Source organism: Mytilus trossulus, chromosome 10 (genome assembly GCF_036588685.1).
Source record: "Mytilus trossulus isolate FHL-02 chromosome 10, PNRI_Mtr1.1.1.hap1, whole genome shotgun sequence".
In the NCBI taxonomy this organism is placed as follows: Eukaryota; Metazoa; Mollusca; class Bivalvia; order Mytilida; family Mytilidae; genus Mytilus; species Mytilus trossulus.
In genome coordinates this window covers 3130927-3419284 of record NC_086382.1, presented here as the reverse complement: position 1 = coordinate 3419284, position 288358 = coordinate 3130927, and the positions used below count along the sequence as shown (strand labels likewise).

General features: G+C 32.8%; 11 protein-coding genes across 14 annotated transcripts; 9 read left to right on the top strand and 2 right to left on the bottom strand.

The window, feature by feature from the left end:
* Window positions 1–77079: 77079 nt before the first annotated feature.
* LOC134686738 (uncharacterized) lies at window positions 77080–87575 on the top strand. Of its 2 annotated transcripts, none has more exons than XM_063546449.1 (6): window positions 77080–77151; window positions 80971–81170; window positions 82626–82761; window positions 83317–83452; window positions 84332–84471; window positions 87105–87575. In XM_063546449.1, exons 2-6 carry the CDS (start codon window positions 80984–80986, stop codon window positions 87235–87237), a joined length of 732 nt encoding a protein of 243 aa, XP_063402519.1. In that variant the 5' UTR covers window positions 77080–77151; window positions 80971–80983; the 3' UTR covers window positions 87238–87575. The 2 variants fall into 2 exon arrangements, with proteins under 2 accessions (XP_063402519.1, XP_063402518.1); XM_063546448.1 differs by lacking the exon at window positions 77080–77151 and adding an exon at window positions 79171–79290.
* An 8778-nt stretch (window positions 87576–96353) lies between these two features.
* LOC134686737 (uncharacterized) lies at window positions 96354–97620 on the top strand. Its single transcript, XM_063546447.1, has one exon. It carries the CDS (start codon window positions 96619–96621, stop codon window positions 97039–97041), a length of 423 nt encoding a protein of 140 aa, XP_063402517.1. The 5' UTR covers window positions 96354–96618; the 3' UTR covers window positions 97042–97620.
* A 16460-nt stretch (window positions 97621–114080) lies between these two features.
* On the top strand, window positions 114081–119137 carry LOC134686736 (arginine kinase-like). Its single transcript, XM_063546444.1, has 6 exons — window positions 114081–114360; window positions 115785–116044; window positions 116351–116499; window positions 116971–117136; window positions 118187–118367; window positions 118884–119137. Exons 1-6 carry the CDS (start codon window positions 114213–114215, stop codon window positions 119036–119038), a joined length of 1059 nt encoding a protein of 352 aa, XP_063402514.1. The 5' UTR covers window positions 114081–114212; the 3' UTR covers window positions 119039–119137.
* Window positions 119138–124101: 4964 nt separating this feature from the next.
* On the top strand, window positions 124102–155348 carry LOC134686735 (beta-1,4-N-acetylgalactosaminyltransferase bre-4-like). 2 transcript variants are annotated; one of them, XM_063546443.1, is made up of 8 exons: window positions 124102–124353; window positions 130049–130698; window positions 142015–142247; window positions 145748–145935; window positions 146368–146490; window positions 147046–147150; window positions 148875–149013; window positions 152984–155348. In XM_063546443.1, the coding sequence occupies exons 2-8, from the start codon at window positions 130260–130262 to the stop codon at window positions 152999–153001; spliced, it is 1245 nt and encodes a 414-aa protein (XP_063402513.1). In that variant the 5' UTR covers window positions 124102–124353; window positions 130049–130259; the 3' UTR covers window positions 153002–155348. The 2 variants fall into 2 exon arrangements, with proteins under 2 accessions (XP_063402513.1, XP_063402512.1); XM_063546442.1 differs by lacking the exon at window positions 124102–124353 and adding an exon at window positions 125048–125266.
* Window positions 155349–163967: 8619 nt separating this feature from the next.
* Window positions 163968–195103, top strand: LOC134686571 (beta-1,4-N-acetylgalactosaminyltransferase bre-4-like). The gene is made up of 7 exons (XM_063546242.1): window positions 163968–164199; window positions 183356–183588; window positions 187056–187243; window positions 188130–188252; window positions 188921–189025; window positions 190841–190979; window positions 192855–195103. The coding sequence occupies exons 1-7, from the start codon at window positions 163968–163970 to the stop codon at window positions 192870–192872; spliced, it is 1038 nt and encodes a 345-aa protein (XP_063402312.1). The 3' UTR covers window positions 192873–195103.
* LOC134686732 (uncharacterized) lies at window positions 169898–180469 on the bottom strand. The gene is made up of 8 exons (XM_063546439.1): window positions 180447–180469; window positions 177999–178183; window positions 177217–177292; window positions 176056–176401; window positions 175319–175513; window positions 174379–174549; window positions 173753–173837; window positions 169898–172449 (listed from the first exon to the last, which is right to left on the bottom strand). The coding sequence occupies exons 2-8, from the start codon at window positions 178179–178181 to the stop codon at window positions 171400–171402; spliced, it is 2106 nt and encodes a 701-aa protein (XP_063402509.1). The 5' UTR covers window positions 178182–178183; window positions 180447–180469; the 3' UTR covers window positions 169898–171399.
* A 5221-nt stretch (window positions 195104–200324) lies between the features above and the next one.
* Window positions 200325–215342, top strand: LOC134686569 (beta-1,4-N-acetylgalactosaminyltransferase bre-4-like). The gene is made up of 7 exons (XM_063546239.1): window positions 200325–200556; window positions 206096–206406; window positions 210089–210276; window positions 211512–211634; window positions 212990–213094; window positions 214017–214155; window positions 215313–215342. The coding sequence occupies exons 1-7, from the start codon at window positions 200325–200327 to the stop codon at window positions 215340–215342; spliced, it is 1128 nt and encodes a 375-aa protein (XP_063402309.1).
* Window positions 215343–222740: 7398 nt separating this feature from the next.
* On the top strand, window positions 222741–230820 carry LOC134686567 (beta-1,4-N-acetylgalactosaminyltransferase bre-4-like). The gene is made up of 7 exons (XM_063546238.1): window positions 222741–222984; window positions 223994–224226; window positions 226191–226378; window positions 227722–227844; window positions 229165–229269; window positions 230310–230448; window positions 230803–230820. The coding sequence occupies exons 1-7, from the start codon at window positions 222741–222743 to the stop codon at window positions 230818–230820; spliced, it is 1050 nt and encodes a 349-aa protein (XP_063402308.1).
* On the bottom strand, window positions 230782–235500 carry LOC134685993 (uncharacterized). The gene is made up of 2 exons (XM_063545699.1): window positions 231591–235500; window positions 230782–231031 (listed from the first exon to the last, which is right to left on the bottom strand). Exons 1-2 carry the CDS (start codon window positions 235319–235321, stop codon window positions 231010–231012), a joined length of 3753 nt encoding a protein of 1250 aa, XP_063401769.1. The 5' UTR covers window positions 235322–235500; the 3' UTR covers window positions 230782–231009.
* A 7917-nt stretch (window positions 235501–243417) lies between these two features.
* On the top strand, window positions 243418–250218 carry LOC134686731 (para-nitrobenzyl esterase-like). Its single transcript, XM_063546438.1, has 4 exons — window positions 243418–244183; window positions 245153–245471; window positions 248697–248768; window positions 249499–250218. The coding sequence occupies exons 1-4, from the start codon at window positions 243545–243547 to the stop codon at window positions 250095–250097; spliced, it is 1629 nt and encodes a 542-aa protein (XP_063402508.1). The 5' UTR covers window positions 243418–243544; the 3' UTR covers window positions 250098–250218.
* A 13862-nt stretch (window positions 250219–264080) lies between these two features.
* Window positions 264081–280612, top strand: LOC134686733 (beta-1,4-N-acetylgalactosaminyltransferase bre-4-like). Of its 2 annotated transcripts, none has more exons than XM_063546440.1 (8): window positions 264081–264213; window positions 264697–265365; window positions 271656–271888; window positions 276494–276681; window positions 278174–278296; window positions 278666–278770; window positions 279531–279669; window positions 280209–280612. In XM_063546440.1, exons 2-8 carry the CDS (start codon window positions 264990–264992, stop codon window positions 280224–280226), a joined length of 1182 nt encoding a protein of 393 aa, XP_063402510.1. In that variant the 5' UTR covers window positions 264081–264213; window positions 264697–264989; the 3' UTR covers window positions 280227–280612. The 2 variants fall into 2 exon arrangements, with proteins under 2 accessions (XP_063402510.1, XP_063402511.1); XM_063546441.1 differs by having other exon boundaries at window positions 264623–265365.
* Window positions 280613–288358: the final 7746 nt, after the last annotated feature.

The window sequence follows — 288358 nt, the reverse complement described above, 5'->3', positions numbered from 1 at the left end:
ATCTCAGTGGTCGAGAAAAACTCGAGTTTCCTCAAATCTTGCGGGATCGATAGAGTAGACATCAACGCAGTGTTTTATACATAGTACTTTGATCTCTTTGTTGTTGAATTCGGTAATGTTTTCCGTCCATAGTTTTATGAAAATACTTGACTTGAATATGGTATGAAAAGCAACCTGGATCATCACAACTTCTTGGTCTTGGGCGGCACTTAGTCATATTGGCAAGTAAAACATAAATGATGCGAAGAATAAACGTGAATTCTTTTTTCTGTTGAAACAGAACTGTAATCCAAGTTTCACTCAAACGAACAACGATCAAGCATCGTTTCTCGAATTTAAGTCGAAATATTTTATCCGTTTAACAAACTTTTCTATAGAGACACCTAGACCGATTTGTACTTTTGTGAAGATGAGGTTTGTTAAACGGGTGACTAGATGAAGTCGGTTATATAGTGCATAGTTAACAACCCATGTTCTTTAACTCACATAGTTGCGAGTCGTTGCATTCTTATGTTGAGCATCGACTGCTTATTTGCAATAGGCGAGTGACTTATTTCAAAAAGACGCTTAGTTAACAACCCTAATTAACCCATCTTACGCACGGCTGTATTATATATACACATAGAAAAAAGTATTGCAACACCTTGATTTTTTAAAACTTGAAAAATCAGCCTCTTTTTTTGGATGAAATATAATAACATATGTGTATGATATTATTGAAACATAGTTTATGATAACATTGGCAACCACAATTTTAATAACAAAATGTAGTGTTTTTTGTACAAAAAATGCATTTTTCAACTTGTACTGTAGTCGAACTTTACAATGTCAGGTATTTCAAAATTAATCTTCAGATGACTGTTCGCATCATGGTTGGTCGTTATACGCCAAAGAATTAGTACTTTGTGCGCAGCCTCCAATCAAACGGATTACCGCATCTCACCGTATTCTGATTCCTGCCATAAATCGGCTAATATGCCAGCTATGCTGGCACTTATGGTAGAAGCATCATTTTGGGACAAAGAACGATAACTCTTGCTAGACGACCCATCTGAAAAGTTTCGTCACTCTCGTTAAATCTCGTACGATTATTTTTTTTTAATGGCTGCCAAAATTCTCGTTTTAACGCGATCTTGAAAAAACGGGACAGATCGGAATAATTTCGATGTTAACTACGACATAAATTTTTATTTGTTTGCAAAAACAAGAATTCAGAAATTTTGGCTACTTGTGTAGCTTATTTAAATTTTATTGTACCACGGAAATTACCGAAGTTATGACAACAACATCTGACGCCATGTTTCGTCTGCTTCAACATTCCATTATCAGTGAGCTCAAAACAAATGTCCTAAATAATCACAGGTACTTCATTCAAAAGTCACAAAATCATAGTTAACGAAAACAAATTTAGCGTAAAAGTTCCGCCCAGACATGGAAACACAGAAAAAAACTCTGCAAGCAATACATTTCGCATTCCTTTTTAGGGACCTACCATTTGATTTTTATGGGGGGGCTAGGATGAAATTTGAAAAAAATAGGTAGGACAGGAGTTTTGAATAAAAAAAAAAGGCAGGATGAGCATCTTGGTAAAAAAAAAAGGCAGGATGACAATTTGGGTAAAAAAAGTCAGGATAAACTAGTAAAAAAAAAGGCAGGACCGAATAGAGTAAAAAATAAAAAGGCAGGACAGAGATTACAACTAAAAAAAAAGCAGGACAAAATTTTTCATCCTAGCCCCCCCCATAAAAATCAAATGGTAGCTCCCTTACAATACAATACAATACAATATTTTTATTGTCAATCAAAGACGCCCTAAAAGAGCAGTATAATTACAAGCAATTTGTTACAATGATTATTATTAATTCTTAATGATATGCAAATGACAAAATATAGAATAAAGAAAATTGGCCATGCCGGGCATGCGGGGTAAACTCCGGTGCACTGGTTGACCATGACTACTTATGTTCATCTGCCACATATCATTATTCCCCAAACCAAGGAACAGTGATAATTTTACAGTTAAATGTGATCACGGTTATTCATGTAGTCAATGGCGAATCTAGCATTTTTCATAAAAAGGGGGGGGGGGGCTGACGGGGCGCTCCAGTCATGCTTCAGTTATTCCCTATATAATCATCATTTTTTTTTCTCAAGAAAAGGGTCTCCCTCTGGATCCTATGGTAGCACACAGACTCATTCAAAACTTAACAAAAGTTAAAACATTCAAATAATTCACAATCTTCTAATTCTGTACTTCATAAATGGCAAACTCTCAAGACATCTTTTCAAATTTCCATTCATTGATTATGTCACACCTTATACAGTCCCAGGAAATGGAAACTGTTTTGTTTTCTCTCTAAGTTAAATCATAAAAGTAGACTTGAGTCTGAATAGTACATTTAGAACTGACTCAGTGTTCTCCCCAGGGCTTTTTAGCATCAGGGTAATGTGATGCTATATTTTTGAATTTGATGCTATCTAAAGTGATTTTCTTATAGATTACATGTATGTTATGGATGTGATGCTATAATTTTTAGAAGCAAGATGGTATTTCTAATTTCCCTGTTAACCATGATGCTAAATGCAATTTCTGGGGAGAACACTGTGACTACTGTATATATTGTATGCTTCAATATTGTCCAAAATTGGATTTTATGTGAAGATGGAGTTATTATGATAACCCATGTCAGAGAATAAACCATGATAGGTACAGGGCATGTTACTTGGAAGAATGTGGGCTACATCCTTTAAAATTCAAGCTGTAGCAGTCGCCTGCATATTTTATGCATCAGTTTATCCCTGTTCAAAACATTTTCACTCTACCAAGTACTTTATCACTATATCACTATCAGGTTCATATTTCAACCTATTTAGCAATACACACTTATGATATAACATCAAAATACCAAAATTGTACTCAGTAACCAAATTGCACCTATTCAACAAAAAAAACCTGCAAAAATCTTACAAGTTTTGTTTCACCATGTGAAATTATCGTATTATCACCTTTTACTCTGGTAGATTCCCCATTTCCATTCTCAATTTTAGATTAATTGATGAGTGATAGATTTCTATTAGAAGAAATTTAAAGGTCTGAGTGACTATAAAATATACAGAGAACAATACCTGTTGTATTTGTTCAATGGGACAATAGAACTGCAAAAAGTTTAAATGGACAGGTAACTATCAGGTGAATCTATGGAAAGGTTCAATTGGGTTCCAATAAAATGAGCAAATTATATGTGTTACCATGAACATCCTTTTCTTCCAAAAATAATAGTTACAGCATGAAATAAAACAAAATCTCTGTTTATATCCCAGTTTAAAGGATTTGAAATTAACCATACATTTGGGTACTGGCCTCATTACAGGATCATGGATTGTTTGGATGTAATTTCAAACTCATTTTTCAATGACTCTACATGGACTCAAAATTAAATTGGTGTAACTCTATTGTAAACAAGGAAAGTCTACAAAATAAGCACAGAATAAACTTTTGTCTGGTACATAAAAAAGTTGGGTAAACAAATCAGACAATTTTGATAAAATTAGGGTATTCTCATGTTAGCAACTTCACAACAGACTTACAAATTCATTTTCATGACCAAAACCCCAAAAAAAGTACAAACCTGAAGGCAATAAAATGCTTTGCCATGCACAGCCTGTTACGACCGCAGATGTATATTGAGCATATAAATAACACAATTTTTTTTGTCAGTTGAAATCAAACATATTTTAATTTTGGATCCTTTAAACTTCAATATGGACTAATTTGAAAACAGGTAGCAGGTAGACCCACATATTTCTATTCAGCAGAAGTTTCTAACTACAAATCTCTTTAATTTTAAATGATAGCAAGTCCTACAAAAATATTGATAATGTTTACATTTTTTTTTTCTAGTTTCTCTCATGTGAAAGCAGTACCTTTTTGGTCACTATTTATGTGTTGCGTCTAAATAAGAATTGTAACACTTTATAGTGACTGAATAGGTTAAACAAATACTTCTCAAGAAATCAAAAAAAAAAGACAACTTGAAACAGCACAGCCATGCCAGCTTATGTATGTATAAAACTCAGATCAGAATAGCATGGACAATATGTTAGTTTTATGTCCTTGTGAATTTATTGTGAGGAAAGTTATCAATAATTCTGCAGATAATGCAATTTATTCAAGTGTTTTGTACATTGCTGTTAAAATTTTCACACAATCAGTGAAACATTCAAACAAGCTAAACTGAATTTTTATTACTGAAAGTTTCAAACATTGACAAATGTTTTATTTACCAAATAACTCATGTGTTTCTGTGAGAGAAAAAAAATCATGTGCAATTTTTGGAATTAAAGGGAAAGAAGATCCTTTTCTCGCTGTGGTGCATGTCAATTGTGAATATATACTTGCGGTTACCAAATATATTTTCGTTATCATGATACTCACATCAACATTATCAAGAAGTACATGTACATCATAGGAAAAATGCACAGACTACAGATAAAATGTTTAAAACACCCTATTTTGAGTGCATCTCCTGCCAAATCTGTACTACATTTGTGTAGATGAGTATAATTGATATAAATAAGGTAAATTTGGAAGAAAAACCCAAAATTTTAAAAATTTAAAATACCCCCAATAATGTACTATAACCCCAAAATCAATTCTTATCATCCTTTTGAGTTTTGTGTATGAACCTTCTGGTAAAATTTCATGGAAAGCCATTTACTTAACTCAAGTTATTGTCTGAAACCAAATGTGTTTTTTTTAACATGCTTGTATTTCCCATTTCCATCTCAATTTTTTTTTGCTGTCATATAAGAACTTGAAAAGTAAGCTACATTATGTACATGTAACAAAATATATGCAAGAAATGACATAAAACCGACTCTGAATTAAATAGTACATGATATTGATGTAGAACTCACAAACTGAAGATGATCAGAAATACAAATGTTTTTTTTATTCGAGTCAGATTTTTTTTACCGAAGCCCTTCAGCGCTATCATTTAATATTATTTAGTCAAAATTTAACACTAGTATTAAGGTTTATCATAACAAATTGGCAAATACAGTCTTATTATCACCTAAAAAGTACTGTGTACAGACTGACATGTGCGGTTTGGGAAGTTTTTATGTTTTTAGATATAAAAGTTTTTATTTAGCATATCTGAAAGATAAAATCATTTTTGGCAAAGATCTGGATTCAAAATATTTTATTGTCCTATGCTTATTTATTCATCAATTTGGGAATCAGAATATTTTTTTCAAGAAAAATAGCATTTTACATCTGAACTTATAATTTTATTTTAGACATAAACAAAACGTTTTTGTAGCCTTGGACATTCGTTTTGAACAGACAGAACATGCATGAAATATTTGCCACTGAACGTTTAACAACCAACAACCAATCAATATCTAGGACATTATAAAGCTGGCATTTAAGGTAGCGCCTTCCTCATATTACGTTGTTAAGGTAGCAGCAACCATTTCTGATGAAGGACATTGTTTATTTCATGATGTGTTTGAACTGGTGTGTCTGTTTGTGCACTTTCCGCCCAATAGTGTCCCATATATGCTCGATATGGTCCAAAGCCGGGCTACGATCGGGCCAAGGAAGATGAACCAAATTCAATTTCAACAATGGATTTTCCTCCACGATGCTAATTTCCAATTTTGGCGAGCTCTGCACTACATTGGATACGGATAACTGTGTGTCTGTTCGTATGCAAAGAGGGACGAAAGACACCAAAGGGACAGTCAAACGTCCCTGAAATGGTCTTATCGCACAATAACCAGAAGGGATGATTCAATCTCGAAAAATTATTGTTAAAAGGCTCCTGTATGCCCAGTCCTCTCTTTTAAGGATTGTATTGTATGCAATGGGTTTCTTTCTGACTAAGCTTTATCATGCCTAGCAGGTGGCATAGGGGGGTCTTTTTGATCTCGGATAGTCTTTAATATCGTGTATTGCCTCATTTTTTTTTTTATCTAAACGACTTATAGTGGAAAAGTGATAACCGACAATACGTGCAATTGTCACAGCGACATTCCTGCCTCTCTCATGCTGATAATCTGCCATCTTGCTGCGGTTAAGAGTTGTGGAGGACCAATTTCAAGGTGTCAATCACACAACTTTATAAACTTGGTTATTTAAAGTGTTGAAAACAATGAGGATGAAACACATGTTTTGCTGTGTACGGGTACAGTAGCTGCATGTGCAGATAAGAACTTATCGAGTCGATAATTATTGATCAAACTCCGGTGATATTTAAATAGTGTTTAACTAGTTCAATTTTAACAAATTATATCAGAAAAAAAAAAAGAGTGTTTTTTTAATTTCAATTCAAATTTGGTTATATACCATCTGGCATTCGCACTAAAGTTCTTTCATCTTCGTTGTTTTCTTTTCGACATAACCTTTACAGCCAGTAATCAGCATTTTTTTTATCAGTATTTACATAACACATTTTACAAACTCTTTAATCATGTTATTCGGATGGGGATATTATGACTTTTTATGACAAGAAATTGAAAATTAGTCTTTGCTGACTAGCATATGTTGTTGTTTTTTGGGTTTTGCGTTCTTGTCAGACAGTTGAGTTTTTCATTAAATTTTTTAAGTTCCTTTCGACAAAATTGAACATAGCACCATTTGAAGACTTACGCAAACGGTTCGCCTGTTTCCCTTCACAGAACATTCACTGATATATTGTAGACGAAATGCGCGTCTGGCGTAAATATAAAATTAAAATACTGGTATCTATATATGATGAGTTAAAACTTAAAATGCAACCACTGAGTCGATGCCACTGCTGGTAGAGATTTATTTCCCCGAGGGTATCACCAGCCCAGTAGTTAGCACTTGTGTTGACTTGGCTTATCATTGATATAATCTTATAAATTAACACCGCTTTGAAAATTTTGAAAAAAAATAAGGTTTTTCTACACCAGGAATAGACTGCCTTACCTGTATTTGGCAAAACTGCTAGGAATGTTATGTTTTCAATGCTCTTCAAATTCGTCCTTTATTTTGGCCTTTCAACCATTATTTTGATTCGAGCGTCACTAATGAGTCTTTTGTAGATGAAACGCGCGTCTGCTATTTATGGTGAGTTTTTTGTGTTATGCCGCTGCTGGCTGACCCCCTAATTTTTGACATCTTTTTCAACTTTTGAGCTCTAGTTTCAGATTTTTGAACAGAGCGCCCTTCAATGCCTGAGGCAAAAGAAACGCCTGTTTCTCCACTACAAGACCTATATAGTCATTCCCCGTGACATCCCTCATTATTTTTCTCTAAAACTCCTGGAAAAGACCGACCCTACCTCCATTTTTTGGACCAATTTTTTTGAAATTTGAGCTCTAGTTTCAGATTTTTGAACATAGCGCCCTTCGATACCTAGCGCAAAAGAAGCGCCTGTTTCTCCTCTACAAGACCTATATAGATATTCCCCGTGACAGCCCTCATTATTTTTCTCTAGAAGCCCTGGAATAGGCCGACCCCCTCATTTTTGACATTTTTTTCAAATTTTGAGCCCTAGTTTCAGATTTTTGAACATAGCGCCCTTCTATACCTAGCGCAAAAGAAGCGCCTGTTTCTCCTCTACAAGACCTATATAGTCATTCCCCGTGAAACTCCTCATTATTTTTCTCTGGAAGCCCTGGAATAGGCCGACCCCCTCATTTTTGACATTTTTTTCAAATTTTGAGCTCTAGTTGCAGATTTTTGAACATAGCGCCCTTCAATACCTAGCGCAAAAGAAGCGCCTGTTTCTGCTCTACAAGACCTATATAGTCATTCCCCGTGACACCCCTCATTATTTTTCTCTAGAAGCCCTGGAATAGGCCGACCCCCTCATTTTTGACATTTTTTTCAAATTTTTAGCTCTAGTTTCAGATTTTTGAACATAGCGCCCTTCAATACCTAGCGCAAATGAAGCGCCTGTTTCTGCTCTACAAGACCTATATAGTCATATCCCGTGAAACCCCCATTATTTTTCTCTAGAACTCCTGGAATAGGCCAACCCTACCCCCATTTTTTGGACAATTTTTTCGAATTTTGAGCTCTAGTTTCAGATTTTTTAACATAGCGCCCTTTGATACCTAGCGCAAAAGAAGCGCCTGTTTCTCCTCTTCAAAACCTATATAGTCATACCCCGTGACACCCCTCATTATTTTTCTCTAGAAGTCCTAGAATAGGCCGACCCCCCTAATTTTTTGACATTTTTTTCAAATTTTGAGCCCTAGTTTCAGATTTTTGAACATAGCGCCCTTCGATACCTAGCGCAAAAGAAGCGCCTGTTTCTCCTCTACAAGACCTATATAGTCATTCCCCGTGACACCCCTCATTATTTTTCTCTAGAAGCCCTGGAATAGGCCGACCCCCCTAATTTTTTGACATTTTTTTCAAATTTTGAGCCCTAGTTTCAGATTTTTGAACATAGCGCCCTTCTATACCTAGCGCAACAGAAGCGCCTGTTTCTCCTCTACAAGACCTATATAGTCATTACCCGTGAAACTCCTCACTATTTTTCTCTAGAAGCCCTGGAATAGGCCGACCCCCTCATTTTTTACATTTTTTTCAAATTTTGAGCTCTAGTTTCAGATTTTTGAACATAGCGCACTTCAATACCTTGCGCAAAAGAAGCGCCTGTTTCTCCTCTACAAGACCTATATAGTCATATCCCGTGACACCCCCCATTATTTTTCTCTAGAACTCCTGGAATAGGCCAACCCTACCCCCATTTTTTGGACATTTTTTTCGAATTTTGAGCTCTAGTTTCAGATTTTTGAACATAGCGCCCTTCGATACCTAGCGCAAAAGAAGCGTCTGTTTCTCCTCTTCAAAACCTATATAGTCATACCCCGTGACACCCCTCATTATTTTTCTCTAGAAGTCCTAGAATAGGCCGACCCCCCTAATTTTTTGACATTTTTTTCAAATTTTGAGCCCTAGTTTCAGATTTTTGAACATAGCGCCCTTCGATACCTAGCGCAAAAGAAGCGCCTGTTTCTCCTCTACAAGACCTATATAGTCATTCCCCGTGACACCCCTCATTATTTTTCTCTAGAAGCCCTGGAATAGGCCGACCCCCCTAATTTTTTGACATTTTTTTCAAATTTTGAGTCCTAGTTTCAGATTTTTGAACATAGCGCCCTTCTATACCTAGCGCAACAGAAGCGCCTGTTTCTCCTCTACAAGACCTATATAGTCATTCCCCGTGAAGCTCCTCATTATTTTTCTCTAGGAGCCCTGGAATAGGCCGACCCCCTCATTTTTGACATTTTTTTCAAATTTTTAGCTCTAGTTTCAGATTTTTGAACATAGCGCCCTTCAATACCTAGCGCAAAAGAAGCGCCTGTTTCTGCTCTACAAGACCTATATAGTCATATCCCGTGACACCCCCATTATTTTTCTCTAGAACTCCTGGAATAGGCCAACCCTACCCCCATTTTTTGGACAATTTTTTCGAATTTTGAGCTCTAGTTTCAGATTTTTGAACATAGCGCCCTTTGATACCTAGCGCAAAAGAAGCGCCTGTTTCTCCTCTTCAAAACCTATATAGTCATACCCCGTGACACCCCTCATTATTTTTCTCTAGAAGTCCTAGAATAGGCCGACCCCCCTAATTTTTTGACATTTTTTTCAAATTTTGAGCCCTAGTTTCAGATTTTTGAACATAGCGCCCTTCGATACCTAGCGCAAAAGAAGCACCTGTTTCTCCTCTACAAGACCTATATAGTCATTCCCCGTGACACCCCTCATTATTTTTCTCTAGAAGCCCTGGAATAGGCCGACCCCCCTAATTTTTTGACATTTTTTTCAAATTTTGAGCCCTAGTTTCAGATTTTTGAACATAGCGCCCTTCAATACCTAGCGCAAAAGAAGCGCCTGTTTCTGCTCTACAAGACCTATATAGTCATATTCCGTGACACCCCCCATTATTTTTCTCTAGAACTCCTGGAATAGGCCAACCCTACCCCAATTTTTTGGACAATTTTTTCGAATTTTGAGCTCTAGTTTCAGATTTTTGAACATAGCGCCCTTCGATACCTAGCGCAAAAGAAGCGCCTGTTTCTGCTCTACATGACCTATATAGTCATATCCCGTGACACCCCCCATTATTTTTCTCTAGAACTCCTGGAATAGGCCAACCCTAACCCCATTTTTTGGACAATTTTTTCGAATTTTGAGCTCTAGTTTCAGATTTTTGAACATAGCGCCCTTCGATACCTAACGCAAAAGAAGCGCCTGTTTCTCCTCTTCAAAACCTATATAGTCATACCCCGTGACACCCCTCATTATTTTTCTCTAGAAGTCCTAGAATAGGCCGACCCCCCTAATTTTTTGACATTTTTTTCAAATTTTGAGCCCTAGTTTCAGATTTTTGAACATAGCGCCCTTCGATACCTAGCGCAAAAGAAGCGCCTGTTTCTCCTCTACAAGACCTATATAGTCATTCCCCGTGACACCCCTCATTATTTTTCTCTAGAAGCCCTGGAATAGGCCGACCCCCTCATTTTTGAAATTTTTTTCAAATTTTGAGCTCTAGTTTCAGATTTTTGAACATAGCGCCCTTCAATACCTAGCGCAAAAGAAGCGCCTGTTTCTGCTCTACAAGACCTATATAGTCATATCCCGTGAAACCCCCATTATTTTTCTCTAGAACTCCTGGAATAGGCCAACCCTACCCCCATTTTTTGGACAATTTTTTCGAATTTTGAGCTCTAGTTTCAGATTTTTTAACATAGCGCCCTTTGATACCTAGCGCAAAAGAAGCGCCTGTTTCTCCTCTTCAAAACCTATATAGTCATACCCCGTGACACCCCTCATTATTTTTCTCTAGAAGTCCTAGAATAGGCCGACCCCCCTAATTTTTTGACATTTTTTTCAAATTTTGAGCCCCAGTTTCAGATTTTTGAACATAGCGCCCTTCGATACCTAGCGCAAAAGAAGCGCCTGTTTCTCCTCTACAAGACCTATATAGTCATTCCCCGTGACACCCCTCATTATTTTTCTCTAGAAGCCCTGGAATAGGCCGACCCCCCTAATTTTTTGACATTTTTTTCAAATTTTGAGCCCTAGTTTCAGATTTTTGAACATAGCGCCCTTCTATACCTAGCGCAACAGAAGCGCCTGTTTCTCCTCTACAAGACCTATATAGTCATTACCCGTGAAACTCCTCACTATTTTTCTCTAGAAGCCCTGGAATAGGCCGACCCCCTCATTTTTTACATTTTTTTCAAATTTTGAGCTCTAGTTTCAGATTTTTGAACATAGCGCACTTCAATACCTTGCGCAAAAGAAGCGCCTGTTTCTCCTCTACAAGACCTATATAGTCATATCCCGTGACACCCCCCATTATTTTTCTCTAGAACTCCTGGAATAGGCCAACCCTACCCCCATTTTTTGGACAATTTTTTCGAATTTTGAGCTCTAGTTTCAGATTTTTGAACATAGCGCCCTTCGATACCTAGCGCAAAAGAAGCGTCTGTTTCTCCTCTTCAAAACCTATATAGTCATACCCCGTGACACCCCTCATTATTTTTCTCTAGAAGTCCTAGAATAGGCCGACCCCCCTAATTTTTTGACATTTTTTTCAAATTTTGAGCCCTAGTTTCAGATTTTTGAACATAGCGCCCTTCGATACCTAGCGCAAAAGAAGCGCCTGTTTCTCCTCTACAAGACCTATATAGTCATTCCCCGTGACACCCCTCATTATTTTTCTCTAGAAGCCCTGGAATAGGCCGACCCCCCTAATTTTTTGACATTTTTTTCAAATTTTGAGTCCTAGTTTCAGATTTTTGAACATAGCGCCCTTCTATACCTAGCGCAACAGAAGCGCCTGTTTCTCCTCTACAAGACCTATATAGTCATTCCCCGTGAAACTCCTCATTATTTTTCTCTAGAAGCCCTGGAATAGGCCGACCCCCTCATTTTTGACATTTTTTTCAAATTTTGAGCTCTAGTTTCATATTTTTGAACATAGCGCCCTTCAATACCTAGCGCAAAAAAAGCGCCTGTTTCTCCTCTACAAGACCTATATAGTCATATCCCGTGACACCCCCATTATTTTTCTCTAGAACTCCTGGAATAGGCCAACCCTACCCCCATTTTTTGGACAATTTTTTCGAATTTTGAGCTCTAGTTTCAGATTTTTGAACATAGCGCCCTTTGATACCTAGCGCAAAAGAAGCGCCTGTTTCTCCTCTTCAAAACCTATATAGTCATACCCCGTGACACCCCTCATTATTTTTCTCTAGAAGTCCTAGAATAGGCCGACCCCCCTAATTTTTTGACATTTTTTTCAAATTTTGAGCCCTAGTTTCAGATTTTTGAACATAGCGCCCTTCGATACCTAGCGCAAAAGAAGCACCTGTTTCTCCTCTACAAGACCTATATAGTCATTCCCCGTGACACCCCTCATTATTTTTCTCTAGAAGCCCTGGAATAGGCCGACCCCCCTAATTTTTTGACATTTTTTTCAAATTTTGAGCCCTAGTTTCAGATTTTTGAACATAGCGCCCTTCTATACCTAGCGCAACAGAAGCGCCTGTTTCTCCTCTACAAGACCTATATAGTCATTCCCCGTGAAACTCCTCATTATTTTTCTCTAGAAGCCCTGGAATAGGCCGACCCCCTCATTTTTGACATTTTTTTCAAATTTTGAGCTCTAGTTTCAGATTTTTGAACATAGCGCCCTTCAATACCTAGCGCAAAAGAAGCGCCTGTTTCTCCTCTACAAGACCTATATAGTCATATCCCGTGACACCCCCCATTACTTTTCTCTAGAACTCCTGGAATAGGCCAACCCTACCCCCATTTTTTGGACAATTTTTTCGAATTTTGAGCTCTAGTTTCAGATTTTTGAACATAGCGCCCCTCGATACCTAGCGCAAAAGAAGCGCCTGTTTCTCCTCTTCAAAACCTATATAGTCATACCCCGTGACACCCCTCATTATTTTTCTCTAGAAGTCCTAGAATAGGCCGACCCCCCTAATTTTTTGACATTTTTTTCAAATTTTGAGCCCTAGTTTCAGATTTTTGAACATAGCGCCCTTCGATACCTAGCGCAAAAGAAGCGCCTGTTTCTCCTCTACAAGACCTATATAGTCATTCCCCGTGACACCCCTCATTATTTTTCTCTAGAAGCCCTGGAATAGGCCGACCCCCCTAATTTTTTGACATTTTTTTCAAATTTTGAGCCCTAGTTTCAGATTTTTGAACATAGCGCCCTTCGATACCTAGCGCAAAAGAAGCGCCTGTTTCTCCTCTACAAGACCTATATAGTCATTCCCCGTGACACCCCTCATTATTTTTCTCTAGAAGCCCTGGAATAGGCCGACCCCCCTAATTTTTTGACATTTTTTTCAAATTTTGAGCCCTAGTTTCAGATTTTTGAACATAAAAGGTGGTTTAATTTACAGGGTAGGACTACTTTTACATACGTTCTAAATTGAAGTGGGTGCATTGGTGGCCCTACACCTACAAATAATCCGTTGATAGATGCAGAGTTATTGTGGTACTGAATATTAGCCTAAAAAGTAATGCGACTTGTTAAATCAGTGGATTGGATAAAAACCATTTCAAAATTGAGTTAAAATTGCTATATTTTAACTGATTTTCTGCCTTTTTGAATACTTTTTTATTTAACGGCCGTTGTTGTCTTATTCTGTTTTTTGGTTTCTCGATATATCGCCTTATTGTTCGCTGGCTTATTGTTCGCTAGCTATTGTTCGCTAGCTTCTGCCTGGTCTTTACTGAGGAATGATTTTAACTCTCGGTCTTGAACGATGTTAAGATCTCCTGTTATAACATGGGAAATAGGTCCATAAATATATGCGGAATTACTGCAATTACATGAAGTAGGTGTATTTTCACTGATATTAACATCTTTACACAATTGACTATAATTAAACACAAATTTCCGGGTAGATTTCTTGTAAATATAACAAATAAGAGGTAGCTCAGTATTGTCAAAATAACCAGGAATTTGTTCTTTAACAGAATGGTCGTTAAATATACCGGCAATATTTACAAAATCAAAGCCTTTATTGACCCATGTAAATAATCAAATATTGCGATTGTGGCAAGGCAGTAAAATACTCAAGGTGGATAAAAATTTCGTTTATTTGATATAGTAAAGGCAACAGTAGTATATCGCTGTTCAAAAAACTCACATCCATGGACAAAAAACAAAATCGGGGTTACAAACTTAAACCGAGGGAAACGCATGAAATATAAGAGGAGAACAACGACACTACACCGAAACGCAACACACACAGAAACGGACCAAGCATCAGACAAAACACCACGAGAATAACAAATATAACATAAGTATTATTGAATAAAAAAATAAGTGGAATTATATGAAGACTGACATTGCAAGCCAATCATTCCGTATCACTAATAATGAGCGCATACTATATGGCTTCTTGTAATAAGGGTGAATTGAAGGATTGATTGGTCTATTTCTACTTTCAAAAGTTGGGCACGAAATTCCTACAACACGACGTTACACTTTTTAAAAAATGCGGCGTATATAATCATTTCAAAATATAGTTATCTACTACCATGACTACTGGATCGTCCGCGAAAACGGCAAATATAATCCCGGGTTTTTATTAATTCTATGAAACGGTTTTCGTCGCTGTTTGGGATTCGTCTTTCAATTACCTCCATTTCATGCACAAATTTATATTGACGAAAAGTTCCGGCTTCGCTAGTACAGGAATTACTTTCATCACGACAGTTATAACATGAATAGCAGGACAAATCGCGAAGTAAAACATTCCGTTATCTGGTATTAAGTCTTTTAATATTGGTGATTGCACCTTACTGAAGTGACGACTTTAAATGATCTATTTCGGAGAACTTCTGTAACATAAATTTCAATTCGCGTTTTACATTTAGAGAACTGTCTTGGTGTCTCCAATTTGTCTTTGCAAAAGTTGGACGAAGTTCATGTAATGGGATTTTTCTCCCATTTTCCAATTCTTTTTAATAAATCGTTAAAAGCTATAACGATTAATTAAAAATTAAAAATTGCAAAATTTAACCTGTGTCGAACTTATGTCCCCGGGCGGAGTCTATAGCAACATGCACTATTCTTTTTTTTTCGACAGCAATCATCAACGGTTACCTCTTTTTCCAAATTTCCGATGATAACATGATTTGTTTTAATAATCATGAACATTAATTGTACTTTAGCACATGTAACGTCGGAAATTAACGATTTTAGACGTTTTCAGACGTGTGGACAAATTGGCTATTGTTTGAAAAACGACTGTGAAGAGAAGATTTTATTGAATCAGCAATATTTGAACTCGCATGAGGCAAATATTTGTACTTTTGTTAGATATTATAATTGTCTTACTCTTTTTATTCATTTTCTGCTATATCTACTTATGAAATTCACTTTCAGTCGTTGGGTTAACGAAAAACGGCTTTAACACCACAAAGAACCGACACATGTCGTTGTTCCTGCCAAAAATAAAGTAGATCAGAGAATAAGAAATGGGATCACTATACATAAGAGTTAAAACAGTTTTTCATAAATGTAACGTTGAACATCCGTTTTTTCACATAGCTCTCTTATTTTAATCCTCAAATATACTAGAAATTACTTAGTATATGATCAAGAGCAGTAAAAACATAATTTAAAACATATTGTTTTGTGGAAATTTCGAAGGGTCTGTGTTCAATACCAGGGGTTGTAGGAATATCGTGCCCAACGTTTGAAAGTAGAAATAGAGCAATCAATACTTCAATTCACCCTTATTACAGGAAGCCACGTAGTTTGCGCTTATTTAAAGGTAACCTTAGCTTGCCTTGGTAGGACTGCATGTCAGTCCTCATACAATTTCCCACTTTAATATATGCATCATTGAGCAGGAGCAGGATACATCAAACTTCAACGGCTTTGACGCCCTCTCGCCACTATTCATATACCTAACTTTATGGGGATCTATAAAATATATACCAAAGATTTTGCGACGATGCAAATATCAAACTTTACAATATAAATAAATATATTTAACCAATGAATTGATATAGCAAAAGCTATGCAATTAACAAATATGTACTCATTAAGCTTCATGTAAATTATTTAACAATGAAATACATTAAATATGAAAGAGGTAGAGCCAATATGCCGAGGATTTTTTTCACAGAAGGGCCAATTTCAAAAAGTGCCAACAGAGTAAAATTTCCTATAAAAACCAAAAATAAAAATGCTTTTTGATCAATATCTCGATTTACATATAGTATGATATGTATGATCAATAGTTAATTTAACCCTAAAAAAGGATGAAAGTCCAATATCCGGATTTTCGGGTGTTTTTATGTGGAAAAAACAGGGAATCCCCCAAGAAGGACATTTCAAACCAAAGAAAAGTTATGCTTTTTATGACTGTTGTTATTCATACTACTTTAAACTTCAAAAATGACATTGGTTTAGTGTATCCTTATTACATAAAAAACAACTTTTTAAAGAAAAAATTGTCACATCGATAAATTGTACCAATATAGCTTCTAAATAAGAGAAATAAAGATAAGAATCGCCGTAGCTCCACCAGTAGAGCACATAAATACTGATAAATGACGATTTTGAAGAAAGGGTTCGAACCTCTCTCAGAACTTTTGCATTTTTTTGTGTTGTTATATTAAATTTTAAAGTTTCTATCATATTTTTTCGGTTGTTTGCTTGATTCATAGAGTCATTTTGGTTAATTTTGACTATTCAGTTAGTGTACTTGTAAATAATTTTATGTGTATCAAAGAAAAACAATGTATCGCTTATTGTGTGCAATCCTATGACTGTCCATACGCTTGAATTACTTTCTATTCAACGACATGTGTTTACGTTATTACATATATTCAAGGGACAACTGCCGTCAAACTGATGTAGGTGCCTGTACATAACCAATAACACGAGAATTAATTCTATAGAAATTAAGCCTACATGTTGCGGGTGTAATATACACACAACTTAAAATAAGGCCATTGTATACAATTTTCATAACAACAAAACACATTTCGTCAAAACCTTTTTTGAACAATGTAACAAATGCAGTCAACAACAATTTTGTCGCCAAATCACAAACTGTAAAGATACTAGTACTGAATTTTTTACCACCGTCTATACACGGGTACACAACTCATCAGAAAAATAAAACAACATAACAGAACAAATCAATTACACTACAAATCGTGATTGTAGGTAAAACATCAAGAAGCTGTTGCATCTGTATCACAACGAAGGGCCGATTTGTTAAAATTACAGAAAAGGCAATACAACATGAAGTAGTAACACAGGGAAATCTATGACCAACTGATGTAAGATGTTCTCCGGTTAAAATATATACATGTACATGTATTTTCTTGTCTAATCTTATAGGCGATAAAACCTTAAAAGACCAGGACAAATACTGTGTAACAGATATACATATTCAGAATGAGAAAATCACGATTTGAATTAGTTCGATATTATTTGGCTCCTTGAAAGTTACATGGTATGGCACTTTGCATAAAGGATGTTAATAATAAAATAAAATCAATATTAAAAAATCAATAGTCATGGCCTTGTTTTTGTAGGAATACCTGTTCAAGGTATGAAAATAAATGATGTGACGTATTTTTATGTACTATAAATAGCATCTATCGGGCTATTTAAAACATGATTTACCTATCTTATCGAATGAAACAAATTGCCGACAAATTGTCCCTACCTCTTTAGAGTTTTATCAAGGGAGCTAATAATAAATTAATTACACTGTCTGCCACACAGCATTTCGGGGACTCTCCCTCTGGTATCTTTCGTCCTTCTTTTACAGCTGACTATGAGGGGGCTTTTCTAATTATTGGGGGTATTATGATGACCTATAGTTGTTAATTTCTGTGTCATTTAGTCTCTTGGCAATCACAAAACACATTCTCTTATATAATAATATATAGAGCGATGGCGTTATTACGACGTGTTGTGTCGAAATTAGGACATAGCGATGTCGTTGCCATGTTATGTCGAAATTATGACATAGTGGTGTCGTTACTACGACATGTTTTGTCGAAATTACGACATAGCGATGTCGTTACAACGACATGTTATGTCGAAATACGACATAATTAAAAAAAAATTAATGGCCCTTATCGGCTTCCGTACAATTCAATTTTTTTTTTGCATTTTCTCAGTTTATTCGTGTCCTGATACGGTGCTGGTGATTTGGGTTAAAAGTTTGTCATATTTGAACATGTTGAAACAAACGTTACAACATCAATAAAATTTGGCTGATACTTGTATCCAATCGGATCTGTGACTCCTATTTTTACTTTTGTGCATCCATTTGGCTGTTTTATAAGCGTTTTCAAATAATCGTCACTTATAGTACATAAATGGGCAATATCTTCCGTCCAATATTAGATGAAAACTATCTAATTAGAATAGTTTTACTTAAAGCCCCAGTCCCACTAGACCACGATCGCACCACGCTCACCGCGATCTAAAATGAATTCAGATCGTGGTGAGGTCGCGGTATGAGCGGCATGAAAATGTAAACTGTCGTTGCTTTCACGATGCTACTACGTCCTCACTACGCTTCTACAATGATCCCTGTACGATTACTAGTATACCACGTTCTCACCGCGCTTTGTCTGCGAACTCACTACGCTTATCAAGATCTTTCTACGCTCTTCAGGTTCTCACTTCGACCATACCACGAGTTAAACGATTGTTACACGATTTTACCACGCTACTACTACGATTATAGCACGTTCTTACCAAGACTATACTACGTTCATACCGCGATCTTTCTACGTTTTCAGCAATAACGTCAACATCGTGTTCCATATTAATACAGTTCCTTCTATTTCTGATTAATACGAAGATTTCTCTGAAACAAAACAGCCATGCTATCAAAATCTACAAGAACACGTGGGTGTGGTGGTAGGAATTGATGATAGGCAAATGTAGCTCTGATAGTAAAGAATCCTGATCCAGCAGAGATATATCGGACCGACCAATCGGTGAATCCAACCTAAATTACAACCTATTGCTGGTCCATCAAGCTCAAATGACGATATTTTAGTGAACGATAGCAAAGATGACACAGATGTGTCAATAGATATAGGAAGATGTGGTATGAGTGCCAATGTGACAACTCTCTATCCAAGTCACAATATATAAAACTAAACCATTATAGGTCATGGTACGGTCTTCAACACGGAGCCTAGGCTCACACCAAACAGCAAGCTATAAAGGGCCCAACAAAATAACCAGACTAGTGTAAAACCATTTAAACGGGAAAACCAACGGTCTAATCTATATAAAAACGAGAAGCATGGTTGAGCCGTTAGAGAAAATGGACATGAAGTACTAACTACATACAGAGAAACAAAACCTGGTGAGATTTGATATAATTTATGTGAAAATGACAATGAGAATGATGGTCGTAGTACGAACATAGTAAGGTCGTAAGAAGAGCGTGATAAGGACGGCAAGGGCGTGCTAGACTCGTACTGTTGTCTTGAACAGCGTGGTGTAAACGTGGTATGGTCGTAGTGGAAGCGTAGCTTGGTCGCGATGAGAACGTGATGGTCGTAGTGAGGTCGTAATAACGTCGCTGTGAGATCGAAGCGCAGTCTATCCGAATAGAATCACACTTTCGCTACGATGGTACAGCGACCTTTGTGATCTTACCACGACCTTACTGTGCTCTCACTACGCTTCTAATACGGCATGATTTCACCACGACCGCGCCACGATTGTTTTGAACATGTTCAAAGTTGGCCATGATCATCAAGATCTTGAAGATCTCACCACGACCGTGATACGACCTTACTGCGGTTTACACGATCGTACTACGACCATCAACATTTGCATTTTTTTCACAGATCGTAGTGCGATCGTGGCCTAGTGGGACTGGGGTATAAGATATTTTAAAAATGCTCTTGAATTGATGATTCTCTACATACTATGACATGTTAACTTAAACAGTTTTAAAAGATGCTTAAAGTAAAGCGACATTTATAAGAAGGGTTCTTGTAGGTTTTGTTTCAGTTAAATATGCGTTCCACACAACCCTCGCAACTCCATCCAACCAACTCTCCTCCTTTTCTTCATCAGTACAGTGGTGTAAAAACGCACAATTTATCACATAAATATTAACTTTAAGATACAAATTATTGAACTACGCATACTCGTAGCCACTGTTTCATAACTAGTATGTATAAATCAGACTTTATAAAAGCATTTGGAAGAAAACAAGAAGTATTTTAAGTTGAAATCATCCCTTCGTAAATTTTACGGACGCCATCACGAGTTGGTTCACCGTTATGGAATAACCGTTTCACAAATGATATCGGATATGTTCCTTACGTCGTAACTACAATTCCCTTCCCTTTCATGAATTTGACCTACCGAATTAGACTATATACCGGATTTGTAATCACATAAGCAACACGACGGGTGCCGCATGTGGAGCAGGATCTGCTTACCCTTCTTGAGCACCTGAGATCACCCATAGTTTTTGGTGGGGTTTGTGTTGTTTATTCTTTAGTTATCTATGTTGTGTCATGTGTACTATTGTTTTTTCTGTTTGTCTTTTTCATTTTTAGCCATGGCGTTGTCAGTTTGTTTTAGATTTACGAGTTTGACTGTCCCTTTGCTATCTTTCGTCCCTACAGTTCAACTTAATGATCACGAAGGTTTGGAGATTGCATGGAAGTTATTACAGAATAAGAAGAAATTTAAAGTATGTTTTTGGCGAAAGACTTTAAACCTTCTTTATTTTGCATTAAATTCTAAACAGTTTTCTTCTTGTCGGAAATGGTTAAATTCGCAACAAAATCTCAATAACTTTGTTGGAACGAACAGAGCAAATGTGACCTATAGTTGTTTATTTCTGTGTCATCTTGGTCTCTTGCGGAGAGTTGACACATTGGCAATCATAAGCACATCTTCTTTTTTTTTTAATCTAAATCAAATTTTCATGGAGTTTGAACTATTTTTTTAGCTTCATCCCTGGTGAGCCATGTTAATTTGTCAATAATTTGTGAATAAAGAGCTAGTACCCCGCATTGCAAATCGTTCCCAAAAACAGAAGCCAACGCGAAGCCATTTGGCAATATTTATGTGGAAAGGTTCAAAATTAAACTATCTTCATATTTCCCGGCATCTTCTTTTCTGATTTATTTAATTTATTTATTAATTTGACTCTCCCCCTCCCCATCCGGCAACAGTTACTCTTTTTTGGGGGGTGGGGGAGGTGTGTGGTAAAAATGGGCAATCGTTTTTTCGCATTTGACTTCCAAGGCGTGTTTGAGTTGATTGTTTTGTCCAAAAACACATAAATGCAAAAAAATGCTTGATTTATCTGGCCTTTGTTAGTCTTGTATTACTTTTATTTTAGTTTCTTGTGTATAATTTGGAGTTTAGTATGGTGTCATTATCACTGAACTAAAGTATGTATATTTGTTAAGGGGCCAGCTGAAGGACGCCTCCAGGTGCGATTTTTTTCTCTCGCTACATTGAAGACCTGTTGGTGACCTTCTGATGCTGTCTTTTCTATGGTCGGGTTGTTGTCTCTTTGACACATTCCCCATTTCCATTTTCAATTTTATTAGATTCGATTTTTTTAGATATATATTCAAAGGCTACGTGTTAATGTTATAATACTAAGAATTCACTGTATCAAAAAATGAAATAAATGCGTGAAGTGAAATATTTCAGTAACGAGTCATTACTACAGAGAAGGTGTGTTTGGCACACAAAACTTAAAAGCTTAGTGATATTACCAATATTAAAATAAAAGTGTATTTCTAAGTCTTGAATGTTAACTCATTTTTCACTCATTTTCAATTAAAATTAAGGAATATTTTATTTTTTATTCATGAAATATCTTTAAGTATAGAAAAGTAGGACTCATCATGCACTCCACCCTTAATTCTTTATCAAAAATATTTGACAACAGACTTTCTTTTGGATTTAGAAAAATGCAAATCTTATTTCTGTTAGTGTTATCTATGTTGTCTCGTCTTCATTCTCTGACAAATTCTATAGTATGGCTTCCATAGAATAGTGAAATGATTGTTAGGTCGAACTTTCGAAAATAACTGGCAAGTGATGCTTAATAGCTATTAGATACATTTTTCTTTTAAAGTTTAACTTTTAAATCTTTCGGGAAACTCCCTTCCACTCTTGAAATCAGTCTTTTATGGTAAATTGTCATCTGCAGTAATAAAATCGTTCTTGAACATCTGCAACAAATAATTTTTGTATTATCAATTTTAGAAGCTTAAAAATTGTGACCTCCTTCTTCCTATCCCACCCCACCCACAAAACCCAAACCTCCAAAAAACACGTAAAACGACAAAACATGTTGAATCTCATAAAATCTCATAAAAGCATTTCAGTGCCTGGCCCAAGTTCGGGGTCTCTGGCTTTGTAAGTCTTGTATGTTAGTTTTCTTTAATTTTAGATCATTATAATATTGATAACCGATAAGGCAGCAACCATTTGATTTTCTGGGGGGGGGCTATGTTTTTTTTTTCTGCGCAAACTTTTTTTCCCCCTTCGGCGAAGAACAATCTATTTTTCTAGCGACAAACCGAAAACATTTTTTTTCTTTCAAATTTAGCTTTACATATAGTGGCAGCTGACGGTGAAACACAAACAATTTTTTTTTCTCAGGGTCCAAAACAAATTACTTTTTTCACCAAAACCTTAAAACAAACTTTTTTTTCCAAAACCCCCCCCCCCCCCAGAAAATCAAATGGTTGCTGCCTAACAGCTTTTAAATCATTTTAAATGAGAAAAAAGAAAACATTAAATTATAAAAATATGGGTTATTTTTTTTTTCATAATAACAGTAAACAGATTCACAATAATGTCAATTTTAAGGAAACAGATAACAGCTTATTACAGTTAAGCATAAATTATCTCGAATATTGGCCACTTTTGACTATAATTTAAAGTCACAAAAACAGGACATAAGAGCACAGAACCAGGACCGTTTTTCTAATCACCAGCACGGCGTCAGGACAATTTCGTTTAGTAAACTTGCGCTGAACGGGTCGTTGTCGACCTGGGTACTCCATCAACGTACCCTGGGTACTTTTACTTTCAATGATGGTACCCTGGGCACCGTGTTTTGTCATACACGTACCCTCGTTTGAAATAAAATGCGTCATGGTACCGCGGAGTATTAAACGTACCCTACTCTCGTCTTAAAACCACGTGATTGCTATCGGAACATCTCTGGATGTTGCTGATGTTGTTGATGATGCAAAATGGCGCGGAAAATTAAACAAGAAAATCTTAAGAAGTATTTGGATTCTATTGAAACTTTCAACTTGGCCAATATTATCCGGAAAGGAAAAGAAGTTAAAATGGAAGGTTCGGAGAAATTGATCATGTTCGTTCTCATCTGATTCTGTTTCTGAATCATTGTAACCCCGAATCAAATCCATCGTCCATTTGTTGTTTACAAGTGTAGAATATAATTAAAAATCAACCCACGGGCTAACCACCAACATCCGACTATTCGGAACTCCTAAGAAATCTCGCGATAAATTTCAAGACTCAAATCGGTACGAAGCTGGGTACGATTATCGACGGAAACGTACTCTATTGGTACCATTCATCCAAAACACGGTACCCAGGGTACCATCATTGAAAGTAAAAGTACCCAGGGTACGTTGATGGAGTACCCAGGTCGACAACGACCCGTTCAGCCAAACGTGCACGACTTTTGCAATAAAATATTGTTGTAATATGCTTTGCATGGTACTTATGACGCATCAGAGGAAAATAAAGCAACAGAACGGTTGTTTTATTGTCGTTCTGATACAATGTAAACACCCCCACCAGCACCCGACAGGACTGAATCACCAGCACCGAACGTTCTCTTGCAGGACAACCTTCCCCACCGTGATAATTAAGATTTCCATCCAGTGTCTGTTAGGCTCCACAGCAGCCAAAAACGGTCCGTAAATCTCAAAAATAGACTTTGAACCATCATGTTCTTGTTTGAAATCAAAATAATGATAAAGAATAACACACATTCATGCATTTTGTGGTGCTCAGCAGATTTCCATCACTCATTGGTTTGCATGTTTGTTTAGTTTTCGAAAAGGAAAACGAATGTGTTTCAGAATGAAAGATGAATTGAATAAATTATACGCGGATGTGATTCTGTATTGTGTATTATCCATGATGAGTACAAGTATAAAAAAAAGTATTTCAACAATTCTAAATGTTTATTTGTTCCAGACAATATGATTATTTGAACCGTACGCGTACGATCTGGACTATATAAGTATACCTGGACGTATGCTCGTACCGTATGCGTATACTTGTATAGTTTAGTACGAGGTAGACCATACATGTGCATTTGTCAAATTTATCAAGAGTCAGAAAAGGAAATAAAAACTTTAAACAATAAAAAAAATAACGCTACATTTTTAAGTATGAAATTGAGTTCAAATTTTCAAATTGCAATTGAAGTTAAGGAAGTACAAGTCATATACATTTGTATTTTGGTAAATACGGGTTTTTATAAACATTTAGGAACGTTGTACTTCAAAAACCGTTAAGGTGTAATACCACCAAATCATGGTACGTCACATCCGGTTGCAAACGAAAGTAGGTCTTAAAAAATATTCCCTTGAATTTGACCGTTGTAGGTAATTAATCCTACATTTTATTGCAGTAAAACTATTTCTGTGTCATAAACATATGTCTTGGGTATTTCAAAACACCATTATTTTTTATTTTTGATTTCTATAGAAAATTTTGTAATCTTGAGGTTACATGGTTACTAAACCTTGTACACAGATAGAATAAGGGGAGAAATTTTTGGTTAACTTCCAATGATGGTTATTTTCTTATATGCAATGAAATGTTATGTGAAACTTTTTCTATAGAACTGGACAGGATAAAACTTTACTCATGCCAAGTATTTCTTTATTTGAAACAAAGATAAATTCTGCACAATTTTTTGAAAAGTGCAAATTTAACAAAGACTAATAGGGGAAAATCAATGGTGGTATTACACCTAATATGGGAAGCTGTACATGCACCTATTGCCTTGTGAGTAATCTCATGTGTTAAAATTTCTTGCTATTTAAGTGAAATAATACAAAAAATTAAATATTCTGAGTGGATTGAGTCTCCAAAACACATTTTATGAGAAAATTATCTTGAAATAGGACTGTACCATGAATATTCAGTTGACAGAACAAGCCATACTAAGTGCATATATTTATTTTTTTGGAGGGGGTGGGCTTTTTCTTCTTATTTCTTACATTTTGCTATGATATAACATCTTCTTAGGTAACACTTAAATAGATATATAGTTATATGTAGATGAAATTATTTTTAATGTTGTAACGACAAGTTATTCACTAAAGAGAAGCCTTTTATGTCCCCCTTTGGAATGCGGCGTAAATTTAATTTTTACGTCAGAACTTATTGAAACCTCCTTGGAGACAGCAAACTTTTATATGAATTGTTCATTCTGCTAAAATGCTTCAATTACTCATTTCTTATAACATTTCTACCATAAATGAGTGAAAGTTACCCCAATATTTTTATTTATTGGCCTGAAAAGATGAAATTTTGAGGAAAAGAGAGGAATAAATTGACCCAAAGAGACCTTATAAAGAAGACAAAGAGGTTTATAAGTGGCATTTTATCTTCCTAAAATCTTCTTGTGTATCATTTTCAACTGTTTGTAGGCGATAAGATAGATATTTGATCATTTATTGGTCCACACTCTATTCTATCTTGATACCGCTTGGTTTGGATTTGTCGAAGAAATTTTGCTCGAATCGCTGTAGATGTCGTCTTTCAATATACTAGATTTTTCTCAAACTATTGAACTGATTATGACAAAACTTGACAGAAATGCTTGAAATAACCAGTATTACAAAGGGAAAAAATCACATTCAGTTTATTGAACAAAAAGGTCTTCTTTAGCCAGTAAAGTACATGTATATTAGACCTTTTCAATATCTCTCGACACCTACAGTTGAGAACGACTACGACAGGTAAAATGCAAAGGGTCGTCTCAAAAATAAAAAAGATGATATCATTATTGATTTTATTGCTTTTAATTGACAATGATAAAACTTTCCTACAGAGGTCAAATGACAAATGACTTGGTTTTTTTTAATTTATTATAAAGAAAAGGAAAAGTCACATTTCATCTTTTCGACGAAGTCACGTTTAGCTTCTAGCTGACCTGGTTGAATTTGGAAAACGAAAGAACAAATCATGTTTTATTGTAGTTGATATTTGATTAAACAATGATTATTTCGGTTGACAGGGCGGCACATGTCTTAGTTTTGGCCTTGGATGCCTCCATAACGTACTTAATATATACTTTGTATCATTTCAATTCACCCAATTTGGTGTTCCACTTGCATTCTGCATTCACCAATCACTGCTTAAATGTTGTAACATTGAAACAAGAGGTCAATTATATTTTTTTCTAAATATATCAAGGAAAAACTCGAACAAGATATCTTAAAGCGGAGAAGAAAAAAAACGTGATATTTTCCTTCGACAAAAAAAAAAATCAATATGTAATTATCCCTCCAGAAATTGAATATGTACATCAACTAAGGTGAAGATCGGTTGAAAACACCAAGTTGGTCGTGTTCACAAGTGTGATACGGGCGGACGGTCCAGTATCCTTTTTCATTTTTGAAAAAAATCATAAAAGCTTTTACACTAACAAATTAAAACGTTATTGGCATGCGGCAAATATTTAGCGAAAGACTCACATAATCACAAAAGTGAAGAGAAAATGGGTTAGGATTCAGAATGATTGAAATATTTGTGTAATCAATTCAACATGAAATGTCGTGCAAATACATATGAAATAGAAATATTATATGACAGAGACATATGTATGGTGGACGGATGCGGACGTTTCCCCTTTTCGTGTTTTCGGGTAAATCCAGAAATCGAAAAAGCAAAATCTAGAAATTGAAAAATCGGGAAATCGAGAAATAAAGAATTTGGAAATCGAGAAAAAGAGAAAGCAAAAATGCAAAATCGAAAATTCATTTCGCGTTTTCGTGTTTTCTATTTCGTGTTTTGGCGCTTTTGCTTGCTTGATTTCTCGATTTCCCGATCTAATCTATTTCCCAATTTCTCGATTTCCAAATTTGATCTATTTCCCTATTTCTCGATTTCCCGATTTCCCGATTTCTCAATTTCTCGATTTTGCTTTATCGATTTCTCGAATTCCCAATTTCGCGTTTGCAAAATGAAAGGAGAAGTCACGAAAACGCGAACAGGTGAAATAAATGGCCGCATCCGGCCACTATACATATATTTATTTATTTATTTGGTTGGTATATATTCTTAAACTTTAAAGTCGAAACAGTATAAAACCGCCAATCCAATATGTTACGAAAGGATAATCATGATGTTTTTTGTCTTTGAGACGACCCATCCATTTTACCTGTAAACTGTAGGTGTCATTAGTCGGTGTCGAGAGATGTTGAAAAGGTCTATTAGTAAGAAGTATTTGTCACCTTCAATTGGTTGTTATATATATCATGAAAATCTATGTTTTTTTCATAACAAATATTTAGGGACTATTTCATGTAAGATTTTAATCAAAATTAGTACCAATAGAAGCAGAACTCTCATAGTTTTATTTGTTTATTTGGAAATATATCTATTTTGAAGCGTTAATTATCAATTTGTGATGATATAACACGAAGTTTATATTTTATCCAAAAATTTGATTTGCACCAGGAGAAAAACAAAACTAACCGAAGAAAAGTATGACCATAAACAAATATATAATTATTCAGACAATTCTGCGCTTTTCAACAAATCGTTTTTGAAAATCTAACTGTAAATACCGTGGATAGAGAGTTGTCTCATTGGCACTCATACCACATCTTCATATCTCGATCAAATCAGGGTTTATTGTGACATTTTGGTAGAAACCCATTCAATGCATCGATATCCGATATTGGTCTATAAAAATACAATTTAAAGCATAGAATATTTTATTAAGAATTTAGAATTTATTATGCTGGCTTTATTTTTTCGTTCTTAAAATCATAACACATTATTTTTCGTTGTTTTTTATAACGAACACCGAAATTAATAACGTTAAACGTTGGTTAAAAGTTTTGCGACAGGAGACCTTTGTGAATTCATAAACTTACTTTTTTTTGTTTAATGATATAATCAAGATTTTTGCCTGAATGAATGCCGTTCAAATGTTCTAGATTAAGAGGCACCTTTTGCTTTGTACATTATAATAACATTAACGGTACCAATTTTCTTGCACCAGATGCGCATTTCGACAATACATGTCTCTTCAGTGATGCTCGTGGTCAAAATATTTGAAATCCAAAGCTAATATAAAAGATGAAGAGCTATAATCCAAAAGGTCCAAAAAGTATAGCCAAATCCGTGAAAGGAATGAGAGCTTTGCATGAGGGAGATACATTCCTTAATTTATAATAATTTCTATCATTTTGTAACACAAAATTTTAATAACACAAAAAATCCGTATTGTCATGCCAGTAGCGAAGTACTGGCTACTGGGCTGGTGATACCCTCGGGGACTAATAGTCCACCAGCAGAGGCATCGACCCAGTGGAAGTAATAACATTAACGGTACCAATTTTCTTGCACCAGATGCGCATTTCGACAATACATGTCTCTTCAGTGATGCTCGTGGCCAAAATATTTGAAATCCAAAGCTAATATAAAAGATGAAGAGCTATAATCCAAAAGGTCCAAAAAGTATAGCCAAATCCGTGAAAAGGAATGAGAGCTTTGCATGAGGGAGATACATTCCTTAATTTATAATAATTTCTATCATTTTGTAACAGAAAATTTTAATAACAAAAAAATACGTATTTTCATGCCAGTACCGAAGTACTGGCTACTGGGCTGGTGATACCCTCGGGGACTAATAGTCCACCAGCAGAGGCATCGACCCAGTGGAAGTAATAACATAAACGGTACCAATTTTCTTGCACCAGATGCGCATGTCTAAAAGTGATTGTATGCAGAGACAAAGAGAAAACAAAATTGTAGAATGCAGTAATAATATCTAACGAATTTACAAACTTTTTAGAAATGATGTCCAACTTGGCCATCATCTTCATAATACAAAGATCAAAATTAATCAATTATAATAGAACAAAATCATATACAACAGGTACTGTCCTTTTTCGTGTATCAAACTGATAAAAAAAAATACTCCTTTCAAAATATCCATTTGACGCTGGCTTTTTTAATAAACAAGCAATACATGTAAAGCTATCTTTATAAAGGGAATGTTAATATTATTAATTTTGAAAGTCTTCAATTATATCTCGAAACCTTGTGTTGGTTTTCACTTTTAGATCATCCTCTGTCATGTCTGTGTTTAAAAGCAAATTAGTTCATCTGGCAAGGAAAAGGAAAGAAACTAAAAATTATAATTTGTCTATATTAATTTTGTTTATCAAACAAAAGACCATTAAATTATTCATAATCCCTGAAATCATATTAGGGAATTTGTAGAATAATTATTACAATGTTCAGTGATTATGTAAAATCACTTTTATATATTATATATAATTACTAATGATTTTAGTGATTCTACATATTCCCTGAAAAATCAGGGATTCTGCATAATCCCTGATTATACAAATTCACTGTAACATATATAAGTATATATAAATATTACTCAGTTTGCTTTAGATTTACTGATAACAAAATCTATATTAATACCAGTTAAACAAGATTCAGTTATCTAACTACAATGTTGAATTGGTAACTTTTGGGATACATTTATTTAAAGGATCGATAAGTTTAGATAGCACTCAACAGTTGGGAAAAAAAGAAATGAACCACAAATTGTGTTATCATCTTCTATTGATGGATTTCTAATACGTTACCCTAACTGTTTGTGTTGAACATTTGCATATAGTAATCAGTGTCTTAAATAGATTTCATTTTCAAAAGTTAAAAGGTGAAATATAAGTCCTCTTATGTGTATTTATAGCAACATTCTGAATTTATTTCCCATACAACCTTTCAAAAAGGGGGATGAAAATGTCACATATCCCCAAAATTTTTCGATCAAAATAGAATTTCAATGCCATTGAGTGATACCTTTTTAAAAACTGTTGAAATTAATCTACCTAATTCTCAAATAAAAAGTGGGTGTCGTTTGTCTCCTTTTTTCGTAAAATTTAATCACAAAGTTCGTGCGACAAAAAGTTGTAATTTAAACAAACATTCGAACACATCAACCGAATGGATAACAACTTTCATTCAACATTTCATTTCATTTCAGCAGTCAACATTGTAATTTAATCTAAATCACTATACAAACAAACAAATATGTAACAAAGCACATAAGAAAATATTAGGGACAAAATTACAAACATTTACCATAGCACAATACCACAATGCCGGGATGAATAAGAAAAAAGTCCAAACACAAAAATACTGATCTCCGAGGAAAATTCAAAAAGGAAAATCAAAAATCAAAAGGCAAAATCAAAAGTCAAAACACATCAAACGAATGGATCACAACTGTCATATTCCTGACTTGGTACAGGCATTTTCTAATGTAGAAAATGGTGGATTGAACCTGGTTTTATAGCTAGCTAAACCTCTCACTTGTATGACAGTCGCATCAAATTCCATTACATTGTCAACGATGCATGAACAAAACAAACATACTCAAAGAGTAAAAATGTCAAAAATAGGGGTACATCAGTCAATATTGTGTTATCATCTTAATATCATTATAAAAACAACAAATGTAACGAAGAAGCGCAAAAAAGCATGCAACAAATTTAACATACTCATTTTGATGTTTCCGAGCTACGTCAAATGCATATATCCAAAAACAGACTAAACAGTAAAAGTAATATTCACAAAGACAAATACAAGAATACTATATGTTGTTAAAATGACAAAAAGCGTCAGTAACTAACATATATACGTCAGGATTATCGTGTATCATTGTGAAATTGATACGGAATATTTATCAACAAGGTCTTAGTAACTTCCAAAGAATTTTTTTTTGAAAAAGGACGAGCCTTTCTATGACATACCCCTGGTTCGTCAACTTTCTGTTCGAAGATTGCTGGCATTTTAAAAAGTCTGAGTATTCAATAAAACAGTGTAACCAAAATATTCATGAAGTAATTAAGGGTATCATGAAATGGTGGCAGCTTTGTTTTGGAGTTGGTTTGTTGTTGTGATGTAAAGAGAAAACCCAAGTTTTTATATTTTTTAAAAGCATTTATTTTTACCTGAATGTATATTTTCCTTGGTTTAAGATTACTTACTATTAGTGATTTTATTAAAAACACAGAATATGATTCGACGATTGTCAAAAGAAGTAACAAACATAAATTAGTCATTAGACCAGGGGGTTACTAATCAGATCTTCTCGTAGAGACTAACATGCGACAAACGTTTATTCCTAATAAATATATTTACTCTCTCTAGAACCTGGTTTAATCCACCATTTTCTGCATTTGAAATGCCTGTACCAATTCAGGAATATGACAGTTCTTGTCTATTCGTATTTGATGCGTTTTGTTATTTGATTTTGCCATGTGATTATGGACTTTCCGTATTGATTTACCTCTGAGTTCAGTATTTTTGTGATTTTACTTTTTTCTCTCTAATGAGCGATTTCTAAACATAGGGGACTTAAGTTAAATAAAATAATTTTATTGTTGTAAAATCCTTATAGTGGATTGTTAAAATTCAAACATTACTCAATATTTACAAACATACATGATTTGAATTTAAGCAACAACATTCATATTATATAATTATCTCATATATTAAGGCAGCAACCATTTGATTTTCGGGGGGGGGGGGGGGGTGTGTGGCTATGGGTTTTTTTGGAAAAATATTTAAAGTTCGAATTATATTGCAATGTTTGGAAAATGAAAGTCAATGTAGATAAGATTAAAATCATGATTTTTTGCAGTGGTAGACAACCTGCTAAGCTTAAATTTAATTTTGGTAATTCTGATTTAGAAAGAGAAAGAGTGACGAGAGCCATGTATGAAGTTATCAAAAACGGGTAAGTAAGTAAGTAAGTAAGTAAGTAAGTAATTTTTTTATTTTTTTTGGAGAAAGCATGGCTTATCCATAAGCTGTCAATTAGATTTTAGATTTATTTGATAAATTGGTTAAACCTGTGTTACTTTACAACTGTGACATTTTGGGATTTAATGAAATATTAGAAAGAGTTCATTTAAAATTTTGTAAACTTCTACTCCATCTTAAATCTTCTACCACGAATTGTGTTATATATGGAGAATTAGGACGTTATCCTATTAGTTTAGATATCAAGGTTCTCATGATTTCATACTGGGCGAAATTGATTTTTAGCAAACCCAGTAAATTATCAGCAATTGCATACAAATTAATGTTTAGTTTATATCATGGAAATATTGTAAACTTTATTGGATGAAATGTATAGAATCTATTTTTAATGAAACTGGTTTATCTTATGTATGGTTAACTCAAAGTTGTATAAATGAAATTTGGTAAAAGACTATTGTAAGAACATCTCTCCAAGATCAATTTAAACAAACATGGTACTCAGAAATTCAAACGAACTCGAAAACATTAAATTATCGCCTTTTTCGGATTCGAAAAGTATTTAGACATTTTGGAACCCCGAGATATGTATACTTTATGTCAATTTAGACTCATTTACCACAGATTACCCATAGAAAGTGGAAGATGGAAAAAAAATCAGAGAGATAAAAGAATATGCGAACTACGTGACTTAAAAGATCTTGGAGATGAATTCCACTATGCAATGAAGTGTAAATTTATGGCTATAGAAAGAAAAACGTATATCTCTAAAAAGTATATTGATTATCCAAATATAATTGAATTTAAGGAAGTAATGAATACGGCAAAACAATCATATTTAAAAATGTACATTTATAAATGGGCGTCAAGTTGGTTACCTATTCCCTATTCCCTATTCGTTACCTATTCCCTATTCCCTATTCGTTACCTATTCGTTACCTATTCCCTATTCCCTATTCGTTGCCTATTCGTTACCTATTCCCTATTCCCTATTCGTTGCCTATTCGTTACCTATTCCCTATTCGTTACCTATTCGTTACCTATTCGATACCTATTCTCTGAAACCGATATTATCAAGATGCTTGATTTCTTGATTGACAACATATTTGTTACGTTCGGAGGACGTGTTTTCAAACAGACTGTCGGCATCCCAATGGGAACTAACGGTGCTCCTCTACTTGCTGACTTGTTTCTTTATTATTATGAGGCTGACTTCATGCAGGAACTTCTTAGGAAGAAAGATAAGAAGTTAGCAATATCCTTAAACTCTACTTTCCGCTATAGAGATGACGTTCTTTCACTAAACAATTCAAAATTTGGTGACTATGTGGATCACATCTATCCCATCGAATTGGAGATAAAGGATACGACAGATACAGTTAAGTCGGCTTCATAGCTTGACTTACATCTTGAAATTGACAATAAGGGTCGGTTGAAGACAAAACTTTACGACAAAAGAGATGATTTCAGCTTTCCAATTGTGAACTTTCCATTTCTAAGTAGCAACATTCCAGCAGCACCTGCATACGGGGTATATATTTCCCAATTGATACGATATTCATGTGCTTGCATTTCCTATCATGATTTTCTTGATAGAGGTTTAATGCTCACAAGGAAGCTATTAAACCAAGAGTTCCAAATGGTGAGGTTGAAATCATCCCTTCGTAAATTTTACAGACGCCATCACGAGTTAGTTCACCGTTATGGAATAACCGTACACAAATGATATCGGATATGTTCCTTACGTCGTTACTACAATTCCCTTCCCTTTCATGAATTTGACCTACCGAATTAGACTATTTACCGGATTTGTAATCACATAAGCAACACGACGGGTGCCGCATGTGGAGCAGGATCTGCTTACCCTTCCGGAGCACCTGAGATCACCCCTAATTTTTGGTGGGGTTCGTGTTGTTTATTCTTTAGTTTTCTATGTTGTGTCATGTGTACTATTGTTTTTCTGTTTGTCTTTTTCATTTTTAGCCATGGCGTTGTCAGTTTGTTTTAGACTTACGAGTTTGTCCCTTTGGTATCTTTCGTCCCTCTTCTATTCCCTATTCCCTATTCGTTACCTATTCGTTACTTATTTGAATTTTAATATCCTTCCCCCTTTTTAGCTCACCTGGCCCGAAGGGCCAAGTGAGCTTTTCTCATCACTTGGCGTCCGTCGTCCGTCGTCGTCCGTCGTCGTTAACTTTTACAAAAATCTTCTCCTCTGAAACTACTGGGCCAAATCAAACCAAACTTGGCCACAATCATCATTGGGGTATCTAGTTTAAAAAATGTGTGGCGTGACCCGGTCAACCAACCAAGATGGCTGCCACGGCTAAAAATAGAACATAGGGGTAAAATGCAGTTTTTGGCTTATAACTCAAAAACCAAAGCATATAGAGCAAATCTGACATGGGGTAAAAATGTTTATCAGGTCAAGATCTATCTGCCCTGAAATTTTCAGATGAATCGGTCAATCGGTTGTTGGGTTGCTGCCCCTGAATTGGTAATTTTGAGGAAATTTTGCTGTTTTTGGTTATTATCTTGAATATTATTATAGATAGAGATAAACTGTAAACAGCAATAATGTTCAGCAAAGTAAGATCTACAAATAAGTCAACATGACCAAAATGGTCAGTTGACCCGTTTAGGAGTTATTGCCCTTTATAGTCAATTTTTAACCATTTTTCGTAAATTAAAGTAATCTTTTACAAAAATATTCTCCTCTGAAACTACTTGGCCAAATTAATCCAAACTTGGCCACAATCATCTTTGGGGTATCTAGTTTAAAAAATGTGTGGCGTGACCTGGTCAACCAACCAAGATGGCCGCCACCGCTAAAATTAGAACATAGGGGTAAAATGCAGTTTTTGGCTTATAACTCAAAAACCAAAGCATTTTGAGGAAATCTGACATGGGATAAAAATGTTTATCAGGTCAAGAACTATCTGCCCTGAAATTTGCAGATGAATCGGTCAATCGGTTGTTGGGTTGCTGCCCCTGAATTGGTAATTTTGAGGAAATTTTGCTGTTTTTGGTTATTATCTTGAATATTATTATAGATAGAGATAAATTGTAAACAGCAATAATGTTCAGCAAAGTAAGATCTACAAATAAGTCAACATGACCTAAATGGTCAATTGACCCCTTAAGGAGTTATTGCCCTTTGTAGTCAATTTTTAACAATTTTCATTAATTTGGTAAATTTATGTATATTTTTACCAAATATAGTTCTCTGTTACTAATGGGCAAAGTTCATGATAGATATAATTGTAAGAAGCAAAATCGTTCAGTAAAGTAAGAACTTCAAACACATCACCATCACCAAAATACAATTTTGTCATGAATCCATTTGTGTCCTTTGTTTAATATGCACATAGACCAAGGTGAGCGACACAGGCTCTTTAGAGCCTCTAGTTAATTATGGCATGGAATAGTTTAATATGGCTGCCGTTACCATGGAAACGGCACAATTGTGATTTTTTTTTTAGGTTTTTGGTGAACTGTTTGGATATGCTTCAACTCAGAATCATCATATTTTAAAACAATGTAGATGCCCACTATATACAGGTGTTGGATGATTTTGACGATCATTGGAACTACTAATTTGCCATGGAAACTACACCAAAATTTTCAAAATTCTCAAAATGCTCAAAACTTCATGAAACTTCACAGTAATGATAAGCAACATTGGTAGATGTGGCATTTGGAGTTGGAATTTCCAAAATAGGTCTTGTTACCATGGAAACAATGCAAAAAGGTCAAAAATTTCAAAAAATATGAATTTTGAGTAAACTGGATGAAACTTTACAGGAATGGTAATTGGCATAAGAGTTGGATTTTGAAGTTATAATTTTCAAAATGGCCGCCGTAACCATGGAAACAGCAAAAATATGAAAAAAGTTCAAACTTAATGAAACTTTGCAAAAATGTTACTAAACATCTGTAGATGATCTCTTTGACTCATGAATTGTCAAAATGGCTGCCGCTCACCTGGTAATAGGGGAAGGATGCCATTCATTGTTGCTAGCAACTACAAATCTTGTTGTTAATACTCTTACATATGGTAATAGTTCTAAATTTGTTGAGGTAAAATGATCTTTTTATGACCTATTTATATGTGTTTGTGCTCAACCGATTCTTTTACTTCATGTTCGATACGCATTTGTTCCTTTCTTGTTTTTATACGTTCTACCTTTTAACTGCTTTATGTCCGTATGTTTGAAGATGGATCTTGGTTCAACGGGAGGAAATCACCGTGTGAGCGCTTGCATAAAAAAGAAGATGTGGTATGATTGCCAATGAGACAACACTCCACATTAGCCAAAATGACACAGAAATTATCAACTATAGTTCACTGTACGGCCTTCAACAATGAGTAAGCCCAAACCGTGTAGTTACCTACAAAAGGCCCAGACATGACAACCTCATACAATTCAAACAACAAAACTGACGGCCGTATTTCATATACAAAAAAATAAACGGAAATTTGTAACACAAAAACAAACGATAACTACTTAATTTCAGGCTCTTGTCTAGGGACAGGCACATACTAACATAATGTGGTGGAGTTAAACATGTAAGCAGGGTGTACATCGTTTCGGAGCATGCTATTACCTTGTTTAATTCGTTCAATCACTCGCTTATAATTCGCTTATAATACGAGTGTCTTACGTTGCACCTTTTAAAACATCATTTTCAATTGTTTTGTTGTCTCTGGTGGAAGATTTAGGCTTTTAGAGGTGATATAACTCTATAAGTGCATTTGAATCCGTTCCAGCGCTCGGATAATACCCTGTTAAATATTCGTTACTTATTCGCTTTTAAAAAGTTTGTTGTACGTTGCACCTTTTAGAAAAGAATTTTCAATTAAGTTCATATCTCTGGTGGTAATAATGTGTTCTTATAGATGAAGTTCCCCTAATAGCGCGTATGTACCCGTTCCAGCGCTCAGTTGATACCCTGCTACTTATTCGTTCCTTATTTGCTTTTAATGCACGAGGTATACGTTGCACTTTGAAATAACCCGTTTTTTAATTATGTTCATGTCTCTGGTGGTAACAATGTGTTCTTAGAGATGAAATGACCCTATTAAAGCGCATGAACCCGTTCCAGCGGTCGGTCAATACCCTGTTACCTATTCGTTACCTATTCGTTACCTATTCACTTATAATACGTTTGTTGTACGTTACACCTTTTAGAAAAGGATTTTCAATTGTGTCTGTGTCTCTGGTGGTAACAATGTGTTCTTAGAGATGAAATGACCCTATTAGCGCGCATGTACCCGTTCAGGCGTTCGGTTAATACCCTGTTACCTACTCGTTACCTATTCGTTACCTACAGTATTCACTTATAATACGTTTATTGTACGTTTTACCTTTTAGAAAAGGATTTTCAATTGTGTCCGTGTCTCTAGTGGTAACAATGTGTTCTTAGAGATGAAATGACTCTATGAGCGCGCATGTACCTGTTCAAGCGCTCGGTTAATACCCTGTAACCTATTCGTTACCTATTCGTTACTTATTCGCTTTTAATACATTTATTGTACGTTGCACCTTTTAAAAAAGGATTATCAATTGTGCCCATGTCTCTGGTGGTAACAATGTGTTCTGAGAGATGAAATGACCCTATTAAAGCGCATGTACCCGTTCCAGCGCTCGGTAAATAACCTGTTACCTATCGTTATTTATTCGCTTTTAATGCGCGGGGAATAGGTAACGGATAGGTAACAGGGCGCTGGAACGGGTGCATGCGTGCTAATAGGGTAATTTCATCTCTTAGAACACATTGTTACCACAAGATACATGGAGACACTTAAAAATCCTTTCTAAAAGGTGCAACGTACAACAAACGTATTATAAGTGAATAGGTAACGAATAGGCAACGAATATGTAACGAATAGGTAACAGGGTATTAACCGAGCGCTGGAACGGGTACATGCGCTCTAATAGGGTCATTTCATCTCTAAGAACACATTGTTACCACCTAAGAAATGGACACAATTAAAAAACGATTTATTTCAAGGTGCAACGTATACCTCATGCATTGAAAGCAAATAAGGAACGAATAAGTAACAGGTATTATCCGAGCGCTGGAACGAGTACATATGCGCTTATAGGGTCATTTCATCTATAAGAACACATTGTTACCACCAGAGATATGAACTTAATTGAAAATTCGTTTCTAAAAGATGCAACGTACAACAAACGTATTAAAAGCGAATAAGTAACGAATAGGTAACGAATAGATAACAGGGTATTAACCGAGCGCTTGAACGGGTACATGCGCGCTAATAGGGTCAGCTCATCTCTAAGAACACATTGTTACCACCAGAGACATGGAGACAGTTAAAAATCCTTTTCTAAAAGGTGCAACGTACAACAAACGTATTATATGTGAATAGTTAACAAATAGGTAACGAATAGGTAACAGGTTATTAACCGAGCGCTGGAACGGGTACATGCGTTCTAATAGGGTCATTTCATCTCTAAGAACACATTGGTACCACAAGAGACATGAACACAATTAAAAAACGATTTATTTCAAGGTGCAACGTATACCTCGTGCATTAAAAGCAAATAAGGTACGAAAAAGTAACAGGGTATTATCCGAGCGCTGGAACGAGTACATATGCGCTAATAGGGGTATTTCATCTATAAGAACACATTATTACCACCAGAGATATGAATTTAATTGAAAATTCTTTTCTAAAAGGTGCAACGTACAACAAACTTTTTAAAAGCGAATAAGTAACGAATATTTAACAGGGTATTATCCGAGCGCTGGAACGGATACAAATGCACTTATAGAGTTATATCACCTCTAAGAGCCCAAATTTTCCACCAGAGACAACCAAAACAATTGAAAATGATGTTTTAAAAGGTGCAACGTAAGATACTCGTACTATAAGCGAATTATAAGCGAGTGATGGAACGAATTAAACAAGGTAATAGCATGCTCCGAAACGATGTACACCCTGTTTACATGTTTAACTCCACCACATTTTGTTATTATTTTCCTGTCCCTAGACAAGAGCCTGAAATTAAGTAGTTATCGTTTGTTTTTGTGTTACATATTTCCGTTTATTTTTTTGTATATGAAATACAGCCGTCAGTTTTGTTGTTTGAATTGTATGAGGTTGTCATGTCTGGGCCTTTTATAGGTGACTACACGGTTTGGGCTATGCTCATTGTTGAAGGTCGTACAATGAACTATAGTTGATACTTCCTGTGTCATTTTGGTCTAATGTGGAGTGTTGTCTCATTGGCAATCATACCACATCTTCTTTTTTATGCAAGCGCTAACACGGTGATTTCTTCCCGTCGAACCAAGATCCATCTTCAAACATACGGACATAAAGCAGTTAAAAGGTAGAACGTATAAAAAACAAGTAAGGAACAAATGCGTATCGATAATGAAGTAAAAGGATCGGTTGAGCACAAACACATATGAATAGGTCATAAAAAGATCATTTTACCTCAATAAATTTAGAACTATTACCATATGTAAGAGTATTAACAACTAGATTTGTAATTGCTAGCAATAACGGATGACACCCTTCCCCTATTACCAGGTGAGCGGCAGCCATTTTAACAATCCCAAAGTCAAAGAGAGCATCTACAGATGTCTAATAACATTTTTGCAAAGTTTCATTTTTTGTTTGAACAATTTGAAATTTTTGATATTTTTGCTGATTCCATGGTAACGGCGGCCATTTTGAAAATTATATGTTCGAAATCCAACTCTGCTATGCCAGTTACCATTCCTGTAAAGTTTCATCCAGTTTACTCAAAATTCTTATTTTTGAAATTTTTGACCTTTTTGCATTGTTTCCATGGTAACAGGACCTATTTTGGAAATTCCAACTCCAAATGCCACATCTACCAGTGTTGCTCATCATTACTGTGAAGTTTCATGAAGTTTTGAGCATTTTGAGAATTTTGAGAATTTTGAAAATTTTTGTGTAGTTTCCATGGCAACATAGTAGTTCCAATGTTCGCCAAAATCATCCAACACCTGTATATAGTGGGCACCTACATTGTTTTAAAATATGATGATTCTGAGTCGAAGCATATCCAAACAGTTCACCAAAAACCAAAAACTGATTTTTTTCACAATTGTGCCGTTTCCATGGTAACGGCAGCCATATTAAACTATTCCATGTCATAATTAAAAAGGGGGAAGGATATTAAAAATCAAATAAGTAACGAATATGTAACGAATAGGGAATAGTGAATAGGTAACGAATAGTTAACGAATAGGGAATAGGGATAGGTAACGAATAGGCAACGAATAGGGAATAGGGAATAGGTAACGAATAGGTAACGAATAGGGAATAGGGAATAGGTAACGAATAGGCAACGAATAGGGAATAGGGAATAGGTAACGAATAGGTAACGAATAGGGAATAGGGAATAGGTAACGAATAGGGAATAGGGAATAGGTAACCAACTTGACGCCCATCACATTTATAAGGCACATTAATTCATGTGTGTGTTTTCCTGGCTAAATTTAACTTATATTTGTAAATAGTGTACATATTATGTTGTCTGTAATTTATAATTGTGCTATTTATTACATGTTACTTCTGTATACCATTGTATGGACGAAGGTTTGTCAGAATAAAGATATATAAAGAATCCCACATTATCAACCCGAGACTAATTATACATTTTTAATGACATCTTTACACAAATCCGATTTTAATATCAAAATAATTAAGCAATCTATCGGATTTAGTCAGAGACGTCATTATAAAAAGTTTGTGAAAAACATTACTTTTTGTAATGCCAATATAGAAGTATCTACAGGATGTAGGACTATAAAATTGAGAATGGAAATGGGGAATGTATCAAAGAGATAACAACCTGTATATATAGAAGAATACATATTAGATATGTTTTATTTATTTTCAATTCGATGCGAGTAACGATAAAGACATTATTTTCAAGGGTTTCAATTGAGTATTGAATTAATTGTCTTTTAGAAGAAATAACTTTGAAGAATCAAGAAGTTTCAATGTATCGTATCTAAGTTAAAAAGCTTTGTAAACAACATTGAGGTACAAAATAAAATGTGATATCCAATTTGTAATGATGATTTTAAAGATACAGATAAAAGTCCAAACTACAAACGTACTAAAAGGCACTAAAAGAAAAGCACAGATGTACCATTCAATAAACAAAGCAATATACGAAGTATCTTTGAGACATTTTGTAAGATCTATATAATCATTTTGTGGTTGGTATTTCTATCTTGCCCAAAAAATCATTCTTTATGTCTTTTAAGGTTTGTCTGACAACTGGATGTGCAATAGCCACTCCGATGACAACGCCGATCGCAATTCCACAAGCGAGACCACCAATGAAAACTCCTACGATGGGAACAGCTTTAACAACTTTTAAAACGTTCTCCGCAAACATTTTCACGGACGAGATGACGAAGGATTTGGATAATTTCCGAAAGGTACAAACCGCAACAGTAACCTGAGGAAATAAAAAGTATAAAGTATGATTTCATTTATTAACTTTTCTTTCTTATCTGTAATCGTTTGTAGTTCATGCAAAATGAATATAAAAAAATGATGCATCAGTTTTATATGTCTCCAACATAGAATTCCTCACAATTTGAACATATGAGAGAATAGATGTATTCTCTCGCATGTAACCATTCTTTTAATTCAAGTTCTTTTTTTACACTTTCCATATATCTAAATATTTAATGGAAAGCATTTTACTGTTAAGCAAAATATGTCTTGTAAAAGTTCAAACGTCATCTATTCTCTCATATGTTCAAATTGTGAGAAATTCTATGTTGGAGAGACAAAAAATGAACTGCGGACTAGAATGACTTTACATAGACAGCAAACCAACCATGAAGATTTAACACTCATCAGGGCAAACGACCATTTCCATCGTTGTTCTAATGGACGATTTAAAATATTTCCATTGTATATGGTCAATCGTCAAAATGATTTTCTCCGGAGGAAGAAGGAAGAATTATTCATAAACATTCTCAACCCGGGATTAAATGATAAATGATATTCTAATTTTAACATAACATTTTAAAATCTTAAAATGACATTATGACATAAGTAGTCTCCCTTGTATTTGTTAACGTCATACTATTGTTAACGTCAATCAATTGTTTTATTTATATACAAGTCACATTACCTGAAGATCTGCGGAAGCAGTGAAAGTACTAGTAAAAAAGTGATGCATTGAAACCGTTATTATCATTAAATAATTTTCTTATATATATATATATATATATATATATATATATATATATATATATATATAAAGTGCCTAGCAAATCAACCTAACGATGATAGAGTAGATTTGATTCGTAACTTCCTCCCCGGCGCCGGGGCTGGAACCTGTACTTTATTTCTAACTTCTACGACAACACCGCCTAGCATTGTGCAGAACCCTTATCCCCTCCTCTAACTCTAGCTTATAAAAATAAGCTGTCGTTTCGGGAGGTGTTACCTGCTCGTAGGAATTAAACAAGGATCTCTGATACAATACACGAAGTATTTATTTTTAGTGTACAGAAATGATCATCTACTCATCTCTTCAGTATAATTGCAGGATGCTTATCTATTAATAGAAGCATACAATCACTGTAAATATATATGTGTATATGTCTGCCTGTGTGTAGTGACAACTGCAAATTATACCTTGTCCATCGGATTTCTTATGATTAAGAAATACCAGGCCTTAGAATATGTATAAAGTGCCTAGAAAATCAACCTAACGATGTTAGAGTAGATTTGATTCGTAACTTCCTCCCCGGCGCCGGGGCTTGAACCTGTACATTATTTCTAACTTCTACGACAACACCGCCTAGCATTGTGCAGAGACCCTATCCCCTCCTCTAACTCTAGCTTATAAAAATAAGCTGTCGTTTCGGGAGGTGTTACCTGCTCGTAGGAATTAAACAAGGATCTCTGATACAATACACGAAGTATTTATTTTTAGTGTACAGAAATGATCATCTACTCATCTCTTCAGTATAATTGCAGGATGCTAATCTATTAATAGAAGCATACAATCACTGTAAATATATATGTGTATATGTCTGCCTGTGTGTAGTGACAACTGCAAATTATACCTTGTCCATCGGATTTCTTATGATTAAGAAATACCAGACCTTAGAATATGTATAAAGTGCCTAGAAAATCAACCTAACGATGTTAGAGTCTCTGCACAATGCTAGGCGGTGTTGTCGTAGAAGTTAGAAATAAAGTACAGGTTCCAGCCCCGGCGCCGGGGAGGAAGTTACGAATCAAATCTACTCTTGCAAGTCATATTTGCGTTTACTGTAAATTTCTTACCGTTTTTGAAATATTTCGTACTGCCGATTTCTAAGTAAATATAATTGTCTCTGGAACATACTCCACAGCGTGAATCGCCAAAAATTTGTACGGATGATATCTTTTTAACTATATCAAATCGCGCTTTAGTAAGTTGGCGTTTCAAATTTTTCGGTTGTCTTCTACTATAAATGATCGATTCTTCTGTTACCAAATTTTTCATTGTTTCACTTTGATGTAAAATCGGAAAATTCGATTTTATAAACTTGAAGGCATTTGATAATGACGGATCATGAGTAGTCACAAACGGGAGGATATCATCATCAGTTGTCTGTTACTTAGAAATCGGCAGTACGAAATATTTCAAAAACGGTAAGAAATTTTTTCAATAATGACTTGCAAATCAGAAAATGTAATCTATTGTATAACATGTGTCAACTGTAAAGAAAACTACATTGGTCAAACAGGAAATAGTGTGTGTGAACGGGTCAGGATCCATAAACAGCAAATACGGCTACCCGAATACAGACAAATTCCGTTGAGCGAACATTTAGACATTTGTGCGGGAGGAAAATTCAAATTTTTCCCGTTCTTTAAATGTACGGAACCAACAGAAGAATACCGTAAAGAACTAGAAAGAAAATTTATAAAAGTGTTTGACGCCAAGCTTAATGCTTAATAGTTACATGAACAATAACGTTGCGTCATACTACTAAAATTTTACGAACAATGACGTTACGTCATAATACTAATGTGTTCCCCATAACGACGTCCATAACGACGTTCATAGTCTTGAAAAGTCCCAAGATGGATGAAAGCGCTAGACAATGCTGCTTTTAAAACTCTTTTTGTGTATTTAATTTTTAATATATAATTCTGTACACCGCTTGAAAAGAAACTTTTTTTGTATATATATATATATATATATATATACATATACAACTCGTCTAAACATCAACCCAACAATGTTAGATCTGTAAATTTGCTTTCGCAAATATTTGGTTCTTCCCTCGCCGGGATTCGAACCCATGCTACTGTGATATCGTGATACCAAATCGCCTGCACTGCAGCCGTCCCGCTAGACCACACGACCACCTGGGCTCTCAAAAAAAAGAGCTTTCGGTGGCCATATGTTACCTTTCCACGTCAGTTTTAATCTAGCGGCGTACTACAGTACATGATATATAAGGCATGAAGATGTTATTGTTACAGATCAGCTAAATTATCTATAGTAAAGGATCCTACAAATTAATGTAAGATACAGTCACAAAAAATAATTATATTCATAAGTACGTCTGAGTCAGTGACAACCCTACAACAGATGTATCCATCGGATATATATATATATATATCCGATGGATACATCTGTTGTATATATATATAAACGAGTCTAAATTGAAAACAACGTTCAAACCTATGATTGCGTTGTATAAAAACCGCAATTTTTGTACGTATGCATGTTAAACAAATTTCGTTATAGAAGGGTCACAAAACAGCACAAACAACATTTTCCAAAAGACCAAAGAAGTGAAAAAGTGTATTTAAGCCAAACGCATTTGACTAACAGGTCGAAGAACTGATGTTCTTTAACCCTGCTGACTGCCATTGGCGATTGCCAAATAAAATTGATCACAAGATGTAACAAAATGGATCTCAATATAAATTTAATACTAAACAGAAATTTTTTTTGGTCACAAGTTAAAAAAAAAATTCTGTTTAGTATTAAATTTATATTAAGATCCATTTTATAAAAAGGTGAATAAAACAACAGAAACTTCAAGAAAACTACATTACATTCCTGATCCTGCAGGACAGAAGGAACCGAGCATCACATCTAACAGAATTGTTTACGACTTAAGAAATATCAAAAGATGGACATTTTTATATTTTACTCCGTTACGTGAATTTCATGAGACAACCGGTAATAATAAACAATTCAGTAGTAAATACAACATTTACAGAACATTCCGTGACAAAATAACCCTTGAGACCATACGGAATTGGATACACCGATGATGTTAAAGACGACCATTAGTGATGCAGTTGATAGACCATTAAGCGTTTAGCGCAAAGTTGAATTTTATTATTTATATTTCATGAGTGACAATAATTGAATTTAATTGCTATATGAAATTTCCGTTGCTCAGCATTTAAAAAAAAACGCGAGAGACAATTTCAAAGTGATATTATTTATTGATGGACAGTTGTTTATCAGTGAAACGATTGATCTATAATAGACATTTCAGATTTTTTTTTATTAAATTGTCATATTTTTTACTTCTTCGCGGCCCCAGTATGTTGAGATTATCGCGGTAACATATCGTTTATCTATTGTACTTGTCCACGGTCGACGTCGTAGTTTCAGAGGCGTCGCCTTGGGCGGAAATACGTACTTGTATATTAAATGTGATGGCGGCTGAACAGTTGTTGTAAGACACATTGGCTTAACTATCATCTATAAGTTGTTTTAAATAAGTAATTGTATTTAATAGAAAAAGGTGGACTGAAAGATTCTATCTGAAAAAAGTAAAATCACAAAAATACTGAACTCAGAGGAAAATCAAATCGTAAAGTCCTTAATCATGGCAAAATTCAAATGACAAAACACATCAAAAACGAATGGACAACAACTGTGATAATCATGACTTGGTACAATGTACAGGCATTTTTGAAGGTATTTCAAGAAAATTTGATGAAAACTAATGGATACAGTTTAATACCAATAATAATAATAATAATAATAATAATAATAATAATAATAATAATAATAATAATAATAATAATAATAATAATAATAATAATAGCTTATTTGGATTAAACCAATTTTCAATAAGGCTCTCTATATATAAATACAATGTTAACAATGTAAATAAAACATAATTAATCTTCTATTACACACATGTTAACAATAGACGTATATATAAAGTAATATAACAACATTAAAAAACACCTATGGTATACATTGTGGCTTAACTTATAAATTTAACACGTTTAAAAAATTAAATGACTTGTAAGAGTTTTTAAATGCAAATATACTTTTTGATTTTTTAATTTCACTGAACGGTGAATTCCACACTTTTGGACCAATAAAAGAAAAACTTGATTTGTATAATTCTGTATTAGATTTAGGGACAATAAATTATCCGAAGATGAAAGTCGAGTATTGTACGATTGTTTAATACTTGTAGGCACAATAAGATTTGATAACTATTTTGGTGCCAGTTGGTGTTGTGATTTATACATTAATAATGATTTGTGGTAAGAAATTCTATTAGTAACAGGAATAATTTCAGATTCCTTAAATAGTTCAATGGATGGTTTACGAATATCATGTGCGTTTAAAATAATTCTAGCTGCCCTTTTTTGCAATTTTAGTAAAATGTCAACTAAAAACTTGTTACAGTTTCCCCATACTGAACAACAGTAATCCAAATGTGAAAGAATATACGCATTGTAAAATAGAATTCGTGCATTGTGATTCAAGAATTTCTTGATTCTTTTTAATAAAGCTAATGAAGAATTATATGATTAATATGATCATACCAAGAAATAGATCTGTCAACAAAAAATACCCAGGACTTTTTCACAGTGACTTTCATTAATCTTTTGGCCATTAATGGATACATTTACCAGTTTAATCTGGTCACAAACAAAAAAAATGTTAATATATATTTGAAAGTCGCATTATCTATCCATCAATTTTCTTGAATGTGTATATTTTCGTAAATACCAATTTATTACTTTTCAATTCTTAATTTGGATTATTAGCATTTAATCGAAAAAGATAGTATAGTTCGTATCTGTGAATGTTGCATTTTTATGTTGTGTTTCTGTGGTGTCGTTGGTTTCCTTTCACATTTGATGTGTTTCCTTCGGTGTTAGTTTGTTACCCAGATTTGTTTTTTCTTCAATCGAATTATGAATTTCGAACAGCGGTAAACTACTGTTGCCTTTATTTGAATATTTGCAGAATATAATGTGAATCTGCGAAAACAAAGATTATATACCAAACCAAATGAACAATGATCATTTGACAAATATTAAAGAAAAGAATGCAGCAATCGACAATTATAACTGCAAATAGTTTGACATTGTTACCATTCGAGTTTGGAAGGAATTGCTACCATAGTTAGTTTCTTAAGTATACAAAAATGATGATGACAATTCTAAAGTTTATGTTTTTCCTACAGAAACTGTATGGTATTTTGACAAAACACATAAAAAAGATCTACGTGGCCTACTATCATTGCAAATCGCATAACAACTAAATATGGCTTTGCAAACCATAATGTCATTGTAATATCTCTACCTTTTTGTTAAAATTATACATGTTACAATGCGCAAAGGGAAAGGGTTGTAGTAAAACGCATACTATCAAAAGAGTAATACAAAAGAAGAAGGGTTGTTATAATTGAATTTTAACCAAAGTCAAATGAAAACTGTGTTGTCTGATGGTGAACCAAGACCAAACAACACCATTTTAAGTTGTTAGACCTCTTACGTCAAGTTAAGTTTTCAAGGGAAATGCTGTTATCATAATATTTGGAATGCAACATAAACACCACAGTGATAAAAGTCCAGAATTTTCAGATTTTAATAGATCTGAATTAATGTTAATCATAAATAAATTTCAATACGATTTTCTATCAATATTTAAATAAATGTATGATTGCTAAAGACACAACTATCCAACAAATTAACTTACATTTAATGAGGGTTATTCAATGAATTTTATTATCAATATTTTACTAATAATTTTATTTCAGGTAAATGATATTTAAAATTTCTTATTACTTGGTGTCCGTCGTTCGTCGTCGTCTTCGTCTGTTAACTTTTAAAAAAAATATTCTTCTCTGGAACTTATAGTTCAAATTTAACTAAACTTGGCAACAATCATCACTAGGGTATCTGATTAAAAATGTGTCCGATGACCCCGCCTGCCAACCAACATGGCCGATATGGATAAAAATAAAACACAGGTATAAAATGCAGTGTTGGCTTATATCTGTGAGACTGAAGCATTCAGAGCAAATCTGGTATTGAGTATACATTTTCATCAGGTAAAGATCCCCCCTAACATTTTCAGACGAATTTAACCCAACTTGGATTCTATAGCCGTTGAATATGTAGGCAAGTCCTCACGATCCTGTATCCATGGTAACATCGGAAAATCTTTATTTTTACGTAAACGGAAATCAATTGATCTATCCTGATGGGCTTTAATATACGAGTCATCGTCTTTGTCTTTCTCCTTACTATGTATTCCTATTGACTCTAAATTTCGAAGTCTCTCTAGATTGTTGTCTGCAGCAATGTGTGAAATGAAAACATGTTAGTGTTTGACGTGTTGTTCTCCTTAAAAGAGGGAAGAAAGATACCAAAGGGACAGTCAAACTCATAAATCCAAAACAAACGCCATGGCTAAAAATGAAAAAGACAAACAGAAAAACAGAAAAACAACAGCACACATGACACAACATAGAAAACTAAAGAATAAACAACACGAACCCCACCAAAAACTAGGGGTGATATCAGGTGCTCCGGAAGGGTAAGCAGATCCTGCTCCACAAGTACGCAGGTCCCAAAAGCAATTATCCGATCTTGGATTTCACGGCTGTCGGACCGTTTCCCCGTAGTATGCGGTCTTATGCAATCTCCCAGTATTGCCCTCGCCCACAATCAACCATATTTCGAATTGATTCGCTGTGTCATCGTGTATGCCATTTTTAATTTTAATGACCAAAATTGTCAGTCGACCCCTTGAGGAGTTATTGCCCTTTTTAGAAAATTTTAATCAATTTTTCGTTTTTGTTTTTAATCTTTTACAAAAATCTTCTTTGTAACTACTCAGAGAAATTTAACCATGCTTGGCCATAATCAGTTCTACAATATATTGTTTTAAAAAGAATGTGTCCGATGACCCGGCCTTCCAACCATCATTGCCGACCTGGCTAAAAATATGACATAGGGGTAAAATGCAGTTTTTGGCCTATACCTCTGAAATCTGATAAACTGTAAAAACGAATAAGGTTCAGCAAAGAATGATCTACAAATAAGTCAACATGACACTATGGACAACTGACCCCCCTAAAGGAGTTATTGTCCTTTAAAAAAAATTTAACAACTTTTTGTAAGTTAAGAAAAATCATCTGCTCTGAAAAACTGAGACAAATTTAACAAAACTTGGTCACAATCATTATTATAAAAAAGAAGATGTGGTATGATTGCCAATGAGACAACAATCCACAAAAGACCACAATGACACAAACATTAACAATTATAGGTCACCGTACGGCCTTCAACAATGAGCAAAGCCCATACCGCATATAGTCAGCTATAAAAGGCCCCAATAAGACAATGTAAAACAATTCAAACGAGAAAACTAACGGCCTTATTTATGTAAAAAAAAAAAATGAAAAACAAATATGTTACACATAAACAAACGACAACCACTGAGTTACAGGCTCCTGACTTGTGACAGGCACAAACATAAAAAATGTGGCGGGGTTAAACATGTTAGCGGGATCCCAACCCCCCCCCCCCCCCCCCCCCTCTAACCTGGGACAGTGGTATAACAGTACAACATAAGAACGAACTATAAAAATCAGTTGAAAATGGCTTAACTTATCAGATAGACAAAAATTACAAGTGGACATGGCCGGGTACTTATACATCCCGACATTAGCTTTTCTAAATAAAAAAAAAGCATCCGATTATCCCGCAAGCCAACCAACATGGCCAACATGGCTTAAAATAGGACATAGAGGTGATTTGCAGTTTTTTGGCTTATATCTCTGAAACTAAAGCATAAAGAGCAAAATTGATAATCGGTAAAAGAGTTTATCAGGTTACGGGCAAACGATACAGTTACAGGGGAGGTAATGACGTTGCTAACGTAAATTGTTATTTTCGCTACGTCAAACCTGGACTTATCGTGAAAAGATACAGTTTTCGGCTGATTTCTATTATTCAAATTGATTTTACTTGAAAACGAGTTCATGGACCCCTTTTTTTTAAATGGCATTTGGTTTCGTAAGAAGATTCATGAAACGTAAATAATGCATTTTTTTAAATTTGATTAATATACAGCAAAAATGACGGGTTTTTCCTACATTTATGAACATTCGACAAATTTGAGTTATTTGTAAAAATAAAGTGTACAAGTTTATGGATTTTTTACATATATGCATCAACACATAAATTACAAACAATTTAACAAAACACAGATCGTGTTTACCTTTTAAAACAAAACAAAAGTTGTATTTCTATCCAAAGGAAAAATGCGTCCACAAATCCGTATCTTGAGGAAATATCTGAAATTTGAACCCCAATTTACTCGAAAAGTAGCACATGAAGGTATATTTTTATTACATAATTGATTTAATGAGGTAAAAAATAGCCTGCATGCAAATTTTCTTCAAAATTTGAATACGGGATCAAAACTGTATCGCAAGCCCTTAAGATCTATCCATCTGTTCTTAAATTTGCAGACATATCAGACAAGCAGTTATTGGGTTGCTGCCCCTGAATTAGTAATTTTTAAAAAAATTGCAGTTTTTTTTCCATCTTGAATAGTATTATAGATGGAGAATAACTGTTAACAGCAAACATGCTCAGCAAAGTAAGATCTACAAATAAGTTAGCAAGACCAAATTAGTTTTTCACCTTTAAAGTCAAACTTAACATTTTTTCGTAAATTTTTTTAATCTTTTACTGCTAGTAATTAGTCTTTTCCTGAAACAACTAAGACAAATTCCAACAACTTGACCACAATAACCATTCGTTAATTGAATTTAAAACAAAATCTGTCTGATGCCCCTGCCTGCCAACCAACATTGCAGACATGGCTAAAAATAGAAATAAAATAGGGGGAAAATACAGTTGTTGACTTATATCTCTTAAACTGAAGCAAAAGTATAACGGTTGCATTAATTCATGCAAAAATTGTTAATAAAATATATCAGGTGAGTGACACATGCTCCTTTTAGCCTCTAATTTATTAACACTCTGACTCATTTTCATTTTAGGCATTAACCGTGATGCCTTGGCATACGTTTCAAGGTTTTTAAGTTTAAACTTAGGATTTTAGACTAATGCCTAACATTATTGAGGCCATTGGCTTACTGCCCATGCATTAGCTTATTCCTTCGGATTTAAACTTAATGCCTAATTTTACTAATTGCCGCTAACTTATGTTAATTCATATTGTCCTAAAATGACCTTCATCAAAAAAAAATATTAGTATTGATATAAGTACAAACATATTGAAAGTCAAGTATTGCGACACTTCCCTCAAATAAACTGTTCTATAAGAAGTCAATGTCACACTTAACACAAGGATATTTATTTTCTATTACTCATTGTGTTTAAAATCAAGATAAAAGGATTCATAGTAGAAATGACGCGTTGTCATAATAGCTTTATATCTTTAATATTTATTTACATGCTTTTTTAAGGATCAATAGTGGACAGTTGCATTTAGAAGACAAGTTTTTGTTCTACAATATGAGAATATTTTTATTATTGCAAAGTCTCTTTCACTAAATCCACAAAAAAACTAAAGTGTTGGTAATATTATGACAAGTGTTAAACTTAAATAAATGACACTTGAAATCTGAAAAAAATGGACAGGGTTCCTTTTTTCTATCCTTAAATGAATACTGTCTATATAAAAGATTAACGTTGAGGGTCAAAAGATTAAATCCATTTATACGATATTTCTAGATTTTTAAGACGCGTCTGCCCTTAACACTAAACGACTGCTTCAACTTATGAGAACCAAAAACTGCTTAAAATCAATTAACTAATAAAATACAAAATAAGATATGCAATGTGGGTCTGGATTTTCTTATCCCAGGAATAGATTATCTTAGCCGTATTTGGCACAACTTTTTTAGAATTTTTGGTCCTCAATGCTCTTCAACTTTGTACTATGGCTTTATAACTATTTTGTTACGAGCTTCACTGATGATTCTAATGTAGACGGAATGCGCATATGGAGTATTAAATTATAATCCTGGTTCTTTTGAAAGTAACTGAATACCGATGTGTGTCATTGTGAAGCTTCTGTCATTGAATTAATATAAAGCAATCCAATAAGCAACCACCCATAACAAAATCCTATTTCGTATCAAGAATATCGAGTGAAAATAAAAGCTTCGCACCTTGATGCAGGCAATGAGGAAAGACAAATTTGATGAACATCAACCCGGAATGAATTGTCCTCCCTTTGCATTTTTTGTGTAAGGAAAAACAATTATTCTAAACTAAAAAATTGATATGTTCACCCTTTATGATACTAGCCTGAGATGATAAAAAAGAATAAAATGGGCTGTTCCGTTGCTTTTGAGTTTTTTGCTGCGCATGTTCTGGTTTTGTGTCAAGAATGGTTTCCTTATATCCGCTGTTTATTTATCATTTTTACATCTAAGTTCGTTTCTTTGAATTCTTCTTTTTTTTCTTCATTTAATGTTTATCACAGAAACGCCAGATTATAAGGCATAATTTAAAAAAATAATTTACAATGTATATTTAAATATAAAATAATTTGTAAAATTCTGATACAATTGTGTTTTTTTTTATTATGTTGAAACTCAGCAAACATTACCTTCTATGCTATCAAACCTAGTCGGTTTTAGTTTGTTACCCCGATTTTGTTTTTTGTCCATGGATTTATGAGTTTTGAACAGCACTATACTACTGTTGCCTTTATCTATCAAACTTAGAACAATTCTTGGGCCTAAAAAGTAAAGTCACAAAGTTTCTCAAAAGATTTCGGACTCCAATACAGTAACTAAGTTCAGACAAAACCATAAATCTGATAAATGACTCATTTTCTTTCATTGAACATTTAAACGTTTCCTTATTTTTTGACGTAAGGTAAAGACAATGAGACCAAGTACAGCAAAATTCGAATGATATGGTTAATTTGTACTGTTTATGTTAATGATCTTTGAACGTATCCATTACAAATAAATAAGAGGAATTATCAATAAAATAGTTGATAAGGAAAAAGAAATAGCGTTTCATTACTAAATTTGTTTTTCTACATAAAACGAACTTTTTAAAGATACGAATGAATAACAAATTATAATGAATTATTACAGTAAATGTCGTATCAGATTATTTGTATCCCTACAGTAAGTGAACTTAGTCTTACATCAATAAAGGCAAGAGTAGTATACCGCCGTTCGAAATCCATAAACCGATTGAGAAAAAAAAATCCGGGTTACAAACCTAAACTGAGGGAAACACATCAAATATAAAGGGAGAACTACGACACAACAAAAACACAATATTAAAATGTAACACACACAGAAACAGAACTGACTTGGTACAGGACATTTCAGAGAAAATGGTGGGTTGAACCTGGTTTTATGGCATGCCAAAACCTCTCAATTTTATGGCAATGTTAAATTACATCATTTTTTGACAGGATTACAATACAAATATATGGGAGAACATATAGGACAGATAAACACACGAATAATAACTAACAAAGGGTACAAAATTGAATACGCCAGACGCGCGTTTTGTCCACACAAGACTAAACAGTGACGCTCAGATGAAAAACGTGCGAAAGCCAAGTACAAAGTTGAAGAGCTCTAAGGACCAAATGTTCCAAAAAGTTGTGCCTAACACGGCTAGAGTTTTCTGCCTGGGATAAGAACATCTTTATTACTTGGAATAATTCATACTTTTGTTGACAGTACATTTTTATCAAATGACTATATAATAGATATATATGATACAATCGAAGTGGTGACTAACTAAAGAATAAAACTAGCACATAAAAATTCACAGCCGATTTAGCCAAAGCGATAAACGCACAAAGTGACGTCACATTTGAATTTATAAAAAAATCCCTAAAATGGGATAGAGTTAGGATAGAATTCAAGATTACATTTGTAAGACTGTTATAACATTTATCAATAACAATGAAAATTGTAATACTAATTAATATCAAATTTTGGAAGTTATTAGATAATTAATTGTATTATCTAGCTTTATAGGTGTTTCTTCTAAATCAAACTGTAAACCAAATATATCGTATGCATTTAGTTGATCCAAACTAAAATCTAATAAATGAACTGGGTGATTAATTACCTTAACCATAACACACGAATACAACAGAAAAAAAATAAGATTTACAACTACAAACGATGAGAAATTTGACAAAATCCGATGAGAATAACAAATACAACATCAAAACTAAATACATGAATTTTGGATAGAAAAGTAGGCCGTTATTTTTCTCAATTGAAATGTTTTTCATTGACATTTCAGGGCTTTTCATAGCTGACCATGCGGAACGGGATTTGCTCTTTGTTGAAGGCCGTGCAGTGACCTATAGTTGTCAGTTTCTTTGTCATTTGGTTTTCTGGAGAGTGGTCTCAATGGCAATCATACCACATCTTCTTTTTTATATAAGTCTTAATCTTTCATTTTGATTTTCACAGCACCATCCGAAAAAGTCTGAACAATAGCTTATTTTTGCCTCTCTTATACATAGATGATTGTTGATACTCAGTATGTTTTATATAGATTATCTTCACTGATACGAATTGTACCTGAAAAATCAGAGCCAGTCTTAAAATTTATTGTTGTTTTGTTATTATGTGATAGGATTGGCATGTGAACAAGAATCTTACAGTTTCGACAATGGAGCTGGTTTAAGTTTTATTGTACTAACCCGTCTTTCTTCAATATATATATTGAGCAAAAAACAATGAAAAAAATATACTGAATCCAGATTTCCCCAATACCTTATAGTTTAAATCAAAAATAAATATTTAATATCGTCGAAAAACTTAACACATGTCCGCCCTTTGTGCGATAAAAAAAATCTGACGCAGACAAAAAACAAACCCCTCCTTTAAACGGTTAATTTAGAAGTCCAAGTTTACTTCTAATGCTTTCGTAAATGTCAGTAAAATAATGTTCTTACTGCTGTGTACGTAGAGGCCAAATTGTATTTAAAATATAATATTTTTAATGAAGTCATGCTGAAGGTGTTTTTTTTCGAGAGCCGCTCTGAAGTGGCTATTTCTCCGAGTCATGTCTTTCACGGGAAAATATCGTTTATGACGCACGGCCTTTTCACAACATTTATCATTTTGATATTCATCATTCTGCAGGAAAGTCTATAACAAATTCATGTGCTTTTTCTTACTTTCTGTACGACTGAAGAGAGAGTGGCCAACTAATTAGATTTGTTTGTATAACCCTAATATTATGTACGGTATATCATGATCTGTTTACCGTTCACTCAACATTTGTTGGAAGTGACGACAGAAATAATTTTGTCACGGGGTGGTCGCAGTCACATGACAGATTCAACTAACTACCGTATTCGGAGACTGACGTTTTTGGAGGAATAAAGGGAAACAAAAATATATTATATTGTAGCTGCGTATCGGAAATTTATTATGCTCACTAACAGTCAGTATAAGGTTTTATTACGAATAACAAAAACCAAGATGCCAAAATTCGAATATGTAAAATTTATAAAGTAATGAAGATGAATTTGTTGTGATATTTATTGCAGTAATACATTATTCGTGTTTTCAAACAAACGTGCACATGCAAAAGATTTCCACATAATTAAGGCTATGATAAAGAGATATATACTCCTGATTGTCCCATTTTTTCTAAACTACAATTTAAAAGAAAGATATGAAATTATTTTGAACACTCTGGAATATGTTTATTTGGCTACTTTGGAATTTAAATTTTGAACAATCGGTAATTGCTTTGATAGAATAGAGAATGGAAATGATGAATTTGTCTTAGAGACAACAACTCGAAAAAAGAAAACAAAAAGGCCAAGGCCACCAATTGATCGTCTTCAAGATAGCGAGAAAAATTTTGCACCTGGATCTTAGAGACAACAACTCGAAAAAAGAAACCAAAAAGGCCAATGCCACCAATTGATCGTCTTCAAGATAAGCAATGTATGTAGATTTCATTGAGTGAATTGAACATGGAGTTAAATTATCAGGTTTAACATATTATCGTATATTGTGTTTGATGTATCTGTTAATGTACTGATCATATCGATACAATATTTAGATATATTTTAACTAGACCATAGAAAATTAAAAAAGGCTCCAATAAAGAATGTGAATTGTAACTTTATATAACTTACAAATATACTTGAATAAACTAAAAGAACCAGTGATGTATTTAAATTCAAAAATAAAAGATGTATATAAGTAATAATATATATATATATAAAAAAAAGTTCACGTGTAACTTAAATCCGGGGACTTGTACTCAAATTAAGAGATTTTGTCTTTTCATTCATCAGATACATGCTGAAATAGTATTTCTTTAAGATTTTTTCATTAAATCGTATAAGAAAATCTCAAATCAAACAAAAAAAAGAGAGAAAAGATTTTTGAAAAAAAACATTTATTAAAAAATCCTTGAATATTTTCTAACATAAAAAACAAAAAAGCCGGACGGTTGAAACTAAAGACTGGACGGTTGGTATGAGTTTTTTTCTTCACAAGGCACGCGGCATTTAGAAGTAAGAGCATAGACTGGTAGGCAAAGAATAAAAAGAGTATCTGGTGTGTTGATACGCCTCCCTATACTTAATATTAGTTTCATAAATAAGACTATCATAATTGATATCTTGTTATATCAATAACTTAAAAGTATATTTTAAAAAATAATGTATATTAACTAAAACTTTTGATCTGAGACAATCAGAGCTCTACAATTTTAAAAGGGAAAAATATTATCAATTAGTCCATCGTTAACTATAATTAAAGTATTCTTGCAATAAATCCAATCATATAATTAAGACAATTGAAGCAAATTTTTTTCGTAGGAATAAATGAGAGAAATCATGAGCTATCCTGCAATGTAAAGAATGCATTACATAATACAGATTTAACCATGTGCTGTTTTAACAAAATGAATAACTCCCCCAAGAGTAAAAAAACAAGTGCCGATCTGATTCATGCTGTGTGTGATGTTTGGTATTCAAACAATTCAAGTCATCAAATAGGTATTCCAGACTGTTAATTGGCAAAAACCATAATGATTCCAATCACAACTCCAATAATTAAACCACCGACGAGACTTCGTATCAAAGAAGTACCAAACATGATGATGTATACAAGTTTCTTTTAAGCTGCAACATAAATTGTTATCGTGAATGATGTAAACAAATAACTGTTAAAGAAATGTATAATTATTTATTTTTTTAATTTTCTATTAATGTGTCTGTTGTATTTTTTATCGTAGATTTCTCGAAAATTCCATTATAAATCTGTCCTTTATTTTTTGTTTGACCTTGAATCCCATTTTCATTTTCTTGTCGGTAATATAAAAGACGTCACAGATCTTTACAAATCTTTAATTTACTTCCAATTCATATTGTTATTTTATATTACAAAACGTTAACTTAGAAAATATAAATGACGAAATGTCATCATCATTTTAAAAACTCGTTATCTTTATTATATCTTTTTAATTTATAATTGAAGCTCATTTTGTTAATCGAAAATCGTATCTACTTAAATCACACCATTAACTATATGAACAACATTAGAAGAATTGACACTTTCGATTGTAGCTTGTCCCATATCAAGGTTCAAATGTTTAGTGGCAAAATCAAGATTTTCCTTTACTGACGTAGACTCGAGAAAGACACAGACAACAAAAAAAAACAGATGTTACATACTGCAAGATTTGTTACAGATCTAATATGTGATAAAATTAGTAATTTCAATCCCAAATGTTTTAAAAATCTCAAATGTCGCAAAAATAAAACAGAAAGAAAAAAAATCATAGATAAATGGTGACCGGTTAAGGACGTATCACGTCTTCGTCCTTCATATTCTATAGAATGAAAAGTCGAAAACGTGAAAACGCGAAAAACAGAAAGTGAAAATGCGAAAACGCGAGGTCGAAAACTTTCCGATTTCACGTGTTCGACTTCGCAATTTCGCGATTACACGTGTATGCGTTTTCACGTTTTCGTGTTTTCGCGATTTCACGTTTTCGCCCTTTCACCATTTCGCGATCTCGCCTTTTCGCGCTATACATGGTAAAAATGTATTATAACATAACAATTTAAATAAAATTGGAGACAAGACTACAAAGTTAAAGTCATTCAAATGATTGTCATATAAATTTCATATCTGTGAAGTACTTTAGACATTTTCATAAATTAAACAATTTCTTTACATTCTTTCAATGTTGACAATTACTGAACAAATTTAAAAACAGATGCATTTGTACTAAATGCTTTCGAATATAAAATTTGCTGGAAGTTATATTTTGGACATTTAGAAATAAATGAAATTAATCATTATTATCGCCATGTTTACTTAAAATACATAATCTTTCATTTCATGCTCTTTTTGTGAATTTAAAATTCTCAATGATCCTCTTAGGACTATCTCAGACCTTGCCTCAAAACTGTCGTAGGTTGATCTTAGCAATGATATCCTATACCTGACGCATGTAATTTAATTTAAACAAAAAATAACCCGGATTTATGGGAAATGTGTGTCATGTAGTATGTGTTTCCCGTATATTACTAAACCCATTCAAATTGCGAATAGGCGAAATCGCGTAAACTTGAAAAGTCGAAAACGTGAAATCGCGAAGTTGAAAAGGCGGAAACGCGAAATACTTGAATCACAATGCACGAATTCTATTTTTCAATGCGTATATTCTTCCACATTTGGATACTGTTGTTCAGTATGGGAAAACTGTAACAAGTTTTAGTTGACAGTTTACTAAAATTGCAAAAAAGGGCAGCTAGAATTATTTTAAACGAACACGATATTCGTAAACCATCTATTGAACTATTTAAGGAATCTGGGATTATTCCTGTTACTAAGAGAATATTTTCCACAAATCATTATTAATGCTTAAATCAAATCACCAACTGGCACCAACATATTTATCCAATCGTATTGTGCCTACAAGTAGTAAACAATCGTACAATACTCGACTTTCATCATCGGATAATTTTATTGTCCCTAAATCAATTACAGAACTATACAAATCAAGTTTTTCTTTTAATGGTCCAAAAGTGTGGAATTCAGTGTCCAGTGAAATTAAAAAATCAAAAAGTATATCTGCATTTAAAATCTCTTACAAGTCATTTTATTTTTAAAAGTGTTAAATTTATAAGTTAAGCCACAATGTATACCATAGGTGTTTTTTAATGTTGTTATATTACTTTATATACGTCTATTGTTTATATGTGTGTATTAGACCTTTTCAACATCTCTCGACTCCGACTAATGACACCTACAGTTTACAGGTAAAATAGATGGCTCGTCTCAAAGACAAAAAAACATCATGATTATCATTACGTAACATATTGGATTGGCGGTTTTATACTGTTTTGACTATATAGCTTAAGAATATATATCAACCAAGTAAATAAATATATATAAGTACGGTGGCCGAATGCGGCCATTTATTTCGCGTTTTCGTGACTTCTCCTTTCACTTTGCAAACACGAAATTAGGAATTCGAGAAATCGAGATATATTGAGAAGTGGGCCGGGGGAATCAGGAAATAGAGAAATTGGGAAATAGATAAGATCGGGAAATAGAGAAATCGAGAAAGCAAGAAAGCAAAAACGCCAAAAACACGAAAGAGATAACACGAAAACGCGAAAGTTATTCTCGATTTCGCGTTTTTGCTTTCTCTATTTCATGATTTCCCAATTTCTTGATTTCTAGATTTCCTGATTTCTCAATTTCTTGATTTATGGATTTCCCCGAAAACACGAAAAGGGGAAACGTCCCAACTGTCCACCATACATATGTCTCTGTCATATATTCTTATTTCGTATTTATATGCACGACATTTCATGTTGAATTGATTAAAAAAATATTCAATCATTCTGAATCCTTTCCCATTTTCTCTTCACTTTTGTTATAATGTGAGCCTTTCGCCAAATATTTGCCGCATGCCAATAACGATTTAATTGTTGGCGTAAAAGCTTTTATGTCTTTTTTCAAAATTTATGAAAAAGAATAACGGACCCTCCGTCCGTATCACACTGTTGTGAACACGACCAACTTGGTGTTTTTTCTACCGATCTTCACCTTAGTTGATGTACATATTCAATTTCTGGAGGGATACTTACATATTGACTCTTTAGGTTGAAGGATAATATCACTTCGGGTTTTTTTTAGTTTTTTTTATAAACGACGGTCTTCTCTGCTTCAAGATATCTCGCTCGAGTTAAAGTTTTTTCTTGATAAATTGTGAAAAAAATATAATTGACCCCTCATTTCAATGTTACAACATTTAAGCAGTGATTGGTGAATACAGAATTCAAGTGAAACACCAAATAAGTGAATTGAAATGATACAAAGTATTGAGTACATTATGGAGGCATCTAAGGCCAAAAACTAACAGACATGTGACGCCCTTGTCAACCTATAAGACAGTTTTATCATTGTCAATGTAAGCATTAAAATCAATAATGATCTGATTTATTGAGACGACCCTTCACATTTTACCTGTCGTAGTCGTTCTCAACTGTAGATGTCGAGAGATGTTGAAAAGGTCTAGTAGTAGATAAATTATGTTTTATTCATATTGTTAACATTGTATGTAGAGAGCCTTATTGCAAATTGGTTTAATCCGAAAGAGTTACTCTCTTTAAATAAAGATATTATTATTATTATTATTATTATTATTATTATTATTATTATTATTATTATTATTAATATTATTATTATTATTATTATTATTAAAACTCGCAGTCGAAAACGCGAAATCGGAAAGAAAATATTTCACGTTTTCGCCCTATTCAATATGACGCGTGTTTCGTCTACATAAGACTCATCAATGACACTCAGATCAAAATTGTTAGAAAGTCAAACAAGTTAAAAGTTGAAGAGCTTTCAGAACCCAAATTTCCAAAACATTGTACTAAATACGTCGAGGGTAATGTATACCTTGGATAGGAAAATCCTTAATATTTCGAATAATTCATACTTTTGCAAAAAGTTAATATATGAAATGACCATATAATTGATATTCATGGCAACACCAAAGTCCTGATTCATAGGCTAGTGATACCCTCGGAAACGAAACGTCAACCAGCAATGGCATCGACCAAATAACTTTTACATTTCCACATTGTGTAACTTCCTTACTTCAAACCCTTCCAAACATTTTCATAAGTGACGACGTATGGTAAGTTTCAAATGCAAGATTTAACCAATTAAGAATAATAATCATGAGATAAGCAGGTTAGTCGTAAAAGAAATTTACTTTTATGTTTAAATCAAGCCCATTGTTCAGAAATTGACTGAAATGCAAATTATCACACGGAATGTATATTCAATTCAAGATGTGAACATTAAAATCCTGAAATTTCAAAATTTGAGAATATTTTTATTTCGATTTTTATGATAAATTTAATAACGCATGAATGACCTTCGTGAGAAATCAATAATATATAATCTTAGCTTTGAAGATGACATAGTTATTATGTCGAAAACTACAAAATCATTTTAAAACGCTCGTAGATATTTTTTTGACTGGCAACTAGCAGCAACTACTAAAATTATTTATTACTGTTCACATTTTCCTCACACATCATTTGATAGAGATCAATAATTAGAAGAAACTTTAAAAATATAGTTTATTAGGAAATGTTTTTAAGGTTAAGGGTTTCTTTTACGTTAAAGAACAATTAAGGAATTGAATTGTGTAAGACAGGATTTAAAAGTTATTTCTTGCACTTTTAATAATGAGTCATTACTAGTTAATATATACTCTAAATTGCTTAATTATCTTATTCGATGCAATATCTTTTAACTTTATGTTCCGCTATATAGATTATATTTTCTCACTAAATAATTTAAAAATTGGTAACTATGTTGAACGAATGTAAACCATCGAACTAGAGATAAATTATACAACAGACACAGTTAAGTCTGCATAATATATTGACTTACATGTCTAGAAATTGACAATGAGGGTCGGTTGAAAACAAACCTTTACGACAAAATAGATGATCTAAGCTACTCAAATGTGAACTTAAATTTATATGTAGCAATATTCCGGCAGCCACAGCTGCATACGGAGTACCTATCTCCCTAATGATACGATATCCCCGGGCTTGTATTTCCTATCATGATTTTCCTTGATAGAGGGTTGCTGCTCACAAGCAAGCTATTAAACAAAGAGTTCCAAAAGGTGAACTTGAAATCATCCCTTCGTAAATTTTACGGACGCCATCACGAGTTGGTTGACCGTTATTGAATAACTGTTTCACAGAAGATATCGGATATGTTCCTTACGTCTTTACTACAATTCCCTTCCCTTTTCATAAATGTGACATACCGAATTAAACTATTTATCGGGTTTGTAATAACATGAGCAACACGACGCGTGCCACATATGGAGCAGGATCTGCATACCCTTCCGGAGCACCTGAGATCGAACCCACAATTTGGTGGGCTTCGTATTGATTAGTCTTAAGTTTTCTATGTTGTGTTTTGTACAACTATTTATTTGTCTGTTTGTCTTTCTCATTTTTAGCTATGGCGTTGTCAGTTTATTTGTTATCTATGAGTTTGACTGTAACTCTGGTATCTTCCGCCTTTCGTTTATGTGTGTCTCACATTAATCATACAAATTAACCATATACTTGGAATCATAAAATATTCATTTTTTTGTACATGTATATGCCAATTTTTGCAGATTATGCGATTCAAAAACCACTAAAATAGGATGTACATGCATTACAAATTCGGCACGAATTATAACAAATAGCTTTTGGTATTATTTACAATTTTAATTTCGCGACGTCTTTTTAGAATAAAAATAACAAGTTTTGGCATAATATCAAATATCTTAATATTTGCGAATCAAAGAATAATATTTTTTTTACCGTTTGTCAAATTATTCAAATATTCATCAATTTTTAGAGATCCAGAACAAAATAATTCTCAAGTGGAAACTATTGTTTCCTTTGAAGCTAGTACATACATATACTGACCATTTTTAAATCATTGATACCCAATACTATATTTGAATTTCAACTACTGTTAACTTACTTATATTAAATGTATCCCCTCTGGTCTCAGTAAACAGTCAGATGATCTGTTTGTAAAACTGTTTTTCTATAAATGATAAAGCTTTCTAAATATAATTAAATATATTTTAATTGATAACTATTTATATACCTGATGTAAGGTTTCTAAATATAAGATCAAATCTAGAACGCTTGTCGAGTTTGTTAATACTTAAAAGTTGTATTTCAATTTTATTTTTCTTGAATTGATTTCATTTTCAAATTATCTTTTATTGACATGCATAAGTAAGGAATCTGTGTTTGTCGTCTGTTTATGCGGTTCCTACGTTTTTCTCGTTTCTCGCTTTTATATAGATTATACCGTTGTTTTTTTGTGTTTTTTTTAATAGGTTTACACTGGCAATTCATGGGGACATTTATAGCTTGCTTTCGGTGTGAGCAAAGGCTCCATGTTGAAGGCAGTACCTTGACCTATAATGGTTTACTCTTATAAATTGTTGTTAGGATTGAGAGTTGTCTTATTTGCACTCGCACCACATCTTCCTTTATCTGTAAAATGTAAAGGGAATTCAAAGCAAGACATTATAGAATATTTTGTATAATTAATAATATTAGTTTTGATACTATTTTCCTGTCTTAAATTTCCAACTAACCAAAACATTGAAAAAACGAAAGGAAAAAAAATCACAATCATTAATAATAAAATCATATACAATGTTCAAAACATAAGTAAGTCTTCTCGGTTGTGAAAAAAACAACTGTAAAGCTTGTAGTGTTTCTACAAATTTGTTTATACATCAGTATTTTCTTTTCGAGAATTATTCCTGGAGAAGTATTTAATGGTATTATTTTGAAATTTAGCGTTTTCAGTCTAAGATTTTCGTAGGGACGAACGTTCACAGTTGGAAGACAGTATCTATATTTGAATAATAAAGTTGAATCACAACACCTTGATGCATACATAAATTCAAAATGGAATGCATGAACGTACAATAGGATGTCGTTTCTATTGAAGCAACACTGCTAAAGTGAATAAAGTAGATGGTCTGTCGATTTCATCATAGATATGTTCAATTAGAGGTGAGAAAAAAATAGAACGGGAATCTGTTTTGTTGTCTCACCTTGGCGTAGTCGTTCGGTATTCTGATTCCGATGGCGGTGGTGGCCTTAGCAATTTGTTTACGTTTTTATGCAGAGTCAGTTTAAGTTATTTGGTATGCAGTTATATAAACATTGACAAATCGCATTACAATGGAAATTATCTGCAGCTTTTTAAGTTCTAAACTTTTGCATGTTTTTTTCATATTTATATTCACCAGGTTTAAATTTGTGATTAAATCAGTTTAAAGGGAACTACGAATATAAGGTCAATGATAGATGGTATTGGATAGTTCTTCAAAAGGATAAGCCTATATGTATATGCAGTTGATAAGTCCTATCCGAGACACTTTAAACTGTATCTTATTCCAGATCTTATATTGCTGATCATTTGTTTTCGTCTACAAAGGGTTTCGATAGAAAAGAATTGAAGGGGGATATTGCAAGACATTAATGGAGGATGAAACATTCTAAATAAGGATTTCTTCAACGTTACGATGAATACGTTATTTATAACACTTAACTTCAACACAATAGTTAACTAACCGGACTGCATAGAAGATTTTTTTGTGAAAAGACAACACCTTTTCACAACATTAACCTAACAATGTTAGATCTGTTAATTTGCTTTGGCACATTTTGTGTTCATCTCGCGCATGGATTCAAACCCATGCTAATGAGATATATATATACATATATATTATATTTAAGGCTGTGTAGCATATTTTCAACATTTATTTGCCTCAAACCTCTATAAATTTAAACCAAAAATATCAAAATCATGTACAACCACTTCTTTTACTCTTGGTCTTTCTCAAAATTCAATTTGGCCGCAATCCAAATGTAATCAAAGAGCTGTTCATTCGCTTTGTAAGTGTTTTGTTGTTTGTATTGATTTTGTGTCATTGGTGGAGACCCATATTCTCTGTTTTTCTATTGTGCTGGTTAAATTCCAAGTTCTATGAGGTGAAACATTGAGATCATATGTGGAATCAGTAGGTCAACACAACAAAATATCTATTACTTATAGTTTACATTTCATTCGTAACCATGAGTAAAACGATACTGTTTTTCGTTCCCAATAACATTAAGCCATATAAAACTGAGATCAATATGGTTTCCATATACACAAAAATAAACAAGTATAAATAGTTACGCGTTTTGATATTTGATATTTTTTTAACAAGGTTCATTAATTAATAAGAACACTAGATTCTAAATTGAAATGTGGAATGGAGGCTTCATGAGCAGAACTTGAACATACTAGATGTTTAAAAAATACATGATTGCTAATCTTGTATAATGTTTTCAATTTTTTATTGTTTAGAGTGACGTTCAATATATTATCTAACTTTTAAATTACATCCTAATTAGATGTCAAAATTCAATTTTGTTTTCTGAGACACTTTCAGATAATTAATTAAAATTTAAATCCAGTTATTTTAACAGTATCATGTCTTTAGTTTCCAGATACATGTGGTTGCTAGTTGCTCTTTTCAGATACATCGTTCTGAGAATAAGAGTAAATGTTTAAAAACAATCAATTACTTTGCAGTTGGTCTCATGATTATGTCTAGAACTACAGACTGCATAAAATGTATGAATATATTGGTTTGATTGCCATTTAGCAGCTAATGTTTAATTAAGTTATGACATACATATGTTGTAGTTAAATTTTTGTATAATTATGTTGTAAGGCACCAAACGAATAGCATTCCTTTGGAAATCAAACTAATTAGAAAAGTTGCTATAAACGTACGAATCAAGAATTATGTAAGAAATCTAAAAAGCATTTTTTGCACTTAAAATGCTGGGTTTATTTTATTTGAAACATGACCGAATAATTTTGTCATCCAAATTATTTGATACTTTTATTCGATTCAATTTAATTCAAAATTTTATCTACGTCTCACAAATTAAGCATACAAATAAAAAATACAATCATAATACATATAAATATATTTGCAGGTATATGAAAGACGATAACAGCTTCAAACAATTAACATGAATAGATTAAAAATCAAATATCATAAACGACTATTTCCTGACAATCTGTAAAGTTGTTTAAATTATATTTTCATCAATTTGATTCGCCGAATTAGACACAACTTTTTGGAATATACTTGTTTGGCTTTCTAACTATTTTGATCAGAGCATCACTGATGAGTCCTATGTAGACGAAACGTGTGTCTGATGTATCAAGTTATATGTCTGGTATCTTTGGTTGCTATTATGAAATTCAGTAATGCGAATTTGTCTAAGATAGTTGTAAACAAGACAATGGAAATAGCATGCTTCTCATTTTTAGCAGTTTATTAACAATTAAATAACTTAAAGATGGTTTATTTTTACTCCTTTTTTTGTTGATTAAGTAACTTTCCGACACAAGTTGTTCGTTAATGTTTTCCTTTTAAAACACAAGAAATTTAAGATAAAATTCTTTTATATTTTAAATGCACTTCCCCTTCTCGAAAATTTTTTTATATGTCTTAGCTTAAAACTATTATTGAAAATAAAAAGAATGGTCGGTTCCTATGATGAAATAATAACATGATACTTTCCATTCAAACAATTGTTTCTTTTTATACACTTTCTCATCTTTACATTATGCATGTTTTGAATTCCGTATACCTAAATTGAATTTAAACAATCATAAACTTACTTAGATTTGTCTTCGCCTGTCACAACAAACAGAGTGATTTGTGTATAAATACCCACCACTTAATAATCAAAAGTTTTCTAATTAAAACGCAATTGATCACTTTCTATTTATATACTCGATGTAAGGTTCTAAATATAAGATGGAATCAAAAACGCCTGATAGGTTTGCTTATATTGATGTAGTATGAATTTTAATGTTAGTTGTCTAGAAATGTGCTTTTTCAGAATACAGTTTATTCACATGTCAAATATAGTGAAGGTAAGCAGACGTTATAGAATATTTTAGTAAAAATCTATTGCTGTCAATACTATTTTTAATGCTTGAATTTCCAATTTATTCAAATATTGGAAATTTAAGAGAGAAAAAATCCAAACGCCTAAAAATAAAACAGAGAGTAAATCATATACCATGCACAATAGATAAAAAAGGCATTATTTTAAAGGTAAAGGCCTATTCGATTGTAACGATTTAAACTATTATGCTTATAGTATTTCAACAAGCTACTTTATTCAACATTGCGTTCCTTTCAAGAATTATTGATGCATAGGCACTAATGATATTTAGCGTTTGCATTATAAGATTTTTATGGGGAAGAAGAAGTATAGTTTTCAGCCAATATATTTAGTTTATATATAAAGTGGAGTATATATTAATGTCTGTTTGTTTTGTTCTCACATCTTTTTCAATATAATGGAATTGTATGCGACTGTCATACAAGTGAGAGGTTTCGCTAGCTATCAAGTCAGGTTGAATCCATCATTTCCTTATAAGCCAATGCCTTTACCAAGTCAGGAATATGATAGTTGTTATCCCTTCGTTTGGAGTGTTTGAGCTTTTGATTTTGCCATTTGATGAGGAACTTTCCTTTTTTCGAATTTTCCTAGGAGCTCAGTAGTGTTTTGCTCACAGACTAAATCAGGCATCAAGTAAAATCTAAACTAAATTTTGTACCCGGCCGTAGCCTCCAAATATTGGACATAATCCTCGAAACTTATGTAAACATTTGTTATCTGCTCGTATTAATTTCAGATATCAAAATATATTAGTTTATTTACATATGACAATACCCGATATCATGTTAAGGTGGATGGGGTATAAAATAAAATTCATATATATTTTTTCATAATTTTGTCAAATATATATATATATATATATAATTCTTTGTTCACAAATATGATGATAAAAAGTATGGGTCACCAGGCTTTTTTCATGATACAGGTAATTCAGAATTGTCAGATTTTGTATATGCTATGCATGGATAACCAAATTTTGTTTTATAAAAAGAAAATTACATCATAAAATTTTAAGATATGATGTGAGAAGATAGCTCTAACAGTATACTTACAGATGAGAAAACTTCATATGGGGTCACCGGACTCGTTTTCTTGCTTTACTAGTATTATAAAATAGGGTAAAAGTAACTTTAAAAGTAAATAATCTGATCAGAATTTGTTGTCTGTTGAGGTGGTTCATACATGTAAGTGTTTCTCGTTTCATGTTTTTAATATTGGTTAAACCGTAGTTTTCCCGTTTGCATTGTTTTACACTAGTCATTTGTTGGTGCCCTTAATAGCTTGCTGGCCGTGTGAGCCAATGCTCCGTTTTGAAGACCGTATATACATTGGCCGATAATGGTTTACTTTTATTATTATGACGTGGATGGAGAGTTGTCTAATTTGCACTCGCACCACATCTTCTTATATCTATTTATCTATTTATCTAAGTTGTCTCCACACATAACTAAATAATCTCCTTATATGTGGCAAAGTTGAAAGAAATACTAAACAAAACTATTCTTGTTCAGTTTTGTACAATGAAGCCGTAAATATAGGTATAGGAGATGTGGTACGAGTGCCAATGAGACAACTCTCAATTCAAAAAACAATTTATAAAAATAAACCTTTATAGCTCAAGGTACGGCCTTCAACACGGAGCCTTGGCTCACATCGAACAACAAGCTATAAAGGGCCCCAAAATTACAATTGTAAAACCATTGTATCACAAGCCCAGTAGTCAGCACTTTTGTGCTGACATGAATTATCATTGATATGGTTATATTTATAAATTAACTGTTGATAAAATTTTGAATTTTTAAAATACTAAGGCTTTTATGGGCTATTTTCTGTTTGACAATCCGTTTTTTCATAGCTAGACCGGCTATCGGTCCAGAAAAACATGTAAAAAATAATCTTGCTGCTCTTATAAATCATCTTTGAAGGCTAAATTAGCACACAGCTGTCTTAAAATGAATTTTATTACACAATAACTTTCCTATTTGAAAAATCCACCGGGGCTAAAATGCGAAACTAAACTCCTAACTGTATATTGCAACCTTAGCAACACGACGGGTGCCACATGTGGAGCAGTATCTGCTTACCCTTCCGGTGCACCTGAGATCACCCCTAGTTTTTGGTGGGGTTCGTGTTGTTTATTCTTTATTTTTCTATGTTGTGTCATGTGTACTATTGTTTGTCTGTTTGTCCTTTTCATTTGTAGCTATGGCGTTGACAGTTTATGTTCGATTTATGTGTTTGACTGTCCCTCTGGTATCTTTCGTCCCTCTTTTAAACAATAGTCATTTTCTATATTAAAAGACACACGAATCACATACTACTCTCGAAATTTGCACCTTTCAAGCAGGTGTATACGAAAACTATCATATAATTTCTTTGTTGGTTGTCCGAGAAATAGAAATGAAAATATATAACTGAATGCAACATTAAAAGAAAAATAACAAAAGTACCGAACTCCAAGGAAAATTCAAACGAAATATAGTTCTAGTGTTATGCTTAACATTGCCATTAAAGCGGGAGGTTTGGCTAGTCACAATTTTTTTTTTCTTAAAATTTCCTCTGCCAAGTCATGAACATAGAGCTGTTGTTATCTTACAGTTCGTTTCTGCGTGTATTGAATTTTAGTGTTTCGGTTGTGTCGTTGCTTTCCTCTTATATTTGATGTGTTTCATTCAGTTTTAGTTTGTAACCCGGATTTGTTTTTCTCAATCGATTTATGACTTTCGAACAGCGATATACTACTGGTGCCTTTATTTTCCATTATTTAGTCATGCATCCAAAAATTAATAAATGCAAAAAAAAAACGTTTCCCTGATAAATGTAAGTTAAGTTATAGTTATTGACCAAGCAAGTCGTATATAGAAGTTAATCTGCACAGCTCAGGTGACCCTTATTAACCCGAACGACGAAGGAGTTCGGGTTAGAGGGTCACCCTGAACGTGCAGATTAACCTCTACATACCGATTTGATTGGCCAATAACTGTTTTAACACATGACGTCATTAATTTACAAGAACGTTTTAGATGTGGACGATGTTCCGCAATCCACGGATCCTTTGAAAGTTCCTTGTAGGCTTGTAGGGTAAAGAAAGGGGTAAATACGACTTTGGTAAGTTTTTTATTGAAAACTTTTTTTGGGGTATAGACCTACTGTAAAATTGCGATTTGATGGTAGATTTTTTTGAATGTTTCTGTTAAATCTATTCCCATTTTTTATTTAATAAATGACGATTAAGACTTTGACAAATTGTGTACTTTCAAATTGTTGTATGAAAAAAAACATAACTGAAAGGATAATTGAGCTCTTGAATTTCTTTCCCTCAATAATATGCTTAAAAAGAGAAAGGTAAACCGAGGAAGATAACCTAAACTTTAAATGTTGAATAAACAGAAAATACGTTTTTCTTTCCAATCTTTTACTCCCCCTCCACAAAATTTTGTATTTACTGTATTACTTTTTTAAAACACGTACATCTAAATGAAGTCTGTTTGATCTCTAGCTAATCTCCCTGTTTTAAAAGAAACCGTTAACATGACCCCTTTAAATTCGTCTGGTGTTCCTGTCGATTTCTTGACATATTCGTTATGTAAAAATGTCAGCTTTAAAAGGTGGAATCTAAAAGAAAGATTATGTGTCGCTGCGACAAAAGTCGTAAATATGCAAGACATATGGAGTAATTAATAACGACGATGGCGGCGGTACCAGCGTCAGCGTCGGCGTAGAGTATGTGTATAAAAGTTTATTTATATTTCAGAAGGTAGGAGACCTGGATGCTTCATACCTTGTATTCTTATACCTTGTGCTACGAAATTTTTGTCTGTCATATATCAACAGTCTATGATCTCATTTCCATTGTTCAGTGACTGCTTGGAAATGTCTTTATTTTTGTGTACTGTGAAATTTCCTTTTATAGTGAGAAATGTGATAACTTTATTTGATATATAGGTTCCTTCCAACGGCTACCTATCCGTCATTCATGGTTCACCTGACCTCTACCTCATTTTATTGATCAATGATCAGGGATCATGATTAAAGTTACGTGATGTCCTCATCTCAGATACGATAAGCAGACGGTCACCTTCATTTATCTGACCTTGATAGATATAAGAAGATGTCGCATGTGTGCTAATGAGACATCTCTCTCATCCAAGTCGGTCACAATTTGTAAAAGTAAACCATTATAGGTCAAAGTACGGTCTCCGTCACGGAGCCTTGACACACATCGAAAGGCAAGCTATAAAGGGCCCCAAAAATAACATGTGTAAAACCCTTCAAACGATAAAAAAAACCAACGTTCTAGTCTAAATAAAAAAACGAGAAACAAGAATCACTTATGAATTACACCAACAAACGATTCCTGACAAATGCAGCGGGTGTAAACGTTTTCTATACGTACCAAACTTCGCCCTTATCTGAAACAATATAGTGTAACATCACAACATAAAATTAAAAAGACACAATATAAAATATCAATTGAAATGGCTTAACTCAATAAAAGACTTGTTAACATGCACTTCATTTTTATGGTTCATTGGTCAATGTTCCTGTAGCTTTTTACTTTACGATTACTTGGATACTATAAGCAATTTATCAATTATATTTAGTGTATGGAATGGTTAACATGTCTGTCTGCTAAAGTTCGTCTTGTCTTGACCTCATTTGCATAGTTCATTAGTCAAAAATATTTAGTTTTCCTGGTTAAGCCTGTTTCTTGGATATTATAATCAATATTTCAACTGTATTTTGTGCAAGGAATTATTGTAATGTGCACATGTATATATGTATCATGTACCATCTTCCCTTAACCTCATCTTCTTGTTCATTTGTCAATGTTAAGTTTTCACCGTTTGTATTTGTTTATACGATAGTAAATGCAAAACAAATTTCCACTGAACTTAGTGAAGGGAATGATTTTAAGGTGTACATGTCAGTTGGCCTTATTGTCATCGATCATTGATACTGTTGAACTGATGTCATACTTGCAGTTAAACCTTTATTCATAAGAAATCCATTATCAATTAAATCATTGTCACTTCAGCAGGATGTACATGTCAGCATGTGACTCTTATGCTACATATATATATGGAACGTGGAAAGGTAACATATGGCCTAGTACGCCGCTAGATTAAAACTGACGTGGAAAGGTAACATATGGCCACCGAAAGCTCTTTATTGAGAGCCCAGGTGGTCGTGTGGTCTAGCGGGACGGCTGCAGTGCAGGCGATTTGGTGTCACGATATCACAGTAGCATGGGTTCGAATCCCGGCGAGGGAAGAACCAAAAAATTGCGAAAGCAAATTTACAGATCTAACATTGTTGGGTTGATGTTTAGACGAGTTGTATATACATTATGTACACAGCCATGTATCGCCATCATTGATGGCGATCCGATGGATACATCTGTTGTAGGGTTGTCACTGACTCAGACGTATATATGGAACAGATATACATACATTAATTTAAAGAATGTTGTTTTTCAAATTCTCAACGAACTACCGGTGGGCGGAAGAGCATATGCCGACTTATTTTATGTCTCCACGGCGAAAAATGTGCTCTCTTGTCTATGTAAAACATAAAAAGTCGAAACCAGATTAAGTAAGAGTAATTGAAAGTCCTGAAAATCACCTCCTTAACAAACGATTTAGAAATTTTAATTTAAATGATATAAAATAAAGAATAAGAGAATAAGCTTTGGGATTCTTTTAAAACTTATCAGTCTAAATGGGTTCTTGGTACTTTTGACAATTTGGTCAATTTCAATAATAAAAGAGGGAGAGCCAATTTGCCGGCAATTTGTTTCATTCGATAAGATAGGTAAATCATGGTCCTAACTACACAATAATTTTGACCACTAAATTAGACTCAACTAAAATATGCATTTTGCCGTGCAGACAGACAGGAGCCAGCATTTAATAAAAATTTTATTTCAGTACAATACAATAATCTCATATATACATATGCAAACATCATATATAATAGTCATAATAGTATCTATACTAAGTAATTTAACACACAACTTTGTGAACCAAAAAATATACTTCCGGCAACAATAGTAATAAATATCTATTAACTTCCAATAACATTCCAAATGATAAATATCATATTATGAATACCCGTCATAAACAGACACTCGCCGCCCAGGAAAAACCAACTTATAAAGTTTGGAAACCTGCGCACGGAGCAATGCAAGAACCGTTTCTGGGTAATGATGCCGTACTCGGCCATTATGATCATGATTATATAAAAAAAAACAATTTTATAAACAAAAAAAGAAAGTTTTAAAGTTTTTATACGATGTCTACGGCTAGAATGACCACCTAGACAATTTTTTCACGAACATGCGAAAAACAAATTTACATAACAAAACATTAGGTCACCTGACCAATCGAATCATACATCATTGACCCATACAAAATATAATAGAAACTTTAAGACAGTATTTTTCCGCTATACTGCGAAACGCTGAAAAATATATTTTTAAATAGCCCAAATAGAGGCTAATTATAGTACATGAAAATACGTCACATCATCTATTTTCATACCTTGTACAGGTATTCCTATACAAAAACCAAAATAAGTCTTCATAACATGTTGTATAAGTTTCTTGTCGTGCCTTTCACTCGTACACGGACGACACAGTGTAAAAACAAGTTGTTTTCTTTAAAAACAAGAAAAGCAATACATGAACCTAAGACCGCTGACTGCCGGGTCACCAAAAGATTGTTGCTGAATTTATGTTTGCTTTTGAATTGAAATAATTGACTGTGAATAGAAGAGGTTGAAAGTATATATTTACAGCTTCTATTTGAATAGTTATTTTAAGGCTCGACTATTTTATTTATTACTCGGGAATGTACATAATGTTTCCCATTATAACTCTTTGGCAAATCTATATTATTTCTACTAATCGGATGATTTATGCAAATTGCACAAACCCGTCGCAATATAAATTTATGCACTCAGTTTTATTTTATAATCTAGAATTCTGGAAGCATTCATTTTATCTATCATATCTTTATATTTTGTTTTCATGGTAGATGTTGTATGCGGTAAAACCTGTTGAATTTTATTAACAATTATAGGCCTACAAAGGACATATAGATAAAAAGGTGGTAAAGAGGTGGGGTTTTTTTTCGTGCAAGGTGTTTTGTCATTTTTATTCCACATGCAGAGGTGAAAAAAGGTGCGTTATTCAAAGTGTTTCGTGTTTCTGGGAAATTATGGCTTGTGTACTTCCGCTCATTACACATATGCAAACGCTATCATATTAATGCTGAAATATAATAATACCATCTTCGCTAGCCAAGGGTTACGATCCATTCCCGCTCTCTTCACTGTGAAGAGAGCGGGAGTGGATCCTAACCCTTGGCTACCGAAGATGTAATAATACCGACTGAAGTAATAATTTATATTAAAACGTTACATAGAGATTAATACATCGTCATGTATTAATCACTTTATCATATATACTTCCGACATGTATGGCAAATTAACAAATAAAATAACTAAAACAGTCAAAAACTTTACAAAAAGGTTAACATTATGAATCCTACAAATACACTATAATTGCCCAACAATAACATCACTACCTCCGTATTTATTTATGTTACTATTTCCAAAAAAGGCATATGAAACATTGAAAATCTTACCACATAGAAGGTAACCTGTCGAAATTTTATATAAATCAGAATTAAAAGACCGTAATATGAAAATAGTCTCTTACAATATTATTGTCAGATAAGCAGGCATACAAGAAAATATGTTTCGTGCGTTAAGGAAACAGCTTCCCATGCAACGACGAAAAAACAAACAATGTCTATAGCGAAGCGGATTATATAAAAATGTGAAGAGTCAAAAATTAATCTGATGGGTCAATAAATTCAAAATAAATCATTGCCATTCATTATAAATAAATTTCTATCAAAAATAAGGCTCAAAAGACTTTTATATTATTTATATTAACAATAACAACGTACACACATGTTAGCGTATGAATACACAACGTCAGAGTGGGCGTGTCCCCATAAAAATTGTATTATATGTCTCTGGTAAAACTAATACTTTTAACCAATCAAAAGACAGTAAAGACACCAAATTTATTTATCATTTGATATTTAATTAAATGGAAACAAAATTTCTTGTGAAGAAAATGTTAAACTTCTTTGAATAACTATAGATTCGGATTTAAATTTTAACATTCATATATCTGAAATATCTATAAAGATATCAAGACAATTAAATATATAATAATTCTTAAACGTATGGGTAAATATTTAAACAGGCTAGATAGGTTAACAGCATACTACTCATTCATACTTTCGAAATTTTAACTATTGTCCAGTAATTTGGGACTACTGTAGTGAAAAAAAACTTTTAAAATGGAAAAAATTCAAGAAAGAGCTATAAGATTTATTTATGAAAATTATGATATTCCTTACGAAGAACTGTTAGAAAAATCTAAATTCTCATCTTTAAAAATAAGAAGAATAAAAGCAATTGCAATTGAAACATTGAAAATAATTCACAAAAAAAGTCCGAGCTACCTTCATTGAATCTTTGGATATTTTTAAATGTCGGTTGAAAACATTGTATTTCCAAAATTATTTTGAACTTTTCTGACTTTTTTCTTGTGTATCACAGTATAAATTTTCAATTTTTGGTATTGTACATACATATTGTATTTTTGTTTAGTATTTTTGTATTTTATATGTCATTTATGTACAACGCCATTGAATACATATTGTATATGTAGAAATAGGCGTTTAATTAAGTTTTCATGTTTCATGTTTCAAGGTAGCTCGGACTTTTTGGCTTCATGATTTGATTGATATAAAAATTAACAAATATGATTTAACGATCACAGGAAACAGCAGTACTCCCAAGAGTTCGAACTACTAAGTATGGCTTAAGATCGTTTCGCTATAATGCTGCACAAATCTGGAATGAGCTACCGAACCATTGCAGAGTGGAAACATCTGTTGACCAATTGAAAAAAAATGGTACAAACATGGGATCCAAGTACTGAACAGCTCATTCCAGTGCACTGCATGTATATAGTGTCTATGCCTGTTTTATTTTTATTTTATTTTTGTGTGTGTGACTATATGATTTGTTCAATCTTATTATTAACTTGTGCTATATTTTAAGTGTATTATTTATGCTTTTAACTTATATATGTCGTTTATGGTATCTTACTCATTATGCATTATATGTTTAAAATTGTGTTGTTTTCATGACTTTTGTATGTGTGTATTGTTTTGTGTGTGTGTATGTATTTTTTTTATTTAGTCGATTTGAAAAGCTCACTAGAGCTTGAGTTTATGTAGTTGAATATCGACTCTAAATAAACTTTGAATCTTGAATCTTGAAAAAAAAAGCTATCATATCAATGCTAAGTATATTATAAATTAAATTAAATGGTTATGACATAATATATTATATAAGTAATATTTGAAGTCCATTAATTTACTTCTTAAATACAAAGTAACAAATCATAGGATTGGGATTCATGATGTCCGTCAAAGAAATAGGTACGTGCTTAGGTTAAAAATCTAAATATAGCATATGGTTATTAGACGAACTTTACTATAGTAAATAGTATCCACTAGGTGTCGCTGTATTTTATGAATGAACAGACTCTTTCGCCTTTTTAGGAAACTGTGGTAAGATAATCGATTTAAGAAATATAACCTGATTGTTCAACAAAAGAATAGAACTCACAATTTAATAAAACATTTGTTTCAGAAAAATTGAAATCTCAAAACATCGGAAAATTTGAATATTATTCGCAGATAATAACAATAACAGATGCACTCACAAAGTTGAGTCAAACTGCAAAGAAATTTGAGTAGGAGGACTGTAAGTTATAAGCATGTTAAGTAGCAGTTGAAGACTTTCCTCACAAGCTAAACATTTCGACAATTGTGTAATTTATATTTAAATTTGTAGGTTAGTTTTACAGACAGATATAAAGATAAGATATATTTTATTAACAATTATAGGCCTACAAAGGAAATATATATATATATATATATAGAAAAAGGTGGTAAAGAGGTTGGGTTTTTTTTCGTGCAACATGTTTTGTCGTTTTAATTCCACATGCAGAGGTGAAAAAGGTTCATTATTCACATCAGTAAAAAGATCAAAGTGCAGGAAATAGCAATTTTACTTCATGTTCTTCCATACACATATCCATCCCCCTTTTTACCCCTCAGAGAATGCAAGTATAAGTAAAAAGAACATTGATTAGTGGGTCTTATTTGGGTCTAAGCGTGACATGAAATTGCCCATTTTTTGTAAGCGTGACGCGTGAAAGTCAAAGTATTGTGTTGTGAAAACAGGAAATGACAAAAATTATGAGAATTGCTTATAAATATACGTACTTAGTGTAAGCGGGATACAGGAATCCTGACAAAACAGAAAGCGGGATCCAGGATCGGAACCCCCGAATGAGACCCCCTGATTAGCATAGATTCATAGATAGAATTTACATACACTATTATGATTCATTTAGACAGTAACAACAAAAAAAAACTTGGTTTATAGTATACATGTACATGTATATAATATATTTATATGAGAAATTTATATATGTCTAAAAATGTTTTAAAATGTTCTTGAAGTATTAATTTCATATTTTCAATATTAGCGCAAATTATATACTTTATTGAAAGCACTTTTTGCCCACATGGGCCAATGGCTTTAAACATTATACATGTTACTATATACATGTATATACGTCATTTGTACATGTATGCATTACAATGCATAGATTGTTTATTAGGTGTCCATGTCTGCCTGGCATGCTTCATCTGACCTTGACCTTATTTTCATGGTTCATTGCAATTCATTCAATGTTAAGTTTTCTTGGTCAAGTTTATTTCTTAGAATAGAAACTATAAGCAATTGGTCAACTAGTAATATTTTGTCATGTAGATTGTTGCACATTTTGTAATAGATCAGAGATATACTGTAAACCAACTTATTTTCGCGGATACTTTATTTCGCGTTTTACCCTTTCTTGACATTTTCACGGCTATTTAATTTCGCGATTATCTGATTTACTTGATGAAGTTTATTAGGGAAAGATCAAAGATTGACATATTCGCGACGATTTATATTCGCATTATTTTTCTACTCGCGAAAGTCGCGAACAAAAATCGCTCGCGAAAATAAGTTGGTTTACAGTATATACATGATATATATATCAATCACTTCATGCAAGAAATAAATAACCAGCTACGGCCATAAGAGAATAAAATTTCATCAATTCGTATAAGGATGAATGTACATGTATTAATTTTTGAGAGTTGAATATTTATTTACAATCTGGAGAATTATAATCAATGATAATTGTGTGTACAGTCTTAAATATGTTAAACAAACAAGAAAAAAACAAAAACAATAAATTGATAGTTTTACAAAATGATGTCCAGCTGAAAGTAGATACATTTTAAATGTGATTTTAATGACAGGAAATTATTGAATGTCATACATCAAATATTTAAAGGCATTAAAAATGTCACTCTTTTAAGTACAAATGTAAATGCAAGCTTCTTCTTTTTTCTTTTTTTTTTTGGGGGGGGGGGGGGGGAGGGGATGGTTGGACATTTGATTTACAAAAAGGCAAACAGGAATGAGATATAAAATTACATCTTAGTTAAATGGTTGAATGTGTACAATATAGACTGTATAACTAAGCCTAAAGGTAAGGTGTGTGTCTTGCTGTTGTTTATTCTGCCTCCAGACACACATATTGTGTATAATATAATGTGAATCACAGGAGAATTTACACATTAAAGGTAGGGATTATACTTAATCTTAAACTTCATTGAATAATGTACAGCACATGTAAATTGTGTTTTGGGTTCACATTTTATTTATGTGTTCTTTTCATGTACATGCTCTTTTTTAAAGAATGATGAAAAATGAAAAATGAAGCTTAAAAGAAACAATCAAACTGGAGTATTTTATTGATTCATCCCTTCCATCATGTATTTACATGTATATAATATAAATCAGTGTGTATGTATATGTATGTATAAACACTTGTATTATAATAATGATAATAAACAATATTGTTTCAAAAGCATTTAAAATCAGCTACACAGGCTAGATATCTCTCACCCAGTGTAAACAGTTATTTATAAAAAGATCTCGGAGAGCTTGGAATTGTAGTTGCTTAAAAATTCTCGGTTCATATCCATACATTTTTTCAATCGTATGAAAAAAAAAAAAAATGATAAAAGTCCACAATTTTTTTTTTAAATAATAACTGAAAACTTAAATTGTTTTTTTTATTTTAATTTAAAATAATGTTGTCACTGATCTAATCTAGGTTATCTCCCTTTAATCATAAAACCTTTCATGTTTAATACAAAGTAAAATTATTGTTAGTATTATATAGGTAATACTAATAAAAAAAAACAGCACTGTGCATAGGTACATATAAATTCAGACAGTGTGTAGGCAGATGAAAGTGTACATGTGTAATGACTCTAATGATTCATGTAAATGTACTAAGATTATATTCCTACACACAGTTTTATATTGAAGGTCACTCTTTAACCATTGTACATGTATGTAAAGTTGATTGAGTTATTTCAAATACATTTTTGTGGTTTAAACTACTTGAAATTGCATGTTGATGTGTATCTATGAATATTTAGGACTTAAAATATAGTAAATGTGACTTAGAATTCCCCTTTTCCTCAGTAATATAATTGGTAAGGATTTTCTCTGACATGTTTTAAAAAGATTATTTAAACATTTGATTATAAATTTTAAAGGAGATGTTGAAAACAGCATACAATGAACACTACAAAGGAAAAAGATGAAAAGACATTTATTTTCGTTTTAATTTGCATTTATAATGTAGCATTCTTCATGATCATACAATAAACATGATAAAATAAAGAATGAGTCAAAGAGACCACAAACTGACCAAAGAGTAAAAACACATACTAAAGGCCACCAATGGGTCTTCAACACAGCAAGCAAATCTTGCACCTGGAGGCACCCCGACATCAGCTGGCACCTAAACAAACCTATGTACATGATGTACTAGTTCAGTGAAAATGGATGTCATGCTAAACTCCTACACATATAAATGAACTAAAATGAAAATTTAAATTATAAGCACATATATATACTAATAGTCACCTAAGTCAGGAATCTGATGTACAGTAGTTGTCGTTTGTTTATGTAATATATACGTGTTTCTCGTTTTGTTTATATAGATCAGACCGTTGGTTTTCCCGTTTGAATGGTTTTACACTAGTAATTTTGGGGCCCTTAAAGCCGCCCTTTATAGCTTGTTGTTCGGTGTGAGCCAAGGCTCCGTGTTGAAGGCCGTACTTTAACCTATAATGGTTTAATTTTTTAATTGTTATTTGGATGGAGAGTTGTCTCATTGGCAATCACACCACATCTTCCTATATCTAACTATTAAGTATTCATGTTTTTTTGTGATTTATTTTTAGAATACCAACAAAGATGTATACTGTATTAACAACTGTCCTAGCATTGCTCTTCATAGATGGAGGAATGGCTGTCAGTAACAAGGTCCTTTCAGAATGGACTGCTGCAGACTATCCTAACCCAGCCAGAGATTGGACCACATGTGGGAGATATGAAAAGTCCCTTGTTTGTGATCCAAATGGCCTCCTCAATACAAAAGAAGGTATAAGATTTTCAAGTGATATCAAAATTAAAAACAACATATCTTAATAGGATTGCCTATTAGACAACAAATCCGCAAGAGGCAAATGCCAAATGACATAGAATTTAACAACTAATTAACTATGGGTCACCTTCAACAATGAGCAAAACCTATACAGCATAGCAAGCTAGGTCCTGAAATGACAAATGTGAAATTATTCAAACAAGACAACTATTCTTGGCCTCAGATTTATGATGTCTATGTATAAAACAATAATTGAAACGACCAAATATGAATACATTTGTACTGAGGATATATTATTATTTGTTGTATACCAATTTTCCTGTTTTTCGAGAAAAAAAGAGAGAAAAAATATGGGTAATTACATTCTTCCTACCCCAGAATGAAACAATGTCAAATCATTGGTTGCATTTTCATTGCTTAGGATAATATAATTATCAACCAATCAGATCCATAGATGCTGAACAGATATAATTTACAGATATAAACAGTACCAAATATTCACATGATTTTTTTCAAAATGATCACAAAGCCATACATTTGCAATTTCTTTAATAAAAAATGTGCCAAAAATATAAATTTATCATAACACTTTGGTTTTGTACATTTCATGAGCACAAGATTAATTAGTTTATTCAAATACGAACTTATAACCTCATCAAAGTATCATACTTTACATGAATTTTAAGAAAACCAATAAAAAACTTACTTTTGTGGTGTTATCTCCCTTTCCAATGTTAATTGCCATTAGAAAATAAAAATGGCAATTTTGAGTTTTCCTGAAGTTAGACTTTATGGGACTTTTTTCTTTGTATATTTAGGGCTTAATGCTACAGTTTAGAACTAAAACATTTTCTGTTGCAATTAGTTTGAGGTTCAAACTTAGTTTGACTGGACTAAATCCCTCACTTAGCTGTGTATCATATTTTTTTAATATTATTTATTTGTACCTAAATTGGGCGTTAGTTTTCTCATTTAAATCCTTTTACATTTGTAATTGCATGACTTCTTATAGCTGAATATATATGCAGCATGGGCTTAACTCATTGTTGGAAGGCAGTATATATAAAGTGACATATTATTATAAATTTCTGTGTCAAATGGTCTGTTGTGAGAGTTGTCTCATTGGTAATCATACCACATCTTCTTATTTTTATAAACATGATAAATACACACACATAAGTATGAAGCAAATTGACCATTTTGACAAGCACTGCTTCATTGCATGTCTTATTGTTAACAAAAAAAACAATAGTCCTATATTAATATAATTACAAACATCATGGAGAATTCAATATTTCACAAGGAGCAATCATGGAACTAAGGAAAACCTGCATGAAGTTCCCCGGGATAATAGTTAGCAACACCCAGGGGCTATGGGTTTTGTAACGACGTGCTTTAACCAATCAAAATCCTAGATATATACTAAGCTGGGGATGATATTTTCTATTTTAGCTGATACCCTCGACTGGTTGTTGAAAGGAGTAGTCAATGATACTAAGTGTCCATGTTCTGCCTGGAAATGTGAATCAAAGAAATCAGGATATGTTGTTGCTGTAGCTTTAGTAAAAAAACTTAACATTCCAAAGACGTAAGTATGACACTAGGACATTGCATATTATATATATGTTGTCTTAAAATTGTAAAAAATTTTAGTCTTTAAAATTAGAGTTGTCTTCCTTTGTGCACAATTGTAGTTGATATCTTAGTCTGATTTATTTTTGGAACATTGAAATACGAAATAAAAGATGAATTTTTATCTGTTTTGTATGGTTCTTATTCAACTCAGTTTTCAGACATTTAAGATGTTCAGTACAGATTCAATCAATTCAAAATAGGTAAACAGATGTTCCTTTTTAACTTATAATTGACAGTGGATTGCTGTGTATTGTAAACATTAATGTGTGCACTTAAAAAATAATTTGTAATGAATGAATCTGGTCTCAAATTAAAAAAAAACACATTTAAAAAAATAAAATATTTTATTAATGTAAATTCCAATACAGAAATGCTTAATACCAGTTGATATTTGCAAGATACAACTACAAAAACAGTGTCAAAATAAATTATCATCTGTTCAATTGAGTCATTATATGATTAATGGGAGACAACTATAGTTTACCTGATATTTTATTTATCTTTGTAGTGGCCCTGGTCCAGTGGATAACAATGAGAAGCTTGCAGCTCTACGACAGTTTGCATTTGACCTTGAGAATAACAAATGGAGGTTTGGAGAATGTAACGAGGATGTTATCATTGCTTACTCGGCTGAAGAAGGAGCAGTACGTTTATTTCTGCTTGAAATTTTATTCTTTTCTTAGTTTCAAAGGAACATACAGTCAAACCTGCTTAAGGTGGTACACAACACTTTCACTAAAATTAATTTGGCTCGTTTAGTTTTCATAAAATTTTGTCAAATTATTTACTTTGACCCTTTAACAAAAATGAAAAAATTTCAAAAATTTTGAACCAACCGTTTTATCAGAAAAATTACACTGGTTATATAGCAGTTTGACAAACACCAGTTTTGATCATTGAGAAGCTTATTATTCCTTTTACAACACAACATAATTAAAACATTTATCTGACTTTACAGAGTTATCTCCCTGTAGTGTTAGGTACCACCTTAAGAGACCACCTGTATGAAGCAGAAAACCTGTGTTATGAGACCATCAATTTTAAATCGCTCTGTAGTACATTTCATATAGATTGAACCTGTATTAATTGAGAGACCACATTTTTGCTCTCCCTTAGGTGGTCTCTTAACAACAGATTTCACTGTACTCAGTCCTGTTCCATATGTACATTTGTAATACTTTGCCAAGACATTAATATCTGATGAAATCTGTTTGAATTTTCTCGGAGATTTGAAGACTTTATTGAATGGATAGAATATTAATTTTAGTATGTTCAATAAGACAGCAATTTAACAACACAAAGGACCATGTCTGAAATTTACAATGTGAACATTTTTATTTTTTGGTCAACAAAATGCTTAATTTTTAATTTTTTGAACTGCCATGAAATAATGCAAATATGAATAAAAAAATCCAAATAACTTAGGTAGACATATTTGTTCAGAAATGTATTAATTTTTCAGAGAAAAAAAATTGAGTTATTTCCCTTACATTGTAGACTCATCTTTAAAATTTGTGTTTCAGGTTTTCACCTTTGCTGGGGGTACTGCCAATAGAAGGTTAACCCAGGACTTGATAGATAGTATAACTGCTCACAGAAAACATTATTTTAGAGGAAACAAACATGTCTATGCTGGTCTTAGATCAATGGTCATGGATTATAGGTGGGTTACATATAACACTTGAAAAAACATTGAATTATCTTGAAATATAACTAGTTAAAGGGATAGTAGCTACAATTTTGACAAAATTATGAACAAGTTTTTAAGCTGCAAATATCAAAGATATGGACTAAAGATAAACAATAAGATCGCTAGAATGTTTTCATAAACTACAGAAGTGTTAATAATTGATAATTCATATTGTGTTGCGTGTCTATTCATCTCATTAATTATGCATCAGATTTACTTCCCGAACTTTGCCGACACAGCGAGTGAGCTAACCAAGATATAAATAGATATGAACACGTGCTTTTTGTTTTCTTACGTATTTGATTATTTCTTTATATTAAACGTACATATTTGACGCCATTTATCAAATTATGTAAATAAAAAATATTACAAAAACTGGCATATTATTCCAACCCAAGATTCTCCAACAATGGCGATATTATACACTTGTTATTACATTTGTATGACCAAACCATGTTGATAACATATACACGTGTTTGTGTGTACAATAGGGGCCTCCATGAAGGATACATGTAAAGAATAATACTAAATTGTAGGAAGTTGATTTCTAGTTTCTTCTAAGGTGTGAGATTCCTGCCCGTAAATTTATTAACATATTTTTGACAATACTGAACACGTTGCAATTTATTTTCATATGATCTGGATTTTTTAAGTAAGGTAAACAAGACAACTTTACGCGGCAAACCGTCGGCTACTTCTGTTTGACTTAGTCTGCGTCGCAGGTGTTTTGAGTGATTTTAATTACCAATCTTATCGCCATTTTTTATTTTTAATTTACAATAATTTGTCTGCACCTCCTATTTGTTTCTTTTCTCGCAGAAACTGTAAATTCACATACCATTTCCGCGATAACATTCCCCTGTTCGACAAGTTTCCCTTCGAGGCACAATATGTGATTGCGCATTGGGAACTGAAGAGTTCAAATCAACATAGGTCATATGAATAAGGGTTGGGCTTAACATCGAATTATTATCTATAGACAAGAAATAAATTTGGGTATTAAACATTAAAAAGCTTCTTAATGATAAATGGAAAGTAACCAGTAGTTGTTTTAATCATATTTATTAAACTTTTTATACAAAAATCGGCATATAGATTAAAAAAGTAATTTTAATGAAAATCGTAGCTACTATCCATTTAAAAGCACTATTTTTGTGGAAATCAGCAAATCATTTGCTTGTTTTCAATCTTTGATTATGCATAAAGGTAGATGCTAAATTTAGAACACTTGGACCTTATTGAAAATTTCAGAAATTGTTGAAAAGGTGAAATATGTTCTCCAAAGTTTTCCAATGTTTGTTGCAGTCAAGGTATAGGTTTCGTAGAGCTTTCAATTTTTTTCTTCAAAATGCTGGCTTTTTTGTGTGCAATTTATAAATGTTGGTCTCAGTATATATTGGAAGTTATTCCTGGAAGCCCTCTGCTTGTTTCAATCATTATTGGAAAAATCATTGACTGCCAAATTTCCATATTGGCTTGTGTCAGAATAATTTACCAAGCATAAAGGTGGTACCAAACACCTTGACTAAAATTAATTTGGCTTGTTTAATTTTCATAAAATTTCAACAATATATTAACTTTGACATGAATATAAAAAAAAACACACACACATTTTACTGGAAATATTTCATTGGATATTTAACAGTTTGACAATCACTAAATATTTAAAGGTAGATGCTAAATTTAAAAATAAATATTAGAAATTATTATAAATTAAGGAATGTATCTCCCTCATGCAAAGCTCTGATTCCTTTCAAGGATTTGGCTACACTTTTTGAACCTTTTAAGTTATAGCTCTTCATCTTTTATATAAGCTTTGGATTTCAAATATTTTAGCCACGAGCATCACTGAAGAGACATTTATTGTCGAAATGCGCATCTGGTGCAAGAAAATTAGTACCGTTAATTTTATCACTAAGTTTGATCATTTGATTCATATTTCATTGTATTTCTTCATCAAAAGAAGGTAATTGATATTTACAGAGTTATCTCCCTTTTGTGTTTTCTTTCACTTTACAAAACACTACAGGGAGATAACTCTTTAATTTCAGCTGAATGTTTTAATCAAGTTTTATTGTTAATGAAATATTAAGGTTCTCAATGATCAAATTAGTTGGTTGCACTGCTACGTAGTAAAGTACCAATGAAGTTTTTCTAATAAAATGTGTGATTCAAGTGTTTTTAAATTTTCATATTTTTGTCAAAGGGTCAAGGTAAATATTTTGTCAAAATTTTATCAGAGTTAAACAGGCCAAATTAATTATAGTCAAGGTGATTGGTACTAACTTGATGTAGCCTAAACTGAAGAAAGCTTCATTGTAGGTATTCAGTCTTCACAATGAACTGCAAAATCTAAAGGCCCGGAGCTCAGTTTTTTTTAAATTTTTAGTTGGATTCTGTTGGCCTGTAGATATGATTTTTACAGGCCCGAGATAAATTTTAACAGCCACTCAGCGTGAAGACTGGGTATTGTCCTTGGAGACTTCTTTATGTCAGCTTTCTCTTTATTACTCATCCTTACTTGACTTATATAATTCTTGTGTTGAATTAAGCATATAGTACTATGCTAGAAACTTTGTTAAAACTAACATTGTTTATATTTACAGGGAAGCATTGACAGAGGGAGGATTTGTATTTTCCCAGCAGGTAGATCAGAGTCCTAAGGGAGCTGGAGTACAGGTTCTAAGTACAGTGACATCTATACTTAGTCTGCTCATCTGCACATTCTTATTACAGTAAATACACAATTTGGAACAGTGATGTGAAAGGTTGATTTATGTGACACTATTTAAAAGTATCAAAAGGGGATTGTACTGTTTTTTCCAGTTCCAAATTAGATAGCTCATATATAAGAATTAAAATGTCCCCAATCTTTCAGTGGTTAGGAGAGATCATGAGTCATCAACGAAATTTTCTTCTCATTGTTTATGGTAGCCAGGTAAATCATAAATGAAATCCATATTGTACGAAAAGTTGTTGTACATCCAAGATGGCCAAAATTTAGTGATTTATTGTCTTTTAAATCAAGAAAAAAAATCTTTAAGGTGTTTAAATAACTCTTGCCAGCATGAGCTGGTTTTTTAGCTCACCTGGCCCAAAGGGCCAAGTGAGCTTTTCTCATCACTTTGCGTCCGGCGTCCGTCGTCCGTCGTCGTCGTCCGGCGTTAACTTTTACAAAAATCTTCTCCTCTGAAACTACTGGGCCAAATTAAACCAAACTTGGCCACAATCATCATTGGGGTATCTAGTTTAAAAATTGTGTCCGGTGACCCGGTCAACGAACCAAGATGGCCGCCATTGCTAAAAATAGAACATAGGGGTAAAATGCAGTTTTTGGCTTATAACTCAAAAACCAAAGCATTTAGAGCAATTCTGGCATGGGGTAAAATTGTTTATAAGGTCAAGATCTATCTGCTCTGAAAATTTCAGATGAATCGAACAACCTGTTGTTGGGTTGCTACCCCTAAATTGGTAATTTTAAGGAAATATTGCTGTTTTTGGTTATTATCTTGAATAATATTATAGATAGAGATAAACTGTAAACAGCAATAATGTTCAGCAAAATAAGATTTACAAATAAGTCAACATGACCGAAATGGTCAAATGACCCCTTTAGGAGTTATTGCCCTTTATAGTCAATTTTTAACCATTTTTCGTAAATCTTATTAATCTTTTATAAAAATCATCTCCTGAGAAACTACTGGGCCAAATTAAACCAAACTTGGCCACAATCATCATTGGGGTATCTAGTTTAAAAATTGTGTCCGGTGACCCGGTCAACCAACCAAGATGGCCGCCATGGCTAAAAATAGAACAGGGGTAAAATGCAGTTTTTGGCTTATAACTCAAAAACCAAAGCATTTAGAGCAATTCTGACATGGGGTAAAATTGTTTATAAGGTCAAGATCTATCTGCTCTGAAAATTTCAGATGAATAGAACAACCTGTTGTTGGGTTGCTACCCCTAAATTGGTAATTTTAAGGAAATTTTGCTGTTTTTGGTTATTATCTTGAATAATATTATAGATAGAGATAAACTGTAAACAGCAATAATGTTCAGCAAAATAAGATTTACAAATAAGTCAACATGACCGAAATGGTCAAATGACCCCTTTAGGAGTTATTGCCCTTTATAGTCAATTTTTAACCATTTTTCGTAAATCTTATTAACTTAAGGATGTTCGCTACTCTGTTAAAAAATAACAAACTATTTTAAAGATTATTATGAATTGATAGTATATTAATGAAGAAACTAAAAAAGTAGAAAAAAATGGAGGGTCCGTGTGCTCGTTTTCGAGATATAAGCCATTGAAAATTTGGTGGGAAAAAATTTTCTCTAGATTTTTCATACATTTAACATTGGCACCTTATTTGTTTCAAAAACTATGAAAAAATAACAAGAATTTTATAAAATTTTGAAATATAGCTTTTAAAACCTTATTAAATAAAATTATGAAAAAAAAAGTAGGGGTTAGTGGGCAATTTTTTTTAATGACAATACATGAATAAAACCAGAGGATTCCGAAAATCTGGCAAAAAATCTAAAAATGAAGGAGCAAACATCCTTAATCTTTTATAAAAATCTTCTCCTCTGAAACTACTGGGCCAAATTTAACCAAACTTGGCCACAATCATCATTGGGGTATCTTGTTTAAAAATTGTGTCCGTTGACCCGTCAAACCAACCAAGATGGCGACCATGGCTAAAAATAGAACATGGGGTAAAATGCAGTTTTTGGCTTATAACTCAAAAACAAAAGCATTAAGAGCAAAACTGGCATGGGGTTAAATTGTTTATCATGTCATGATCTATCTGCCCTGAAAATTTCAGACAAATCGATAGTCAATTTTTTAACAATTTTCATAAAATTTGTAAATTTTTACTAACACTTTCAACTGAAACTACTGGGCCAATCATTATAGATGGTGATATATGTACGCAGCAAGAATGTTCAGTAAAGTTAGATGATTAGATCTACAAGCACATCACCATCACCAAAACACAATTTTGTCACGAATCCATCTGTGTCCTTTGTTTAATATTCACATATACCAAGGTGAGCGACACAGGCTCTTTAGAGCCTCTAGTTTAAGTATGCCCAAAAAAATTGACGTGAAAGAATTGCAATAGAAAAAATAGGAAGGACACACTTGTTAACTTAATACTTTTTATAATCAGAAGTTTTAAACAAAATTGCCAAGGCATGGTAACAGAGTATTGTTTCAGCATATGAAATGTACATGAATCTTGACTTTAATTCTACTATGCAACTATTGAATCAAAGATTTATTAATCAAAATACTAAGATAAAGGTTATTTCTTACTGATAAAGAGGTTGATTTTAATAAAAAAAAAAAAAAATTATGAGTTTATTTTTTTAAGATTGCATATGCATGCAAAAATAATTTGTTTTTGTAAAATAGTGCATATATGAAATTTTTGCTGTTTGTAATATTGGTTGAAAATTAGTTTTTATCGAATTATTTTTACAACACAATTGTTTCATCATTTACCATGGTAAAAATAATATTAATACTTTTTTTCTCTGATTCAATTATAAATAATAGATAATATTATAGCAAAAGTTCAAATTGATTTTTTATGAGGTTGAAAGAAAGCATTTAAACGTAGGATTGTTAATTGATCATTTATATAAGGATCGGTAATATTAAAATAGTTCTATATTTAGTTTGTTGTTTGAACTAGAATATTGATATTTTATTTCATTATAGATTTTGTTATTCAATGTTTTGACTGATATTTTTGATTGTTATGTGCTACAGAGTTATAAAGAATTTTTTAATTGCTTTTTATACATGTAGGTCTGACATTTAAATACATGTATTGATTTTTTTACATGTCAATGGGTGTATATTTTATCTTGTTAAATTGTATTTAATTTATGTTATATAAAAGAAGATTAAGTTTAGCTCCATGTGAGAATAGGACAGGTTTTGTAGAAATAAAGGCATGTGAAATAATATAAACTTTTTACTGTTGAAATGTTTATTTTGTACCTTTCATTTCTGGGTTATAAATGACTTTACTCGCAATGAGTCAAATTTATAGGTTCAATAAATGTCGAACTCTTGTCCATAAACTTTGCTCCTATTGATAGTAAAATATTTTGAAGAAATTATCATGAAAAAAGGGTTTTTTATGTTGTGCTCTTAAATAAAAAATGATATAATTTATTGTAACAATATATTTGTAGTTTTTTTTATCCATTAATGTTGCTTAATTAAAAAGAAAAATCAAAATGATGAAGTTTGAAAATAAAACTTGGTGTGCATGAAACAAAAATCTGTTTAATTCTCACATGGATACCAATGGGTAGATACAGGGTCCGAAGAAAAAGGGGGGGAGCGGTTAAATTCAATTGTAAAAATACCAAAGAGCACAGCTGGGCTATATTGTTGGTTATTGTTTTTTTTATCAAAAGAGAAGACATATATATCAAAGATATATTTTATATAAAAAAGAAAATCACATACAGTTTCATAACAGTATGTTTGAAATGTAAATGCATTCCTGAGCATATATGATAGATTAACTCGAGCGGTAGTTTGCCAAAAATGCACAGCGCACTTTTATAAAGCAAATTAGAACCTGTTATATTTATTTTTTACAGTTGGAGTGAATTTTACTTCAAAATTGGACCATTCTGGTCCACAGATATTTAAAGGTTGATTCCAATGACCGATTCATTGTCCACCATTGTTTTCAAGGTGAGAATTACTGTTAATTATGTCTTTAAGGTCAGTTCCCTCGACATATTACTTTTTCTATAGTCATTTTAGTTAATACTCTCAGTAAGAGGATTAATACGAAGGATTAAATACAACTATAATATCAATTGTCCAAAGTTATGACATTACAGTACTTAAGCTCTTTTTTAACGATTTAGTTATGACAAATTATATACATATTTTTACTGCTGTTTTGTGTTTTATATATATTTTAGTTTATGTTTTGTGACTACATACTATGCAATGCTTGCGACATATTTTAAGGTTGATAATTGGAATGTATGACTGTTAGGAATGAAGAAAATTTATGATGTGTTTATTATTAAAAACAATTTGTCTGATTTATTAAATTTTACATAGATGTTGAATAAATTACTTGATTGCTTTTAAAGATGACCATTTTTCTTTATTATAAATATGAGGAGGTTTGACGAAGAAATAAGAAATATCTTTAATTTTCAAAAAGTGGAGAAAGATTTTGAATTCGAAGAATTCTTTTTTCATACTCTACAAATTTTGGTGATTAAAGTTAAGTTACTTTATTTGTATTCAGTAATAACACAGTAATTGTTAAAGCAGTCAGCAATAAAGGGGGGAGTCATATATCACTGTCTGTTGAAATTACATCAAAATAATTGTTATTGGATTTTCATATTGTGACAAAAATTGCAAATTTTAGTTGTTTCCTCTCATCTTAAAAGTAAATAAATTTTGCTTAACTTTAAAAAAAACATGGCTTTTTTGTTTGAATCTCCATACATAATCATGTCTTCCATATTTATTATAATACTCAATATTTACTATGTAAAATGGTGCTTTTTTGTGATTTGAAGAAAGGAAGTTAAAAAAAAAAAATATCAACTCACTTGAAATGCAGCAACAATCTAGTATATTTAGTTCTTCCAGTTGAGTTTCAATTTTTAATTTAAATAAATTGAAATAAATTGATCCTGAAAATATATTTTTGTATATTTTTCATCTCTTAGTCTTAAAATGTTTTAATTTTCCATCAAAATCAAATTCTTTCAAGTTTTTTCATTTAATTTTTTTTTTAAATCACAAAAAATCCCCGTTTTACATAACATTATGGTGCTATAGTGAATTTAGTTATGTGCATTGTTCTTAATAATATATATGTTTTGATATCCTGCTATATTTGTAATTTTATACACATATGCAATTATTTTGTGAATAATTTAAGCTTTACCCTAAGAGTATATTTGCTGAAAAAAATGTGTACTGGTTTCATAAATGCTGCATACAAACAGTGCAATACAAATTGCAAGTTTTAATTTATAAAGCAATAATGATGAAATTTCAATTTTGGCAATGATAAAAACATCCCTAACATTTTTTAACATACAGTACTGTTTATCGTGCCAAGAATATTTGTTCAAGATAAATTTTGAATATTCAAAATTTGAGTTCAGAAGAATTGAAATATGCAACAAAGTATTTTCTGTCTGATTAATAATGAAAACTGAAAGGCAAATATTATAAAATTGTGAATATGAATACCCACGAACTTGTTTGAAATACACAATTCTTGAAAATAAGTACCCGCGAAAAAAGGAAGTACAGTAATTTCAACATATGCTATATTATTTTTATATTTAACATTCATGGTTTCATTTAGCTTTGGCAGCTACAATATTGTTTCGAATATTTAAAACGAACATAATAAATTAAAAATAAATGATTATGAAACATGAAGTTTTATCCATTTAGACAAGTTTTAAATAAAATCTATGCAGTTTTTTAGATTTATAATTCAGAAAAATCTAGACATTTCTGAACTGGGTATGATAAGGAATACATTTAGCTTTATTTAAGGTTGTAAATACATTATTGATACATAATGATACAGATTTTATTTGCTTTGCTTATGTTTGTTATTTTATTAAAAAGAAAGAAAAAGAACATGTGCCTTCATTATGCAGTTTAAACATATGCCATTCAATTTTTTGTCATTTTTTGGGGGGAAGGGGGGGGGGGAGGCTGGATTGGTGTCATAGCCAATAAAATATCACTAAATTTGATGATATAAAAAAGAAGATGTGGTATGATTGCCAATGGGACAACTATCCACAAAAGACCAAAATGACACAAACATTAACAACTATAGGTCACCACACGGCCTTCAACAATAAGCAAAGCCCATACCACAAAGTCAGCTATAAAGGCCCCGATAAGACAATGTAAAACAATTATACATTATCAAATTTGGTCCCTTTTCTTTAAGTTCTATAGTGTTTATATAAATTGTTGATGGCTATTTATTTTGATGAAAAATAGGTACGGAAAGAAAAGTAAGCTTTGATATCTGTCAAGATAGCACATATACAATATAGTTGATGTTAACTTTTGTTTTGGGGATGCTGTTTTGTGAAAAAAAATATGTAGTACAGTTGCCTTTAAAATAACTTCCCACCAGCATCTAAATGATGTTGGTGAGAGTAATTTAAAGTTTACCTAAAGTACCAGGGGCGGATCCAGCCATTTAAAAAAATGGGGGTTCCCAACCCAGAGTAAAGGGGGGGGGGCCCAACTATATGCTCCCATTCAAATGCATTGATCGTCCAAAAAAAGAGGGGTTCCAACCCTCAGAACCCCCCTGGATCCGCCAATGAGTACAAAGGAATATAGGTGTGGTATCCAGTCTGGTCATACCAAAAACTTTAAAACTGTTTTCTACTGCTTCTCTGTTTAGCCATACCACTTTTAGGCATACAAGAGTAAGAGTAGTGACTGGTCAGCTAGGAAACCTGATCATATATGTCTACTCACACACTGTATGCTTGTAACATCCCACATATCTCATAAAAAATAAAAGAAATATATTGCAGGATGTCTGCTTAGCTTTTACATTTACATGTTATTGTTGTTATAAATATACATGTAATACTTGCTGCTTGACATTCATTATCAGTCTGTTTATTTGTTTTCTGTAATTCACAGAAAGGTAAAAAAAAAATGTGAAGGAGGACCATCATGGAAGAGCCTGTGGTGATCACTGCATATTCTATATCATTTCATTGGTGGGTCAAATGTATGTCTATTTTCAGCAGAAATGGATTTCTTTTTTGTCAGTGGTGACTGTTTCCAAGTCATTTTGTAATTTGGGGTTACTAGTAGTGTGTTTTATCTGTTTATGTTATTTTCTCAGAGTTTGTATTTGTAAAGTCAAGCAATAATTCTCGCTTCAAAAATGGTTTTGATCCAAGTCTGTATCAGGATTAACTGAAGATTATTTTTTTTTTAAAACCAGTCTACATTAAAAAGGCAACTATTTCTATTTTGTAGAAGTCTCAGTCTAAAAGTATGCCATGAAAGTTGCATGAACTTTTGTCTGAATAAAAAAAAATGTATCTCGTATGGCTTCCGTCTTATGACATCCCTGTAATAATTTTATGACATCCCTGTAATAATTCTTTATAATTATAAGGTTTAAATTTAAAGTAATAAAACATCAATGGCTATAGACATACTAGTATATGAAAGGATATGAAATATGTATTGACCCAATAAATAATAATGTGTACACATCTCAAACTTATCAATATTAAATAATTTGAGTATGAATTAAACAAGTAGGCGGGATGGTCCGAGACGTGTTTGTTTAATACTTGAAAGTTTGTTTTTCTGTCGACTAGACTTCACGCCCTAGCCTTCAAACAAGTGAAAGGGATTTTACGATGTCCAAGCGATTGAACTAGTGCACTTACAAAACACATATTGTCGTTTGGTTTAGAAGATAATAATTCCGTCAATTTATTCAAATTACACCAAGGTGACATAATATTTTGTATCTTGGTACAGAAGCCAGTGTTATCATTCTCCTTGACCCTCGAATTACTGCAAAATCAGATGCGGATCCAAGATTTTATAAAATGGAGGGGCTCAAACTAGGTAACGTTTGTAGTGAGACACATACAAAGTTTATGTATTATCCGAAAAGGAGGAGTCGCCCCCCCCCCCCCTTAAATACGCGTCTGAAGACAATTCTTTAAACTGCAGGATTTCTAAATATTTCCACGTCTGGCAATCTTTTTGTTTTTAATGTAGTAATTATTTTAGTTTATTATATTTTTGTCCAAGCACTTTTATGAATACATTGTAGTTGATTAATTTTGTCAATTGCTATTAAAGAAAAAAATGCTGCTATCCGCTTGTATGAATATCAAATTATAGTCGTTCCCTGACCCCTAACATGCAAGTTTCAAGTTTTAGCCCAGTTTTCTTTATTTATTGAATTCTGGAACTATTATACTATATACATTTTGTATAAAAGTATAGTAAAATAGTCCCAGTTGATTTCTAAGGACTTGGCGATGTTTCTCTTCTTACATCTGCTGTAACCTACCAGGTGAATGTCATCGATTGTATTCTACAACAAACTTTGATTTTATCAGAAAAGAGTCTGGGTGAAATCTATGGTTTACATATTTACAATTTTGGTTATGAAAATTATCTTTCTTTAATAAAGGACTTTGATTTAAGAAGATCTATATGCAAATTACGTATTTCTGCTCATAAGCTTCAAATTGAAGTTGGACGTTTTTCAAATATTCCACGAAATGAAAGAATTTGCAAAAAATGCTCCTCTGGCTGTGTTGAAGATGAAATCCATTTTTTAACTAACTGTGAAAATTCTAAATCAGATAGAGATGCTCTCTTTGACTTTGTTTGCCAAAGAATTCCAAATTTTTCTTTACTGGATAATCAGCATAAATTTATTTATTTATTAAACTGTGAAGACAATCAGGTCCTTAATGCTGTTGGTAAATTTATTAAAGTGAATATGAGTTAGTAATTGTATTGTTACTGTATGTAAAATAATGTTTGTATCTACATTGTATGTATCTATCAAATTAATATTCTTTTTCCTTATTCATGTATGCTCTGTATGCCCCTTGTGGGCCCTTAATTGGAAATAAAATATGTTCTGTTCTGTTCTGTTCTATTTACATAATACTCAAAGTCCTTGATATCATAAAGACCTCAAAACATCAATTCATCTATTATTCAATGGACGAATAAAGTATATATTCGTTAATTTATTCATAGCCAAATATATAAGTGTAACTATATTGTTTGATGACGTCACAATTAAATAGCCATAATAATAGGATCAATTTTGGAGGCACACACAATGATCAGTGCATAGTAACGTGGAGTGCATCAAGCGTTAAAAATCGCCCGAGTAAGTACCGTTAAAGCTGTAAATACCTACTGTTATCGATCGGTTTAATCTTCTACATAGATTTAAATTTTACCCAGATCTACCACGGGCCTCGTTAGCAACGAAAACACCGACATTAATACTAATTCCAGAGGAAAGTTAATCGTACACAGATAAAATCCGTTAGGCGATGCCGGCTACAGTAAGCCAACAGCCAAACGTTAGTAAAAATTCGTCGGATTTATATCCGCACTTAGTGGAGTTTAATCCAAGCCCAAAAACTTTAACGTGGGAAAGATTGGAAAACAGAAGATTGGAAAGATTGGGTCTTGGCGCTAAAAGATATTCCAGACATTTTCAGAGATTCCAACGAGAACCAACAACAATGTCGAATCCGGAATTTTCGAAAAGTCTGCTACAATCGAAAGAAGGCGGTAAAACTCAACAGTATGTCATAATAGGAGGTGAAAAGGTGCTTGTCAATTCATTAGCTCCGTTTTTTACGGAAGAAAAACCAACTTGTGGTTTCTTCTTCAGTCGTGGAACGGACAATAAGAAAAAGAAGTTTGGAATTCCTGCTAGTGATCTTGTAAAGTGGAGATCAGCACAGTAAGTGATAATGATAAATATTATAACTTTTTTCGGAACAGACATTCGGAGCATCTTTTATTCGGATTTGTTCAGGAGCATTGTGAACTATTTCGATTTTTCAGATAGCTGAAATCATTTATTTGCATTGATGAAGATTCAACCGCTGAGATACCGCGGTGGAGTGGTTTGAAACAAGGATTTAAGCTTTGACAGTTCTGTTGATCGTGTATTTTTATCCATACTTTGTGCAGTTCATAAACTTTTGCAAATAATTATATATATATATTGCTTTTGAACTCTGTCTATGTTTGCCGGAATCTGGGTGCGCTTCATATACAATTTACCGCATCAGTATTATAAAATGCGTGTTGCTCATATATAACTTTTGTTTCTTTTCTTGATTTTTTTCTGTTAATCTTTTATAAATGTTTATAATTGTTTTTATTATGTCAATCGTTTTTGTTTAAAGATTTTATTTAACTTAATTTATAGTTTATTTCATTGATTTTCTTTAATGTATCTGTTTGCACAGGTTGTCTAATGTAAATAAACAGACAGTCCCATATGCATGCAATAAATCTTTTATTATAAAATTATAAAATGATTCATCTTTTTATATGCACGATTCCTTATCCACGAGACTTATTTCAGATACGATAAATTGCCGACTACTACCATGTACATGTATACCTCAAACATATAGCATTCAATGTAAGCTATTTGTCGACTAAAAAAGCATTATTTAATCTGTATGTCCGCATACCGTTTTACCCTAAGCCTTCATAGCAACGGAAACAGAGAGGTGCTGAATCCCTTCCTTATGCGTTTTTTTCTAAATTCAATAACGCACCCCCTTCATGAGCGTACAAAAGGTTGACAAAAGTAGCCCTGTCCCCTCTGATAGCCAAGAATAGTTTTTTGTCTTGGTACTGACTGTATCTCTCCCTATTTTTAGTAAAAATGTATAAATGTTGTGTTAGATAAGAAAAGGTCTGCACTGCCACATTCTAACTCTGTGCAATAAAATGTAGACCATAAGGTACATGTTAGAATAGAATAAAATGGAATACTTTTATTCCCCAAATTAGGGCACAAGGAGGGCATATAGCGTACAAACAATATTATTACAAACAATAACATATACAATACATTGATTAAATATAAATGTTCATAAGTAGTACTAATTTATAACACATTCTCTGTATTTAGACATTTCATAAGAACACAACAGTTTAGCAATTATTGTATCGCCTTTTTGTCCAAATTGTATGTCGAATATCTGCGACAATAGATATACTGAACACCATTAGTGCTATTATAAATTTCTACAGCAGACACCATTGACAAAAGTAACCCCGCCACATTCTGTATGTATGTTACTGTCTCGTGTCAGGAGCCTGTAAATCAGTGGTTGTCGTTTGTTTACGTGTTACATATTTGTTTTTTGTTCATTTTTTGTACATTAATAAGGCCGTTAGTTTACTCGTTTGATTTATTTTTAAAATTATCATTTCGGGGCCTTTTTTTATCTGACTGTGGCATGAGCTTTGCTCATTGTTGAAGGCCGGATGGTGACCTATATTTGTTAATTTCTGTGTCATTTTGGTCTTTTGTGGAGAGTTGTCTCATTGTCAATCATACCATTTTTTTATTTTTTTTTTATAAACACCCCATATTCCTTCAATTCACTTTTTAACAAGACTAACATTATATTAGGCATACGTTGGATAATTATGTCGCAGTGTGAAATGGATTTTTTTTTAAAGTTTGTGCCTTTTAGGACGTTTTGTTAAGTACAATTGTATATTTTAAACTATTACAGTACTCATTTGTGGAGATTTCGTTAACACTGATGTGTTTGAGGGTTTCGTTTAAGTTTCAAACAATTAAGCTTAATTAATATCTAGTTTCAAGTTTCAATTTGTTTTACAATTAGTGACATTTCACTTCAATCTTACCTTCTTAAAATGATTTATAATTTACTTTTATCAATTATTAGCTTTTATATTAGTTTTCTATAACTCGATAATTGTAATATTTGTCCATTCAATTCAGGTTATATAAAATGTTTGATCATTTGTTTTTTTTAAGTTGGATTTTGTATTGAGTCCAGTTGTCATTTTCAAAGTTAACTGTGACCACTTCAAGTCACCTCAATTCATCAAAAACTTGTGCTAAATAAAAATGTGTCCTTTAGTACATGTATTCCCCACTCGCACTATCATTTTCTATGCTCAATGGACCTTGAAACGGGGATAAACACTCGTATTTGGCTTTGTGTATGAAGTTTCAATTTGTTTGGATTTCAACTTCGTCAACAAGTACATTGACCAAAAACTTTATCATGAAGCGGGACAGACGAACGAACGGACGAACAAACAGAAAAAAAATAGTGCCCCTAGGTGGGATGTAAAAACAACTGCACTGTGATTGGATAATTCCCCTCCACGTGCATCCGACTTTCATTCTATTTCATTCAAGTCCGTGAAAGTTTTGGTCAAGGTTTTTTTTGGTCACTATAAAAAACCATCAAAATCTTTGACCAAGAAAACTTGTAACAGAAAACTGTGATAGTGGCAACGGGCCTTTACAATGATCAGTACCGTGAATTATGCTATATACTGAACTTCTTAAATTATACAGCGTGGAAACAAGCGTTGTTATTTATGTTATAAGGTTAAGTCATCAGAGTCAATAAATAACTTGTAGTTTTGTATATTGTCCCTATTTGTTTGTTGTGGATCAGCACATTGACGGATTCGGATAGGGTCGTACTTGGCCCAACAACTGACCTTAGCAAGGATTTGTATAGTAAGAACATTCTTACAATACAAATTCTTGATCTGACAAAAAAAAATCTGCAGAAAATCTTCAAACAAAATCTCGCTTTTTTACGCTCAACAGTATATTAACAATTATGAACAAATGCTACTACTCCCTTTTTCCTCAAGCTCATATTAAATCCTGGAGCAGTCACATGAGAATCAGTTGTAGCGGTTATAATTGCATTACTTTCTTTAATATAAGATCGTATGAATTCTTTTGACACAGGAACATTTCTTAAATAAGAGTCACAATATAGACTTTATAAATTTCATTTTGATTTTAAATAGAACGAATAAAAAAATATCGAACGAGGTAAACAAGTTTTATATCCAAATAAATTATAAACTGGAACCAATTAAATATAATATTATTTTTAAGCAACGAAATGTTATGACAAATTAATAATAAAGTTAATGCGCTATCTGAATTTTAGATTTAAAAGGTCTAAAGATTAAGTATTTAAATTGGTATTTAATTTTTCAAATTAACAGAAGAGATAAGTAGATTTATAACACATATGAAAATCTTAGCCAGTTTTAATTTAAGAACGTCTTTTGTGAACCTGGAATATTTTTAAATGTTATCTACATGGTTAAACAAACAGAGAATAAGAAACGTAAATATGTCATTCTTGTTTTTAAAGTGTTTTTGTCTGATCTGAAAAGACCACAATTAATCAGTATTTTGACAGCGATCTTTCTCCGTTGTATAGGTGCACTTTGTTAAAGAGGGATATTTTTTTTCAGATAATTGTTTGATTTCGGTTTTACTTCATTTTGATTATTCCTAACCTGAATACAATGTAATTATTTTGAGGTCAGTAAATGAAGCATTCGATTTTCATGGCCATTCATTCTACATCATACATGTCTACATATAGCTAAATACACTGCGTTTAAAAATCAATTAAAAATTCAATGCGAACATCAGTCATCTATCTGTAACTAACTACGGGATGTTCTTTTTAAGATCTGTCCGAGTAAATTTTGTTAATAAATTAATTGGACAAAAGAAACTAGTTCAATACTATCAAAATAATAGAGGTCAATTGTATAATCTGGTTATCAGAAAAATGAATTTTCAATGCTATTTATGGATGCAGTGCAACTGTTTTCAGATACTTGTTGATCCGGGTAATTTGACAGAAAAAGATGAAGATTCTTCCTTAAATGGTATTCCTAACGGCTGTTTGCCTCCCTGTCCCTTTATTTGTATTCGTATTCGTTTTTATTGTCGCAATTTACAATCCGGCGGCTGCAATGTATCCTATTTGTGTAAAGCTTTATATGTTTAAACAGTGGAAGATCGGGATGCATGCCTCATATCTTTTATGCAAATACTATGTTTCTGTATATCTACCTTGACCTTACTTTCAGGGTTCAGTGACTGCTGAAAACCAAATAGTTGTTTTGTCATTTGAATAATAGGATAACTACATTTGATATATGGGATACTTGCAAGGTCTCTAGATGTTGGGGTTTAGTTTAATGCTGCACAGGTATACCAGAAGTTGTTCATGTCTGTGTGGCAGTTTCATATAACCTTGATCTCATTTTCCTGGTTCGATAGTGATTGGTCAGTGTTAAATTCTCAGGGTTTTATGGCTCGCTTGTCACATAGCTAAGGGATGACTTTCCGCAGTCGGCGTAAACTAATTTGGTATGAATCTTTAAATTTCGGCCACGTCCACTTGTATTTGTAGTATTTGTATTTGTATCCACATAAAAGAATATAATGTATCTCCGTACAATATAATAGTTAAACTTAATATTGACAATAAATTTAGAAATTTAAATAAAGCGTGTAAAGACAATCGATACTAAATACAGTATCTCACATTATTGTATCTGCCCTGTTTCTGTCATTTAAACAAATGATTATAGTAGCTAGCTGATGACAATTAAAAATCATGAACAATTACAACTAATATATGTATATGCAAAAACTACAACCTATGCCAAAATTTGAAAAAAAAAATATTCAACATATGCCAGCAAAACAAAATACAATAGGTGTTGTTACACCATTCAATTTACAACTAATTACACATAAAATACAATCAGTGTTTGGAATGATAAAAACATTACTCCTATACACAAGAGTATGAGTGGCCGTTCATGTCAAAATAGAGATGGTTCCATCTAGATGCTTCGCACAAGTATCTAGATAGTTCGTATTAGTATCTAGATGCACAACTCTAAAAAGTATCTAGATACTTAAAAGAAAATTGAAAAGTATTTGTATTCAGTTTAACTATTTCCATCTAGATAGTTAGTCATAGTCACTAGATACTTGTGCTTCGCATCTAGATACTTATGCCATGCATCTACATACTTGTGCGAAGCATCTACATACTTTTGCGAATCATCTACATACTTGTGCAAATCATCTACATACTTGTGCGAAGCATCCAGATACTTGTGCGAATCATCTAGATACTTGTGCGAATCATCTAGATACTTGTGCGAATCATCTAGATACTTGTGCGAATCATCTAGATACTTGTGCGAAGCATCTAGATACTTGTGCGAAGCATCTAGATACTTGTGCGAATCATCTATATACTTGTGCGAATCATCTATATACTTGTGCGAATCATCTACATACTTGTGCGAAGCATCTACATACTTGTGCGAAGCATCTAGATACTTGTGCGAAGCATCTACATACTTGTGCGAAGCATCTAGATACTTGTGCGAAGCATCTAGATACTTGTGCGAAGCATCTACATACTTGTGAGAAGCATCTAGATACTTGTGCGAATCATCTAGATACTTGTGCGAAGCATCTATATACTTGTGCGAATCATCTAGATACTTGTGCGAAGCATCTAGAAAAAGGTATCAAGATACTTCGCCAAAGTATCTAGATATATCTTACAACCATCTAGATACTTATAAGAATCATCTCGATACTTGTTGAAAGTATCTAGATGTTTGTTGAAAGTATCTAGATGTTTGTTGAAAGTATCAAGATGTTTGTTGAAAGTATCTAGGTGTTTGTTGAAAGCATCTAGGTGTTTGTTGAAAGCATCTAGATGTTTGTTGAAAGTATCTAGATGTTTGTTAAAAGTATCTAGATTTTGTTGAAAGTATCTAGATGTTTGTTCAAAGTATCTAGATTTTGTTGAAAGTATCTAGATGTTTGTTCAAAGTATCTAGATGTTTGTTGAAAGTATCTAGGTGTTTGTTAAAAGTATCTAGATTTTGTTGAAAGTATCTAGATGTTTGTTAAAAGTATCTAGATTTTGTTGAAAGTATCTAGATGTTTGTTCAAAGTATCTAGATTTTGTGGAAAGTATCTAGATGTTTGTTCAAAGTATCTAGATTTTGTTGAAAGTATCTAGGTGTTTGTTCAAAGTATCTAGATTTTGTTGAAAGTATCTAGATGTTTGTTCAAAGTATCTAGATTTTGTTGAAAGTATCTAGGTGTTTGTTGAAAGTATCTAGATGTTTGTTGAAAGTATCTAGGTGTTTGTTGAAAGTATCTAGATGTTTGTTGAATGTATCTATAGACGTTTGTTAAAAGTATCTAGATTTTGTTAAAAGTATCTAGATTTTGTTGAAAGTATCTAGATGTTTGTTCAAAGTATCTAGATGTTTGTTCAAAGTATCTAGATTTTGTTGAAAGTATCTAGATGTTTGTTCAAAGTAGCTAGATGGAAAAAAAACAGTATCTAGATTTTGTTGAAAGTATCTAGATGTTTGTTCAAAGTATCTAGATTTTGTGGAAAGTATCTAGATGTTTGTTCAAAGTATCTAGATTTTGTTGAAAGTATCTAGGTGTTTGTTGAAAGTATCTAGATTTTGTTGAAAGTATCTAGATGTTTGTTCAAAGTATCTAGATTTTGTTGAAAGTATCTAGGTGTTTGTTGAAAGTATCTAGATGTTTGTTGAAAGTATCTAGGTGTTTGTTGAAAGTATCTAGATGTTTGTTGAATGTATCTATAGACGTTTGTTAAAAGTATCTAGATTTTGTTAAAAGTATCTAGATTTTGTTGAAAGTATCTAGATGTTTGTTCAAAGTATCTAGATGTTTGTTCAAAGTATCTAGATTTTGTTGAAAGTATCTAGATGTTTGTTCAAAGTAGCTAGATGGAAAAAAAACAACTAGATGGCAGCCACTCATACACGAGTGCTCACACTGAAATGTCTCGCCTTCTTTACTAACCACTGATATCGTGTTGATAGTCCGAAATATACTTTACTACAAGTATCACATAAACTTAACCTGGTGCAAGAAAATGAGGTAAAGTTCAGATAAACCATACAAGAAATATATGTACACCTAACAATCATTCAAAACATCAAATATAGCTGACCTATTATTTATAGTTTTTAAGAAATAGACTTAACTTGGGACTAGTATACCAGTTATTATACTAGTATAATAGTCCCAGACTTACATGTAACTAAAAAAATAAGCGTTGCCCAAGGCAACATGAAAATTAGGTTAAGAGCAGATGAACCATGCAATACAAGTACACCTTTCAATAAATATATATGCATTGAATATAGTTGATATATTACTTATATATAGTATCTAAGAAACAAATTTAACCATGGAAACTTAACATTGACCAATGATCCATGAAAATCAGTTCATGGTCAGATGATACTTGCCAGACACACATATTGATCATCCATACAACAAATTTAGATGACTATAACAGAAAAACAGACCAATACACAAAATCTTAACATTGAGCAATGAACCGTAAAAATGAAGTCAAGGTCAAATAAAACCTGCGAGACCTATTGTATTTAATATATTGGCTTCACCACGAGAGAGAGAGAGAGAGAGAGAGAGACAGAGAGTTTTTTATGGGATATTATGGTTTTCATGGGTACTTAAATTTTCTAATTTCCTTACTAAATTGAGAAATTAGACCGAGGAAAAATATGTCAGGAGTTTCCATCTATTGAATCTTATAAAACAGTGAAACCTGTTTAAACCGCACCTCTTCTGGACTTAAGATTTTGTTCGGTTTTTGGCCGATGTTCGGTTTAATCAGGTTCACAACGCATACAGTTGGTATATATATGACGGTGTTTAAGAACATGTTTGGTTTATTCAGTTTTTCGGTTCATGCAGGATTTGGTTTAGCCAGGTTTCACTGTATATATCATAATGTTGCACTAGTGTGAGGTCGACTTAAATGATTTTTTTTTGCTGTGGACTATAAAAAGAGTTCTATCGATGTTAATGACAAGAAGGTTTGCACTTGATTGAATTCTTATTAAATGCTTTCAGTATATCATCAGTTTTAACTTTCACAATTTTATTTATTGTGTATGGGTGATTGATTTTGCCTTCAATCAAATTAGAAAATTGACATTTTGATGTTGGGGAAAACATATTTAAAAATCACTTTGTTCACATGCTACCTACATTTTTACTGGTAGGTATTTCCAATATAAAATGGGTATACTGTACAATAGATATTTCCATAGGTTTTTCCATATAAAAAATAAGGATAGGTGGGACACAACTATTCAACTAAGTTCAGATGATGTGGAATTATAGTTTTATTAGGCCACCGTACAGCTTTCAATAATGAGAATTATAGTATAACTATAATCGCCGTATTTGAATATCAAAAATAAGACAACGCGTGACAGAACGACGGATGGATCAAATGAGTGCGCAGCACGAGTTTAATCCATAGCGGCGTTGAAGGGGTCGGTCACAAGTTGTCTTATTTTTTATATTCAAATACGGCGATTAGTTATACTTTTTATTACATTGGCTAATGGCTTTTTTTTTTTATGAAATTAATGCAGAAAATGTAAGGAACTATATTATTTTCCTACGCCTATTGGTGTATGACGTTAGAGAGTGAAATAACCACGTTTATTTCACATGTGAAATAATCGGTTTTTATTCAACTGGAAAATCAATGTAATTTATTGCAACCAATGTAATAACACACAATAACGTATAGTCGGCTATAAACAGCCCAGACATAAACAATGTCAAAATTTGCATTCGAAATAGCTGATCACTCACTGAATGACAGGCCTAGGCTCCAGACTTCGGACAGCCACGAACAGAATTTGGCGGGGTGAAACGTGTTCCCTTTAATCTAAGCTAAAGATTGTAAGCTAGATCTTCTTTCACTGTACTAGATACACACACGACTTTACAAACAACTTTAACGTGGTGTGACTGTCGATGAGTCTTTCAGATACTAAGAAAAACTCCTATTTGTCAACATTAATTATATCAACACGCAAAACCTGGATTCAGAGATACGATGAAAGTATCTTCTCTATAGAGGCATACTGAATCAGATTACACAAAGGACATACCACAGATTTGTTAGGATTCATACAACATGTACAATCCAAGTCTATATCCTCATACGATGATACTGCTTACCTATAGATTCTTTCACTCCATGTAGTGTGTTACATTATTTCTCCATTCATGTTTTTATTTGAATATTTAAAGAGCGAGGCTTGTCGAGTTTTTTTTAATAATTAGATAATAATTGTTGAAAGTTTTACTTACCGTTTAGACATCTGGGATCCTCGGATTTTACCATAGAAACAGTTGATGAAATAATAGTTGCCATATCAGAATATAGATCTGATCATCATCGTCCTTATATGTGTAACATGGACACATGATATGTAATTCAATAAAAAATTAAGAACTTAGATTGTTCTGCAGTTTTGTTAACTCATTGTTTGTTTTTATTGTGGATATTTATTAATGTTATTAATTTACGTTTTTTGATTGAGTTAAGCCTGCCAATTGATATTTTAGTGGGTTTTTTTTTATGTTGTGATATTATGCTATGGTTTCAGAAAAAGGGAGAAGGTTTGGTACCATTAAAACGTTTAATCTAGCTGCAAATGCTTGCACCTGTCCTTAGTCAGGAATCTGATGTACAGTAGTTGTCGTTTGTTTATGTAATTAATACGTGTTTCTCGTTTCTCGTTTTTTTAATATAGATTGGACCGTTGGTTTTTCCCGTTTGAATGGTTTTACACTATTAATTTTGGGACCCTTTATAGCTTGTTGTTCGGTGTGAGCCAAGGCTCCGTGTCGAAGGCCGTACATTGACCTATAATGGCTTACTTTTTTTAATTGTTATTTGGATGGAGAGTTGTCTCGTTGGCACTCACACCACATCTGCCTATATCTATTATTTTTTATATTATGATCTTTATTTGTCATATACATGTAAGTAACATTATACTTGTGACATAAACAAAAGTAACAACAACAATAAAATAACTGAGTTGAACACACACACATATCTATATATATACAAGCAAAACTAAGAGTCCCCCGTCCACAGCTCTAAAGACTGTTTATTGATGTTGTAAGGAATATGCCTATTTGGGGCCAATAATTGGAAATAAAATATTCTTTTTCTTCTGCGTTAAACAAAAAATAAGAAGACTAAGAAACAAGCATTATAACAAGTACGAACTTAAATGCCTTAGAAAAGTTGTGTTACTCATGACATGTAAACATCCTTATAAGTAACGAAAGAGAAAAAGAAGGCGAGTACTAACTAAGATATAGATAGGGGTACGCAGAGCACTACATTCACATGCATTTTCCACAGTATAAAGAAACATGTGCATTAGAAAGTTATTAAACATACCAAGACATAATCAGATTAATCGAAGTTTAATGGTATTTTTAAACGTAGCGTAGATTAACAATTTCTATTTATACAATATAACGCACACCATACAAAGAGAGATAACTCAAGACAAAATATGTAACATATATTTAAAACACACTACGACCTTGCATGATTTATTACATTCAAGTGAGTAGTTTACCATTTTCTTTGTTTTATAGTTGTGTTTGATAAATACCTCAAAATCTGATATTCATTAAGAAAATACACGCCAGCACAACAGCTGTGTGTTGGTTTTTTCAAATTTGATTGTGGCTGAACTTCTATATATAGCGTAGTCGAGAGCGTAGTACATTATGCTAATTTTGTATATTATACAATTTCATTTACATTACTCTCTTTCAAAACAACTGTAAAACAGGTATCAATACAGTAAAACTTCAACTTTCTAAAGCGAAAAGAGTAGTTATCTTTTAGAAAAGTGACGATACCTTACTTTTCTTTTCTTTTTATTACTGTTCAGTGACAAACATTTCACTGTCAAGATGAACGCAAATTAAGAAAATATATCTTATAACTAGGTTCCTCAAAGTGGATAGAAGCGATATAAACTCTCTATTACATATAGAGAAAAGAAATCAGTTTTAACTTAAATTATAAATTTAGAATATTGTTTGGACGTTTGATAAAGATTTCAGTGTAAATTTCTTGACTAAATATATAAAAGTGTGTATATATGTGCCATTAGCTAGTGTCGTGCAATACAGTTAACGGAATATTTATTAAGATGATACCTATAGATGCAAGAATGTATTTTACAACTACAATGTATTAGAATTGTGGTATTTGAGTTATTATATATGTTTTCAAATCAAGCCAACAATGACATTTCCGCTCAATGGAAAGAAAAACACTGGATATGCCTCTCCAAACAAACTCCAAACAGGTAAACAATGTACGGGGAAAAAGTCGATGCAAATACACAAAAAAGATTACGCCCTCTTTATCTGGGGGTAAAAGCTTTCAACTGGCTTTTTAAAGTTAAAGACGACACTATACCCGTTTGAGTGAAGTTTTTTTTCAAGATGTTAATAAAACACGATATTTATGAATTTAGGCATATACTAATAGATATAATATACAGGATAGTAACAGCAAATTAATGATTGGCATGATTTGCCTGACAAACTCATTGTTAGAATGCTCTATGTGCACATGGGTTTACGCATTATATTTGTCATTATTTTACACTTCACTTGTATGATGTGCTCGTTTAAAAGATGATTATAACAAATATATCGACTACATTAGACACTTTTTAAAACTACTAAGCTTATACCGCGAATTACCAAACCCTCCTTTTACCTGGGTCGGTGTTGTAACAGCACGACATACGTAAAACCCAGTTGAAGAGGGCTTAGTCTCTGATGCATGTCTTGTTAATGGCTTTGAACGATGTTAGTACCTGACTGCGATTACTCTCAGTTTTATACTTAGTGCCTTTTTTGATGTGAGGATGTTTAAGTACCCGTCCACTTCACTCTGTGTTTTTGTTAGATGTATTTCTATATATGATTTGTATACGCCCGTCAAAATGACGGGTCATATTATGGTATACAAATGTCCGGCGTCCGTCCGTCTGTCAGTCCGGCGTCCAACTGTCGCACCGTTACCTAAGAACCGCTTATCCAAATTTCATGAAATTAACATAGTTGTTTCTTATGATTGTCAAACGATTTGTATACTTTCTGGTGAAAATAAGATTTGCACTTTTTTGAGTTACGGAACTAAAACAGGGGGGGGGGGGTCATACGTCGCACCGTATCTCTAACACGATTTATGATTATTGCTTAAAACTTTACAAACTTCTTAGTTATATTTATCTAAAAATCTGTAAACTATTTATTTTAGAGTTATGAGTTGTGTGTCGAGCCTCTTGTCGCAGGAGGCTCGACATAGGGATAGTGTTCCGGCAGAAGCGGCGGTGTTAGCTTTCTTCGTTTATAAGTGGAAGACCTAGATGCTTTATACTTTATATTGCCTTATGTAATGAAGTTTCCGTCTGTCACATGTCCATAGTCCTTGACCTTATTTTCATGGTTCAGTGAATACTTAAAGTTTTCACTTGACCTCGACCTCATTTCATGGATCAATGAACAAGGTTAAGGTTTGGTGGTCAAGTCCATATCTCAGATACTATAAACAATAGTTCTAGTGTATTTGGTGTATGGAATGATTGTAAGGTGTACATGTCCAACTGGAAGGTGTCATCTGACCTTGACCTCATTTTCATGGTTCAGTGGTTTGAGTTAAGTTTTTGTGTTTTGGTCTGTTTTTCTTATACTGTATGCAATAGGTTTACTTTAACTTGTGTATGGAATGATTTTAAGGTAAACATGTCTAGCTGGTAGGTGTCATCTGACTTTGACCTCATTATCATGGTTCAGTGGTCGAAGTTAAGTTTTAGAGATTTCTTTTCAAACACTATATATATCTGTAATACGTCAACTATATTTGACGTATGGAAATATTTTATGATGTGCATGTCAGTCTTGCAGATTTTTTTTTACCTTGACCCCGTTTTCACGGTTCATTGCTCAGTGTTAAGTTTTGAGTTTTGGACTGTTTTCTTAAACTATAATCATTAGGTTAACTATACTTATTGTATGGAATAATTGTAAGCTGAACATGTCTGTCTGGCATGGTTTATCTTACCTTGACCTCAATTTCATGGTTCATAAGTCAATGTTTAGTTTTCTTAATTAAGTCTGATTCTTAGATACTATTAGCAATAGGGCAACTATATATACTTAGTGTATTGAATTATTGTAAGGTGTATTTCTTGTTTAGGTAATATGACCTTGGCCTCATTTTCTTGGATCATTTAAGTTTATGTGATAGTTGTAGTAAAGCTTTATATTTAGGACTATCAACATAATTTCAATGATTATTACAGAAGGCGAGACATTTCAGCGTGTGCACTCTTGTTGTATAAAAAGGAGGTGGTCACATGTTGCGCCGTATCGCAAAAAAGATTGATGATTATTGCTTAAAAGAGGGACGAAAGATACCAAAGGGACAGTCAAACTCATAAATCTAAAACAAACTGACAACGCCATGGCTAAAAATGAAAAAGACAAACAGAAAAACAATAGTACACATGACACAACATAGAAAACTAAAGAATAAACAACACGAACCCCACCAAAAACTAGGGGTGATAGCAGGTGCTCCGGAAGGGTAAGCAGATCCTGCTCCACATGCGGCACCCGTCGTGTTGCTTATGTGATTACAAATCCGGTAAATAGTCTAATTCGGTAGGTCAAATTCATGAAAGGGAAGGGGATTGTAGTTACGACGTAAGGAACATATCCGATATTTATATATTACATAGTTATATTAATCTAATCTGTATACTTTTTGGTGATGATTCCAAATTTTATTTTTTAGTTGATATTGAGTTGTTTTGTAAACAAAAAAATGCGGGAAGGGGAAAAAGGGGGGGGGGGGGGGCAAATGCTGCATTATCTCAGAAACTATTGATGATTATTGCAAAAAAAAAACTATTTATGATTATTGCATAAAACGTCATACACAAGACGAAGGGCGTATCATGCGCTCGTGACGCAGCTGTTTATTATAGTTCGTTCTTATGTTGTAATGTTACAACAATGCCCCAGGTAAGGGTATGGTTGGTGCCTTCAAACAAGTTTAATCCCGCTGCATTCTATATGTGTCTGTCCCAAGTCAGGAGACTGTTAAGACTGGTTATAGTTTGTTGTTGTATATCGTTCATTATTTTGTACATAAATTTATGTTTGTTTTTTCGTTCGAATTGTTTTACATTTATTATTTTGGGACCTTTGACTATGTGGTATAGTTTTTGCAAATTATTAGAGGCCGTATGGTGACTTATTATTTGTTGTTAATTTCTGTGTCATTTTGGTCTTTTGTGCATGGAGAGTTGTATCATTGGAAATCTTCTTTTTACATTAACACAGATTGATAAAAATCACAAACAACTAACAAGAACACAAAAGACACAACGTACAGATCTGAGAGCACTACTCGCATTTGCTGAAAGCTAGTTAAAGCCAAATTGTCGGACCGTGTGTGCTTCTGATTCAATATAATACAATGCAATACTGTTTTCATTGAAACAATTGTGGTTACACAAATGGCAGCAGTGTATCAATAAGGAGAATGTATTATACTTTTATAATGTGTTGTTTTTTCTGCATTTCTTAGAAGTCTTTTGTACCAGTACCATTTTAATGACATTCACATGCAGTTACATGTGTTTTACCACATTCATTGGTCTATCAGTATGAACAAAACAGTAAATAAAAGAAAGGCGAAAGATATCAGAGGGATATTCAAACTCATAGATCAAAAATTAACTGACAACGCCATGGCCACAAAAGTTCGAAAAAGACAAACAAACAAATAATAGTACAAACGAAACAGCATAGAAAACTAGTGACTAATCAAGACGAACACCACAAAAAACTGGGGGTGATCTCAGGCCGATGCTCAATAGCTACACATAAAAGGTGGTATTAACATTGTGTCAGAGATCAAATTTATTCGTTCGGTGTATGTTCACTTGTGTTTGTTGTTTGATTTAAGTTACGCCATTTCAATAAGTTATAGTTCGTAGTGTGTCTTTCAATATGTTGTAATGTCACACTATTTTATCGGGTAAGGGTGAAGGTTGGTACCTATCAAAACGTTTAAACCCGCTGCGTTTGTTTGTACCTGTTCTTAGTCAGGAACTTGATGTTCAGTATAGTTGTCGGGTTTTTATTCATATAGATTAGAGTGGTTTACCCGTTTAAATGGTTTTACACTAGTAATTTTTGGTGTCCTTTATAACTAAACTTTTCTGTGTGAGCCAAGGGTGTTGAGAACCGTTCTTTGCATGGCCTATAATGTTGGGTTGGGTTTTTTTTAAATTGTGATTTGAATAGAGAGTTAACTAAATAGCACTCTAAAAAACCTGACAAATTGTGCATTTTTAAAACTCTTCTGAATGAGTTTGTATATGATCAGTTGCAACTTAGAACATTGATATTAACCTCTATCCTCTATGTAGATTTCGTCTGGTGAATTCAATTCGACGTTTCAAAATCTAATGCATCGGCCGGGGTAAAATGTACACCAAAAACGTCGTGATTGGTTAAAAATATCATAAACAATGGAAATTCAACTAATGTCGTGACGTTATTTTCATTTTGGGTTACGAACTATGAAATAACCCATAATTCTTCAGATTCTGAAAAGGCGAATTACTGACTCGATCATTTACTTTATTCTGGTTCTGAGTTTTCATGAGTTATTGACTATTGGTTATGTTACGCGTATATTAACCCAAGGGTGACTGGGGAAAAGGAAATTAAGAAATATGGTCACTTGGTCTTCTCCCGACCGGCAGTAAAACGCTTGCCGAAGTGGGGCGTCCGTTTGGCTACATGCGGGATGTATCAAGTTCGCGGTCACGTCCGGTCAGAATGGGGATGTTAAATCCGATGCCTCGTGTAAAGAGAGTGCAACGCTCTTTGCACGTTAAGAACCCTTGTACTAACTCTTTGAGGGGTCCGTAGGTGGCCTGTTGCACGGCAAATTTTCTGCCCTATCCAATATACCGTCATTTTCCAGTGGCAGTGCAAATTTCCCCGATCACCATCCCGGATGACCCGGGCTCTATTATGAGAAAACCTACCTATTGTATTTATTGTTAACTTGTTCTCGTCCTGAACATGCATGAAATATTTGCCACTGGACGTTGAGCGATCAACAATCAATCAATCATTTTAACTCAGTGACCATGCAGCAAATGTATATACATTTTGTGTAAAACAATACATGTAGTGGATGTCGGACATCATATTCTGTCCATAAAAAAACCCAGTCGCATGCTATTATTTCACTTTTTTTCAAGCAATGAAATGCAATTACACCGATTGACAATACACACTATCAGTTATTATATATAGCAGTTCTTGTCTCTATTCAGCAAACTGTGATCATATTATTCATACTTTAATAGGCATTATATATATATCAAATGGTTGACACGTCATGAGGGAAATTCGCCAAAAGAATATAGTTCTTAATGTACATGTTCATTCTTATACGGTTTTACGCAGGCATGATCTTGCATACGTCCCAAATGCCCTTGAAAGGTTTACTTATTGTCCCGTTTATCTGCCTTCTTATCAATATGTTTAAATGTGTTGCAGCTTTATACTTTGTAATAGGCGACTTAAGACATATATTGAATTAGTTTTGTATGTGTAAGCATATTTAAAGGTTAGATTAATTACTTTATACCGAATTATTAAAGTGCAACCAGTTTTATTTTACTCTAATCCGTGACGGTAATACACATTTACAGAGGAATTAAAGATTTGTTGGTTAGAAACTTAATCAGGATTAAAATTAAGGACTGAAGAATCTTAAAATACAAAGTTAGAAAGTTTGTCGCACTTAAGTTGGTGTGAGCATTTCTTATAACGAATTCTGTGTTTTAGTAATTTGTGTAAATATAATAATGACTGAAATTCAAATGCAAAACCTATCACTAGGTTTTCCCCGACTTTGTTTTAGAGTTTTCACTAACTTTTACGTCACTATAGCATGACGTTGTCTTACATCACTTCCTGCCGACGCTCAGCCGTTTATTGTTTGGTTGTTTTTTTGCTGTTCAGTTTCGTTTAATTTTTAGTTTCTTTTATTTTCAGTTAACTTGATTTTTTTTAACCATGGCATCACTTGACGAGCTGTACAACAAATTGAAAAAAGGAGACAGTCATTCTCTGTTGAAAAAATACCTTACGCAAGATGTTTACGACAAACTGAAAGGACTCAAAAGCAAACTTGGTGGAACTTTAGCAGACTGCATCAGATCAGGTTAGTCATAAATATTATAAAAATGTATTGTGGGTTCGTGTTTCACAATCTTAAGTTTTATGTTTTTGATTTTTAACATGTTTTTCAATAAGACTTTACTGGCGTCGATTTCAAGGACAAATCCCCAAGATTGGCAAGCATTCCTTTTCTTATTCATAATTTATTTCTATAGCGATACTACCACAGGCACTTGTTTCTGTCAATATGGGGTTTACTATCAATACCAGTATAAAAAAAACACAAGGTAGCTAACGGGAATTTTCAATGTGTTCGCTTCAACCAATATTTTATTACTTTCCCTTGCCCCTTTCACGAATAAAAGTACACCAGTCTTTCGGTAATTGATTTATCTTTACAATGAAACAACTATCACGTACCTTGAGAATACCCCTCAAACAGAATAACACACTTGAGATGAGAATTATTGACCTTTTTCCAGACCATTGAATTTGGAAGGACTAAACTTCCGGTTTACTTAGGAAGTTAATATAACACAGCAATCTGATTGGTCGAATTCATCTGGTTACCTGTTTATTTATATTAGTTACCAGAAACCAGAAAAATGTGACCAATCAGATTGCACAGTTTTATTAACTTCCTATGTAAACCGGAAGTTTAGTACTTCCAAATTCAATGGTCTGGAAAAAGGTCAATAATTCTCATCTCAAGTGTGTTATTCTGTTTGAGGGGTATTCTCAAGGTACGTGAGAGTTGTTTCATTGTAAAGATAAATCAATTACCGAAAGACTGGTGTACTTTTATTCGTGAAAGGGGCAAGGGAAAGTAATAAAATATTGGTTGAAGCGAACACATTGAAAATTCCCGTTAGCTACCTTGTGTTTTTTTTTTATACTGGTATTGATAGTAAACCCCATATTGACAGAAACAAGTGCCTGTGGATACTACTGTCAAAGCTTTCAAATACTTCTGCTTTAAATTCATTGAAATATAATATTTCCAAAATTTGAAAGCATATACTGTATAAATTGGTGTTAGTCCAAATAATTACAACGTCTGACATTTAGTATTCTAAAAAAAAATTCTGGGACGCCTTTCTACCGACTAAATTGGTGTGTGATAGCTGCGGAACTAGGGAATCAAATTATCAAAAAGAAATTCAAACGGAGCTACGCCTATATGGTAGCTGCGGAACCGTAGCTCTTAGGTCCTTATGTTATTTTTTGACTATTTGCGGACCATAATCCGCAAATAGTAAAAAAATACGGCTATGGCTACGGTTCCGCAAATGGGCCTGTGACCAAAATCTTGTCTTTCCAGATATAATTTTGCTTCTTTCTGTTTGTTTTTTTATTTGTTTAAGTCTTTCACCACACAAAAAAATCTATGTTTGGTATTGTATTAATTTTCAATATTTCTACTCATGACAACTGATATAAAGATCGTTTTTTTATTCCTATCAAAAGGTTGCGAAAACTTGCACAGTCATTGTGGTGTGTATGCCTGTGACCCAGAGGGATACGACACCTTCGCAGATCTTCTCCACCCAGTCATCAAAGACTACCACAAAGTCGCAGAAGTCAAACATCCCAAGCCAGACTTTGGAGATCTCAGCAACCTTGGATTTGGCGATCTTGATCCTAAAAACGAATACATCTTGTCAACACGTGTCAGAGTTGGAAGAAGTCATGCTGCTTTTGCCTTTCCACCAGTCAGCTCAAAAGAGGTAAATTTTTTAATTTGGTTTCAAAAGCAGTCTTTACTTAAAAAATATTTAGACGACACCAATTTTACTTCATAAAATTTCTTTTTATGGCTTGTGATGTCTCTTTGAAATTCAACACAAGGGTTGTTTGATAATATACTGAACGTCATTACTATTTATCTGTACTAGCTATTGCTAATATTGCTCATGCTGTTCAGCACGAAATCATTGAATTTTAAAAGCTGGTTACATGCAATTTGTAAATAAAATTGAAAAAACTATTCAATGAAATTAAATTGTATTGCCCATTTTTTTTTTATTATTTAGGACAAAGTTGAAATGGAGAAACAATCCGTAGCAGCACTAAACAGTCTGACCGGAGAGCTGGCTGGAGAATACTTCCCACTTGAAGGAATGACCAAGGAGGTTCAAACCCAGCTCACAGCTGACCATTTCTTGTTTAATGACCACGATTCGTAAGTATCAAATTATATATAGTTTACAAGAAGGCAATGGACACATGTTTTCTTTCCATTTTCAATTTATGCATATTTCATGTGTGTCTAAACTCTTTCTCACCGACAAAATGTCAGACAAAACTTCATTAAAAGTCAAACAGAAATTTTCAGATAATTTAATTAACTGAAAATCTAGTAAAGAAAACCTGTCAAATTTGCAGTTTCGGAATTTTATATTATGCATATAATAATTTCAAAAGTGTACACCAAAACGTCGTGATTGGTTAGAAATTATCATAAACAATGGAAATTCAACCAATAACGTGACGTTTTTTTTCATTTTGAGGTACGAATGAAATTATCCTTTAGATTCTGAAAAGACGAATTCCTTTTTTCCAGACAAACCCTAAAACAGTTTGGCACAAATTGCATGTTGTTTATTCCTATCGCATGTTATGATTAAAATAAATTTATATTTATACTGAATAGATGTTTGAGATCTGCTGGTGGTTACAATGACTGGCCAACTGGAAGAGGAATCTTTTTCAACAAAAACAAAACTTTCCTTGTCTGGGTCAATGAAGAAGATCATCTCCGTCTCATCTCCATGCAGAAAGGAGGAAATCTCAAAGAAATTTATACCAGATTGGTCAATGTAAGTTTTATAGTTCCACACACATATATATATAGCGGATGTGGTCAAGTGGTCTAGAGCGCTGGACATGAGGCTAAGCGATTGGTGCTACAAATGTATAATGTATCAAAGGTGTGAATTCGAATGCCGCTGAGGGACGGACAAAAAAATTGTCAGTTATAGAAAATCTTATTCTAACGCTGTAAGGTGTAATTTTCAGACTTATATATATAAAGTTTAGCATTACAGGATACAGGAGTAACCGTTAGTCCACAAATGACTGAGAAAAACAACATTTTGAAGAGAAATTTTTAAAAGGATGTTTGATTGCTTGATTAATTGATTGATTTGCAAACATAATATAACCAAGCGTAACTATTAGGTACATCTTCGTTCCAGCAGACGATATCATGTTAACATATCCATTGAACATCGAGTTCTTGTTATTGTTAGTCACAAATATTTTACCAAAAAAACCAACATGAGATGTTCGACAATGACATACACGTGACATTTAGTGATTATTAAATATTTCAATTATATCAAAGAGCTGTCTGGTGGACTGATAAAATGTAACATGGACTGGCAATTATCCTCCAAATTAATGTCCTATAAAAGCGAAACATTTTCAAGAACTTTACTGCATGTGATGCTTTGTTCTAGACCAACATACTTCGTGTATTACTGTAGGATGCACCAAGCAGCTAGGACTATTGTTTGTACCGCAAAATGAAAGTAACGTCGACTCATTGGTTGAGTTTTCATTGTTTATGATGATGTTCACAACGTAAGCTTTTGAAAGCATTACCCAGAAAGCGATAGCTAGATTCTGGAAGGGCGAATTGTATATAAATACTAATACATGATTTCATCTTTTAAAATAACAGCAATAAAGGAAATACCATAAGAAAATGTGGTTCACAGACACGGTGACGTTTGATTACCTGCGTTGATGACGTCACGGTCACATGACATATTATGTCCATGAGCTGATATAAAAAAAACTTCAGTAAATCAAGACATATATATGATGTTACATTCAAAATTAAATAATTTTTCAAATATTTTCAGGCTATCAAAGAAATGGAAAAGAAATTGACATTTGCTCATCACGACAAACTTGGATACCTAACCTTCTGTCCAACAAACTTGGGAACCACTCTTAGAGCCAGTGTACACATCAAAATTCCAAAACTGTCAGCTACTCCAGACTTCAAAGATATCTGTGAAAAACTTAATTTACAGCCAAGAGGTTGGTATTCAAAGTTTAATAAATTGATTGATAATTTTGTTGTTAAAATTTATGTCTGTATTATTAATCTTGACCTAAAACTTGTATCGGAAGATTAATGTATTAAATAAGGCCACATGCCATTAATCTTTCGATCCATCCTCTCGTCTTAAGATATATAAAATAATAAAGATTAAAGAAGGAGGTTATATGACGGAGTATTTTCTATTTATTTGTTTTTACCTGAAAAACTAGAAACTAAAATTAAAAGGCACAATATGAATTATGTTATGTTTAAACAAAATTGCAATTTATTACTTTAGTATTTCAAATGGGTGTTTCGAGATTGGTCCATTCGTCACAACTCGGGTGATTCCGTGGAGGTTAGTCCTGACATGCAGAGTTGGCGATTACTACACTGCTCTTTAGAATTTTGTAAGAATTACAAGTAAAATGAAATATTTATAAATATGAACTGTTGGAAAGTGTAATTGGTTCAGACTGATGGATTATTTTCTTATTTATTTATTTACTTAGGTACTGATGGAGAAAACACAGAAAACAAGGGAGGAGTCTATGATATTTCCAACAAACGTCGTCTAGGTCTAACTGAAATCGAGGCTATCCAGGAAATGAGGAAAGGAGTAGAGGAAATTATCAGATTGGAAAGACAACTTGATGGAAACAACTAAACCCAACGATAGAACTGTACAATTGCACTGTTTATTTATTTGGTTGATATTTATGCTCACTCTTGTTAAAAATGATCAAAATAAAGTCGGCAAAAATCATCTTTTATTTTTAGACAAGCAGGCTATTGTATTAGATCACTCCAGACTCATTACAAGATTGTGGAAAATTCTGAACAACAAATGCATATAACACAATGTTAAAAAGAGGCGAAATATACCAAAGGAACATTCGAGCTCACAATTCGAAAATAAATGGACCCGCCACGTCCACTCTGTTTTTTTTTGATAGATGTATTTTATTTGTTTAACAGTATCCATCTGATGAGTTAAGGGCATACGATACAGTTTTGATCCTGTATTTACAAGTTCGTTAAAATTTGCAAATAGGCTATTTTCTACCTGATTACATCAAATATGTAAGAAAAAATATACCTCCATGTGCTACTTTTTGAGTAAAATGAGGTCGAAATTTTGTATATTTGCTCAAAATTCAGATTTGTGGCCGTAATTTCTTTTTCGAATGAAAGACATAACTTTTTTGTTATAAAGATAAACACAAATTGTTTTTTGTTAAATAATCTGTAATTTCTGTATTTAATAAGTATTCTTTAAAATTATGCAATTTTCATTCAGAAATAACTCATATTTATCAAATGTTCATGAATTGAGGATAATACGTCATTTTTTGCTGCATGTTTATCAAAATAAAAATAAAATCATCTATTTACAGTTTTATAAAATTTGGGTCACATAATCTCCCTGCAAAATGAAACAAATTGCTGTTTTGAAAAATAAGGGTCCATGAACTCGTTTTCAAATTAAATCAGTTTAAATGATAAAAATCAGTCGAAAAATGCATCTTTTCCCGATATGTCGCAGTTTGACGTCGCGAAAATAACATTTTACGTTAGCAACGTCATTACCTCCCCTGTAACTGTATCGTATGTCCTTAAGCCTTTTTCAAACTGATTTTTATAGTTCGTTCTTATGTTGAATCGTTACTCCACTGTCCCAGGTTAGGAGGAGGGTTGTGATCTCTCTTGCATGTTTAACTCCGCCACATTCTGTATGTTTGTGCCTGTCCCAAGTCCGTAGCCTGTAATTTAGTGGTTGTCGTTTATTGACTTGTTACATATTTGTTTTTCATTCATCTTTTGTTCATAAATACAAGGCCGTGATTGTTCTCGTTTGAATTGTTTTTATATTGTTATTTAGGGTCCATTTATAGCTGACTATGCGGTATGGACTTTAGTCATTGTTGACTGGGTCAATAACAGTTGTAGACTGTACGGTGACCTATATTTGTTAATTTCTGTGTCATTTGGTCATCTTCAATTCTTGGTGGACAGTTGTCTCATTGGAAAACATATGTACCAAACCATTTTTTATATGACAATGGCATGGTAAAATACTAAAAAAAATCAAAAGTAAACAAGTGTTAAAAGAAGGTAATATTGATTTTCAACATGAGCAGAAGAAGCGCCACGATTACATTGAAAACGGTGAAATGATATGTTTCAACGAATAAGTCAACACAAACAAACATCTTCCAAGAAAAAAAAATCAATAATCAGTATCTGCGTTATGGATTTCCACTGCAAATCAATAGTGTAGATGTAGCATAATTTTTACCCCATAATTCCATTTTTATGAGTAAACCGGATGTGACAATAGTCTTCTCTTCTTCTTGGTGTATTATATAATAAGTCAAGAACATGTTCAGATGCAGTATCCTCTGATATTCTTCATTTCTATTATCACGTTGTCAGTAAAAAACAGTTTTCAAGCACAAACTCGTATATTCCTTTTTGAATAAAACCACTCTTAAAATCGGTCTCTGATTTGAATACTGAAATCATTTTGCAAAAATATGAAAATGTGCTAGGTCTTTGCATTGGAAATAAACACATTTATTCTAAAACCAGTTATTTGCATGATATTGGTTATGCTTTTATTCATATACTTTATGATGATATGTAGCCTGGGACTCACTAGTTCACTGCTCGACGAAGTATTAGATTGGGTCAGAATGCCAGACAAGATGGTATATTACACCACTAAAGGGCACTAGAGATTGACTGTGCCTGATTTGCATATGATGAAGACATAATCTTAACCCTTTTCGTGTAGGTGCCGTACCCAGACTGACGTTATTTGGCATCAATGGCGCTCCATACAATTTTTAAGTCATCGTAATGCCATTTTAGGTAAAGGAACAGTAAATGGCTATGTCGCAGATTTTTCTAAAATTTTGGTTAATCTTAACTCGATAAACTACAAATGAAATCGAAAACAAGAATGTGTCCATAGTGCACGGATGCCCCACTCGCGCTATCATTTTCTATGTTCAGTGAACCGTGAAATTGGGGTCAAAAATATAATTTGGAATTATAATTAGAAAGATCACATCATAGGGAACATGTGTAATAAGTTTCAAGTTGATGTAATTTTAACTTCATCAAAAACTACCTTGACCAAAAACTTTAACCTGAACTTCGCACTATCATTTTCTTTCTATGTTCGGTGGACCATGAAATTGGGGTCAAAACTATAATTTGGCATTAAAATTAGAAAGATCATATCATGGTGAACATGTGTACTAAGTTTCAATTTGATTGGACTTCAACTTCTTCAAAAACTTTAACCTGAAGCGAACGGACGCACAAACGGACGAACGAACGAACGGAGGCACAGAACAGAAAACATAATGCATTTATCTCTTTTATTTTCTGAAATGTTTCAGATTGATTTCCTTCAATATAAGTGAATATTAGTATAGATACAGTAGCACATAAAATCGGCGATTTGATTTATCTAAAATTTGACTGAAAAACATTAAATCTCTAATTCTACTTCTTAAAAATCTATATGTTGTTTAGACGTCAATTTCTGTTTCAATGTATCTTGTTGGAAGTGAAAAACGTCAAAAATCTACGTTTTACGGCCTGTAACGCGCCACCGTTACGATTATTTCGACGTTTTGTGGGATTTTTTTCACATAGAACACGACAATGGATGATGTATACCGTAAAAACAAAGTTGGTTACCCTATCTTTATTTTGCGACATTAAAACGGAAATTTATGTATCCACAACATAATTTTTTTAAGTAAACAGTAGAATTAAAATTGGATGTTTCAAGGTAGATTCTTTGTATACCGCCATCTTGGATTGTACAGTAACAGTACAAAATCGGTCTAGTTATTTACCTAAATCTGCAAATTTGAGACATATTTGCAATTTTATGGTTAGACTGTTTACTTACATACAGAAACTTGGTGATTTATTGTATTATTTAAAATTTAAACAATTTTCATTTTTGATTGTTCATCATTTTCCAAATGAGCAATTTAAGGGGAGATAACTCTCTTAGTTGAAAAATTAAACTGGACTTAAAGAGAAATTTTTTATTTTTCCTTGTAGCAAGAAAACAAGTTCGGTGACGCCATTTTTTATTTTTATTTTCTTAAAACATATTATAAAACCTACCGTCTCACAATTCTATCATAGATTTTTTTATTCACACAAATGTGTTTTTTTCATTAACAATCTAACCAAATTTTAGGCAATTTTCCATACTTTTTATTATATCGCTGAAAAAAGTAAAATTCTGTCCAAAAAGTCTATACATATGATCTACCTTTAAGACAATTATTAAACTATTTTTAACTGACTTCATGTGCTTTCTTTACAAATGTTCACCAATTCTGAGAGAATTCAATCCGTAATATTTCAGATGATAAATGAGATAAATGCATTATTTTTTCGATTTCCAGGGGGAAAAAACTATAGTTTAGTAGGCCAGCTGATTGTTTTAACTGTATAATAAGGCATTTCAATGGCTCTTGAAACAAAATTGAAACTTTTAAGCAATGGCGGATTCGAATGCAATTTTTCTGTTTGGAGGACGACCAGCGTAAACTTCCCAATGCATATCTAGATGATGGGTATCGGAATCTTTCGAGATGTTTGCCGATTATTAAAAGTTTGCTTTACTGTCGCATCTATCCTCTTACCCACAGGGACTCGGTTAGCAAATTGAAATTTTGTAAATTAATGTTTTTAATTTATTTTTTATTATTTCCTGTCTATTTGCATTACTATTTTTAACGTATTTAACGTTGCCATCACTATTTGTTTGTTTTTTGGCAATGTGCAGTTTACTATCCATATCCATATAATAAAAAATAAATCAAAAACATTGATTTACAAAATTTTAATCGGCTAACCGAGTCCCTTTGCTCTCTACTAAGGTTTAAATATATTACAGTTATCTCCCATAGTTTAATAATATCAATGGAAACTCGTATGCCATTATTTTTAGTTGATATTTTGTAACCGATCTATATATATATATAGATTTCTTTAATCAAGGGTTTCTTGTACACTCTAAAGAAAACCCAAGGCAAATTTATTAAGGGATGCTTTTAAAGGTATATATTTTTTTTAATTTCTAATCATCGGTGTTGGTAGTTTTTAAAACTGCAAGACTTCCTCTTAAAAACTGTTGACATATCTTTCAAACTTTCACACTATCTCTCAAACCTTGTTGAATGTTTTGTTTTAACTGACTACGACTGTAATTATTTCACTCCACTTTTTTTTAATTGGAACTAATACAGACCTGTGTGTTTATGCATGCAACACAATCATACATATGACTCCCTCATTGCAGATAAACATGTCAGTCGTGAGAAGGTATGGAATTATTTAGTGGCGTAGCTATGCCATTTTTTCTGTGTACGCCCTCACCTCATCGAGGGGTCACAGTACCCCTTAAGCGGCCATACCACCCCCTAAAAGCGAGTTATACGGAGCTTTATGTATTTCCTTCTGTTGATTTAATTACACAAAAATGAAGACTCCTTCTCCCGAAGTTCTGTCTAAAAGCTTAGCCAATACAGTGTTATGAATTTTATATTAAATGCGACAGGTTTACTGTTTTTAGAACTCGTATTCGATGCTCGCCAAACCAGCTGGTTAATGTTGAAATCGTCATCCCGTTTATATACACATTCGGAATATGTAAAACACATAAAAACAAATGAAAACGGAACTAAGTCTATATGCCCCGGGCGTTCATCTGTACATTGTTGTATTATAATGAGAAATATGACAAAATATCTATGTATTTACGAAGTAGTGTGGTGTTTTCGTAAAACAAATCTCATACTTAACATATGGAGCGTTTTAATAATAAACTTCCATATTAAAACCAATACCTGATTTCCGGATTTTCGTTATCTTCGTATGTTATCAGAGAAGTCTGTTATCAGAAGGACAACCTAGGTATGTCAGGTGTACGAGACAAACAAGGTAAGGCAGGTTTTTGTTAAAGTTAAAAAAAAATCCAGTTTATGTCACTTTTTACTTTTGTTATTTAGTTCTTACGTGTACGTCTTTTTTTTTAATTATACGTATATTTCTACATGTATATAGATATGTACTGGAAATGTTGATTGATATACAAATGACTGTACTTGTGGTTTTAGTCATGTTTACCAAATAAAAATTGTCAAATTTTAGTAAAAATCCAGTTTTAGTCAATACTTACTGTTGTTATTTAGTCCTTACATGTACGTCTCTTTTTTTTTAATTTTACGTATATTTCTATAGGTATATAGATATGTAATATACATGCATGTTGATTGATATATACGACTGTAATTGTGGGTTAATTCATGGTTACCTAATCATAATTGTCAAATTTTAGTAAAAATCCTGCAATTTTGGATTAGAAACCAATAAAATATTCGTATTCGCTAGCTATACGTTTATCACATTCATAATATTTTCCGAGAAAAAATAAATCGGTGCGCTTCAAGACCTCACAAATCGGTTTAGTATTTGATTTATGCAGATTTCGTAGGATATTGAATAAATACCTTCGAAAATCAATCCAAATATATTGCCGAGAAACATTTGCAAACACGTTGTTATATTTTAAGAAAAACAATTGGTCATTATACCAGCTCATGTCAAAGTTATAGGTGAACGTTGTCATCTTGTTAATTTTTATGAGGTGCATGACTTGTCAAATATATAGTATTACGACAGCTTACAAACGTGGATATGAATATGATGGTGTGATCGAATATGAGGCTTTCCGAAACTGACTCTTATGTCGTAAATAGATTAACGGATATACACGTTACGTTTGGTCCCGGTTTAACAATGAAATACACAACACTTTTTTCCTAACATGGACGTATAAGGAAATTAATATGATGTAAGTAATAAATCAATTTGTTTAATTTAACAACTAATTATTTACGTTTTAACAAGACAACATGGACATCACTTGTTTTAACATTTTTATAGAAACAAATCGTGTTCATATATGATGTTTATAACTTCTTATTTTCCTAGTATTTGAGATAATGTCAGAAAAAAAATGCATTGAATGATTAGCCTATACGGAACGCATGAAACTTGAAATGACTTTGCCAAAATATTTACAAAGGAGTAGGGCCAATTTCCCATGAATTAATTTCACACTAGGACTACATGTATTCCGAAAAGTATTTATAACTCGTAATTCATTGCATACCATCCCAATGTGTGTTCTTTAAGGTCCTAGCAATCTTATCTTAAAATGGCTTATCTCGTAACAGGTCATAAGATTATAAACGCAAAGCTGCAGTTTAAAAGGATAAGGCAAATTTTGAAAGAATTGGCAAAATTTTAGAATTGACCCTATTAGATATAATTGCAAATTGAATCTAATACGATTAATATTCCAATACCTGGAAAAATATTGAACAGCTGAAAAGATAAAAAAAAAATTACAGGTGTATAGAAAAACTTTGAATTGAATGCTCAGGTCCATAAATTCTTAAGCGGGGGGATTCCATATGAGGCGAAAGTAGAAGTTTGTCTCAATCTGATTAGCGTCGGTGGTAAAGCGATTAATCAGGTTTGTTTTGGGGGTCTTCTTCGCGGTCCGCGTTTCAGTCGTGTCAACTTCTGTAACAATCAAAGACATCAAAACTACAGTTAGGAATTTATATATATGTTAAAAGAGAGAAAAATAATACGAAATTTTGTTAGTCTCTGGTTGAAAGTACAGTTCAGGATAATCACAATGCATATACGTAAATTGCCGCGAAAATAAAAAAAATTCTCTCTTCTCGCTATGAACAGAGTGACAGCTTGACAAAATAGTTTTCCTTCCTGTTTCTTGGGTTATAGTACAACTATATTATACATTTCCCTAGAATTCAATGTACACATTTTGTTTATTGACACAATCAAGATTTAGTTTGTGATAAAAGGACACACAAACACATTTGATTAATGTAATACTTAATCATAAAAAATGTACCAAAATATAATGACCATGACACCAGACTGTGACAAATAACGAAAGTACATTTTTCAAAACTATAATGTCATAAGTTTGGGGAATACAAAATCAGAAAATTAAATCGTAAAAGAAATAGAATTGTTGTCCTGTAGACAGCTCTTTATCTCAAACAAAATTCATTTCGCCATCACAGGTATTTTTTCTCAGTTTTATTATGGATTTTGTTTCAATTATGAAAAGTTGGTCGAACTTTTATAATACATTAAAGTTTTTTTCATTCAGATTCTTACCTTCGACCATTTAAACATTTTTTTCGGTATTTTATTAACAACAATGGATAATTCGCTAACATTAATGATTATGTGGCGACATGTTGAAATTATTAATTGTTATTGAACCAATAAGTATATTGTACGTAAATTGTACGTGCAAAAGGTCGATATAAAAAAACCATGCATTTTTTTCAAATCTACCAATCTTTTTTTTTAATATTTAAAATTTTTAAATTAAAAAAAAAACCGCTGTCTGGACATTAAAAAAAAGGGGGGTTTTAGAAGTTAGACTTTCATGTCACCAATATTTCGGTGGAGGGTTTTAACTAAACATGACGTTTTCCTTAGTATATATGAACAAGTATATGCATAGGTCTTCCATTTTTTTACTATCTTAATCGCCCTTATCCTAAGTAAGACTGCTATCTCGTTTACATAACGATAAGAGAACCAATATTGACAATAAATCAATGAATAAGAGGAATGTTATTGGTTGTGTAAAATTCACACAAGATATAGTTATCATTTTTAAATAAGATCAAAAGTCACCTGTTTGTTGGACACTCACTTATAAACTGGTCAGAACTCTAAACGCCCCTAATATAAACTGGTCAGCACTCTAAACGCCCCTAATATAAACTTACATATTTGAATTAGAAAGATATATGAAATATGATATTGGTCAATTTTCGAATACAAAAAAAATATTAGAAATGGGTTTAATGGTATAATCTCTTTTTATTTGGCTAATGGGAAATGAAGATAAAAACATTTTGATAATAATTTGTCAGTTATTAGAGGTTTTAAATATAAACAGAAATACAATTTTAAATTAGATTTCTCTATATAAAATTATGCATGATCAAATATGCATTTACATAAGTTATTTCTTTTACATTAGATAAATTATTAGTATATACTACGAGGTGTGCTGTCCAATAAAGGGACCAGAATAACAGACTATTGGTCATATTGTATTATATATGTTTATTATTTACAAATTGCCTACTTCATTTTCTTTAATATTATATCAATCAACTAAATCAAAATCAATCATATTATGTACTTTGTTTAACGTATTTTGAATTTACTTTACATTATGTTTGAAAATTGTATTATAATTATTCTGCTCATTCTGGGCGCCGTGATTGGCAAATAAAATATTTGTTTGTTTTGTTTGTTTGTTAAAAATATAAGTGAGCGAAAGAAAGATTATTTCACTCAAGGACATCACTGGAGTACAGGTGCGGATTCAGTACAAAACAACAGAAAAAAATACCAAGAATGTGTCCACAGTTCACGGATGCCCCTCTCGCACTATCATTTTCTATGTTAAGTGGACTGTGAAATTGGGATAAAAACTCTTAAGGGAGCTACCATTTGATTTTTATGGGGGCAGGATGACAATTTATGTAAAAAAAGTCAGGATAAAATTTAAAAAAAATCCCAGGACCGGATGGAGTGAAAAATAAAAAGGCGGGACAGAGATTACAACTAAAAAAAATGCAGGACAAATTTTTTCATCCTAGCCCCCCATAAAAATCAAATGGTAGCTCCCTAACTTGGCATTGAAATTAGAAAGATCATATCATAGGGAACATAGTACTAAATTTCAATTGATTGGATTTCAAATTCATAAGAAACTACCAAAAACTTTAACATGCAGCCTTGGCAGCAGGACATACAGACTGACGAACGGACGAACGGACGCACAGACCGAAGTGAGGCATACAAATTTTGATGCTAAAGATAAGGTTACAGCTTTTATATATAAACATCAAAATATGGTATTCCAACTCATAATTCTCATGAGCCCCATCCCCTTATCACAATAAGCATCAAATCTGGGATCCCCACCAAAGTAGAATTCACTGTGCAAATGTAGCGCCATTAAAGAGCCACATATATGAAGGAGGGCAACATGTTAACAACACCTCGATTTTGGCATAACAGTTAACAAAATATGCAAAAATGCTGATAACAGTTCACATGGTGGGTTGAAAACAGTTAACAGCTAAAGTTGATCTCAGATAACAGTTAACAACACATTGAAAACGGCGTTTTGCATTTGCGCCGATCTGCATTTCATTTGCGCCGATTTTTTCTTTCATTTGCGCCGATTTTTTTTTTCATTTGCGCCGATTTTTTTACAGGTAAATAACAGGTAAATTACAGGTGAAATGATATAAGAAGATGTGGTATGAGTCCATCCCAGTAATGTTATTTTCATTCATCATCAGACCTCTTCCGTTAGCCAGTTGTACACATGTTATGAATTGTCAATCATAACATGCATATAACTGTTGTCTCCTGCTTAAAATCAAGTAAAATCCTAAGATAAAAGCACTTTGTTTATACTAAAATGACGAATTAATGACGAATTAAAAATAGATGTACATCATTCAAATCTATAAAAACGGAATACATTTAAATCATAAATCTATTTTTGCCGAGTGTGTATAGTAGGCAACACATCTAATATATTCCTTTCTTATGATTTCGTCTCTTCTATATTTGGCGTAATTGTCGATAAAGAAGGCCATCTTTTCTTTGTCTGGCATACGTACTGGTGGGAGCATTTCTAGAGTTCGCATTTTCTCACAAGGGAGCTATTAAACCAAGAGTTCCACATAGTGAAGTTGAAATAATCCCTTCGTTAATTTTTATGGACGCCATCACGAATTGTTTGACCGTTATGGAATGTGTACTTGAACGTTGTATACGAATCTATGAAATTTGTCATCAGAAGGAGCGGAGCGTCAGACAATGTCAAACGTGAAGCAGTCACCGATTTCATTTAGGGAAAGGAATGGTAACCCGACACATTGGGATAGCCATTTACCAATTGCAATATGTCACTTGATTAGTCTTTATACTATGTGCTCGGCCAATGTAAAAGTATGAACTTACCTGTAACTTACCTGTAAATCCAATTAGGAAAAAATATAAAATCGGCGCAAATGAAAAAATGAAATCGGCGCAAATGAAAGAATGAAAATTTTCAAAATCGGCGCAAATGTCATATGCCCATTGAAAAGGTCCATAACAGGTTAACACAATAGGTATTGACCCCTCCTTTTTTTTTACATAGATTGTTACATTGGCACCGGTGGATAATCGGACTTATCCAATCGAGATAGTTTAAATTGTTAATTTAACTTCCTGGTCCTGGAAGGAAGCATTTAAAGTAAACTTCTTCTAAATATGAACAAATTAAACAATTTTCTTCAGAAAAAAGTATATGTACATAAGTATTTTATAATGAAAACTATCCATTGAGATATAAAAAAAAACATATGCATTATTTTTTTTAATTTGAGGTTTCTTGTGACTTTAGCAATTATCTTCTTTTTCAGTTTTTCGTTTTGAAAGGACAGAAAAGAACGTAACAAGTATACTGTTATATAAATATTTGTCTATTTATTTTTTTCAGTTTTTCGTAAAAGGACAGAAAAGAGAATTTAAAATTGGTCACACGTGTTACTTGCAACAAACCAGGAAAAAAAATATATATAAATCGAAAAAAAGATACCAATAACAACTATATCTTTCTATCACCAATGTAAATCGACATTGAATATACGAATTAATCAGTTTCATGTATATCTTGACCGAAGTGAAAAGAACCACTCAATTTCAAACCGATGAAACAAAATCGAGAAAAAATACTGCTTACGTTGAATAGTGACCACACGTACAAGTTAAATGGAATGGGGGATGCGAATGAACGGCATTGCGCAAAAGGATCAGTATTTAAATCTTTGTTCTTGGTGTTATTGTTTCTGATTACGATTCAGATAGCGTTTAATTTATCCATTCAGCAGGCAGCTTTCACGTTTATGTCAAAATGGGTACAAGTATCGGAACAGTTGTACTCGAGTTCGTCTCGCCTAGCTCAGTTTCAACCATCAACATTAGACATAACGAAGGGTACGCCAAGTGCTCCATCATTTCATATAGAACAGTCAACACAGTCAGTGATAAAATCAGATAACAACGTGACTTATGTGTGCAGTAAAAATGTAACAAATGTGACGGATGATGATTGTTTGCCGTTGTGTCCAGTAATTCCAGATAAACTAGGTAAGGATTACAGAAACTGATTATCAAATTTGAAAGTTAATCTTCTTCTTGCATTTACAACAGTTGTCTTCTTCTTTTTTTTCTTTTTTTTTTTTTTTTTTTTTTTTTTTTTATCCCATCCAACTCTTAGCATAGAGATTTCTATATTCAAAGTATTTGTTTGTATATATTGGTGTTACATTCATATCAAATATTTGTGTCTATACATTTACATGTTTATTTGTAATATATGAATAATAATCAAAAAGCTGAAATTGAATATTCAAACAAAGTTTAGCAGCTAATTAAAATATGAGATGTCGTCCGCAATGAATTTGACAATCTGTTCAATAAAGGGCTTTTATTTTACTGATGATTTATGAAGAGTTTTCTTCAATCAGCGTTATGTACCGTTTCAAACAAATGCTTGAATCTTAAATTAAGATTTGTAAGAAAAATGTTTATTCAAAAACATGTACTTCACATGAAAAGGAAAGAGAAAGCATAGTGATGTTTGATCTTGTCTTCATGTTGCAGTTTCCTCATCCACCAAATGTCTATGTTTATACGGAAATCATATTTTCCTCATATTCTACCACAAGTACACGCTTTATAAAAAGCTTGCCTGACCACACTAAATAGTACTTTCGTCATCAAAATTTATATAATAATTCAGTGCCATATTTATCAATGTTGATGACACGAAATAAATGTAAGAAAAGAAATACTAAAACAGCATGTGTAGCAAATAAAGGTGTTTGTTGTTCTCGAAGGAAACAATTCTTACGCATTATACATACGTTAGTCAAAATTAAGGGGGAGGGGTGTGTTGTTTTTTAGCCGTATGATTATTTATGGTGAAAAACACAAATAATGTATCCGAAAATAATTTGAAAATACAGTACTTCGAATTGAATCTGTGATTATTTTGTAGTTTAAAACAAAATTAATGTATCCAACTTCAAAGAGGGATTTTCAGGGAACAATTGAACCTTATTTTTGATGTTGCTTTTATACATGCATTGTTGGTAGGTTTCAAAAATTTGACAAGACTCATACATGTACATATAAATTTGATACGGCAACAACTTTTAAAATTCTTAATACAAAAAGTATTTTTAGTTATTTGATAGTCTAACAAATTTGACTCAATCTTTTTAAAATGTTTCATCATGAAAATTAAAATATATTATGTAGTCAAGTTATCTGTTGTTTGGTGAGAATCAACAAACAAAAATATTAACATGGTAAATCAATTATCTTTGTAAATAATCTATGAAAACGTGCAAGGAACTTCCTAAATGATTGTAATTCACTTACAAATCCGAACTTCAAAATGCTCTTATTTGTTTAAACACTTTGTTTTACTTTGAATTATAGTTAAAGAAAATTAAAAACATAAATCAAAACATGGAGAGTTCTGTTTAAAATGCAAATCATTTTATGTTTGTCTTCTTTCTCCGAAACTAAAGTAAATTTCCGAAGTCAATCAGATAATAATGCATAGCCTATAAGCGCCCCGTCTTGATCCTCATTTATCTATTTAACAACTTACGTTTGTTGACCTTTTATGAACTTGTACTAATAAATAATTGAAAAAACTGATAGAAATAGACTCCTTTGGTCCCACATATGTTCATAATAGCTTAATTTACAACCACTGGGTCGATGCCACTGCTGGTGGAGTTGCAATTCCCCGAGAGTATCTAGCCCAGTAGTCAGCACTTGAAATGATTGACCATGGATATAGTTATTTTTATAAAGCAACTGTTTTCAAAACGTTTTGAATTTTTAAAATAGTTAGGCTTTTCTGCCATAGAAATAGATTATCTTTGCTGTATTTGGCGAAACTTTTAGGAATTTTGGTCCTCAAGGCTCTTCAACTTCCTGCTTTTTTGGGCTCTTTAACTTTTTTGGATTCGAGCGTCACTGATGAGTCTTTTGTAGACGAAACACGCGTCTGGCGTAAATCCAAAAATAAATCCTGGTGTCTATGATGAGTTAATTTAGGACAGTAATATAACTGTATAGGAGGGGGAGAAGAAGATTTTTGAAACTGAAATATTCAGAGTTTTTTTTTTTTTTTTTTTTTTTTTTTTTTATCAATTATCAACATTACATATGTTTCTATGATGGTCGAATCATGCAGTCTCCTTGGAGCCTCTAGTTTTATAATTTGAATACTCCGAATTATTATGTTCTCATTTCTGAGTGCAATTTGTACTATAATTGTATATAATATCTTTCATTCATAAAAACCGTCTTCACACTGGGCCATGTCAGTTCATGGTCAGGACGTTGATTTAAAATAATCTTTTGGTACACAGCTGTGACCATAGATTGGTTATTTAGATAGTGGTCAATATCGTAAAGGTAATTTGAAATATTTGTTTTCTTTTGTTTTCTCAAAAAAAAGGATTCTGATCTGATAACAAAATTCAATCGAGGCTACATATCTGAATAAAAATGGCGAAAATGCATGATTATATAAAAGAGGATAAAAAAAAGTATTTTCCATAAAATTAAAGAAAAATCGTATTTTCAGTATTCATAAATTTAAAAAAAAAAGTTTTCTTATTCAATATTCTAGTACTACGTAAATTAAAACAGTTTTGAATATATATTATTATTGTTTGGTATATTTTACTCAAAGATGTATATTTTTCTTTGTGTTGCGTCCGCGTGCTGATTTGCCTGTTCTTTGAAAATTCACAAACTTATTTTTTTCGTATGTAAAGCTACTAAAAAACTTATCCAAACTACATGTGCACAGCTACTTTTGTATAGGTACTATTTCTGTACTAAAAAAATGTAGTACTGGAAATCTACTTTTAATATTCAGTACTATTTTGTTACTATAAAATTATTGTAAAATTAAAGGTATCTGTATTTTACAGTACTTTATTTGTACTTGTAATTTAGGTACTACAGATTTTTGGTTACTACCATTACATTTTCAGCATTTTGAATGTTTTTCTATTTCAAATCTCTTAATATGATTTTCAAACACGGAATATTGTATGACTTTTCTGTACAGAAATATTTAGTACCAAATAAGTACTGTGAAATACAAGTACCTAGATATTACAATAGTTTTAAAGTATAGAAATAGTACTAAATATTAAAAGTAAATTTCCATATCTGCATTTTTTCACTACAGAAATAGTACCTATGCAAAAGTAGCTGTGTATGTATGTCGTTAATCATTACATACACTTAGTACTTTTGTTGGTTGAGGTAAGGTGTTTAATTAAAATATGGATTTGTTTCATTTGGCGTGTTTCTTTTTTGGGTGGTTTGGGGGTCTAAACTGATGTAAAAAAAAAAAAAAAATCATAGCCGCGATATCATTATCAAAATATAAAAATAAAAAGTCAATAATATTTCCTACTACACTTGTTTCTGAAAGAAAGACCTCCTTTTGGTAATATCATTTTATTTAAGGAATGACTGTAATATTTTTTCTGTCTATGAAGAAATTACTTTAAAAAAATAGTGCTCACTGAATAACGTGCGTAGCGGGTTATTTAAAACAGTGTGCACCACATTTTTTTTAATGTTATTTCGAATAGACAGAAAAAATATAACAGTCATTTCTTATAATTAAATTCTAAATTCTATTTTAAACCGTAGAAAACCATGAAAAAACGTTGATGCCGTCACGGTCGCATGATTAAATTATGTCTATGGGCTGATAACAAAATAACGTCAGCCAATCAGAAGACGTGTTACATCCAAAATTAAATTATTAAAAAAATAAAAATCAAACAACGACAGTTGAGATTTAGTTAAAGAATACAATGATACAAATATCATGCAAAAAAATAAGGGAATACGAGTGCTTACAAACTGCATAACAGTGTTAACTAAGATTTTTACTATTTGTGTTAAATTGTAAACTAAATAAATTTAAAAAAAAACATATTGAACTCATATCATATGTTCAAGTATTTGTCGTGAAGAATATCAGATGATACAAGTATACATAGTATTATTAAGTGTTACAGGGTCACTGTGTATCATCGCCACCGGAAATTGGGTACTAACGAAGCGGTGAGAAATAGAAAAAAAAGTAAACAAGTTAAGAATTCATTTAATTTAAAGCATTTCCACTCATTTGATGAGGGTGCCGCTTAATAAATGATTTTCTCATATATAATCCTTTAAATTATTTGGCCGATAAGTACAAAATTAATACAAGATATTGTGTAATACTCCAAAACTTGTCACTTAGTACCGGAAAATTTTGAGGTCGATCGACCTCTGTCGCCCCATTCTCAAGATATTGAACTATTTTTCATTATTTTTCCAGACACGTTTTTAGATTATTATAGTGTGACATCATATTAACTGAAATTTGTTGCCAAAAAGATGTTTTTTAAAGAATATGGACAAAAACATTGTTTGTTTATTGTACGGCGAATTGCAGGACGTTGTACGGCGAATTGCAAAATAACAACTTTTGTCTGTATGGCGTCTTGCAATATATTATAATTTCAAGAGGAAATTAATCACTGTTTCGATAATATCAAGTGACGATATTTTTTTTATATCAAAGCTTTACAGGCTTACAAATATACAAAATGACTTACTTATCAAATATTATTAAATACATGTCGTTTATTCCGTTCAGAAATCGTCGTTGCGTACCGCTATTCGACCTTGTACAAAAAAAATCGTTTTCAACCATATTATCTTAAATACATTCATATATCGTTATACTACTAACGACTGTTGTCTTATTTGTTGTTCGGTGAAATTTTGTAAGTTCAATAAAATAAACCGCACATTCATATTTTGTTGGTGCTAGGTTTTGTTCAGATACAAACAGTGGGGATATGATAGCAAATACGATAACTATCCACCAGGATCAAATAAAGTGTATGTAAGCAATTATATGCTATCGTACGGCCTTCAACAACAAAAACTCGTACCTTATAGTCGGCTATAAAAAGGCAATTTATGAAAAACAACAAATATGATAGAGATGAACCAACGACAACCACCGAACCACAGGATCGAGAATTCGGACAGACACATAAAGTATGTGCTGGGTTAAATACATTGTTTAATTATCTAATTTCTGAAATGATTCATTTGTAAAAAGAAAAGTTAAGAAACTACAGTATTAAATTTTCATCGTTTAATTAAAGCGAATGGTATTTCTATCTAATGGATAATAAGATGGGGAAAAGGGGGGGGGGGGGCAATAGTGTGTTCGTTAACATGTTAGATTTTGGTAAAATCAGTTAACAACAAATTTTAAATGATGATAACATTTAACAGCAACTTTAATTTACACTTTGTCCAAACGAACCCAACAGCAATGAAAAGGGGAAGTACATATCTTTAATGTATTTAAAAGTTTGAACACCACTGTACAAAGTCGCAGAAATGCCGAGCTCTATAAGCAATCTTTTATAAAGCTGACTAATTTTCAGAATACACAAAGTACCATATTTTTTATTGACACATGGACAGACAATTGAACGGATGGAAAAGCAGACGGAATGATTGCCTCCAAGAAAAATGACTATTATGTTATGAAATTCGAAAATGCTTCAAACTACAAAAGGAATGCTTCTTCTGGTTATGTGTATTGTTGAGTAAATGTTTTATTTCAATCAGTCGTAGCAAACTTGAGTTATCGTCATCGTCAAGACGTAGGAAAGTGTAACAAACAAAAAGAATGAGTGAATACTATATGGCGCGAACATTATTTTTTATGGCGGGGGCTCTCATAAGTTATGGCTACATCTCAGGGTATTCATACGACTCATTGCTTACATGATTTTATTAAAAGGAATAACGAAAGTTTACTGATTTTTATTTAAAAAAATCAAAACCAGTGTCTAAATCAGAAAGTAACATGTAAGGTGTCACAAGTTGAAGCACTCATTCATCTCCAAGTCCCAATTAAGATCTCTGAGCTGATACAAAAAAAAAGCCTTGGTCCATCTTTACATTTCTGAAGTCTTAGACTAGCACATTTGGCATCAATTTGAGAACCAAGTCCTAATTTTTCGGCCTCTTCAACCAGTCCACACTGTTCAGTTATTTACGAATTGCAAATTGAAAAGGTACTTTATTTTTCACAATTCCATTCATGTATACTCCGGGTTAATGTAACTTATCAAAAATTCCATATACATCTGAATTATTTTCATCATAGGACTAACCAGGGTTTTAGCTGGGTAAGAAGTAGCCCTTCCGTTTAAAGTTTTGGATACATTACAAATAGAGTCCAGAAATAATACATTGGTTAGACGTATAAAGGGGGGCTTGAGATATCCCTAAACATGTTTAACACTGCCGCATTTGTTGCACCTGATCCAACTTGAGTCCATAACCCGGGCTATATAGTCTTGTATTTATTTTATTTTAATTTTGTTTCATTTATATGTTTCAGGAAACAAACATTGAACATCTACCCCCTTTTTGTAGTTAAATGATTGCTCACTTAGGAGACAGCTTCCGGTATACCAATACACAGTCACAAGTTTAGTTTCGCATTATGGCCATGGTGAATTTTCTAAAAAATAAATTTGTTTTTAGATAGTTGAAGAATGATATAGCCGTCATAGTGGTTTTATTTAAACATTTAGATTGTTTTTAACATGTTTTATAAGCCATTTTTCAGTTTGACCGTCCATATATTTACCACAGGCACTTGTCTCAGAAAAAAAATTCCTATATACCATGTTATAATAAGGTATATAGGAATTTTTTTCTGAGACAAGTGCCTGTGATATTTACCTATCTATATTGCAATAGATTTAGAAATTTTGTATTGTTTTTCAACAAAGATTTGACGCTCGATCTTTTCAATTCAATTTTATGGAAAAAAACAGCAGAAATGCATACGTTTTTATTACCTCTTGATAGATATATGTCTATGGTCTCAGGAAAGGTATCACTCTAATTGATTGAAATTTTCCTTTGGTCCAATTTATTAAGACCTTGTGACATGTTCAATCCCCTATTTAGCAATATTTGATATCAAATAAATGCTGATTGCCATGGTTGCACAAACAAGAGAGATTATGTTTCACCATTATAACTATTGGAAATCAAATCTATGGACGATTCTCTTTCCATAAATATTCATATGCATAACTCAAATATTACTGAGACTTATTTGTTAGGAAGGAAGAAAAAGAGGGTGTTTAAAAAATATGAGTGTCAATTTAAAGTTTTTTTCTATCTGTGTATTGCCACCCCCACCCTAGTGCACAATTTTCTCGCTGCGTTGGGTTGTTTTCTGCTATTTGGTCGGGATTCTGTTTCTTTGACATTTTCCTCATTTCCATTCTCCATTTTATCAAGGAGTTACTATACTCAAAAAATTTTAAAGACAGTTATATACATGTATATGCTGTTTATGTCACTCCTTTGTGGAAGCAACGTAAAGAAAGAGATGGACAGCAAATTTTAATGTAATTCTTGTAAATAACAGTGAACATCAGTTAACAGAGAAAATGATGCCAAACCAGTGTTAAAAGTAACAGATGAAATGAATCCCAATTTCAAATAAACAGTTAACAACATTGCAAATTTTAACAGAACAGATTACAGACAGTGTCTCGAAACCAGTTAAAAGTTTAAATTTATCTCAAATAACAGTTTTAACAAAACCTTGAAAAGTACAAAAGCAGTGTAACATAAAAAGGCACCCCCTCCCTTTAGATATTTAAACTTCATGCTTTATTTTCTTTGAAAGGACGGTAAATAAATATTCTAAAATTAGCAAGTTGCAATACAGTTGAAAACAAGTTGCCATACAGTAAATTTGTCAACACGAGCAAGATGCCGTACCCTATACTTTATTTTTCATGGTCTATATTCTTTAAAATACATCTTTTTGGCAACAAATTTCAGTAAATATGATGCCACACTATAATATTCTAAAAACGTGTCTGGAAAAATAATGAAAAACAGTTCAATATCTTGAGAATGGGGCGACAGAGGACGATCGATCTCGAAATTTTCCGGTACTAAGTGGCAAGTTTTGGAGTATTACACAATATCTTGTATTAATTTTGTACTTATCGGCCTAATAATTTAAAGAATTATATATGAGAAAATCATTTATTAAGCGGCACCCTCATCAAAATAGTGGAAATGCTTTAAATTGAATGAATTCTTAACTTGTTTACTTTTTTTTCTATTTCTCTCCGCTTCGTTAGTACCCAATTTCCGGTGGCGATGATACACAGTGAGGGTGGTGAATTCTAAGAGCAATCAACTCTTGATATGAATAACATAAACGACGTCACAGTTCTTGGTAAGGCCCTATTGAGTAAGGGTCCGTTTCCACTTGTTATTTAATTTAATGAAAAGTGTACTTCAGATGACTAAATTCGCGTAATTTAATTATTTTTTTGTCTGCTGAAAACCGAACATATCGAGGTGGTTCGTTCCTCGAATAGTTAAAGATAGTAAAACATAAAGTAGACTAGTGGCGGACACCGAAAGGATTAAACGCTAGGGTTGAATGTATGGACATGTTATGATAAAACAAACTTTGTCAATCACTAAAACAACATTTTTTTTTCATTAAAATAAATTTAAATTAAAATTTTTGTAAGTAAAAAAAAGATGAAACGCCACGTTATATACTATGTCATCTGCAGCTGTGTAATACTATGTTTTATCCGTTACTACAAAATTAAAGTACAGTGAAATCGATATTAACAGATATTTACATGATTAACGTTGACTTTGTAATAAACCTTTGTAGTGCTCAAATATTGATTGCCGAGGTCCTGTCATCAGTTTACACTACTGGGCGTGCATATCAATTTGATAAATTCGAGAAACCGTATAAAATGTGGTGTTTTGAAGTTGATTATTATTGATGGAATTTTAAATAAAATACATAATCTGAGAAAACAAAAATAAAGTACATATAAAAAAAAAAACAATAGACAAGAACACCAGCTTTTTATCTAAAAAAATTGCCTGTTTGAAATATAGTTTTTGTCAAAACATATGCTATAACTCTTAAAAAGAACTAACTTTATAAAGATCTAATGGTGTTTTTTTGTCATTTATTACACACTAGTTACATGATCAATGACAAATTATTAATGTAATATAAAAAAAAACATGAGTCATTAAGTATGCAAAGTTATGTAAAAAAAAACAAAAAAAACCCCAACAACATGAAAAATTAAATAAAACCGGTAAAATCTGGAAACTAGTTTAGTTTAATCTGGAATACAGGTCTAATACACTCTTTTAACATCATAATCACAAATTATCAGATTTTTCTCTTTACAATGTTAATTGGATTTTCACCGTCTGCGTCGTTTTAGCATAAAAAAAATTCCTAATGTTATAAACAATAATGGCATAAAATAAGCAAAGGGTAAAACGAAAATAAATCTAGAAGTTATATAATCAAATACTCGCATAACCGGCAAATGACCGACCGTGCAGTCCAATCGGAAATGATTTTAAAACTGTAGATCACCGTTTAACCTTTAAAAAAATTATAGCAACACCAATACCTTATACAACGCTTTAAGAAAGCACCGCCATGAAAAAATGTATGCCACATGTATTTTATAACAATATACCGAAAATCACAAATGACATGCAGAAGGCAAACAAAAAGAACGTAGCGGGGTTAAACCTTAGTATTGTGAGCGCTAATCCACCCCGCTACATCTTCTTGTCTAGCAGATACTGAAAACGATCTAACAGCCAACTAAATATAACTAATAGTACTATATAACAGTCTGATTTTAAAATGACTGTTTTAAAGTCTATCAATCGGTTGTTGTCTCATTGGCATCTTGCCCAATCTATAATACTAAATATAACTAAAATAACGAGGTCCAATTTGTCAGCAGTCATCAAGTAAAAACGGCAAATCAAAGAATTCAACTGTATATTTAGCTAATATAGGACATTGGTGTTGATTAAAAGTTACACCACTCCAGACCCTTTTGTTGTCCACATAATTAATATTGCCAATAATTAACAAGTTCCGGGTCGAATCCGATACCGATACCAATAGTATATTAACCTGTTACATATTAACTTATATGTACGTTCCGCATTTAACAGGCGCACCACCATACGGTGTATTTAGGATTTTGCTAAGTTCCAGGTCGACGGGTTCAAATAGAAAGCTTTTTAAAGCAGAGAAAACTGTGCATCTTAAAATCGGCATGACTTTTTTTCAGATAATACACATAGTTATGTACTTTAATTCAGTCAAGGACCCGATATATCACGGGTGTGTTCTAGTAGAATATAAACTTACAGGATCATGAAAACAGAATTAACACTTAAGCTGGTTTTAGAAAATTGGTAAACTAATTGAGCAATTACAACTTCATATAAAAGATTATATATTTTTTCCAGAAGAAACAAACAAATAATAGAAACTGCAAAATAACACCCGTTGACAATCAAAAATATTTCAAATTTCAATACAACTTTTATGTATTAAACGATATAATTAAAATGCATTCAACATTTTGTACATATTCATTTATATATGGAGAGGTAAGAAATGTCTACACATGCCCGGAATTTTATTTTACTCTTATAAGAAAAACAAAAACAATAGAAAGCAAGTATTATCAAGACCACTCGTTGTTAATGTATATTGAAATATACTTGTATGTTCACATAAAATATTGTAAAAACCCAAATTTATTTTTAATTTTAACCACAGTATCCTGTTTTCTCGAGAAAAAAAGGTTACATGTTAAAATCAAACAATTAAAATGTTAAATTATCTCAATTGCAAAATTACAGGGTCAAGTGAGCACTATGAAAGGATTTAGGATGTTTTAGAAATAATTTGAAATTGAAATCAAGTAGATCTTAATAGTAAAATAGTAGAACTTAATAAGAAAAATCATTAAGACACTCATAAATAACATTCATACTTATCATTAAGTTTTACTGCATGATTTATAATTATACTGACTTGTTTAGATAGTAATGTTTCTTTTTATGTAAATGTCACAAAGAATTAATGTTTAGTTGAAATATTTTAACATTTAAACTTGATTCATCAAATTTTAATATAACGCTGTTTTGTCGAGCCTGCAACAATAATGTCGCCACAGTGAGAGAAAAAATGTCGGCGTCGGCGGCGTCAACATTTAGGTTCAGTCTGTGAATAGAGTTTTGTATATCAATAGTAAATGGGTCAAACATTCATGGAACTTTCGGAAATTGGACAGAAGCTTGGTTGCCTTTCGAACGGATATATCGAAACGGTTTAACTGTATGTATCGTTCGACTTTGTTTTTTGAAAAATGCTGATCAAAACAAAAAAACATAAAATAACTTATACTCTTTTTTCTTTTTCAGTTGGTGCTTTAGCAACATATTCCGACTCCCCAACTTACTCTGACTTAGATAGACTGTATCCCTGGGTTCAAGATGGAGGAAGAGGAAAGCCGTCCGACTGTTACCCGCGCCATCGTGTTGCCATCATCATTCCATACAGAAACAGGGATAGTCAACTGCGGACATTTTTATATAATATCCATCCTATACTTTATCGACAGGAGTTAGATTATGGAATTTATGTCGTAGAACAGGTATGTGCGTTTCTCCGTTTATATAGTTTTACACAAGTAATTTTGGGATCCTTTATAGCCTCTGGTCTGTGTGAGCCTATGCTCCGTGTCGAAGGCCATACTTTGACCTATAATTGTTTACTTGAATTGTAGATTTTTACTTGGATGGAGAGTTGTCTCGTTGACACTGATACCACATCTCCCCATATCTATATGCAATGCAGTCAAATAAAATTATACGTCGTACATATATTGCAGTTCAGACATGGATAAAACCATGATGGAAGTGAAGCATTTGTCAATTAAGGAAGGACCATTTGATATTCTTGGAGAGCCAGGCGGAGTTTATACGGATTCATTTTTCATTTTCATATGTAATATACAACGTAATGGGAAAGGGGAGGGGGGTCTTTAGTGCTCTGTTTCCAAATTTTATGTCCCTTTTACTCTAGTAATAGTGTATATGATAAATTTCATTTACTTTTCAAATGCAAAAGAATTCAATACTGTATACTAGAATTTCAAAAACCAAGAGTTTCAATGTATTCAGTGACATGTTGAAGGGTGGTTGGTATGGAATGAAAAACGAAATGTCAGTCTATTTATCTAGGATTTGAATTCAGGACAATCAATTTTGCACAAAAATTCTCTCAGGCTATCAAATAATAAAACAATCATTCATATTGTCCTAATAGTACAAAAAAATAATACCAAATTAGCTGACTACAAGACCTGAACGTGTCCACCAGCTGTTATTGATTCGCTTATTTTGTTTGGTAGATATGATAACTGTTTATAATGGTTTTTTTCTTACAAGGAAGGATGTATAAGGAAATGCATTATATATTTTGTAAATTCTAAATAGAATTCTATTATTTTTTTTAAATTCTGTTAGCCTAGTTATTATAAGATTGGTTTCTAATTTTACCTACATATTTTGCTTAATAAGTAAATTTTCGTATTTTTCAATTTCTATGGCTGTAGGCGGGCGAACAATTTCGTGTGAAATTTATTTTTAAATAATACGGCGAGTGACAACTGCAGTCTATACACTCTTTAGCCCTCCGGAGCAGCATCAACATAATAGTTTGAATTAACTTCATACACATATCAATAAAAAGGGGGGTTCGGGGTTTGAAACTCCCCTTTTTATTTCTCGATTTTGTGAATTTGATATTAAACGTTTTATGGTGTTCCTAACACTCCCAACCATTTTTAAAATGTTAACAGTTATAAAATGGTGCTTATTAATACCTATTTATTCCATTTTTGATTCTTCTAAAAAATATGATCAAATTGAAAAAGCACTGCGTTATTACAAACTTTGGCTACACATAAATACTGTAATTTATATTCAGAGAGATCGTAAACGAAACAAAAAACATGTTTACGAAATAAAAACTTGACCAAACAAGACAACTAAACTATCAATCAATGGCGGATCCAAGAGGAGCTTAGAATGCGGTTTCCCCTCCATCAACGTCCCCTCTTTGATATATATATATATATATTTTAAATATATATTTTAAAGCATACAATCGTCAAAAACTCGCCGCCCCCTTTCTTTCAAAATAAAAAGCCAGGACCATCCCCTGTCAATCTACTATACAATAGAATACATTTCCTTATTCACTTCAATAAATAGCTTCGATCATACAAAAATAGTAAAAATATATGAAATGCAACTTATAGCGATTAAGGTATGTTTTTATTGTCCTGGTAACATATGTTACCAATATTGTAAATGTTATTATCCCGTGTGTCTAATGGGACAGATAATTTATAGACTGGGTCTCTTCGTGTGAATAAATTGTTAAATTAACATTATTTTCAATGGTTTGCTCTTTGTTGACTTCCATTTCCATGCGTTTAGAAATACAAAAGGAATTCAAACAGCAACAACAAAACAAATAAACTGTCGTATGTGCACTTTTCAAACGTTTTACTTGTATGCCTGATTCAGATTTATCCATATGATCTCTTATCAAGTAGATCAACCCCCATACCCCTTATCCTCGAAGATTTTATTGTTGGCAGTGACAATTGTTACTCATAGAATCAAATCAGCAATGCCATAGATCTTTTTTTTTTTAAATAATTAAATTACGAGTCTATAATATGTGCACATCTATCCAGAAGTTAGTAGATTTAATGCAGACTTTGTCAAAAACTCTATTTAGCAAATTGAAAGAAGGGTTGGTATATTCATCGTCCTACATATCCATTCCGCAATCCTCGGGTGACTCCGCTACTCTCCTTCTATCTTAGATGAAGGTACGGAATCGGCCGAGTTCAGACAAATGACATTATATCCTTAGTGTTTCTAGCTATGGCATCGTATTTATGCATCCCACAATGCCTAAAGAGAGTCCTTCTTCCTTCTATACCCTACATTCTATCTTACAATATATTAAATCAAAAACTATGGACAGAGCAACACGAAACCCTCAAAAATGTATTTTTAACAGATTTTACATATTGATTAGAATTGTAGAGACCTGCTATTCAGAATGACTAGCTTGTACTGTATATATGTGAACTCCCTCGAGGAATTCCGGGTGTTCAATTTAACCACCGTTTACTGTTGATCACTGTTGGGTTTCTGTAATAACATTTACACCAAATCTACTTGTATTTACATAAATGTCATAATAATGGTGTGAGTTATAGATGGGCATTATGACGTATTTATACATTAATAATTATTGTTGTCTTGTTAACCTAGAGGGCGATTAATCATAATTATTAATGTTTTACTAATATTACCATCGAGTGCAAAAGGTATGACCAAGTACCAATGTATTTGTTTCACTAGAGGGGTCAACTCTAATTCATATAAAAGTCAGCGTTCTTCTAACTTCAATTTTAAAATTTTAGACTCTGAATAAGAGACTTACTAAATTTTACTAGTTGTGCAGATATCGGTGAAATGTTATAATTTTAAAATGAGTAGATTGATAACCAATCTTGTGTCAAATTTCTGTGAAATGTTTTACGTCCCTTTGATTTTATAAATGAATAGAAATGTGGAGTAACCATGTTCGAGCTAGACAGCAACACAACAACAATACAAAATGTTTAAACGTCTCATATTTCTTAATATGCATGAAATATTTGCAACTGGGTGTTACAACACCAATCAATTACATTGAATTTTAAATTCTGAGTCAGGCACATATAGATAGTTTTGAAAATGTTAACCCATAATCATATCATACATTTGACATTTTTACCTATTTTTTTCTACATTTGTATTTGTTTTGTCTACGCATCGTTGTCAATATAATGGAATTTGATGCGAGTATCATAAAAGTGAGAGGTTTAGCTAGCTTTGAAACCAGGTTCATTCTCCCATTGTCTGTAGAAGGAAATGAATGTACTTAGTCAGAAATATGACAGTTGTTATCCATTCGTTTGAAGTGTTTTATCTTTTGATTTTGCTATTTAAGAAGGGACCTTCCGTTTGAATTTTCCTCGGAGTTCAGTATTCTTGTCATTTTACTTTTTTTGTAACATTTCAGAATGGAAGTTCTAAATTTAACCGTGCCATGCTGATGAATATTGGGTATGCAGAAGCAATGAAGATACACGATTATCAATGTTTTGTCTTCCATGATGTGGACTTAATTCCAGAAAACGATAAAAATATTTACAACTGTCCAAAACAACCAAGACATATGTCAGTTGCAGTAGATAAATTCAAATACCGGTAAGAATTATACGATATTCTATCGCACAGAGGGTCAATGGTTTAACGCCATCACGTGGTGACCCAATGGATCCGTAGGGGGTTAGTAAATTTCATAGGGTGTTCATGACTTCACGTCTAGATCTACTGTTTATGGTGACGTCATCTATCCGTTGGCGGAATGCAGAACAAAATTGTTCATCCTACCACCATTCCCTCAAATTCAAATTGTAGCTAATTAAAGTAGACTGAGTTATTGCCCTAGCTTAGTTGATTATTATAGCTTGTTTCATATGCACATATCCTTCTCGATGACTGTACTCTCTTTTGTCCAGATAGGTTTATACTTTCCCCCCCCCTTTTTTTTTAGGTTACCTATTACATTCTTGTTGGTATTTCTGGATATTCGTTTAATGTTATAACATGTGATTATACCTGTGGTATTTATTTTAGATTGCCTTACACTGCAATATTTGGAGGCGTATCATCTTTAACGAAGGAACAGTTCCAAAAAGTCAACGGGTTTCCAAACAGATATTTTGGCTGGGGAGGTGAAGATGATGATATGTGGAATAGGTAAGGAGCAGGCGTAAAGCGACACATATCACATGCATATTCTACACGAATCCCATCAAAAACTGGGGGTGGTCGTAGATGTTCCAGAAAGGTAAGCAGACCCTGCTCCACATGTGGCAGCCTTCGTGTTGCTCATATTATTACAAAACCAGTAAATAAATAGTCTAGTTCTGTATAGAAGCGAACCAATTTTTATCCTGTTTTATTTTAACTGAGTTTTCTAGTATTTGTGCTCAAAATATAAAAGAACGGCATTTCTTGTTTTACAATATTCAAGGTCACACTTCAAACAGATAAAGACATGAAGTACAAGGGGTCCGTGTTGTTTATTCTTTAGTTTTCTATGTTGTGTCATGTGTACTATTGTTTTTCTATTTGTCTTTCTCATTTTTAGCCATGGCGTTGTCAGTTTGTTTTAGATTTACGAGTTTGACTGTCCCTTTGGTATCTTTCGTCCCTCTTTTGAAACATAAACTTATTCTAACAGTCAAGAAAAGAGAGACAACTCAATATTCCATATTATTTTTATTTCATGATTTTCTTCTTCTTTTTTAGAATTCACAACGCAGGATATAAAGTAATCCGATATGCTATGGACATAGCTCGCTATAAGATGATTAAACATGGAACTGAAACAGGAAATAAAGCTAATCCTGGGAGGTAATGACAAATGACCAACTAATTGTTTTGGCTTATCATAGAAGAAGGTCTATTTATACTCTGTAAAGCCCACACTGTAACGTTTTATTACGTTTTAAAATGCTACTTTTCAACTACGTTTTGAATTAGAATGTCCCGTTATTTTGAAAGCTATGTTTAACTAGGTTTTTGATGCATTCTTATCACGTTTTGCTACGTTCTTATCACGGGTTGCTACGTACTAATACGTGTAGACCAACGTTCGATACGTAGTAAGCACCTTTTGTTACGTTCCGATAAGCTTTGATACGTATTTACTAGGTTTCTAATTCGTTTTAGTTTTCGCTACTTTTGTTGTTGAATTTTTAAAACATACGGGGCAGGTCCATTTTTGGTCAACAGATCACTACGTTTCGGTACGCTTCGTTACGTATATTCCCACCTCGCTACGCTTTTAAAACGTAGTAAAACTTAGCTCTTGAAACGTGACAGTATGACTGAGGCTTAAGATGTTAATAGAAGTTTCTATCCGACAGACTAATTTATACGTACACGTTTTGGTTGCAATTTGACATTCATGTGAAAATGATTTTTTCTAATTTATCTTTTAATTTTGTATTCCCTGCGCTAGTGGCCTTGGGTTTTTTAAGGTATAAAAAAGTAAACTTTCATGATGCGTATTCAAATTCATTTTTTAATATTAAAATGAGAGTAATTCAGTTATCTGTGTATATAGAAAAGTGGGCAGTGTAAAAAAGTGTTGAAAATTCTGTAACGGCTATCATTATGCCTCTTGGTCATGAAAATTAATACTACCGTGCCACCTATAGATATAAAATAAAATTGAGAATGCAAACGGGGAATGTGTCAAAGAGATAACAACCCGACCATAGAAAAAATAACAGCAGAAGGTCACCAACAGGTCTTCAATATAGCGAGAAATTCCCGCACCCGGAGGCGTCCTTCAGCTGTCCCCTAAACAAATATATACTAGTTCAATGAAAATGAATGCCATATACTAATTTCCAAATAGTACACAAGAAACTAAAATTAAAATAATACAAGACTAACAAAGGCCAGAGGCTCCTGACAGGCGCAAAAATGCGGCGGGGTTAAGCATGTTTATGAGATCTCAACCCTCCCCCTATACCTCTAGCCAATGTAGAAAAGTAAACGCATACCAATACGCATATTTAAATTTCAGTTCAAGAGAAGTCCGAGTCTGATGTCAGAAGATGTAACAAAAAAACAAAAAAAACCAGAATCACAATAATACATTAATAACAACAGCGTTAACTGAATAATCTACAAATCAAAGGAAACTAATTATACCTCAAGAATCATTCAAGTGGGCGTGACTAACGAGGTTTTGAATTCCTCCAGAAGCTAACAAGACAGTTGCTCTTATGATTTGATTCATTAAAAAGATCAAGAACTACGACAAAAAAATAAAATCAATTCTATCTCTGGCATACGCTTAACAGTATTTTTGAACTATGATTAATTATTAAGTGAATTTATTAAGTACTGTGGATTCAATATTATTCGCTGTAAACCAATTTTCGCGGATTTCTGTGGTTAATACAGACCACGAATTGAATGTTCAGCTTACAATAAGGTTTTTGCTAAACCACTAAATGAAGTAAACACAATTTTCTTCAGTCCGCGAAAATTGAAATCAACGAAAATAAGTGAATCCACAGTACGTTATTGATACATGTCATTCCATTTATTCTTGATTACAGGTTTAAAATGCTGAAAGACAGTAAAAAGTATTTCAAAACTGATGGCATTAATAGCCTGAAGTATAAAGTATTAAAAATAGACTTTAATCATCTCTATACACGAGTCGTTGTTGACATTGACGAAAAAGAAGTTTTGAAGGTATGTAAAAGTATTTTATCTGAAGTATATTTGCATATGTGAGAGTATCTTTATTTTAAATCGGGAAGAACAAACAAGTAGTATCTAGGGAAGAAGTCGAGAAAGATTAGAAATTAAATGTAACTGAGGTCAGGACCAAGAATGAGACTATACATGATGGGAATCTGCAACGTGTTAACATTTTTGAATACCAGTTTATGATAACGTGTTAAATCTTCTGAGTACTAGTTTATGATAACGTGTTAAAACTTCTGAATACTAGTTTATGATAACGTGTTAAAACTTCTGAATACTAGTTTATGATAACGTGTTAAAACTTCTGAATACTAGTTTATGATAACGTGTTAAAACTTCTGAATACTAGTTTATGATAACGTGTTAAATCTTCTGAGTACTAGTTTATGATAACGTGTTAAAACTTCTGATAGTTTATGATAACGTGTTAAATCTTCTGAGTACTAGTTTATGATAACGTGTTAAAACTTCTGAGTACTAGTTTATGATAACGTGTTAAAACTTCTGAGTACTAGTTTATGATAACGTGTTAAAACTTCTGAATACTAGTTTATGATAACGTGTTAAAACTTCTGAGTACTAGTTTATGATAACGTGTTAAAACTTCTGAGTACTAGTTTATGATAACGTGTTAAAACTTCTGAGTACTAGTTTATGATAACGTGTTAAAACTTCTGAATACTAGTTTATGATAACGTGTTAAATCTTCTGAGTACTAGTTTATGATAACGTGTTAAAACTTCTGAGTACTAGTTTATGATAACGTGTTAAAACTTCTGAATACTAGTTTATGATAACGTGTTAAAACTTCTGAATACTAGTTTATGATAACGTGTTAAAACTTCTGAATACTAGTTTATGATAACGTGTTAAAACTTCTGAATACTAGTTTATGATAACGTGTTAAATCTTCTGAGTACTAGTTTATGATAACGTGTTAAAACTTCTGAGTACTAGTTTATGATAACGTGTTAAAACTTCTGAGTACTAGTTTATGATAACGTGTTAAAACTTCTGAATACTAGTTTATGATAACGTGTTAAAACTTCTGAATACTAGTTTATGATAACGTGTTAAAACTTCTGAATACTAGTTTATGATAACGTGTTAAAACTTCTGAATACTAGTTTATGATAACGTGTTAAAACTTCTGAATACTAGTTTATGATAACGTGTTAAAACTTCTGAATACTAGTTTATGATAACGTGTTAAATCTTCTGAGTACTAGTTTATGATAACGTGTAAACTTCTGAGTACTAGTTTATGATAACGTGTTAAAACTTCTGAATACTAGTTTATGATAACGTGTTAAAACTTCTGAGTACTAGTTTATGATAACGTGTTAAAACTTCTGAATACTAGTTTATGATAACGTGTTAAAACTTCTGAATACTAGTTTATGATAACGTGTTAAAACTTCTGAATACTAGTTTATGATAACGTGTTAAAACTTCTGAATACTAGTTTATGATAACGTGTTAAAACTTCTGAATACTAGTTTATGATAACGTGTTAAATCTTCTGAGTACTAGTTTATGATAACGTGTTAAAACTTCTGAATACTAGTTTATGATAACGTGTTAAAACTTCTGAATACTAGTTTATGATAACGTGTTAAAACTTCTGAATACTAGTTTATGATAACGTGTTAAAACTTCTGAATACTAGTTTATGATAACGTGTTAAAACTTCTGAGTACTAGTTTATGATAACGTGTTAAAACTTCTGAATACTAGTTTATGATAACGTGTTAAATCTTCTGAGTACTAGTTTATGATAACGTGTTAAAACTTCTGAGTACTAGTTTATGATAACGTGTTAAAACTTCTGAATACTAGTTTATGATAACGTGTTAAAACTTCTGAGTACTAGTTTATGATAACGTGTTAAAACTTCTGAATACTAGTTTATGATAACGTGTTAAAACTTCTGAGTACTAGTTTATGATAACGTGTTAAAACTTCTGAGTACTAGTTTATGATAACGTGTTAAAACTTCTGAGTACTAGTTTATGATAACGTGTTAAAACTTCTGAATACTAGTTTATGATAACGTGTTAAATCCTGATTACGTGTTAAAACTTCTCTCATCACTGCTTAATAGTTGAACAAGTTTGAGGTAGCAATAAACAGTTAGGAAAAAAATACTAAAATTTGCCCTTATGAGTTTTACCATCCCATTTTCATTGCTTTCTTGCAATATCAGGCTTACTGTTTGTGTCATATATGGGCATATGTATGTAATCAGAATCTTCCATAGATTTCATATCCAGTATATAAAATGGTAAAATATAATTTCTTTTTGGTGTATCCATGGCAACAATCTGCATTTATTTGTTATAAAATATTGCAAATAGGGGGGGGGGGTAGAATTTCAATCGCTTAACGTAATACTTTTTCTGAAACTGTGTCCATATATGATTCAGCAAATCCAATGAAAATCACATGTCTTTCATCTCATTTTTTTTATAAGATTGCGTCAAAACTTCTTGTAGAAAAAGAGTGTTTGTAAACCGATGGCCGGTCTTGCTATGAAAGTACGGATTGTCAAAGAGAGAACAGCCAATAAAACATGTTAAAGATAATTTTGATGCTCTTATAAGCCATCTTTGAATGCTAAATTAGCACTCATATGTCTAAAATTGAATTGTATTACACAATAACTTTCCTATTTGAAAAATCCACAGGGGCCAAAATGCGAAACTAAACTCCCAACTGTTTAGTGCTACCTGAAGGTCCCTCTGGTATCTGTTGACCCTCTTTGAAAATGTTCTAACGCTGATTGATATATGGTAACGTCTCATTTCTGCTAGATATCTGGTAACGTCTCATCTCTACTTGATATCTGGAAACCAAACTCCCCGGCAGTTCCAGTTCCGATCCGCATACGGGCCCGAATACTACTCTACACTAATAGACCACTTTCGAGTTCATCCGTCACCGGCAAAAACTCGTCAATTATGCACGCCTTTATGACGTCATTTACCAGATAGAGGGGCTCGCCTGTATCCCTGCACTATTTACGTTCATCAAGCGTCTTAGTGATCGTTTTTGTGCAGGATAAACTAGAAATAATGGTTGCTCTGTAGGTACTTACTGACAATTCCCTAATGACAGCAGTGTTGATTGTCTATTTTTAGAATTCAATTTGCCGAATAATTCGTACAATATAGAATTATAATTTTCCAACCACTCGCTCAACCTTGTAAGGAAGTGACGACGCCCCTAAACGCACAGATGACTGCGATAAAGGCGCGTATAATTGACGAGTTTTTTCCGGTGACGGATGAACTCGAAAGTTGTCTGATGGAGTAAAGGAAAATAGTTCCGGAACGGAAACAATCACTGTCCGGAGTTTGTCTGGAAACGTCTCATCTCTAATTTATATCTGGTAACGTCTCATCACTGCTTGATATCTGGTAATGTCTCATCACTGCTTGATATCTGGTAATGTCTCATCACTGCTTGATATCTGGTAACGTCTCATCATTGCTTGATATCTGGTAACGTCTCATCTCTGCTGGATATCTGGAAACGTCTCGTCTCTGCTTGATATCTGGTAATGTCTCGTCTCAGCTTGATAGCTGGTAACGTGTCATCTCTGCTTGATATCTTGTATCGCCTCGGTATTGGTTTATATCCGGTTAGGTGCCATCACTACTCTAAATCGAGTGAAGTATCATGACTCTATGATTTATAATAACTTTTCATAGCCGTTCATGATATCACTACAGACTGTTTTGGAAACTGTCCTGATTAGCCGACTTTGAAATTTTAAATAATGACATTCCATTCAGATTTCAAACATTAAATCATAACTGATTTTACAAGTTATAAATCATCTTTATTCAGAAACAAGACTGGAAAACTTAAAGTAGTTTGATTATATGTCAACATGCGGTACTTCAATTTCAATTTAAATTATACAAAAAAAAACTATATTTTTCTATTTCAGGGAATAAAAAAGTCATGACACCAACTTAGGAGTGAATATTCTTGAAAACTATTTATGGGAAAATAAGTAACCAATACATACCAATGACGAAAAAAATATGGAGACAATTCATTGGATTATTCATTGGAGAATTCATTTATGTTTCATAAGCGTACATTGATGTTCTAACCATTCATAACACTGCCTTGGAATTGAAACTGTGTATGTAGCATGAATTAGGATGACGACAGATGGATTATTTTCTAATTCACCAATTAAGGCAAATTGAAAATCTCATGTACACAAACGTCCTTGTTAATATGAAGTAACGATTGAGTGGTTATAATTTTTTTTTTTTTTTATAGATGCGTAGTTAAAATGATTATATATAGTATGTTTGTGTTAAAATGAATGTAAGCTTTGTTTAGCAGTTCGGGTACACAACATTTTACGGTTAAACATCAATTATCATATCAATTTCCCCTATTTTAACAAACCAATCCAGCAATGCATGATCGACTTATACATATATACGTTCACATGATACTCAGATCACCAAGCTCTTAGACCCAATCGTCCTAAGTTCATCTAAAGAACAAGTTACACGAATAATGTTTTAGATGAACTGGCAGGTTATGCCAAAAGTCAACTAAACTGGTTTTTGTTTGCTGCCGATAATTCCACTTGGGTTATGCTTGATATCCAACAACTGTTTTCTTAAGAGCATTGTTTGAAAGGTATAGAAATGTGCGATACGAAAGAACATAACGTAGTATGTGTTCCGTTCGATTAAACACCATTTAACTAGTTACCGGTGGTGGTCAAGAGCAAGGGTCTGGGGTTAGAACCCTCTAAACGCATTTGAATAGGTACATATGGTTGGTACCCCACTTTATCCTGGAATGGCAGAATCCGCACCTAGTTACCATATTTCGCACAATCTTACGTGACGGTAAACTCGTAGTAGCAAACAATGCATCGCAGTTCATTGTTTTGATTGGGAAATGTCTTAGAAGCTGTTTACATTTTGTAATTTGGGAATCTAATTTATGCAAATGTATTCTGACAATTGAATTATAGTGGTCTGGATCTGTTTATTGAATATATGTGCCTCCTTATTCTCATTACTTATGTGATCTCTTTACCAAAGAATTTAAACGAATTATATGTTATTGCAGGAAAATGAATTATCTTTGTTTTATATAGTATTATCACTTGAAAATTACAGCTCGTCGCGCTTAGTGCAGCACAGCATTTGCGCAATCAGTAGTGTATGTAAACTGTTGTCTCATTGTCATTGTCACTCATCTTCTTATATCTAGGAACAAAATGTTTTATCATTATCGATCAGTATACATATAATCATATCAGGGTTTTAAATTTTTCAACTTTATAATTTTATGTACGCCTGTTATGAAGTGCCTTTTTAAAACAGAGGGTATCGATAGGGTCCTTTATTTCTATATTGTTTCATTGTAATACATTTTTCTTAATCTTTAAAATGACGCTTATTCTATAAAATTCTCACGAAAATGATTTTACAATTTACATGAATTTGTATTCTGTACATTGATTATTTTTTAAACCGTTTAAGTATTACCTAATCTTTTTAACTAGTTAATCTCTATACTTTAACCCTATTCTTCATATTTTTTTTTTATTTTTTTTCCTTTTTTCATTATCATAGTTGTCTATTCCTTAAACTCCAGACAGACTCTCATTACAGGAATTGAAGTTTAAAAAATTCACAAAATAATGATAAAATGAAGACATGTTATAAATTTCATGCATCCGAAGCACTTTATCCAATTTGAACAAGGGTTTAAATGATAATTTTATAAAATATATATTATTTTGAAAGAGATGGGCGGAAAAAAAGAATAGAAATAATAGGATACTATAATAATAATTAAAAATGAATAGAGGGAAATGGGCAAACATAAAGTATAGAGGAAAATGGGCACAAATAATAAAATAAATGAACACAAATAAAAAGAGAAATAAGTTTAAAAGTTAAACAATACAGAAATGAGGACCATCTTCTATTTATATATATTTATGTTAAAAGTTAATCTTTTAATAAAGTATGTTGCCCTTTTTTAGATGCCTTTCAATACATTCCTACCTTGAACATTTTTTTTTAAATTTTAGATATAACAGGATGTTAACCTTTGTTTATTTTTGACGGGTTTTTTTTCAGACTCATTTTAAGATATGCATTTGTTTTAATGAATATTAAATGTTCTGTTTAAGATAAGTCTAGTTTATAACGTTGTTGGGGGTAAAATTTGTTAATAGATCATACAGAAATCATCGTTATGTTTATTTACAAGTTTTATGATAATCCATTGTGTTTTGTATCATTATTAAAATGTTGATAAACTGATTTTTTTTATTTGTAAAGAAATTTAAAATTTTAACAGGAATGAATTGCACACTTACAAAAATAATAACATGAAGACAACGCCAACTGGCAGTTTTCTTTCAATTCAATATATGCCGTGGAGGATGTGTTAAAGTCATAACAAACGAGTGACCGGTGAAAAATAATGTTCTTCCAATTCTTAAACCAATGCATACAAACATCATAAACTTAGTCTTCTGTGCTCGAATTTATCATTTTTTTTGTGTAATTTCGTATAATCGTCATTTTTTTTTTCAATCGGTCAGTGTTGTTGTGAAAATATGGCAGGTAATTAAAGTTCGTGTTTTGAAGCCGAAGTTTAACGATTGTCACCTGTTTGTCAACAATTGACGAAAAATAAACAAAAAAGCATGGAATTTGAGCACGTGTTTAACATGTAAATTCAGATAATTGTTTAATGCTAGCAAGACAAATCTTTGTTTGGCTTGCTTGCTTTGCTTGTATCAATGTTTGCTCAAGCATGGCAATTAAGATAGGCGGGGCTTCAGCTTGTATACGTCATACTTAAATTTTATTGGACGGTTATGTTTGAAGTTAAGGACACTAAATTTTAAACATCACAGGATGACAAATATAAAGCGCAATCGTAGAAATGGAAGCCAAAAAATGTATTTGTTTTTTCGCGAAGATATGCATTTTCATCATCCAACTGAAAAGACTGTCGTCAAGTACTTTTAGAAAAGCAAAATAATTATTCGAACACACCTTCTCTGATTTAGTGATTCATTACATAGGTATTTCATTTGACCCATATATTTCATCTTTTAGTACTGTGATTTTGCTTTGCTATATAAAAATGATAGAATCTGAAGCGAGATGATGTATCAAATGTTCTTCCTTTGTGCGTTTTTTAGAGAAATTATTCATCTCAAACACACCCTAACATAAGGAGGTTCGCTCGATTTTCTCTTTTTGATACAATTGTTTCCAATTTTTTGATTTTTTTTCTTGAGTCACGTAATGGAAAGATAGACACGGAAATAAGTAAACTTATAGATTGATATGTTCTCCGTCTGTATTAATTAAAAAAAAAAGAAGAATTTTCTTCATCCAACTTGATAGATAACCATGTCGTCGACTTGATATCTAACTGTTCTACTTAACTATGTAATAGATAAATTAAAAACTTATGCAAATGGTTGTTTTTTACAATAAAACACTCGTATTTGAGAAGAAAATTGTTATTTTAAGAGTTAGTATGGATAGTAAAATTGGGTGTTTTCTCTGGGTCGTTTAAATCACTCGAAACTAGGTGAGACACGCTCAGAAGTGATAGTTATGTATTATAAATATAGAAAATTGAATATTTTAATAAAAAAAAAAAAAAAAAAAAAAACATCATAGACCCAAGCGCCTGTGAAGTAAACATAACAGAAAGCACTTATCGCCTTCTCTATAAACAAAGAATAATCAGTTTGAAGGTTTACAAGCAAAAATTAATCCAAAGTGCGCAATATTCAATAACAATAGACATAATAAATAAAATAATTAAGTCATCCCCCCTTATTAATGTATCCCTTTTATTAGAAAATCAAGTGCACCTTCTTATGTTAGGGTGTGTTTGAGATGAATATTTTGTGTTGAAAACGTACAAAGAAAGAATATTTGATACATCATCTCGCTTCAGATTCTATCATTTTTATATAGCAAAGCTACAGGTTGACGTTATAGCATAAAAAAATCACAGTACTAAAAGATGAAATGAATGGGTCAAATGAAATACCTATGTAATGAATCACTCGAAATCAGAGTAGGTGTGTTCGAATAGCTTTTTTGTTTTAATAAAAGTACTTGACGACAGTCTTTTCAGTTGGATGATAAAAAATGCATATCTTCGAGAAAAAAACAAATACAATGTTTTGGCTTCCATTTCTACGATTGCGCTTTATATTTGTCATCTTGTGATGTTTAAAATTTAGTGTGACTGTCCTTAACTTCAAACATAACGTCCAATAAAATTTAAGGATGATGTATACATGCTGAAGCCCCGCCTATCTTAATTGCCATGCTTGAGCAAACATTGATACAAGCAAAGCAAGCAAGCCAAACAAAGATTTGTCTTGCTAGCATTAATGTATTAGCTGTAAGGACATCCATGCGTATTGTGGTCACCGGATTTTTACGAGATGGGTCACACTGAGGTCACCTTGCATACGGAAAATATATCGGGGGAATTGATTGCTGGAAGGAAGCAATTCAAATAAAGTAAACTTCTTCTAAATATATATAAATTAAAGAATTTTCTTCAGAAAAAAGTATATGTACATTAGTTTTACAATGAAAACTATCCATTGAGTTATAAAAACATATGCATTATATTTTTTTGATTTGAGGTTTCTTATGACTTTAACATGGATGTTTCGATGTCATTTCTAAACAGACAGACACTAGAAAAACATATCTGCCTACGTCTAATGTTAAAGGGGAGGGTTTGAATATACCAAGGGGATATACAAATACCACAAATCGAGGAATGTAGAATATGAAAAAATACACATGAAGAAAGCACATCAAACACACAACATATGGAAATCGGTTTAAAATACAACATATTTTTCCCAAAATAGGCACGTGGTTTTACCTCATCACGTTATGTTATAACACATCAAAGAATGACAGGACCTCATCAAATACTGAATCAAACACAGATTTAATATTTTATTAAAGTTTCACCACATACAATTACATAAATTTACACAATAAAATATTCATACAGGTACATAAAACATACATGTATAACAACAAACTTTAAATTCACATTGTATGTGCCAATCTTAAAAGATTTATGAGAGACTGTATAATCAGTACTATTAAAAAACAATAAGATATTGTACATATATATAATATATTTGCTTATGAATATCATTAGAATACAGCCTAATCAATTATATAAAAAGAATCTTTCCTTCTGATTAAAATGCTATAGCAGGTTCTGGCGACACTTTCAAAAACTTTATCACTATTGAATAAAAAAAAAATCATTATCTGATAAAATGTTAAAATCCACATTAAAATTTGCAACTTCATAAAACAATATATGCCTAAGATCCTCATATAGTGGACATCTTCAATACTATCAATAATATCATGGGAATTGGTAATATATTTAGAACCAATTCCGTTAACATTTTGGATATAGTTTCTAAAACTGTTCGTAAAAACCGTTCTCACGGTCGTAGAACAAATCGCAATCAAAGAAAATTTCGGGCCAATCATACCAATATTTCGGACCTAATTTCTATTTCAAAAAACAACGGCAGACATTATCTGTTAACAAAACTCTGTTCGTTACCGGTTAATAAGTTAAATAAAATTTTGGAGGATTGCAACACAATTTCATATAGCAGTCCTAAGTATGAAATTGTTCAAATTATTATGGCATATTGTTATTCTAAATTATTTCCCAAAATTGATCGCCCTGAAGATCATAAAAAACATTTTATTAAAATTAAGTATGTCAATAAAGGCTTTGATTTTGTAAATATTGCCGGTATATTTAACGACCATTCTGTTAAAGAACAAATTCCTGGTTATTTTGACAATACTGAGCTACCTCTTATTTGTTATATTTACAAGAAATCTACCCGGAAATTTGTGTTTAATTATAGTCAATTGTGTAAAGATGTTAATATCAGTGAAAATACACGTACTTCGTGTAATTGCAGTAATTCCGCATATATTTATGGACCCATTTCCCATGTTATAACAGGAGATCTTAACATCGTTCAAAACCGAGAGTTAAAATCATTCCTCAGTAAAGGACCTAAATATCGTCCCCCGTCAATTATTAATTGGAATGAGTGTCGTAATATCATCCACGACTCACTCCATACTTACTGTATGAAATGGATAAAACGGGAAAAAGCTGACAAAAAATCTTTGGACTCTTTTTTTAATTCAGTAATGAAGATAGTTGATATACGTATTCAACATTTTAAAGAACATTTTACTATTAACAATAACCACAATAAACCTATTTCTCGTATCAAACATAAACTAAAAGAACTAGCCAAGGAATTTGTTTTTTGTCCCGGCCGATAAAGCTGCTAATAATATTATTATTGTTTGACGTAAATTTTACATTGAGGTTCTAAAAAAGGAAATCACCAATTCACCAACATTCCAACTGACTTCATTTTTAGAAAACGAAATCTGTAACAAACATAAACTTTTAGCCACCGCTTTACAAGCAGAGCCAAATACAATGAAAGTCCCAACTATGTATTGGCTTCCGAAGCTACACAAAACCCCTTACAAATATAGATTTATTTCGTCTTCAAGCCATTGTTCAACTACTAAATTGTCTATTCTTCTTACCAGCACACTTGGTACAATTAAAAACCTTATAATAAATTGTTCAAATAAGGCCTTCGAAAATAGTGGAATAAATTACTTTTGGAGTGTCAAGAACTCGTTGGAAGTACTTGATAAATTGCATGCTCATATTGGTGATTTTGAATCTGTTCAAAGTTTTGATTTTTCTACCCTGTATACCACATTGCCTCACATTCTCATTAAGAAAAAATTCACACACCTAATTAAATGGGCATTCAAAAAATCAGAATGTGAATATATATGTTCAAACTCTTTTAGGTCATTTTTTAGTAGCAATAAACAAAAAAACTATGTTAATTGGACATGCTTTGATACTATATATGCCCTTGAATTTTTACTAGATAACATTTTTGTTCGCTTTGGGGATTCCGTATATCGTCAGATTATCGGAATTCCAATGGGGACTAACTGTGCACCACTTATTGCGGACCTCTTTTTGTATTGTTATGAGTTACAATTTATGACAAAAATAAGCAAAGACCCATCAAAACAACATCTGATAAACAAATTTAATAATACTTTTAGATATTTGGATGATATTTTGGCTCTCAATAATGACGACTTCAGTATGTATATTAATGAAATTTATCCTGCTGAACTTACTTTAAATAAAGCTAATACTAATAATGACCACTGCCCTTTCCTCGATCTTGATATCTATATCACTAACGGAAAGCTGAATACTAAAATTTATGATAAAAGGGATGATTTTTCATTTCCTATCGTTAATTATCCGTTTTTAGATGGTGACGTTCCCTTGTCACCATCTTACGGTGTTAATATATATCTCAACTTGTACGATTCGCTCGTGTTTGTAACAATGTTTTAGATTTTAACGAGAGAAATTTATGTATTACTGAAAAATTATTACACCAGGGTTTTCGATATCACAAACTAGTCAAAACTTTTACTAAATTTTATCATCGGTATAAAGACATCATTCGTAAATATAGCTCAACATGCAGACTTTTTATACGTTCAGGTATTTCACATCCAATTTTTTATAGAAATATTCTTTATAAAGCACAAAGGTGTCAGTATTCACCTCAGAAACTTACAAAACCTTTAAATAGACTGATTAAGAAGGGATATAATTACGATACTGTTGTCAAGTCATTAAAGATTGCATATTTTGGCGTTAATATTGAGTCACTGATAAGGTCTTTGCGTCGGAACTAAACACATTTATTCTAAAAACAGTTGTTGGCATGACACGGGTTATGTTCTTCTCATATATGCTATGATGGTATGATACTAAACCCCTAACGGGAAGGATTGTGCCTGATGTTCATATGATGAAATCATAATCTTTCAGTCAGTTTAATTGAAGTCTGGAGCTGGCATGTCAGTTAACTGCTAGTAGTCTGTTGTTATTTATGTATTATTGTCATTTTGTTTATTTTCTTTAGTTGCATCTTCTGACACCAGACTCGGACTTCTCTTGAACAGAATTTTAATGTGCGTATTGTTATGCGTTTATTTTTCTACATTGGTTAGAGGTATAGGGGAGGGTTGAGATCTCACAAACATGTTTAACCCCGCCGCATTTTTGCGCCTGTCCCAAGTCAGGAGCCTCTAGCCTTTGTTAGTCTTGTATTATTTTTATATTAGTTTCTTGTGTACAATTTGGAAATTAGTATGGCGTTCATTATCACTGAACTAGTATATATTTGTTTAGGGGCCAGCTGAAGGACGCCTCCGGGTGCGGGAATTTCTCGCTACATTGAAGACCTGTTGGTGACCTTCTGCTGTTGTTTTTTATTTGGTCGGGTTGTTGTCTCTTTGACACATTCCCCATTTCCATTCTCAATTTTATTATTACATTAAAAACATTTTCTTTCGTGTATTTCCTTTCTTTCATATCTACCCGTTTCTATTCTAAGGGGTGCAACTCCACATCTAAACTTAGCAAAAACACTTTTAAATTTAAGTGGAATTTTATATTTCAAGTAAGGCTCAGTACAATAATCATATTTAAATAACTTGTAAGTTCTTAATTTATTACCTTAAGCATACGCAGATACTCTATTACTCCATTCTATTTTATATTTATCAAACATTATTGTTTCTAATTGTACAATAATGCTCTTAACTTATACATTAATTTCATAGTTACAATGATTTTTAAACATTTATATGACTCTATGGCTCCAAATCTTACTTCTACCTCTAGCTTTTTTAATTGACCATTTAAAAACCTTAAAAAATATCCTATCATGAGTCATATTTGAACATATTTTCCAGTGTCTAAATACACTTGTCCATTGTTTTACAGACCCATATCTCAATGTATGGCATCATTTTGGGTATATTTACCGACACCCATAAAAAATCTTATGGCTCTATTTTGGACAGCATTGATACACGAGAAATCGCGTGAACCCCCAAATACACGACCCGTAATCAATTACTGACCAGACCATAGTGTTGTATAATTTAGAAAATATATCGTGTTGGAAACCACCATATGTTTTACTTTTTAAAATTAATAAACCCAAAGCTCTACTTTCTGATTTGGCTACAGCCTTAGCCATTAATTGATAATCTAAAAATTCTGTCAATAACAATCCCAGATATTGATAGTTATATTTACACATAATGTAATACAAAATCGGCTACTTTTGAAACATCATTACGTAATATTAAAGCCAAATAAATAATTGGCAAATCTTCATTATTACGACATAGTTAATAAACTCATTATAGATTCCAGGACTAAATTTTGTATATATACGCCAGACGCGCGTTTCGTCTACATAAGACTCATCAGTGACTTTCGAATCCAAAAAAGTTAAGAAGGCCAAATACAGAACGAATAAATCACATCCTGTAATGAAACAACTAAATAACGTTAAATCACATACACATCAAGTAATGTTAAAACCACATTGCATAATGACACAAACACATTAAGTAATAGTTCAACCACACTGAGTAAAGACAAAACCATATTGAGTAATGACAAAACCATATTGAGTAATGACAAAACCATATTGAGTAATAACAAAACCATATTGAGTAATGACAAAACTATATTGAGTAATAACAAAACCATATTGAGTAATGACAAAACCATATTGAGTAATAACAAAGACCATATTGATTATCAAGTCAAGACAAAACCATATCGAAATATCATTGAGTAATGACCATTACATAGTGTTATATCAAAACAGCATTACGGAACGTCAAAACCATATGATGTAAATACAAAATATCATCAAATTATAATAAAACAGCATAGCGTAATATCAGAGTTTCATACGGAATTTTCTGGACGCGCTACTTGACAGGATTTTGAACTTGGTTATTTTTTGCCTGCATGATAAAATAAAATTTTTGATTCTGATTTTGCAAGGAACAATTTTGTATTAAATGTAATACTTCAATTCTAATTTAATATCATGTTATCTTTGCAATTTTGTTTAGAAGTTTGAAAGGAACAAAAAAAATAATAACAAATTTTCTACATTATTGAATACAAAATTAATGTGACGGACAATCCACTGTGTCTTACGCAACCATCACAGGTTGTCTTTCAACAGTTCTGTCATACAAAATCTTATTTTTACTGAACTATATAATTGCAAACTGTTTGTCTATTTTTATGTTTGTTTCGTTTTAGTAATAGTTGATTGTATTTTTTATTACAAAAAAAAGTTCATTTCTCTTAATTTTTATTTATATCTATTTTTTGACTATTTAACCATTGTTTGACCTATTGTATACAAAAAATAAACACCATGTGGTTGCCGATGTATTCATAACATGACACAAAGGTCATAACCTTTATCATCTCACTGGATTAATCGAAATGTAATATAAATAGTTGGTTGTGTTTTCTTCGGTTTTTCGTAGAAGGACAGAACAGATTCTTGTAAAATTACCAATAACCAGTATATATTTCTATCACCTATGTAAATCGACATTGAATAGGCGAACTAATCAGTTTCAATAATATCTTGACCGACGTGAAAAGTGAAAATAGGCGAACTAATCAGTTTCAATAATATCTTGACCGACGTGAAAAGAACAACTCAATTTCAAACCGTACTTAATATTTGGTGACAGAAAATCTAGAAAAATATTGCTAACGTTGAATAGTGACCACACGTGAATGGAATGAGGGATGCGAATGTACGGCATTTCGCAAGAGGATCAGTTTTTAAATCTTTGTTCTTAGTGTTTTTGTTTCTGATTACGATAGCATATAATTTGTCCGTTCAACAGGCATCTTTCACACTTATGTCAAAATGGGTACAAGTATCGGACCAGTTGTACTCGAGTTCGTCTCGCCTAGCACAGTTACAACCATCACTATTAGGGATACCAAAGGGTTCTCCAAGTGCTCCATCATCTCATATAGTACAGTCAACACAGTCAGTGATAAAATCAGATAACAACGTGACTTATGTGTGTAGTAAAATTCTGAGCGAAGATTGTTTGCCGTTGTGTCCACTTATTCCAGATAAACTCGGTAAGGATGAAAGAAAAATCAGGTTTTATCAAATTTGAAAGTTAATCTCCTTCCTATTTGCATTTACAACAGTTGTCCTTTTTGTTTTTATGTATTCTATCCAACTCCCAGAATTGAAATTTTCATTTTCAAGGTGTTTTATTTATATATATATATGATCTGGCATATCGTTTATTTATTTCCATGCATTTTTAGTTGAAGTTGAACTGTCAGTTTCTACATAGTTTAACAACTAATAAAATTGTAAGATGTTGTCTGATTTAATTTGACAATCTGTTATTTTTATATATTGAAGAGGTTTTCAATTACTGATAAGTTTTCATCATCAGCGTTACACATGTACCGTTTCAAACAGGTAGCAATTACTTTTCGTAATTTTGTACCTTTGCCATTTGGTACCTACCATTTACTTTATAGACAAATGCTTAAATCTTAAATCAAGGTTTGTAAGAAAAATGTTTTTTTGTTCTAAACATGTACTACACAGGATTTTTTTTTATTATTGAGGATTTTTTAGATTTTGTCTGATTGGCAATCATGTCGCATCTTCTTTTTGACACAATGTATATAATAAGTAAAAACAAATTGACAACGTCGTGGCAAAAAAACCAACAAAACAAAACAAAAAATAGGAACCAATAGTAAACAACAATGAAAACTGAAATGTAGTTTTTGAACTTTTGTGTTAACGACTATGTAAAACAATGTTAATGTTCAAATCGTGTAACTGTTCCGTACCATATGAGTAATTGGACCTTACGCGTATGGTCATGGCCATATGTGTATACTCATATGGTCCGACCATACACGTATGGACCGACTGTACGCGTATGGTTGGACCATATGAGTATATACTCGTTTGGTTATAAACGGGCCGGACCCTATGAGTATTTGGACCATATAGATACAAAAAACTAATAATATGAATTAGAAAATATCATAAAAAACAACTATTGCTTCAAGCAAATGTATTATTTACAATTTAATTAACATGAAATATTGATGCCAAAATAAGTTTTCATCGCTTCTTGTATTTTTTCATGTATACGTAGTGTGACATTCATCTCCACACGGTACCAAAGCTTTTCTTTGGTCCTGGGTCATTCCGATGTGTCTACGGTGTTTTAACCAGCTCTTGATCTCCAATATCGTAACATGACTATAGTACATTCTATCACCAGACAACTTTGAAAATTAACCACGGGTCCTTGCCAGTGACGTCATTCATTTTTTTTTAAACAAAAACAAGTTTATTAAGTATACAAAATTCTGAATATTGCACTGCTAATGCTAATTATATAAAGTTTCTTTATCCTGTCGACCTTTACGTCAGTTTATAGTAAAACAGTTGACTTTTTGTGTAACAGTTCATTAAGATATAACTGAAAGTCAACATTTTGCAATTCAATCGTACTAACATATAGGTCATGAACAAAAATGTGTTTACAATAGTTTTGACTAGACTAAGTGATTAAATTTAATGTGTGAATCTGCTTATTTTATTTTGATAGTTTTGTTATTTTTAAATTTATTTTTTAGATCTATTATAGAATGACCTTGTGTAGGTTTTCATTTCAATGACATGACAACTAGAAGGGTTATATGAAGAGTTAAGTATACCTGTTAATTACCCCGACCATACGCGTACGGTCTGACCATACGTGTATGGTCGAACCGTATGAGTATATACCCGTATGGTCATGACCATACGCGTATGGTCCAAATACTCATATGGTCCGGAACATAACCATATTTTCGTAATGAAATAAAGGTAACCGAAGTGTACCGCTGTTAGACATTCATAAATCGATTGAGTAAAATCAGATCAAGTTTAGGGACGACATCAAAAGATCGATGTAGGATAAACAAACTTAAATCGAATAGGTTTTTTTTTTTGGGGGGGGGGGGGGGGCAACATTGCTTCAAGTTATGTTAATCCAAAATCGATTTATTTTACATATATTGATATAGGTAAATCATTTTTTCCTAAATTAATTTAAGAAGGGGGATCAGTGAAAAACTATGTGAATTAAGTTTTTTTATCCTACATTTGCCTTTTGATGTCGTCCCTTACAAACTAAAACTAATTACATTGACACATAGGTTTGACAATAAAAACATATCTTTGGTTGATTGGCACAAATGTAATATTAACAAGTTTATGAATGGTGTTGTTATTAGTTAGTGTTGAAGGTGAAACTTTATGAGCAAGTTTTCTGAATGGTGTATCTTTAGTTGACTTTTAAACATACCACACCAGTGTTTCAAAAAAATTATATCATGTAAGATCGAGGAAAAACAAGTAATGGATCATCCATTCAACATTTTAAACAACTTTGGTACAAACCCTCTTAATTAGTATTGTACATATGATTTTTTATCAGCCTTTCAAAATAAGATATAAAGCTTTCAATTTATTTTAGATATTTTATTCAAGGTATATATTGAATAGGCATTTGTGTTAGTATCATATCTTCAAACAGTTGTACATACACAACATATTGTATTTTGAAAGGATAAGTTTTATATTTCATTACTCGACTTTCTGTCAAAAATTTCCATTTAGTCTTTTTATGAAAGCTTGAATAATGACTTTATTAACAAGTGTGGACACATGAATGCTTTGATCTTATCAAGTTTTCATGAGTTACAGCCAATGGGTCAATGCATTTTTTGCTCTAAAGAAAACCTAGAACAATTCCTTGTACAATGAGTTTCAAAGTTGGTGCAGGAATTTGGTACCGTTTATGTTATAAAAATTGTCAACGAACAGATAACGCATGAATTGCAGATATAAAAATTCCTCAAACATAATATTTCAACACGATTAAGCTCTAGATTAAATATAAATTCATTCCCTTACATAGAAATCAAGAAAATTTAACGACATTTTTCTTGTTAATAAAGGCAACAGTAGTATACCGCTGTTCAAAACTCATAGATCCATGAAAAAAACCAAAATTGGGGTAACGAACTTAAACCGAGGGAAACGCAAATGGATATCTTAATTTTCAAACTGTCAGTTAACAGGCAGTGGCTGCACTACAGGTCTTTAACATTTTTAACACATTAAAACTCAACAGGATCAATCCTTTGGACCAAATGAATGCTGTATTGAATGCAATTCACAGCACCAAGTTAGAATTGTAAAAACATATATGCATGGTCAAAAGTGTTAAAATTGATTCAATAATTTACCATTTTGAAAGAATTATTTTGGTTTAAGACCTTTATGAATTCAAATAAAACCAGCTTTCGATATATTACACAATTATCTACTAATCATTGTAACATTATTTGTATTAGTTCACCAAAATAACAACATATAAAGAAAGATACTGCATTAAAAATATTTTAATTTCGATTTTTTTTTACATTTTCAGAGACAGAATTATCTTGGATATTATTTTTTTTATGTTTGAAGGGATGTTAAGGTGAAACTTGATTTATTAACTTCCTAAAGAACAAAAAAATGAAAGAGACAACACCAGACCAAAAAATGACTTAATATTTTTTAAATTTATACCAATCAATAGGTATGCCTCAATACATGTTCTGGACAAGTTTAAACAAAATTGACCGTTTAGTTCTATTTTTAGAATTGATTGAATATGGTCAATTTCGGCCATCATTTAAGCCAGTCCAAAATACCAATAGGTAAATATATTCATATATTCGAGAAAATGCACGGCCTAAATTATGGCTGTTACTATTTGATTGTATTATGGTATCATATTCTAAAGTAAATATAACCTATAATAGGCATATGTGATATTTTTTAATAAAATGTAAGGTAGGAACTAACAGATACATGCAAAACTTGGGTAAGTCTCATTTGACACTTTTTATAAATAAATACATGTGGAAAAATATTTTGTCGTTTAATTTGCATATAAAACTACTGGAACACTTATCAGTCATATATTTTTCATATGACAACTTTTTATAAATTTTCACCGTTTGAAATTTTACGAAAAATTTGATCGAAGTGACCAAATGGACCCCCTAAAATAGGGTTTTTTGAAGAAAATAACCAAAATTGACATCTATAAACCCTCATAGCCATAATTTATGGTATAACAGTTCAAGATGTTGCTTAACACAATGAATATATATATAAGATAATTCCGTTGTTCATTTCTAATAGTAGTTATCTTCAACATGCGGACCCCGGACGTAGAAAAAAAGGGGGAGGGTGCCAAGAAAGAAGCGTCTTGAGTGGAAGTTTGATAAAATCTATGCATTTACCGTATAAGTTACTCCATAAGTGAGTTTGTTTGTGACACATCCTTCTTCCACTTATGTATTAACTAAGTTACATAGGCCCAAACATAAATAGTGTAAAATTTCGTTTTATCACAATGACATTGGTTTCATTCCCCTGGACTACAACCGCTCCGTCATATTTTTTTACTTGTGTACACCAACAAGGACCCAATCCTTCACTTTCAAAATACTTTCTGTGTGCTAATGTGAGTAAATTGTTAGCTTTAGCTAGTATTTTGATAGTAGTTGAGATATTACCCACAAGAGCACAACCTGCAATAGGCCGATAATTGCTAGGACTTGAACAGTTTTGAATCTGAAGACTTCAGATTTTGATCCGACTTTTCAGAGTTGCATCCATATGATGATCATAAGATTTTGGTAAGACTGCTGAATTTGTAATCCATTATATCATATTTTTCAAGTCTGCATGTCCCTTTCTGCATTATTCAAATCTGCAACCTATCTGCTCAAGATGGGGCAAAAAAGGGGGGGGGGGTAGGGAGGCTTCAATACTCAATTGATAGGTGTCGCTGTGTTTCTTTTACCCCATCCTTTTCATAAAATTTAGGTTAACAAAAATGTAAACCTTTTCATGTATTGCCTAGGTAAAATGTTACCTTTTCCCATATTGTTTGAGTATCCTGTGATGTATAATGTCATGAATGTAGTACATGTAGAAGAGGAAAACCAAAAATGTCAAAAATTGGTTGATAAAAACATGAACACCAATAAAGACAAAGTTATGAAAACTTATTTACCTTACCATATATTTCTGATAGTTTTCTCAACTTATTCACATATTTTCAGACTTGAAAAGGTGACCTATTCCAGGGGCACGTCCTATCACTTTCCCGATTGAATGGTTTTTCACTAGTAATTTTGGGGTCCTTTATAGCTTGTTGTTCGGTGTGAACCAAGGCTCGGTGTTGAAGGCCATACATTACTATATGGTTTACTTTTTTAAATTGTTATTTCGATGGTGAGTTGTCTCATTGGCCCTCACACCACATCTTTCTTTACCCATGGTATATAGAAAGTGATCCCAAGCCTGTCTGCACGAGATCTGATCTAAATGTGTCACTTACCAAGAGAAAAATAAAAATATTTCACTACTTTTTTATATGCAGTTTGAACATGTTGAAAGTTCTCATTATCTCAGTAGAATTAGTATATATGTTTCAAATATAACAGTTTGTTATAATAACAATATACTCTTTAGTTCCAGCAGGGTGCAACAACAGCATACAAAGGGTAAACAAATGCTGTCTAGTCGTTGCCATCCAATATATTTAGTTTTTGGGATTTTTTTTTAAACTGCAGTACAAATGTAAGATATCAACATTGATCAATCAAATTTTTGTTTTCACGGAATTCTTTGAGTAACTGAAACATGAAAAAATGTGAAGCACACTATATATTTAATCCTTTAAACAGTGTTTGTGTTTAAAGAGAAAAAGTCAAGAAAACATAACTGAATATACTAATGATATAATTCACCAAACACCCAAACAACATACATACTCATCAAACACCAGTTTTTAAAATAAAATTTCCAATTCTCCCCACACTATGATTTGCAGCAGTTCAAGTTTACGAGCTTATTCCATCTACGCCAGGGACTTACAACCTTACGACTTTTCAAGGTGCGCCAGAGGGTTGCATCCTGTTCTGCAAATCATGTTCTGCTAAAATTAAATGCATGTATTTGATAAAGCCAAAATGAAATTTAAAAAAATAGAATTCCTAAGTTAGTATGTATGCCATTTGAGAAGGTATAATTTTATTATTTATCATAAAAAAATATGATTGAATGAACATTATAACAAAACTAACTGACAGTAAATTGAGTTCATATCTATCATCAAATCACATTGGCATACAATATATAGTAATTTCATATTTATTACAAAACATAAAAAACTCAAACTTCTTGAAATGATTCCAATGTGAAAGTTCATGCTTGCTTGCCTAGAATTGGTTTGTTAAAAGGACTTTATAAATATTTTGCCACACACCTTTAGAAGTAGTTTTTAAAAAGTTATCACTTTGCAGTAAAGATATATATACATGTACATACATGCATAGACTTTCCAAAAAATATGAAACAAGAATGTGTCCACAGTACACGGATGCCCCACTCGCACTATCATTTTCTATGTTTAGTGGACCATGAAATTGGAATAAATTCTCTAATTTGGCATTAAAATTAGAATGATCTTATCATAGGGAACATGTATACTACATTTCAAGTTGATTGGACTTCAACTTCATCAAAAACTACCTTGACCAAAAAACTTTAATTGAAATTTGCACTATCATTTTCCATGTTCAGTGAACAGTAAAATTGGGGTCAAAACTCTAATTAGACATTACAATTAGAAAGATCATATCATATGGCACATGTATACTAAGTTTCAAGTGGATTGGACTTCAACTTCATACAAAAACTACCTTCACCAAAATCTTTAACCTGAAGCGGGACAGACAGACTAACAAACGAATGAACCGAGGGACGAACAGACTTACAGACCAGAAAACATAATGCCCCTCTACTATTGTAGGTGGGGCATACAAATCTTACTGTATTAATGGTGTCCTATCACAATGAATTCTAGTTCTGAGGTTTCCAAATTAGCTGTATAGAAAATTTAATGTGAATATTTCTCAGATAGATCTTTTTGTTTTGAAATATGTATGCTACAAATTTAAGTGCAGTTACTACAAATGTAGTTTATAAAAAAGATTAATCAAGTAAGATATTTAGCTCATAGAAAAGAATAACCAATATATCTTTTCAAGACAAAACACAATATAAATTGATACATTATAAACCTGATGGTGTACATTATGACAAGTTCAAACATTCTGTGCATATTAATCTGATAACAGCATTCCTGTAACAAAAACTTCTTTCGTCATGACTATTGAAATTTACTGTTCAGTTGCAAAAGCAGAAACAAATATAGAGGCAGTTTTGGTAGGAATGTTGAACTCTTGAAACAATAATTTAATTCCGTTTGCATCTCTACTGTTAGCTATCTGTAAGTGGGATAAAGATATTCCATTCTTTGCAAGTCTCATACAAGTATCTCTGCTCACAGTTTTGTTTTGCACTAAACTGTCATAAGTAGATTTGCAACTGCAATAGTAAATGCTATGTAGATCGATATGTTTACAGTTATTCTTCATTTTTTGGTGAAATAAATGTTGAAGGGACTGTACATCTTCTATGGCATTGTGTGCACTGTATTCCATACCAACATACTTTAAAATAAGAGTTGATTGTTTGTAATTGTCTACTTCATTTCGGGGGAAAATCCTTTTTGCTAATTTAAGTGTGTCAAGAAATCCTGAAGTTACATTACAAAATGAAGAAAATAAATTGAATTCCTTCAATTTGTTTGACAAAATTGCCATGTCAAAATTACATATGTTATGTCCAACAAGGATTGGATTTGGAATTGTTTTTAAAAATTCAATAAAATCTAATAATGATTCATATTGGGATTTAGTATCCACTTCTTTTCCGTGCACATACATTTTATTTTTAGCCAGACAGCAGGTTATTCCGGTTACTTTTGAGGCTTCAAATGAAATATCGCATCTAGGTAAAACGTAAGATTGATATAATTTCTTATCATGTACAGCTGCTATCTGAGTAATATCACTTACTCTACTTAAACCTGTGGTTTCAAGATCAAAAAATGTGAAGGATTCTGTGCCGTCCAATTTCAAAGGCGATGGTATAGTAATGGCCTCAGTATCTGATAAACCTATTGTTGCAACTTCAGATTGATATGAAACCGGTTCATGAATATTTAGTCGCCTTTCTTTCTTATTCCTTTTTTTCTTTAGTTCAGTCCGTTTTTTCTTGAACTCACGACTTTGCCTCTTAATCTTTCTCTTGAGTTTTTCTGAATCAAGTTTCTTTGCAATACTTTTTGTATATTCTCCAGGTGAAAGAAGTGCAGCTTCATTCATCTGAAATATTATGATGTAAGAATTACAGATTAAAATTTTTATAACTGACACATTTGTATGTCATGTATGTGAGGCAAATGTAATGATTAAATTAAAACTGAGGCAAACAAAGCAAAAAATATTATGTAGTAAATATTTTAAAGGTTAACCTCAAAAAGTCGCAGTTAGTAAGAATCATATGCTTATACAAAAGCAAAAAGTTTGCTGCATGGTATCCCTGGGGGCTACTGACTAACCTTTAAGTATAACTATGCCAAATGAAACCCTGTTCTAACTAGTAAACATTGAAAAACATACCCTGTTCTAGACCCGCTCAAAAAATGTATACCCTGTTCTAGACCGGCTCAAAAAATGTATACCCTGTTCTAGACAGGCTCAAAAAATGTATACCTGTTCTAGACCCGCTCAAAAAATGTATACCCTGTTCTAGACACGTTTTTTTACTACAATCATACAATTCAACAAGGATTAAGAATAAAGCAAAAAAAAAAAAAATTCTAATCAACTCCTTTTGCTCCATAAAAAGTTAAATAAATGGTCATGTTCTAGACAAATACTTTGTTTAAAAAAGATCCTGTTTTCACCAGCAGGGCATGAAAAAGATACCCTGTTCTAACCAGCTGGACATGAAAAAGAAGACCCTGTTCTAACCAGCCGGGCATGAAAAAGGGACCCTATTTTGGGGCACACTCATACCCCTAAAAATAAAGGAAGTAACCATTTCAATTGTAGTAATGCTGATGTAAAACTTTATGAAAATAATTTAATTTTGAATGTACATTTTTTAACATGTCTTCTGATCAGTTGATGTTATTTTTTTATGAGCCCATAGACATAATTTAGTCATGTGACCATGACATCATCAATGTTTTTTCATGGTTTTCTACGGTTTAAAATGGAATTTAGAATTAAATTATAAGAAATGACTGTAATATTTTTTCTGTCTATTCAAAATAACATAAAAAAATTGGTGCACACTGTTAAATAACCTGCTATGCGAGTTATTTAGTGTGCATCAAATTTTTTATGTTATATTTTCTTCATAGACAGAAAAAATATTACAGTCATTCCTTAAATAAATTGTAAATGATTATGTATAAATTTGTAAAAACAAAATGTGGTATGATTGTCAATAAGACAATATATTGCTAAATTTTATACAAAGTGGATTCAAGTCATTATAGGCATTTTTACAGTTGTCAACAATGAGGATACCAAAACTGTATAGTCGGCTACAAAAGGTAGCAATGGCTTTTCTTAGATTTATCAAGAATTATGAAAACCTACAAAAATTCACATTTACCTGTTCTAAGTAATTGTAACCTTCATTCTTTTGAAGCACAGCTGATGACACTCTACTTGCCAGGGATTGTGAACCACCATAGTGTCTGAAATATAAAAACATGTGTCACTCACATGATATTTTTCATTTACAATTGATGCATCCAATAATACAGCCGTTATACTTTTGCTATAGTTTTAGAAATTAAAAGTAAAAAATAGCATTTTTTCCCAATGTTTTATTTTTAGCCATGTCTGCCATTTTGGTTTGCAGGCAGGGTCAATGGATATATTTTAAAAATCTAAATACTCTAATGATTATTTGTGGCCAAGTTTTCGTTAAATTTGTCTCAGTTGTTTCAGGCTTCCGAGAAGGCATTTGTAAAAGTTTTATTTTTTTTTTACAAGAAATGGTTAACTTTGACCATGTGCATTTTTGTAAAGGCGACTTATTTTTAAATCTCACTTTGCTAACATATATTGCTGTTTACAAATTATCACTATCTATAATAATATTCAAAATAATAACAGAAAAAAAAATCCTTAAAATTTCTTATTCAGGAGCAACCCTAATAATAGTTCTGGCCATAATAAAAACATGTGTTATTTCTATTTTTAACTTAACAATATTATAGAAACTTTACTCACTTGGATTTTGGAGCTTTCGTTGCTACAGAATGGTTGAAGCTCTCATTAGCCTGTGTGGATCCTAAATTTCTGAGTGAAGATGCTTTGCTCTTATATTTCTCTATAAGATTCTCTAAATCTCTCCTCAAATCTTCACTAATCAGAGGCTTTCCATTAGGAAGACTTTTATATCTAAATAAACAAAATTTCTTTAAATCTTAAGGTAATTTAATCAAGCTAAACTATTACACAAGTATTACTAATGTGTTCAATATGGTTGGTATTGACATGAATGTATGTAAAATTTGTATTGCATAAGGATATATGCCCTATCTGCTTATAGTTTGTAATAACAGATTAAGATGACATATGTCATTTAGCTGAATATGATTATTATTTTTTTACATTTATGACTAGGTAAAAATGTGTATAGGCCCTGTGTCAAAGACCATACTTTTACAGATTAGGTTTTTTTTCTCCAATTTGTTATTGGATGGAAAGTTGTCTCATTGACACTCATACCACATCTTCTTATATCTTATATACAATAAATGTTTACATATTTAATAATGTTAGCATTTGTTTGTACAGTTGAACTATAATTATTTTTTTTAAAGTTATTTTTATATGAACTAGTTTTTTTTTTTTTTTTTTAATTTTCATTACAATTAAAAATTTGCAAAAATTAAATGACCTAACTGCTAGCAGAAAACCTCAAGTACAAGGGGGGTGTTCCGGGGGTTGGACCCCTTTTTTTGGAAGATCAAAGCATTTGAATGGGGACATATACTTGGAAGCCCCCTTTACTCCGGGTTGGGAACCCCTCATTTTTAAAATGGCTGGATCCACGCCTGAAAATATAAAGGTTTTCAGGTAAAAAAGTGATGTGGTTAGATGTGAATAAGACAGCAATGTTCCAATATAAAAAGAACCATAAAAAATCATCATTAGTCATGCATACTTGAAAGATATAGGATCATCTTTAAATGTACACCAGTCTACTGCACCACACAATTCATGATCTCCAAAGACATGGGGAACAATTCTGGAAAGACCCTCATCAATTTCAAGTTCACTACTGCTGTTCTGTGTTATAGCATACATGAAACATCTGTTCAAATAGGGAATTACCTCTCCTGGCTTCAGCTCCTTGTGCCTACAAAATCATATAATTTATCATTACATCAGTTGTAACTTAAAATCAGGGTGTTTAATGAATAATTAAATTAAAGTTAGTTTGACTAAAACTGCACAGGGATGAAAAATCTCTTTTTTATCTAATATTGATTGATTGAACCTAAATAGAACCCCTTTTTTCTGAGAGGAAGAATTTGGTTGATTATATAGGAAATCACTGTTGGTGACCAGAGTGTCCCCTCTAAGGCAGTCAGTGGTCCCCTACCTATGAAAATTTCTGGATCCACCACTGGCCCACTGAAATGCCAATCCAGTGAACAATAAATGTTGTAATTTGATTTGCTCAACATAGGTGAGGGTGTTAATGAGGGCTTATAGAATAGAAAATTATGGGCAACAAATAAAGAATAGAGAGGAATGGACAAAATAATAAAGATTAGGGAATAATGAGGTGCTGAAAATTAAAGAAAATTGCATAAAAAAAAGAATCCCCTTTTAGATCCTCATAGCTAAGACAAGAGCCCAAAAAACCAATATGACTGAAAACATAACTTTCATTACCTTTTAGACAATTCAATCAGTGATTTTGTTATTCCCTTTGTAGTGTGATTTTGGTCGTCCTTTTTCTTCAAGTTTTCAAAGTCCAGTTTCAGTTTTAACATGGTAGTAGAATCATTGTCAGCATGAATTACATCAATCGGGCATTCATTATCATTCATCTTATGTGCCATGGAAACAGCCATATCTGGTTCCATAGACTTGCTAGACCCATACCAATTTCTACAGCAGTCATGACTTGGAACTGTGTCTTTCTTTCCCTCATGATGCTCACAAAATTTACAACTTTTACTTCTGATATCATAACAGGTCACTTTCCCTGTTTGCTTTCCTATCATTGAAGCATGTCCTGTAATTCAATTTGAAATTACATAGTTTGGTAGAAATTTTATTTGTTAGAAATAGACTAAATATTTATTTAAAATATGAATAGAAAATCATGTAGGATTGGATCAGTCAGCCAGAAAGAATAAAACTCAATAAATCTAAAATAGAGACTGTATACATGTATATATACTTAGTACTTCTATGAAGTATAGAAATTCTCTATAACAGTAGAAATATTTGTCAACATGAATCAATAGTCTAAATTTGTATATAACATCTGATTCTGTATTAAATATTGTGAACTTGAATCGAAATGCATCTAAGCTAGCAGGTCTACAAATGTTCATTCATTACATTATTTTTAGGTTGACCAGCTGGTAGTACTACTAGTATACTGATATATAAGTGAGAATCTCATACATAAAACATATATATATATATTGTATGTCATATAATGTGAAATATTGAATGAACATGTAGTTTGTTGTATACCCATCAGGGGCGGATACAGCCATTTAAAAAAAAGGGGGGGATTGGTTCCAACCCCTGGATACCCCAGTGTCCATTAATAATTGAAATTTATATATATACTATACATCTTCCTATATCTATATAGTATTTGTATCGGATTGTGATAACAGGTTTTGATCTTTTTAGACAATTTCACCAATGAAATTGTACCAACAAATATAAATAATTAATGCAAAGTTAAATAAAGTGAAAACTTTTTTCTTATTTATCCATCATTGCCATGGCGTAGTCAGTTTATCTTTGATCTATGGGTTTTAATGTCCCCCTCTGGTATCTTTCATCCCTCTTTTACAAAGTCAAGTTTACCTGTTAAGCTATTGTAATTAAATCCGGATCCCCGTTTCTGCCAACCTGCATCAAAACTGACCTCAAGCTCCAACTCCTAAAATTCATGATTTTTTTTAAATTAGTCATTGCAATAAGGTAGTTAACAAATTGTTTAAATTTCTTAAATTTATATTGTTCATTTTAGCTTCATATAAAAGAATTATAAAAAAAAAAAAACAGTCAAAAATTTACAAATTTTATTATTCCTTTTGAAATAAATTTATTGATCTGTTTCAGCCCAATATTTAACATATATATATATATATATATTTATTATATATAGAAGTCTAAAAAAAAAGATCAACCAGTAAATTTTCTGAATTGTACCAGATCCTCTAGAATAGACGATACTATGCAGATAAGGAAAAAAATTATAAGTTTATATTTTTTGTGTACAAGATGTAAGTTTGTCAGGTCCCTCCCACTGAAGAAACAACGCATTGAATGTCTAGAAAAATATTCTTCAGTATTTTATATATATATATAATTGAATAAATAAATCTTGAATAGTATTACATTTGTAATTTCAGTGTCTTTAATAGCAGACTTTGCAGTATAGGCTTTGCTCATTGTTTATTTTAAAGGCCGTAGGGTGACCTGTGGTTGATAATTCCTGTGTAATTTGGTATTCTGTGGAGAGATGTCTCATTGGCTACAACTTTTTCTTATTTTGATATTATGTATAAGTCAGCTTTGAAAGAGGTCCAGCAGTAGATTAAAATGTAAAGTCAAATTTATTATAATATGATATGTAGTATTACCTTATCTGCAGAAATTTCCTTTTCCAGTTGTTGGGCATTCTTACATGATTCTTCAGCAGCAGACACAAAGATTTTTCCAATTTTCTTCTCATGTTTTTGGAAGCAAGATTTACTCATCACTGGCAAGTTACACTCTGTCAGAAAGTTTCTTATTTGTGCATATCCTAGGCCAGCATGTATCATTCCTACATGAAAGAAAACATTTTATGAAACAAAAATTACATTTAAATTGGTTTTAGCTTATTGACATGAGTTATTTCATAACATAAATAGAAGGAAATTCATTTTGAATTAATAGTACAAAATGTATATGATTACCGGTACATATAACTCTTTGTTTTGTACAAAATGTAAAATTGAGAAAGGAAGTTGGGAATGTATTAAAGCCCCACCATAGAGCAGACAAGAGCCGAAGGCCACCAATGATTCTTCAATGTAGTGAGAAGCTCCTGTACCCGGAGGCGTCCTTCAGCTGGCCCCTAAGCAAATATGTACATGTATACTAGTTCAGTAACAATGGAATTTCATACATAAGTTTGAATTCATATATTTTACAATTATTGTAATTTCTTGACATTTTAGATTATAGATGACTATGTGTTATGGGTTTTGTTCATTGTTGAAGGCTGTTCAGTGACCCACAGCGGCTAACTTTTACATCCTTTGGTCTTTGATTGAAAGTTATCTTTTAGGCAATCATACCACATTTTCTAATTTTTATAATTATTCTCATAAGACTAGCAATAAGTACAATAGCATTTAGTGGCAGATCCAGAACTTTATGCAAGAGGGGGGGGGGGGGGGGGGGGGGGGGGGGCTGACTTACATAAGGGGACCACTCCAGTCACACTTCAGTGCTCCTCTATATTATCAACCAAATTTTTTCCAATGTAAGGCCTCCCCCCCTTCTGAATCCTCATTTGGCATTTCATTGATAATACCAATTAATTTGATACAAATTAAATGAGAACATCTATATCAAAGGCAAGAATAAATACAAATATTTGTATAATATAAATGTGTTTCCAAATTTTACATGATTAAGTTTTTGGTGTCAAAACTATCAGAAAATGACATAGTTTTATTTCAGAAGCTGCTCATTGTTGAAGGCTGTACGGTTACCTATAGTTTTTAATGTTTGTCGTCATTTTGGTCTTTTGTGGATAGTTGTCTCATGGGCAATAATACCACATCTTCTATTTTATATGTATACAATGTTTATGAATTTGATATGATATATATATATATATATGTTTGTATGTTTTGTATTGCTTGGTGTCAATCCGGTAATTTTAAATTTCAAACAAATAAAAATTACTTACTAATTACTTAGGGATGAAAAAAAAATATGTAAATTAAGTTTTTCATCCTACATTTAACTTTTGATGTGGTCCTTTACATGTACTAACTGTTTGCAACATTAAACCTTGATTTGATATTTTGTCATACATAATATATATTTATTTATGTGATGTAATATCATGTTAATGTGGGGGAAGACATCATTATACTTGTATTGATTTTCCTGATTTAATAAAAACTTAGAAACTTGAACAAAATAAAAGGAAAAGTTTTAAAGAGTATTAAAAGAAAACTGGCAGTAACATATTTAAAAAAATGTTGAAACTGGCCTGAGACTACTATAAATAGTAGTATAAGAACTGGCACATAAATTTTGGTAAGCTTTGAAACTTTTGAAACTTTGAAAATGAAATTCATTTTCAAACTTTTCAAACTTTAAAAATAAAATTCCTTGTAGTTTCACCTTTTTCATTTTACATAAACTAGAGTTATGTTATGATGTTACACAATTTAAACAGCAAACTAGGGATTAAATTTAAGAACAGCTAGACATATGTAAGAATGACTAATGGAAGTTTTTTTAATCAACCTTGATTGGCTTACTCACTCATTCACTTACCCTACTTGACAAAGGAAATTTATAACTTTTTCATTTATGTAAACAATATACTGCACATTAATAACATTCATTGCAATTATTAATTTAAATATGAACTTTGAACAATCATTTTATCTTTTTGATACTTGAAAATATCTTTTCTTATAGATAACCTATTGTAAAAGATTTTTTTGAAACGAAATTTGGAAGACAATTTCAAATGGGAAAAAATCAGGGGAAGTAACTATACACACAATTATGTATTTAAAATTTATAGAAGTCAATCTCATCTTCTCTAAAATATTATCTACAGATACAATCTGAAGATATGTATGCAACATTTTTCTACTTTTGTGGGGTGAAATATGAAATGTACACGATAATGTACAAGAGTTGTATTAAATGTAATAAACATATAGCGATAAAACGGGGAAAAAGGTGTGCTTATCGTAGTACGCTGTTTACATGCATTGGGGGTATGTCCTTTATCTGTACAAAAATAGAAATAAGTTTTGATTAAAAAAGTATTGAGATATTTAATTATCTACCTATAACTATCTTGGCAGTGATATTGAATTTTCCAGTTGGCACATCTGTCACTGTTCGGCATTCTTGGTTGGTGCACATTATGTGGAGATAACTGCCAAATCCTGTTGTTCTTTCATGGATGGTATCATGCAGGTGCAAAGGAACATTGCACCTACAACAGTACATCTTTTCCGCCAGGACACCCAATTCTACGATGCGTCTGCCAACTTGCCAATCATTGTCTATCACCATTCCTTCGATTTCATCCTCCACTTCCTCTTCAGCCCCGATATCGATGTAATTATGTTTTACATACGTATGGTCATTAGTGTTTTGTAAGTTTATAGACCTGTTTAAATTTTTAAAAAAGTTCGAGCGTTTAGATTTTATTTTCGATTGGAACAAACCTCTCATTGTTGTTAATCAGCGTCTGTCACAGTATCCAAGGTAAACGATCTGTGTACACAGATGCTTGAAATTAAGGGCCGTAATAAAACGCATCAATGACACCAAGTGTATGTGTACGAGTTATTCCCCTTACCCCAGGTCTACCACCTTAAGTGTGCAAAGTTATGTAAAAAAAACAACCATTAACATGAAAAATTAAATAAAACCGGTGAAATCTGGAAACTAGTTTAGTTTAATCTGGAATAGAAGTCTAACATCACAAATGATCAGATTTATCTGTTTCACTAGTACAGTGTAAATTGTTTTTTCACATTCTACGTCGTTTTAACATAAAAAAAATCCTAATGTTATAAACAATAATGGCATAAAATAAGCAAAGGGTAAAACGAAAATAAATCTAGAAGTAATATAATCAAATACTCGCATAACCGGCAAATGACCGAAATGATTTTAAAACTGTAGATCACCGTTTAACCTTTAAAAAAATTATAGCAACATCAATATCTTATACAACGCTTTAAGAAAGCACCGCCATGACAAAATGTATGCCACATGTATTTTATAACAATAAACCGAAACTCACAAATGACATGCAGAAGGCAAACAAAAAGAAGCTATTGTGAGCGCTAATCCACCCCGCTACCTCTTCTTGTCTTGCAGATACTGAAAACGATCTTACAACCAAACCAACTAAATATAACTAATAGTACTAGATAACTGTCTGATTTTTAAATGCCTGTTTAAAAGTCATTCAATCGGATGCTGTCTCATTGGCATCTTGTCCAATCTATAATACTAAAAGAACGAGGTCCAATTTGTCAGCAGTCATAAGGTAAAAATCCGATACCGATACCAATAGTATATTCACCTGTTACATCAATCGTAACTACTCGGCCATTCTCGCTACGCAGTACAATAGCTGTTATTTCTTCGTGCATCCAGAAAGGCCGAGTTGTTCCGATTGCTGTTACATATTAACTTATCTGTACGTTCCGCATTTAACAGGCGCACCACCATACGGTGTATTTAGGATTTTGCTAAGTTCCAGGTCGACGGGTTCAAATAGAAAGCTTTTTAAAGCAGAGAAAACTGTGCATCTTAAAATCGGCATGACTTTTTTTCAGATAATACACATAGTTATGTACTTAATTCAGTCAAGGACCCGATATATCACGGGTGTGTTCTAGTAGAATATAAACTTACAGGATCATGAAAACAGAATTAACACTTAAGCTGGTTTTAGAAAATTGGTAAACTAATTGAGCAATTACAACTTCATATAAAAGATTATATATTTTTCTCAGAAGAAACAAACAAATAATAGAAACTGCAAAATAATACCCGTTGACAATCAAAAATATTTCAAATTTCAATATAACTTTTATGTATTAAACGATATAATTCAAATGCATTCAACATTTTGTACATATTCATTTATATATGGAGAGGGAAGAAATGTCTACACATGCCCGGAATTTTATTTTACTCTTAAAAGAAAAAAAAAAAAAATAGAAAGCGAGTATTATCAAGACTACTCGTTGTTAATGTACATATTGAAATATACTTGTATGTTCATTATTAATTCACATAAAATATTGTAAAAACTCAAATTTATTTTTAGACCCACGGCTAGAGAATTTTAACCACAGTATCCTGTTTTCTCGAGAAAAAAAAACTGTTACATGTCAAAATCAAACAATTATAAAATGTAAAATAATCTTAATTGCAAAATTACAGGGTCAAGTGAGCACTATATATATGAAAGGATTTAGGAGGTTTTAGAAATAATTGGAAATTTAAATCAAGTAGATCATAGTAAAATAAAAGTATAGGTTTCTAAAAATGAAACAGGAGACCTCCCCCTAAAATAATAAGCCTGATATCTATGATGAGTGTATTTGAACGTCACCGAGTTTTCAACTTTTGTGTGGGTTTGAGTGTTTTGTCGGTTAAAACATTCACTACAAACGTTAACATAATATACAGGAAAAATATTTTATTTTTTATCAATGTTTTTTTTCTAAAACTTTAATAAGAAAAATCATTAAGACACTCATAAATAACATTCATACTTATCATTAAGTTTTACTGCACGATTTATAATTATACCGACTTGTTTAGATAGCAATGTTTCTTTTTATGTTATTGTCACAAAGAATTAAATTTTAATTGAAATATATGCCACTGTAGGTAAAGTATTTTAACAGTTAAACTTGATTCATCAAATTTTAATATAACGCTGTTTTGTCGAGCTTGCAACAGTAATGTCGCAACAGTGAGAACAAAATGTCGGCGTCGGCGGCGGCGTCAACATTTAGGTTCAGTCTGTGAATAGAGTTTTGTATATCAATAGTAAATGGGTCAAACATTCATGGAACTTTCGAAAATTGGACAGAAGCTTGGTTGCCTTTCGAACGGATATATCGAAACGGTTAAACTGTATTTTCGACTTTGTTTTTTGAAAAATGCTGATCAAAACAAAAAAACCATAAAATAACTTATACTCTTTTTTCTTTTTCAGTTGGTGCTTTAGCAACATATTCCGACTCCCCAACTTACTCTGACTTAGATAGACTGTATCCCTGGGTTCAAGATGGAGGAAGAGGAAAGCCGTCCGACTGTTACCCGCGCCATCGTGTTGCCATCATCATTCCATACAGAAACAGGGATAGTCAACTGCGGACATTTTTATATAATATCCATCCTATACTTTATCGACAGGAGTTAGATTATGGAATTTATGTCGTAGAACAGGTATGTGCGTTTCTCCGTTTATATAGTTTTAAACAAGTAATTTTGGGATCCTTTATAGCTTCTGGTCTGTGTGAGCCTATGCTCCGTGTCGAAGGCCATACTTTGACCTATAATTGTTTACTTGAATTGTAGATTTTTACTTGGATGGAGAGTTGTCTCGTTGACACTGATACCATATCTATATGCAATGCAGTCAAATAAAATTATACGTCGTACAGTTCAGACATGGATAAAACCATATTAAAAATGGTTGGGAGTGTTAGGAACACCATAAAACGTTTAATATCAAATTCACAAAATCGAGAAATAAAAAGGGGAGTTTCAAACCCCGAACCCCCCTTTTTATTGATATGTGTATGAAGTTAATTCAAACTATTATGTTGATGCTGCTCCGGAGGGCTAAAGAGTGTATAGACTGCAGTTGTCACTCGCCGTGTTATTTAAAAATAAATTTCACACGAAATTGTTCGCCCGCCTACAGCCATAGAAATTGAAAAATACGAAAATTTACTTATTAAGCAAAATATGTAAGTAAAATTAAAAACCAATCTTATAATAACTAGACTAACAGAATTTAAAAAAAATAATAGAATTCTATTTAGAATTTACAAAATATATAATGCATTTCCTTATACATCCTTCCTTGTAAGAAAAAAAACATTATAAACAGTTATCATATCTACCAAACAAAATAAGCGAATCAATAACAGCTGGTGGACACGTTCAGGTCTTGTAGTCAGCTAATTTGGTATTATTTTTTTGTACTATTAGGACAATATGAATGATTGTTTTATTATTTGATAGCCTGAGAGAATTTTTGTGCAAAATTGTTTGTCCTGAATTCAAATCCTAAATAAATAGACTGACATTTCGTTTTTCATTCCATACCAACCACCCTTCAACATGTCACTGAATACATTGAAACTCTTGGTTTTTGAAATTCTAGTATAAAGTATTGAATTCGTTTGCATTTGAAAAGTAAATGAAATTTATCATATACACTATTACTAGAGTAAAAGGGACATAAAATTTGGAAACAGAGCACTAAAGACCCCCCTCCCCTTTCCCATTACGTTGTATATTACATATGAAAATGAAAAATGAATCCGTATAAACTCCGCCTGGCTCTCCAAGAATATCAAATGGTCCTTCCTTAATTGACAAATGCTTCACTTCCATCATGTTAACAGTTATAAAATGGTGCTTATTAATACCTATTTATTACATTTTTGATTCTTTTAAAAAAATATGATCAAATTGAAAAAGCACTGCGTTATTACAAACTTTGGCTACACATAAATACTGTAATTTATATTCAGAGAGATCGTAAACTAAACAAAAAACATGTTTACGAAATAAAAACTTGACCAAACAAGACAACTAAACTATCAATCAATGGCGGATCCAAGAGGAGCTTAGAATGCGGTTTCCCCTCCATCAACGTCCCCTCTTTGATATATATATATATATATTTTAAATATATATTTTAAAGCATGCAATCGTCAAAAACTCGCCGCCCCCTTTCTTTCAAAATAAAATGCCAGGACCATCCCCTGCCAATCTACTATATATAAAATAAATACATTTCCTTATTCACTTCAATAAATAGCTTCGATCATACAAATATAGTACAAATATATGAAATGCAACTTATAGCGATTAAGGTATGTTTTTATTGTCCTGGTAACATATGTTACCTAAATTGTAAATGTTATTATCCCGTGTGTCTAATGGGACAGATAATTTATAGACTGGGTCTCTTCGTGTGAATAAATTGTTAAATTAACATTATTTTCAATGGTTTGCTCTTTGTTGACTTCCATTTCTATGTGTTTAGAAATACAAAAGGAATTCAAACAGCAACAACAAAACAAATAAACTGTCGTATGTGCACTTTTCAAACGTTTTACTTGTATGCCTGATTCAGATTTATCCATATGATCTCTTATCAAGTAGATCAATCCCCATACCCCTTATCCTCGAAGATTTTATTGTTGGCAGTGACAATTGTTACTCATAGAATCAAATCAGCAATGCCATACATCTTTTTTTTTTAAATAATTAAATTACGAGTCTATAATATGTGCACATCTATCCAGAAGTTAGTAGATTTAATGCAGACTTTGTCAAAAACTCTATTTAGCAAATTGAAAGAAGGGTTGGTATATTCATCGTCCTACATATCCATTCCGCAATCCTCGGGTGACTCCGCTACTCTCCTTCTATCTAAGATGAAGGTACGGAATCGGCCGAGTTCAGACAAATGACATTATATCCTTAGTGTTTCTAGCTATGGCAACGTATTTATGCATCCCACAATGCCTAAAGAGAGTCCTTCTATACCCTACTTTCTATCTTACAATATATTAAATCAAAAACTATGGACAGAGCAACACGAAACCCTCAAAAATTTATTTTTAACAGATTTTACATATTGATTAGAATTGTAGAGACCCGCTATTCAGAATGACTAGCTTGTACTGTATATATGTGAACTCCCTCGAGGAATTCCGGGTGTTCAATTTAACCACCGTTTACTGTTGGGTTTCTGTAATAACATTTACACCAAATCTACTTGTATTTACATAAATGTCATAATAATGGTGTGAGTTATAGATGGGCATTATGACGTATTTATACATTAATAATTATTGTTGTCTTGTTAACCTAGAGGGCGATTAATCATAATTATTAATGTTTTACTAATATTACCATCGAGTGCAAAAGGTATGACCAAGTACCAATGTATTTGTTTCACTAGAGGGGTCAACTCTAATTCATATAAAAGTCAGCGTTCTTCTAACTTCAATTTTAAAATTTTAGACTCTGAATAAGAGACTTACTAAATTTTACTAGTTGTGCAGATATCGGTGAAATGTTATAATTTTAAAATGAGTAGATTGATAACCAATCTTGTGTCAAATTTCTGTGAAATGTTTTACGTCCCTTTGATTTTATAAATGAATAGAAATGTGGAGTAACCATGTTCGAGCTAGACAGCAACACAACAACAATACAAAATGTTTAAACGTCTCATATTTCTTAGTATGCATGAAATATTTGCAACTGGGTGTTATAACACCAACCAATTACATTGAATTTTAAATTCTGAGTCAGGCACATATAGATAGTTTTGAAAATGTCAACCCATAATCATATCATACATTTGACATTTTTACCTATTTTTTTCTACATTTGTATTTGTTTTGTCTACGCATCGTTGTCAATATAATGGAATTTGATGCGAGTATCATAAAAGTGAGAGGTTTAGATAGCTTTGAAACCAGGTTCATTCTCCCATTGTCTTTAGAAGAAAATGAATGTACTTAGTCAGAAATATGACAGTTGTTATCCATTCGTTTGAAGTGTTTTATCTTTTGATTTTGCCATTTAAGTAGGGACCTTCCGTTTGAATTTTCCTCAGAGTTCAGTATTCTTGTCATTTTACTTTTTTTGTAACGTTTCAGAATGGAAGTTCGAAATTTAACCGTGCCATGCTGATGAATATTGGGTATGCAGAAGCAATGAAGATACACGACTATCAATGTTTTGTCTTCCATGATGTGGACTTGATTCCAGAAAACGACAAAAATATTTACAACTGTCCAAAACAACCAAGACATATGTCAGTTGCAGTAGATAAATTCAAATACCGGTAAGAATTATACGGTATTTTATCGCACAGAGGGTCAATGATCACGTTGTGATTGGTTTAACGCCGTCACGTGTTGACCCAATGGATCCGTAGGGGGTTAGAAAATTTCACAGGGGGTTCATGACTTCACGTCTAGATCTACTGTTCATGGTGACGTCATCTATCCGTAGGGGGTCAGTAGCGAACCATAAAACTTATAATATTGGGAAGGCTTCTGAACTGTTTTACAGCTAGATTATAGACACGTCTTTACAGTGAGAATACGATGAGAATAACATGTGTATGCCCCTTTCCGTTACCGGAGGTTGCATTAAGTATCACCCTTGTCCACCATTACGTACGTCCACAATTAAATGTTATGAATTTTATACTCAATGCTCATTAACCCATAATCATAATAATACATTACAACAAAACGGGGGATCTAGGATGAAATTTGAAAAAAAAGCAGGAAATGGCTTTAAGTAATAAAATAAAGGGCACATTAAGACACTTTGCAAAAGAAGAAGACAGCATGACAATTTATTTAAAAAAAAGGCATTATAAACTAATAAAAAAAAAGGCAGGACAGAAAATATAGTGATAAATAAAAAAGCAGGACAGATTTTGCAACTAAATGAAATGCAGAACAAAATTGTTCATCCTACCACCACCACCCCCTCTTAAAAATCAATTTATAGCTGATCAAATTATTTCCCTTGCTTTAGTTGTGTATGTTAGTTTTTTCATATGCGCATATCCTTCTCGATGACTGTACTCTCTTTTTTCCAGTTAGGTTTATACTTTCCCTCTCTTTTTTTTAGGTTACCTATTTCATTCTTGTTGGTATTTCTGGATTTTCGTTTAATGTTATAACATGTGATTTTACACGTGATATTTATTTTAGATTGCCTTACACTGCAATATTTGGAGGCGTATCATCTTTAACGAAGGAACAGTTCCAAAAAGTCAACGGGTTTCCGAACAGATATTTTGGCTGGGGAGGTGAAGACGATGATATGTGGAACAGGTAAGGAGCAGGCGTAAAGCGACACATATCACATGCATATTCTGGAGTCAACAACACATATACAAAACGTGTAAAAATTGTGATTTATTAATTGAGTGTTCTTTGTTTAACATCCAGGGACAAATATTACACGAAAAATTAAAACAACAACAAGAGGGGCAAAAGATACCAGAGGGACAGTCAAACCCATAGATCGAAAATAAACTGACAACGCCATGGTTAAAAAATAAAGACAAACAGACAAATAACAGCACACAAGGCACAACATAGAAAACTAAAGATTAAGAACACGAATCCCATTAAAAACTGGGTGTGGTCGTAGGTGTTCCAGAAAGGTAAGCAAATCCTGCTCCACATGTGTCAGCCGTCGTGTTGCTCATATTATTACAAATCCAGTAAATAGTCTAGTTCTGTAGTCAAATTTAACAATATAGAAGGGAACCAATTTTTATCCTGTTTTATTTTAACTGAGTTTTCTATTATTTGTGCTCAAAATATAAAAGAACGGCATTTCTTGTTTTACATTTTTCAAGGTCACACTTCAAAAAGATGAAGACATGAAATGATGAAGCACATTGAAACATAAATTTATCCTAACAGCCGAGAAAAGAGAGACAACTCAATATTCCATATTATTTTTATTTTATGATTTTCTTCTTCTTTTTTAGAATTCACAACGCAGGATATAAAGTAATCCGCTATGCTATGGACATAGCTCGCTATAAGATGATTAAACATGGAACTGAAACAGGAAATAAAGCTAATCCTGGGAGGTAATGACGAATTACCAACTTATTTTTTTGAATTATCATAGAAGAAGGTCACTTTATACTAAGCCCCAGTCACACTGCCACGTTTTACTACGTTTTAAAATGCTACTTTTCAACTACGTTTTGAATTAGAATGTCCCGTTATTTTGAAAGCTATGTTTTACTAGGTTTGTGATGCATTCTTATCACGTTTTGTTAGTTCTTATACGTGTAGACCCACGTTCGATACGTAGTAAGCACGTTTTGTTACGTTCCGATAAGCTTTTGATACGAATTTACTAGGTTTCTAGTTCGTTTCATTTTTCGCTGCGTTTGTTGTTGAATTTTTAAAACATACGGGGAAGGTCCATTTTTGAACATTAGATCACTACATTTAGGTACGCTTCGTAACGTATTTTCCCGCCTCGTTCGCTTTCAAAACGTAGTAAAACTTAGCTCTTGAAACGTGACAGTATGACTGGGGCTAGGATCTGAAGTTTCCATCCAACAACCTAATTTATACGTACCCGTTTTGGTTGCAATTTGACATTTATGTGAAAATGATTTTTTTCTAATTTATCTTTTAATTTTGTATTCCCTGCGCTAGTGGTCTTAGGTATTTTAAGGTATAAAAAAGTAAACTTTCATGATGCGTATTCAAATTCATTTTTAATATTAAAATGAGAGCAATTCAGTTATCTGTGTATGTAGAAAAGTGGGCAGTGTAAGAAAGTGTTGAAAATTCTGTAACGGCTATCATTATGCCTTTTGGTCATGAAATATACTACCGTGCCACCTATAGATATTAAATGAAATTGAGAATGGAAACGGGGAATGTGTCAAAAAGATAACAACCCGACCATAGAAAAAACAACAACAGAAGGTCACCAACAGGTCTTCAATGTAGCGAGAAATTCCCGCATTGGAGGCGTCCTTCAGCTGTCCCCTAAACAAATAAAAACTAGTTCAGTGAAAATGAACGCCATATACTAATTTCCAAATTGTACGCAAGAAACTAAAATTAAAATAATACAAGACTAACAAAGGCCAGAGGCTCCTGACAGGCGCAAAAATGCGGCGGGGTTAAACATGTTTATGAGATCTCAACCCTCCCCCTATACCTCTAGCCAATGTAGAAAAGTAAACGTATAACAATACGCACATTTAAATTTCAGTTCAAGAGAAGTCCGAGTCTGATGTCAGAAGATGTAACCAACAAAATTAAACAAAATCATAATAATACATAAATAAAAACTGCCACGTTCGGTACTTACCAGACAGACGATCTAAAACGTGGTTAAAATGTCATTAGTTTAGACACAGACACCTCGTATAGATCAAAGGATTCGTGATGGTGTCCATAGAATTATAGAATAATCTACAAATCAAAGGAAACTAATTATACCTCAAGAATCATTCAAGTGAGCGTGACTAACGAGGTTTTGAATTCCTCCAGAAGCTAACAAGACAGTTGCTCTTATGATTTGATTCATTAAAAAGATCAAGAAATACGACAAAAAAGAAAATCAATTCTATCTCTGGCATACGATTAACAGTATTTTTGAACTATTATTGAGTGAATTTAAGTACAGTAACTGTTAATTCAATATTATTCGTTGTAAACCAATTTTCGCGGATTTCTGTGGTTAATACAGACCACGAATGGAATGTTCAGCTGACAATGAATTTCAAGCTTACAATAAGGTTTTTGCTAAACCACTAAATGAAGTATTCACGAAAACACAATTTTCTTCAGTCCGCGAAAATTGAAATCAACGAAAATAAGTGAATCCACAGTATGTTATTGATACATGTCATTCCATTTATTCTTCATTACAGGTTTAAAATGCTGAAAGACAGTAAAAAGTATTTCAAAACTGATGGCATTAATAGCCTAAAGTATAAAGTATTAAAAATAGACATAAATCATCTCTATACACGAGTCGTTGTTGACATTGACGAAAAAGAAGTTTTGAAGGTATGTAAAAGTATTTTATCTGAAGTATATTTGCATATGTGAGAGTATCTTTATTTTAAATCGGGAAGAACAAACAAGTAGTATCTAGGGAAGAAGTCGAGAAAGATTAGAAATTAAATGTAACTGAGGTCAGGACCAAGAATGAGACTATACATGATGGGAATCTGCAACGTGTTAACATTTTTGAATACTAGTTTATGATAACGTGTTAAAAGTTCTGAATACTAGTTTATGATAACGTGTTAAAAGTTCTGAATACTAGTTTACGATAACGTGTTAAATCCTGATAACGTGTTAAAACTTCTCTCATCACTACTTAATAGTTGAACAAGTTTGAAGTAGCAATAAACAGTTAGGAAAAAATACTAAAATTTGCCCTTATGAGTTTTACCATCCCCTTTTCATTGCTTTCTTGCAATATCAGGCTTACTGTTTGTGTCATATATGGGCATATGTATGTAATCAGAATCTTCCATAGATTTCATATCCAGTATATAAAATGGTAAAATATAATTTCTTTTTGGTGTATCCATGGCAACAATCTGCATTTATTTGTTATAAAATATTGCAAATAGGAGGGGGGGGAGATGTCACATGTTTCCCCAAACATTGCACTATCTTTAATAATTCAAGCAATAATAACATTTCTAGACAGAGTTTTAGGAATCTATGTTGTAGTCATATGACCTTCACCATCATGTTATGAATAGTAAATATCGATGACGTCACGGCTTTTGTTTAGAAATATAAAACGCAAAACTAAATTGGTGCGTCATTTCTGGTCCGCGTCAAAACAGGTACCAAGACGATAGAATTTCAATCCCTTAACGTAATACTTTTTCTGAAACTGTGTCCATATATGATTCAGCAAATCCAATGAAAATCTTTCATCTCATTTTTTTATAAAATTGCGTCAAAACGTCTTGTAGAAAAAGAGTGTTTGTAAACCGATGGCCGGTCTTGCTATGAAAATACGGATTGTCCAAGTGAGAACAGCCAATAAAACATGTAAAAGATAATTTTGATGCTCTTATAAGCCATCTTTGAAGGCTAAATTAGCACTCATCTGTCTAAAATTGAATTGTATTACACAATAACTTTTCTATTTGAAAAATCCACAGGGGCCAAAATGCGAAACTAAACTCCTAACTGTTTAGTGCTACCTGAATGTCCCTCTGGTATCTGTTGACCCTCTTTGAAAATGTTCTAACGCTGATTGATATATGGTAACGTCTCATCTCTGCTTGATATCTGGTAACGTCTCATCTCTACTTGATATCTGGAAACGTCTCACCTTTAATTGATATCTGGTAACGTCTCATCTCTAATTTATATCTGGTAACGTCTCATCACTGCTTGATATCTGGTAATGTCTCATCACTGCTTGATATCTGGTAATGTCTCATCACTGCTTGATATCTGGTAACGTCTCATCTCTGCTTGATATCTGGTAACGTCTAGTCTCTGCTTGATTTCTGGTAACGTCTCACCACTGATTGATATCTGGTAACGTGTCATCTCTGCTTGATATCTTGTATCGCCTCGGTATTGGTTTATATCCGGTTAGGTGCCATCACTACTCTAAATCGAGTGAAGTATCATGACTCTATTATTTCTAATAACTTTTCATAGCCGTTCATGATATCAGTACAGACTGTTTTGGAAACTGTCCTGATTAGCCGACTTTGAAATTTTAAATAATGACATTGCATTCAGATTTCAAACATTAAATCATTACTGATTTTACATGTTATAAATCATCTTTATTCAGAAAAAAGACTGGAAAACTTAAAGTAGTTTGATTATATGTCAACATGCGGTACTTCAATTTCAATTTAAATTATACAAAAAAAAACCTATATTTTTCTATTTCAGGGAATAAAAAAGTCATGACACCAACTTAGGAGTGAATATTCTTGAAAACTATTTATGGGAAAATAAGTAACCAATACATACCAATGACGAAAAAAATATGGAGACAATTCATTGGACTATTCATTGGAGAATTCATTTATGTTTCATAAGCGTACATTGCTGTTCTAACCATTCATAACACTGCCTTGGAATTGAAACTGTGTATGTAGCATGAATTAGGATGACGACAGATGGATTATTTTCTAATCCACCAATTAGGGCAAATTGAAAATCTCATGTACACAAACGTCCTTGTTAATATGAAGTAACGATTGAGTGGTTATAATTGTTTGTTGTTTTATAGATGCGTAGTTAAAATGATTATATATAGTATGTTTGTGTTAAAATGAATGTAAGCTTTGTTTAGCAGTTCGGGTACACAACATTTTACGGTTAAACATCAATTATCATATCAATTTCCCCTATTTTAACAAACCAATCCAGCAATGCATGATCGACTTATACATATATACGTTCACATGTTACTCAGAGCACCAAGCTCTTAGACCCAATCGTCCTAAGTTCATCTAAAGAACAAGTTACACGAATAATGTTTTAGATGAACTGACAGGTTATGCCAAAAGTCAACTAAACTGGTTTTTGTTTGCTGCCGATAATTCCACTTGGGTTATGCTTGATATCCAACAACTGTTTTCTTAAGAGCATTGTTTGAAAGGTATAGAAATGTGCGATACGAAAGAACATAACGTAGTATGTGTTCCGTTCGATTAAACACCATTTAACTAGTTACCAGTGGTGGTCAAGAGCAAGGGTCTGGGGTTAGAACCCTCTTAATGCATTTGAATAGGTACATATGGTTGGTACCCCACTTTATCCTGGAATGGCAGAATCCGCACCTAGTTACCATATTTCGCACAATCTTACGTGACGGTAAACTCGTAGTAGCAAACAATGCATCGCTGTTCATTGTTATGATTGGGAAATGTCTTAGAAGCTGTTTACATTTTGTAATTTGGGAATCTAATTTATGCAAATGTATTCTGACAATTGAATTATAGTGGTCTGGATCTGTTTATTGATTATATGTGCCTCCTTATTCTCATTAATATGTGATCTCTTTACCAAAGAATATAAACGAATTATATGTTATTGCAGGAAAATGATTTATCTTTGTTTTATATAGTTTTATCATTTGAAAATTACAGCTGGTCGCGCTTAGTGCAGCACAGCATTTGCGCAATCAGTAGTGTATGTAAACTGTTGTCTCATTGTCATTCATACACTCATCTTCTTATATCTAGGAACAAAATGTTTTATCATAGATCGTTATACAAATTATGTCAGGGTTTTAAGTTTTTCAACTTTAATAAAATGTGTTGATTGTTTAGATGCCCTTCAATACATTCCTACCTTGACCATTTTTTTTATCATTTAAGATATAACACGATGTTAACCTTTGTTTATTTTTGACGTTTTTTTTCAGACTCATTTTAAGATTTGCATTTGTTTTAATGAATATTTAATGTTCTGTTTAAGATTAGTCTATTTTAGAACGTTGTTGGGGGTAAAATATGTTAATAGATCATACTAAAAATCATCGTTATGTTTATTTACGAACTTTATGATAATCCATTGTGTTTTGTATCATTAATAAAATGTTGATAAACTGCTTTTTTTTTTATTTGTGATGAAATTAAAATTTTTATCGGGAATTAATTTCACACTTACAAAAATAATAGAACAGTATGAAGACAACGACAACTGGCAGTTTTCTTTCAATTCAATATATGCCTTGGAGGATGTGTTAACATGGATGTTACGATGTCATTTCTAAGGGTGCTATAAACAGTTTCGTACTAAAAACTGTTATTCCCCGACTAAAAATAACCATGAAGGGAAACCCCGGTTTATTTACTTACTTGGTGAAAAAGTATCATGTTTTTTGTATTTGATTGTAAAAGTTAGTTAATTAGCTTTCAATTAAAACAGGTTGAATGATTGAAATAATTTAAAAAATTATAATAAATATACATGTTTCGAGGGGAGACAACACTGTAAACAGTCTGTTTTTTAGCAGTGAAAATTGAAAACTTATTTGCAGCCACTGCATGTAGCTCTTTTCGGAGAAGTAACCGTACCCTAAATAAGATTTTTTTGAAAGGCCAGGTAAAAACCTACAAAATTCATACAGTTTTGATTATGAAAAATGTGCATGGATCATGTCGTCATGGGTGTGCACATGACCTGATTTCAAGTTTTTTTTGTTAAAATTATACCTTTTTTCCCCATGTTCATTGGATGAAATGTTTATAATATGTTAAAAGTACACATTATTTTTATTTCAATATAAATTAGAGAACATTCTGATTCAAGTGATATCTAGTTTTATACAAGTATCTTTATTAATCAGTCCACCAGTAAGGGTCACATATGCATGGTCCCTCAAAACATGACGTCATAGAAAAAACAGCTGATTGCACCCTTAACAGAGACACCAGAAAAACGTATCTACCTACGTCTAATGTTAAAGGGGAGGGTTTGAATATACCAAGGGGACAATCAAATACCACAAATCGAGGAATGTAGAATATGAAAAACTACACATGAAGCACATTAAACACACAAGTTAACATATGGAAATCGGTTTAAAAATAGAACATATTTTTCCCGCAATGATCACGTGGTTTTACCTCATCACGTTATGTAATAAATAACACATCAAAGAATGACAGGACCTCATCAAATACTGAATCAAACACAGATTCAATATTTTATTAAAGTCTCACCACATGCAATTACATATATTTACACAATAAAATATTCATACAGGTACATAAAACATACATACTAAAATTAAGAAAGGAAATGGGGAATGTGTCAAAGAGACAACAACCCGACCAAATAAAAAACAACAGCAGAAGGTCACCAACAGGTCTTCAATGTATATAACAAACTTTAAATTCACTTTGTATGTGCCAATCTTAAAAGATTTATGAGAGACTGTTTAATCAATACTATTAAAAAACAATGAGATATTGTACATATTATATATAATATATATTTGCTTATGAATATTATTAAAATACAGCATAATCAATTTTATAAAAAAAACAAAAAACATTCCTTCTGAATAAAATGCTATAGCAGGTTCTGGCGACACTTTCAAAAACTTTATCACTATTGAATTAAAAAAAATGGAATTTTCATTTCATTATCTGACAAAATATTAAAATCCACATAAAAAATTGCTACTTCATAAAACAATATATGTCTAAGATCCTCATATAGTGGACATTTCAATAAAACATGTAGTTCATCTTCAATACTATTGTTACAATAAAAAACATGTTCTTTTCTTTCATATGCGCATATCTACCCGTTTCTATTCTAAGGGGAGCAACTCCACATCTAAACTTAAAAAAGATCTTATAAATTTAAGTGGCATTTTATATTTTAAGTAAGGTTCAGTACAATAATCATATTTAAATAACTTATAAGTTCTTAATTTATTACCTTGAGCATTCGCAGATACTCTTTTACTCCATTCTATTTTATATTTATTAAACATTATTGTTTCTAATTGTACAATAATACTCTTATCTATTACATTAGTTCATTATCAAAATTATGATTTTTAAACATTTCTATGACTCTATGGCTCCAATTATTAATTCTACCTCTAGTTTTTTAATTGCTCATTTGAAAACCTTAAAATTTATTCTATTATGAGTCATATTTGAACATCTTTTTCAGTGTCTAATTACACTTGTCCATTGTTTTACAGATGGTGGTTTCCAATCCATTTCTCCATGTATGGCATCATTTGGGGTATATTTACTGACACCCATAAAAAATCTTATGGCTTTATTTTGGACAGCATTGATACACGAGTAAGCGCATGTACCCCAAATACACGACCCGTAATCAATAACTAACCAGACCATAGTGTTGTATAATTTAGAAAATATATCGTGTTGGAAACCACCATATGTTTTACTTTTTACAATTAATAAACCAAAAGCTCTACTTGCTGATTTGGCTACAGCCTTAGCCATTGATTGATAATCTAAAAATTCTGTTAATTACAATCCCAGATATTGATATATTAGTTATATATACACATCATGTAGTATACAATCGGCTACTTTAGAAACATCATTACGTAATGTTAAAGCCAAATAAATAATTGGCAAGTCATCATTATTACGAGATAGTAAATAAACTCATCATAGATTCCAAGAATAAATTTTGTATTTATACGCGCGTTTCGTCTACAAAAGACTCATCAGTGACGCTTGAATAAAAAAAAGTTAAAAAGGCCAAATACAGTGACGCAACGTTAGATATTGGTACTTCCACGAAAAATAGCGTTAAGTAAATATTTGACGGGAAAAATTTTGTAGAAATACTGAAATAAATATTTCAAATTATACATGAAAATAAAGGTTGATTCTTAAATTTTCACATTATGATAGAAAAAGAATAAAAATACAATTCATAGGCTTAGGAAGACCCAGATTGTCTGAAAAAACGTTTACTTAACGTTGTCCCGTGTAACAAACTGGAAACATAAAACTCGAACAATTCGCGAAATGCTCACGCAACTCTTCAAAATTTTGCATGCACATTCTCTGACGTGATATATTTCAGTATTGGTTAACATGGCTGTCTCCATTTAAAATTTGCATACATATTTTCCAAAAACATACATATTTTCCAAAAAATATGTTGTACGGAAATGTCCCATCAGAAATTTAACTTGGAAACTTGAAACATTTCAGTTCAAAAATAAAATTTTGACAGATAATTCATTAAATTGTAAGCACGATCGTTTTGTACTAAGTGTAAGCTCCGAAAATTCGAATTTAAAAAATAAATTGAGCTACATATTCAATTCAAAACAATAGATTTGTAATGGCTTGCGGAAATGTCCGAGTTAATCATGCCTTCACAAAACTTATACGGCCAAAAAAACAGAGATTTGATTTCGTAAAGATTATTTTTCGGCTTTGATAACTATACCAATAAAAATAATTAAGTACTTTTAAAGTTGAAGGTGGTACACCAAATAGCATTCAAATTACAGGGTTATCTATAAAAATATGGATTAATGAAAATGTCTTGCAAGTTTGTCCGTTATCATAATTTGACGTCGCTACAACCGTAATATGCTAGGGACGGCATGAACGCGTGTTCGTTCCTACCTCCACTAAATATAAATGTCCTGCTTTGAACAAAACGAAATGATGCACACATTACAGAAATACACATCTATATATATTAGACGATCAAAAAGTAAGAAAACTTCAGTATCATAAGTACATGTATGTCACTGCTTGAATAGAATTATAATCGGGTTGAATATATAATGCACCAATATTCCTCCAAATTACATAATTACTAGCAGAAAAATTGAATAGCCTATGTTAATTAAAAAATAATATTTAATTGGATTCTCATGGCATTTATACTTTTGTGATATACTTTGCATTTACTCAAAAAGGAAAGCAGGAATAATTAGAAAAAGCCGGCGTTTCGTCATTTTTCTGTTACACTAAATGGTAGCAATATCTGACGTTGCGTCAGTACGAATAAATCACATGCATCCTGTAATAAAACAACATAATAACATTAAATCACATAAACATCAAGTAATGTAAAAACCACATTGCATAATGACACAAACACATTAAATAATGGTTCAACCACATCGAGTAAAGACAAAACCATATTGAGTAATAACAAAAACCATATCAAGTCAAGACAAAACCATATCGTATCATATCGATATATCATTGAGTATTGACCATTACATATTATTATACTTCACCTTAAAATGCCATATTTTGATTGGCTAAGACGAGGGTGTCAATTTACTCTATCACATGGCTGAGCGGGTGAAATTTTTTTAAATGTTACCCTCTCGTCTATACCTCTCAGCTATGTGTTATTTATATACTATTACCCTTCATAGAGACGCTTGATCAAGTGTGCGCTTTATTAAATACGACTCTATCCTATGACAAATACTCTATCACCCTTCACAGAGACGCCTGATCAAGTGTGAGCTTTATTAAATACGACTCTATCCTATGGCAAATACTCTATTACCCTTCACGGAGACGTTTGATCAAATGTGCGCTTTAATAAATACGGAAGGTTATGAACAAGATATCACAGTTTATTACTTTGAATTTTAAAAAATCGACAGTAATAACAGAACATTCAGTATAATAAATTAAATAACACATAGCTGAGAGGGTAATAAAGCAGATTCGAACCCTTTGAAAAGGCATTGTCAACCTTGGCTTCGCCGCGGTTGACAATGTTTTCTCGGGTTACCAATCTGCTCTATCAACCTCTCAGCTATGTGTTATTTATATAGTTTTATATCAAAACAGCATTACGGAATGTCAAAACCATATTATGTAAATACAAAATATCATCAAGTTATAATAACACAGCATAGGGTAATGTCAGAGTTTCATACGGAATTTTCTGGATGCGCTACTTGACAGTATTTTGAACTTTGTTATTTTTTGCCTGCATGATAAAATAAAATTTTTGATTCTGATTTTGCAAGGAACAATTTTGTATTAAATGTAATACTTCAATTCTAATTTAATATCATGTTATCTTTGCAATTTTGTTTAGAAGTTTGAAAGGAACAAAAAAAATAATAACAAATTTTCTACATTATTGAATACAAAATTAATGTGACGGACAATCCACTGTGTCTTACACAACCATCACAGGTTGTCTTTCAACAGTTCTGTCATACAAAATCTTATTTTTACTGAACTATATAATTGCAAACTGTTTGTCTATTTTTATGTTTGTTTCGTTTTAGTAATAGTTGATTGTATTTTTTATTACAAAAAAAAGTTCATTTCTCTTAATTTTTATTTATATCTATTTTTTGACTATTTAACCATTGTTTGACCTATTGTATACAAAAAATAAACACCATGTGGTTGCCGATGTATTCATAACATGACACAAAGGTCATAACCTTTATCATCTCACTGGATTAATCGAAATGTAATATAAATAGTTGGTTGTGTTTTCTTCGGTTTTTCGTAGAAGGACAGAACAGATTCTTGTAAAATTACCAATAACCAGTATATATTTCTATCACCTATGTAAATCGACATTGAATAGGCGTACTAATCAGTTTCAATAATATCTTGACCGACGTGAAAAGTGAAAATAGGCGAACTAATCAGTTTCAATAATATCTTGACCGACGTGAAAAGAACAACTCAATTTCAAACCGTACTTAATATTTGGTGACAGAAAATCTAGAAAAATATTGCTAACGTTGAATAGTGACCACACGTGAATGGAATGAGGGATGCGAATGTACGGCATTTCGCAAGAGGATCAGTTTTTAAATCTTTGTTCTTAGTGTTTTTGTTTCTGATTACGATAGCATATAATTTGTCCGTTCAACAGGCATCTTTCACACTTATGTCAAAATGGGTACAAGTATCGGACCAGTTGTACTCGAGTTCGTCTCGCCTAGCACAGTTACAACCATCACTATTAGGGATACCAAAGGGTTCTCCAAGTGCTCCATCATCTCATATAGTACAGTCAACACAGTCAGTGATAAAATCAGATAACAACGTGACTTATGTGTGTAGTAAAATTCTGAGCGAAGATTGTTTGCCGTTGTGTCCACTTATTCCAGATAAACTCGGTAAGGATGAAAGAAAAATCAGGTTTTATCAAATTTGAAAGTTAATCTCCTTCCTATTTGCATTTACAACAGTTGTCCTTTTTGTTTTTATGTATTCAATCCAACTCCCAGAATTGAAATTTTCATTTTCAAGGTGTTTTATTTATATATATATATGATCTGGCATATCGTTTATTTATTTCCATGCATTTGAAGTTGAAGTTGAACTGTCAGTTTCTACATAGTTTAACAACTAATAAAATTGTAAGATGTTGTCTGATTTAATTTGACAATCTGTTATTTTTATATATTGAAGAGGTTTTCAATTACTGATAAGTTTTCATCATCAGCGTTACACATGTACCGTTTCAAACAGGTAGCAATTACTTTTCGTAATTTTGTACCTTTGCCATTTGGTACCTACCATTTACTTTATAGACAAATGCTTAAATCTTAAGTCAAGGTTTGTAAGAAAAATTTTTTTTTGTTCTAAACATGTACTACACATGATTTTTTTTTTATTAATGAGGATTTTTTAGATTTTGTCTGATTGGCAATCATGTCGCATCTTCTTTTTGACACAATGTATATAATAAGTAAAAACAAATTGACAACGTCGTGGCAAAAAAACCAACAAAACAAAACAAAAAATAGGAACCAATAGTAAACAACAATGAAAACTGAAATGTAGTTTTTGAACTTTTGTGTTAACGACCATGTAAAACAATGTTAATGTTCAAATCGTGTAACTGTTCCGTACCATATGAGTAATTGGACCTTACGCGTATGGTCATGGCCATATGTGTATACTCATATGGTCCGACCATACACGTATGGACCGACTGTACGCGTATGGTTGGACCATATGAGTATATACTCGTTTGGTTATAAACGGGCCGGACCCTATGAGTATTTGGACCATATAGATACAAAAAACTAATAATATGAATTAGAAAATATCATAAAAAAACAACTATTGCTTCAAGCAAATGTATTATTTACAATTTAATTAACATGAAATATTGATGCCAAAATAAGTTTTCATCGCTTCTTGTATTTTTTCATGTATACGTAGTGTGACATTCATCTCCACACGGTACCAAAGCTTTTCTTTGGTCCTGGGTCATTCCGATGTGTCTACGGTGTTTTAACCAGCTCTTGATCTCCAATATCGTAACATGACTATAGTACATTCTATCACCAGACAACTTTGAAAATTAACCACGGGTCCTTGCCAGTGACGTCATTCATTTTTTTTTTAAACAAAAACAAGTTTATTAAGTATACAAAATTCTGAATATTGCACTGCTAATGCTAATTATATAAAGTTTCTTTATCCTGTCGACTTTAACGTCAGTTTATAGTAAAACAGTTGACTTTTTGTGTAACAGTTCATTAAGATATAACTGAAAGCCAACATTTTGCAATTCAATCGTACTAACATATAGGTAATGAACAAAAATGTGTTTACAATAGTTTTGACTAGACTAAGTGATTAAATTTAATGTGTGAATCTGCTTATTTTATTTTGATAGTTTTGTTATTTTTAAATTTATTTTTTAGATCTATACTGAACGGCTTTAGAAACGCAACACTCATTTTGTTGATTTTTTCTAACAAATCTTGTTTGATTTTCTTTAAATTTCTGTTCATGCTTATCATATTTCTTTCTCCTTACAAAAAATCAAAATCTGACTTACCTGTGGTTATTGAACATACCGAATTTTTAAAGTCGCACGAATTTCTTAAAGCGAAATTTTGGACCAATGAAAGATTGTTTCAGGTTTTTTTGCTTTGTGAAACAGTTCTTTCAATCCTTTGCCTCACTTAATTCAGTTTAATAATGATGCATCTCCATTTTGCCAAGACTGAGAAATAAGAAACTGAATTAGACCTTAAGAATACTGCAAACATGAAAACATAAACGTGCTGCAACCATACTTTATGACTTCAGAAACTCGTCTTACTGTCCATCTGACACCGATGCAAATTGACCAGATCTGTTTCTGGCCATCAATGAACAGATCAACGTGTAGCCATAATGAAACGTCAACAAAATTTGAATACGCAACGTCATTTGCAAGACAGGTTAACGGCCGCAACGTCAACTGCTAATCAAATTGCCGAGTGCCATTGAGTATAGATTCATGCCATAAATGTTTCCCATCAACTGAATTGCCAAAGAATAGACTGAAAGAAAGCCATTAAAGCCCTCAAGTTCCAACCGCATAATTGCCAAAACCAATTAATGGGTTGAACAAATGCAAAATCAGAAGGTGTAAAACAGAACCTAAAACATGTCAGACAGAATTTGTTTACCTTTCTGACAATCATTTTGGCGTTTGTAACAGGAAGTCATCACTTTTGACGGTGACACATTCATTCAAAAGTAACACAGAAATAATCTAGTGTTGCGTTTCTAAAGCCGTTCAGTATATTATAGAATGACCTTGTGTAGGTTTTCATTTCAATGACATGACAACTAGAAGGGTTATATGAAGAGTTAAGTATACCTGTTAATTACCCCGACCATACGCGTACGGTCTGACCATACGTGTATGGTCGAACCGTATGAGTATATACCCGTATGGTCATGACCATACGCGTATGGTCCAAATACTCATATGGTCCGGAACATAACCATATTTTCGTAATGAAATAAAGGTAACCGAAGTGTACCGCTGTTAGACATTCATAAATCGATTGAGTAAAATCAGATCAAGTTTAGGGACGACATCAAAAGATCGATGTAGGATAAACAAACTTAAATCGAATAGGTTTTTTTTTTGGGGGGGGGGCAACATTGCTTCAAGTTATGTTAATCCAAAATCGATTTATTTTACATATATTGATACAGGTAAATCATTTTTTCCTAAATTAATTTAAGAAGGGGGATCAGTGAAAAACTATGTGAATTAAGTTTTTTTTATCCTACATTTGCCTTTTGATGTCGTCCCTTACAAACTAAAACTAATTACATTGACACATAGGTTTGACAATAAAACATATCTTTGGTTGATTGGCACAAATGTAATATTAACAAGTTTATGAATGGTGTTGTTATTAGTTAGTGTTGAATGGTGTATCTTTAGTTGACTTGTAAACATACCACACCAGTGTTTCAAAAAAAATATATCATGTAAGATCGAGGAAAAACAAGTAATGGATCATCCATTGAACATTTTAAACAACTTTGGTACAAACCCTCTTAATTAGTATTGTACATATGATTTTTTATCAGCCTTTCAAAATAAGATATAAAGCTTTCAATTTATTTTAGATATTTTATTCAAGGTATATATTGAATAGGCATTTGTGTTAGTATCATATCTTCAAACAGTTGTACATACACAACATATTGTATTTTGAAAGGATAAGTTTTATATTTCATTACTCGACTTTCTGTCAAAAATTTCCATTTAGTCTTTTTATGAAAGCTTGAATAATGACTTTATTAACAAGTGTGGACACATGAATGCTTTGATCTTATCAAGTTTTCATGAGTTACAGCCAATGGGTCAATGCATTTTTTGCTCTAAAGAAAACCTAGAACAATTCCTTGTACAATGAGTTTCAAAGTTGGTGCAGGAATTTGGTACCGTTTATGTTATAAAAATTGTCAACGAACAGATAACGCATGAATTGCAGATATAAAAATTCCTCAAACATAATATTTCAACACGATTAAGCTCTAGATTAAATATAAATTCATTCCCTTACATAGAAATCAAGAAAATTTAACGACATTTTTCTTGTTAATAAAGGCAACAGTAGTATACCGCTGTTCAAAACTCATAGATCCATGAAAAAAAACCAAAATTGGGGTAACGAACTTAAACCGAGGGAAACGCAAATGGATATCTTAATTTTCAAACTGTCAGTTAACAGGCAGTGGCTGCACTACAGGTCTTTAACATTTTTAACACATTAAAACTCAACAGGATCAATCCTTTGGACCAAATGAATGCTGTATTGAATGCAATTCACAGCACCAAGTTAGAATTGTAAAAACATATATGCATGGTCAAAAGTGTTAAAATTGATTCAATAATTTACCATTTTGAAAGAATTATTTTGGTTTAAGACCTTTATGAATTCAAATAAAACCAGCTTTCGATATATTACACAATTATCTACTAATCATTGTAACATTATTTGTATTAGTTCACCAAAATAACAACATATAAAGAAAGATACTGCATTAAAAATATTTTAATTTCGATTTTTTTTTACATTTTCAGAGACAGAATTATCTTGGATATTATTTTTTTTTATGTTTGAAGGGATGTTAAGGTGAAACTTGATTTATTAACTTCCTAAAGAACAAAAAAATGAAAGAGACAACACCAGACCAAAAAATGACTACTATTTTAAGCTTTTAAAAGTTCAGAGGTTTTTCTTTCCAAATTTTTTTGTTTACAAAATTATATTATATACATATAAACAAATTTATAGACATCTTCAACAAGAACCCATAAAAAATAAGTAATATGATTCTATCATCAGAGGCTAACACATACATGTGTTTTATATTACTCAAAGCAAATTTGTGAGAATATTTACATAATACTTCTTTCATTTTTAGCTTTGATTTTTTTTACTTTCATTTAAAAAGTATGCATCAAATAAGTCGAACTATACTATATACAAAAGTTACTTGAATATAAGCACATACATTACAGTATCAAGGGTAGATAATTCATCATCTAAAAAATATTAACTGATTTCTGTTAGTATTCATAATAATCGGATATATAAAAAATATTTGAATATCATAAGTGACTCTCATTTTGGGAAAAAGTAGCCAAACCAATTACAAACTGATGAACTTTTTCAAATACAAGTACCTATTTTAATTTATAAATTGTGCAATTATTTATGTTTGTACATGCATTCTTCATTTAAGGTAGCTGAGGTGTCTTCCTCTATCTTGGATTTTGTAGTAGCAGATAAAAATCAGTCGAGATCATTGATGAAATGTGCAAATTTTGAGAGAAGTGTGTAATTCGTGTGTAAAACTTGATAATAAAGAAAAAATTTACTTGTTTGGCTTTATAAATATTTTGATATGAGCGTCACTGATGAGTCTTATGTAGACGAAACGCGCGTCTGGCGTATTAAATTATAATCCTGGTATCTTTGATAACTATTTGTTTTATTATGTTTATGGCTGTATTTTCTAAAAATACACATTATTTTTTTTCAGCTTTGCAAAATGAGGGGAGATAACCCTATAAAGAAAGTTTTATAGAAAGTGTTGAGAATTTTCCTATTTTTATAAATAGCAAGAAAAAAAGTTGAGTAACACATTTTTCTTTTTCTAATCTGAAAGGATGCATGTTACTAGAGCTATCTTCTCAGAGGGGGAGGACAGGGGTAATGGAGACAGGGAGAAAGGGGGTAGGAGAAAGGAGAAAGGGGATAGGAGAAAGGAGAGGAAGGTTGTGAGAAAGGAGAAAAAGTTGGAGAAAAAAATAAAATATGAAAAAAAAAATATCTCTTTTTTCCGGTAAATTTGAAAAAATAAAATAAGGAGAAGAGGGGTAGGAGAAAGGATAAGAGGGATGGGAGAAGGGAGAAGGGTATCCCCCTGTCCTCTCCCTCTTCTCACATCTTTATTGCTTTTTTTCTTTTTTAGTTGGTGCTTTAGCAATACATACCGATTCCCCAACTTATTCTTACCTAGATAAACTGTATCACTGGGTTCAAGATGGCGGAAGGGGAAAGCCGTCCTACTGTTACCCACGTCATCGTGTTGCCATCATCATTCCATACAGAAACAGGGATATTCATCTTCGGACATTTTTATACAATATTCATCCTATACTAAATAGACAGGAGCTAGATTATGGAATTTATGTCATAGAACAGGTATGCAATCAAATTCTCTACATTATACGTCGTCCAGTTCAGGCAAGGATCTAGCCTTTTAAAAAGGGACTTTTTCCTAACCACTGCAACAGCATTACACGCTTTTTTTTAATCACAAAATCAAAAAAAGTGGGGTTCCGAACCCTGAAACCCCTTTTTGACCCACTTGTGCAATTAATCAACTATATGACAACCTTTGTTGCTCCGGAAGGATTAGCAAATTTCGCTCGTTTATAATGTTATTTTGTTGCAAAACGAGGCTATGCATCTGGTGAAAATTCGTTCTTCATTATTTAATAAATGTTTTAGCAAGGACGGAGCTGAAATTGAGGCGATTTAATTTTGGACACTTTACTGAAGTTCAGAAGTGTGCATTAATGTGGATGTTTGTAATTGTTATTGAAAATGTATTGTCGCATGATAAGGGGAAGATAATCTTTATTAGGGGGTGGAGGTGACCAAGAGGAATACTGGCCCTGGTAATCTGGTTACCGCCTGATAAGGGGAAGATAATCATTTTCAGGGGGTGGATGTGACCAAGAGGAATACTGGCCCTGGTAATCTGGTTACCGTCTGATAAGGGGAAGATAATCATTTTAGGGGGTGGAGGTGACCAAGAGGAATACTGGCCCTGGTAATCTGGTTACTGTCTGATAAGGGGAAGATAATCTTTATTAGGGGGTTGAGGTGACCAAGAGGAATACTGGCCCTGGTAATCTGGTTACCGCCTGATAAGGGGAAGATAATCATTTTTAGGGGGTGGAGGTGACCAAGAGGAATACTGGTCCCGGTAATCTGGTTACCGCTTTTGATAATAACGCTGTCGGAGGCATGAAGGAAATTAATGTCCAACACATTACTCTTATTGTGTAATATAATGATAATAATAATAAATTACTATAAAAATAAGAATACTAAGACTACTTTATTAATCCAATTATGGACCCTTGCGGGTTTTAAATTTCATAAAATGATTACAATGATTTGATCACTCTGAAACAATATATATCAATAATTTTGCACTGAATCAAAAAAATTAGCACACGAAATCATTTCTACCGGGTATAGGTATGAAATATAAAAAATACGAAAATTTACTTATTTTCCAAAAAATGTGAGTAACATTAGAATTCATTGGTATAATAACAAGTTTAACAGGACATTCAAAAACGGTCATTTAAAACTAAACATTTATTCAAGTTTCAAAATTTATTATGCATTTCCTTATTCGTCTGTCCTTTAAGATTTAAAATAAACTATAAGCATATCTAACAAACAAAATAAGAGAACCAATAACAGCTGGGGACGCCTTGCTGGTAGTATAAATGATAATTTAGTAGATTTTTTTTCTTTTGCAATAAAAGTGCAATATAGAAATGGTTGTTATATTATCCGATAGCCTGAGAAAAAAGGAGAAATGTTTATGTGGAAAAAACATTAATCTTAATTCAAATGCTAAATAAAAATACAGACATTTCGTCTTTCACTTCAACAGTTTTGCATATCCCATTTCAATTTGCCCGATTGTCACGGATGTCAAAGCATTTGACCCATTAGTTGTAGCAACCATTCCAACATCCCTTTAACGTGTGTGACATCACACAATGCAATTTATCAACCCGAATAATCCAGTAGTTATGTTATGCTCGCTACGATCTTCGAAAATTGGAAGTTGATATAGACAGCTGAATTATTCGAGTTAATTATAATGGAATAAGCTGATTTTGAAAATAACGTTGTAATCTTCTTACTTGTTTTCACAGTCAGACATAATCAAAACATATATAGAGAGAGAGCAAACGAAACAAAAAAGAAACTCACCAAATAACAACTGACCAATCAAGACAGGGGCCAGTATCAAGAACCCATCTTATTGCTTAAGATCATCTTATCTGACAAGAGTGTATCTAGAAGTAATCTTTGAATGATTGACAGACATAAAATGCATATTGCATTGCAACTCTAAGAGTAGTCTTTATCCGTCGCTCTCTTAGTTTTAATCTTGGCGACTTGGTATCTCGAGCGTTAATTAATCAATGTAAGATCGTATTTGGCAAAACTTTTAGGAATTTGGTCCTCAATGCTCTTCAACTTTATTTGGCCTTTTCAACTTTTTTGGATTCGAGCGCCACTGATGAGTCTTTTGTAGACAAAACGCGTGTCTGGCGTATATACAAAATTTAGTCCTGGTATCGATGAGGAGTGTATTTACAACCAATGGGTCGATGCCATTGCTGGTGGAGATTTATTTCCCCGAGGGTATCACACGCCCAGTAGTTGTCAATATTGTAATTTGAATGTGACTGAGGATGAACACCATTTTTTATTGCAATGTCCTCTATATGTAACTTCAAGAACCATTTTACTTGATGATTTATTTATGGAATATCCAAAACTAAGAATACTTATTTCGCAAAACCTATTTATATGGATTATGACAAATGATAATGATAATTTTATTAAAAAATTATGCAAATTTTTAACTTCAAACTTAGAAGTGAGAAATAATACTGTCAAGTGAATTAATACAGGTTTTAATGATAATATTTGGGGAAGAGTTATCTTTCTTTTGCTGAACTGACAATGTCGTATATATATGTACTATTGTTTTGTTTTTATATAAATCATATTATAATGTTTAAATTTCATATTGTTTCTAAATATGTATTTTAATTTATGTTTTGTCTATTATCCATTTTGTTTGTAATTCATATGCCTATAAGGGCCCTTTGATTAGGAAATAAACATATTTGATTTGATTTGATTTGAGTAGTCAGCACTGTTTGTGCCGACATGGATTATTATTCATATGGTATTATTTATGAATTAACTGTCTACAAAATTTTGATTTTTTTGAAATACTAAGGTTTTCTACCTTTGGCATAGGTTTTCTTAGCTGTATTTGGCAAAACTTTTAGGAATTGTGGTCATCAATGCTCTTCAACTTCGTACTCTATTTGGCCTTTTCAACTTTTTCGGATTCGAGCGTCAATGATTAGTCATTTGTAGACGAAACGCGCGTCTGGCGTTTATACAAAATTTAGTCCTTGTATCTATAATGAGTTTTTTTTTATAACTCTTAGCTTAATTTAAGTGAATAAGCATTCTTTTTTTACTAAAAAAATCAGAGAAATTTCAAAGAATGGTCTGGGAACCCCTATCTCTGTCTTAGTTGATAAAATGACGTTCGCAATGTTCTTGCTTGTGCATTCAAGAGAGCAAGGTAGGATTTCTATCAGGATCTTCAGAGATCGAACAAATCCAATGCATTTCCTAACCGACAGGAGGAATGTCCGTGATTACAACATTGGAAAATGTCCCCAATATTTTAACAGTATTTTTTTTATTTGAACAACTGTTAGCATTGTTTCCGTTTCATCTTTGTTATTAAAAGTTGAGTTTTCTTTGAATGATAAGATGTGGTATGATTGCAAAGATCTTCAAATGTTCTAATTAAGTGGATGTAAGCAATACAAAAACATGTATAGGCAATCGTACGGGCTTCGGCAATGACAGGAATCCATACCACATAACCACTATTAAAGACACCGACATGAATTATGAACAATTCAATTGGAAAAAATCCATCTATATCAGAACAAGTTACAAAAAAACATATATGTGATAGAAGAAGCATCATCAAACACTGAAGTACAGGCTCCTGCATTGTCTAACATTTCAGAAGGGAAGTTCTAGATTCAACCGTGCCATGCTGATGAATATTGGGTATGCAGAGGCAATGAAGATACACGACTATCAATGTTTTGTCTTCCATGATGTGGATTTGATTCCAGAAAACGACAAAAATATTTACAACTGTCCAAAACAACCAAGACATATGTCAGTTGCAGTAGATAAATTCAAATACCGGTAAGAATTATAAAGTCTTATATTGAGAATATAAAAAAGAAGATGTGGTATGATAGCCAATTAGACAACTATTCACTATCCACAAAAGACCAAAATGACACAAACATTAACAATTATAGGTCACCGTACGGCCTTCAACAATGATCAAAGCCCATCCCACATATAGTCAGCTATAAAAGAAGAATGAGACTTCTTCTTGGAACCAGTTTAACAGTTAGATTAGACACTTTACAGTGAGAAGCCGATGAGAGAAAAAAAATATGTCCCTCTGTCACCGGAGGTTGCATTACGCATTTAATTAACCATAAAAAGAACTGAGCAAGATGAAGCAAATATGGGATTTATGCTTGTGATTTTTGTTTGTTTTTATCTTGTCTTTCAATAGTTATCAAAAGGTACCAGGATTATAATTTAGTACGCCAGACGCGCGTTTCGTCTACATAAGACTCATCAGTGACGCTCATATCAAAATAGTTATAAAGCCAAACAAATGCAAAGTTAAAGGGCACTGAGGATCCAAAATTCCCAAAAGTCGTGCCAAATACGGCTAATAAAGTTCTTTAAAAGGATTTTTGAACTGTATTTAATCAATTAACAAAATTGGGCCTATGTAACAGCAATTGTGCATGGAAGATTAAGTTCGACTTTGGTTTTAATTACAATATCCCAAATTTTGATTAAAGGACAAGTATAAAACTTTGAAACAATAACAAAAAAATTGAGAATAGAAATCGGGATCTGCTAAAGAGACAACAACTCGACCAAAGATAGAAAAAAAAGCCGATAGCCACAAATGGGTCTTCAACACACCGAAAAACTCACAAACTCGAATGCGTGCTTCAGCTGACCCCTTAACAAAAATGTATACTAGTTCAGTGATAATTGAAATCTTACTTAACTCCAAAACATATGAATGAAGTTTATAAACATGGTCAAACTTGGTTTATGAAAACTATCAAGTGATTTTTTTTTTGTAAGTCTTACTACTCATTACCCAATTTGGTCAAAAACGTGTTTTATTTACAGTCATTATTGCCTTGGTTTTTTTAGTATGATCTGGTTCATATGCGCATTTTTATGTTTTTTTTTGTACTGTCTTGTGTCCAGTTAGGTTTTTGTATTTTCTCATTTTGAGGTTTCATGTTACCATTTTGGTTCGGAACTCTTGTCGGATCTTCGCATATCGAAGCATAAATGTTTATAACATGTGATTGAAAATGTGGCATATTTTTTAGATTGCCCTACAATTCAATATTTGGAGGCGTATCATCTTTAACAAAAGAACAGTTTCAAAAAGTCAACGGATTTCCGAACAGATATTTTGGCTGGGGATGTGAAGACGACGATATGTGGAGAAGGTTAGAAGCATGCGTCAGAATGATATATGTGTCAATACGGCATCCATTTTTTTCACATTTTGTTTTGGAATTGTACTATGAAGTTCCAAATTGGCGGTTACAGGAAATATAGTAAAGGGGAAATAATTATAGGTTATCGTTGATAATGTCAATAAGATTTGATCAGATATTTTGGCTGGGGATGTGAAGACGACGATATGTGGAGAAGGTTAGAAGCATGCGTCAGAATGATATATGTGTCAATACGGCATCCATTTTTTCACATTTTGTTTTGGAATTGTACTATGAAGTTCCAAATTGGCGGTTACAGGAAATATAGTAAAGGGGAAATAATTATAGGTTATCGTTGATAATGTCAATAAGATTGATTTTATCGCATGAGCCGATACGGCCTTTTGACATTTTTTATTCGAGCGTCACTGATGAGTCTTTTTAAGACGAAACTGGCGTCTGTTGCAAATATTAAATTTCAATCCTGGTATCTATGATGAGTTTATTTACCTATAACGACGTCGTCAACTTCATGTCAATTTCATTACCAACGCCACGTGCCCCCTTAGATTCTAGCGACAATTTTTCATAACACTAGGCTCCGCTGAGAAAGAAAATTATCAGACAGCAAGATCAAAGGAAATTTTGGTAAAATAGCGATAATAATTGATACTTGCTTATAAAGAATATTCAATTGATGGATTCGTTCCTTGTGCACACATGTCTGATATAGTTTGTATATAACATACGTTAAGGTTTATCACCCCTTATGTGGCCTGTAAACTACGAGATTTTCAACCCGCAATAGTATCAAAACAGCAAAGATAATGAATAATAGGTATGGACCATATTGTGTATGTACCAAGGGGCAACTTTGCGCAAATCATAATTATTTATAGTTCAATTGCATTATTTAGAAAAAGATTTGGTGAATATAAAAACAAGAATTTTGTAGATAATCCACAGACTTAAATGCTCACATGGACCCTTTGGCTAAAATGGCCGTATTTTCACCTCAAAATTTACTCTGAGTGCAGACAAACATCTTCTTTTATTTATAAACAATGAATCAAGCAGGTAGGTTCTACAAAATGGTTGGTTGTCATTGATCTGTGAAATTCTACTTCCCTGGAAGCGAACCAATTTCTATCCTGCTGAATTTTAACTGTCTTTTCTACTATTTATAATATTTTTTTTTATAAAGAACGGTTAATGTTCAAGGTCACTCGTCGAAAATAATATAATCTTATAAATGATGCTCTTCTGTTGATCAGTTGAAGAAGAAAAGAGAGACAACTCAATTTTGCATATTAACTTTATTTCATAGAATTTTGCATATTAACTTTATTTCATTTTCAATTTAGAATTAAAAACGCAGGATATAAAGTGATCCGATATGCGCGGGAAATAGCTCGTTATAAGATGATTAAACATGGCAGTGATACAGGAAATAAAGAAAATCCTGGAAGGTAATGACGAAAAACTGAATTCAAATTATTATATTTTATTTTTATTTTTAGATCCTGGTACCGTTGATAACTAGTTAGAGACGTTGATGCGTTTATTTAAAACCACTGGGTCGATACCACTGCTAGTGGATTTTTAATTTCTTAAGGGTATCACAAGCGAAGTACTTAGCAGTTATGTGCTGGCATGAATTGTCATTAATATGGTCATATTTATAAATTAACTGTTTACAAACTTTTGATTTTTTGAAATACTGGTGCTTTTCTAACTCAGGAAGAGATTACCTTAGCTGAGCCTGTATTTGCCAAATGTTTAGGAAATGTAGTCCTCAATGCTCTCAACATCATGCTTTATTTGTCGTTTTTAACCTTTTTCGATGCGAGCGTCACTGATGGGTCTTTTGAAGACAAAACGCGCGTATTGAGTAAATAAAAAATTTAATACTGATAATATATATGATCAGTTTCGTGTGCCATATTAAAGTAAAGGGTCAAATTAAACCCTGTAATTCAATTTTAACAGAAGTTTCTAACCGACCACTTTATTTATACGTACACAATTGTGTTTGTATTTCTAAGGTTTCGTAATGGTATGTTGCCTTGAAATTTATATATATTTTTATTTATAAATTTGTAGCATTTAAATTATACATATATTCCATGTACTTTATTACCTTTATAAACAGTACAGCTTTTCATTTCCAGGTTTGATAGACTTTAAAGCGTCTGTTCTTGTATTTGTGAAATGGTTCACACCTGATAGTAGAATTTGGTTATTATTACAGATATCATCTACAAAGAAAAGGAAACTCGTTTTTGATGTGTTTTGTCTTTGATTTTGCCATGTGATTAGGGACTTTCCGATTTGATTTTCCTCTGAGTTCAGTATTTTAAATGTTAAACAATTTATCATTCTTGATTACAGGTTCAAAATGCTGAAAGACAGCAAAAAGTATTTTAAAACAGATGGCATTAATAGCCTGAAGTATAAAGTATTAAAGATAGACATAAATCATCTCTATACACGAGTTGTTGTTGACATAGACGAAAAAGAAGTTATGGCGGTATGTAATTTTTTTTTTTATCTGTATTCTTGTTTCACATTGGAAAAAACAAACACTATGAAAACAGAGTACTGTTAAAGTATGAGAAAAGGTATAGTTGATTAATATAGGCATACATATTTTAAATATAGAAGATGAAAGAAATAGCACTTAGATTAAAACTTGAGAAAGAACACCATAAAATGTAACTGAGTTAAGAAACAAGCATAATACTACATGCTAGGAATCTGTTACGTGTTAACACACTTCTGAATATATGGTAACACTTCTAAATGTATGGTTACACTTCTAAATGTATGGTTACACTTCTAAATGTATGGTTACACTTCTAAATGTATGGTTACACTTCTGAATATTGTAACTTATTAACACTGCTTGATATCTGGTAACTTGTATTTACTATAAAAAATTATGAAACGTGTCATTACTACTTGGTATTAATAACGTTTCTTATTGTTGTCCCGCTGTCTATGTCACTCTGCTCAGCTCTTAATAAAATTGCATACCATATCTTTGTGACATCAAATATGTCTCATCGTCGTTTGATATCTGGGTTGAGTTCAATATTGTAGCCGCTACATAGCTGCTACGATATTGAACTCAACCCATGTAACGTCTCTTTTTACTACGTCATACATGGTATGTTTTGCCGCTGCTTGATATCTGGTATCTTTTCATAGCTGATTGATATCTGGTTACTTTTCGCCGCAGCTTGATATCTGGTAACTTTTCATGGGTGATTGATATCTGGTAACTTTTCGACGCAACATGATATCTGGAAACTTTTCATAGCTGATTAATATCTGGTAACTTTTCGCCGCAGATTGATATCTGGAAACTTTTCATAGCTGATTGATATCTGGTAACTTTTCATGGGTGATTGATATCTGGTAACTTTTAGCCGCAGCTTGATATCTGGTAACTTTTAGCCGCAGCTTGATATCTAGTAACGTTTCATGGCTGATTGAAATGGTTCTCAATATTACTACAGACTGACATTGCATTCAGATTTAAACATTTTAAAAAGCATTACTGTATAAGTTATAAATAATCTTCAATGGAAGACTGGAAACCTCAATTATATGTCACTAACCATGCAATAATTTTAATTTCAATTTAAAAAACAAACACAAAAAGACATTTTTCTTTTCTTTCAGGGAATTAAAAAAGTCATAACACCAACTTAAAGATGAATCTTCTTAGAAACTACTCAACGTAAATTGTTTTTACCTAGACACATCAAATGACGACAAATATAATGGAGACACTTCATTGGACAATTCATTAATGCTGCATAAAGGGCACACGGGTGTTCTTAATATAATTCATGACATTGCATAGAAACTTAAACTGTGTACATATAACATAAATAAAGATGGATTATTTTTGAATTGACCAATTGATGCAAATTGAAAACCTCGTGTACACATTTTCAAAATGAAATATAAACGTCATTGTTAATAAAGTCAAAGTCAAAGACTTCATTGGTATAAAATCCAAAATATGGATTGTCATCAACACACAAACAAACAAACATTAATCATTACAATCATCTATACAGACAATACAGAACATAAAAAAGAAGAAACGTTGCGCACGATGTTCCTTCAACACGACGTTATACCACCAAAACGTCAAAATGAGTTTTCTGAAACTTTTGACGTACATTTATTCAATTTGCAACTTTCATTTGCTTCTTTTATGTAGTTGGTTGATTCTAAATCTGTCTCTATTAATTTTGTGATGTCTATTTACCATGAATTTAATTTTAACCTCAAGTTGTGGAAATCGATTAAATAATTTTTACCCTCAATTCACTTGAAAATGTTGTATTGCCGTAAGTAATGATCTTGAAGGAAGGAAAAATGCGACGGAAGTGTACGGTTTTCAATAAAAGAATAATAACAAAACTTCAATCGCAGGCTGCTAAAATTGCATGGTGCATGTCATCTGTAAATTTTTCATATCTTGATTCAACCCTAATACAAATATATCCGACACTCAGCAAGTAAATAAAAACATATTTACCCTTGATTAATTTGAATTTAGTTGTATTAAAAATTTGCTTGACACATAACTTGTCGAAATACAACCATTAAATAAAATTATTATAACCCGATCTTGAAAATTATTTTCCCAGTAATTTGAAGTTGCTTGCTTTTTAAAATGTACTAATCTTCTGAACCGTGCGTATTGTACGGGGTTGCGACAAAAACAGTTTCATTGAATTAATATTCAATGAAACTGTTTTTGTCGCTGTTTCCGATAAGTCTTTCAGCTACCTCCGTTTCATGCACAACATGTACCGTGGTGTTTTTTTCGACAACCAGCAATTTTTTTTTTAATTTCACCTCGCGATTATTTTTAAGTATCAGATATATACCATGAATCAAATTGTGCACATGTAACGTCGAAAAAAAAGCGTTTGTTTGGGTTTTTCGACGTTTCGTTTTGTAATGTTTCGTAGCATTTTATTCCTGTAAGACCTAAACATGCAGTTAATAAAAAAAAGAATCTAGACTTTATGTTCTTTTCGTGTATCTAACTTTTGTTTTGGTAAATAATAAATTACTTATTGAAATATAAGGTAAAAAATCCGCATTTATTGCTTTGACAAATGAAATATCAACTTGGACAAAATAGCTACCGCTTGAAAAACCACTGTGTAGAGATGGTTTTATAGAATCTACAATTTTTGAACCCACGAACAATGAGGCAAATGTTTGTTCTTTCGGTAGATGTTACAATTATCTCATATTTTTTAGACATTTTTAGCTATGTCTACTTATAAAACTACTTTTCAGCCGTTAAGTCAACGAAAAACGTCATTGGACATTTTACTTATTCCAGCTTAATATGCAGCCACCGAGTCAAACGAAATTCGACAAAAGAACGGCTTTAACTTAACCAAGAACTGACACACTTCGTTGCTTCTGCCAAGTTTCGAGAAGATGAGAGAATAAGAAATAGGATCACTATACATACATTGTAAGAGATAAAACAGTTGTTCAAAAATGTAACGTTGGACATCCGTTTTTTCCACTAAGCTTTGTTGTTTTAATCCTCAAATATACTATATATTACTAAGCATATGACCGAGAGCTATAGGAACATAAAGGAAAAAATATACTGAATTATTTTTTTATAGTGGTTAGTATTTGTTAACATTTTATTTTGTTTTGCGGAGGAAATTTCGAAGATTCTGTTTGAAGTCATAGGGGTTGTAGGAATATAAATAATTAGTAGTGATATGAAGAGACGAATGGGGCAGAGTCTATGTTTGGATATACACCTGTGGTGTCCTATGGTTATCAAAATGTCATACCATTGGAACCGACAATACAGATATACATATGGGTTAACCTTAGACCGCCTTATGCTTATATCCAAACACGGCCATTCGTTTACCTTAGACCGCCTTATGGTTATATCCAAACACGACCATTCGTTAACCTTAGATCATTTAAAACAGTCCAGCAATTCATGAACGACTACTATGTAAGTAACCTATACGTTTACATTTTACTCAGAACACAAAGCTTTCAGACTCAATCATCCTGAGTTAATCGCAAGAACAAGTTACTGAGAATAGTGATTTTTTTCACACTAAAAATCAACACAACCAGTGCAGATATTCTGCAACTGTCATTAAATCACTGTTTTGATTTTTTGGCAGCCGATACTATATGCGCGGAATACGGCGGAAGCGAAGACGGAGGCGCCCCCTAAAACAAGAAAAAATGATATTTATATAAAGGTAAAATGACAATTTTTTTCAAAATATGGTTCCATGACTCCTTATTCTCAGCAGTTGTCTTCCCTTCCCACAATTGTGTAGAATTGTAACGGATGGGTCATCGTAAATCCCTGTTTCTATTTTCAGATATTCAATTAAAATATGTATTGTCATACAAACTCTATAAAAAAAAAGTTTGTGACAAATTATATGAATGCAAACATATATTATAATGTATAATGATGATGGATAATCGTGTAATGGAACATGTGCTATTAGTTGCTTTTTCCCTAAAACTCTCAACAGACGAACTACATCTGTGAGAGCTGATGTTGGGATCTTTACATGATGTGGGAGGAACTAGCTGTAACAATGCCTAGGATGGTGCCTGGCATTACTGCAGATATAGAGACCGGCCGGGATCGACTGACACCTAGAATATCAAGATACTCGCTATTAATTTTATAGCGGCTTGTTCAGTTTATATACTAATTTCTAAATACATGTCCTATTAACTTTTGATTAACTGTATCAAACAGGATTACAAAAAAAAAAAAAAAAACAAGATAGAATTAAACAGGATACATAACTCAGGCTTATCTAATTAAAAATTGTAACTTCCGCTATGTCCAAAAAGTATGACAAATATCTGTCACAATACAAACATGTTCAAGGCATTTCAAAAACAAAACCAAAGGAAAACATATCCCATAAAACATGTTCAATAAAAAAGCAAAAAAAATCTATCTATATATATTTATACTCGGTTTGTCCGTTCACTTTTCGGGTGGGGGGGGGGGGGGGGGGGCGTTTTTCTTATGCTTGAGAATTCATGTTCAAACTTGGACAATATTTCTTTAAATTGTGGAAAACTTTCGTACTGGTGAGTTTTATTTTTTTAAATTACATTTTTTTTCTTTTTCAATTATCGATTTAAATATTTATTTCCTAGCATTTGACATATATTTAGGTTTAGAGCCAAACAGTTCTGAATTCATAATTTACGCTTTCCGTTACAAAGATGTAGAAGGAATTGTTCACTCGCTTGATATTTCATGGTTTCGGAATTTATAAAAGAGATGGGGTACATTTTGATAGCGATATTGAAGAAAAATGGTTGACTTATAGTTATTTTCCTAATGCATGTAGTTGTTGCTTGCTTTGTTTAAAGAAGTGTTTCCTCAAGCAATTTTATTATCATATACAATCAATATATAGGCGGGGCTTCAGCTTTGTATAATCATGTTATTGGATGCTCGGGTGAACATTTATACAAACAAAGCCAGCACACCTTTATGCTTCAATAAGAAAATAGCTATAAAAGGTTCATCTCACCTGCGCATTTGCAAACTATTTTGATTGGCATTTTTTATCGTTCGTCTAACTAAACTTCCTGCTGTTCAGGGGTGGATCCAGCTATGTTAAAAAAGGGATTCCTAACTCAGGACAAAAGGGGGTGTGGGTTTCCAACTACATGTCCCCATTCAAAAGCCTTGATCGTCAAAAAAGGGGTTCCAACCCCCCATGAGCGCCCCCCCCCCCCTGGATCTCCCACTGCTGATGGTGTCCACTCAATTACTCTTTAACTCACTTACTGTTGTATAATATCTATTGTCTGACAATTGTCCATGTCAATCAAGGACAACCAATAATATACAATGCAGTTGTTACCTAACTGGAATCATCTCAAAGATTTGTCCCTCTGACAGGAACAAAAAAAACTGCCATCAAAACCCCAAAAAAATATTTTATCTTTTTGAACACAAGATACATTTAACTTGTATGCATCAAGTGGATGCCATGCCATAACATTTTTATACCAAAACAAACACTTAAAACTAAAAAGATACAAATATAATCAAAGTACTGAAATACTGAACAGCGGCAGTTTTGCAAGTACTGTTGGATGGTCATAAGCACCTGTTTCAGAAAAAAATCACATCTGTATTGATGAAAGTTAGGTTAAGGTAAATTAAAAACAAATCACTAGTGTGGAGGATGAATAAATGACAGGGAATTCAGTATCACTGTAATAACTGTTAAATTAAAGCAATATAATCATTTGCTATCAGCTTTCAGTAAACTCGGGTTTGTTGTTACATATTATAATACTATGACCGAGTATATATACTTTTCATCCATTTGTATATCATTCATTTCTACTAGTCTAATGGTATTGCAGTGCAAGTGCATCGTCGACACTCTCAAATTCTTTAAATATTTCGTTTTTTTCTAATAGATTGGATTTGATTATGCGTTTAAATTTTTCCCCGTTTGTTTCAAAACGTTCTTACGGTATTCTATATTTGTCATTTACATTTATTTCTCTCGACAAAAAAAAAATCAAAATCATTATTATTAATATTGACATACATCAATATATATACAAGTAAAAAAAGTAACTATATATGCACACTACCGAAAAATTGTTTACGGATGAATATGTCATTTATATCTTGTGTATTGACTTATAGTATATATATGTATCTGTCTGGCAGATACACCATACTGCGGCCTGTCATTTATTCCTGACCCAAAATCATTTGCGGCCATCCGATGGACAGTACTTTAGTGCTTTGATTAAAATAACTGGATCCGTGTCCTTGCGCGTAGCTACGTTTACGTCAAAACGCCTCGGCGAACACTTGAATTTTGGTAAACAAATCTTTTTACCTAAAAGAATTGAAAAGAACTAGTAAAAAGCACATCAACCTTAAAAAATTTCTTTAATGGCTTGTAATTATAAAATTTGCTTTAATAAAAAAAAGTATTGTATTATATATTTGTTCACTTTTTGTCAAAGTCCTAATCTATTGTTAGTTCTACTTCCATTTGTTTTAAGCAAGCAATATCTGCCGAGATTCGATATGTGGTTTGCATTTTTGTTGAGTCTGCAACAGTATTGTCGCGAAAGTGATACATAGAAATCGTAGATTTTGTCAGCGGCGTCAACATTTAAATTATTAGTAGATTGACTATCAGGTATACAGTCTGGGGATAAATAAAATTGAGAATGGAAATGGGAATTTGTCAAAGAGACAACAACCCGACCAAATAAAAAAAAACAGCAGAAGGTCACCAACAGGCCTTCAATGTAGCGAGAAATTCCCGCACCCGGAGGCGTCTTTCAGCTGGCCCCTAAACAAATATATACTAGTTCAGTGATAATGAACGCCATACTAATTTCCAAATTGTACATAAGAAACTAATATAATACAAGACTAACAAAGGCTAGAGGCTCCTGACTTGGGACAGGCGCAAGAATGCGGCGGGGTTAAACATGTTTGTGAGATCTCAACCCTCCCCCTATACCTCTAACCAATGTAGAAAAATAAACGCATAACAATACGCACATTAAAATTCAGTTCAAGAGAAGTCCGAGTCTGATGTCAGAAGATGTAACCAAAGAATATGAACAAAATGACAATAATACATAAATAACAACAGACTACTAGCAGTTAACTGACATGCCAGCTCCAGACTTCAATTAAACTGACTGAAAGATTATGATTTCATCATATGAACATCAGGCACAATCCTTCCCGTTAGGGGTTTAGTATCATACCATCATAACATATATGAGAAGAACATAACCCGTGTCATGCCAACAACTGTTTTTAGAATAAATGTCTTTAGTTCCGACGCAAAGACCTTATCAGTGACTCAATATTAACGCCAAAATATGCAATCTTTAATGACTTGACAACAGTATCGTAATTATATCCCTTCTTAATCAGTCTATTTAAAGATTTTGTAAGTTTCTGAGGTGAATACTGACACATAAGTTTGTTACACGTGAACTAATTTGTCAAATCTGCATCGAATTTTAAGAAACTTTGGCAAAAGCTTTTATATGATTAATTTCTTATTTTAACTAAATTTTGAAAACATTTTGTTTATTTAGTTTCATTTTCTGTTATAAACTGACAGACGAACATATCTTGTTGCAATTCAAATCTAAAGAAAATGATTGTTTCTTTTTTAAATCCTGCGGTGAACTAATGAATGGAATCACTTTTTGTGGGAGGAAATCCCATGCGATTTCACGGAACCCTTTACGAATATGAGCATCTATGAAAAATTATTATTTAATGTTCATTTACGAAATTTTCACAAAAAAGGGATTCTGGTCGAAAGATTGCGTTACCCAACAGCTCCTTTTCAACATAAATATTCAAAATTTCTTCATTTACTATAATTCGAAGGACGATTTTTTATGGACATTAACTTAATCGGCCATATGTTTTCCCCAGCTGCTTTAATCATCGTGCATACATCTGCTCCATGTCTTGTTTGATAAATTATTGTATAATCAATTGTCTATTTTTCAGTTTTTCGTAAAAAGACACTGAGAAAAAAACTTTTAAGAAGTATTCGTATACAGTTTATGTCTATTTTTTCAGTTTTTCGGAAATGGACAGAAAGAGTACCTTTTGAATTTATCAACACGTGTTTATTGCAACAAACCTGTGAAATATATAAATATATATATATTATAGATTTTACTTATAATCGAAAAGAAGATACTTCTAACCACCGTATATTTCTATTACCAATGAAAATCGACATTGAATAGACGAACTAATATAAAGGTTCATATATTTCTTGACCGATGTGAACAAGCAACAACTCAATTTCAACCTATGCTCAATATTTAAGGAAAGAATCGAGAAAAAAATATTGCAAACGTCGTAAAGTGACCACACGTATAATTTAAATGGAATACGGGATGCGAATGGTCGTCATTGCACGAAAGGATCTTCTAAGGTTTATGTTTTTATTGTTATTGTTTCTCATAACGATTCAGATGGCATTCAATTTGTCCGTTCAACAGGCATCTTTCACAATTATGTCAAAATGGGTACAAGTATCGGACCAGTTGTACTCGAGTTCGTCTCGCCTAGCACAATTGCAACCATCAATATTAAGAATACCAAAGGGTTCTCAAAGTGCTCCTTCATCTCATATAGAACAGTCAACAAAGTCAGTGATAAAATCAGATAACAACGTGACTTATGTGTGCAGTAAAAATGTATCAAATGTGACCGGTGAAGATTGTTTGCCGTTGTGTCCAGTAATTTCAGATAAATTAGGTAAGTGGCGTTAAAGGAAAAATTGGCAATAATCAGGCCCCTCGTGTGAATATCCAAGTCATTAATTACATAATCACAAAGTTTTTGTCAATATTATCAAATAATTATCATTTTTTTTTTTAAACAAGAACATCTAATAATCATCGGATAAAAGTTTTCATCCAATCCCCCATAAAAATCAAGTGGTAGCTCCCTAAACCTACGTGGATTGTTATTTAACTCGGACAAAGGCAGCTAATACGCGAAACCATAAAATAGCATATTAAACAGGGTTAACTGATAAATGGACTAATGTTTAAGTCAACATTACAATTTAACACTGACAGCAGGAATCACAGGTCTATATTATTGTCTTACTGTTTTGATATTTTGACTTTTTTGTTTTTTGAGAAATACTATGCTTAACCATACATGTCGTGACCATGCATTTTTATTAAGTCAGGCGCCTGCATGTAGTTCAGTGTTTTTTTTATGTTGATGTGAATCAGCAGTATTTCTCGTTTTTCTTTGTGTTTTATGCCCCATTTATGAGCAGTATGTTTTCTGGTCTGTGCGTCTCTGTTCGTTCGTTCGTCCCACTTCAGGTTAAAGTTTTTGGTCGAGGTAGTTTTTGATGAAGTTGAAGTCCAATCAACTTGAAAACTGGTACACATTGTACCCTATGATATGATATTTCTAATTTCAATGTCAAATTAGAGATTTTACCCCATTTTAACGGTCCATCAAACATAAAAAATTATAATGCGGATGGCGGGCATCTCTGTACTGGGGACACATTCTTGTTTTATATAGATAAGATCGATTGTTTAAATGTTAAAACTGTTTTTACTAGTCATTTTGGGGACAATTAATGCTTACTGTTCGGTGTAAGCAAAAACTCCAGGTTGAAGGTCGTATACTTTGACCTATACTTATGTAACCGTTATTGGACATTGAGGAGAGTTACGTCATTGTCACCCATACCATATCGTTTTTTATCTACAACATTTCCTTCTCATTTATTTTCCAGTTGGCGATTTAGCATCTTATATCGACTCCCCAACATATTATGACCTAGACAAACTGTATCCTTGGGTTCGAGATGGAGGGAGGGGAAAACCGTCTTACTGTTACCCGCGCCATCGTGTTGCCATCATCATTCCATACAGGAACAGGGATAGTCATCTACGGACATTTTTATATAATATTCATCCCATGCTTATTAGACAGGAGTTGGATTATGGAATTTATGTCGTAGAACAGGTATGCAATGATAACATAAATGTTGGAAGTCTATTGTATATGTGTGCATGTCTTAGTTGTTTTTACATCGCGATGACCTTGAGGGCATTCCGATGTATTGCTATCGGCTAGATTTTTATTACGTAACTTTCGTTTTTGGTTTGTAACCGATCTATAAACATATTATACAAAAGCATCCCATGCTTTATAGACATAAGTTGGATTATGAAATTTATTTCGTAGAACAGGTTCTACATGTAGTATACAAAGATACCATAAATGTTGAAGTCTACTGTATACTTGTGCATGTTTTAATAGTTGTTTTTATATCGCAAGGACCGTGATTTTCATTACGTAACTGTCGTTTTGGGTTTGTAACCGATCTATTAACATGATTAAAACGCGCACATAAACGAGTGAAAAAAAGCGTTTCTGATCGGTTTTTATGTAAAAATACATCTCTTCAATGAATGCTGATAAAAGTATTTGTTTAGAACATAAATTAATAGTATGAAAATGTTTTGTCGTTAACTTAGACATATATATGTATACACAACTCGTCTAAACATTAGCCCAACAATGTTATATCTGTAAATTTGCTTTCGCAAAGTTTTGTTCTTCCCTCACGGGGATTCGACCGCATGCTACTGAGATATTGTTAAACCAAATCGCTTGCATCCGAGACAAGTGCTTTTGACCATCCACAATAACTTGCGGTTATCCTATGTTCAGTACTTCAGTACTTTGATTAAATATGCAGTGTTGCTTGATGAGGGAAAAGTTTCACACGTTTTTTTTTTGTTTTTTTTTGGGGGGGGGGGGTTAAGGTAGTGATAGAAACGAAGGATTGGTTTAATTGTTTGTTGCTTAACGTCCAGTGGCAAATACTACATGCATACTTAGGACAAGCACAAATTAACAATAAATACAAGGGATGTCAAAGAATCTGAATTCCAATACTCGAGTACTTGTTGAAATAAAATGTATAGATTTTTGTTCGGAGGACGTAATTTTTTTATAGCCAAATTATATTATCATGACATCGCTTCACATCTTAACGTAAGTCATGGGTAATATTGCAGAACTCAAACTGTAGGTCTACAACATATAACTTGATCCTTGGTTATGTGTTCCGCTCCTCATTTTATTTGCCAATTGCACAGGATCTAGAATAACTGACCACCGTTTCTAAAAATGATATTGCATGATAGCATTTTTTTTTAGTTGTTCATGTAACAAATCAGAAACCTGGCAATAAAATCATTCGATATGTGAAAGTAAAGTGTAAATTAATAGTCAATCTGTATCATCTGTTCCAAAGGGATATAACGACTTTTCCCATAATTTATCAAACAAGTATTGAACTTCAAATTTATCTTATATATACAAAACGATATATAATTATAGATTAAAGAATTATTATAGTAAAGTTTAAAATAAACATTTAATGTACATCTCATACCAATCAGGAGTACAAAAAAACTCTTGATTAGCAATTAAAGGTAAGTTTACAGTTTATGAGTTATTGATCCACCAAAAAGTTGATCTGTGAAATATTAGAAAAAAAATATTGCAATGTAATATAAGAAAGAAGATGTGGTATGATTGCCAATGAGACAACTATCCACCAAAGACCAAAATGACACAAACATTAACAGTTATAGGTCAACATACGGCCTTCAACAATGAGCAAATCCCATACCGCGTATAGTCAGCTATAAAAGGCCCCAATAAGACAATGTAAAACAATTCAAGCGAGAAAACTAACGGCCTTATTCATGTAAAAAATGAACGAAAAACAATTATGTAACACATAAAAAACGACAACCACTGAATTGCAGGCTCCTGACTTGGGACAGGCACATACATAAATTTTTGCACAACAAATTATTTAAAAAAAAACTAATAATTTGATTCACACAAAATATCGATAGTTTAAAAATGTTAACCCACAATCATATCTTTATACATGTGTAACGTTTCAGACTGGAAGTTCTAGATTTAACCGTGCCATGCTGATGAATATTGGATATGCAGAAGCAATGAAGATACACGATTATCAATGTTTTGTCTTCCATGATGTGGACTTAATTCCAGAAAACGATAAAAATATTTACAACTGTCCAAAACAACCAAGACATATGTCAGTTGCAATAGATAAATTCAAATACCGGTAAGAATTATGAGGTACATCACTGTACAGTTATATGGGCGTATACTGTACAGTTATATAGGCGTATATATATACTGTACAGATATATAGGCGTATACTGTACAGATATATAGGCGTATACTGTACCGTTATATAGGCGTATACTGTACAGTTTTATGGGAAGCCTTCTCTGAAACACATTTGCAGTTAGATTTATTCCCACTTCAGTGTGAACACGAAAAGAAATAAATGACGAATGTGTTTATAATACACAGATGCTGCCCACGCTTCAATATATAATATATATATATATATAACGCTATAAAGGGACATAACTCAATAACTGTAAAAGTGACGCTACACAAATTTGCACTTCAAGTTGGTCTGTTATAATTAGCATTGTTTCGTACATTTAGTTGAGACAACGGCAACAAAATTCAGCAATTTTAAAAGGAGCTTAACTCTTGAGCGGTAAACGTGACGACACCAAAGTTCAGATTTTGATCTGTGTTTTGTGGTAATAAGCAATGTATAACATTTGATTGAAGTAAGAGAACAGAAACGTAATTTTCAGCAATTCAGTTTCCATTTGTAAAGGGCATAACTCTCGAATGGTAAAAATATCGCGACCTTAATTCAAACTTGATCAGTGTTTTTTAGTAATAAGCATTGTGTTTAAGTTTCAAAACAAATCGTTGAGGCAAATTAAAGTAAGAGAACGGAAACCAATATTGCATGTGACGTACGTATATATGTACAGACGGACAAGGGTAAACATGAATGCACCCTGTGCTACGGCGGGGCATACAAACTAGATATGGAAAATGCACCCTTTCTTGTTCTGCCATATGCATTTGTTCCTAACATTTCAGATTTGACAAACAGTGATGTTGGCATACAACTTGAAATTGTTATGTTATGTTGTGACACAAAATTAATGATGCCCCTGGGTTTCCAAAAGAAGCCCAACTGACTTTAAAAATTATGTGAGCATTTTGTGTATGAACATCCTACAAACTATTTAAAGTTTAGTTCCTCCAAAACTGTAGGAGGAGATAGCTCGACAGTGTATCCTCATCCGGACGGACACGTGTAAATTGATATGCCCTTCAACATATTTGTAAACACTAAGAATAAAGATTGATTTGTTGCTGGTTGCTTGATTTCCAGATGCAAATATTTCATGCACGTTCAGGACGAAAACAAGTTTACAATAAATACAATAGATAGGTTTGATAATAGAGGCCACCCTTGATAAATGTAATAGCGGTGAAATTTTGACTGCCATTTTTAGAGGTTCCTTCTAGGCTTTTTATCAAAGCATAAACAGTTATTATGTGATTTTAAATGTGATATATTTATAGATTGCCTTTCCCTAGAATATTTGGAGGTGTGACATCGTTAACAGTGGAACAATTCCAAAAAGTCAACGGGTTTCCGAATAGATATTTTGGCTGGGGAGGTGAGGACGATGATATGTGGAAAAGGTAAGGAGCATGCGCCGTAAAAATATAACTATCAGTACAGCATCCATTTTGTGGTAAAAAAAATTAGATTGACCTACAATTCAATATTTGGAAAATAAAAAATATCATAATCAAATGAAGCATACAGAAATAGACTCAAGGGCCAATCTGCTGAAAACCACTTGAGATAAAAAAAATCCAATCGTACTAGTACTATTTAAATCGTTCGATATGGAGAAAAATCCGTCCGTTCGAAAATCTTAAATTAAGTAGTCTTTGACCAAATGACATTTTATCTTACAATGTTGAATATTTGACTATGGACCTCAAATTTTCATGATCTCATTATTTCAGTTACCTCGTTTAGTCCTTTTTTAGCTCACCTGGCCCGAAAGGCCAGGTTAGGTTTTCCCATCACTTTGCGTCCGTCGTACGTCGTCGTCCGTCGTCGTTAACTTTTACAAAATTTTCCTCTGAAACTTTTGGGCAAAATTAAACCAAACTTGGTCACAATCATCATTGGGGTATCTTGTAAAAAAAAATATGTCCGGGGACCCGGCTAACCAACCAAGATGGCCGCCATGGCTAAAAATAGAACATAGGGGTAAAATGCAGTTTTGGGCTCATAACTCAAAAACCAAAGCATTTAGAGCAAATCTGATAAGGGGTTAAATTGTTAATCAGGTTAATATCTATTTGCCCTGAAATTTTCAGATGAATGTGACAACCCGTTGTTGGGGTTGCTGCCCCTGAATTAGTAATTTTAAGGAAATTTTGGTTATTATCTTGAATATTTTTATAGATAGAGATAAACTGTAAACAGCAATAATGTTCAGCAAAGTAAGATTTACAAATAAGTCAACATGACAGAAATGGTCAATTGACCCCCTAAGGATTTATTGTCCTTTATAGTCAATTTTCAACAATTTTCATAAAATTTGTAAATTTTTACTAATATTTTCCACTGAAACTACTTGGCCAAGTTCATTATAGATAGAGATAATTGTAATCAGCAAGAATGTTCAGTAAAGTATTAAGATGTACAAACACATCACCATCACCAAAATACCATTTTGTCATGAATCCATCTGCTTCCTTTGTTTAATAATCCTGGAAGCAAGCAATTAAAAATAAGTAAACTTCTTCTAAATGTGGACAAATCAAAGAATTTGCCTCCGAAAAAGAGTAAATGTACATAAGTTGTAAAATGAAAACTATCCATTTAGTTTTAAAAAACATATGCATCATTTTTTTTAATTTGAGGTTTCTTATGACTTTAAACGAAGAAAATAGAGACAACTCAATATTTATATTATTTTTGTTTTATTTTCTGCTTTTTAGAGTTCACAACGCTGGATATAAAGTGATCCGATATTCTGAGCAAATAGCTCGCTATAAGATGATTAAACATGGTAAGGATAAAGGAAATAAAGATAATCCTGTCAGGTAATGGAGAATTCTCTAAAATTAAATTAATTCTTTCATTTTTTTCAAGCAGGCATTTATTTCATAGTTAATTTATAATTTTATGTTACATATGACGACTTCATTAGTTTAAACATTAAACTTATTAATGAAAAATTACATGTCAATCCTAAGGTATTACAATTTTACATGAAATTCAAATATGAATTTGGAAAAAAGATTGTACAATTTCATTGTATTCCTGTAGCATATTGTTCTAAGTTCTATGTTACCATAATAATAGTAATTTGCTATATAAATGTATTAACATTTCTTTCATTAATATAAAGAGTAGTGCATCTTGTCTTTTTAACATGTGTGAGACTTTCATTAGTGAACATGCTGAGTGATGCAGAGACATATGTATATGTACCATATGTACTTATATATGTGTATATTACAGATGGACTTTTATATATTGTAAAAATATTTTTTTTTTAACTTTTTCGGTCTTTATAAAGATTTTATTTGTTCTGTAGTCTTCCCTTCTACCAAGAAATCTGTTTTGCATGCTCACGTAAAAAAATCTCGGTTTTATCAAACATTCAGACGCAATCTAAGTTTTGGTTTTTTTTTTTCGATTTAGACTTGTATGTATATTTATTAAAAAGTCGTATTTCAAATTCATTATTTCAATTGTTTGAGAAAAAAAAAAACATTTCTACTAACAAGTTTAAATTTGTATAAATCAGTGATTTTACAAAATCACTTAAACTATCATGACTTAGTGATTTAAAAAAATATCTGATTTTACAAATTCATTGTAAGATATATATATATCTCTGATTTATGGGACCATTCAATCTACCGGGCTGCCCAAAATTACTAATTGGTAAGTTCAAAACTATCGTGGTTTATAAAATGGCCTCCTAAAGCTAAAACGATAGTTACATGGTACCCTTATCTTTTTCTTGAAAGATTCTAATTCGGAGATGGGTGGTTTAAACAGCATTTTTGATTTCTGATGTTCTTTAATTTCGTAATTGTGTAAACCATCTATCAATTATGATTCTTGATTACAGGTTTAAAATGCTGAAATATAGTGACAAATATTTTAAAACGGATGGCATTAATAGGCTAACGTATAAAGTATTAAAAATAGAGTTTAATCATCTCTTCACACGAGTCCTTGTTGACATAGATGAAAAAAAAGTTATGGCGGTATGTAAAGATATTTTATTTGTATTCTTGTTTTTTGTTTAAAATGATTGAAAACAGTATCATGACAAAAAAATATAGAATCAATTTCATAACAGCGTGGACAAGACATTTCATGGCGTGCTCAGGTTATCAGTTGACACGGTCAGATTATGTGAACTTTCGTCTGTAACGCCCACTTAGCATATCTTAATTGTAACCGACATTTAAGCTGTGGGGTCGCCAAAGGTTCTAAACGCCTAAATCAAATAACACGAATAACTAGAGGAGGACTAAACATTGTTACTCCAGCGACAAAGCTCTGGTTTGTTGATCAAAATGATCACCCTTCTTGATTGACAATTCTAATTGCACTAGGAATGTGACCCATACTGAGATAAGCTGTACCTCTATTGCTGATAACATATGTAACACAAACAATATGTTTATAGTAGCAGACGATGTTTTAATAATTACATTTTCGGTTTTAAAGTGTTACACAGAAAAATAAATCACAATACAAGTCAAATTATGATAAATACACAAAGAAGGATTATGTCCACCGCATTAATTTGTTTCTCAGTTTTAATCTGTAGTCTTCAATTTTCTGAAAATAAAAAAATAACCTCTATATAGATATAAATCAAAATATTAATATTTCTAATTCAACTAATTATTGAATGGTTTCGATAATTACATTCAAATGGTAAATAGTTTAGCAAGTTTATTTAAAGTCTAAAGAAGGAGTGAAATTGTCCCTAGTTTATGGTTCCAAAATAATGAAATTTTCACATTTAACAGCTTCAATATATATCATTTATACATGTTCATATAGCAAAAGACTAATCATCATGAATTTCCTGTTTAAAAGTTCCTTTCCGATGGATTTTACATGAAGTACATCAAAAACATTTTGCCATTATTTTTACAGTGATAAAAAAACAATATTAATTACGCATCTACAATTCTTGTAATGTGGTTGGCAATTTTTTTAATATCTTTTTTTTATTCAGAATTTTTGCTTTCATTATAGTCCTTGAAAAAACCCATGCCTCCTCAAAATACAAATGCTTCATGCCTTACTATTAACTTACATTAAATATAACTCCTAATAAATAAATGAATAAATATAATATTGTAATATTTTAGACATGAAATCAAAGTACCTTGGAGTAGATTGTGTCTGTACCCTTTTGCCACTTTTCCCTTTCTGTGGTGTGTCCAGTAACCTCCGTTTTGTTGCTCTGCTCTTTTTGTTGTCTGACTGTTGGCATTGTCTCAGTTTCTCCTTGAGTGTATTTTCTTCTATTGTGATAAGTGATTTTTGATCTTGGATAAATGTGTCCGATCCCAGTTCAATCTGAATAGATCCATCGTCGAGTTTGCTTAAACAACCTTTGGAAATAAAGTTGGGTAAAGATGCCTCATGATGTCCTATTGTTTCAAAGTAATCCAGTTGACATTGTACTAATTTCCCTAATTGCTGTAAGGCTGTCTTTGGTGGCATCCAGTTTTGGGGATGTTTAAAGTCTTTATCGGGAGGTTTTATTGAAAGTTGCCGTATTTCCTCGAGTAATAGTAACTCATTTTTTAGATTTGAGGGACAATACATTCGTTTGTATAGACAGATGTACATGTTTGTGTTGAGAAGGAATCGTTTGCTTAGATGAAGTTGATGTTCGTCTCTAGACACAGTCACTAAGTTGTTGCGCAAGTCTTCATCTTTCAAGACCTCTGATAATAAACTATCATGAGAAATCCCATGAAAGTTTGGCAAAAAGTCATTACCACCCATAGACAGGACGCATGCTATAGTTAGCCCGATATCTCTGTTGTATGTTTTTTCAAAAAGTGTCAACAGTCCAGTAATGTTAAATAACTCTGGTTTCTTCTTCTGAAGTATAAGATACACAGGATATTTAAAAGTGTTGTCTTCATTCCTTGGCCAGAACTGGCTAACTGCTAATATGTGTATGACTACAGTGTCAATGTCAGCTGATGTAACATAGTTAACTACACATTTGCCGTTACCTAAGCTTTTTTGTATGTCAGCATCCAGTAACCAGTCTGCCTGGGCCATTTCAGCCTCTCCCTTTCTTTGTTTTACTTCATCTATAAATCCTTCCTTAACGTATCCGGTCTGTTTGTTATACATCACTCGTACTGGTATTGTGTACCTTGAACAGCTTTCGTCATGTTCTTTTTGGCAGTTGCATTTTGATGTATAGGCTTCGCTATCAACATTAATCTCTAAGTCAGCTTTGATCTTTAAATGTTCCATTTGTGTTGCTAAGTATCGGCTTATTAGAATTTTTCCAGCCATTGTACCAACCACTGCTTGTTTGCTAAAATTTTCTGAACTAACAATTTCTTGGTCTTCTTTTAAGTGGGATATTGTAACCTTCTCTTTCTGCTTACGTTTCTGTCTGGTGTTGGCTTTAAAGTCATTAGGTGTAAATGCATATTTTTCCTCACATATTATTATGCGCTCCAAGTTAGGAAGATAATTCAACAACTTCTTTACAATTCCATTCGAAATATAATTTAAGTATTGTTGTCCAGATGTTGCAAACACTTTGAATTTGGTTCCAGCAAATTCCACGATAGATATAACTCCAGACTGTTGTATTGCAAGTGGAAGTGTAGTGAAATCAGTAAGTATTAAGTTGTTTAGTTCCGTGTTACTACTGTCAAGTTTCGGATTTGTTGCTGTATCACTTTGCAGACATCTTTTTATAAGATTTATTAAGGCTTTCTTTACCCCTGCTGATTTGTTTGTCATATTTTTGGACCCATCAGGTTTCAAAACAGCTTGGCATGTGTTCTTGCTTGAGGACATGCAGTCAATTACTTTAGATAGTTTTTTTACTTTTGCTGTTCGCTGCTTTTCTTCCCGATCTCTGTCTGTTTTTGGTTTGTTTTTTGGTTTACATGTTGTTCTTTTGATAGTTACACTCTGATTCCTTTTTACACGGCTTATCAGCTCTTTAGGTCCATTCATATCCTCCAAGGAAGGATAATCTTCCTGTGTCAAATCCAGATATTTTTTGTCACATGCAAACCTTTTTATTAGGTATCTTCCTACATCATATGTGTTTTTATCCAGTATTACAGTTGATACTTCTGGGAGATTTGAATGGTAGATATTTCTTGGAATTAAGTCTTTTTCAGTATGAAATGCATTTTGTCTTAGCATAAGCTTAATAGTCCTTTCAATGTGTTCTTTGTCAGATGCAGACAGTTTCTTTCCTAAATATTTTGAAGCGGAAGACTTTACTGCCTTGTTATCAACTTTATCGATGTCATCATCTCCGACTGTTTGGCCACATACAATAGATTTCCTGACTGCATGAAGTTGTTTTTGTTTATCAACAGTTGACATTTTTGGCAGTAGGGTTTCAAGTGTTGATCCAGGTCGGATACACTTCTTTGCAGATCTGTGATCAATTTCCCTCAAGGTGTCCAAACCAAAATTTACGTTGCTATCATCGTAGGGCAAAGTGTACATTGATTGCTTAAAATTCTTATGAAACAATCCAGCTTGATAATGCTCCAGTAATAATCTTGAACAAAAGCCAGCATAGCTCGATGCACCATTCAAAAATGAAAATGGTAGTGATGACTTAACACTTGCTAACAACAAATTATGTCCATCTGTCCCTCCTATTCTCTCAGAGATGCCTATTGCAACTATCTCATCACAATGTATCATAATCTCATGATGCAGGCAAAATGTTGCATTCTGTTCGCATGACACCTTTATAAAATCTTCAATTTTATTTCCAAACTGGTCATCAAATGTCTGTGTGGAAGATGAACTTTCAAACAATCTCAGTAAGGTTTGAGCTTCATTGTTTGGTAAACTCTTCAAAAAAGCAATACAAAGTGTTACATGGATTGCAGTTGAAAGTCTCCATATGTTTCTTGTTGCTGTCTCAATATTTGCAATTGTTAACAGTTTAGCCCAGTCCTTTTCATTTTCGTCATCTTTCATATACTGGAGTATATGAATTAGTCCTGAATCTTTGTAAGCGGATATTAGATTTGTAATTTTTGACTTTCGTAAATGTAGAACAGGAAATTCTGGTAAAAAGGCTTGATATTTTGGGTTGCTGTCCATTAGTTTAAAGAGATTGTTAGCTATTTTGAAATCTGGTGCAAAAAGAACTCTCTCATTTGTCTTTGAAATTTCAAGTTTTAATAGAATGTCATCTAATACACTTCTTAAGACATTAATATCATCATCACGACCTGATGCAGGTGGTGGATGTCTGGTTAATATTGGCCTTGGCAAAAATATTCTAAATGGGCTGTTCCCATCACCATCACCAACAGATGTGGTCTCTACACTTTCATGGTTGTTTTCAGATTCCTCTAATTGGTTATTTTCACCACTAGATGCTTTTTCAGGACGTTGTCTATCATCACTCTCCGTTCCTTTCTGACTATCTGAGTTGTTTACAGCTCTGAGTAACATTTCAATTTCTAGGATATTTTCAGTATCATCTTCAAGTTGTAACTCATAATCTTCCAAACTAATGGTATCCGAATCACTTTCTATCATTGACAAATTTGGAGATGGCATTTCAGGTAGGCTTAACTCCCCATCACTGTCGCTTTCTCCTGTCTCATGTATGATATTTACAAGCTCTTCCTCGTCTTCATTTAAGGATAACGATTCCATACTTTTATCTACTAGCTCTTCCTCATCTTCATTTAAGGATAACGATTCCATACTTTTATCTACATCTGTCAATGGGTCAGCCTCAGCCATGTCAATACTTGTCTCTAAGGTCAGTGATTCAAATGTCTTATTCAATTCCTCCCCAGCTGCATTGGCACTGGTTATGTTTCCAGGTTTAGTTGGATCCTTGTCTATAAGATTGATAATTTCCATTTTATTCCAAATATGTCCTATTGTCCATAGCGATTCCCTTTTAAAAGTTTTGTAAATTTTCTTCTCATCATCATTAAGATCCAAAAACACAGTGTTGATATCCGTCTTTGATAATTTATCTTGGTTTTTGCATATGCAGTGTTCAGAACCATCGCAGTCCTCACCATGCCAGCTTTCTACTAAGCATGAGTCTTTAGGGATTCCTTTTATAGTCAGAGGCAAGGTACATATCTGGTTTGTCCTTGACTCCCCGGGTAGCGGATCAGTTTTAATTGTTAGATGAACTAAGTTATCCATTAACAAGGCTAAATGACATTGCTGTAATGAAACATCATGTTTGCATTCAACTGAGTCATGAACTGCTTTGTAACTAAGGGAATATTGTCTTAAGTATGTTTGGTAATAACAAAGTTCTGGATCTGAATTATACTTCAGACGTCTGTCACCTGTCCTTTGTGACTGTGTTAAGCCAACATGTGATGTAACTTCGAAAACTGATGACACATTGTGATAGTGAATAAGCAATTCATCAGTGTTAACATCTTGTGTGATACCATGGTAATGTTTATTCTTGATGTTAAACAGTGCCTCTGTTAGACAATACAATGAAGATAATTTCGAAACTTTTGTCTCATGTGTTGTATCCTTTTTTACGAAAATATTTTCAAAGAACAATCGTAACGGCAAAGGCATAAAAATTGTCCATTCCTTAGTAATGTCAAATGAATATACATTCAAAGGGTAATTTAAATGTTTCTCATACTCATTAAAACAAGCTGTGCAAAAAGTGCCATGCAAACAACTTTCTTGTGAACCTAAGCTGTCATCATTTTCATTGCCTTTTGACAGAATAGAGTGTACAATTTTGTCGTTTATTTTTATGTTCTGAATCAAATCTCTTATACAAAATCTTGGTGGGAAACCATCTGCTTTTGTTTCTATACTTCCTTCCTTTAGAAAATGCATTTCTCTGACAAATTCAAAATGTGTGCGTTGGATGTAATTTGAAAGCAAAGTCGATATGTCATGTATTATAGAAAGGTCCACATTTGCAGAAAGCTCAAGTATCAAATGAATCCCAGCTTTATGACAGCAATTCTTGCTACAACCAATGCATAAAACATTTCTAATCAACTCAATACCGAAAGAAGTCTTTACAACATTTCTTACTTCGATTTCTATTAACTCAGGTCTGTGCTTTGAATTTGCAGTTACTAATATTCCATTTAAAGTTACATCAGAGACTGCCTTTCTAGCTAAATTTGTACGTATTGCTTTTTCACACACAGGTTGTAAAGCAACAGCGCTTGCTACAGTTGTCGTACACAACTCATAAAACTTGAACTTCTTTTCTAATAAAGTTTCATATCTTGTTCCATCCCTTACTGAAGTATAGTTCTGAAAATTCCATTCAAACAATTTAATTTGATTCCACTCACTATCTGTGAATAAATCTTTATGGTTAAGTTGGATATATTCTAGCTCGGAATCTTGTATTTTAGCACTTTGCTCATTGTGATATATGATACAACTGGAAATGAGTTCTTGATAGAGGCTTAAGTTGGTTTTAGAGTCTTGTTTTTCCTTTGTCTGATTTCCTGTTGAATGACAGATAATGTCCTGACAAAGTTCCTGACAAATTTCATAATCATCGAAATGTGAAAAAAGGTATCGAAATACAGATGTTACACGAAGTTTCTTAACTCCATCATCTTCAAACAAGCCATTTTTGAATGTTGAAATTTCCCGTAGTATATTTTGTTTCTTTATTATTTTGGAATCTTGATTTGTGCGATTTTGTTTCAAAAATTGAAAGAACTTTTCAGCATCTATATTCAATCCATAGGCATCTACTTCAAATCCCAACTTATTCAAGGCAAGTACAGAAAAGTGAACCTAAGAAAAGAACAAAAAAAGGAGTGAAAACAATAAATTTTGCTTGAGTTTCCCTAATCAGGATCAACTTGGAAGAACAAATAGTAAAGAATAAAAAATGATTCCCTATTTTTGTGAACATCAAGGAAAAGTGTGTATGCTGTAAAAGCCCCCCCCCCCCCTTAAAAAAATTAAATCTATTGCAAATGTATAATCATTAAGTGCCCATAGGTTTTATATTGGTTTGTCGTTGGTAAAAGTGTAAATTGCATTTTGGCCTTGATGCACTTATAAGGCACTCACACGGTCGGTTTTAATACATGATGGAAACTTTTCTGTAAGTAATTGCAGTGGGTCAGGTCTTTATTTAAGCAAGTTGAAGCTAGTTGCATCAACTATTCTTTGGCATAACATGCAGCTATATAATACATGCAAAATTCTTTAGATTGGTATATATAACAGCATACATGTAGTAATTCTTTAAAATTGAATTTTATTATGTATTGTAGAAATCCATGTCTTTAAAAGATGGAATTGTTTTCTATTTGAAAGGGTTACAATTCTTGGTTGTTTCAGTTATGATTTACAGTATTGTAATTACACTAGAATATTATGGATGTAGCTCTAAACTATTTTCCTAGCAATATTGAACTTTGACTTTGATAAACATTTAATTTAAAAGTAAAAAAAAAAATAAACCTACCATAGTTGCTGTTTCCCATTGAATTCTTCTTCTTCTTCTTCTTGTTTTTTCATTAATAATCAATCATGACTTATAGACTGTATCACACTATATAAACTTTCTACATATTATTTGAAATTTTCTATTGTCTTTTATAAATTGCATATTTATATATTGATAAACTCAAACAAAGGAATACATGAAAAACTAGATGACTCATTAACATTGTTGTGAATTGAAAGATTTATTTGAAATATTTAGTGTATACAGATAGTAAAAATACCAACAGTAGCAGAATCTCAAGTTATCAGATTATGGTGACAGATTTATTGTTTTAGTTAATTTGTGAAATGAGAGATGCTACATAGGTAACGCCTACAGTTTAAAAACAAGGCAGTTTGTCGCTGGAGTATTGTGTGTTGATTGACATGTTGAATATTTAAACTTTCTTTCTTTCTTCACGTGCAATTGCGTGTACTTTTCTCTTAATTATTTAAACCCCCACTGAAAGGTCTCTGACATACTGAGATGGCGTAAAATCGCTGTTAATGATAGCCGATGACAAACAAATTGATGGTAATGATTCAATAGTGTTACCAACAATGTCTTCACTACATGAAATCAAGAAACGCGTTACCACTCCTTGGTATTTCGTAACGTTTCATTATTTCTTTTTGACACTTCAATCGTGTTCAACATACTCTTCATTTTTTATTTTCAATGAACTTACTCAATAGGGACTGTGTAGTGAGAATGGATAACTGATTTTAAAGTGTAGTTATAGATTTTGTAGGAATTTCGATTTGAAATTAATTTAAAAACATAATAATAAAACAAATTATTATTTTAGGAAATAAAAAAGCCATGACACCATCTGTCAGTGAAGAACATTTGTTGATACATACACAAGTGGGTAAAACTAAGGAGTGTCAAATGACAACAAATGTATGGAGACTATTCATTGGACAAATCACTAATGATGCATTATGGGTATTCTGGATGATCATAACATTGCAAAATGAAACTGTATGAGGGTTTGGATGGGGTTAAATGATTAAAGAATAATGCTCTTTAAAAATGATTGATTGATTGATTGATTGTTGGTTGCTTAACGTCCAGCTTTAAAAATAAAGATTAGAGAATAACGGGCAAAAAAAATGAAGATTAGAGAAAAAAGGGGTGAAAATTAAATGTTTACAGAATAACAGACCCCCATAGACCATTTTCATAAAAGCGACTTTTGACACCGAAAATAGTATTATTTTGACAGGTTACCAGTAATGTTCTCTGTGGTTGCGAACATCCTGGTACTCGGTCAAGCAAGAGCAACTTAAATAAGTAAATTCAAGATTTTAATGGGTACACTCTTGAGGGAAAGTTTACTGTTTAATGCTTTCTATTCATTCATAAATCATCAAAAAGCAGTACACCTCCCCACTCCTACCCCCCCCCCCCCCCAAAAAAAAAATTGCTTCTTATGGTAGCTCGTAATTGACAGAGTACCATGATGTCTTATTACAAAGAAGTTAATCTGTCGAAAAAAATGTCAAACAAACCCCGGAGTCAAAAGTCGATAATATGAAAAAAGACAAAAACTAATATTAAACTGAATTGGGATTACAGAAGATGGATTGTTTTTTAACCGACCCATTACAGCAAAACCCAATGAACACTTTTTCTAAAGAAAAGTCACTGAAAAGTCGTTGTTAATATGAAGTTACGTATGTGCAGCTGCGTATGCGATGAGGCCAAATAAAATGATGTGTGATTCCTATAAAATCTTTGAAAAAAATAGGGTAGGTAGGTAGGGATTTATTGGAATTTTAATATAAGCCCCATCCCTGAACTTGTTTGTCATATTGGAGTTTTCATCAAACAGTCCTTAGAACTGAGGGAGTCAGACCCGTGTCAGGCAAGGTTATGATGGTGTTTTTTTTTTACATACATTTATAATTGAACTCGAATGTTCTATTATTCTATATATGTATTGTATTATTTTGTATTTCATTGCATTACATTGTATTTCATTGTATAAAATTATTGTTTGATTGTATTGCTTGACCCTTATGGGTGTAATTTTGCAATAAAGATTATATAAAAAAAAAAATGAGTCTTTGGGAGAGAAATTCTGACTTGATATGACTTCAACAGTGCTTATTGAAAAATGATCCAAAATACTTTAAGGTAGGCTATTTCTAAGCTTAAGATATAGGCCAGGTATGGAAATAGGAAACACACATATTTGTTTCTCTTAGCCTTAAGTGATTATAAAATAACTTATTGTTTTTTAATAGCAGTTGTTGTTAAATTATTATAGATAGTTTTTTGTGTAAAAATGTATTTATGCATTGTTTAACAGGTTGAGTACAATAAATTATACGAATACACATAAATCTATACCAATATAATTGTTTATATTATAAACAATTATATTTGTATGGATTAATATATATGAGCATTATGTTTTACTTGAGCCTATTGTAACCAATACGACGGACTACATGCATATTTTAGTGGTCCGCATTTAGTATTTAAATACACATTTCCCCTAGAGGTTGCAGTCTTGTAATTGACTGCTCCATAGGCTTACATGCAAAACAGCTAATCTTTGAAAATAAAATAATAAAAAATGCTACATAGAAAAATAATTTCATGTTCATATCATGTATGTACTTATGTGAAATTGTGATTTAATCGAAAACAAGGGAGTCTTGCCACGAAGAATAAAAAGTTACGCAATCCTGAAGTAAAAACACTTTTTTTCTACTTTCTGTTTGCTATTTTTACTAGGCCACTTCCAGTAAACATGATATCCTTCCACTTTCCTGGATTGATATCCCCAAACGATGCAAGATTTTTTTTAAAGTGTATATATATGTTTCAACTAAGCATAAACCTATAATTAAACAGAAAAAATTGAGTTCAGAAAAAAATTCAGAAAAAATGCACTATTTTGTTTCCCTCCAACTGGAGTCATGCACCGGAAACTGGAGTTGTAATACAAGACTGGTACCCAGACAACAAGTGTTAAGTCATTAAACTAATCCTCCCGGGTTCATCTATATAACAAGTTGTTGCGAATACTATAGCGATTAAGATGGTATGAATTTTATAGCAGGACCTGTCAAAAAGTCCACACAACCAGTACAGTTATTCTACATTCGTTGTAGTAAAATTACTGTTGCTTTGCAAATAAACTGGAGATACCAGGATTGATTTTTTTTTTATTTGCGACAAACGCGCTTTTTGTCTACAAAAAAAATAAATCACAAAAATACTGAACTCAGAAGAAAGTCAAATCGGAAATTCCCTGATAATGGCAAAACCAAATGACAAAACACATAAAAAACGAATGGATAACTACTGTCATATTCCTGACTTGGTACAGGCATTTTTAAATGTAGAAAATGATGGATTAAATCTGGTTTTATAGCGCTAAACCTCTCACTTTGTACGACAGTGTCATCAAATTCCGTTATAGTTACAATGATGCGTGAACTAAACAGATATAATAAATAAAATAGTCAAAATATGGGTACAATCCTACAATAAAAGAACAAAGACAAATGAAAGAACAATATAACACGTTTTTAAGATGATAAACTACGTCGGTACGCAGAATTTATACATCAAGACCATCATGTATTATTTGTGAAGTTGATACGCAATATTTATCAACAAGGTCTTAGTACCTTCCGATGAACCTTTTTTAGAAAAAAGGACGAGACGTTCTGTGACATACCCCTGGTTCATCAACTTTCTGCTCAAACTCTGATGTCGTTTTACAAAGTCTGAGTAGGAGCTGCTAGCTTTGGAATATCGGATAAGTTGGAAATGTATATACTATATGCAGGTGAAGTTGGTATATTGCTAATAAGGTGGGGAAAATTTATAATTTCAAAATTAAAATCGGCTCTTTTGTCATAGATTCTGGTACTGAGATGAGTGTGTAGGTAAAATTCGAGATATAAGTCTAATAATGAGGTGCAGGAAGCCGTGTCTGTTGTTTCCTTAATTTCTAGTTATGGGGGATATATTAATCATTCCAATGGGAACAAACTGTACCCCTCTACTTACCGACTCCCACGCAGTGACCAAGCATTAAAAAATGAGCGAGTGAGAGATTTAATTTTAATCAGATTGTTCTTAGGAAGAAAGATAAGAAGTTAGCAATATCCTTTAACTCTACTTTCCGCTAAATAGATAATGTTCTTTCACTAAATAATTCAAAATTTGGTGACTATGTGGAACGCATCTATCCCATCGAACTAGAGATTAAGGATACTACAGATACAGTTAAGTCGGCCTCATATCTGGACTTAAATCTAGAAATTGACAATGAGGGTCGGTTGAAAGCAAAACTTTACGACAAAAGAGATGATTTCAGCTTTCCGATTGTGAATTTTCCATTTCTAAGTAGCAACATTCCAACATCACCTGCATACGGGGTATATATCTCCCAATTGATACGATACTCCAGGGCTTGCATTTCCTATCATGATTTTCTTGATAGAGGGTTGTTGCTCACAAGGAACCTATTAAACCAAGAGTTCCAACTGGTGAAATATGTTTCCTTTGGTCATGTGTAAACAGTCATTTGTGACAATACATTAGAGATGGTATGTAAATTATTGGAAGAACAAGAAGAAGTCAAGGATAGCACACTTTTTTATCAGCTTTTAAAAGTTAGGTACAGTTCTTTTAATTGAGTAATATTCGCTCATTTGAGTAATTATTTTATAGTGCTGACATTAATATTTTGTGAACTGAGTCTTTTTATTCGCAATGGCATACATTTATATAAAATGCAGCCTATTTTCCAAAAGAGGAATAGTTCTCAACTAATTTACTGAGAAGTAAGGCCGTTTATCTTCAATGGGAATGTGTGTTTTCCTTAAGAAGAAGAAGATATCGTAGCCAAACAGATGACAAAAAAACTTTGAAAAAATTCCACGGCTAGCGAGTCTGAATAAAACCCCAAATATAAATGAATCTTTGGAAGAATTTGTACAATATTCTATAAAATTAAATTGTGCCCATTATAGTTTACACAGTAGACCCAATAAGAAAAAAATCATGTTGGCACTACCAAGTGATTACTCAATTAAGGAATTGTTACTCAATGGAGAAAAGTGCCCCATGTGTCGTTTTGTCCCAACCTGTTTAACACGAACAACTTCACAAAATTCACTTAAAGGACTTTGATTATAATATTATTAAGCACTTAAATATGAAAAAAAGAAATACACATATTTTTCAAATCTTACTGAGACAGCAAACCTACAACTATGTCTAGAAATTAACACGAAGAGATAATAATGTATCCTTGAATATCAAGCATGTCCCAGAACATTTCCCGGATATACTTATATACACGTTGATTTATATCTATATTTTTTTTTCCTGTCACTTTTTTCCATGTTTCGTTAAATGATAAATGTTAAACTTTAATGAAAACCTTGTAAATTGTTCTATCCCCAATAACACTTAGTGTTGTCACGTGTAAAAATGATGGTTACATTATTTATATCTGGGGTTTAGTGAACTACATGTATAAACTACGACAAGGTTAGATATATCAAATAACAAGGTTTCTAACTTATTGCGACTTACTTTTAATGCTTTATAATGTGCATCTCGTCAGTGTAGCAGCCGATGAATAAAAAATGGCGATGTATTCGGTGTTAAACTTGTTGATACTTAAAACTTGCTTATGCATTATAGCCGTTAATAGTTTCTTACTTAATAATCCAGTTGTGGATACAGATTGTGGAGCGGTGGAAGGAATAGGAACATCGGTCAACGAGTTCAAAGGAATCCCGTACGCAGAACCGCCTGTTGGAAATCTGAGATGGAGACCACCAGTTCCAAAATCAAAGACCGCAAAGAACTGTTGGACAGGAACATTAAAAGCTAATACGTTCGGGAATTCCTGCTACCAAAGGGGAATGGTTAACAAAAGTATAACCTTTGGATCCGAAGATTGTCTCTATTTGAATGTGTGGACCCCAAATACTAATAAAAATGCTAACCTCCATGTAATGGTTTGGATCCATGGCGGATTTTTAAACTATCTGAACGGAAACTGGCCAGCTTACAGTCCTTCTGAAGGGCTCGTTAAGGCTACAAACATGGTGTATGTTAGTATGAACTATAGACTTAGTGCTTTTGGTTTTATGGCATTGGATTTACTATCACAAAGGTCTCCGAATCGAACATCCGGGAACTACGGATTCATGGACCAAATACTGGCTCTCCAATGGGTACAAAGGAACATACATAATTTTGGTGGCAATAAAAATTCGGTGAGTAAAACTGTAGTAGAAAGGTTGACATCGTACATTATTGTAATATATGTAAAGCAAAATGTCTTACTATCCGGTCACACCTGATGAACTAATACTATTTAAGCCAATGAAGAATATATGTATTTAGTATTTGATATCTAAACACTATCAGTTTTATAGATAGTTTGGATAAGAATGAATATACATGTATATAGCTATTATTTTTTACTCAAATGATGTTCAATTAATACGTGTTTCTTAAACAATTTTCATCGGACACACGTTTCTATGATAACTTTCATCTGATATGTGTTTTATAGATCTATAATTTCATCTGATGCATTTGAAAGCAGAATTTTTAAAGGCCAAATATAAAATATTTTAGAACAGAAAATGAAAAGTGCCTGAATAAAAATATCCCAAACAATTGATGGACACCTTTGCATAAGTATGGTATATAATTGCATAATTTATGAAAAGGACATTCAATTTGAATGACAAAAATATTAAGACCGTTGCAGTTTCGATGCATTGACTTACGAGGAGTTGGTTTCATTCGGGTTGTGAATATAAAAACTATTATAAAAAATAAGGAGATTTGCTATGGTTGCCATGCAATGAGACAACTATATATCAACAGAAATTAGTTTATGTTAAGCAATTATAGGCAACCTTACGACCTTCAACAATGAGAAAACCCCAAACCGTATATATGATCGGCTATAAAAAGCTACAAAATGGAAAATATGAAACAATTTAATTGAGAAAACTAACGGGCTAACTAATAACACTTTTTTTTTACGAAAAACAAATATGACAGACATTACACCAACGAAAACCAATGAACTACAGGCTTCTAACTTGGGACATGCACATACATATGTGGCGGGGTGAAATATGTTTGTGATCTAAACCCTTCCCTTATTTGGGATCCAGACACGTAAATTGTTCCAATAAATGATCATTAGTGCGTTTCTTTCATCTTAGGTTACAGTGTTCGGACAGAGTTCTGGAGGTACAAGCATTTATGCTTTATTGGCGTCACCGATGGCGAAGGGACTCTTTAATAAGGCCTGGATGTTAAGTGCGTCTCCTGTCATGAACAAGACTCTTGCTGAGGCGTCCACAGACAACTTGGTATTTTTGAAAAATACAAGATGTTCAGACATTAACTGTCTGCTGCAACTTCCGGCAGATGACGTATTAAATGCCATTCCATGGGATGTGTTTCCATACTGGGAAATGGCGGATCAGAATGATCTTCCAACACGTGACCTTTTTGATGGAGCTCTACCAGTAATTGACGGTGAGTTGCTCTTACATTGTAAGTTGATATATTATAAGGAAGACCTTATATAAATAAAATAACGCAGCTATTAATACATGCCTCTTTTGTGCTCAAACCCTTAATTTAAAGAGATGTTAATTTTGGTAAAAGTAAATTAATTTGTTTAGAAGAATATATACACAGTTTTTTTGTTTTCTGAAAGTATGAGAAGATACCAAGATTATAATCGTTCCAAGATACCAATCATTCCAAGATATTATTAATTCTAAAATACCAATAATTCCAAGAACCATTTATTCCAAGATAAAAGTATTCCAAGTTATCAATCTTTATACCCTACTAATCATTACAAGATACAAATCGTTCCAAGGTACTGCTCATTCCAAGATACCGATCATTCTACCATACAAATCATTCCAAGATACCGATCATTCTACCATACAAATCATTCCAAGATACCGATCATTCTACCATACAAATCATTCCAAGATACCGATCATTCTACCATACAAATCATTCCAAGATACCGATCATTCTACCATACAAATCATTCCAAGATACCGATCATTCTATCATACAAATCATTCCAAGATCCCGATCATTCTACCATACAAATCATTCCAAGATACCGATCATTCTACCATACAAATCATTCCAAGATACCGATCATTCTATCATACAAATCATTCCAAGATACCGATCATTCTACCATACAAATCATTCCAAGATACCGATCATTCTACCATACAAATCATTCCAAGATACCGATCATTCTACCATACAGATCATTCCAAGATACCGATCATTCTACCATACAGATCATTCCAAGATACCGATCATTCTACCATACAAATCATTCCAAGATACCGATCATTCTACCATACAAATCATTCCAAGATACCGATCATTCTACCATACAATCATTCCAAGATACCGATCATTCTACCATACAAATCATTCCAAGATACCGATCATTCTACCATACAAATCATTCCAAGATACCGATCATTCTACCATACAAATCATTCCAAGATACCGATCATTCTACCATAAAAATCATTCCAAGATACCGATCATTCTACCATACAAATCATTCCAAGATACATATCATTCTACCATACAAATAATTCAAAGATACCGATCATTCTACCATACAAATCATTCCAAGATACCGATCATTCTACCATACAAATCATTCCAAGATACATATCATTCTACCATACAAATAATTCAAAGATACCGATCATTCTACCATACAAATCATTCCAAGATACCGATCATTCTACCATAAAAATCATTCCAAGATACCGATCATTCTACCATACAAATCATTCCAAGATACATATCATTCTACCATACAAATAATTCAAAGATACCGATCATTCTACCATACAAATTATTCCAAGATACATATCATTCTACCATACAAATAATTCAAAGATACCGATCATTCTACCATACAAATCATTCCAAGATACCGATCATTCTACCATACAAATCATTCCAAGATACATATCATTCTACCATACAAATAATTCAAAGATACCGATCATTCTACCATACAAATCATTCCAAGATACCGATCATTCTACCATACAAATCATTCCAAGATACTGATCATTCTACCATACAAATCATTCCAAGATACCGATCATTCTACCATACAAATCATTCCAAGATACCGATCATTCTACCATACAAATCATTCCAAGATACCGATCATTCTACCATACAAATCATTCCAAGATACATATCATTCTACCATACAAATAATTCAAAGATACCGATCATTCTACCATACAAATCATTCCAAGATACCGATCATTCTACCATAAAAATCATTCCAAGATACCGATCATTCTACCATACAAATCATTCCAAGATACATATCATTCTACCATACAAATAATTCAAAGATACCGATCATTCTACCATACAAATCATTCCAAGATACCGATCATTCTACCATAAAAATCATTCCAAGATACCGATCATTCTACCATACAAATCATTCCAAGATACATATCATTCTACCATACAAATAATTCAAAGATACCGATCATTCTACCATACAAATTATTCCAAGATACATATCATTCTACCATACAAATAATTCAAAGATACCGATCATTCTACCATACAAATCATTCCAAGATACCGATCATTCTACCATACAAATCATTCCAAGATACATATCATTCTACCATACAAATAATTCAAAGATACCGATCATTCTACCATACAAATCATTCCAAGATACCGATCATTCTACCATACAAATCATTCCAAGATACTGATCATTCTACCATACAAATCATTCCAAGATACCGATCATTCTACCATACAAATCATTCCAAGATACCGATCATTCTACCATACAAATCATTCCAAGATACCGATCATTCTACCATACAAATCATTCCAAGATACCGATCATTCTACCATACAAATCATTCCAAGATACATATCATTCTACCATACAAATAATTCCAAGATACCGATCATTCTACCATACAAATCATTCCAAGATACCGATCATTCTACCATACAGATCATTCCAAGATACCGATCATTCTACCATACAGATCATTCCAAGATACCGATCATTCGACCATACAAATCATTCCAAGATACCGATCATTCGACCATACAAATCATTCCAAGATACCGATCATTCTACCATACAAATCATTCCAAGATCCCGATCATTCTACCATACAAATCATTTCAAGTTACCGATCATTCTACCATACAAATCATTCCAAGATACCGATCATTCTACCATACAAATCATTCCAAGATACCGATCATTCTACCATACAAATCATTTCAAGTTACCAATCATTCTACCATACAAATCATTTCAAGTTACCAATCATTCTACCATACAAATCATTCCAAGATACCGATCATTCTACCATACAAATCATTCTAAGATACCGATCATTCTACCATACAAATCATTTCAAGTTACCAATCATTCTACCATACAAATCATTTCAAGTTACCAATCATTCTACCATTCAAATCATTCCAAGATACCGATCATTCTACCATACAAATCATTTCAAGATACAAATCATTCCAAGATACCAATCATTTCAAGATAAAAATCATTCCAAGATACCAATCATTTCAAGATTCCAATCATTTCAAGATACCAATCATTTCAAGTTATTTCTGATGAACAGTTTGTTTTACATGAGACATGTCGTAATGTGACGTTTTGATTTATGGTTACAGGTACCGTACTTCCGTTGGCGCCAATAGAGGCTTGGAAACGAGGACAAATGGTTGATGTACCAGTAATGATAAGTAAGTTTCTCTTCAGTGAACGATATTGAAGATAGAAAATAAACCTTTTGATATTTCTCAGTCGTGAGTTGCGTCAGGTACGTAGACTTACCATACGTTTATTTTATATTGTGCCTCTCAGATTATAGTCCCCTCTTTTGTCGTAGGATTCCCGGAGTTGGAACGGTAACCAAACTATCGGCACTGGTATAACCCATTATAATTACCAGCTAAAATTTCAAAGTTCAAGTTGGTTTTTTGATAAATGTAGAATGAATTAATGGTATGTCCTGAATATAGTCATTGCTCCAGACTTATTTAAATGTCGAATGTATTACCTTCAAAACGACTAAGTTTTTTAGCCAAGTGATTGTTTTAATATATTTTTAATTGTATTGTCCTGCTTTTATTTCTTCTTAAAGTCATAACTTTATAATCGTCAAATATCAAAACTAATTTAATAAAATTAGGCAAATATATAAAACTAGCATTGAAAATAATAAAGCAATACAAACCAACTTTTATAGCTTTCCATGATCTTTCAACGCTTGAAGTGACCCAACTGCATGCTGCGTTTGTTTATCTATGTTGAGATGATATATTCAGAACGGGATGAACAACTTAAGTAGCAACATTCATAACCGAAACCAGAAAAAAATATTCATAACAAACCGACATTAAAGCGGTTAATTTGTTGCTTAAAATCAAAATAAACAGTAGAATTCTACATTTTTAAAAATTTTTCTTGTAGGTACAACTGCTCAAGAAATAGACAATGGCCCGGCTGCTCCCGACATTGCTCAATGGACATGGGACAATTATACCCAAAGGGTAACAGATAAACTAAGTGAATTTCCGGAAGTAAACATATCTCGTGTGTTTGACCTCTATCCCTCTGGTGTGGAAAGTCCTGAATACCAGTACACATCTATGGCATCCGACTTACGGGTCACGTGTCCGAATATGGAGTTAGCTCGACATATGCAAACATCATTTGATTCTCCAATCTACCATTATGTTTCAAACGCTCGACCTCAAGTCCCTTCTAAACTTTTTGGACTTCCTCACGATGCTCGCTACGCAGCGCATGCGTGGGATGTAATTGCATTTTTTGGTTCAATAAAGCATTATTATAAACCTACACAAACAGACAACGATTTCATACAAACAATACGACGTGAAATTGTAAACTTCGTGCAGACAGGAAAACCATTTTCCGATCGTTGGCAACCATTTCCAAATACAACTGCTTTAATGGAGAGTAACTTAGGTGTAACCGATTTTTACCACAAAGAGCAGTGCCAGTATTGGTCATCAACAGGGTTATATGCATACGCTTGGGTTAATTAAGTTACAAACGATTTTTTTTTGTAAATGACAGCTTTTTTTCAAATGAAATAAAGCAATTGTTTTATTTATTATAGAACATTTTGTAAATGATGAAAAAAAAAATATAAATGAACTTCTTGTATCGTGTTTTTTAGTGAATTATTAATCACAATGTAAGAACATTAGTACAGTTTTTACATGTTTCGAAGTTTGATTATGCAACACGACGGGTGCCAGTAGTTTAGCAGGAACAATTTACCCATCAGGAATGAGTACATGAGGTCACTTCGGGATTAATTTTCAGTTTGGGGTCGTTTTAAACAGTTTCTGTGTGATCTCCAATAAGGAGATGCAGTAAAGCCGCTAATGAAACAATAAACCACCAATTAACGTATACTAGGTCACTGTGCGGACTCCAACAATCAAAATTAAATCCCAAATCGTGAAAATATGTTAAATAACTTGATGAATTTATGATTGTCAGCATAAAGAGGCAATATCGAGACGAAAGAATTTTGTGTTTTAATCAAACAAAATATTCAAATTTTATATCATTACATAGATATGGGAAGATGTGGTGTGAGTGCCAATGAGACAACTCTCCATCCAAATAACAATTTAAAAAGTAAACCATTATAGGTTAAAGTACGGCCTTCAACACGGAGCCTTGGCTCACACCGAATAACAAGTAATAAGGGCCCCAACATTACTAGTGTAAAACCATTCAAACGGGAACACCAACGGTCTAATCTATATAAACAAAACGAGAAACACGTATATATTACATAAACAAACGACAACTACTGTACATCAATTTCCTGACTTAGGACAGGTGCAAACATTTGCAGCGGGATTAAACATTTTAATGGATCCAAATCTTCTCCCTTTTTCCGAAACTATGTATGTAATTTTAGAAAACATGATATTTAATTTAATCCATACATCCCGTGTAGCCAGACAGTCGTTCCTTTGATATCACTGGTATACAGGTGAAGTCCAAAGATGACCAGATTTACCTCTTGAATATCTGTATTGTACTCACCGGGAAATCTACTTTTAATATTCAGTACTATTTTGTTACTTAACAATTATTGTAATATTTAGGTACCTGTATTTTACAGTACTAGATTTGTACTTGAAATTTAAGTACTACAGATTTTTGGTTGCACGGTTACATTTTCAGCATTTTGAAAGTTTGTCTATTTCAATTCTCTTTTAAAAGTTATGATGTTCAAACATGGAATACTGTGATCCTTTTTTTTTTGTACCAATATTTTAAGTACAAATCAAGTACTGGAAAATACTACATTGTAGTACCTAAATATTACAATAATTATAAAGTACATAAGTAGTACAGAAATAGTGCCTATGCAAAAGTAGCTGTGTAGCCTATGTGCTTTCGGGTCGATCCGGCCCCACGTCGATCCGGCCCAAGTCGATCCGTCCCACGTCGATCCGGCCCAAAAGTAAAGTCGATCCGGCCCCAATAAAATGAATGTAACAGAAAGTCAAATTGATTGCATGATTTATTGTTGCTTACTTTACATCCATTTGGAAAATATTCCACGCATATATTCTGGACGATTACTTTAACTTTATGTCCAGTGGCAAATATTCCACGCATATATTCTGGACGATTACTTTAACTTCATGTCCAGTGGCAAATATTACACGCATATATTCAAGACGATTACTTTAACTTTATGTCCAGTGGCAAATATTCCACGCATATATTCTGGACGATTACTTTAACTTCATGTCCAGTGGCAAATATTACACGCATATATTCAAGACGATTACTTTAACTTTATGTCCAGTGGCAAATATTCCACGCATATATTCTGGACGATTACTTTAACTTCATGTCCAGTGGCAAATATTACACGCATATATTCAAGACGATTACTTTAACTTTATGTCCAGTGGCAAATATTACACGCATATATTCTGGACGATTACTTTAACTTCATGTCCAGTGGCAAATATTCCACGCATATATTCTGGACGATTACTTTAACTTCATGTCCAGTGGCAAATATTCCACGCATATATTCTGGACGATTACTTTAACTTCATGTCCAGTGGCAAATATTCCACGCATATATTCTGGACGATTACTTTAACTTTATGTCCAGTGGCAAATATTCCACGCATATATTCTGGACGATTACTTTAACTTTATGTCCAGTGGCAAAAATTCCACGCATATATTCTGGACGATTACTTTACCTTCATGTCCAGTGGCAAATATTCCACTCATATATTCTGGACGATTACTTTAACTTCATGTCCAGTGGCAAATATTCCACGCATATATTCTGGACGATTACTTTAACTTTATGTCCACTGGCAAATATTCCACGCATATATTCTGGACGATTACTTTAACTTTATGTCCAGTGGCAAATATTCCACGCATATATTCTGGACGATTACTTTAACTTCATGTCCAGTGGAAAATATTCCACGCATATATTCTGGACGATTACTTTAACTTTATGTCCAGTGGCAAATATTCCACGCATATATTCTGGACGATTACTTTAACTTCATGTCCAGTGGCAAATATTACACTCATATATTCTGGACGATAACTTAAACTTCATGTCCAGTGGCAAATATTCCACGCATATATTCTGGACGATTACTTTAACTTTATGTCCAGTGGCAAATATTACACTCATATATTCTGGACGATTACTTTAACTTAATGTCCAGTAGCAAATATTCCACGCATATATTCTGGACGATTACTTTAACTTTATGTCCAGTGGCAAATATTCCACGCATATATTCTGGACGATTACTTTAACTTTATGTCCAGTGGCAAATATTCCACGCATATATTCTGGACGATTACTTATAACTTTATGTCCAGTGGCAAATATTCCACGCATATATTCTGGACGATTACTTTAACTTCATGTCCAGTGGCAAATATTCCACGCATATATTCTGGACGATTACTTTAACTTTATGTCCAGTGGCAAATATTCCACGCATATATTCTGGACGATTACTTTAACTTCATGTCCAGTGGTAAATATTCCACGCATATATTCTGGACGATTACTTTAACTTTATGTCCAGTGACAAATATTCCACGCATATATTCTGGACGATTACTTTAACTTCATGTCAAGTGGCAAATATTCCACGCATATATTCTGGACGATTACTTTAACTTCATGTCCAGTGGCAAATATTCCACGCATATATTCTGGACGATTACTTTAACTTTATGTCCAGTGGCAAATATTCCACGCATATATTCTGGACGATTACTTTAACTTCATGTCCAGTGGCAAATATTCCACGCATATATTCTGGACGATTACTTTAACTTTATGTCCAGTGACAAATTTTCCACGCATATATTCTGGACGATTACTTTAACTTCATGTCAAGTGGCAAATATTCCACGCATATATTCTGGACGATTACTTTAACTTTATGTCCAGTGGCAAATATTTCACGCATATATTCTGGACGATTACTTTAACTTTATGTCCAGTGGCAAATATTCCACGCATATATTCTGGACGATTACTTTAACTTTATGTCCAGTGGCAAATATTCCACGCATATATTCTGGACGATTACTTTAACTTTATGTCCAGTGACAAATATTCCACGCATATGTTCTGGACGATTACTTTAACTTTATGTCCAGTGGCAAATATTCCACGCATATATTCTGGACGATTTCTTTAACTTGATGTCCAGTGGCAAACATTCCCTTCATATATTCAGGACGAAAACAATAACATTCACGGACAGTGGCAAATCTTCCGTTCATAAATTATATTAAGGACGAGAACATTTATTATTAACTTTAAGTCCAATGGCAAATCTTCCGTGCCCTCGGTATGGAACGCCATAGTTGTCTTATGTGTCTTTTTTATTATACGGAGGTGCTTTTGTGTTATACGAAGGTGCTTTTATATTATACGATGGAGGTTTTGTGTTCAGTATACGAAGGTGCTTTTCTATTATACGATGGAGGTTTTCTATTACACGAAGGTGTTTTTTTTTATTATACGAAGGTGCTTTTGTATTTTACAAAGGTGTTTTTCTATTAGATCTATACGATGGTGGTTTTCTATTATACAAAGGTGTTTTTTTATTATACGATGTGGTTTTCAACCGTTTGATTCTGAGGTGGAAGCCCTAACATATTTTAGAAATAAATAATCTTGTCTTATCACACATAAAATTATAGATATTCTGAACACATGTTCTGGGCTAATGTTACCACTCCTACACGTGTGTATTATAGATCTGTAATTATCTAACATTCGATGCGGGAGACAATATTATTTGCACATAATGATGTATAACTCATCCAAATGTTACTTCTTTTCAAATGTTAAGTTATATATTAATATAAAAAAAATTACATTTTTGTACGTTTAACAAAATCAGCAACAAGGGGACAATAATTTTTTGGTTCTGAGGAGGGGTCTGGCAGATTTTAGATATAAGTATTTTGGACCACATTGATATTTAAATGAATCATCTTTTCTTATTACAAATAAAATATATTTATTCTGGCCCGATATACATTTTTGTAATCATTAACAAAGGTCTCAATTTATATAAACTTGGCAAAAAATCCGGTAAGAATTGTATTGTCAGTTGTTGTTTTGACGGATAATTATGCAGAGAAAAATATCAAGTGGCTCTCTGTCTGATTTTTAAAATCACATTATTTTGCCATCACTTGGCGTCCGTCGTCGTCCGTCCGTCCGTCGTCGTCATCGTAAACTATTTCAAAGATCTTCTACTTTGAAACTACTGAACAAATTACAACCAAACTTTAGCTGAATGATCCTTAGGGTATCTAGAATAAAGATTGTGTTTTATTTTCCATTTTGTGAAGAAAAAAAACATGGCCGCCATGGCTAAAAATAGAACATGGGGGTAAAATGCAGTTTTTGGCTTATATCTCAAAAACGAAAGCATTTAGAGCAATTCTGACATGTGTAAAAATGTTCATTAGGTCAAGATCTATCAGCCCTGAAATTTTCAGATGAATCAAACAACCCATTGTTGGGTTGCTGCCACTTAATTGGTAATTTTAAGGAAATTTTGCAGTTTTTGGTCATTATCTTGAACATTATTATAGATAAAGATAAACTGTAAACAGCAAAAATGATCAGCAAAGTAAAATCTACAAATAAGTCAATTGACCAAAATTGTCAATTGACCCCTTAAGGAGTTATTGCCCTTTAAAGAGTTTTTTTTCACAATTTGTTCATCATGTTGACTTACTTTAAAAAAATCTTCTCCTTTGAAACTGCTGTATCAATTTCAGCCAAACTTAGGCTAAATGAGTTTCAGAGTATCTAGTACAAATTTTATATTTCATTTCCTTGTAGGTCAAGAAACATAGCTCCTATGCTAAAATAGAACAAAGGAGAAAATGATTTTTTTTTTTTTTGAAGAAAATAGGACGATTCAAAGAAATTAAGGTGAGCGATTCGGGCTCTTGAGAGCCTCTTGTTTTGTATTGTTTGTTCTTATGTCGTACTGTTACAGCGCTGTCCGAGGTTAGGGGAGGTGTGGTTTGGTGCCAACAAACTAGGTTAACCCCACCACATTTTGTCTGTGTTTGTCCTAAGTCAGGAGCTTATAATTCAGGAATTGTCGTGTGTTGCTGTATACAGGGGCGGATCCAGCCCTCTTTAAAAAAAAAGGGGGGGTCCCGACCTAGGACAAAAAGGGGGTTTAACTATATGTCCCCATTCAAATGCATTGATCGTCCAAAAAAAGGGGGGTTCCAATCCCCGGAACCCTCCCCCTGGATCCGCCCCTGGTATAGCATATTAGTTTTTGGATATTGCTTGGTACATAAATCATGCCGTAAGTTGCCTCGTTTGAATTGTTTTACATTTATAATTTCGCGACCTTTATAGCTATACAGTATAGCGTTTTTACTCATGGTTGAAGGCTGTACTGTGACCTATATAGTTGTAAACTTCTATCTTATTTCTCTCTTGTGAAGAGCTGTCTCATTTGGCAATCATACCAATCTTATTAAAATAAGTTATCATCACTTGCTCCTCGATTTTTTATATGTCGCCGTGTGAGATCAATCTTATTAAAATAAGTTCTCATCACTTGCTCCTCGATTTTTTATATGTCGCCGTGTGAGATCAATCTTATTAAAATAAGTTCTCATCACTTGCTCCTCGATTTTTTATATGTCGCCGTGTGAGATCAATCTTATTAAAATAAGTTCTCATCACTTGCTCCTCGATTTTTTATATGTCGCCGTGTGAGATCAATCTTATTAAAATAAGTTCTCATCACTTGCTCCTCGATTTTTTATATGTCGCCGTGTGAGATCAATCTTATTAAAATAAGTTCTCATCACTTGCTCCTCGATTTTTTATATGTCGCCGTGTGAGATCAATCTTATTAAAATAAGTTCTCATCACTTGCTCCTCGATTTTTTATATGTCGCCGTGTGAGATCAATCTTATTAAAATAAGTTCTCATCACTTGCTCCTCGATTTTTTATATGTCGCCGTGTGAGATCAATCTTATTAAAATAAGTTCTCATCACTTGCTCCTCGATTTTTTATATGTCGCCGTGTGAGATCAATCTTATTAAAATAAGTTCTCATCACTTGCTCCTCGATTTTTTATATGTCGCCGTGTGAGATCAATCTTATTAAAATAAGTTCTCATCACTTGCTCCTCGATTTTTTATATGTCGCCGTGTGAGATCAATCTTATTAAAATAAGTTCTCATCACTTGCTCCTCGATTTTTTATATGTCGCCGTGTGAGATCAATCTTATTAAAATAAGTTCTCATCACTTGCTCCTCGATTTTTTATATGTCGCCGTGTGAGATCAATCTTATTAAAATAAGTTCTCATCACTTGCTCCTCGATTTTTTATATGTCGCCGTGTGAGATCAATCTTATTAAAATAAGTTCTCATCACTTGCTCCTCGATTTTTTATATGTCGCCGTGTGAGATCATTCATATTAAAATAAGTTCTCATCACTTGCTTCTCGATTTTTTATATGTCGCCGTGTGAGATCAATCTTATTAAAATAAGTTCTCATCACTTGCTCCTCGATTTTTTATATGTCGCCGTGTGAGATCAATCTTATTAAAATAAGTTCTCATCACTTGCTCCTCGATTGTTTATATGTCGCCGTGTGAGATCATTCATATTAAAATAAGTTCTCATCACTTGCTCCTCGATTTTTTATATGTCGCCGTGTGAGATCAATCTTATTAAAATAAGTTCTCATCACTTGCTCCTCGATTTTTTATATGTCGCCGTGTGAGATCAATCTTATTAAAATAAGTTCTCATCACTTGCTCCTCGATTTTTTATATGTCGCCGTGTGAGATCAATCTTATTAAAATAAGTTCTCATCACTTGCTCCTCGATTTTTTATATGTCGCCGTGTGAGATCAATCTTATTAAAATAAGTTCTCATCAATTGCTCCTCGATTTTTTATATGTCGCCGTGTGAGATCAATCTTATTAAAATAAGTTCTCATCACTTGCTCCTCGATTTTTTATATGTCGCCGTGTGAGATCAATCTTATTAAAATAAGTTCTCATCACTTGCTCCTCGATTTTTTATATGTCGCCGTGTGAGATCAATCTTATTAAAATAAGTTCTCATCACTTGCTCCTCGATTTTTTATATGTCGCCGTGTGAGATCAATCTTATTAAAATAAGTTCTCATCACTTGCTCCTCGATTTTTTATATGTCGCCGTGTGAGATCAATCTTATTAAAATAAGTTCTCATCACTTGCTCCTCGATTTTTTATATGTCGCCGTGTGAGATCAATCTTATTAAAATAAGTTCTCATCACTTGCTCCTCGATTTTTTATATGTCGCCGTGTGAGATCATTCATATTAAAATAAGTTCTCATCACTTGCTTCTCGATTTTTTATATGTCGCCGTGTGAGATCAATCTTATTAAAATAAGTTCTCATCACTTGCTCCTCGATTTTTTATATGTCGCCGTGTGAGATCAATCTTATTAAAATAAGTTCTCATCACTTGCTCCTCGATTGTTTATATGTCGCCGTGTGAGATCATTCATATTAAAATAAGTTCTCATCACTTGCTCCTCGATTTTTTATATGTCGCCGTGTGAGATCAATCTTATTAAAATAAGTTCTCATCACTTGCTCCTCGATTTTTTATATGTCGCCGTGTGAGATCAATCTTATTAAAATAAGTTCTCATCACTTGCTCCTCGATTTTTTATATGTCGCCGTGTGAGATCAATCTTATTAAAATAAGTTCTCATCACTTGCTCCTCGATTTTTTATATGTCGCCGTGTGAGATCAATCTTATTAAAATAAGTTCTCATCACTTGCTCCTCGATTTTTTATATGTCGCCGTGTGAGATCAATCTTATTAAAATAAGTTCTCATCACTTGCTCCTCGATTTTTTATATGTCGCCGTGTGAGATCAATCTTATTAAAATAAGTTCTCATCACTTGCTCCTCGATTTTTTATATGTCGCCGTGTGAGATCAATCTTATTAAAATAAGTTCTCATCACTTGCTCCTCGATTTTTTATATGTCGCCGTGTGAGATCAATCTTATTAAAATAAGTTCTCATCACTTGCTCCTCGATTTTTTATATGTCGCCGTGTGAGATCAATCTTATTAAAATAAGTTCTCATCACTTGCTCCTCGATTTTTTATATATCGCCGTGTGAGATCAATCTTATTAAAATAAGTTCTCATCACTTGCTCCTCGATTTTTATATGTCGCCTTGTGAGATCATTCATATTAAAATAAGTTCTCATCACTTGCTTCTCGATTTTTTATATGTCGCCGTGTGAGATCAATCTTATTAAAATAAGTTCTCATCACTTGCTCCTCGATTTTTTATATGTCGCCGTGTGAGATCAATCTTATTAAAATAAGTTCTCATCACTTGCTCCTCGATTTTTTATATGTCGCCGTGTGAGATCATTCATATTAAAATAAGTTCTCATCACTTGCTTCTCGATTTTTTATATGTCGCCGTGTGAGATCAATCTTATTAAAATAAGTTCTCATCACTTGCTCCTCGATTTTTTATATGTCGCCGTGTGAGATCAATCTTATTAAAATAAGTTCTCATCACTTGCTCCTCGATTTTTTATATGTCGCCGTGTGAGATCATTCATATTAAAATAAGTTCTCATCACTTGCTCCTCGATTTTTTATATGTCGCCGTGTGAGATCATTCATATTAAAATAAGTTCTCATCACTTGCTCCTCGATTTTTTATATGTCACACGGCGACATATAAAAAATCGAGGAGCAAGTGATGAGAACTTATTTTGATAAGATTGCAATCATACCACACTTCTTTTTGTATATTGTGATGTATCGTTATGTTCTATCGACTCTAAATCAAGTTGTTTTAGTATATATGTCGTGTACAAGTTGCGATTTTTTACAGGTTATATGTTATGATTTGTACAATTCTAACATTCAAGTTATAAAATGTATAAAATTACCTCATACATGTTATATGAAGTTTTTATTAAGATCCAGAGAAGTTCGTCTGCTGTTAAAAGTCTTCATATTTAAAAAGTAACTTTTACAGTAATTTCATTGGCAAAAAAATAATTTAGATTTGTAATATGCTGAGTTTCTTCTAAAAAAAAAACAACACACAGCATCAGTGACGCTTGAATAAAGAAAGTTACAATTTGGGGAACATTGAGGACTTAAAATAAAAAAAGGTATTTTGACAATAAAAATAACACATGTTGTATGAAACCTTAGAAAAAGAAAAAAAAACACTTTCTCCTCTACTGTCAAATTAGTAATATATTACGTATAAAACTTTAAAAAAATAAATAAAGACACAACATATTAGAAACGGCGTGGCCGCTTTTTCAGTTAGCAGGTACGCGATCTGGATTTATGACGTAAGTGGATATTCCTCGAAAATATGACTTCATTAGGGTTAACCCTAACCATAACCTTAATTCTCACGTTTACCATAACCCTAGGCTGGTCCCCTCCGTGAAATATCCAATATGCCTTCGGAATATACAAAGTGTTCTCAAGAATTTCAATAACGGCCGGGTAACAGACAACCATAACCCTAACCCTTAACCTAGCCCTAACTCTAATTACAATTCTAACTCTAACCCCAGCCCTAACCCTTACCCTCGCCCTAACCGTAACCCTCAGTGAAAACATTTCATAAACATGTTTAACCCCGCCGCGTTTTTGCGCCTATCCCAAGTCAGGAGCCTCTAGCCTGTGTTAGTCTTGTATTATTTTTAATTTGAGTTTCTTGTCACGGTGGGTATGGTTGTCCTGCGAGAGAACGTACTGTGCTGGTGATTTGGTCCTGACGGGTGCTGGTGGGTCCTGATTCTGTGCTGGTGGGTTTGTTTACATTGTATCAGAACGGCAATAAAACGACTGTTTTGATGCTTAATTTTTCTCTGATGTGTCATAAGTACCATGCAAAGTATATTTCAACAATATTATATTGCAAAAGTCGTGCAAGTTCGTTAAACGGAATTGTCCTGACGCTGTGCTGGTGATAAGAAAAACGGTCCTGGTTCTGTGCTCCTATGTCCTGGTTCTGTGCTTTTATATTTTAGTTAAAAGTGGCATATATTCAAGATCATTGATGCTGTAATGTTATTGACTTATTAGCTGTTGTCTGCTTTCTTGAAATTGACATTGTTGTGAATCTGTTTACTGTTATTATGAGAGAAAAAATACCCCTATTATCAATTTTTTTTAAACTAACTGTAATCTTATTTATTGGCCTGTTAATGGAACCCCTCTTGCGATTTTCGGGATTACGATAATTTTGCAAGATCACCAAAATACGTTGTAATTTATACAATACTTATATAAAGTAGATGATGTGGTATGTTTGTTGTCGATGGACAAATTTCCATTAGAAACCAAAGGAAGTATGTGTTAATAACCATACGTCATCGTACGACCTTCAACTATAAACCATAAAATAATATGTAAAAGGTTTTGCATAAAAATGGAGCAAAAATATAGAACAAAGGACTTTCTGAGCGTTTGAATCATGTCTTTATCAGCTTAAAACACATTTGTTTGTGAACAATTGAGTGCTGACTATAAGAATGACAATAGTATTGCGGGTTTGTTTGTTTCGTGTTTTTTTTGGGGGTGGGGGTGGGTGGGGAGGGATGGGGATTAGTTAGAGCGAGGTTACAGTGAAAGCTTTGAATAGTTTCCCGTAAGATTTAAAATATGTATTGTAAAAGAAAAATGTATCTTATAGCTTTTAAGAATCACTTGCTGTAAGATTTTTCCAACACATTTTTTTTTTGTCTAAACGTTTATTAGGTACTTTTTTTCGAAAGTTCGATAGAACACTAGAAAAAATCACTATTTTATGAAAGGGCAGGCTAGAATATGTCAGAGAATGAAGACGAGATAACCTAGAGAACACTAATAAAATTAAAATTTCTTAGCTTTTTTCATTTCAAAATAAATATTTTTGATAAAGAATTACGGGAGAGGAAGTGAACAATGTGTCCTTCTTTTCTATATATAAATATTTTTCATGAATAAAAATAAAATGTGCCTTGATAATAATTGAAAATGAGTAAATGGAAAAAATACCCAACTAAAATACACTTTTATTTTAATATTGGTAATACCACTAAGCTTTTAAGTTTTGTGTCTCAAACACACCATCTCTGTAGTAATGACTCCTTACTAAGATATTTCACTTCATTCATTTTTTTTTCTGCATTTATTTATATTGTGAATTCATAGAATTATTATATTAAAATGTAGCCCTAATTTATATTTAAAAAAAACTGAATCTACAGCCAGATATATCAAACATTTTTGTTTCCATCTATCCGTTTTCAGGACTTTAACAATCAACAATAACACGCCTGGATAGTAAAATGCGTACTCGGCTGTCTGTAATCGACCATTTTTAGACACCCCAGGCTCCTTAAAAAAACAAGCCGGGGTGGGGGTTCAAAGATGCAAATTCAGTACTTATATCAATATTTTATCTTTTCGTGTACGGTTTATGACCCCTCCTTTGGCCTGTCAATTCCAAAATGTGCAAACTACAATAGTAACAGCACAGACAATGAATAATTATAGAGATATAGTTTTGTACATATATCAAGGGGAAACTTCTTGCAAAGCATTATTATTTATAGTTCATTATTGTATTTTGTAGAAAAAGAGAATTTAGTGAAAATAAAATCACTATTTTTGTAGAAAATTCACAGACTTTTGTACAGAGATTTTTGTTATGTTTAGCATGGGATCAACACAATGGTTCATTACCGACGGTAAAAAAAATCAAAATGTCTATATACCTTGCACATTTCAGAAAATTCAGATCAGATAACGAAACTGGTTCCAGCAACATTTATAAGCAATCTAAGATTGTGACCCTCACAGTTTCCATTCACCACAAATATTCTCGTTACAACGAATCATTTTAAATACAAAAAAACGTGTTGCATGCAGCCTTTTGTTTATCTATTAATATATGTATACGGATAAAGTTATGAAAGGCAGCAGGGTCATCAGGCTGAGGAGTCCATGTCATCTGAAATAAATGCTAAGCATACATATAGAAAGCGACATATAATCATGACATTAAAAAAAGTCTCTTCTTTTCGACTTTTTTCGAACAAATTGACACATAAAATGAATTATATAGTATTGTGGAATTTTCAACTTATTTTAGATACTATATATTGTTATCTGATATTGGACGAAAGATGTTGCCCTTTTATGTTATTAACTTATTATGTAATACAAGTTCAGATCATTTGAAAACACATATTAAACAGCCAAATGGATGCACAAGAGCTAAAATAGGAGTCATAGATCCTGTTAGCAACACTTATCTGGCTAATTTTATTGATTTTGTAACATTTGTTTCAAATATGACCAACTTCTTATCCAAAATCACCAGCACCGTATCAGGACCCACCAGCACAATGACAGGACCCACCAGCACAGTATCAGGACATGAATAAATTGAGAAAATGCTATTTTTTTTATAAATTGCAATGTTTTTTCACAAAATTGTTTTGTCGTGTGGATTGCGGTATAGAAAGCGGACTCTAATAGCATTTTTGTTTTATTTTTTCAGTTCGAGATTTTCTGAAAATGAGCATTTTTGTGTTACGCTTACTGAAACAGTTTAGAGGGTCATTTTTTTAATGGTTTATATATGAACCCCTAAGAAACGAAATTGAAAAATCTCAACTGTTTTCTTCCATTTTTTATGAGTGAAAACGTCAAAAATCATCATTTTCGTCTTTGTTTACATTTTTTCATTGATCACCAGCACCCGTCAGGACCGAATCACCAGCACAGTACGTTCTCTCGCAGGACAACCATACCCACCGTGCTTGTGTACAATTCTGAGTTTAGTATGGCGTTCATTATCACTGACCTAGTATATTTATTTTGTTTAGGGGCCAGCTGAAGGACGCCTCCGGGTGTGGGAATTTCTCGCTGCATTGAAGACCTGTTGATGGCCTTCTGCTGTTGTCTGTTCTATGGTCGGGTTGTTGTCTCTTTGACACTTTCCTCATTTCCATTCTCAATTTTATTTGAGCATGTTGAGCTAAAAAGCAAGTTTAGACTTTATAATGCTAAGATCAAACAACGATATCTTTATTTTTATCTAATCCTAGCATTTTTAAATCTGAACTAAGTCGTTGATGTTTGTCTTATTGAGCTTAACTGGCCCAATCTGCTATGCGACTTATGACGCATGGGTCTAATGATGTAAAAAAATAAATGAAAACGAAAATTATTTCTTTACTCAAGTACATCATTGGAGTTCAGGCGCGGATTAGACTGAACGGAGGCGCCCCTGAAAACCAGAAAAAAATGTAAATCTCAGGAACCTTTCCCCCCCCCCCCCCCCCCCCCCCCCCATTCAATAACCACCAACGCTCCTAGAGTAGAATTGTAACGTTTATGGATCATCGTAAATCCCCGTTTTCTATTTTTAGATATATAACTATAGGTTTGTCCGTTCACTTTCGCGGGGATCGTTTTTCTCGTGCTTGATGCTCGATGTCCAAGCTTAGTAATTTAAACCGGACAATATTTGTTTAGATTTAGGAAAACTTTAGTACTGGTAAGTTGTACTTAATTTCATTTTATTCGTTTTCAACGTTTGATTTATATATTTATTTCTTATAATTGATATATTTTTTTTGGTAAAACATTTCTGAATTATCATTTACAAACAGATTGTGCTTTACTTTGTAGCCGGGGAAAAGGGGGGATGGTTGGGGGTCAAAGCCGATGACTCGAGTGATAAAAAAAAATAACCAGTACTTAACGCTGTTGTCAGACCATATTCGGGTGACTTAGATAGTTATTTCTCTGATCCTTTCTACAACTACTATAATTCGAAGGACGAATTCTTCTAAGGACATTAACTAAATCGGCCATATGTTTTCCCAGCTGCTTCTATCATCGTTTATGTATCTGCTCCATGTCTGTATAATAAATTATTGTATAATCAATTGTTTATTTTTCAGTTTTTCGATAAAGGACAATGAGAAAAAATAAAATTTTAAAAAGAATTATCATTTAGTTTTGTCTATTTATACAGTTTTTCGTAAATGGACAGAAAAAGTACTTTTAAAATTTGTCAACACGTGTTTATTGCAACAAACCAGGGATATATATATATATTATAGAAATGAATCGACAAGTAGATACTTCTAACCACTAGTATATTTCTATCGTCAACGAAAATCGACATTGAATGGACAAATAATCAGTTTCATATATTTCTCGATGTGAAAAAGAACAACTCAATTTCAAACCGTGCTCAATATTTGATGAAAGAAAATCGAGAAAAAATATTGCAAACGTCGAATAGTGACCACACTTATAATTTAAATGGAATGCGGGATGCGAATGGTCGTCATTGCACGAAAGGATCTTCTAAGGTTTATGTTTTTATTGTTATTGATTCTCATAACGATTCAGATGGCATTTAATTTGTCCGTTCAACAAGCATCGTTCACAATTATGTCAAAATGGGTACAAATATCGGACCAATTGTACTCGAGTTCGTCTCGCCTAGCAGAGTTACAACCATTACTAATAAGGATACCAAAGGGTTCTCCAAGTGCTCCATCATCTCATATAGAACAGTCAACACAGTCAGTGATACAATCAGATAACAACGTGACTTATGTGTGCAGTAAAAATGTAACAAATGTGATGAGTAAAGATTGTTTGCCGTTGTGTCCAGTAATTCCAGATAAACTAGGTAAGGATTAAAGAAAAGTCAGGATTATCTTCTAAGTAATATAATAAATAATCTCTTTCTTCTTGCACTTACAACAGGTGTCCTTTCTGTTTTACTTTAAGTTTTTATGCTCCATCTACGAGAGTAGAGGGGCATTACATTATGTTTTCTGTTCTGTGAGTCCGTCGGTCTGTCCCGCTTTAGGTTGAAGGTTTTGGGCACGTAGTTTGTGATGAAGTTGAAGTTCAATCAATTTGAACTTATAACACATGAACCCTATGATATGATCACTCTAATTTAAATGTCAAATTAAAGTTTTACACCAATTTTACGGTCCATTGTTTCGTGACGTTAGCGTCAAACCATGAAAATAAACTCATATATGTGTTTCTCGTTTCTCGTTTTGTTTATATAGATTAGACCGTTGGTTTTCCCGTTTGAATGGTTTTACACTAGTAATTTTGGGGCCCTTTATAGCTTGTTGTTCGGTGTGAGCCAAGGCTCCGTGTTGAAGGCCGTACTTTAACCTATAATGGTTTAATTTTTAAATTGTTATTTGGATGGAGAGTTGTCTCATTGGCACTCACACCACATCTTCCTATATCTATCATCATAGATACCAAGTTTTATGACCGCGAGGCAGTGGTTGATTTTCGAGTCTGAGTACAAAAATCATGCCTGGACTAAATGTTGTATATACGCCAGACGCGCGTTTCGTCTACAAAAGACTCATCAGTGACGCTCGAATCTAAAATAGTTAAAAAAGCCAAATTAAGTACGAAGTTGAAGAGCATTGAGGATCAAAATCCCAAAAAGTTTTGCCAAATACAGCTAAGGTAATCTATCATGCCTAAGGTCGAAAAGCCTTAATATGGAAGTGCGATTTTGAAATACAGTAAAAAAATATTCTAACAATGTGTGTTCCTGGTAATTGTTATGTGGAGTATCCTGTCTAACTCTCAATGTCCATTTTCAAAGTATCAACTAGATATTGACCTTACATTCCTATCGTCAATATGTTCTCAATGATTTTTATTTAAGAACTGAATGCTTCTTTTTGTAACTTCATTGGAATGTAAAAGCGTAGACCGAAGTACATTTTGTACGAGGCGCGGAAGTGCTTCATACTAAAAATGTGCGCACGGTCAACGCTTTTACAACCCTTATGAAGTTACAAAAAGAAGCAGTTCAATACTTATAATTACATTTTTTATCTATGGTAATGAAAACATGAATTTAATAAGTTTTTTTTATTTAATTCACCTCTGGAACCACGTGTTATCCTTCATGAATGAAAAAATGTATTGAGTAATGCAATTGCTTATGGAATATCATGTGATGCATGTGCAGTTAGCCAATCAGAATACAGTATTATATTAAATGACTCATACATCGAATGTAATTATTTGTATTTGAGACGTATATATGGATATAATTTCACAATTTGATTGAAGTTGAACAATCAAGTTTGCAAGATAAATTGATTAACAAGAATTATATAAAAACAAGAATGTGTCCTTAGTACACGGATGCCCCACTCGCATTATCATTTTCTGTGTTTAGTTGACCTTGAAGTTGGTGTAAAAACTCTAATTCGGCATTCAAATTAGAAAGATCATATCATAGGGAACATGTATACTAAGTTTCAAGTTGATTGGACTTCAACTTCATCAAAAACTACCTTGACCAAAAACTTTAACCTGAAATATGCACTATCATTTCCTATGTTCATTGAACCTTGAAATTGGGGTCAAAACACTAATTTGGCATTAGAATTGGAAAGATCATATCATAAGGCACAAGTGTACTATTAATTTCAAGTTGATTGGACTTCAACTTCATCGAAAATTACATTGACCAAAAACTTTAACCTGAAGCGGGACGAACGCACGGACGGAAGTACGAACGGACGCACAGACCAGAAAACATAATGCCCCTCTACTATCGTAGGTGGGGCATAAAAATATGGCGTCAAACAGTAAGTAAAATATTGATTTGTTTTAGTTGTGTGTAAGTTAGTGTTGTGTTTATACCCCCGATTTCTTAACGTATTGCGGTAGCATGTCGGACAATAACTCAAAAACGCTCTATCCAATTTGCATGAGTTTCGTGGGTTGTTTATATCTATTGATGCATGTTATATATTTTTTAAAGTAAATGTCATTAAGCAGAATTAAAGTAAAAAAAGGTCTCACGAAACATTAACCCGCTGAATTTTCGCGCCTGTCCTAAGTCAGGAGCCTCGGGTCGTTGTTACTCTTGTATATTTAATTTTGGTTATTAATTTATTTGATTCGGAGTTAAGTGTGACGATAATTTTCGCTGAACTAGTACCCATTTGTTTAGGGGCCATCTGAAGCCTGTTACGGGTGCGGGATTTCCTCGCTGAATTAAAGACCCATTGGTGACCTTTGGCTGTTTTCTACTCTTTGGTCAGGTTTTTGTCAGTTTGACACATTCCCCGTTTCCATTCTCAGCGTTATCCAAAGTCTCCGAAAAAACTATTCCTAAGCTCACTATTGTAACTTTTTAAAGAGTTATCCACCGCACCGTCAATACCAAATGGACATCCTATTGTTATCGGACAAATATTCTGCTGTTATCATGTGACGGACGAAATGGACATGTCATTGTTATCAAGTGACGGTCTAATAATCTGCTGTTATCATGAGACGGATCAAATGGACATGTCATTGTTATCAAGTGACGGACTAATAATTTGCTGTTATCATGTGACGGACCAAATAGATATGTCATTGTTATCAAGTGACGGACTAATAATCTGCTGTTATCATGTGACGGACCAAATGGACATGTCATTGTTATCAAGTGACGGACTAATAATCTGCTGTTATCATGTGACGGACCAAATAGACATGTCAGTGTTATCAAGTGACGGACTAATAATCTGCTGTTATGTGACGGACCAAATGGACATGTCATTGTTATCAAGTGACGGACAAACAATCTGCTGTTATCATGTGACGGACCAAATGGACATCCCATTGTCGTCAAGTGACGGACAAATAATCTGCTGTTATCATTTGACGGACCAACAGGACATGTCATTGTTATCATGTCACGGACAAATAATCTGCTGTTATCATGTCACGGACAAATAATCTGCTGTTATCATGTGACGGACCAAATAGACATGTCATTGTTATCACGTGACGGACAAATAATCTGCTGTTATCATGTGACGGACCAACAGGACATGTCATTGTTATCAAGTAACGGACAAATAATCTGCTTTTATCATGTCATGATCAATTTACAAATTGAAATATTGTGATACTTTCCACTGGAGGTTAATTATTCCAAAGATTTGTTTATTCTTATTTTTATATGACGCTCTTTTTGTCGAGCCTGCAACATTTATGTCGCGAAACAACATAAACTCAACAAGACAGTTCTCCAGACAGTGGATGAAAGATACAACAAAACAACAACAAAACAGCAACATAGCGATCCTAGATTCCTTCCGCGGTGTAATTCTGTTGTTAAAGTTTAAGCCATCAATAACTTTTGTCAAACCTTCATGGAATTTTAGGAAATTTGTACAGAAGCTTGTCCATGACTAAAATCACATCCAGGGCAAAATTGAGAAACTATTTTTATTTTTCGTATTTAACTGATAAATGGACTTAGTTTTCTTTACATTTAATAAATAAATAAATACAGTCCTATGTTAAGCCCCAGTCCCACTAGACCACGATCGTACCACGCTCACCGCGATCTAAAATAAATTTAGATCGTGGTGAGGTCGCGGTATGAGCGGCATGAAAATGTTAATTTTCGTTGCTTTCACGATGCTACTACTTCCTAATTACGCATCTACAACGATCCCGCTACAATTAAACCACGTTCTAACCGCGCTTATTCTACGACCTCACTACGCTTATACAGATCTTTCTACGCTCTTCACATTCTCACTACGACCATACCACGAGTTATCCGATTGTAACACGATCTTACTGCGATTATAGCACGTGCCTACCACGATTTTACTACGTTCATACCGCGATCTTACTACGTTCTCAGCAATACCGTCAATATCGTGTTTCATATCAATATAGTTCCATTCCATCTATTTCTGAACAAAACTGAGATTTCTCGGAAACAATACAGTCATGCAACCCAAATCAACTAGAACACGTGGGCGTGGTGGTAGGGGTTGATGTAGAGGCAGAGGGAGCAAAGTATGAACGCCATACTAAACTCCAAATAGTACACAAAAAACTAATATTAAAAATAGTACATGACTAACAAAAGCCAGAGGCTCCTGACTTGGGACAGGCGCAAAAATAATGGGGTTAAACATGTTTGTGAGATCTCAACACTCCCCCTATACCTCTAGCCAATGATGAAAAGTAAACGCATAACAATACGCACATTAAAATTCAGAATTCAGAGAAGTCCGAGTCTGATGTCAGAAGATGTGACAAAAGAAAATAAACAAAATGACAATAATACATAAATAACAACAGACTACTAGCAGTTAACTGACATGCCAGCTCGAACCAGACTTCAATTAAACTGATACTTTACACATAAGTAGTATAATACTTAGTCATCAAGAGATGTCAGAACGACCAATCAAAGCTAAATTACAACCAATTGCTGCTCCATACATCCATAAAGCTCAAATGACGATATTTTAGTGAACGATAGCAGAGATGACACAGATGTGTCAATATATATAGGAAGATGTGGTATGAGTGCCAATGAGACAACTCTCAATCAACGTAAAAATCTATCAAAGTAAACAATTATAGGCCAAGGTACGGCCTTCAATACGGAGCCTTGACTCACATCGAACAGCGCGCTATAAAGGGCCCAAAAAACACTAATGTTAAACCATTTAAACGGGAAAACCCACGGTCTAATCTGTATAAAAACGAGAAGCATGGTTGAGTCGTTAGAGCAAATGGATAAATACAATCAGACAAACAAAATCTAGGGAGTTTTTTTATATATTTTATGTGAAAATGACAATAAAAATGATGGTCGTAGTGTGAACGTAGTAAGGTCGTGAAAAGAGCGTGATGAGGACGGCAAGGGCGTGCTAGAATCGTATAAGGTCGTGAACAGCGTGGTAAAGTCGTAGTGAAAGCGTAGTTGGGTCGCGGTGAGAACGTGGTGGTCGTAGTAAGGTCGTGATAACGTCGCTGTGAGATCGTAGCGCAATCTCTCCGAATAGAATCACGCTTTTGCTACGCTCTCGCTACGATTGTACAGCGACCTTTGCGATCTTACTACGATCTTAGTGCGCTCTCACTACGCTTCTACCACGACCTTATTTCGCCACGACCGCACCACGATTGTTTTGAACATGTTCAAAGTTGGCCATGGTGCACGCTCTTCACGATCTTGAAGACCTCACCACGACCGTGGTACGACCTTACTGCGACCTACACGATCGTACCACGATCATCAAAATTTGCATTTTTTTCACAGATCGTAGTGCGATCGTGGCCTAGTGGGACTGGGGTATTAAAGTTTGTTACACATTTGAAATTAATGAATCAAACCTTCATAGAATGTTTTATGGTACTTTTTATGATGGAAAGATAACGTCTAAAGGAAACTTTTTGTTTTGCATTTCAAGTATTATTTTGATGGATGGACTTATCCTTTACAGTTAAGATTATACCGACAATCTGGGATTTAACTTTTTCGACATGATAAATTTGAAAACCTTCATGGATTGTAATGCAACTCGACGAAAGCTAAGGCCATGACATAGCATCTAAAGAAAAAGTTTTTACTGATAAACGGATATGCTATGCGGTATGAACTTTGAAGACAGTATGGTGACCAATTATAGCTGTTAATTTCTGTGTCATTCAGAGAATGTCTTAATAGCAATCATACCACATCTTTTTTTACATTTACTTTTTAAGTTAACATTAGGATTTTACACTGAGAGTAGCGATCGCAGTTCTATACTATCCTACTGTTTTAATGTTTTGACTCAGCTTGGAGAAATAATATGCTAGTCCTAGATGTAATAAGTCAGGAGCCTGTATTTCATTGCATGGTTGTCTTTTGTTGATGTGGTTCATGAGTGTTTTTCGTTTCTCGTTTTTTTATATAAATTAAACAGTTGGTTTCCTTTTTGATTTGTTTTACACTAGTCATTGTCGAGTCCATTATAGCTTGCTGTTCGGTGTCGGCCAGAACTCCTTGTTGAAGGCCGTATACTTTGACCTATAATTATTTGCTTTTACACATTGGACTTTGATGGAGAGTTGTCTCATTGGCACTCATACCAGTCTTCTTATTTCTATAATATTACTTTTTTTCAGTTGGCGCTTTAGCAACTTACTACGACTCCCCAAAATATTCTGACCTAGATAGACTGTATCCCTGGGTTCAAGATGGAGGAAGGGGAAAACCATCCGACTGTTACCCGCGCCATCGTGTTGCCATCATCATTCCATACAGGAACAGGGATAGTCAACTGCGGACATTGTTATATAATATCCATCCAATACTTTATAGACAAGAGTTGGATTATGGAATTTATGTCGTAGAACAGGTATGCAAATACAGTTTAGGCACGGATCCAGTCATTTTAAAAAAGGGGGTCCCAATCGTGAATAAAAGGGGGTTCCAACTGTATGTCCACATTTTGATGCATTGAGTGTATTCAGACCCCCCCCCCCCCCCCGTATCCGCTCAGGGGGGTTTAGACCACCCGGAAACCGATAAAACAGGATTGAACAAGGGAATATATTGATAGATTGTTGGTTGCTTAACGTCCAGTGGCAAATATATCGTGCATAGTGATACTCGGGTCAAGAACAAATCTGATAACAATATATACATGCGGTAGATTCTGTAATAGAATGGATTATGGTCGGTGAAATTTAGACTGCCACAGGAAATAAGGGTATATTGGATAGCGACAGAAATTAAGCATTGCAACAGATCACCTAGATATCATCCGCTATAATACTAAAATTACGAGGTCCAATTTGTCAGCCGTCATCACGTAAAAACGACGAATCACAGAATTCAACTTTATATATAACTAAGATAGTACAAAGGTGTAGATTAAAAATTACACCACTCCAGGCCCTTTTGTTTTCCACGTAATTAATATTGCCAATAATTAAGAAGTTCCGGGTCGAGTCCGATACCGATACCAATAGTATATTCACCTGTTACCTATTATCTTATCTGTACGTTCCGCATCTGACAGGCGCTCCACCAAACGGTGTATTCAGGATTAATATGCTATATACACGGGTCATAATCACAAGGTTGACACTACTAAATTGTCAAATTGTTACCTATTGTAGTATTTTAATCAGTAAGACTTTCTCAGATAACAATACGAATACTAAAAATCTGGACTTAAAATAAGGCGTATAGGTACAGTTTTCAATTTGTAAGTGGGCATGACGTAAAACAGCGAAACAAAGATTTCAACTTTATTGATAACTAATATAGGACAATGCTGTTGACTCCATTCCAGGACCTATTGTTTTCCAAATAATAAATATTACCAATAATTGATAAGTTTCAGTTCGACGGGTTCAAACAGAAAGATTTGAAAGCAGAGAAAACTGTGTATCTTATAATCGGCATGACTTTATCAGATGACAATACTAATACTAAAATAAGGCTTGCGCATAGTTATATACTTTAATTCAGTCACGGACCCGTGAGATCACGGGTGTGTTCTAGTACTTCAAAAAGATGTTGCAAGGTTTATTAACGTGCAAAAAGCATGCACTCTCTGTACACGAGGCATAGAATTTAACGTTCCCATTCTGACAGGACGTGGCTGCAAAATTGTACATCACAGCAAAACGGACCCCCACTTTGGCGAGGGTTTCACTGCCGTTTGGAGGAAACCCAGTTGTGACCATACTTCTATTCCCCAGTCACCCTTGGGATGAAACTGGCCTTGTTATCTGGTATGCACTGTTGGTAATAAACCTGTCCTAGACATGAACGAAACCAAAAGTTTCTACCACAATTGTAAATAATTGGCCTACAGGTGTGATTCACTGATCGGATCATCATGAAACACAGATCAAATTAATGGAACAATTTTTTTCTACACATACTGTACTCTTTTCATTTATCAAACTGATAAACAAAATAACTACCAAGAACAAAAGCCCATGCTTTTTATTGTACTATCGGGGTAAAAAAAAAGCGAATTAAACTTTTTAATGATAAAAAAAAAATGTGTCGACTTTAGCAGAACTTGTTATTGTGGACTTTAACGACGTTTTATTGTGGACTTTAAGCGAAATTTGTTATTGTGGACTTTAACGCCGTTTTCTTGTGGACTTTAGCGGCGTTCTGAATTTGAGCTGGAATTTGTTGTGGACTTGAGATGAATTATGGACCTTAACGATGCCACAAGCCTGAATCGCCCACCTATTACTTTTTTGCTTAAATCTTTTATCAATGATTATTTTTGCTTTTCAATATATATATGATATTTATGAGTGTCTTAAAATTGCCATTTAAATGTTCATTGTATCTGTCATATTTTCTTCAAAAGCAGATATTAAAATGCATTTTACCCATATGTTCCATTTTAGCCATAGTGTCTATGTTTCTTGATGTACAATGAAATGAAATACAAAATGGATGCTAGATTCATATGAAAAGATTTTTAAAGTTAAAAACATAAACAACTTCTGTAAAATTGTCCTTAAATGGCAAAAACGCCTTAAGGTGCCAATTGACAATTTTGGTCATATACGATTTTTTTTTGTACATCTTACTTTGATGAGCATTTTTGCTCATCTTTATCTTCAATAATGTTCAAGATAAGAATAAAAAACTGCAAAATTTCTTTAAAATAACCAATATAGTGGCAGCAACCAAACAACGGGTTGTTCGGTTTGTTTGAAATTTTCAGGGCTGATGGATCTTGACCTTATGAACAATTTTACCTCATGTCAGATTTGCTCTAAATGCTTTAGGTTCTTGGATATAATTTAAAACAAAAACTGCATTTGACCCCTATGTTCTATTTTAAGTCATAACGGCCATGTTTATTGATGGATCATAAATTTCATTCCTAAAGGAACATTTATTTAAAGCTAAGAGTTATTAGGCACAATTGTTTCAGAGGAGAAGATTTTTAAATGTTAGCAAACTTGATTAACAAATTGTGTAAAATTGTCTTGAAAGTGCAATAACTCATGAAGGGGTCATAAACTTTTTTGTAGATCTTACTTCGCTGAACATTATTGCTGTTAACAGTTTATATCTCTCTATAATAACATTTAAGGTAATAAAAAAAAAAACTGCAAAATTTCTTCAAAATAACCATTTTAGTGGCAGCAACCAAATAATGGGTTGTTCAATTCATCTGAAAATTTCAGGGCAGATAGATCTTGCCCAATTGAACAATTTTATCCATTGTCAGATTGCTATAAAAGCTTTAGTTTTTGAGATAAGCCAAAAGCTGTATTTGACCCCTATGTTCTATTTTTAGTCATGTCAGCCATGTTTTTCGATGGATTATTACTTCGGATACAATTTACAAACTAGATACCATAAGGGACATTTAGTTAAAGTTTGATAGTATTTGGCCCAGCAGTTTCAGAGGAGAAGATTTTTTAAATAGTTTACGACGCCGGGCCGACGCCAAGTTATGGCATTAGCTCACATGGGCGCTTCGGGCAGCAGTGAGCTATAAAGGTATTATACACTATTTTGACCATTATCAAAATTGCAATCGTTGAACTATTTGACCGGTCAATAGTTTCCACTATTCCACTATTGATCCTCAATGAAACTATTTGACAGCAAGCGTTATTATATTTCGTAATTTCGAATGCAACTACGGGATTGGAGGATGTTGAGAATACCGCGGAAATTGCGACTTCGCGTTTTACCTAATGTATCTAGGGTTGACGTCAGTGTATAGAAAGTAGCACTTTCAGAACATACATTGTACAAGGGGTACAATCAAAATCACGTGATGGATATACACACACCGGAAGTTACAGTCGAACTCGTCGCTTGAAAGGTTAGAAGTTGCATTTTCTAGTTTATATCAATTAAATTTTGATTAATAAGTTGGCACACCGAATGTCGGATAGTATGTAGTTTTAAAATACACAATTGCTTTTGCTAGAAAGTGTGCAGTTATTGCAAACACTTCGACACAGTTCCAAATTTTCGACGGATAACTGTGTCGAAGTGTTAGCATTAACTGCACGCTTTCCAGCAAGGATAATTGTGTATTTCAAAACTAGATAGTATCTGACATTCGGTACACTACCTTATTTATTAAATTTATTGATATATAAATAAATTTGATGTTATTACTGTCTTCTGATTGGTTAAAATTATAAGTTTTATTTTCAATGTTGTCAATTTTGATGGCGACACGCCCACTCTGTCGTTGAGTATTCATACGCCAACATGTGTGTACGCTTGTTATTGTTAATATAAATAATATAAAAAGTTCTTTGAGCCTTATTTTTGATAGAAATTTATTTATAATGAATGGCAATGATTTATTTTGATTTTATTGAACCATAAAACTAATTTTTGACTCTTCACATTTTACATAATCCGCTTCGCGGATTATTCAATGTGAAGAGTCAAAAATTAGTTTTATGGTTCAATAAAATCAAAATAGCTTCGCGGATTATTCAATGTGAAGAGTCAAAAATTAGTTTTATGGTTCAATAAAATCAAAATAAATAATAGCCATTCATCAAAAACAAGTAAATACGACTACTTACCTTTCAAGCGGTTTGCTCGACTGTTACTTCCGGTGTGTGTATATCCATCACGTGATTTTGATTGTACCCCTTGTTGTATATATGAAGTAAGCGTTAAACAGTATGATTGTGTTTATGATTTTTATATTACGATAGTTTACTTGAAATTTATTGTCTGTTGTCTCTTTCGATAAAATAAAACACTTACTGACTGAATATTCGTGAAATAGTATAAAATGTATTGTCCCCTCGGCTACGCTTCAGGGCAATAGTTGCACGTCGGGAAAAAATAAACTTACTAATTTACTCATATCCAGTCAATAAGTATATAATATTGCAACTTATAGCGATTTAATATTATACAATTTACTTTTACGCATTCACGCAAAATATCGATAGTTATTGACCCATATCGTACATGTCTCACGTTTCAGAATGGAAGTTCTAAATTTAACCGTGCCATGCTGATGAATATTGGATATGCAGAAGCAATGAAGATACACGATTATCAATGTTTTATCTTCCATGATGTGGACTTGATTCCAGAAAACGACAAAAATATTTACAACTGTCCAAAACAACCAAGACATATGTCGGTTGCAGTAGATAAATTCAAGTACCGGTAAGAATGATGAGGTATATTATTGGACAGTTATATGGGCTTATCATGTACAGTTATATGGGCTTACACTGTACATTTATATGGGCTTATGTTGTACAGTTATATTGGCTTATACTGTACAAATATATGGGCTTCTACTATACAGTTATATGGGCTTATATTGTACAGTTATATTGGTTTATACTGTATAGTTATATTGGTTTATACTGTACAGTTAAATGGGATTACATGGGCTAATACTGCAGTTACATGGATTTATACTGTACAGTTATATGGGCTTATACTGTACAGTAACATGGGCTTATACTGTACAATTATATGAGCTTTTACTGTACAGTTACATGGGTTTATACTGTACAGTTACATGGTCTTATACCATACAGTTACATTTGCTTATATTTTACAATTATATGGTCTTATACTGTACAGTTGTATGGGCGTAACTGTAGTTATATGAGCGTATACTGTTCAGTTACATGGGCTTACACTGTTCAGTTACATAGGCTTATACTGTACAGTTACATGGGTTTATACTGTACAGTAATATGGGCTTTTACTGTACAGTTACATGGGCTTCTATTGTACATTTATATGGGCAAATGCTGTACAGTTTTATGGGCTTATACTGTGTTATACTGTACAGTATCATGGGCATACTGTACAGTTGTATGGGCTTATACTGTAAGTTATATGTCAAGCCTTCTCAGAAACAGATTTGGTATATAGATTTAGACACATTACAGTGTGAACATAAAACGGAAGAATAGCTAGATATGGACAATGCCCCCCCCCCTTTTCTGTTCCGCGATATGCGTGTCATTTTCAGAATATTTGAAAAAAATCATGTGGCCATGCAAACCTCCATTATGTGTTAACATCCTACAAAATATTAAAGCTGTATCTCCAAAACTGTAAGAGGAGATAGCCGGACAAACAATGTATCCTATTCCGGACGAGCGGATAGGGGTGAATTAATACGTCCCTCTACATTTTATCGCGGGGGCATAAACGATTTTTGTTTGTTGATTGTTGCTTAATTTTCAGTGGAGAATATTTCATGCATGTTCAGGACGTGAAAAAAGTTAACATTACTGAAATACAATATACATGTATATAGGTCTAGTCAAGGAGGTTATATGACCTCCTTGGTCTGGTAATAAAGACCATCGTCGAGATGAATAGCGGGGAAATTTTGACTGCCGCTAGAAAACAATTAGTTTTTATTCAAGTACCGATAAGAATGATGAGGTATATTACTGTACAGTTATATGTTCAGTGTAAAAAGTACACTTGCAGTGAGTTAAATTGTAGGCACCCCGATTTCCTGAATTAAAAATGGCCGATCCCGACGTCCTGAAAAAGGTCCTGCCCCTCTCTTCAGTTTATTTTTCCCCATGTTTAGAGGTTCTGAATTTAACTTTTCTTCTTGGCTTTTTTACAAACCATGATAATTGTTTAAAATATGTGATTGTAAATATAATTTATCTTTTAGATTACCCTACAATTCAATATTTGGAGGCGTATCAGCTTTAACGAAGGAACAGTTTCAAAAAGTCAACGGGTTTCCGAACAGATATTTTGGCTGGGGAGGTGAGGACGATGATATGTGGAATAGGTAAGTGTCCAGTATTCTGATGTGGACTCACATGCGTGTTGGTGTATAGGGAGCTACGTGTCTGTAAGGAGCATGCACTAGATATATATATTCACATCACAATAAGGGTCGTGTTTTTTGTAAACAAGCAAAGGACATATTGGCCTTTCCAATGTTCTTTTTTTTTTTTTTTACCCCAATACAATGTATATGCAGAGTTATATTTTGAATGGACACTACAAATTAAAAATAATTTTTCAACCCATAATAAGCTAAAAAAAAACAACGACAAGCTTTTTTTAGTAAAGTTATTACTTGTTCTATAGATCAATTGAACGAGAAAAGAGAGATAACTCAATATTTTATATTTTCTTTAATTTTGCTTTTTAGAATTCACAACGCTGGATATAAAGTGATCCGATATTCTAGGGAAATAGCTCGTTATAAGATGATTAAACACGGAACTGAAACAGGAAATAAAGCTAATCCTGTCAGGTAATGGAGAATTCTCTAAAATTAAATCAAATTACTTGTTAATAAAGGAAATTCTAATATATATAGATTATAACATGGCATTTTTCATATCAACCCCATATCAGCTGATCAGCCCTAGGTCATGATACCAGACCGAGAGCGGATAGGCTCGCGGGATGTTTTTGACCATGGGCTGATAAGAGGTCTGATATGAAAAAGGACACGTTATGTTCATATACTTCAGCAGAAGACATAGATAAACTATTCTTAAAACTGAATAATTGTCTTGCATTTTTAATAATATTTGTTCCCGATTCTTAATATTTGATCCATCTTTGTTATGTTTTACACAAATAAACGCACCATTGAGGCGAATTTTCGGATTTTACCGAATGGCCTCAAACAGTCGTGCGATAACGTTACAGAAAAGCATGCAAAAATATCCGGAAGCAGTTGATAACAAAAGTCATATCACATGGCTAAAGCAATTCTTCAAATTTAATGTTCAAACTAGTCTTATCTTTTTTTGAACTGAATTATTAATGTGCGTATTGTTATGTGTTAACTTTTCTACATTGACTAGAGGTATAGGAGAGGATTGAGATCTCATAAACATGTTTAACCCCGCCGCAAAATTTGGGCCTGTCCCAAGTTAGGAGCCTCTGGCCTTTCTTAGTCTTGTATGATTTTTAATTTCAGTTTCTTCAGCATTTTTGATGTCTGATGTACTTTCACTTCCTTATTGTTTAAACAATCTATCATTTTTGATTCTTAATTACAGGTTTAAAATGCTGAAAGAAAGAAAAAAATATTTTAAAACAGATGGTATTAATAGCCTGAAGTATAAAGTATTAAAGATAGACTTTAATCATCTCTATACACGATTCGTGGTTGACATAGATGAAAAAGAAGTTATGGCAGTATGTTTATAGTTAACAAAGTTATGTTAATTGTTTTTATTTTCATTCTTGTTTTTGATTGAAAAATATTCAGAAAAAGTATCATGACAATAAACCTATTTGCAGAATGATAAACTCTTAATATAATATATAACAACAAACCAGAGTATATTGATAACAAATGGTTTTATATCACTACATAAAATAATTATTATGGTGACGTCGATTTCCCTGTCATTTATTCATCATCCACACATGGACTTATTTCAGAAAAAAAAATATATATCTATTTACCTTAACCAAACTTTCAGATATAGAGATATGATATTTTTTCTAAGACAAGTGCTTGTGACAATCCACCAGAGCTTGTAGTCATCCGATGTTCAGTACTTCAGTACTTCGATTTTTTTCTGAGACAAGTGATTGTGACCACCCTTCCGATGTTCAGTACTTCAGTACTTTGATTTTCAATATTGAGATTAGATAAGTTGATTTTAGTTTGTAATTAGATTATGCGGAAATATCGCTTTGAACTGTAATAAAACTTATTATTGTTTTAGGGAATAAAAAAGTCATGACAGTCAGTGAAGAATATTATTGGATACCATTCAGGTGAAAAGAAATTACATGGAGACAATTCATTGGATAATTCACTAACGATGAATTCTGGGTATTCTGGAGCATTGAAACAGGAAGGGTACAGCATGAATTTGGATAACAGAAGATGGATTATTTTTTAATCGATTCATTACAGCAAAATTTACTGACATCTTTCCTAAAGAAAAGTAAACATCCCATTAATATGAAGTTATGTTTGAGATGGAGTTATTAAATGATTGTTTCTTTGTGTTGGTTTTTTTTCAGTTTATTTGAGTAAATGTGTTTTGGCATTGGTTATTTATAAATCGAGTAAAATGTATTTTTGCATTGTTTATTTATTTGAGTAAAATGTATTTTTGCTTTGTTTATTTATTTGAGTAAAATGTATTTTGCATTGTTTAATTATTTGAGTAAAAATGTATATTTGCATTCTTTACCCGATTGAGTACAATAAATTATACAAATACACATAAATTCATACCTGTTTATACAATATAATATTGTTCATCGTATACAATCTACTGTTACATATACCATGAGATACAAATAATAGAAATCTAATATATAAGTAAAGTGGATAACTTATATCAATGTATACAGAATGAATTAAAAAAAATAAAAATAATATAATACAAAAATGAAATAAAACGTGTATATAGAACATACAGGAAAATAATATATACACTTAAAAACGATGTTGAATCATTATTATTACTAGACACACCCGCGAAATCGCGGGCATATACAGCTTGACAACTGTTGCAAGATTATTTTTTGTAAAAGATATTATGACTGGAGAATTTTATATAAGGTATCAAAAGCCCTCTCCCTTTTCCCAAAGTCCGTTATGTGTTTCCTTTCTGTTAAATTCAATTACTTTTCGTGTTTCTGGCCTTATACCACAATTATTCTTCCCCTTTGCTACAATGCATTTTTTTGTAAAAGCCAAATTAAATTAAAAATTTGCACCGCTTCAAATATGAAATAAATGAAAATGCTTATAGACCAATATTATTCTAATCAAATGTGCTTCTATGACAATCCATCAGTGTTTTCCTTTTGAGAGCCCTATTAACATGTCAATGGTAGGATTTGAATCTCGTATACATGAAGAAGGTTCATTTGAGGGGCCCTGACCCCGAAATCCCGGGCTTAAAAACAAGAAATCCCGAGGTGAGTATTTTAACGAAATTAATATCCTGACAGCCCGAAATGAAAACAAAAATTTCCGTATTCCGTAAAGATCAATCTCGTAATCCCAAGCTTGAAACACCCGATCCCGACATCCCGAATAATTCATGCCACCCTCTAATCTCTATCCTACTTTCATTTTGGCGAAATCACTACTTACATTTTTAATAATAAATGTTTATGTCCCATTTATGGGAATTATGTTTTCTAGTCTGTTCGTCCGTTCGTTCGTTCGTCCATCCTTTTGTCCGGCTTCAGGTTAAAGTTTTCACTTTCAACAATAAATTTTTATGCCCCATTTATGGGAATTATGTTTTCTAGTCTGTTTGTCCGTTCGTTCGTTCGTCCGTCCGTCTGTCCCGCTTAAGGATAAAGTTTTTGTCGAGGTAGTTTTTGATGAAGTTGAAGTACAACCAACTCGACACTTAGTAAATATGTTCCCTATGATATGATCTTTCTAACTATTTTTTTCCAAATTAGAGATTTTACCCCATTTCACGGTCCACTAAATATAGTAAATGATAGTACCGATGATGCATCCGTATACTATTGGCCGGGACACATTCTTGTTTCTTATTTCAATATATATATATGCAACTAGTATGACCACTTAGATAGTAAATATTTCAGAAAAAATAGACAGAATACAGAGAGTCTCTGTATATTATAGTAGTATATTAATCGTAGTTTACAGGTGGATAACCGCGAAAACATAATTGTCTCTCAGGAGATATAATAGTTGTGGTTCTTGCGATCTAAACACCATGATATGGAGAACGCTCTGATTGGCTTATTTATTTTTTATTTTTGTAATCTATCATACGATTAGTTGTTCTTGTGCATGTTCAAAACCGGAAGTCTTATCTATGAATAAAAGTCAGTCTGATAAAGGAAACAATATCCGGACACCTATTTTGTCGTTTTTCTCCCAAAATAACTCAATCTGAATAATCATAAGAATGTATGACAAATGCGACTATACATGTTATATAAAGAACACAGAGGCATGATGATAAAATAATTGTGGAAGGAAGAGAAGCGACACACAAAATGTGGTCCTCTCGTTTAATAGTATACATTTTAAAATTATTTAAATGATAACAATCCTATTTCATTGAAATGAGAGGTGACCATAATATTGTAGCACAATATAGGCCAATATATATGCACCAATGGATAGTGTGCTATTTAATTTATGGTCCTGTCACCACTAATCGGGTAACATATGCCTCCATAAATAGGGATGCATGCTACGTATCATGTTAAACCCCGCCGCATTTTTGCCCCTGTCCCAAGTCAGGAGCCTCTGGCCTTTGTTAGTCTTGTAAATTTTTTTTATTTTAGTTTCTTGTGTACAATTTGGAAATTAGTATGGCGTTCATTATCACTGAACTAGTATATATTTGTTTAGGGGCCAGCTGAAGGACGCCTCCTACATTGAAGACCTGTTGGTGACCTTCTGCTGTTGTTTTTTTTATATGGTCGGGTTGTTGTCTCTTTGACACATTCCCCATTTCCATTCTCAATTTTACTTATCAGCTACATATACAATCATCATGGACATTGAAGTAGACATCGATAATGATACTGATAGTTTAGACCTGATGGATGATGATATATGCCTCCATGTGGCCAGAGTGCCAGAAGTGACTTGGAAATTGTGCAAGACACTATTGCAGAAGTCAGTAAATTGAATGATACCAGATTTCCGTGACTGAAACTGATCCACAGAATGAAATTCGACAGAGAAAATGACAACTTTTCATGTTTGAACATTTCATTCAGGCCAAGTTATGTAAAAAAAGAGAAGTGTGAAGCCCTGAAAGAGACAAGAGACAAATGTCTGATAGATGCCAAAGAACAGGCACATCAGTCGATACTAAGTATACTAGATACCCGTGTGCAAGAACTTAATTTCACAACCGTCGTAAGCACATGAATTTCTTTCTTTGATATAAACAGCTCACCAAGTGGAGAGGCTAGGACTAAATTAGCCAAAGAAGCCTACGATATCAATGAGGAGTACACTTTAAAGTTAAGAAAGTTCATAACGGACATTAGAGACAAATCTCGCTCTAACAAAGATAGCCTTAATGGGCCGACCAGAGAAAGGGACGAAAGATGAACCCCATACTCCAGGAGCGAGAGACGGGATAATACTTCCAAAAACAGATCTAAACAATGATTCTAAAAACAATGACCTGCTGAAAATATCCAAGGACTTCATAAAAAAGGACTAACGCTTGTGAAAGACATACTTGGTTGTGTATTTAAACCTATGTATATATATGTGTCAATACTATATATGCAGTTCGATCATAATTATACATGTTCACAACTCTATTTTGTTTATCTTTGATTAATGAAAGTCATCTGATCAAATACCTAAATATTGATTATCTATGAAATATGGAAGTTATACTATAAGATTAGCAAACAACCATGTATTCATCGTTATATCATGTAAAACCCTAGAAGGAACATGAAAACACATATATTAATTAATATGATTGTCAATGAGATATGGAAGCTATACTATTATATTAGCAAACAACCATTCTTCATTGATATATCATCTAAAACCTTAGAAGGTATCATCGAAATTGATAACAGGTTAACATGACCGACAAAAAACACGGACAATCTGCTCTGAATAGGATAGTATAAAATAGAAAACTTTATTCTGATTCAAAATTTTTGAAAAGAATAAATCACCATCATAAGCTCGGGTGATTTTTTTTACGAATATAAAAACATATATATACAAAAACCATAAAACAAGCATTCTGAGAGTATTGCAGTGACGTTACGCACGATATTGCGTCCCAATTGGTAACGTCAAAATTTGACCTTTTACGTCGGTAATCGAGTATACTTTGTTCGTTTTGATTGTCATTTTTGATCGATATGGATACTTCAAAGTCTTAAATATGTATGACATATTTGCTACTGGTAGATCGGCAAGCACATGAACTTTTCGGACTTCTGATTCGGCTTGTGTTGTATTTTTCTTTATATTTATTGTAACTTTTTTTTTTTTTATTTTCTTTTTAGTTTCTTAATCTCTTTACAATATTTAATTCTCTCTGTCTCGGATATGAAATTCTTTTGTTCTGTAATATTTTACCTATTTATTGACAAATTACCATATGTTTTTTTTTTATTTTCTATTTGATTATAACTACTTTTATATATTGCAGTTCTAATCGTGGTTTCTATGATTCTATCTATTTTCGAAATTTGTAATTTGGTTATTTTGTTTTGTCCTCTGTTCTTAAAACATAAAATCGAACAGTACTTGTTATTTAGGGACGACATCAAAAGATCAATGTAAGATAAAAAAAAAAAAACTTAATTCAAATAGTTTGGGGGTGGGGGGCTGAACTGCTGCACGATTTGGTTATCCTACATTGATTTTTACATATATTCATATGGGTCAATCAATTTTTCCCAAATTAAGTTAAGAGGGGGGTAGGGGGTCAGTGAAAAAACTATGTGAATTAAGTTTTTTATCCTTCATTGAACTTTTGATGTCGTCCCTTACAAACAATGAAATATCGTTCATATATCATATGATAATACGAACTGCTTTCAAATTCGATGGCCTAGGAGGATGATTGGCCTAATGAGATAAAAAGCATGGTAATTTTAAGATACGCTCGTGGCGAGATTTGTTCGACTCCGATCCTAATCAACAGTTATTGCAACTATTTTAACTTAAGGTCGCCTGATGTCCGGCTTCTCCTACCTTTGATGACAGGTCAATAAAATACAACAAATGTCGTTTATACATGATGTGGTGTTTAACACCAAAACAAAAAACAAACTTTTAAAAATAATTTGAAACACATATATGTATAGCGTCCCGAATCGAAAACGTTCAAAACGTAAGAAAATTGCTCAGTGGACAAACTTGCAAGACATTTGATTTGTTAAAAAACGAAGTCATTTCGACTTAACAGCTTATTAAAAAGTATGTTATCGTATTGTGGGGTGAAAGCACAATTACGAAAAAGCACTGTTTTATATGCTACAAATTGAATATTTAATAAAATAACGTTGAAACTGATAGTGTTTTTGTAAAAAGCGGCGAAATTCGACTTTGGACAATCTTGCAAGACATTTTACAGAGGCCAATGCGTTTTTATTTGTGGTGCGAGTGCTGTAAAATTCCGGATTTGAAATGGTCTATCTAAGCACATTTGTAGGAATAATTCATAAAAACAAAATTTTATATCATCTGATATTTTAAAAAGCGATAAATTTTGATAACTTACCATTTTCAGAAACCTGACCATGGCGAGGATTATTCATTTTTGAAAAAATAAGTTTTTACCGTTCGATCAACTCAAAAAACAGCAATGGTGACATAAAACATATAAGACATTTATCATTCATGCGAATTTTCGCGGATTTTAAACTTTTTATTAGACCACAAAAATTTCCGCAAAAGTTATTTTGCGAATAATTTGTTACGTCTGACACGCATATTTTTGACGTTTTGGTAGTATTTGTATCATTATTTGAAACTATTATGAAAAGTTAAAGAATATTTTTAATATTTTTGGAAACAGTAATACCTGCCTAATCTATGGATATAAATTTCATAAAGCTGAACTAGTTAGTTTTCAAAGAAAAGCTATTTATCAAATTGCTCTGTCGCATTTCACGGCATTGACGCAATAACGTGCTTAACGTCATAGCATAACAAAGTCCACTACAGATTAAAAATATATTGTACTGAAACAAAATAAACTTGATGTGTAAAACTATGCAATTAATTAAATCAATATCTTCAAGCATGACGAAAAAAGGTGCAGAAAACTGATTATTTTAGTGAATTTTCTAATTCCAAGGACCATAACTGCACAAAATCAACAGACCTGAACAAAATTCAAACTTAATATGTAGCTTGTTTTGATGAATCAATACACCAAATATCAAATGAATATATTCAAGAACTAAGAAAAAAAGGATGGAAAACTGTTTTGTCGGACTGACTGACGGACGGAGTGCAAACCTAAAGTCCCCTTATACTTCGTCGGTTGGGGGCTAACTGATAAAGAACAATGCGCATAAACATACAATTAAATAACGCCAAGCAACAATCATAATTTCAGATTTCTTGCAATCATGAATAAAAAAAATGATAACCGTTAAAATAAAATTGAGAATGGAAATGGGAAATGTGTCAAAGAGACAACAACCCGACCATACAACGGACAACAGAAAAAGGTCACCAATAGGTCTTCAATGCATCGAGAAACTCCCGCACACGGAGGCGTCTTTCAGCTGTGTCATTACATCTTGGATTTGAAAGATATGCTATCATCTTTTCAGCTTGTTTGAATTCAATATGAACATTAAGAGTGTAAATTTGACAAAAATATTGATTAGTAATAATCGTAGTTAAACTTTATATCATATATATACCACATCTTCTCTTTTTTTGTCAGAAGCATTATTTTTTTTTCAAATATCGTTACAGTTGTTATTTATAGAAGAGGTAAACACAGAAATGTTGAAAATGACAGATTATGACATTTATCAGAATTTATTTTCAAGATTTTTGAAATAATTCAGTATAGTTACGTATAGCATACGTTCAAATGCTCAAAATGATAGAAAATTACCAACGTCTAGCGGTTTCATTATCAAAATGCAATTAAAACCCATTATCCTAATTTTAACCAGCTTGACTCAAACTCTAAACTTAAAACTATTCTAGATCCCAATAAAGATATTTTGTCTAGTGTTGTAGACTATATAAAGCAATCTATAGAATTGCGAAAATAAGGTCCACATTGGTCAATTATTATATACATCTATATATAGATATATGTTATTAATATCAACTTCACTTTTTAAAAACATTGATCATGTATAGTTATGTGTCTTGTCACTTGTGTATACATTGTACTATGTTTGCATTTTAACCCGTCAGGGTTTCATGTTTTTTGCAATAAAGATTATTATCATCCGATGCGATTATCTCCCTTATGTTACTTGATAGACAGCTTGTCACAAGCATCAGTTGCAGAGACCGTTGACCGTAGATGGCACATTCCCCGTGGGTATCCACTATTGTCTAACAATAATCTTCAAATATAAATTAAACGTTTAACAATTTCGTCAGTGTCAATTCAATCTATTTCTTTGTTCTGCCTGAATTGAGGAAATAAACTCGTCAAAGATAACAGGAAATCAAATGCACTGACCACACTGTAAACTCGAGAATTAGTTGAATGTGTTATCTTTCTTTATGAAAACAATGAGATAAAATTGATATTAATATGAATATAACATCTTAATGTATTAAAATTTCAAGATCATACCCTCCCCCCGGCCTTTTTAACCGACACTTCCACCGGTAAATTTACGAAACAGAGTTATTTTACGAATTAAACTATTAGAAATAATAAAAAAGGCAAAACATACATATATGAACATGATGAAGGAAAACAGTGGCGAATCCAGGGGGGTTCCGGGGGTTGGAACCCCCCTTTTTGGCACGACCAATGCATTTGAATGGGAGCATTTACTAGTAGTTGGAACCCCCCTTAACTCTGGGTTGGGACCCCCTCTTTTTTTAAATGGCTGGATCAGCCCCTGGGTAAAATAAAAATCAGAATTCTTGAGGAAATTTGTTCCTCAGTAATTTCCCCCCACCCGAAAAATTCCAAACACCCACCCACTTTCTCAGCCCATTTTACTACAGTCGACGTTACAGTGTGATCCGATGTTACGAGATTTGTCATTTCTCATATTGCTGTAAACCTATTATTTTAAATTGGATGATTGTCCCCCCTTTAAACTTTAGCTTATTTACCAATTTGTAGTAATTTGTCGTCTATCATAAACCATGGCAAATAGTCGATCTATTTACTCATCAAATCACAATTATTGTAGTCTTTTAAAT

Coding starts and splice junctions, on each gene's coding strand:
- LOC134686738 (XM_063546449.1), top strand. CDS start 80,984: ATGTATACTGTATTAACAACTGTCCTAGCATTGCTCTTCATAGATGGA. Junction 83,453..84,331: donor ACTCGGCTGAAGAAGGAGCA/GTACGTTTATTT, acceptor TTTGTGTTTCAG/GTTTTCACCTTTGCTGGGGG. Junction 84,472..87,104: donor TCAATGGTCATGGATTATAG/GTGGGTTACATA, acceptor TTATATTTACAG/GGAAGCATTGACAGAGGGAG.
- LOC134686737 (XM_063546447.1), top strand. CDS start 96,619: ATGCCGGCTACAGTAAGCCAACAGCCAAACGTTAGTAAAAATTCGTCG.
- LOC134686736 (XM_063546444.1), top strand. CDS start 114,213: ATGGCATCACTTGACGAGCTGTACAACAAATTGAAAAAAGGAGACAGT. Junction 116,045..116,350: donor CACCAGTCAGCTCAAAAGAG/GTAAATTTTTTA, acceptor TTTATTATTTAG/GACAAAGTTGAAATGGAGAA. Junction 118,368..118,883: donor ACTTAATTTACAGCCAAGAG/GTTGGTATTCAA, acceptor TTATTTACTTAG/GTACTGATGGAGAAAACACA.
- LOC134686735 (XM_063546443.1), top strand. CDS start 130,260: ATGAAACAAAATCGAGAAAAAATACTGCTTACGTTGAATAGTGACCAC. Junction 142,248..145,747: donor GAATTTATGTCGTAGAACAG/GTATGTGCGTTT, acceptor GTAACATTTCAG/AATGGAAGTTCTAAATTTAA. Junction 146,491..147,045: donor GATGATGATATGTGGAATAG/GTAAGGAGCAGG, acceptor CTTCTTTTTTAG/AATTCACAACGCAGGATATA.
- LOC134686571 (XM_063546242.1), top strand. CDS start 163,968: ATGTCAAAATGGGTACAAGTATCGGACCAGTTGTACTCGAGTTCGTCT. Junction 183,589..187,055: donor GAATTTATGTCGTAGAACAG/GTATGTGCGTTT, acceptor GTAACGTTTCAG/AATGGAAGTTCGAAATTTAA. Junction 187,244..188,129: donor GTAGATAAATTCAAATACCG/GTAAGAATTATA, acceptor TATTTATTTTAG/ATTGCCTTACACTGCAATAT.
- LOC134686732 (XM_063546439.1), bottom strand. CDS start 178,181: ATGATACATGCTGGCCTAGGATATGCACAAATAAGAAACTTTCTGACA. Junction 176,402..177,216: donor TAATTACAATAGCTTAACAG/GTAAACTTGACT, acceptor ATTGAATTACAG/GACATGCTTCAATGATAGGA. Junction 175,514..176,055: donor CTGATTGAATTGTCTAAAAG/GTAATGAAAGTT, acceptor ATGATTTTGTAG/GCACAAGGAGCTGAAGCCAG.
- LOC134686569 (XM_063546239.1), top strand. CDS start 200,325: ATGTCAAAATGGGTACAAGTATCGGACCAGTTGTACTCGAGTTCGTCT. Junction 213,095..214,016: donor AATAAAGAAAATCCTGGAAG/GTAATGACGAAA, acceptor TCTTGATTACAG/GTTCAAAATGCTGAAAGACA. Junction 214,156..215,312: donor ACGAAAAAGAAGTTATGGCG/GTATGTAATTTT, acceptor CTTTTCTTTCAG/GGAATTAAAAAAGTCATAAC.
- LOC134686567 (XM_063546238.1), top strand. CDS start 222,741: ATGTCAAAATGGGTACAAGTATCGGACCAGTTGTACTCGAGTTCGTCT. Junction 222,985..223,993: donor AGTAATTTCAGATAAATTAG/GTAAGTGGCGTT, acceptor TTTATTTTCCAG/TTGGCGATTTAGCATCTTAT. Junction 224,227..226,190: donor GAATTTATGTCGTAGAACAG/GTATGCAATGAT, acceptor GTAACGTTTCAG/ACTGGAAGTTCTAGATTTAA.
- LOC134685993 (XM_063545699.1), bottom strand. CDS start 235,321: ATGGAAATTATCAATCTTATAGACAAGGATCCAACTAAACCTGGAAAC. Junction 231,032..231,590: donor CAGACACAATCTACTCCAAG/GTACTTTGATTT, acceptor TTTTATTTTCAG/AAAATTGAAGACTACAGATT.
- LOC134686731 (XM_063546438.1), top strand. CDS start 243,545: ATGGCGATGTATTCGGTGTTAAACTTGTTGATACTTAAAACTTGCTTA. Junction 245,472..248,696: donor AGCTCTACCAGTAATTGACG/GTGAGTTGCTCT, acceptor TTATGGTTACAG/GTACCGTACTTCCGTTGGCG. Junction 248,769..249,498: donor TGATGTACCAGTAATGATAA/GTAAGTTTCTCT, acceptor TTTTTCTTGTAG/GTACAACTGCTCAAGAAATA.
- LOC134686733 (XM_063546440.1), top strand. CDS start 264,990: ATGGAATGCGGGATGCGAATGGTCGTCATTGCACGAAAGGATCTTCTA. Junction 276,682..278,173: donor GTAGATAAATTCAAGTACCG/GTAAGAATGATG, acceptor TTTATCTTTTAG/ATTACCCTACAATTCAATAT. Junction 278,771..279,530: donor AATAAAGCTAATCCTGTCAG/GTAATGGAGAAT, acceptor TCTTAATTACAG/GTTTAAAATGCTGAAAGAAA.